The 288,358-nt window shown below is 44.2% G+C and overlaps 1 protein-coding gene and 1 long non-coding RNA gene across 23 annotated transcripts; one reads left to right on the top strand and one right to left on the bottom strand.

The window, feature by feature from the left end:
- Window positions 1–33,299: 33,299 nt before the first annotated feature.
- LOC119563837 lies at window positions 33,300–89,214 on the top strand. 6 transcript variants are annotated; one of them, XR_006286103.1, is made up of 8 exons: window positions 33,300–34,150; window positions 41,226–41,290; window positions 44,982–45,204; window positions 45,889–45,950; window positions 47,719–47,907; window positions 49,389–49,462; window positions 78,725–79,179; window positions 83,733–85,831. It is a non-coding gene; the product is annotated as an uncharacterized LOC119563837 (long non-coding RNA). The 6 variants fall into 6 exon arrangements; XR_006286105.1 differs by lacking the exon at window positions 49,389–49,462 and having other exon boundaries at window positions 33,792–34,150; XR_006286107.1 differs by lacking the exon at window positions 49,389–49,462 and having other exon boundaries at window positions 33,824–34,150; window positions 41,049–41,290.
- On the bottom strand, window positions 41,312–195,786 carry TNC (tenascin C). 17 transcript variants are annotated; one of them, XM_043530074.1, is made up of 30 exons: window positions 135,121–135,581; window positions 133,901–134,008; window positions 98,309–98,902; window positions 95,506–97,005; window positions 93,597–93,860; window positions 92,151–92,266; window positions 91,611–91,767; window positions 90,766–91,035; window positions 89,541–89,726; window positions 88,020–88,109; window positions 86,898–87,161; window positions 83,831–84,190; window positions 79,113–79,532; window positions 76,078–76,350; window positions 73,018–73,290; window positions 71,231–71,503; window positions 68,756–69,031; window positions 63,990–64,262; window positions 61,513–61,785; window positions 56,693–56,815; window positions 53,244–53,387; window positions 51,914–52,033; window positions 51,195–51,338; window positions 50,967–51,097; window positions 50,043–50,175; window positions 46,719–46,870; window positions 45,911–46,007; window positions 45,541–45,702; window positions 43,614–43,777; window positions 41,312–42,543 (listed from the first exon to the last, which is right to left on the bottom strand). In XM_043530074.1, the coding sequence occupies exons 3-30, from the start codon at window positions 98,769–98,771 to the stop codon at window positions 42,433–42,435; spliced, it is 7,212 nt and encodes a 2,403-aa protein (XP_043386009.1). In that variant the 5' UTR covers window positions 98,772–98,902; window positions 133,901–134,008; window positions 135,121–135,581; the 3' UTR covers window positions 41,312–42,432. The 17 variants fall into 17 exon arrangements, with proteins under 17 accessions (XP_043386009.1, XP_027675474.2, XP_043386011.1 ...); XM_027819673.3 differs by lacking the exon at window positions 135,121–135,581 and having other exon boundaries at window positions 133,901–134,547; XM_043530076.1 differs by lacking the exons at window positions 83,831–84,190; window positions 135,121–135,581 and having other exon boundaries at window positions 133,901–134,547.
- Window positions 195,787–288,358: the final 92,572 nt, after the last annotated feature.

Consider the following 288,358-nt stretch of genomic DNA (forward strand, 5'->3'; position numbering starts at 1 on the left):
GGTCCAGGCTGAGGTTGATGGTGGAGTGGAAATTGTTGAAATCCTGGCTTAATTCCTCAAGGGCCTCCTTCCCATGGGTCCAGATGATGAAGATGTCACCAGTGTAACGCAAGAAGAAGTAGGGGCATTAGGGGACGAGAGCTGAGGAAGCATTGTTCTAAGGCAGCCATAAAAATCTGGCATACTGTGGGGCCATGCAGATACCCATAGCAGTCCCGCTGACTTGAAGGTATACATTGTCCCCAAATCTGAAATAGTTGTGGGTGAGGACAAAGTCACAAAGTTCAGCCACCAGGTTTGCCATGACATTATCAGTGATACTGTTCCACAAAGTCCATCTTTGTGTGGAATGTTGGTGTAGAGAGCTTCTACACTACAATACCGACCTGGTGAAGTGAAGAAACAGATGGACAGAGCCAGAAGGGTACCCAGAAGTCACCTATTACAGGACAGGCCCAACGAAGAAAGTAACAGAACACCACTAACTGTCACATTCAGCCCCCACTAAAACCTCTCCAGCGCATCATCAAGGATCTACAACCTATCCTGAAGGATGATTCCTCACTCTCACAGACCTTGGGAGACAGGTCAGTCCTTGCTTACAGACAGCCCCCCAACCTGAAGCAAATACTCACCAACAACTACACACCACACAACAAAAAGACTAACCCAGGAACCAATCCCTGCAAAAAACCCCGGTGCCAACTTTGTCTGCATATCTATTCAAGGGACACCATCATAGGACCTAACCATATCAGCCACACCATCAGGGGCTCGTTCACTTGCACATCTACCAATGTGATATATGCCATCATGTGCCAGCAATGTGCCCTCTGCCATGTACATTGGCCAAACTGGACAGTCTCTACGCAAAAGAATAAATGGGCACAAATCTGACATCAAGAATTATAACATTTAAAAACCAGTAGGAGAACACTTCAATCTCCCTGGTCACTCAATAACAGACTTAAAAGTGGCCATTCTTCAACAACAAAACTTCAAAAACAGACTTCAACAAGAAACTGCAGAACTGGAATTAATTTGCAAACTGGACACCATCAAATTAGGCCTGAACAAAGACTGGGAGTGGCTGGGTCACTACAAAAAAGTAATTTTCCCTCTGTTGATACTCACCCCTTCTTGTCAATTGTTGGGAATGGACAACGTCCACCTTGACTGAATTGGCCTCATTAGCACTACAGAAAGTAATTTTCCCTCTGTTGATATTCACCCCTTCTTGTCAACTGTTGAGAATAGGCCACTTCCACCTTGATTGAATTGGCCTCATTAGCACTGACCCCCCACTTGGTAAGGCAACTCCCATCTTTTCATGTGCTGTAACATATATACCGCTTACTGTATTTTTCACTCCATGCATCCGATGAAATGGGTTTTTGCCCACGAAAGCTTATGCTCAGATAAATTTGTTAGTCTCTAAGGTGCCACAAGGACTCCTCGTTGTTTTTGCTGATACAGACTAACACGGCTGCTACCCTGAAACCTGTCATTAAGCTAAGTGGTTATCTTAGAGCAATTAGCAGCTTTCTAATGGTATCCATTGTAGGATGAACAGATGCTTCAAAAACTGCCTCCATAACTGAGTAGTAGACCCTGCACCTCATCAGTCAATCAAATCAAGGTGAGCTTGTGGTGTGAGTGGCAAGCGCTGTGTGTAGGGAGCTGGGAGAGGATTCACTACCATTGAAAACAGGCTTGTGTGTCCCATAAACACTGGCCTGAGTACAACTACAACATTTCCAAACACATCCCCAGAGTGATGCTCCATCACTGCCTGGATTCTGTCATCAGCTCTGGACGCTCTCCCCTATCATCTCCCTGGTTATCTAGTGACCTTCTGGAATGCAGAGCTGCAGGCCAGTGTGCTGCGTGCAGCTTCAAGGAGCTTCATATGAACGTTTGAACGTAGCTGCGGCTGCAGCGGCTTAAAGGCAGCGTGTAGCCAGGTCTTCGCACTGACTCTTGAATACACGAAATGTAGCACACTGCAGCATCTGCGCTACAGATCAGCAGCCCAGATCTTTTCTCTGCCGTTGTGTGAAAGGACAAGAAGGGAGAAAACAAGTGAACCACAAAACCAGCAATGCTAATTGTTTCTTTGCAGAGTACACAAGTGACTTCTCTTACAGGGAAGCAAAAAAAAAAAAAAAAGAAAAAAGCCCTAGCTCCAACTTAACACTGAACTAGTTTTAAGTGGAAAGGAAAAATATCAAACTTGTTGAATAGGCTCAAGCTATCCAACATGGCTTACGTAAAATTCCCCCCTGCACGAAGTCACTGCGAACCGAGGCTCTTCAGTACCTCTCATGAGGCACTTGCCCTCTCCCTGAAAGAGGTCCAGGTGCTGTCAAAATCTTCCTATTCTTTTGCATTTATGCCCTTGTAGCCCACCTGCCAGAATCTGGCCCATAGTTTGTGAACAACTAACTTATCTCTAGGCAGATTTTTGTCATGAACCATAATATACATTTGATGAGTCAGAAGGGTGCCTGGAATGTAGATGAAAAATGAATAAAAGGTCTTACACAGCAAATATTTGGTATTAGGAGGGGGGCCTCTGACTCATCTCCACATTGAACCACTCAGACAGGCCCCTTCAGCAAGCAGTGCCCATCACTTTAGACTCAGCTGCACCTCTGTCCCACACGTCCTTACGATTACACTGGTAAAGCATTGGAAACCGGAAATGCAGAATCAGAAAACTGAGGTTATTGAAAATATGTATGCTCAAGATGAGTCACACCTTTTAAAATTCCCAGAGTGAATCATTTTCTCGCATCTCTCTTTGGCCTACATTATATTCTAGATTGGGGCCTGGGTGGGTTGAGTAACACATTCAGAACTTTCTGGGACATGGATGCCGTTGTGAGGGACCTTTCCACTATGAGCGCTCTGATGCATCACTCATAACGGATACTACCGTTTTCTGTGCTGCTGGTATTAAACTTGGGGTTTCAGCCCTGGGAGCTGAATAGGTTGCATCCACCTTACCCTTCCCATATTGACAAATGGAAGCAGGTTAATCCAGCTTGATGTCCCAGAGCTGCGGGTTTCCAGTACTGAAATGGGTGTGTCAACATGGAAAAGGCTAAGAAACACTGAATACAATTTTCAAAAATACCTAAGGCCCAGATCCTCCAAGGTATTGTGGCACCCAACACTCATGGAAATCAATGGAAGTTAGGCACCTAAATACCTTTGAGGATCTGAGTAAGTGACTTAGCTGCCTAAGTCCCTCTGAAAGTCAATTATTCCAACCGAGACAAAGTTGAAAATCAATGGGACGTAGGAACCTAAGTGTTACTGTAACAATAACCATTGAAATAATTGGAAACTGACCCATGTATCATGTGGTTCTGATCCCGGTCAGGTGACTGGAGCTAATAAATAAAGTTAATGACACTGTTTGTGTTAGACACGTATTATTATTATGACAATATTTGGGGCTGTTACAATAGACTATTCTTTTTAAGAAAGTGCTATGGAGCTTCCATCCAAGACTTCTTCCTTCAGGATATATGGGAGGATTTCAAGAAGAGAAATGTTTTTTTGTTTTGGTTTTTTCCCATTTGGACTGGGTGGAAAAAAACAATCAACCAAAATTACTGAACCAAACTAGACACAAGGCGGGGAGAAAAATAGGGGTTAAATCAGCAATTTGTGCGATATTATCTCCCCGGGAAACTGCACAGTGTTTATTCTTGCTGTGCAGACAGCTTTCTTGTTCAAAGGCAACACATCAGTCAGCCTTTGAAGGCAATAGCAGAGCAGGTATGTTGAATTAGCTGTAAATTGTCTGTAGGGGACAAAAATCTTTTTATAACAGTAGGCGATGTGCATCATCCATCGTTCTAAAAGTACGGTACATAGAGAAACTAGTGGCGTTAAGGCAGATAATAAAATGCAATACTAAGCCAATGCAAACGGAATGGTTATAATAGTGCAATAACTCATAGATTTTTCAGGTAATGCTTTCCCTCAGTTGGAGTTATTGTCTGCCATGGAATATAATAGTTCTGTCTGCACAGCATCCTCTCCAAAGAGGGAACGAGTCTGGGCTGTTTGACAGTCTTTGGTATCTCACAGAGGGACATATTAGGTAAGATTTAATAAAGATGGAAATTTTCTTTTCTGGGTCCGATACCATTTGGTAGTCTCATTAGCGACCTGGAGGATGGACTGGAGAGGGTGGTAGGGAGACTATGAAGCTGAGAGAAAAGGGAAGGGTAAGATTAACATAGAGTATGTGCCCAAAACCAGATTTTCAGATGTCTAGAGTGATTTGGGGCATTTCAATTTCTGGGTGCCTAATTTGAGACACCTGAAAGAAGGCTAATTTTCAGAGGGCAGGTGCTCAGCACTTTCTGCAAATGGCCTCTTCAGAATCTCTGTAGCTGGGTACCCAAGATTGGAGTCACCCAAAAGCTCAGGACACTTTGGCAAAGCTTGGCCTGGGAAGGTCAGTGGAATGGTTTCAAGTCACTGACTGAGGGTCAAATACAGGCAACAATAAATCGACTCAGATGATCGGGAGGAATAATCAAATGCACACACAAAAAAGGCCCTGATCCCAAATGCATTGAAATGAATGGAAAGGGTTCCTATTGATGACACTGTGCTCTGGAAGTGGCCCACAGAGAGCATGACCCTGACACCATACCGCATGAGGTGAGTTTGCACTGAAATCAGGGGTGTTAATCAGAACTTGCAGACTAAAGGAATGTTTCCTTGGTCAAGGACTACAGAGAAAGATCTTGGTCTCACAGTGCATGACATAGCCACCGGTTGTAAAGACCATTAGATCATCCAGTGTGACCTCCTGTGTAACATAGACCCTCGCAGTTCACCATGTTATTCCTAGAGTATGCCAATAACTTGGGTTTGACTAAAGCAAATCACACGAACGACAAAATATGACTGGAGGCAAATAAATAAATGATCAAATAAAGAAAGAATGGGATAACCTTTGTTTACCCCTTTGCGTTCAGAAATTGCTCAATACAATTTGAAGAATAAGAATAAGCAGGAGGAGAGGAAGAAAGAAACCATGTGTTTTGCACGATACATTATTAACCTGTGTAACTCATTGCCATAACAGTTACTGATAGAGTTTAGCTGGATATGAAAAAGGATTATATAGACATTTATATGAATAATCAGAGTTAAATGAGATAGCTTAATATTGATGAGGGATTGAAACCCTCAGGAGTCAGTTAATGGCTAATTGCCTGCGGTCAAGAAGAAACATCCCTCTGGGTAGTTTATTCCACCATATTATGTTTCCTTGAACCTTCCTATGCAATATCCGGTAGTGGTCACTGCAGCGGACAGCACACTGGGCTAGAGGGCCCATTAGTCTCCTCTAGTATGGCGATTTCTATTTTTCTGTGTTCCAAATATGAGAGAATTGGGTTAAAAATGATGTTAAAATACTTCAGTTAGGGCAATGCAATTGGATTGGAGGTCATAAACATAAAAGGAAAAAAATGAAACATACAGAGGGCCAAAATTAGCCCGGCTTTAACCTAACCAAACCAACAGAATTGGGCTCCAGACACAGTAAAGCATCCAGATTATAATAAAGAGTCACAAGAAAAAATTACATTCCAGCGCGGACTGTTAATAAAGCTCTGAATATCTTATAAAAAGGGAAACCAAATACTCAATCTGCTGACTGTGGGATTAACATATTAAACTTAATTGGGAAATAACACAAGACAGAGAAAAGACAAAGTCACATCTAATGTGAAAGGCAAACTATACATCAAGGGAGGAAAAAGGACACAGGACAAATTCCTACTTATAAATCTGGCAAGCAGGAATGTTTTACCGCCAGATAATGATTAAAATCAATCGAAGTTTTCTGAGGGAGGAGACACATTTTAGATTGTGAAGTTTTTGTTGTTGTTTGTTTGTTTTTGTTTTCTTTTATTTCTTGCATCACTGTCATCCGGGGAAGAAAGGAACCTGCAAAAATTGGATCATGATCTAAGTTACTTATCGGGCCCCTATTACTATGGGCTCTGAGCAACTCCCAATTTTGAATCCTCACAACAACCCTGAGAGGCTGGGCACTGCTATTATCCCCATTGTACAGACGGGGAACTGAGGCACAAAGAGCCTAAAGGTTAGATTCGCAAAGGGACTTCGGTGCTACAATGCTACAGTGCCCAGCTTTTAAGCATTTTCCATCCAGTGGAATTCATGGGGAGAGTTAGGTGCTATAAATGATGTTCACAGAAGCCACCAAATAGAGGTGGGAGCCACCTGAACTAGCCAATGGGAGATACCGACAAGATAGTGGTTGGCAGCACTGACCTCCATTGCCTGAATGCCTGTGTGGAGCTATTCAGATTCCAGTATGTCCAGTCTATAATGCCAGACAAGCAATTCCGCGCTGGGTTTTCAAAGATATTCAGCACTGGCCTAACTCTGCCCCCGGTGCAGTCAGTAATAAAACTCGTGTTCACTGTAATGGGTAGAATTTTCAAAAGCCGCTATGTCACTTAGGTGCACAAGTTCCGTTGCAGGTCAATGGGACTTGGGTCCTTAAGTCACTTAGGCACCTTTTAAAAATCACAGCCAAAGGGAGCAGAGGTAAACCAGAGCTGAGCATTTTTGAAAATCTCACCTTCGATGCTCATGAGGGTGCTTTTCTAAGTACCTGTGACAGAGAAAAGTTTGGTCGACAACTTCGCAGTGTAGACAAGCCCTATGTGTCCGCACGGGGAAAAGACAGATAATACACTATCTTGAATTGACTCACCAAGATTTTTCACTTGAACTGCTGCTTAGAAACACCCAGAGCTTTTTATCAATGCAATATACTTTATCCACCAGAAGCAGATATCCAACATGGATCATACTAAATCTGACCTCCCATGAGTTACTTTTAATTCTGTGTTTCTTTGATGCCAAGCACAGGGTACAAAGACTTTCACTTTTCCATTGATCTTCAGATCCTTTCTACTTTAGCCTTTTCTTGAGTTATAAAGCCTTAGGCACCTTAATAATGTCGATTTCAATGTTTTTAGGATTCCCACACCCCCAAATTATGCTCTAAATTAGACACCTTTAGGCCAATATCTCAGGATTTGTATCAGCTCTTCCTTCCTTGGGCAGAGAAGAGGGGTGACGACACTTCTGATGGAAAATCGAGGACTTCGCTATTCCCAGCAAAGTTGGAGGCAAGGGCACAAGGAGAATGCAGAGCCAAGTCAAGGGGAACACCATCAACAGTCTCCTCCCCCCAGTCACATCTGCTCCAGACAGCCAGGGTGTTTCTAGCAGTGTTACTTAGTACCCCATTTTCTCCAGAGTCTTTCACCATCTTGGAGGCATGCCAGCTAATATGGAAATGTCCAGCTGCTTGGAAAAAAGCAGAAGGCATGTGACAAGATCCTAGACTCAGCAGCACAACAGAAGGGGCTACTTTTACAACAGGAACACAGCATCAAACACCACGTTCACAACGGAAGGAGACATGAGTCCACAAATAGCCCAGATCAAAAGGGCTCAGGAAGGCAGAAATCAGTAAAGCGTTTAGAGGAGAGGGGCGCAGCCACCAGTAGCATGGCTCAAAAGGGTGTGAAATTCAGTTTGAAAACCTGGCCTGCGGTTTCAGACTAAACCCTTTTTGTTCTTTAGATGGTATGGGTTCATGCCCCCTGAATTTTGCTCTCGGTTTCAGGTATGAATGAATTCATGCACCTCTAAGCAAAACTCAACCAAAACTACCTACTTGTGCCTAGTTTCAGTACAAACCCAAAGCAAAAACCACAGAATTGCTCATGGTTTCCAGACCAAACCATATATTTTACCTAGTTCGGGGTTTCAGTATGATAATTGCATCGCTCCTAAAATAGAATACATGAAGCACAGGTGCCAAAGCAGATTGAATTGCTATATATACACTTTTGTCTTCTTGTAACACAATGGGTGAAAATTCATCCTTCTGCTGGGGGAGGGACAGAAACGGGATAGCACTAGGCACCGTTTATGACTCACAAACACATGCTAAATGGGGATGGCATTCCTAATAGGCCTTCAACGGGCCCTTAGGCCAGGGATGAACATCACACAATGGGCTCAGTCCTGGGGCTCAGCTCTGGCTGCTTTGCACAGCCTCGTCTGAGCAAAGTGGAGTTACCCCCAGGGAAGGAAATGAAGGGTTCCGCCTGTCACAGGGAAATCCACGGGGGTGTGAAGGTGACGTAGCCAGCTCTACATCCTCTGCCCCCTTGGTGCAGGGCACAGCTCGGGGACATGGGAGGGTGGGGGAAACCAAGAAGCTTTGTAGCTGCTCTCGGTTATGCCAAAGGCATAGGTGATAGAACTGGGGGTGCTGCTGTACCCCCGGCGTGAAGTATAACAACCCAAATACGTGGTTTCCGCCTTCAGCACCCCCCCTATAAAAACTGTTCCAGCACCCCTGGCCAAGGGCCATTTTGGCCCCAGATGACCCGGAGTAGAAGGGCGGTGTAGAGCCAAACCAGTGTGGAAGCATGGCGCAGTGGGGATTGAGCCCAAAGTGGTAAGGAGGGATCCATCATGGGGATAAGCATGTTCAAACAACAGAAACATTCAAATAAAATTTGGCTGTAGCTATATGGCGGGTGGATAAAAAAGGATTTCTTTTTTAAGTATAGACAATTTGGCCAAAATGACTATGTAACTGAGCGTGTAATATAAATGGGCATGGAAGTGAATACGTGCCCTTTGGCAGTGATGGTATTTCTGAAGACAAGGTCTCAGATATTGAAATGGAGCCAAAGTTGTCTTCCAATGAACAGCAGTGGTTCTCATGGAATTCTATAGGAACCATCCCGTTAAATACTAATGAACCCATTAACCTGTGACTGAACTGGAGGATATCTTTTAGAAATTGATCTAATCTTCATTTAAAAGACTTCAAGTGATGATGAATTTACCACATACCCTTGAAAAGCTGTCCCCATGATTAACTACCCTCACTGTTAGGAAACTTCATCTAATTTTCAATTACTAATTTCAGCTTCCAGCAATTGGATCTTGTTATGTCTTTCCTTGATAGCTCAAAGTGTCCCTTAATGTCAGATCCCTTCTCCCTATATAGGTTAATATAGACTGTGGTGAAATTGCCTCTTCAATTTCTCTTTGATCAGCAAAACAGATAAAGTTCCTTAACTCTCCCACTGTAAAGTGTGCTTTCCAGACCTCAAATTATTTTATCACATCTTGCCACTGTAATTTCTTAGAGGGCAAGAACAGAACATTTCCTCAGAGAACACACGAATGTTAGAAACCCTGTAAATTGCAAGTTAAAGATATGCTAAAGGAAAGACCAACAGAATTGAAACTATGGGTCACACACACAAACCTAACTGTGTCCCTGTGGCCAATGGTAATTTAATTAGCGAGTTGGAGGACACATCCTACTCATTTCCTTTTTTGGTTTGTTTGACTGTTTATCTCTAGAGAGAAGACAGGTGGTTACCCACAGGATTGAGAGTCAGGAGATTTGGGTATTCTGCCATAGACTGCTTGTGTGACTTTAGCCATGTCACTTAACCTGTCTGTGTCTTGGCTTCTCCATCTGCATAGGAGAGAGAATAATATATTCTTTACCTCATCGTTTGTCTATCAGTGTACACTGAAAACTCTCTGAGCGCATGTATTTGTACATCACCTAACACAATGGGGTCTCAATGTCCACTAGAGCCATTAGGTACTACTGTAATATAAATAACATTAGCACTTCGCAAAGGAAGTATCATTATCTCCATTTTACAGATGGGGAAACTGAGTCACTGAGAGGCAAAGTAACTTGCCCAAGGAATAGAAACCAGCTCTCTTGAGTCCCCAAACCAGTGCTGTATCCACTAGGCCACAGTGGCTCCCCGGGAAGTCATGATAGATTATCATTCCCAACTGCCTACTGGGTTTGTAAGCAGAAATGTAATCACTGGCAGAAATTTCCACAGGAAGTCGCTCCTGGGTTTGTCCAGGCAGATGGTGCTTCTCTAACTTCATTTGGGCTCTATGGATCTGAAAATTCGTATCTTTACAATCAGCCAGACAGGCTAAGGAATAAGGAAGAGGAGTGGGATGAAGACAGTGAGAAAGAGGAGGTGGTGGTGTAGGTTGTGAAAGCAAACGAAAAAAGCTCTGACATAAGCAAAGGAAACTTCAAGTTTGTAATTTAAAAAATAGACTCAACATTTCTGTGGCAGTAGATAAACATCTATCTGATGTACTGCTGGGACTCCTCCTTTTCTGGCTATAAATAGAAGCAACTTTTTACCTCATGTTATTTCCTCTGGGGTTTTTGGGGGTACAAATGCGTGGTAGTGGGGATTAAAGAGTTTGCAAATGAGTTGTTATTAGTCAATATGAAAAATGGCCCCCAGGGTTCTGATGTGCAAGGCACTGTACAATCAGGTACTAAAACAGTCCCTGTCCCTAAAGACCTAAAAGCTAAAGGAAGCACAGCACAGCTGAACTGCCACCAAGTCTGTAGGTGTGATTAGTGTTTGTTTACCGTAATGTCTGTGCTTCTCAAGACAATTGTCAAACAGAAAAGAAAGGACAGGCCCAGCCCCAAAGAGCTCATAATCTAATGGCAGACAAACAGGCAGAGGACAGGGCAAAGGGATACAACACAGAAGAAGAGTTGTCAAAGTGGTGATCTTGGTTAGGAGAATACAATGTCTTTTTTAAAAAATCTAGGCAATATAAACGACTCCCAATTACTCCTCAGTCTTGTCAGTATCAGTCAGCTAGTCAGGTATCTATCTATCTATCTCCACACACACACACACACACACACACACGCACACACAGAGGCTGTCTCTTACTATGTATTTCTACTGCACCTAGAAGTATGGGACTTGAGTCTCAGTTGAGGCCACCAGGTGCTCCTGCAAGACAAATAATAATCATTTGTAAATGCAGTATTATAGAATAGATAATAGATAATCAGCATGCTGTCTATGCACCTCATTCAGAACACTCTAACAATGCATTTACAAGTTATTATTTGTCTTGCAGAAGCACCTGGTGGCTTCAACTGAGACTCAAGTCCCATTGTGCTACATGCTGTACAAACACGTGTAACAGACAGTTACCTTAGTCCATCCCACGCTTTGATGCACATTGGGCTACCCACATTTGCCACCCTTGCCTATCAACTGCCGTTCTCTCCAAATCTTCCATTTCATACTGAGGTGCTTGATGCAGTTCAGAACTGTTCGTTTCCATGTTATTTGCAGTCTTCCTCTCTTTCTTCTTGCGTTTTCTGGTTTCCATTCAAGGGCAGTATTTGGTAAGCATTCTTTTTCCATTCTCAGCACATGTCCCAGCCACTGATGTCTTCTTCTGTAGATTATTTGTCAGAGGGTACCTTGTCCAGTAATTTTTCTGACTTCTTCATTCATCTTCCTATCTCTATATTTTCTCAGACATTTGTGATGAAATGCATCCAGCTTTTGCGTATCTTTCTTGGTAAGTGGCCATGTCTCACTGCTATATGTTGTGATGGTGGTAACAGTTGCTTTGTACACATTCAGTTTTCTCTTGAGGGAGATGTTTTTGAGTTGCCAGATGTTTTTGAGTCTTCCAAATGCAGTGTTTGCCTTCCCGATTCTTCCTTCCTGCCTCAAATAGTCAAGAAAGACAAAGGGTGGGAGGGGAAACATAGGCACCAAGAGAAGTGACGTGCCCCAGGTCATACAGAAGAGCCATAGTAGATCCAAGGATGGAACCAAGGATTCCTGAGTCCCAGTCCAATACTGTAAATTTTGCTGATGGAACATTTTTTCACTAGAAAATGCTAATTTGTCAAAAGCAAAACATGTTATGGAAATTTTATCTTGCGGGGGGGGGGGTGATGATGGGGGAGGAAGCATTTTGGTAAAGTCAAAATGTTCCATTGCAACATTTTTGGAATGGAATGATTTCATTTTTAAACAACTTGTCATTTAGAAATTCCTTCCATTTTATAATATATATATATATATATATATTTAAAAAAAAACTGAAATAGAAAAACATTGAAATGAAAGGACATATTAGGCAGCTTTAATTTTGTCAAAATTAAATGTTTCAACAGACCCATTTTTAAAAATTTTGTTTTATGGTAAATTTTTATTTCTTTTATTTTGTTCCACTTCTGAATAGAAAAAAAATCAATTTTCTTGTGATACTGAAAATCTGGCTCCCGTCCAGCTCTGTGTAAAATCACTGGCCATCAGTGGCTTGAAATCTCAACAGTATTTTCATTCTGAATGATGGAAAAATGTCTCTTACTGTCACACCCCTGGGGTCTCTGCTATGTTTTGAAACATGTAAATGAAAGGCGTGGAGGTGTCTTACGAAAGTGTCAATTCTGTGTAAAAAGAACTGAATTAAAGTACTTGAGGAAGGCTGAGAGGGGGTGGGGAGTAGGAGGCTGGGACAGGAAGTGCGAGGCAGGGGTTGGTATAAAGTTGGCAAGGGCTAGAAGGGAAGTGAGTAATAAGAGGTGAAGGATGGGAGGGGGGACACCATCAGGTTGGGGAGGGAAATTCTGCATGAAATCATCTCTCTAATGAAGTGGTCTATGGAAATAAATCTTTCAAGAACCACTGTCCTAAACAGAAGCAACATTTGGGATAGCTGGTTCTTCTCTATGAAGGGGAGAAGTCCCATTAGGCTGCCCTGGGAGATTGCTATGATTTACGTTCTCTTCCATTCTAAATCTTTGCCCTGATTCGGAGCACTGCTCTGTGACCTGCAGCAGATAAAACAATCCAAGAGGAAAATGAATAAATAAATCTGTCAGTAAATAGCCTTCTAAATCAGCGCATTAAGGCTGTCAATTAATCACAGTTAATTCACACAATTAACTCCAAAAATGTATTGCTATTAAAAAAATTAATCGCGATTAATCGCACATTTAATCGCACTGTTAAACAATAGAATACCAGTTGAAATTTATTAAATATTTATGGCTATTGCTCTATATTTTCAAATATATTGATTTCAATTACAACACAGAATACAAAGTGTACAGTGCTCACTTTATATTATTATTTTTATTACAAATATTTGCACTGTAAAATGATAAACAAAAGAAATAGTATTTTTCAATTCACCTTATACAAGTATTGTAGTACAATCTGTTTATCATGAAAGTGTAATTTACAAATGTAGATTTTGTTTGTTTGTTACATAACTGCACTCAAAATAAAATGACGTAAAACGTTAGAGCCTACAATCCACTCAGTCCTACTTCTTGTTCAGCCAATCGCTCAGATGAACACATTTGTTTACATTTATGGGAGATAATGCTGCTTGCTTATTATTTACAATGTCACCTGAAAGTGAGAACAGGCATTTTCATGGTACTTTTGTAGCTGGCATTGCAAGGTATTTACGTGCCAGATATGCTGAACATTTGTATGCCCCTTCATGCTTTGAACACCATTCCAGAGGACATGCTTCCATGCTGATGCTCGTTAAAAAAAAATGCATTAATTAAATTTGTGACTGGACTCCTTGGGGGAGAATTGCAAGTCTCCTGCTCTGTTTTACCCACATTCTGCCATACATTTCATGTTATAGCAGTTTTGGATGCTGACCCAGCACAATAGTGTTCATTTTAAGAACACTTTCACGGCAGATTTGACAAAACACAAAGAAGGTACCAATGTGAGATTTCTAAAGATAACTACAGCACTCGACCCAAGGTTTGAGAATCTGAAGTGTCTTACAAAACCTGACAAGGGCGAGGTGTGGAACATGCTTTCAGAAGAGTTAAAAGAGCAACACTCCAGTATGGAAACTACAGAACCCAAACCACCAAAAAAGAAAATCAACCTTCTGCTGGTGGCATCTGACTCAGATAATGAAAATGAACATGCGTTGGTCTGCACCGCTTTGGATCGTTATCATGCAGAGCCCGTCATCAGCATGGACACATGTCCTCCGGAATGGTGGTCAAAGCATGAAGGGACATCTGAATCTTTAGTGCATCTGGCACATAAATATCTTGTGATGCCGGCTACTACAGTGCCATGAGAACACCTGTTCTCACTTTCAAGTGACATTGTAAACAAGAAGCGGGCAGCATTAACTCCTGCAAATGTAAATGAACTTGTCTGAGTGATTGGCTGAACAGGAAATAGGACTGAGTGGACTTGTAGGCTCTAAAGTGTTACATTGTTTTATTTTTGAGTGCAGTTATTTTTTTGTACATAATTCTACATTTGTAAGTTGCACTTTCATGATAAAGAGATTGCACTACAGTAATTGTATTAGGTGAATTGAAAAATACTATTTCTTTTGTTTTTTATTACAAATAGTTGTAATAAAAATAATAATATAAAGTGAGCACGGTACACATTGTATTCTGTGTTGTAATTGAAATCAATGTACTTGAAAATGTAGAAAATATTCAAAACTATTTAAATAAATGGTATTCCATTATTGTTTAACAGTGTGATTACTCACCATTCATTTTTTTATTCACGCACTTAATCATGATTAATTTTTTTAATTGCTTGACAGCCCTAGTTCAGATGCATCAGAGTAATAAATGCTAGGGCAATACACCTGTAATTTAAATCAAAAGGAGGAGAAGTGGATGCCAAAAATGAGTAAGATGACCATGAAAGAGATGTTCTAGACTGCAGCAACCCACATTGCAGGCTTTCAACACGCCTACGGTGGAACAAGTTTTGATAGTCGTCTACCTCTGTGCACAAAGAATGAGATTCCAAGTGCTGAGAATCCTCAGCTCGCACCGTGGTCTCATTCTCAGTCCACTATCTTCAAAAGTGAAGGGTGGAACCATTGAATGGGATGGGGGCTTGCAGCACCTGGCTGGATCAAATCTTTGGTGAGACGCCAGAAGCACACGCTGATGTACCAGCACAAAAGCCTATTGAGTAGGAGATGCCCCAGCCCAGTTCCTAGTGGATGAATTGTTTTCAAAATCCAAAGGAGTGGTAACTTAACTGTTTGCCTTCAGGCGGTGTCAGGAATAAATCAATGGGGACACAGCTCCTCCATCCGATAAAATGATTGATACAAACAAGAGTGCTTTTACCTTTAAAACGACTCTTTATTTAGGTCTCAAGTGCTTGCGTGTGCTCACACACACACACACACACAGATACTATAACAGTAGGTTCAGAGCAACCTAAACCTTTATATTTACCAAAGTCTAAGATGGTTTTGAGGAATCAGCAGCCAGCCTTCCAGGGGCCCTCCTTCCGTTCAGATGCGGGGAAGTTTTGGTGTCAGATCCTTGGCCAAAGAAACACTTCCTCTGACTGCTCCAAAGCATACTTTCTAACTAAACCCTTTAGATTTTCTCCCAACAAAACAGATAATTCATAATAGCCACTAATAGACTAACAATTTCCATAGTAACAGCCAATAACAATTCATTATTCTCCTTATCAGCAAAGAGCTTCAGCAAAAAAAAAAAAAAGAAAAAGAAAACCACAACCTTACTGTGACAGTTCCCCCTGGGATGCCACCTGGAACTGGGGTACCACTGAGCCCTCTGACCCACCGGCTTGGGCTCCCTCTCACACTGTGCTGCTGTGACAAGTTGCAAAGGTCTCCAAGCTTGAACTTTCACCAGCATTCACACAGGTAGGGACACACCCAACTGCAGTCACATACAGGCTCCCTAACTACCAGCCTCCCAGCTTAGGACCCCAGAACAGTACTGTCCTGCCTTGGTCAAATCTGGCCAGTATATGGTTTAACACCTGGTCTGCCTTTCCTTCAATGTGAAGAGGACCAAGCACACTTGTGGTAACCAAGCTGAGATTTTCCCCAGATGCCTTAGTCAAATGCACACTGGTTTTGTTTAAAACATAAAATAAGTTTATTAACTACAAAAGGATAGATTTTAAGTGATTATAAGTGATAGCAAACAGATCAAAGCAAATTACCTAGTAAATAAACAAAACCACAAACTGAGTTTAACACACTAGATAGGTAGGATATGAATTAGCCTATTCTCACCCTGAGTGATAAACAGGCTGGCAGATTCTTAAGGCACAAGCCTTGGTTTTGCAGCTTGGGTTTCCCAGATTTTCATACACAGGCTAGAAGTCCCTTTAGCTCAGGACCATCAATTCCCCCCCGTTCAGTCTTTGTTCCTCAGGTGTTTCCAGGTGTGTTGTTGTAGGGAGAGTGTGGTCCCCCCAGAATGTCATTTTCTCCCTTTTATATCTTCTTCCCTCTTGCTGGAAAGCTCTTTTGCTGTGACGTGGGTCAAACAGTTCCCATTGTGTAGTGCTGTCTCGGAGAGGTTTCTATTGTACACAGTTCCTGGGGTAATCCTTGGGCTTGTGTGCATTTCCTCAATATGCCATTCACATTGTTTGGCCTTTTTAAGGTTGTACCTGAAAGGCTGCTTGTGCGTGTTTTCAATCTTACACCATGTTTCAGTAACACATATCTAGCCAAACGTCATAATTTCACATATGATAATAGCACATACAATCCAATGAGATATTAATGACAAGCAGATCAAGACTTTTAGAATGATACCTCACAAGGCATACTTTGTACAAAACATATCCAAATTACATGACAGTGGTGAATATTGGGATGCCAGGGTATCACACTTGCAATCACAAACAACCAAAATCAAGGTCAGGTTCCCACATTCCCCTCTTCTCACGAATCTGTCCTTTATCTATCCCAGTCAGTAAAACTGCAGCTTGCGGCTGTTTTTGTTCTGTCTGCCTAAGCAAGGCCAAATTATTCCTATGTGGTGTCCTCACTTCCAGTTTATGAGGGCCAAGTGCAAAAGATGGCTGAGAGTTATGCCAAATCCAGTTCTCTCATAACAAAGTGGCTACATCACAAAAAGCATCATAGACAGTAAGAGTCTGTCTACAGTGCAATTAGACATCAATACCTGGCCCATGCCAGCTGATGCGGGCTTGGGCTAAGGGGCTATTTAACTGCATTGGAGATGGTCGAGCTAGAGTTGCCAATTTTAGTTGGATGTATTCCTGGAGGTTTCATCATATGACATAATCTTTAATTAAAGATTAATCTTTAATTTCTGGAAACTGCAGGACAATCCTGGAGGATTGGCAATCTAGTCCAGAATCAGGCTGCAACCCAAGTTCTGGGACCTTTCCACCTCACAGGGTCCTATAACCCAGGTGCCAGCCCAAGCCTGTACATCTACACTGCAGTTAAACAGCCCCTTAGCCCAAACCCAGTGAGCCGGAGTCAACTGTCATGGGCCAGTTGCAGGTTTTTAATTGCAGCATAGAAATACCCTAATTGGCCACATTGTTGGCAGCGTTAACAGAGGTTGAGGAATGAATGGGCTATTGACACAAAAACACTCTCTCACCATTAAAGGCAGCTCCGCTAGGTAAAATATAATGGCTGAGAGAAAGTATGACTGGCTCTTGTCTGTCTGACATATGGTGATTATGAATATCCACAGATGTTGTTTCAGAGTAGCAGCTGTGTTAGTCTGTATCCGCAAAAAGAAAAGGAGGACTTGTGGCACCTTAGACACTAATAAATTTATTTGAGCACAAGCTTTGAGCTGTAGCTCACGAAAGCTTATGCACAATATCCCAGGTCGACTACCCAAGATCCATAAACCTGGAAATCCTGGGCGCCCCATCATCTCAGGCATTGGCACCCTGACAGCAGGATTGTCTGGCTATGTAGACTCCCTCCTTAGGCCCTACACTCCCAGCACTCCCAGCTACCTTCGAGACACCACTGACTTCCTGAGGAAACTACAATCCATCGGTGATCTTCCTGAAAACACCATCCTGGCCACTATGGATGTAGAAGCCCTCTACACCAACATTCCACACAAAGATGGACTACGAGCCGTCAAGAACACTATCCCCGATAATGTCACGGCTAACCTGGTGGCTGAACTTTGTGACTTTGTCCTTACCCATAATTATTTTACATTTGGGGACAATGTATACCTTCAGATCAGCGGCACTGCTATGGGTACCCGCATGGCCCCACAGTATGCCAACATTTTTATGGCTGATTTAGAACAACGCTTCCTCAGCTCTCGTCCCCTAACGCCCCTACTCTACTTGCGCTATATTGATGACATCTTCATCATCTGGACCCATGGAAAAGAAGCCCTTGAGGAATTCCACCATGATTTCAACAATTTCCATCCCACCATCAACCTCAGCCTGGTCCAGTCCACACAAGAGATCCACTTCCTGGACACTACAGTGCTAATAAACAATGGTCACATAGACACCACCCTATACCGGAAACCTACTGACCGCTATTCCTACCTACATGCCTCCAGCTTTCACCCTGACCACACCACACGATCCATCGTCTACAGCCAAGCTCTGCGATACAACTGCATTTGCTCCAACCCCTCAGACAGAGACAAACACCTACAAGATCTCTATCAAGCATCCTTACAACTACAATACCCACCTGCGGAAGTGAAGAAACAGATTGATAGAGCCAGAAGAGTTCCCAGAAGTCACCTACTACAGGACAGGCCTAACAAAGAAAATGACAGAACGCCACTAGCCGTCACCTTCAGCCCCCAACTAAAACCCCTCCAACGCATTATTAAGGATCTACAACCTATCCTGAAGGATGACCCAACTCTCTCACAAATCTTGGGAGACAGGCCAGTCCTTGCCTACAGACAGCCCCCCAACCTGAAGCGAATACTCACCAACAACCACATACCACACAACAGAACCACTAACCCAGGAACCTATCCTTGCAACAAAGCCTGTTGCCAACTGTGCCCACATATCTATTCAGGGGACACCATCACAGGGCCTAATAACATCAGCCACACTATCAGAGGCTCGTTCACCTGCACATCCACCAATGTGATATATGCCATCACGTGCCAGCAATGCCCCTCTGCCATGTACATTGGTCAAACTGGACAGTCTCTACGTAAAAGAATAAATGGACACAAATCAGATGTCAAGAATTATAACATTCATAAGCCAGTCGGAGAACACTTCAATCTCTCTGGTCACGCAACCAGAGACATGAAGGTCGCTATCTTACAACAAAAAAACTTCAAATCCAGAGTCCAGCGAGAAACTGCTGAATTGGAATTCATTTGCAAATCGGATACTATTAATTTAGGCTTAAATAGAGACTGGGAGTGGCTAAGTCATTATGCAAGGTAGCCTATTTCCCCTTGTTTTTTCTTAAGCCCCCCCCCCCCCCCCCCCCCCCCCCGGCCTTCTGGTTAAACTTGGATTTATGCTGGAAGTGGCCCACCTTGATTGTCATGCACATTGTGGGGAGAGTGGTCAGTTTGGATGAGCTATTGCCAGCAGGAGAGTGAGTTTGTGTGTGTGTGTGTGGGGGGGGGGGGGTAAAAAACCTGGATTTGTGCTGGAAATGGCCCACCTTGATTTTCATGCACGTTGTAAGGAGAGTGGTCACTTTGGATAGGCTATTACCAGCAGGAGAGTGAGTTTGTGTGTGTATGGGGGTGGGAGGGGTGAGAAAACCTGTATTTGTGCTGGAAATGGCCCACCTTGATTTTCATGCACGTTGTAAGGAGAGTGGTCACTTTGGATAGGCTATTACCAGCAGGAGAGTGAGTTTGTGTGTGTGGTTTTTGGAGGGGGGTGAGGGGGTGAGAGAACCTGGATTCCTGCAGGAAATGGCCCACCTTGATTATCATACACATTGTGAAGAGAGTGGTCACTTTGGATGGGCTATTACCAGCAAGAGAGTGAGTTTGTCTGTGGGGGGGCGGAGGGTGAGAACACCTGGATTTGTGCTGGAAATGGCCCATCTTGATGATCACTTTAGATAAGCTCTTACCAGCAGGAGAGTGGGGTGGGAGGAGGTATTGTTTCATGGTGTCTGTGTATATAATAATGTCTTCTGCAATTTCCACAGTATGCATCCGATGAAGTGAGCTGTAGCTCACGAAAGCTCATGCTCAAATAAATTGGTTAGTCTCTAAGGTGCCACAAGTACTCCTTTTCTTTTTTCAGTTTTACAAACATGGAGTCCTCTCATGTTATTACCCAGCACTTGGTACATGAAACATGGTTGCAACTGTCAGTCTACTGAGACCCACAACAAGGAAGAGAGTTTGAGTAACAGGCAAATAAAGCAGCACCTAGGTACAGAGCAAACAGGCAACATGGAGGCACTCAAGCCATTGGGAATATTGGATTTCCAGAGAAAAAACCTTGCACGGACATGGAAGCAGTGCAAACAAGAATGGAGTCAGCATCCAGTGCTGACTGTGGGGGATAAAGATGAGACAACATAAGTAAAGGTTTTTTACTGTCTTGTTGGGAGGAAAAGGATGATAAGTGAGTGAAACACTGTTGCCAGGAGTAATGCCTGAAAGACTGGAACAGCTGCTGATTAAAGTGTTTGATGAGGTCCGTGACCCTAGACAGAAAGAATCGGTAGACAGATATTCTGTTTTTTACCTCAAAACTAAGTAGTAGTAGAAGATACATTACGTTACAGAGCTGAGAAATCTGACATCCACAAGTAATTTTGGAGACAGAAAAGATTCCCTAGTGAGAGACGGGATTGTTTGTGGGATTCCCGTTTTTAAAGAGACAGTCCCATACTTAAGCCATCCTGCAGGTGTCCCAACTTTTTCTTAAAAATGGGCAAATTGTCCTGTATTTTCTGTCTCCCCCACATCCATACTGGCAGGCAGTCTGGCCAAATCTCTGCTCTCCAGCCACCTTCCCACCAACGGTGAGTGAGGGGGTTCCAGTGGCCGACGATGGGGGTGAGTGTGCAAGGCTGGTGGCAGGGCGAAGAGGCAGTGTGCAGGGCCAGCCGCTCTCCCTGCTGGTCTGTCAGCGCAGTCCCCGCTGCGTGCTGGCTCTTGGTCAGCAGGGCCCTGCCCCCTGTCCCGTTTCCAGCCAGCGCTGGCTGCGCTCTGCAGTGGCTTGTGAGTGCGAGCAGGCGCCAGGCAGCGGCCGGTTACGTGTCGCTTTTACTGCCCACCCATCGGCCCATTATGTGCTCACTCTCTTGATGTCCTCTCCCTGCTTTGCCCCTTCACTTCCCCCCACCCCAGCCCCGCTGCTCCTCCAAATCCCCCGCGGCAGGATGTGTCCCGCTCCCAGCGCTGTGTGGAGAACCAGCCCCTGGTCAGAGCACTGAACTCACCAACAGCCTGGCCAGCAGGCTCCTTCCTTCCCCCACTGCCTCTGGCTGGGCCAGCGCCCCGGGAAAGCCCAAGACCCTCTGGCCCTGGTCACTGGCCAGGAGGAGCCAAGCCCATGGAGAGCTGGCACGGGGAAGCCTCTCTGCCCCTCAACGAAGCTCTGGTGTGGCTGGGAGGGGGGAAGCATTTCCATGCTGTTCTACAGGCTCCACCTGCAGGCTCGACAGCAGCCCCGGGGGCAGAGGCTTAGCACTCTCTCCAAGCCCTGGGTCGTGCCCACAGGGAGTGCCAGGCTGCTCCATCCCCGAGGCACCTTCCCCTGCTGAGCCACCTCTCTGGCCAGGTTTGCTGAAGCCCCTGCAGTCAGGTTCCCTGGGCCCTGGTGCACAGTGCATCCTTAGGGCTTAACCCCTTCCTGCCCATGCGGTAGCTGGGGGACAGGCGGCAGCTAGGTTATGTCAGTGGCCTGCAGCAGCCTGGAGGTGTTAGCTGCCTTTTGACATTGTGCGGGTAGGAAGGGACAAGCTGCTTCCAACCACACAGGAGTGGTGGAGCCTGGGGAGGAAGAGACGAGCTCTGCAAAGACACAGGCCAGGTCATCCCTTCCCCTGCTCCTTCTCCCTTCCATCCCTTCACTCCCACACAGTGCTGAAAGGGTCGGCTGGCCACATTCTGGTGTGAACCGTGGCAGAAATCTGGGGAGGGGGGCATGTGACCCTGCATCCCTCCCACCCCGCATGTGTTGCCTCAGGAACACACAGTGCTAGATACCAGGAGAGGCGGGTCCGCATAGGGGGCCCAGCCAGACAGGGAGCCCCAGGAAGGGAAGGTTGGGTCTGTCAGTCACCCCCTGTGTGTGAGAGAGGTGTATGGGATTGTGTGTCTCTCCCCCCTCCCCGTGTGTGTGGGGGGGAGTAGGTGTGTGTGTGTCACCCCTCCCCATGTGAACCCTAAAGCCTTACAGATAAGAAGGTAAATAAAAAGTATCCAACTATGAAGTATTTCTTTTTAACAGGGGCTTGCTGTTAATTTGAACGTTTCTACGATTGATTGCCGTTGAACTCGCTTGAATACGAGTAATTTTACCAGGTGTCCCGTATTCAGCATAGGGAAATATGGTCACCGTATGCAATACTATCCCTGCAACCCTGATAAGCAGCAATATAAGACCGGACAAATGCGTCCAAATGCTGGTGACAAACAATAAAACCATTCTGAGGCCATTAAGCAAATGCAGGCTATCGAGAAGAAACCCACCAAACACCTACAGTGGACATCTGGTGACTTTTGATGGAGTCTGGCCAGTCGCGGACCAAAAGATGTGAAGGGAGTCTAGCAATTCATAAGGATGGCCGATTAACTTTTCCAGATACTGTACCCACCGATCAGAAGCCTGGGAATCCTTGAACAGTGAACACACAGTGACAAGCGTGGGAATGGTCATAGACCCAAGAACAGGCATTGGAAAGATTAAAGAAAGAGACTCGGAAGCGAGGCACCAGCCCTAAAGCACCACAACCCTGCAGAGCGGCTAGAGCTGTAGTGTGAGGCCTCAGGAGGAGTTAGGAGCAACACAGCCCATTTGCTCATAGATCCCCGGCACACAGAAAGATGTGCTCCAAGTGGAAAGGCGTTCCTGGCTGCGCTTTTTGGAATGGAATGATCGATGGAATGGATTGGTGGAATGGAATGGAATGACCTCTGGGCACACGGAGTCCTCTCACGTTATACCCAGCATGTAGGATGTGAAACATGGAGCTCTTCTTGCCTTGTTTTGAGAGTTCCACCTCCAGGTTTATCCAAGAGCAGGAAGTCTCAAAGTTGGCAAGGTGAAGCAAAAACAACCTGTTGAGCTTTTCCGAGCTAAACCAAGGTTTACGTTCAGTTCTGTTGGGAGGGTTGGGCAAAGTTTCAGGTCAGTTCTTATTCTAGCCTGCTCTAGTTCCACCACTTCTCACTTAGGCCAGCAGAGTAAGAACACATTGTACAAGAGCTAACATATTTCAACTGCGGTTTGGTAAGATTTCCTGAGAATCAGTGGGCAGTGGTTGTTTTTCAATGTTACATAAACCCACATATGTACTCAAGTACCATGAAGACCTCATAAACAGGTAGGTGTTGTGAAAGGTTAGCGAGGGGGAAAGAGGGTAGAATAGCCTCCTGGCCCCTCTCCAGTGCCACTGAAGCTGCTTGGAGGTAATTTGTGGATGTGCCGAGCACGCAGTACTGAGGGATTTCAATGTACTGAGGAGGTTATGAAGCTGCAGGAAAAATGTGGTTAGTTTTTACTAGCACTTGTGGCAAATTCCTCTCAGAGGTCCTCCCACAGCCAACACATTCTGTACAAGATGGTGATAAAAGAAAAGGGGGAGGACGGTGGTGTCATATGTTCCCCTGGGGCTGGCTGTTTTATTTTTAAAGAACATTAGACAGATTTTTTTTTAAAGGGGACAGAAAATAGTATGGAAATTATTACAGCAACATTATATGAGATCAATGGGAGGCTGGAGTGCAGAGTTCATTTTGGTCTCAAGCAGGACAAAGCAGAAATGGAAAAGAGCCTGAACAGAGGGATGAAAGCTTAAAGGCAGTCTCACGGTTAGCAGGGATGGCAGTAAAGAGAGGTGGGCTATATTCATGGCTCTGACACTGATTTGTGGTGTGGACTTGGGCACACCATTTAACCTCTCCGCACTTCAGTTCTTACATTGATGAAATGTGGATGCATATCTTACCTATCTCATGAGGCTTAATTTACTGCTGTTTGTAAATACCTTTGAGATGTTCCAATGGAAAGTGTTATAAATGGGGTTTCTATAGGAGAAGAGGTTGTAAAGTCTGGGATCATTTTGATCAGGAAAGGAGAAGATTTAAGGGGACTTGATTATGATGAGCAATGCTATGAAGGCTGTAGTGAAAGCTCAACAATCCCTCCCTCATATTCTTTCTGATACCACGTAAACCAAGAGCTGCTCAAAGATTTGCTGCCTCAGGGTATCAGTAAGTGAAATACTGTGCCTGTGGATTTTTTTAGCCCTGAATAACTCGATGAGCAGTATATATGGAGCTATGCAAGTAAAATGTAAGGTTAAGTCTCTTTTATAAGATGATCACCAGGGGATGGGGTGGGATGGGGGCTGGAGAGAATCAGAGAAGTTAGCTCATCCTGCCCTTCTGCCTGCCAAGGCAGAGAGGCTTCTCTGTTCATATCCCCTCTCCCTCGATCCACAGTGCTACACAATTAGCTAGGAGGTTTTTATCTTCTTCTGAAGCCTCACTATTGGACATCCTCCAACCGTATCTTCAATCTCATTGTTTTGAGGAGTGGACTTTCTTCCTGAGACAAGGATCACACCTGGGCCTGCAAAAAAGGGGCTGGGAATCTCACCAGGGTAGGCTCTGTTGTGCATTTTCTGGTCTGCCTCATTTCTGGGCCAAGGGGAAATACCAACAGGACAGTGTCCTCTATGACCCTGCGGCGTATCCACAGTGTTTCTGGAGAGGAGAAAAAGATGCAAAAGAAATCTCATGGCTTACACAGAGAGCTCATTTCTCCTCTCTCTTGGTACACTAGGAATCAGGAGTAGCCCCACTGATATTAATTGAGTTATACCAAGGTGGGACCAATGTAAGTTAGAGGAGAAGTCGGATCTGTAAGATGTGAACACTGGCCAGATTTTTCAAAACTGGATAATAGTTTTGGGTTCCTCAGGTTTTGGGAGCCTATCCTGAGACATATTTGGACTGATTTTCAGAAGAGCTGAGCACCTACGACTCCATTTGAAGCCAACCTCTGAAAACTGACACCTCTAGTACATCTTACATTGACCACCCAAAAACTGAGCACCCCAAACCAGTGGCCACTTTTCAAAATTTAGGTTGTAGTGGCTTCCAACTGCAAAAGGCCCAGAAATGCTCTTTTTAGCTTGGACAGGATGAAAATCCCATGAGGGTCCTAGTTTGGGTCTCTCTCGACTCCATTCAGAGCTTTCTTTAAATTGAGAAGACCCAGAGACTCCATGAAGGAGACTAAGGACTTCATTATTGCTATTGATTTTACATGGAGGGATTTTCTCAGATCATACGGTGATGGATGGCTGTACAAACACCTATGATAGATAGCTGTAATAACTGTACTAACATGCACAATGCAGACCAATAACCATGGATGAGAGACTCACTTACCAGTGAACAGGGCTGGCCTTAGTGAAAATGATGCCCTGGGTGAACTTGTATTTTAGGGCCCTCCCTCTCCTTCCCCCATTAGCCCTGGCTCCTACGGGGTCCCTGGGCTCCCCCCTACCCATCACCTCTGGGCCATTACCTATACTTCATATGCAATGTCCACAGGAAAGTCCATTCAATGTAGATGGGCGTCTCCCATGATCCATTGTAGTTAAGTGTCACTTGATGAGCCACTTACTTTAACTAGTCCCTTCAAGATGTACTACTTGTGGGAGTTACCCCAGGAGCAAACATTTGAAATACAGGTCTCTACTCGTGACTTCAAATACCAAAATGATACATGCATACAAATAGCATAAACATATTCAGCAAATCGTAACCTTTTCATAGACATCTTACATGCGACATGTTGTACAAGATTTGTTGCAAATATGCAACGGTGATCTACATGGTCATGCTTTAATCAGATAACGTCACAATGAGTAACTGCTACAACTAGCAAATTCCTAGGCCACTGTCAGCAGAAGTGCAGAAGTAAGAGTGGCCTGGTATATGGTGTATTGCCACACTTACTTCTGTCTGCTGCGGTGGCTTTTGGTGCCTGGCACTTGGCCTGCAGCTCAAGGCAGCCTTCACACTGTCAAAAGGGGGCTGCATCTTGCCAGAGTCCACGGCCCTCCTGCAGCCCCTCGCCGCTCTTAGAGAGAGAGCCAGTCTGTGAGAGAGAGACAGAGAGAGAAAGCCTCTGTGTGTGTGTGTGTGAGACTGTGTGTCAGAGAATTGTGTGAGAGACAGAGTGTGTGTTGGGGAGTGTGAGACTATGTGTGTGAGACAATCTGTGTTGGGGGACTGTGAGAGGCAGAGGGTATGTAGGTGTGAGAGCCAGCCTGTGTGAGAGAGAGACAATGTGTGTGTGTGTCACTGTGTGTTGGGGGATTGTGTGAGAGACAGAGTGTGTGTTGGGGCATGTGAAACTGTGTGTGTGTGTGTATGTTAGGGACGTTTGAGAGACAGTGAGTGCACTGAGGAGCGAGTGAGGGAGGGGTCAGTGGGGCGGGGAGAAGCCCACTGTCCCAGCATGGGCCATGGGCTGGAGAAGAGAGGAATCCGACTACAGAGAGCCAGGGGAAGCCCGAGCCCCTTCTAGTGCTCCCCTGGCTACAGCGCCCTGGTCGTGGGCCCCGTTTGCCCAGCCCTAAGGCCCACCCTGCCAGTAAAGTCCATTTTAAGGTTCAACCACAAACTAATGAACAAAATAAACCATGTGAGGTTGTTGCATTAACCATGGTTGCTATGGAGGGAGACAATGTTGCTTTTGTTAGAGATGTAAGGTGATTTTTTCTTTGAAGAGGGTTCGCTTGCATAGCTTTATTTTCCAGGAAGAGCAAGCTTCATCTCAGAATCTATATGCTCCAAAATCTCAAATGCTGGCACTGCTTATTAGCAGCTTGCTGAGTGAAGAATATTCTTCCTTATATAGGCCTTTCAGAAACTAGGTCAGAGGATTAGTGAGTACTGGTTGTTAAAATCCTCTTTGACTGCCTGCCTTCCTTTATTATTTCCTTGCCTGACCCATTATGTAAGCTCATGCCTGCCTGCTTTTCTAAGCTTATTTCTCTTGTGGGCAAGCTGTGATGACCGCAAAAGATAGCCTCTCTTGCTTCAAAAGTGGTAATACTTCAGCACGCTTCTATGTCCATGTTTATGCCTGAGTGTTGGCTTGTTTAGTAGTTGCATCTCACAACATAAATCTTGCCTCCTCCTCATAAACCCTTGGCTGATTTTTAAGAGCTACACAGCTGATTAAATGGCCAATAAAGTTGCCAATGAAAAGATATGTAAACAACATAGGCACAAGTATTCCTAAGGATGGTGTCATAGGGATACAGGGTATTCATCACAATTAGACCTAAAGGGGAATAAGGGATTGGCTTGGGAATCAGAAGATCAGAGTTAAACTCCAGGCTCTCATGATGTGTTTGTACAACCCTGTCATTATAGACCCTGATCTTAGCTGAAGAAATGCTGCAATACAAATAAAAAATAATCTTTGTAGATTTGTGGGGAATGTTTTCTGAGAATCTCAAACTACAAGCTCAGAAATAGACACCAGGATTGTCAAAAGTACATCTGTGATGAAGGGCTGACGTTTTCTTGCCATATTGTTTGAAGGAGATTACGTCTTTCTGGAATTTTTACACACACACACACATAAACAAACACACAGCATTCAGTATTAAAAAGACAAGATTTAGCAATAATAGCTCCCTGCGCACTTATCTGAAATGCAGCTGTTTCTCCCTACCACTGTAGTAACTGTGCAAGCTATTGTCAATTGTTCTTTTTCTTTCTCTCTCTGCATTTACACATATATAATCTGTGTTTATACAAACAGGCCAAGATTTTCAGAGCCTAAAGTTAGTGTGACATACCCAGGGTATAATCCAGACTAATGAGCAGCTGTGTCTCTCCTGCCCAGCAACCTTGGGTGTCTTACAAAAGAAGCTCTCACCTGGTCTGTGCTCACAAACAGCCTGCCAGCATGCAAACCACTCCGTGAGTATCTGTGCATTAGTGCAGCCTAGGTGACACTAGGGTTACACTTTGGCTCTCACCAGCTTGGGTTGTACTGCAGGGTGACCCCAACACACACCCCAGTCCCAGATTCCTCCCAGAAATGTATGTCTTGTGCTGCCCAGCCCACTCCTGGACAGTACAACATATTTTAAGTCTGTTATTGCTTAAAGGGAATAATATGCCATCTTATTATCTCAAATAGTTATTCAGACACTTCCATTTAAACACACTGGATTAGATAAAACAAACAAAAAAACCACAAGCTGATTAATTACAAAGAGAGAGATTCAAAGTGAGTAAAAGGAATGAGGCTTAAATGTCAGAAATGTTTACAAGAAAAATAAAGATAAGATGTTTACTAATTCCTAACTGAACAAACTATATCAGAGTCAAACAAAGTTTCTCACCACATGCTTTCAGCAGTCTTATTGACCAACCTCTGCAGGTCAGGACCCCTCCTCCAGGGTCCAACAAATGCTTCTTTATCTCTTCAGTATAGTGAATGCAATGGTCAGGGAAAGAAAGCGGGGTGCCTTGCGGTGTTTGTCCCTCCTTTTTATAGGTTCAGTCACTTGCTTGAAACACATTTTCAGCAGAGCACTAGGAGCCAGAGTCTATGTGAAAGGATGTTCCTTGCTGGCTTTTTCTCACCTCTTTGGGTTTTCTGTGTTTCCCTTCCTGCTTGATGACTCTATTTACTGCTTAAATGCACGTTAAGTGGAGCACATATTCTTTTGTCTACAACCGACCAGTTTGCCAACCTCTGTTTGGGCAAGGCTGTGGAGTTTGGAACGTGTGTTAATAACATCATACATGGAACTCTTACAGTTTTACATACATATTTTATTAGATGATACTGACCAGAAAATTATGAGTTTTCAAATGATACCTTACAAGACATTCCTTTTACAAAAATTATTACAATCATGTGTAGGGTGTGAACACACGGTTACAGTCTGTCACAGTTAGGTTTCTAAATCCATTGTTCGGCAGCTAAATAGTGGTCTCCTTTTCAAAAGTGCTGAGCACACAACAGCCCAAAGGAACCTACTGGGTGGTTAGCACTTTTGAAAATCAGCTCACTGATTTAGGTGCTTAAGTATGAGTCTAGAGCTCAGATCCTTACAGGTATTTAGGCATCTGACTCCCATTTGAAACCAGTGGGAGTAAGGTGTCTAAATACCTTTGAGTTTTTGGGCCTAGAAGAGTAACTTTAGCTTCCTACTTTTGTAAATCTTGGCCAAAGTTGATCATGTGCTGTAATCTGTAAAGTTCAGAACAAAGTTCAATGCTACAGCAAGGGGGTGCGTGCAACTCCATTGAAATAATGTAGTTGAGTCTACTTTTGCCAGAATGAATTTGATCTCAGTGGTCATATGAGCAGTAACTCTGGCTGTTATGATTTGTTCAGTCTCTGCTTTTCTATTAAAAATCAGGAAAGAAATCTGCTTTCCAACCATACTTCTCCTTCCTATTATTTCTTCTCCAGCTAGAATATTGTCTGTACCCACCTGTGACTTTGCTTGCTTTGAGATGAAAAGGTCAGGCTGGACATTTTCAATGTCATTTCCTTGCTTTTAAAAGAAAAACATATGTTAACCCTTTTCCAAAGGCATCATCTGTCCCTCAGCATTTACTCTGCAGAAGTTTCAGAGTAGCAGCCGTGTTAGTCTACTTAGGCTTGAACAGAGACTGGGAGTGGATGGGTCATTACACAAAGTAAAACTATTTCCCAATGTTTATTCCCCCCCCCCCCCCCCCCCACTGTTCCTCAGACGTTCTTGTCAACTGCTGGAAATGGCCCACCTTGATTATCACTACAAAAGGTTCCCCCCCGCCCCCCGCTCTCCTGCTGGTGTTAGCTCATCTTAAGTGATCACTCCCCTTACAGTGTGTATGATAACACCCATTGTTTCATGTTCTCTGTGTATATAAATCTCCCCACTGTATTTTCCACTGAATGCATCTGATGAAGTGAGCTGCAGCTCATGAAAGCTTGTGCTCAAATAAATTGGTTAGTCTCTAAGGTGCCACAAGTCCTCCTGTTCTTTCTGAAGAAATGGTCCCTCTAGCGCCCATATACACGATGTATTAACTGGTGATAGTTGCTTGGTATGCAACAAAGATGAATGAAACAGACTGCTCCAAAAGAGAGAGAAAGCGAGGAAGGGAATACCTTTTATTGGACCAACTTCCGACAAGCTTTCGAGCCACACAGAGCTCTTCCTCAGTTCCCAGACCTGAACGCGTCTCTCTCTAACCATCAGAGGTTGGTCCAATAAAAGATATTACCTCACCCACCTAGATTCTCTCACAGCCTGGGACCAAAACGGCTACAGGTACACAGCATTCTCCAGAAGAGACATTTTGGCAATGTGTTCCAATTCAGCGAGGCTTACTGGCATGACAAGTTATATAAGCATTGTCAAAATACCAAAGAGCCAGACCACTCAGGTACTGGCAATGTCAGAAAATGCTGATTCATCGAAACTGAAACTTTTAGCCAGAAAGGGTTGGTTTTGACAACTTTTTCAACTTGAAAATTATTTGAGGGAAAAAGTTTTGAAATTGTTGAAAAGTTTCATTTTGAAACAAACGACAAATCTGGTTTTCCGGTTTGAACCAATGTTTCATTTTGAAATTTGAGCTAAGTATAGTAACCAACCCACCAACAAAACATTAAAAGGGTCAGAATGGTAAGAACATGTTTTTAAAATGTTTGAAATGACCCAAAATGATTTTTTTTTTTAAATTTCAATGGATGAATATTTTGGGGATTTTGAATTTTTATCCCAATTCTTGACAGGAAAATTATTGGCTCTCAAAAAAAAAAAATCTAGGAGGGGAAAACTGTTTCCCACTGAGCTCCAATAATGAGTAAACCCTACCTGCTCCTTTATTTTGGTTCATGGTCATGTACTGGCTAGGACAGCTGACAAACTGGGAAAGCTGAAATTTAGGGCAATTTTAACCCAGGACTGAGAGAAATCATTGGTTCTCCCCTTATTTTCTGTCTCTGTAATGCTTTTTAAGAAATACGAATTGGAGTGAGTGAGTTGTACTGATAATAATTTGGAGCAGTCATCATAATAATAGCAACAAACCTGAGGAGTTTATATTCGGAGAACACCTCTTATCTGCAAAGCGCTTTACCCATTATGGCACAGGGCCAACCACTGGGTAAAAAGAGGGGATGTGTCACCTTCCCCAATATTTGGCTATTCTGTTTGAACTCACGCATTCTTAATCCTGTGCTTGCCCCCCCTCACCCCCACACACACATTTAACATTTTTAATGTCACTGAATTATTGCATCTGGGAAACATTCTGGCCTGTCTTACACAGATGTTTAAAGAAGGTGTAGACATCGGTTGCCTCAGCACAGTAGCCACGGTAGTACAGAACTCATGCTTCCTTGATTGCTAGGTGCAGGGGGTGTCATCAGCTGGCTGGGGGCATGGGGGCATTCCTCAAGTGTGCATGGAACAGAAGGTAGCAGGTAACAGAGAGGACCGCATTCTGGTCCCACTAGGAGCATCAGTAAGAAGCCCTGAAGATGATAGTAACCATAGTACCATGAGTATTGCCTTGCACAAACACCGAGGCCTTCATTTTTGCTGTTATTGCCATGCTCTTCATACTCCACTGAGCACATCCCAAACTTATAAGACTGACATCGCTATATCTATATCACTTTACCAACCACTGAAGTGCAGCTGCCTCTGGGGTGGAACTGCTTAACAGCTCACAGCAACACAACACATGAGTTTGGAGCATTGTGCATAATTTAAACTGCAAGGGGACTTGGGTTAGGCAGAAAGCCGGAGGTACTTACCTGAGTTGGAAATTGACCAGGTTAACATCATAATTCTTGCAGAAGTTGCCAGGGAGTCTTTAAAAACTACAGACCCTCAGTGCTGTAGTTTCCCTTCTCAATTGACAGCACCTCTGGAAGCACAGAGCCCTCGAACACCATGCTGGGGAATTGTTTCAGAAATGACTTAGAAAGAATTTTACCTGGTGAATCTCCAACACCGCTGCTGTCAACACCTGAATTTTTCCAAGAGGTTTCACATCCAAGTACTGATCCTGCCCTATGCCTTCTGCCAAAGCAATCACAAACCCAAGGTGATGCAGCTATAGGAGACATACTGAGACTCTACCAGCTAGTTCATGCATGTGAACATTAAGATCTTTGTATGCAAAAAGTTCTATTCTCAGTCCACTAAAGAAGCAGCTTTCTTACTGGGTTATGGCTAGGACAAGAAAATGGTGTTCACGCTTAGATTAGGGTTTGCGTTGAGGGCAGAACCAGGTTTGGATTCAAAGGCACTGAACTGTGAGCTGTCATGGTGAGCATTCAGCCCAATTACTGTGTGATCCGCGGACATTACGCATTTCTGGAAGGCCCCCTCTGGAAGAGCTAGGCTCCGACTGTTTGGATTCAGACACAGACTGTGGATACAGGACATTCCCCAGGGTTTGAGGGTATTTCTGGTCTGGGCTTTGGTTCAGACTGTTCTCTCCTGGTTTAGTTTGACAACTGCCACCATCAGTAGTGCAAGTAGGGTGGTACTCTCCAGTATGCAGCACTGACAAGAGAGTTTTAGGGGATACAGGGTACCAAAAAGACTTGGGGCTAGCTAGGGGGTGGGGGCTGCGGTCTGCTCTTTAAAGGAGCGGAACACAGCTAGGGAGGGCATTCATTCTTTAGATGGCTTTAACAGCACAATGCATACACTAACAAACTTAAACAAAGGCTTTCAAATTTTTCATCAAAATTGTTTTTCAGTGGAAAACTAGGTTTTGACTCAAACATTTTCCGCTGAACACATTTTGGTTTTAATTTTTGTGATAAAATAAAGCACTTTCCAGCCAGCTCCACTTTTTTGTGAAATTGTCGGTATCTCTTCCTTCTACTTGGGAAAAAAATCTACTAAACCCAGCCTTTCTCACCGTATTTCAGCTCTTCGCTACTCAGCTCCAGGAAGCGAAGAGAGACAAGAAAATGAAAAGTAAAGGCGTGGGGAGAAAGTTAGTCAAATACTTTTGTTTTTGAAACGAGTTTCAGTTCAAGCGTTGATCAAAGTTCCCAAAGAGTTGTTGTTGGTTTTAACTCCTGCCTGAATAACAACAAGCTGATAAGAAGGGAGGCCTCTTTGGTAATGGGAGCTACAAATGAGATGGTGAAAGGCACAACCTGTACTGAAACTATCTACATGTTTCCATTCTCGGTCTGCCGGTCTGTGACACTCTCTCTTTCCTCTTTGGTGAATATGATTTACAGTAAAAGCACAGGAAGCTGAATGATTTCCTCTGAGGAAAGCACCTGACAAAGAGGTAATATTGCAAGTAGTGAAGTAGTCTCTGTGAGTAAAGTCGTCAAATGATTTGGCTTCATCATCACCTGCTACGTCCTCCGAGGTTTCAGTAAAAGACCTGATCCCATAGTGAGAGGGCTTTGATGTGGTCATGAAGGTGCATGACATTCAGAAGGTATGAGAGTCCTGAGCTGCTCCTAGTGACAACCCAAGTACAAGCAGCTTTGAGTTTTCCATTGTTTTTGTGACAAAGCATTTAATCAATACGTCACATGCTATACCACACCAGAATCTGCGACGATCACCCACCTTGAGTAGTAGCTTACTCTGCAAATAGTGCATTGATGTCAGTGGGACTACTCATGGACCAAGACACTACTCACCGTGAGCAAGGGTGGCAGCGTCTCTCTCTTGGGAACTGTGGTGGGCCTGTCAGACAGATGGCTGGGTAATCTGCAGTGTCCTGTGGGTGTAACACTGCACAGCTGCCATTTTACATCCTCCCTCCCACCCCCACACCCCACCCCTGCCTCCTGTGAAGCGTGAATCCTCACACCAGCTTTGGCTGCGGGACCATCACTGCACGGGCGCCATTTTGGATCTCCCATCCTGTGAGGAGACAGTTCCTTTCAGAAGTTTAAAAATCTTTTTTTTCAGATACCTAAAAACCGACAGCTGAAGTTTTCAGAGAGATTTGGCCACCTGGCTCACATAAAAATGTATGAGAGGTAGGCATCCAAATCCCTTAGTCAGCTTTGAAAAATCTCAACCAAAAACTTTCTGAAATTTCAAAAGCTGTCCTGACTCAAGAGCCAAGTTCCCCATCCAAGCAACTCCGCAACAGCAGCTGCAGAAGGTATGAGGTGTGGATCTCAGTGGGAGCAGGAGTCCTCTACACGTCAAAAGTGACGGCATGGTAAGTGGGTTTATGTGTATGTTTGTGTGCAGGTATAGGTGTGTGTATCGTGGCATGAGGGATGGCAGATTAGGAAAAATGGGGATTTTATATTTTGTTAGGGATGAGCAGTTTGTCCATAAATGGAATAGAAAGTTATAACTTTTCTTTCTTTCATACCCAACCCCCTCTTCTTCGAAGAACACTCTATAAAATACACAGGCGTCATGATGGCAAAAGAGGATTAACTTTGGCTGTTCCTTTCTCCCCTGTGAATGCCATAAAGTTTCTAAAGTCAAATGAAATCATTGTGGAGTAAATGAGGCAGTCAAATGTGATGTGAGTGAAGTGTTACTTTGCAGGAGGAAAGTGACGGGGTGTAAACTGGATGGTGAACCATTCCAAACCCAATGAGAAATTCCTTAGCTGTGGAAGTGCCGGATGCCTTTCAGTTGAAATCAATGGGGTTGAGGTTCCCAAGCTGCTTTTGAGCTCCCAAAAAGCCAGGAGTGGTTTGTGAGAGAGGAGGATGGCCTAGAAAAGCAAAGCTATTCTCTCTTTTTCCATTTTTTTTCAGAGAGGCTCCCCCCACCTCTCATCTAACCCTTCCTTTTCTTCACCACAAGAGAGATTGCCCTGTTATCTTGATGAGATTCTACTTTAGCAGTCATTCGTTCATGGTGTGGCTGCCCGCTTTTCCAGGAATTAAGATCATTTGTATTGTTGTGTGGACGATGTCTACTTGCACTTCCTCTGCAACAATCAGACCTTGTTTATTAGGACTCATATGTGTCTTACCCACACACAGCTTCTCTGGCACTGGAGGCTGAGATTTCTTTACCTGTGGAGGCAGGCGGGGAAGTACCCTAGGGGAGGCTATACGCACACAGACAGGCGTTATGAGAGTTCCTGATCAGACATTTTCAAAGAAATGTATTCCGTGAGACATGGGTTGCACGGAGCGCTGATGGGGCTATCCCCACCAGCCACTGGAGCTGCTGAAGAGACTGGGATCAGCACAAATGAATAATTTTTTTTGTCTTTCCCCCAGTTTCTCTTTTACACACACAAAATTCTCCAAACCATAAAATGCTTGTGTACACCTCTCTATGTTAGTTTAGCAGTAAAAGTTATAGTCTGGGGGAGATCTGTGAGTTGGTGTGAGAGGAAAGAGCTGAGCTTTATTTGTTTTGCTTTATTTTTAATCATCACCTGCATTCTCCATTTATCTTCCCACCAACCTTCTTTACAGAATCATTAGCAACCCTGCTAAATTTAATCTCAGGGGGTTACACAATCAACTACTATGGCAGGGAGCATGAACAGAGGAAGTATGGATGCATGGCTAAGGCAGTTGACTGGGACTCATTATCTGGGTTCATTTCCTGGCTCTGCAACAGATTCTTTGTGTGTCCTCGGGCATATCACTTCCTCTCTCTGGGTCTGACTCTCAGTTACGCAGACAAGCACAAAGCTTCTTTTCATTCAGGCACTCCCATGTCTCCCACTACACCCATCTCCCTGCTCAAATCTTCTTAAGGAAAGACACCCTGAGTTGAAAGTTGACGTTGTTTATCAGACAATAATAATCCACTTCCCACCTCCGAGTGACTGAAGGACATATGGAAAAAAGCCGTCCTGCTCAGGATATAGAAAGGTCCTGCAGCTGTAGACATCAATAACCGGCTGGACTACCCTTTCTATCCAGGAGAGAGTCCAAGAAGTTGGGCTACCTTGTCTCAAGGCATGCTGGGAAGTAAACACTGCATGCAATCCCATGAATTTTCTCTGAAAAGCTCTTGCGTGGGGCGACTCTGAGGGGAGAAGCCTCTTGTGAGAAGACATATACTATACCGAGTTCAGACTCTTATGTTTAAACATTTGGTCTGGCTCTTTGCTTTGCTTGTTTTACTATTTAACTAGGCAACAACACAGGCAAAAATAAATTCTGCGAAGATTGATGAAGCGATAACAAAATAATCTTCCATTCTAACATAGAAGTGCAATCTTGTAATTATATAAGCCCTGTCCACACCCATCACCAATCTCTGAGCTATAGCTTGCAAGGGCTTTTCAATAATGTTCACATCATGAAATCTACCACCACCACCAGTAAAGCCAGTTCCCAAACCCCTTCTGACTGTGCAGTTTCCACTGGAGGAGTTTCTCTATGTTTCTCAAAAGAGAAAGCAACTCCCATAAGTAAAATTACTCACGTGTTTATTTTCTGGATTGGACCAATCATACTGGTCCCCAGGGTCTGAGCAGTTCCTGCCATAGATATACTGCAAGCATTTCTTGGGCACTGTGGTAATGCAAATGTTCAAGCCAGATTCTGTTTCAAATTTCCTTTGAAACATCCTAAGGTCTTAATCAATTCAATCCAATTAATCAATTAAACATCTTAATCAAGACTTTCTTTTAAAAAGGGTTAAAAATTTAAAAACGAATAAAAAGAGGATAAAAATTTTAAAAGTGCTTAAATGTCCTAGTACAGGGATCGGCAACCTTTGGCCTGCGGCCCTTCAGGGAAAGCCCCTGGCGGGCCGGGCCGGTTTGTTTACCTGCAGCGTCCGCAGGTTCGGCCGATCGCGGCTCCCACTGGCCGCGGTTCGCTGCTCCAGGCCAATGGGGGCTGCCGGAAGCGGCGACCAGCACATCCCTCAGCCCGCGCCGCTTCCCGCAGCCCCCCATTGGCCCAGAACGGCGAACCGCGGCCAGTGGGAGCCGCGATCGGCCGAACCTGCGGATGCTGCAGGTAAATAAACCGTCCCGGCCCGCCATGGGCTTTCCCTGACTGGCCGTGTGCCAAAGGTTGCCAATCCCTGCCCTAGTACCGTCAGGGAGTGTCCACACTTACTGTGTGTGGAGTACAACACTGCATGTCCAGCTAGAACAGATATAAGTAGCAGTGTGGCTGGGGAGGCATGGTTGAGGCAGGTAGGATGCCTTACATGCCTGAACCCCCAGGGTATATACATGGGCTCTCTACACTTCCCCCGCCAGAGCCTTTCCCCGTTGCTGGAGCCTTTCACACAGCCTGTAGCTACACGTGTTGTGCTTATCCTCTACACGCTGCCATAAGGGCAGAGCCCAAGTTCCATTTTCAAAAGGGACTTAGGCCCAGATGTTCCAGTGTATTTAGGGCCCAAATCTTCCCACTGATTTCAATAGGAATTAGGCACCTACATGGTTTTGGTGATCTGGGCCTCGGTGATTAAGCTGAGAAAGGCAGCTAGTGGGAGTCTCAGAAGCACTTAAGCAGGTTAGGCGCTTATCTCCCAATGGGAGATGAACGTCAATAGGCATTAGGGTCGGATTTTTAGGCACCTCAAGTTACAGATAGATGCTTAGTAGAATTTTCAAGGGCCTAAGCACCAAATTTCCGTCGCTACCAATGGAAGTTAATCACCTAGGTGTTTTTAAAAATCCCATTAGGCATCTAGCTGCATAGCTCAGCATTTAAATTCATTTAAATATATGGCCCGTCTGCTCCTAAGTCACTTAGGAACTTTTAAGAATTTTATCCACAATGACTTAATTTGAAAGTGGTTTCTAATTTCTTATTTGGGGAAAAAAAAATAACCTAGATGAGTCTCTAGATCAATCTTGGCAGGTTTTACATTAACTTAAAGCTGAGAGTGTTCTCATAATTTTTGCAAAATGACTCTGTCAGATTAGAAGTAGGGATGGAGGAGGGACAGTGAGAAAGAGCGTTCTATATCCTGCAAAAGATGCTGCAGTATGTATTTTTATCCTGAATCAAAATTGCATTAGGTCAGTGGTTTTCTTTTGACATTCATTACTTTGAGGTTTTGTCAATTTCTTGCTAGTCAGTGGCCCTGAAAAAATATCAGGTAAGGTATCTGTCAGTGAATAATTACTGGAAATATCATCTCTTTCCCATTCAGCTTATTAGCATGACTTCTGTGACTAGGTGGAAACCTAAGCTGGTCTATAACAGCTGTGTTTGGATCTCTCAGATGAAATCTAAGCCATTAGCATAACACCACAATGATGAGATAGAGGTTGTTTTGGGATGCTTCTAGTAATGAGGAAATCACTTCTATGCATTTCACCTAATTCTTTGCTGGCTGAATGTCTGCAAGCAAATTGTGAGTTTCTTAAATTTGCTTGTTATTCAAAATTATTCAGTGACATTTCACATTAATGCGAAGTACGGTCTGTGTAGTATTCAGCCATCTTTGCGTGACTTGAGAGGAGGTGTGATCCAACAATGAATGCTTTGCTGTTCTTTTCTGGTACCTATCATTTGAAGGGCTCACTCTGTGCTTTGACAAATATCAATGAGGAGTGTAATCCAGCACCTTTTACCAATATCCCTGGAGGGATAGCTCAGTGGTTTGAGCATTGGCCTGCTAAACCCAAGATTGTGAGTTCAATCCTTGAGGAGGCCATTTAGGGATCTGGGGCAAAAATTGGGGATTGGTCCTGCTTTGAGCTGGGGGTTGGACTAGATGACCTTCTGAGGTCTCTTCCAACTCTGATATACTATGATTAAGTTTCATTTCAGTACTCTAGAACTGGCAAGATACCTAGATTGATTAGCCAAGTGGAACTCTGATTCAGAGATGTAAAGAGAGGCTAAACAGCTTTGAATTTTGGGCCAGGAGTACCTCCTTGTAACATGGGCATGGTGGGGATGATGCTAACAGATGAAGAATTTACAAGTGCAGTCAAACACAAGGCCTGGAACATTAATTGTGACTAGAGAGCGCCCAGCTATAATGCAAGATAGAACTAGCGTGCCATCTGCTGGTAAAAAGAAAGAAATAATTCTAGCTGAAGCCTGAGCAAATTAGCGTGGGAGAGAGAGTGTGACTCCCCACCAGATGCTGGGATGGGGGAAGATGTGAACAAAAAGATCCCTCAAAAAATCATTCGCTAGTGTCAGCCAATACACTTAGCCACTTCCCCACAAAGGGGTTTGCTGTTATCAATCTTTAACTCATTTAACAGGCTCCCTGCATTTCACTCTCTGACCTTCCATGTGTAACATTTGTTTTGTGGTGAGTAACCTGTGCATTGTGTGAAACAGTCATGTGGAAGACTCATAAAAGTGTGTTGTATTGTCTTGGTTCTTGCAACACATCCTGTTGTAGGCTGCTTCTGAAACGTGGGCACTGAAACCTGATAGCGAGGCAGATTATGGTGAGAGTTATTGCTCATGTCTGCTTTGCTTAGGTAGCCACATAGCAGTGGCTGGCTACTCTCCACATTTATTCATTCGCAGCATAAAACCTTGGATGGATTCACTAGTAGGCAGTCTCTTCTTTGGTTGCTCCAAAGTCCTGACCAGAAATCTGCAGGGGAATGCCCCCAGGACTTTACAGCTGTCAAGCAGCCAAAGCGCAAATGTAAGAAAAGCAATTGAAGGATGCAATTTAATAAAACAGCAAAGATGCAAGTGACGATGAAGGGGGACAAGAAGGGAGATGAGAGTTTTTCGAGTATCTTTGTTCACTTTTTTATACCGTTTCAATTCAGCAATTTCTGACCCAATCAAATGAGTGCAGTAAGCCTGGATTAACTGTACCTCTGTACGGGACAGAAGAAAACATGGGTCTAAAACAAGACATTGCTCATAGGTCTTTTCCTTCTTTATCAGACGTGGTATGAAGATGTGGGCTGGGTTCTGTTGTGTCCCAAGTGAATGGCAACCTTTCATTCACATGCTAAGAGTTAGGGTTAAAGGCAAAGGACTAACATCTTTCTGTCTAAGGCACTTATATGACTCCCCACCCCGCCCATTACCATAGCATCAGACCACCTCCCAATCTTTCATGTATTTATCTTCTCAACACCCCCCTGTGAGGTAGGGCAGTGCCATTAGCCCCATTGTACAGATGGCAAACTGAGGCACAGAGACACTAAATCCCAGAACCTCTAAGGTAGTTAGGCACCAAACTCCTATTTCATATACTTTATCAAATACCTTTGAGGATCTAGGCCTCAGTGACTTGCCCAGGGTCACAGGGAAGTTTGTAGGGGAGCGGGAATTGAGCCCAGGTCTCCTAGTTACATGGTAGCACCATAACCACCGGGCTATCCTTCCACTTCATCTTTAGTGAATGCATCCAGCTGTTGGATGGATGTCAGCACAGCTCCGCCAAAGTGGGATATTTCTTAAATTGTCCAGGGCGTTTAGGAGCATAAGTCCCATCAAAAGCCAATCCTTTAGGTGCTTTTGAAATTCCCCTAGAAAGTGAGCTGTCCAACCATGCATGAGGCTTTTATAAAGTCTGGTATGTTTTCTTCAGTGGGCTGTCTTTACCTTGATTCTTCCAAAATCCCAGTCCAGAACATATGGGCTTTGAATCACACCCACAGAAGTGATTGTTTCATAGACATTATGAGTTATCTCATGAGAAGTTTTCTGTTGAAGAGGACACTCTCCTGTTCCTTTTCAGTCTCTAGTCTCTCCTGTAAAAGATTAGGACTGAGGAGGCAGGGGAAAGTGCCTTCAATGCTAGCACTCCTGTGAGTGGCGAGAGCTTGCTGGCAAGGAGTCTGCCATACGTCTTCCACTGGTCTAGCAGAATCTCCACATCAGCTTAACATGCAGCTCCCCAACTGGATGAGCCAGCTGTACTCATCTGTGCTCGTACACTCAGCCACTGGCTCTGGGCCAGAGAAGGATCAACAACATTAGGGGAACGCTGTAATGGAAACAGGGTTTGATCCGTTTCAAAGGATTACACTATGGAAACACTCTTGTAGGCTGGGAGAGGGGAGAATCTTGTAATTGGGGGCCTTGAAAAGAACAGGGCTTGGTAAAAATGTTTGCAAGAGGTGTTGTGGCATCGTTGAGGCCTTTAGGAAGAAATGTGGTGGAAGACAGATATATTTTATGTCATTAGCTAATCACACATGTATTTTTAACCTAACCATATTTTAGCTCCAATGTGATATCGAAACTTCAGGTATTCGGGGAGAAGAAAAAAGGCCCTCTTGGACAGAGTTTTACAGGACGTTGTTGCAACAAGGCACACCCACCTTGGCCAGCAGCGTGAAGTCCTTGTTAGAACAGATCTGCTCACATCTGTGCTCACAGAGCAAGCATTTTCTTTCCTAGCCACAATCCAGAGATGGCAGAGGAAGAGTCAGAAGCCCACAACCGAGGAGCATGGAGAGAGCAAGGTAAGGAAGAGAGACCAGGGCTTAAAACAAAAGGTTTTTTATTGTCTTTAATCAAAGAGTATGGTACAGAGGAACTACACAGAGGCTTCGTTCATTTTTTTTTTAAAGGAGCCCTTTATTTACACAGGTGTTCCGCATCACCATTTGGTAGCTAATCCCACCTTTGCATTTTGCTGGTTTGGTTTTGTTAGTGATTCCCACCTAGTTGAACGTAAGAGTCAGTCAGTTCGATGGCACAGTGAATGTGCTTCTGGGTAGGAAAAAAGGAACACCCTCTAAAAACCTCCCCGAGTATTCCACTGCAAGGAGTCCACCAGAATACTTACACCCAAACACTGACAAAAGGGAGCGTGCTTTCTGAATAAATTTAACATCCTGATCATTCTCAGCCTTCTTTACTCCCCTACTTAAGGAAATATACCCTGGACGTGCACAAAGTTGATGCATGAAGAAAATGTAGAGGTTTATTTAAAATTGTGCTTTATTTAAAAAAAAAAATACAATCAGACACTGTCCTGCTGTGTTTCGGAAAGCATGACAAAAATGTAGCTTATTATTATCATTATTATTATTATTATTATTTTGTCATTATATTAATAAAATTAAGATTTTGCTTATGGTTTAAATTGCTTCCCCTCCCCCATCTTTCTCTGCGATACATGATATATATATATATTTAAAAAAAGCTCTCCAATGACCAACAGAAGTTTGACCAATAATAATAATAATGATAATCATACAAATTTGTGTGTGTAAAATATGGCTGGTTCTCAAACTATCAATGTACAGCCTTTCCCCCCGCCCTTCCCTTGAGCTGCCCAAGAGACCATGGAAGAATCTTGTCACGGAACCTCTCTGAGAAAACCCCCCCTCCCAAAATCTAAAATCAATATAGGACCCTTGAGATTGTTGTCTTTGGTGTGAAGGGCATTAACCATGGGCAGCGAAAGCTGGTCTGCAGAAGATGCTGTGGTTGCATAAGGCTGGTCACTCAGACTGTAGAAGGAGCCCCAGTTAGGCCAAGCGTCATCGATGCTTTGGTAAGATTACCAGCTGCCTTATCTCCCCCTCCCCCCTGTTATTCCAGAAAACCCTCCCACTACCCCCACCCGGCTTCCCAAACTTTCCTCCATCTCTGGGTTTTACGCTCTCTTTCGTCTCCCTTCGAGATTCCGGAAGCTGATGGGTCTCAACTTCATTTCTGCAAACTGGATGGAGTATTCATGGCCCTTCCAATGGAACCAGTTAACACCCTGCAAAAACACACAGGCAACATGACCTCATATTAGTACAATCTGCATCCCTGGCTCTTATACAGCGCTTTTCTGCCATAGATCACAAGAGCAGTGAAATGACTTGTTCAAGGTCACCTCAAGTAGGCTAGCAACAGAGCCAAGAACGGAAGCCAGGTCTCCTGACTGCCAGTCTGGATCTCTATCAACTAGGCAATGCTGCCTGTACATGTATTATTCTATTCTAGAACCTCATAACAGAGAGGTTGCCGTATATATTATTCTCCAGGATTTCTGCATTATAAACTCAGACTGTAAAGCAGGAACGGACCATTATAATCATCTCATCTGACCCATGCAACCCAGACTAGAATTTCACGCAGTGATTCCTGCATCAATCCCAATAAACTGTGGTTGAATTAGAACATCTCCAAGAGATCTCCAACCTCAATTTAAAGGCTGGTGAAGAATTTACCATGTCCCCTGTTCCAACTCCAGCTACAACAATCTGTGACTAGAACAGCAGTGGGTTCCCCACAACTTTTGTCCCTGAGACCAGCTCCTGGTGTGGGATTAAGGAGGCGGTAGTCACTTTGAGATCCATCAAAGCCAGTGTTCCTATGCCATTCCTTTTACTGACCCCTGCTGGAGGAAGCAGCGGCTTGGGCTAGAGTAACAGTGAGCTCTCCCAAAACTGTCACTCCTTCACTGTTCTCTCCTAGGTTTACTTCATTTTCAACAAAATGCTCTTTTCTTAAAACATGAGAACCTGTATTTGAAGTGATAAAAGCTCCAGCCCCAAACATTCCCGTAAACTGTCATGGGAGAACGAACAAAGAAGGTTGAGAACATATTTCGACCGAACTGCAATTCTCATTTGGTGAATGTGATTTAATATAACTCCCCACCCCACGATTCATTCAGTTTTAATGGTGGGGTTTCTCCTATCTCTCTGAAGCACTATATATTGGCCACAACAAGGGACTGGCTAACAGAATGAACGAACCAGTGACTTGATTTGGTATGGCCACTCCTACATTCCCATGCTTTGAGGATCGTTACGTAACGTTGCTTTCAAATGGCAAACTCACCTGACTGTGGCTGTTGTCCCCATATCTGCCCATCAAATTGACTCGGTGACAATTCTTGTACCAGAAAGCACCTTTGTAGGACAATGCACAGTTTGTGATGGCAGCGTCATTGTCCTTATCAAAGGTGGAGAAGGACCGTCCATTGTGATAGATCATGGAGTCACCTATACAGGAGAAACCAAGAGAATGGTGTCAGAGTTTTCACCTGACTTCTATTCTGCATGTGCAAATGATTCAATGGTTAGGGGCAACTCTGAGTTTTTGGGCATAAAATACCTTGGTTGCTCCTGTAGAAAAACCTGGCGGTGCATATCACAAGTTTTGCAGAGACCACTTTGAAACCGTGGTCCTGACTTTCACTTGAAATGCTATTTGCCAATAAATAAAGGAGAGATGCGCCCACACTGTGAATTTTGCCTCTGTATCCAGATTCTGAACCCACCACAAGCTTCTTGGGCTTCAGATCTGGGGGTTTGGTTCAGGCCCATCTCGGCTAAAAATAAATACCAAAAGTAAACGAAGGCCAGTCAACGGAGCTATGCTGATCTACATCAGCTGAACATCTGACCTAAACATAATTGGTGTGTAGGCTTAAAAAAAATGACAAATGTATACATTTTAAAACTCAGTAGTTTAAATGGATTCCCCGTTCACTCACTGCACTTGCTGAATCCAAGATTCAAACCCTCAAGGTGCAGCGTTTCTCTGGTTGGAATCAATGTTATATTGTTTAACAGCTGCAGCAGAGTAGGGCACTACATTCCTTATGCTATTTTAGATGTTAATAACGTTATCAGGAGAAACAAAGAACCCCTGAGACTTAACTTCAGCCTTGGCAGATGCTCAATTGCCTTTCCGCTTACCTCTCAAAAATGCACTCATCAAATTTAATTCTATGCAATGTGTCCTTTGGATCTGACAACTCCACAACTGGCTGAAGTGAATTTGATCTCCACGGTCACTTCTACGGCTCTGTGTAAAATTGCTTTGGGGCCAATTGTCTGCAGTTCGTGCACTCGGGGCTCAATCCTGGTCCCCTGTCCAAAGCCAGAGTGAACAGACAGTGCAGGGGGCTCTTTGTGTAGGTCACTAATGGAACTGAGTCTCCCCTTCAGCTGGTGGCACAGCAGTGATGCTGCTACTGTAACCCATGAGCTGAAGCAGCAGCCTCTACCTCAGTCTGTTTGCCCTACATTGGGGGAGTTTAACTATTGGAGCTGCATAATTGCTAAGCCATTGGCCACACTCCTGTCCCTGCTACTCAGCTATCCAGAGAGCCACCATGGACAGCTTCAAGGTGCATAGTCCCCAGAGAGTTCTTTCTGTGGCCATGCACAGCAGAATCACAGTATTTCTCTTTTGTTTAAGCCCTTACGCTCCCATGCCACAGGATTTAGCCCTTGGTCCTTACTCTGTCAACACTGAAGCCAAAGAGAGGGCTGGACATGGTCTGCAGGCCTGTGCTTAATGGGATTGAAGGAGGCAAAGGCATTCTTCAGGAACATCATCACGCACGTTCTAACAAGGCATCAGCAGCACATTCTTCACAAATGGCACTGCAGCCAGCTATCCTAAGCCCTATTAATGACAGGTAGGCAGTGCTCGCATGAGACATGTGTCTGTTTAATATGTTTGTTTACATTCGGTCGTAAGCATGTTATAAAAAGTGGCACCTGAAGGAGCAGAGCATTGAGAATGGAATCAGAGAGGAAAGTGATCCTTTCATATTTTCAAATCTCCCCCTGCCCAAGAAAAGACTTACTTGCTGTGACAGCAATCCCCATCGCTTGCACACAGAAGTTGTTGCTCTGAACCAAGTGGAAGGAAATTGTAGCTCCAGCCAGATATGGAGAAATGCATAGCCCCTCCCTCCCCCACCCCTTTCTTGGCCTATTTCCGGCCTGAAAAGATATGAGTTTTAACCGACCTGCCGTTCCACTGTATCCATCCACTTTTAGCCGATAACGGGTCTTGGAGTCTCCCACGCTAAACCGGTCATAGAGAGCATAAGCTGTCTCGCCCTTGTCTCGCAGATCCACACGCAGCTCATACTGGCCCTGGGAAGTGATTTTGTGGAGGGTCTCCAGACCTGTAGTAATGGATGGATAAATAAGTAAAGAACCACTGTGTTGTCTCCCTCTCTCTCGATCTTCTGTCCTAATGTCTTATTACCACATATTACATCTTCCTGCCATGAGCCTCTTTAGAGAAGCCAATATTGTGGTCAGTGACATGGCTGTCATGCCTACAAGTGACTCGTTCTCTTTTGTTTCAGAAAGCTCTTGGCAATCGCTTACCTATCCAGAATTCATCCTTGGGATCCCCAAACCCAGCAGTGTAAGTCCTCCAGTTCCTGTAGAAATCCTCCTTTCCATTGTGACGCCTCAGAAACACCTAAAACCCCAACATGCCAGTAGCTTTATATTTGCAACAGTTAGGACTTTTACACACTAAGGACTTCCATACACCAACCATCCCAAAGCAACATGGGCACTGACATATTTCAGCCCAAGCTACAGATTTTAGCAGGCCCACTGAACATTTTTTTAAAGCAAGGCCCATGTTTCTTCTTGGGCGCCAAGCCACCTCTATAGTTTGCAGCCTGGTAGTCCCTGCCCTCTGCTTTCTTAGCACTCCCTCAAAGCTCAATATCACTCAGCCTTATTGCCGGGTCCTTCTGTATCCTTCAACCTGTTGTCCACGAAGCCTCAGTATTTCTCAAGCTCCTTGCCTTCACTCTGACACTTCGCAGACTCTCAGCCCCACCTGACTTCTTTGAATTCCACAGATTCTCAGCACCATACTTTTCTGTTCCTCTTGCCTCTGCTTTTACTGCCCTGCTTACCCACCCTTCAGTGTGACGGTAGACCTAATGCATCCTTCTCAGGCCTCGTATCTCCTGCAAAGCTTTGGAACTGGCTGCACCTCTGCTTCAGTCTCCCACCCCGACTGCAGTCGGATTTAGAACGAAAAGTTAAATATCCCACGTGTTTTGGCACGTTAATGCAACATCATTAATAATGCAGTAATTGATTGAGGCTGGGCCCTGTCTCATGTTCTTGACTCAGGCATAAGGCAAGAGTGACAGAGGTTCTGGATACTCACAATCCATCCACCTCCATCAGAGGTCATGTCACAATACACCTCCACAGACTGTGACTTGTTTCCATTCATATATATGGTGTAAAGTCCAGAGGTACTTTCTCCATTCAGCAGAACTTGGGAGCAGTCTTTAGGGTAAGGATAGAGAAGTCCAGCTGCACACAAAAGAAAAAAAGCAGAGAACAGTGCTTGTGAAATCGTTTATGAAAAGGGGATGCATCTTCCCGTCATTTAGGTAATTAATTTGTGAGCTCTTTCTGGTGACAAGGCAAATGAATCTATTTCATTTAGAAGAGATACTGCTAAGAATGGAGTAATGCACTAGTGGTGCACAGACTTGAAAATTTGCAATAGAAAAATCAACTTGACTGTCCACAAATCTGGATGAAAAAATACTGATATTTTGCAGTTCTATAGCATGTTCCTTCTTCAACTTGCTCATTAACTAATGAATCCTTACAGCACACTAGGTGCATTAAACAGCAGTGTCCTTAGTACACAGTTGTAGAAATTAAATCAGAGAACTTAGGTGATATGGCCAAGAAGGTTTCTCAGCTGGTCAATGGCCCAGCCAGGAATAGAGCCTAGGAGACCTGACTGTAAATTCTAGAAAATCCTTGATCCAGTATTCACACCCTAGACATTATTGTAATAATCTTTGTGCAAAATATGCCTTGTGAGAAGTCATTTAAAAACTAACACCACACTGATCATTAATAATCTTATGTAACATATGTACATAATGCATATTAAGCATTATGAACACAAGCTGAAATTATGACTGCCATTTGTTTACCAGACAAGTTTGGGGAGTAGGTTAACTGGTTTGTCAAAGACAAAGGACAAACTTATACCTCTAGCCAGTTGTCATCAAAGTTGATTGGTAGCCACCTGTCAAGTGGCCAATCTTTGGCAATGAAAGGGGGTGGGGCAGGAACAGATCAATCTGCATTTTAGAAAACAACCTTTTTCACCCCAAGCCTCCATGTCTCCTTCCTCACAGCTGGAATAAACTTTATCTAGGGGTAACTCTCAAGAAAATGCATTTCAAAGGGTGACTGGACTATAAAAGTGAGGGGCAAAATACCCCAATTCATCTCTCATTCACCTAAGACGAGAAAGGAACCAGCCATTTGACTCTGAGGGGAGATCCTGACCTGAGAATTTGGTCAACCATGTTGCTGGAAACGTGGTAAGGATTTTACCTTGAACCAAGTCTAGCTTGTTAAGTTTTAGCTACTAGAAAGTGTGTTCATCTTTATGTGTCTTGTAATCATTTCTGACTTTCATACCTGATACTTGAATTCACTTAAAATCGTATCTTCTTTTGTTAATAAACTTGTTTTGTTTTTTAAGCTAAACGATCCAGTGTTTAATTTAAACAGTTGCAATCCAGACCAGTGTGGGGTTGTGTATATATATATTAATTTTTAAAAATCAGATAATATGTGATAAAAGGAAATATTTAGGGACAGATTTCTAAAGCGAAGCCTCCTGTGTATGTCTGCAATTTTGAAGGCTCAATTAACTGCATTTGTATGCCTACCTACCTACAATGTCAGCACAATCATGTAGTTAAATGTTTAAGTGACATCAGTTCTGTCTGCAACTACCTGCAGGACAAAACTGCACCTTTAATGATTTGCATGTATGGCACGTGAGACTATAACAGTGGAAGCATGGGTAAAGCCAAGACGAAAATTGGGACTTCTTCAACAACCAGTGTGATGCAAAGTATGTTATAAAACAAGGCATGTGAAAAAGAAAAAAAACAATGGTGCATTTTTTTCTCATTACAACTTAATAGAGGTATAGGTGCAGTCAATACAATTTCGAACACAAAAAATCCCCAAAACTATTAAAATGTGAATGTTTTTGGCATTTTCTTGACATCTTTGAAATGACTGAAAATACTATTGATTTTAGCATATTCAGTGGAAATAACTGCAACAGGTGTAATTAAGGGATGTTCTGGAAAGGCATATTAGGTGAATTTCTATTATTAACACTTTTACAGTCTCAAAGCCAGCTGTGTAAATGTAACTCAGGGTCCATTGTGTATTATGTGACGCACTCTGTGCCAGAGGATTTGAGTCTGTTACAGCTCTCTGCTATAGGACTTAGGCCTCCAATTCAGGAAAACATCCCTACTCAGGGCAATTACTCAGTGGGGAAGTAAGCACACTTACTCATGTGCTTGCCTCCCCACTAAGGTCAACAGGACTGAAGCATGTACTTAAAATTAAACATGGACTTAATTGTTTGCCTGAATAAGGTACCAGCTCTTTAGCTGAAGCTGTAGAGATTCATGCTTTTGCTTTGGAGGTCTCCAGTTACTGGTCATGAAGGTAGATGTCACTTAAACACATCAGGATCTGATTCTGCTCCCACTCGCTGGTGTAGCTCCATTAACTTCAATGAGGTTACTCCTGATTTACACCAGAGTTGACTGGAAACAGATTCAGGGCCCTGTGACTTTACCTAGCATTTTATAAGCACTTGACCTGATGTCAGCATAGACGGCAGAAGTCAGAGGCAAACATTTGAAGACGCTGTTGAGTTTGGAAGGTTGAGAATTGTGAGAAGTGAGGAGAACGGCAGGCGGAATTTTGTAGCCATTTAATCCTTAAAAACGACATTGTATTTTCCCTGCCATCAAAAATGTGTCAACAGGAGAACTGACTGTCAGCTGTGATGAGGCTTTCAGAATACTTGATTGCATTCAGCTCACTGGAGAGCCTTCCCAGGTAGGATCAGAACAAACACTCTGGGGTAGCAGCATGAAAACTGAGTGAGCTCAGTGGGAAAGAGAGAAGGGAGAGGAGAAGCTAGTCCAGGGATTAAAGCTGTAAGGGCCAACCTGAGTGCAAGCCACTCCACCCACAGGCTGGATCAGGCTCTGTGTGGGTGGAGTGTGGAATGGTTGAACAGCTGAAGTCCATCCTTCCAGTCTGAGGGCAGTGAATGGGGCTGCTGCCTCATACAGAGTTTAAGTGGTGCAGGGAGCCTCACGCTGGCTTTCTACACAGAGGCTAGCCACTCGTATAGATGCTCAGGTTCCTGGGTGGGGTTGTACGGTCCATGCTGCAGGGGCTTCACTGTTAGTGTTTTTCAAGCTAGCTAGATCAAAGCTAGCTCAAGCTGCATAAGCTATAGTCACACCTCTGACTGCAGTGTAGACATACTCACTGCCCTAAGCACACTGCAAGTATCCACTGCCCTTTGACTTCAATGGGAGCTGCATCTGCCTATTCCAGAGCTCAACTTGGTCCTAAGAATGGAAACGCGTAGATAATTCCAACCCCTTATACAAAGCAAAGGCCTTACTTGTGGTGAAAATAGTCTGGATTATCTTGCTCTTCAGGGCTCTGTTCAGTGCCTGCAGCTTCACTGTGTACTGGGTGGACGGGCTTAGGTCAGACAGGCTGTAGGAAGTTGCCTCCGGTCCCAGCATGACTTCCTGTTGGAAGAATAAATCCTACAGAAACTCTGAAATGAACAAACCCATGGACTGGAACTGTTGCATATTTTAGATTTTCAGCTGCCTTTTTATGTAAATTATTGATGGTATTTTTAACCGTTTCAAAGATTTATTATGAAACTTTATTCCTACAAGATTTTTACCAGACTAACGTCCATAAGTTGTATAAGAAAGGTTGCCTGGAAACGAATGTTTAATATTATAATGTTTAAGTAGTGTAGTTTAAAAGCAAGCATGGTAGAAGTTAACATGGCATATATATACATATCATATTCTCCAGCAGGGGCGAAATTCATCAAAAATTAAGCAGGATTGTCCTTTGTGGTATGTCCGTAGATGCCACGGAACCGAATTTCCAAACGTGACAATTTTGGACAACCATCTTGACATACCTAGACAAGGCCTGATGTTCAGAAAGTGCTAAACACCCGCCCTCTGAAAATCGAGTCTTTAAAAGTGGCTCAAGTTGAGCACCCAAAATCACTAGTCACTTTTAGACACACATGCCTATTGCCTTTATGCCATAGACTTTGGATGGCAGAAGGCAGCTGCTTGCTGTCTTATTTTTTTCCCTATTGCGGAGAGAAGATAGACTATATGTTGTCTAGGCTGCAGCTAAGTTTTCATTATTGGCTCCGATTCAGGAAAGCACTTAGACATGGTGCTTAATGTTAGACATGTGCTTCAGTCCCATTGACTGGCATTTTCTGAGCAGCTCTACCAGCATGTCTCCCAACTCAGAATTCCTGGGTTAGATCCAAGTGCGGTACCTTGACTTTGCCATCGATAGACTCGTAGATAAGGAGATAGCCGGTGACAGAAGCCCGTGGAGGCCTCCATGTCAGTACTGCTGCTTCTGACTGGACCTCAATGGCATTCAAATATTTTGGTGCATCCATGCCTAAAGGAGACAAGATACAGTGAGTGCAGTGCTGGCTTGATGGCAGCAGACAATGGAACCTTTGGCTGCAATGCTGGGGAAAGGCTTGACACTGCACCTGTAGTGAATTTGGTGAAGACCGTCTCACTCTTCTGAGGTCCCTTTACTGCATAGATCCTCAGCATATATTCAGTTGCAGGACGAAGGCCATTAAGGTCATATTCCACAGTGTTCCCAGACACCGTCTGAGTAACTTCTGGATCTACACAGCGAACACACAAAAGATGGGAACAGAGAACTTTAGTTTGGGGGCCACTAGAAGTCAGGGGGTCGGTTGTAAGTGGCGAGCACTCCTCAGAGGGAGGCTTAACACCAGCGCTCCGTTCAAATGTTCACATCCTGAGCTAAGGGCTGACCGTTCATTGGAAGGAAACCCATTTTTCGGAGGTGTTTCGGGACGAGGATGAAGTAAGGAGAAGCAGTGGCTCAGTGGAGTCATTGCCTCAACCCACACCAAAGCTGAATGCAAACTGTTAACTCTACAGTCAATTCCATACAAAAGTACTAGCGCCCCCTGCTGTATGTGTTGAAAATAACAGTGTGTTTTCTCTTCGCCTCAAGGATAACACAGATACAGCTCTGCTGCTGCTCACCACCTGGATTAGGGACTGACAACTTACTTAAATGAGGATGCTGTAACATGCTCCTAACCAGCCTTCACCCCTCAAATTCAACCTTCCTCTCCCCCTTCCCAGTTGCTGAATCCAGTCCTGAGCACCACTCTCACCGACTGCCCTGTGGTCGAGCTCAAAGACGCCCCCCACTGACCCTTCTTACCATCCTCAGCAACGTAGGAGATGACATAATTGTCCACTGTGGCAATCGCTGGCTGCCAGACTGCCAAGGCCTCAGAGTCTGTGATATTCACTGCTACCAGTCCTGATGGGCTGTCCAGAGCTGAAAGGACAGATAATACCATAATGAGGGAATTATACATATTAAGGGCTTTCCTGCTGCATATAATATGTTGTGCCAGGCACATAGTGAAAACTGCGCAGACACTGCTGCCCTTGCGTGGTCCTCTTTGGAATGTGGGGGGGGGGAGGGGGGGTTACTGGAGAGATGTCGTGCTTCACAGAACAGCACTGCTGCAGAGGGAGGTCATCATGGGAGAGGATTAAACTCATACCAAGAGGCTGGCAGGGAGAACGAATTATTTTCAAAGTCTCAGTTCCACAGGCTCTCAGATAATACTCTTGACATCATCCATCTTGGGGCCTCTTTCAGACCTGATACCTTTTTCTCCTCAATGCTCTCAGTTCCAGACAGGTTCTTGGGGAAAACTCACACTACCGAGGCTGGGGAAAGGACTGAATTGATGGCAACGCATGGCCATTACAACCTTCTACAGACCTCTAGCCACAATTGTTTTGAATCACATAATCTGCTTTTCTACATTCTTTCTTGTGGGGATTGCATCTTCCCTCCTTTTCATGCCTTCCATCAGAGACCTTGCACTGGGACCATTAGCTGCTCCCAAGGGTGAGGGATATGAAGTATGACCTGGCCTCCAGTGCTGAGTGCATTGCCCCTTCCTCCCAGTGCTCTGTATCCCTATGAGCCCAGGAGAATTATAAATCAATTAGACTGCAGGTGGTTTCCAAAGGGATGTGGGGGAAACCCTATCCCTGGTTTATTTAAAACTATGCTAGACAAAAGAGAGAAGAGAGAGAGGATGGTTTTCTGGGACTCAGGAGACCCGAGTACAATTCCTTGTGCCACCCCAGACTCCCCGTCTGATTGCGGCCAAGTGATTTAATCAATCTGTACCTCAGCTCCCCATCTATAAAAGTGGGCTAATAATGCTTTCTTTCTGTTTTTCCTGTTTAGACTAGAAGATATCTGAGGCAGGGTCTGTCTCTCACTACAAGTTGGTACGTGCTTAGCAGAATGGGGTAGTTAAAACATCTAGACTCATCTGCAATACAAATACAAAGAATAAATAACCAGTAGGCAAAATACAGAAGAAAGAAATCCTCTCGTTAGTATCAGGGGATAGCTAAAATGTGACTTGGTTAGTGTTTTTCAATTCTGATTTTTATGAGTCTTCTGTATGACACATGAACTTGAACAAACTTACTGGGACCTTATTTCTTTTGGGCATTACCTGTAGTCAGAATTCCAGAGATAGGCTCGCTTTCTTCAAATCCTTTGATGGAGATTATACTGACAGTGTAGTCTACACCTGGGATCAGTTTCACCAGCTTGGTCCTAGTCTTGGTTCCATCCACTGTCACAACATTTGGAGTACCTAGGAGCAAACCATATGTCAAGGCAATGATGAAATGATGTTCCAGCTCGTGTTTAGGCTGTGGTGCTGTGCTCCAAACAAAGGACTTCATTTCCAGTACGGAAATAAGTTTCATGGAATCATAGAAATGTAACGCTGGAAGGGATCTCAAGTCCAGACCCCTGCATTGAGGCAGGACCAAGTAAACCTAGACCATCCCTGACAGGTGTTTGTCCAACCTGTTCTTAAAGACCTCTAGAGATGAGGATTCCTCAACTTCCCTAGGAAACCTGTTACAGGGCATAACTATCCATATAGTTGGAAAGATTTTCCTAATAACTAACCAAAATCTCCTTTGCTGCAGAGTAAGCTCCTCATTTCTTGTCCTACTTTCTGTGGCACAGAGAACAATTGATCCCCATTCTCTTTATAACAGCCCTTAACATAACTGGAGACTATTATCAGGTGCCCCTTCAGTCTTCATTTTTTATGACTAAACATGCCCAGTTTTTTTTATTACTCTTTCCTCATAGGTCAGGTTTGTCATTTTTGTTGCTCTCCCCTAGAGACTCTCCAATTTGTTCAGAACTTTCTTAAAGTGTGGTGCCCAGAACTGAACACAATACTCCAACTGAGGCCTCACCAGTGGTGAGAACAAAATAGTTACCTCTCCTGTCTTACATACAACACTCCTTGTTAATATGCCCCACAATGATATTAGCCTTTTTTTACAACTGTATATTGTTGTTGACTTATATTCAATTTGTGATCCACTATAACCCACAGTTCCTTTTCAGCAATACTGCTCCCTAGCCAGTTATTCCCCATTTTGTAATTGTGCATTTGATTTTTTTCCTTCCTAAATGAAATACTTTGCACTTGTCTTTATTGGGTTTCATTCTGTTGATTTCAGACCAATTCTCCAATTTGTCAAGGATGTTTTGAATTCTAATTCTGTCCTTCAAAGTGCTTGCAACCCCTCCCCACATGGTGTCATCAGCAAGTTGTATGAGCATATTCTCCATTTTCCAAGTCATTAATGAAAATATTGAATAGTACCGGCCCCAGGACCCATCTCTGTGGGACTCCAGTGTATCGTTGATAACTACTCTTTGACTACTATCTTTCAACCAGTTTTACACCCACTTTATAATAATTTAATCTAGGTCACACTCCCTTAGTTTGCTTATGCAAATGTCATGTGAGGCTGTGTCAAAAGCCTTACAAAAATAAAGATAAATCATGTTTACTGCTTCCCTCCCATCCACTAGGCTGGTAACCCTGTCAAAAAAAGGAAATTAGGTTGTTTTTGCATTCTTGACAAATCTTTGTGGGCTGTTCCTTATCACCCTATAATCCTCTAGGTGCTTACAAATTGACTGGTTAATAATTTGTTCCAGCATTTCCCAGGTTAGGGTTGAAGTTAGGCTGACCTATCATTCCCCAGGTCCTCTTTGTTTCCTTTTTAAGGATAGGTACTATGTTCATCCTTCTGGGACCTCTGCTATCCTCCATGAGTTCTCAAAGATAATTGATAACGGTTCCGAGATTACTTCAGCTAGTTCTTTGAGTAACGTAGGATGAATTTTGTTAGGCTCTGCTGACTTGAATACATCTAACTAAATTATATATTTATTAACCTCTTCTTTCCCTATTTTGACTTGTGTTCTTTCCCCCTTGTTGTTAATATTAATTGTGTAGAGTATCTAATCACCACTAATCTTTTTAGTGAAGACTGGAGGAAAATAGGAATTAATCACTGCAAACTTCTTGATGTCATAAATTATTAGCTTTCCTTCTCCACTAAGTAAAGAACCTATACTTCCCTTCATCTTTCTCTTGCTCCACTGTATTTAAATAACCGTGTGTTATTACCTTCAATATCCCTTGCTAGGTGTAATTCATTTTGTGCCCTATCCTGAGTTTGTCCCTCCATGCTTGTGCTATGTACACACAGGGCCAAGTTTCCCTCTTGGTTAAACCCACTGACGTCAGTAAGATTGAATGGGTGAAAACAAGGGAAAATTTTGACAGTTGAGGATCAGTAAAAATAGTCTCCCTGAAACATAAATCAAAGGGGCTGGTTTATTCGTGTTTTTTTCCCCCCTAGTGGTCCGAGTGCCAACATTGGAATATGTGTAAGGAAAAACGAAAATCTTGTGCATGTGCGCTGCCATATTTTCATGGGCAAAATGGATAACTGTCCCGTGCAAATGTACGTATTTGTACATGCAATTAAATACAAAGAAATCAAAGAGTCTTGTTGTATATTTGGACCGCTTTGGTTTGTTTTCTGATGGGAGGTGAAGAAAGGCCAGATATCTATTCAGAGTCTCTCTTCGGCCCACTTAATCTCAGACCAAGACACAGTGCATATTAGCCTGAGAGGTCCTACCTGCATAGACAGGGACTCGGGATATTTATTTATTCCAAATTCTGGTCCTACTCCAACAAAGCATTTAAGCACATGGTTAATTGTATGCTTTTGAGAAAGCCCAATGAGTTCAATGTGACAACTCATGTGCTTAAAAGTTACATATGTGCTTTGCTGGATCAAGGCCTAAATCTTAGTTGAAAAACCAACCCCAGTTATCTGATGGTGGTGGTTTCCCATTTTGTAGTTTCCTATCTCCTTCCTGTTCTGTTCTGTAGGACTTCCAGGGTGTTTCTTTTAGTCCCTGGTAGGTGCTCTTCACATGCTGTTAGGTAATCTTTCCACCCAGGGGTCCCATGAGTTGTGCTAAAGTCTATTACTCATCACGGAAGTCTCATGAAAAAGACAAGTTTTCCATTTGTCAGTGAAGCACTAAAACAGAGAGATATGGTGGATGGAATGAAACATCCTTAAGGGATGTTCAAAAAAGCGTTGACTTAGAAAGCACAGTTAAAGCCACAGATGACATTTTAAAAAACAAACTATTTTCAATCTTCAAGGGCCAGCTTTTCAAAGGTGCTCAGCATGATGCATGCAGGCTGAAGTGCCTAGGAGCCAAAATGGGACCTGAACTCTTTGGAAAATCTGGCTCCAATTATGGGTGCTCCTGAGCCCTCGGAAATCTGGCTTTTTTGCAAATCTGGTCCATGGCATACTAGATATGCCATTCATACAGTACGTCCACCCACTGGAACTGGTTAAGTGCACAGTAATTGTGCCTACCAGCTGCTGGCTAGCCAGAGAATTGAACCTCTGTGTCCTTCTAATATGGAGGCTAGACTGCTATGTACCAAGTGACTGACACCAGCATCACCATAGTCCCTTCCACTTGCTCTCTACTCTCTTTTACCAGTGCACCCTTGTTCCTTTCACTACCCCACCACTTCCTCACCTCCTGTTATGGGGATGTATGAAATCCGGAAGCTCTCTACTCGGGTCCTTGGAGGTGACCAGCTGACTGTGGCAGAGTTTTCAGTAATGTCAGAGAACGTGAGTGCCTTGGGTGATCCCACAGCTGCCGGTGGAGTCAGAGGGAGAGGGAAAAACACACCACACAGACACAGAGAAAGAGTTAAAGCATGTGCTTATCAATCATTTTTTGTTGGAATAACAATTGACCTCAGCCTTCTGTCCCAGGATCTGAAGCTATAACTATCTAGTTCAACGTAACGTGAGAGAAAGTTCCACACAGCTAAGGGTTTTATTACCCGCTCAGAACAATCAGTCCTGATTTTGTTTTCCAATAAAGTTACAGCCGTGTCCAGCCTCATAAAAAAGCTATTAAATGTATTCATATTATATATTACTTTATTAATAGTATATTGCAGGGAATAATGGCAATTGCAGGGGTTATGGAACAGATCCATTTTTTGGTTTGCACTCTATATTGCACAGAATTTGTTCTAGCCATTATTTTCTCAACCCAATTGCGCTTGGTCTATTTTTAGTTTTTCATTGAACATCAGAGGCAGCCCATCCTTACACCCTGAAAGCATTTGTGCACAGCAGCCTTCAGACATGGAGAAAGCCCTCTCTCATGGTGCCAAGTCCCAAGCAGGCAGGAAGCCCACAAAAGGTCTTGAATCTGCAGTCTAGGTGCAACAAGGCCTCCATCCTGCGAGAGGTTGAGTGCCCTCAACTCCTGCTGATACCAAAGGGAGTGGAGGACGCTGAGAAACTTGCAGGATCAAGCCCCAGATAAGATCACAAACTCCAAGTAACTCCTAGCCCAAGTCAAAATCACTGAAGGTTCAGAATGCAGAGAGAACACAGTACCCTCCCCCCCCCCCCGGCACCAGGGGGAGTCCCAGCTGTGCAGTGTGTAGAAGAAACCATTCACTCCCTGTGGTGCAGCACTGTTTTGGACTTTATTTCTCTCTCTGTAATGGCATGCAGAAGGGAATCAGGGGCAGCCAGTGGGACCACAACTCCCTGGATCCACTAGGACAGGAGGCAATATCACCTGTGGTGTGGCTGTGCAGCTACCCTGCACCCTGCTTATGAAAACGGGGAGGATTCCATCACCTCGACCCCAGAGTAGAGCCCCCGGCTGAAAGCCGCTTTAACGTGAGCTTTGCATGTGAAAGCAGCATTTTACCCAGGGAGCAGGAGGGGAAAAACACATTCCCTGGCTGGGAAGTGACTGGATATTTAGAGCCAGAGAACAAATCGTTTTGAGGGAGGAGGACAGGGAAGGAATTCTTTTGGCTTTCATTCCTATGGATAAAACCACTGCTTCTTCTTCTCTCTCTCTCTCTTTCCAAAGCAGGGGCCATCACTAAGCAGAATTTAAAGGGGCCTAGGCGAGGTATGTACTGGTTGAGAGCAATGCAGCCGATGTTTCGACTGCAAACTCAGTTGGGTCGGAAGCCGTCTTGTTCTGTACAGCGGTGAACGCATTGTAGGCACTTAACAATAAGTAAGAATAAGAATATTCACTGGTTGGTGTGTACACAGCTGTAAATGCAACCAGTTGACCTGGGTTTATGGCTGATTTGCATTGCCGGAGCAACACAAAGCAGCCAGAGCATAACAGTGAATATGGCCCCATATATATTTTTGCATAAGTGAAACCACTGGGGGTAGATAGGTCTTATGAGAGATGGGGAAACAGTGACCCTTTGAGGCTTTGGTTTCTCTCTCTCTCTCTCACACACACACTCACACACACACAGAGGCCCTTTAGTTAAAAGCCTGCTGCCCTTCCAACCCTGTCTCCTAATAACTTTGTATACGCATTGGCTGGAATCAGACATGTAAATCGGACTGCATGCACCACTTGGATAAGTAGAAAAACATGTGTCAAAGAGATTCAGTCTGAAGATGTGTTCTAAATTTTTGCCAGTCTGCGCAGTGTTTTAACCAATTAGATCTTAAGTGTGATCTGATTGCGATGAGGGCTCCCAGCACTGTGGGGTGACAACACCTGGCTCTTGAAAGTTCACGTTCAGCGTTTCAGTCCTAATCTGCCCTTTTGTCTAACAAAAACAACCCTGATCATTGTTAACAAAAATAAATAGCCCACACAAGAGAAGTCCATTAGCAGAAGAGTGACAAATACCAAACACGAGCTATATGAAGACGATTAGTGGAGACAAGCCAGGGTATATGGTGAGAGGGAAAAAGAAAGAGCCTGTGGGTGAAATGGCTTGCAAAGAAAGAGTTTGCAGGAAAAGGAGTCATAGGGGGTTGTGACTTCCAGGTGCTCCTGAGAGCTCCAGCAGCAGGGCACTAAATCAACAGAAGGGAAAGGAAAAGAAAACAACCTGCACTCCACTGAGAACTGTAAATTATCTCCACAGCTTGCTGTCCACCTTGGGCTGCTGGGTTTGTTCAAAAACAAGAGCGGGGCGGGGGGGCTTAAAGACAAAGCAAATTGGGTTTGGTAAAACAGCACTGCACCAAAAGCTGCTGCTGATTTAGCCATCAATCCACAATCTGAGGGAAACAGTGAAGAAGAAAAAACATGGATGAGACAGAGCTGGAAATAATATCGATTTAGTTTTGCAATTCCAGTGAATTTAGTAGCTGCTGAAAGCTGATGGATTGGTAGCCCTGGAGACTGAGAGCCTCTAGTGGGACCAGATCCTGACATTCTTATGCATGGGTGAAATTCATCCCTGCCAGGAGTGCCTGAGTACCACTTCAGCCCCACCTATGCCCTATTCTGAGCATTTATGTGATGTATGGCCTGGATGGTGCCTCTCTGCATGGGGCGAATTGCACCCTCTTTGAATAATCCCACTGTCGTCAATACTGGACTAGACCCTTGAACCGCAGCATAGGTACAGCATGGGCAGTGACAGTGCAAAGCATTTCAGGTTCACTTCGACTGCCAGGGAGACTCTGTGCCACGCTAGAGGGGCCACCTCGTGGTGTGAAGGAGGAGTTCAGTTTCCAAACGGACACTTTATTTTTGGTCTTTCCAGCTTTTGTTTCAAAACAAAATGTAAAGATCTTTTTTATACCTCAAATTATTTCTTTTTGATCATTTTCCATCAAATCTTTTTGAAATTTTTCATTTCATGACATTTTTTGATATTTTGACTTTTGCTTCCTATTTGGAAGGGAAAATAATGGTGAAATGTCAAAATTCCTCCAAATATTTCTTTACCATCGTCGCAGAAATGCTATGAAAGTCTAACAGACAGAAGCTACTAACTCAAAAAGCTAATTAGGTTTCTTGATGGCATTGGCTACTGTTGCTGGAAGTGGCATAAGTGGCAGCCTAAATCATTTAACTGGGATTCTGTGGGCCAGGCTCTATTATCAGTTATCCATGGGCTATTTATGGGGGTCTGTCTTCTGGACTATTAGCTTCAATAGCTGACATGCTCCTAAATCTTTCTGCCAGGACCGAATCAGAATGTAGGCATGAGGAAATTTATAACTGCCTGTGGTTTACCATAAATATTCTGTGAGTCAGTGAAAATGGGGACATGCTGCTAAAACCTACAGTTGACTTTAAACAGCACCCTCTCTCGAGAGTCAAACCCGTGGGTTGACAAAAGGCTGTCTGTGATGGATTGATGTTCTGCGTATTGCAAATGTCTCGGACCGTAAGTACATTTGCTGGCTGTTCGTTTAAGGAACATGGTTGTGATCAGTTAGAAGCTGGTCACAAGTGTGCATTGCCCCTCAACCATGGGGGACCAGTTAGATGAATCATGGTGCATGCGGTCTCAGTGGATGCTTTCCAACACTGATCTACCATTGGCTCTTTTCTTCTCCAAACACCGGCTAAAGGTTATCAAGCCAGATTTAGGGCCTGATTCACATTTTCATCAAGACCCCTATATACCACTCTGGCAGTTTAAAATGGCCTGGATGTGAGAGTTTATTCCAGGGGAGATTTGAAAGGCACACACGGGAGTTAGGCACCCAGGAATCAAGCTTCAGGATCATGGCATTGGCATTACTCCATTTCTGCGCCAGGTTAATGGAATTCTGCCTGGGTAAAGTTGGCATGATACAGTGTAGAATCCAGCCCTGGTTTTTTTTAAGCAAAATGGCACTAATAAACTCTTGTGGCTGCCTCTTTCCTTGGGGATCCCATTAACTGTAAGACTCAGCTAAATAAGCACTGACACCTGGGTACTGTACTCACAGTCAAGCTAATCTACAGCGTCCTCTATTTGAGGACTTCAGCGCACTCCCCAGACACTAAAGGGCTTGATCCTGCAAAATGCTGAAGACTCCTGTGAACTGCTGAGCATCTTTAGCGCCCATAAAAACCAGTGTGAGTTGAGGGTGCTCAGCACCTGGCAACCTTGCAAATCAAGCCCTAATTGAGTAGCCTCTCAATAGCCCTGTGAGTTAGGTAAGTTTTATCATCCATCCTTCAAAGGTGGGAAACTGAGGGAAAGTGAAGACAACTGACTGTCCAAAGTTACGGACAGTGCCTGCAATAGAAGGCAAATCTCCTGTCTCCCAAACCCTGTGCTCTAACCACTAGACCATGCTGCTTGTCTTCAGATAACAAGTATGAAATAACCCTCCTTTTGTTTTATTAAATATGGTCAACAAGACCAAGCAGAAGAGTGTGCTCCATCAGATGGAGCAGATTGCAAAGAAAAGAAATCTTGGTGAGAGTTGTTGGGGCAAAGGGCTTTTAAAAACTTTGTGAGAAGTCAAACTGGATGTGAGAGGGACAGAAATGAAAGAGACAGACATGCACGTCATGCTTTTCTCCCTCCGTTGCAGAGGCAATACCTGTGGTAGCTACTACGTTTATGGGCTGGGAACGTCGTCCACTGATAAGTCCATAGAGTTCAATGTCATACTTAGTACCCTCTTTCAGCCCTGTTATATCTTGGGTGCGTTCATGGCCTGGCACTATTAGTTCCCGTGGGTCAGACTGCCTGTCGGTATCCCTGATTTTAAGAACAAAGCTGTCGAAGACCCCATCATCTGCGGTCCAAGACAGACGGAAGCCATCTGGGGTAGCATCTGAAACCAGAAGGTTGTCGACCTCGGGTTCTGCTTCTAAAAAAAGGAGAAAATAGCAGTAGGAAGAAGAAATTAGATTCCCCGCCCCCCCCACCCCCCAACACACACACCAGTTCATAGTGACCAGCTCTAGGTCGGGTCAGAGCACGCTGCAAAAATCCAGCCACAGTTTAAAGAAATTGGAACAATCTGCTAGCTATAAAAAAGAAAAAAAAACCTTTGGATATTCAAGAGTTATACAGGTACGGTACATGATATATGTGTGTGTGCGTATAGGAGTGCCCAACTTTTACAATACCCCAAAGCAGAACAAATATCTGGATACAGGCCATTTGCCCCGGTCATAGAATCATAGAATCATAGAATATCAGGGTTGGAAGGGACCTCAGGAGGTCATCTAGTCCAACCCCCTGCTCAAAGCAGGACCAATCCCCAATCAAATCATCCCAGCCAAGGCTTTGTCAAGCCTGACCTTAAAAACTTCCAAGGAAGGAGATTCTACCACCTCCCTAGGTAACGCATTCCAATGTTTCACCACCCTCCTAGTGAAAAAGTTCTTCCTAATATCCAACCTAAACCTCCCCCACTGCAACTTGAGACCATTACTCCTTGTCCTGTCCTCTTCTACCACTGAGAATAGTCTAGAACCATCCTCTCTGGAACCACCTCTCAGGTAGTTGAAAGCAGCTATCAAATCCCCCCTCATTCTTCTCTTCTGCAGACTAAACAATCCCAGTTCCCTCAGCCTCTCCTCATAAGTCATGTGTTCCAGACCCCTAATCATCTTTGTTGCCCTTCGCTGGACTCTCTCCAATTTATCCACGTCCTTCTTGTAGTGTGGGGCCCAAAACTGGACACAGTACTCCAGATGAGGCCTCACCAATGTCGAATAGAGGGGAACGATCACGTCCCTCGATCTGCTCGCTATGCCCCTACTTATACATCCCAAAATGCCATTGGCCTTCTTGGCAACAAGGGCACACTGCTGACTCATATCCAGCTTCTCGTCCACTGTAACCCCTAGGTCCTTTTCCGCAGGACATGCACTATTGAAGATGCTAATAGTAAAAGTGATGTTTATTTGTTCTCTGGCTTCCACTCGAGTTACCCATCCTTTGCGAGTCCTTTATGACAAATAAAAACAAGCCATTGTTAACAATCTGCAGCTGTGCCTATACCGTTGCTTGCTTCTCCCGCTTTGATAGGAGCACTGTAGAGGAGTCACTAAAAAGTTCCTTCATTCCTAACACTTATTGCATGTGGTTCTGGACTTCTTGATGCTTCTGATCTAGACTACAGTGTCCACTCTTCCTTTGGAATCAGTGCTGAAGCAGCAAGGGGAAATCAAGAAAATCTATATCCACAATGCTGCACACTTAAGTCCAAAGAGGTTTATCTAACACCCTTAACAGAGGAATCCACCTAAGAGGATTCCAGCAGTTACCTAAGATGGTTTCTCACTATTATTGTGGTTACCTGCCTCATAGGGTACTCTAGGCATCACTAGCTATAGCAATGCTACCAGAATAGTAACTGTTTAACAGTATCTCCAATGCGGTTGTATTTTTCACAATAAAAGGTCCATATTTATTTTCTCACCAACGTTCAGCCATATAACTCTGGCTTTGCTGGTGCATGGAATGAGCAAATCCTGTGGCTGAGACTTGGTGAAAAGAAGCAACAATTGTTCAATAAGGCCAAAATGCAGCTGGAAAAACTCAGCTACGATGAGAATGAGAACACGGGCAATGCTTTGTTAAGAGATGCCCAACGCTATTGGTTGTCATGATCCTCTTGTTTATTTTCTGTGTGAGATTGGCATGGAGAATGAAGGGGAGGAGTCCATGGGCGGGAAGCCCAGCATGACTCTCCTGAATGGTCCTGTTGCATAGACAATTGAAGAATATCGAGGTACCTGGTGGCTTATAACATGGTGAATTCGTCTGGTCTCCTTTCTCCAGCTAAGGGTTCTTTCAGGGAGCAATTTACCCCTCCACCCTGTTCCACTCTTCTCCACTGGACCCCACAGAGACAGAACATAAAGAGAATACCAAGAAACGTAGAAATGGGATCACATTAGTGAACCTCTCAATCATGATGAGGTATGTGTAGCCATGATGAAAAAGGATATGCAAAAGCCATGGTTTGTTTTGCAAATGGATTGCACACAACATCTTCCAGGTGAGAAGAGAAGCATGAAAGAGAGGACGGAAAAGAACAATTTGCCCACGATAATATACCTGTAACAGCCACAGTGCTTAGGGGCTTTGTTTGGTGCCCCTTGGCAAAACCATAAAGCATAACCTCATAGCCAATGCCAGTAATAAGGCCTTTAAGTTCCAGTTGCCGCTGGGCTCCTGTAAGGAGGAACTCCTGTGGGTCCAGCAGCTTGCCAGAATCCACCACGATTACTAGAAAGTTGTCAAAGGCATTCTCCGATGCCATCCAGGACACCGTGAACCCATAAGGATTAATGTCAGAGACAGTTAGGTTTTCCAGTGGGGGCATGGACTCTAAAAGAAGGGAAGGTGCAAAAAAAAAACAAAAAAGAAAAGAAGCAAAAAAACATTGCAAGTTAGACAGTGTCACAGCTTCCAGCAAACATCAATCACAAGTTTCCCCCGAAAACCATAAGATTTAATGGAAATGCATGGCCACTACAGCAAGGCTTTAGGCTCAAAGGAGCCTAAAAAAATTAGGTGTTCAATTCTCACTGCATGCCAATGGGATTTGGGTGCCTACTTCCTGGAGGTCCCTTTGAAAATCCCCAACCCTGATACTTAAACAAGTTTCTTCAATTTCACATGCACACAGAATCAGTTGTGAATAATAGAGGTTTACGCTGATTTGAATAACACATCTATTTCCATCCTCCCCTCTCCATCACCATTGCTTTAGGGACAAGCCTCAATTTTCACATATCTCACGACTTCACAGCAGTATCGCCTGCTTTTCTTTCCAATGGTTGACCCAGTGGAACCAGGGCTTAAACCAACATGGGTCACTGCAAACGTAAGATCTAAACAACTGAAGGATTTTTTACTTGGAGAGATTGTGCTAACAACAGCTAGTGACAGCAGGTAGTGGCTGAAGATCAGACTGGCCAAAAATCTTAATAGCCAACAGTTCCTCCCCTCTCTCCCCTTTAACTGGTATGTTGACAACTTAAAGAGATTCCAATACAGAATGCTTATTCCGGTAGTTTTCAGACCAAAAGGGCACTAGTTTAAGTTCAGAGGCATAGGGCCATTGGTTCAAAAAAGGTCAGTTTCCATTTCGGCACTAAAATTAAGTGGCCAGGCTATCAAAAGAGCCCAATCTGTTGAGCTCATCTGAATATCTGGTCCTAGGTGTCACAGGTCTAGCCCGGATTGTGGGTGCTCAGCCCTTGGCAATCCGATCCTAAGCTTTTTAAAAATCTGGCTTTGCTCTCCCATATGGCCCACTCATGGAATCTTGCAATCCTTCCTCAACATGATCACTTACTACAGTGGAAGTTTATCCCTAGTAAGAGTTGAGTGGATTTGGTCCTTGACTTCCTTCTTTCCTTCCTTCCTTCCCACCGCCCACAAAATAATCCCGCCTGCATTTCAGTATGTGTGACTACAGAAAGAGCATTGAACAGTAGAGATGGACCCAAACCAGAAGCATGGATCTGAAACACGCAACTCAGGCATCTGAGAAAGTTTTTGAGCTGAATTCTACAGCGTAGGCCATGTCTACGCTTGGAGGTCGGAGTGCAATTCCCAGCTCGCACAGACATACTTGTGCGATTTCGCATCAAGCAAGCACACTAAAAATAGTAGCGTGGCTGTGGTAACACGGGCGTGGTAATGCGAGTAGCAGCAAGTGGTGGTGCAGGCTTTGCTCCGAGTACAAACCTACCTGTAGCCCACAGGCAAGAACTAGAGGTGGCCAGCCCATACTGCTGCTCGCTGCTACCCATGCTATCATGGCTACACTACTATTTCTAGCTTGCTGACTTGATGAGAGAGAGAGCAAGTATGTCTGTATTAACTGGGAACCACATCCCTAGCTCCAACTGTAGACATAGCCTTAGTCTGATCCAGGAGCTCAGATACGGACCCCCAACTTCCAAACTTTGGGAAAGTTTGGGGTTTTGATCAGAATCAGAACTTCTAGGCTTGAGCCCATCTCTACGAAAAAGCCACATGGCTCTTCAAAAACTAGGCATGAACAGTGAAGTATTTCTTACTATTATCAAGGGAAGGACCCGAGAACCAACTTTGGGGTGCCCCGTGGCCTTCTTGTAGGAACTGAGACATTGTTTCCCTCGTTCTCCCATCCATAGTATTAAGCCATTTAAAATAATATATAAGTCCTCGAGCTTTGATGGCTGCATAGCAATGTACCAAAGGCTTTGTTAGAATTTGATGCATGTGGAGTGCATGACGTGGGCAGATCAGGTGCCAGCTCTTAGCAAGGCTTTAGGCCTCAGCCGAGCACTGACAAATTCAATGCTGGAAACCAGTCTGTTTTACCTGTGCGTTAATATGGTTTAGATGGGTATAGGAATGATAACAATGTGTTTAGACTTTATGAAATGCTTGTAAGTTGCTGCATGCACTAATCTCACTTAGAATTTCTTTATCACATGATATAAGTTAATATTTAAGTTTTTGCTGTGTAACTGTAAAAAATGTTTGCTCTGAAACTGTGAACCCAACCAGGAGGGTTCATTTCCTGTCCATCAAGAAGGCCTAAATGGGATGATTTAGTTGGGGATTGGTCCTGCTTTGAGCAGGGGGTTGGACTAGATGACATTCCTGAGGTCCCTTCCAACCCTGATATTCTATGATTCTATCAAAACTAAATGGGCCATCGTAGGACAGCACAATACAAAGACTTTGCTAATTACTCCCTACACCCATAAAGAGGCTACCTGCAAAAGGGCTAGTTCCATTCTGGAAGAAGGAACTAAAAATAGCTGACAAGAAAAAATTTCATCTCTTTTGTTGTTTGGACTCTCACAGGACACAAAAGAGAAGCAGAGGTCCCCAGGGTCAAACTGGGTTAGTCCTAAAAGACATTCAGAGCTGACAGATTACTACAACGGTGTCACCTTCTGAAACCATAGACTGTAACTCATTTGTGTGCACATTTGCCCACTTTAACCTTGCATAATGACAGGTTTCAGAGTAGCAGCCGTGTTAGTCTGTATCTGCAAAAAGAAAAGGAGGACTTGTGGCACCTTAGAGACTAAAATTTATTTGAGCATAAGCTTTCGTGAGCTACAGCTCACTGCATGCATCCGATGAAGTGAGCTGTAGCTCACGAAAGCTTATGCTCAAATAAATTTTAGTCTCTAAGGTGCCACAAGTACTCCTTTTCTTTTTGCTTTAACCTTGTAATAACTCTTTCGTTTCTTTTCTTAGTTAATAAATCCTTAGATAGTTGACTATAGGATTGGCTACAAGTGATGTCTTTGGTGTTAGATCTAAGGTACAAATTGACCTAGGATAAGTGACTGGTCCTTTGGGAATGGGAGTAACGTGAATATTTTGTGATCTAAGGTGTATAGCAACCAACTGTCACCCAGTCCAGCTTGCCTGGGTTGCAAAATAGACTGGAATGCCCAAGGGGACTGTCTGTGACTCCATGGTAAAACTATTACTGTAGTTAGGAGTTCATACTTTTACTGAGTCGGTGAAATCTAAGCATAGAACATACAAGCAGTTCGGGGTCTCTGCCCTGCTTCTTGACACTCTGGCACTCATGGTCATGGTGCAGACAGCATGGCAGAGTGGTTTAAGGGAATTACACTAATCTCCTACTGAGCATCCCCAAGATATACTGGATCCAACCCCTCATGGGTTTGCTTTGCTGGAGCCTTGATAAATAAATAAAGGATCTGAAACATTGAAATTATTTTCTAGAAACAGGTTTACATGAACTACAGGCAGACAAGAATTTGTTGGCTTGCAGGAAGCATAGCATGCTTACCCAGATCTGAGAAACTTGCCTTCAAATACAGCAATGCCACATTTGCTATAGGGAAGCATCTGTACTTTGGAGAAGCAAAGAACAGGACTGGAGAAGGCAAACGTTGGTTCATTTGTAACGCGCTATCATCAGGGCGGGAGGTCACAGTCAGCATCCTTGGGACTTCAGTGAAGTGCATGTGCAGACTGCTTTATTTAAGGGAGGCTACCCTAGCATAGTGCCTTTGCAGATGGTGTTACCTCTGTGTATTACTGGAGTGAGGAGGAAAAGGAAAGCTAATGAGACATGAGCTTCTGGATGCAAGCACATGCAGGACGGCTGTTTGGTCGAGGCAAAGCATACAAAGAATGGAGAGAAGCTGTAGTGACAGCCTCTGTTATTGTAATATGATGTGCAAGGAATGCTTAGTCTTCAAGGAGTATAAATGGACTGCAGGCAGCACGATCATTCATGCATGACTGCCAGGTTATTATATTAGATCTGATCTGAGTAAAGAGTGAAACAGCAACAGAAATGGGCTGAATCTTGACGTCTTCTCTTACTGCCACATGTAGAGGTTCAAATAGGCAAAAGGGTGCCTGAAGTCCTGGCCCTTTCAATTGCCACGTGTCGTGCAGAAAGGAGATGCCCATCTCACAGATGATTAGAGTTAATCAGTGGAACTGACCCAGCAGGACAGGTGGAATTTTAAAGGCCAGGGCTGCTCTAAATATCCAAGAGTTGAAATGAGGCCTAGAAGGCATTCAGGTTAGATAAATGAGCCCATGAAGTTAACCTTATTTTTTCAAAGCTCGGTGAGGGAGGTTAATTGCAGCTGAAGTTAGGAGTAAAGATTTGGATGGGTTCTTAATTCACCTGAAACAGTTCTCCCCTCCCTCGCCCTAAAAATGGATGATCTCTTTAAGTGTCAACATTACTCAGTTTCACAGAGAAACAACCGTCACAGTTCTCTCCTTTCCTGCACATTAATCAATGTTTTTTTCTTTTTTTTTTTTTTTTTACAAAAAACAAACACACAAAGCAGCAGCCTTTAAACGGGTACCTGTCATGACAAAAGCAGTGAGGGGCTCTGTGTGGACCCCTGCATTGGTGGTGCCCTGAATGTTAATATCATAGCCAGTGTAATCTGCCAGGCCTGAGATGCGAGCGCTGCGGGCCCCTCCTGACACCGTAAGCTCCTGCGGCGCGTGGGCTGCATAGGAATCTCTAACATTTATAACAAACTTTGCAAAAGGCCCATCTCTCGCGGTCCATGAGAGGTTGAAGCTGTCGGGGGTAACGTTTGTGAGTGTGAGCGTGCCCAGCTGTGGCTTGGCCTCTGAAGGAAAAGGAACACAGGTGAAGAGAAAGCATTACTTAGAGGAGGGCAGTGCTTAGAAGCAGGAGAGAGTTATGGCTATTTAAGGGTATAGAGCAACATCGCCAGCCTTTACCATCTGCTGAGCAATGGCTGAAGAAATAAGGAGCTGGGCATTACAAATAGCCATTGACAAGGGCTTCCAATTTAACCTCTTGCAGGTGTTTATTAGTTTTAATTTTTTCTTGCTCTTTTTTGTTTACTGGTAAATAGATTCAATTGTCTCGCCTAACCGTGGGCCTGATTTGCAGGGGTGCTAAACACACACAACTCCTCATGAAGTTCAAGGGAACTGCAGATGCTAAGCACCTCTGAAAATTAGGCTCTCAACGACTGCACAGATCTGAACCAAGACTTTACTTTTGCAGAAGGCCAGCTCTAAGGTATGGCACACTTCAGGTTAAAGTGCTTTACCAACAAGGTCAGCATCATTATCTTCACTGTCCAGATGGGGAAACTGAGGCACAAATGAGTGAAGTGATTTGCCCAAGCTCATACAGCAGGCCAGTGGCAGCACCCTATCCACTAGGTCACACTGTGGACCACTGAATGGAGGACACAAGATCACTGCAACCCCCTTTTTCAGGCCTTTATAATTCTTCTTAGGGAAAAATATTCCCTTTTGGGATAAATTTCATTCTCATCCTCAAAGGAATAACTTTGGAAATTGGAGCCAAATCCATCCAGCTTTCACATAATTCAACAATGAAGAGTCTATTTAAACCCCATTTGTTAAAATGTTTTGGGGACATGAAAGTGTTGGTTAAATGGAGTCAGTGATATTCAGGGGGAGTTATTGGTTAAGTGACTCACTCTGGGGGACATAATCATAACAACAGAACAATTAAAGAACAGAGAGAGACCTATAATTAATTGACATATGAACTGACGCAAGTTACCGCAATTTACCCACCCAAGACTTAGATTAAATGGGCCAGAAGAGTTTGTTCCCTATCCACACTGCTGCCTTGGTCTAGTCCAGGAGCAGGGACGTCTCAGTGACCCCAATTAAGGATGCATGCTGGGACTGTCATCATGCTGCCATCTAGTGACCAGCAGAGCCAGCATGGTCAGTAATGAGGTTGTCATGGCGTGAGCTCGGTGCCTGGGGAGATGGCGGAGGAGATCAAAAAGTATTCAAGATGCAAACATACATAAGGGAGAACGTGGTGAAACCAGGCACGGCGCTGTCAGTCCTGCATGCAGGTTGTAGAGAACAGTCCTTTCCACCCTGAACCCGAAACGGGCACATTCCTTCACATGCCATTCCCACCGAGCTCAGGCAGGCCCACGACATGGCATCCAGATTTCAAAGGTTACTACATGCAACACAAGTTGAAAATCTCTCTCCAGGCAAGGCTTAGTGAGTTCCCAACATCCTGTAGTCTCCACCAGTGTTGGAAAGGCTCTGGCATCCACCGCAAGGCACTGTGGTGCCCATTCCCCTACAAGACTCACTGGCAACCGTGCAAGTGAGAGTGTACGGGGCCGAACATCAAGAAGGGATGGACTTCCTTTTCAATCCCAGCTCACTGCTGGGGGGATGTGGAAAGATGCCAGGCAGAAAAAACTCTTGGTACCAGCACTGAATAACTGGACCACACCATGCAGTTCCTGTTGGTCATTTAACATGCTACCCAAAGCACCAGTAAAAGATACAAATGCCATGAGAGACATTTGACTTTTACAAACAAAGAACCAAAATGGCATGCAGTTGCCTTTCTGGTATGACACAGACACAGTGCCCATTCCCGTGATAAGAAAGATCACAGGCAAATGAAGAGAGAGCGTGTGGAATGAACACAAAGAGTGTTCAAAGTCAAATGCAAAGATGTTCCAGAGAATCATCTGGAGCAATTTAGTTATATATACAGAGAGTTTGCAGATAAGTGTATATATAAATAAACCAAAGGTTTAGCATTGTGCTTCCTTAATTCTGGGGACACTTTTCAGCCATTTCCAAGGTCCCAGATCCGCTTCTTTCAAAGCAGTCTCGGATTCAGCTTATTCCAACCTGTCCCCATAGTGACCCTTCCTGTAATTTACTAACAAGGGTCATCTAGATGAGGAAAAGTGAGGTCTCTTTGGAGCCACGTTCTAGAGCAGTTTGGTGGATAAGAAAAGAAAGAATAGAAAAAGTAAATCTGGAAGGTGAAATACCTGTGGTAACCAGTGCTGTCAAAGTCTGAGCACCTTGGCCATCAACTAGACCATGCAGTTGGACAGTGTAATTAGTGGTGGCTCTTAGGTTGGTGATTACAAAACTCCGTGAGGCCCCTGGCACTGTGTGCACCAGGGAATCCAAAGGCAAGTCAGAGTTTATAACTTCTAAAACAAAGCGATCAAAGGCAGCATCCTGAGCTTCCCATGTGAGGGACACACTGTCTGAGGTAGCGTTTGAGACAGTTAGTTTGCTAAGGAGAGGTTCGTCTACTAGAGGAAGAAAAACAAATGGAAATGTGTCGGAATTATTAGAACCAAAAATAAAATCAAATAAAATCAATGTCAGAGGAGTCAGAAATGGAAAAGACCTATTTAATCACATTTTCTGCACCATGACCCCTGTCATCTTAGCCAAAAGCTCACCAGGATCCCCCTCTCATTTAGCAGAATGAGATGGGCAGCATGATTTTGACCCACTGACACCTGTTTGCAATCCTGCTGGGGGTCATGATCCCCAGGCTGAGAAACCCTAATTCATCCCTCTGCCAGGATACCACTCCCCACCTACAAATGTATCTGCTATTGACTTGATCACAGATACTTCATATTATGCTGAACTGCGACTGGCATCCTAAAGTTCCATAGAACTGTCTGTCAGTCATGTCAGCAGCAGCATCACCTTGTTACAATTCCTCCAACTTATACGGATTTTAAGATAAAGCACGGACTAGTCCTTGCAATCTGTGAGGAGATATAACCTGCATTACTTGTATAATCTCTCACCAAATTAATGTAGGCACCTTGTTTTGAGATAACTTTGTGACCAGCTGTCCCGATTTTATAGGGACAGTCACGATTTTGGGGGCTTTTTCTTATATAGGCGTCTATTGCCCCCCACCCCCGTCCTGATTTTTCACACTTGCCCTCTGGTCACCCTAGCAGAGAACCATTTGCATATGAGGTCATATGAATGGAGTCAATATGGGTAATAAAAGATTACTGCATGTGATACAGAACCCTCCCTTGAGTAATCCATCTACTTTGTAATTTGCTGGTTTTCTACTTCTAATTTAATTTTGCGCACATACAATAGGATTCCTTCTTTCCTTGGAATGGCTGTGCTACAGAGATCCAGATGTGAAACTTCAAGCTGTTCTAGGTGCTAAGAATAAAATCCATACCGATGCAGCCAGCCAGCCCAGGGCCGTGAACCACTTCAGTCCCATGTAAAACCTAATCTGAGGTCTTAAATGGGATTAAATCTTAAATGGGATTAAAATAGGGCGTCGGCCTTACATAATTCCTCTGCCGTGGAGTCAGTTTCACCCAAACCCCATTCAAAAAGAAGAAAAAGCTTTGCCTATACATCTGAATAACCCCCCTAAATGCAACGTAACAGGTACGAACACATGTTGCCGCACTGAGGGGTGCCTAGAGAAGTATTGGCTCCATGCTCAGCCCCTGAGCAAACTTGTTGGGGTTCTCTACCAGAAGCTGCCCCTGCTCGGATGGAGCCGAGAGGAAAGAAAGCTGATTATTTCTGTTGTGAATAAGAACATCCCTCATCGCCGTGATGACCTTTCCCTGCACTGGACAGGCGGGTTAAACATAATTGTACAGGTTAAAATAACGCCTGCAGCTCTTCATCAGAAGGCGTTGTAGGGGGAGGTAGAGGATTTGGTGCCGGGGGGTTGGCTGGGGAAGGTAAGGGTGGGGGAAAGGTAAGGTCCTGTAAAGAAGAGTTCGGAGAAAGCGGAGTGAGTATGTGAGGTAGGTTTATATACCTGTAGTAGCTGCAACACTTATTGCCTTTGTGCGGAAACCATGCGTGCTCCCAGAGAGGTAGACAATAAAATCAGTTTTGGGGGAAAGCCCTGAGATATGAGCAGTCCTTAAGTTGCCTGAAATGTTGTACTCCATGGGCTCCTGTAACCTGCTAGAATCAATAATTTCAATGGTAAAGGTCTTGAAGGCCTCATCTGTGGCTGTCCAGGAAAGGTTGAAGCTTTCAGGGGTAATGCTGGAAACCGTTAGTTCACCAACTTCGGGTTCTGCTGCTAAAGAGGAAAACAAAAGGAGTGAGAATTAGATGCCCCCTCTGAAGCCGTATGTTCAGAAATGCTGTGCTTGCATCTGCAGCTACCAGTGTTCTACGTTGAAAAGAGGAATGGAGGGTTCGAATAACAGGTTGCTGCAAGCGGACATGAGCTAAGGGAAAGAATGTCAAAAAGAGAAAGCGTCTAACAGTGCTGCATAAATGAAAGCTGTAAGACTGCAATGGATGTCCATGCTTCTGAGCGCAGCCAAGCATCCTTGAGTATGTCTTCACTGCAGCTGGGACCATGCTCCCCAGCGCAGGTAGACAGACACACACTACCTCTACTTAATCTAGTGTGCTAAAAAGAGCAGTGTAGCCGGGGTAGCATCGGCAGCTGCCCAGGCTAGCCACCTGAATACCAACCCACCTGGACCCTCTGGGTACCTACTTGGATGGCTAGCCCAAGCCTTCACCTATGCTACCCCCTGCCACTCTGCTATTTTTAGTGTGCTAGCTCACGCCGAGCTAGGACATGTCTGTTTACCAATACTGGGAATCACATTCCCAACTGCAGTGTAGACGTACCCGTTGAGGTCTGAGCATGAAAGCAGTTGTGTAAGAACACACCAAGGGCCTTAAAGACCTGGAGAATACACTTCACTGTTTTAAGATACGCTGAAACTAGATCCATGGCTTGGTCAAGGAAAAAGGGTCGAGTTTCATTTGAGCTTTTCCTCTCTCCCTTCCCGATTAAAACACACAAAAGTTGGCATCTAGTCCTGGAGCTTGACCCAAAGTACAAAGCTGTGGTAGCTCCCTGGGGCTTCCTTCCCTTCTGCAGACATCCCTGACAGGCCCCCAAAAGGCACGAAACATTCTGACAATGGAAAATCCCCTGGAAAGAAAAGTCTTGAAAAGCCAAGTGGTGAGTGTGACTGAAATAGAAGGGAAAACCCCAGGAGCGTGTCATCTGCTGTTTCCAATAAACTAACAGAGACTGAGCAATGGCTAAGCCACACTTCGGCAGGACACTGTTGGTATGGCTACATGGCAAGCAGAAATCCGTGGCAGCGAGTCTCAGAGCCCGAGTCTACAGATTTGGGTTTGCTCTACAGTGCTAAAAATAGCAGTGTAGCTGTCCAGGCTTGAGTTGGGGTCTGTTTTCTTTTTAACCCCCTAAAGATTACTTTCTCCACCTCAAGGAGATTTATGTCCACTGTGACTAGACTATAATCCGATATCAACCCATACTCAGAACTCCTGATGGAAGCTTTTAGTGAAAAGTCAATGGCAGTATACAGCGCAAAGCAAGCAATTCATGTCATAAAAACCACTCTAGCCAAGCCAAGCCACGTAATGCACCACCGCAAAAAGCAAACAGTACATCCTCATTTCTGTAATTCAGTTATAAATTTTCCTAGTTCCTTCTAGCTGCTGGATAAAATGTGCTCAGAGAGAGCAAACAAGAGTAAATCTGAGCCATCCTCCAAGCTAGAGAGAAGTTGCAGCAGGTTACAAAGGACTTTAAGGAAGGGTCCTGTGAATACTGTCTGAAACAGATCACTAGTGCATCTGAAGGAAAAGCCACTGTGTCACAGCCATTGTCACTGAGTAAATGAGATATAGAAAGCCCCATTAATTATAGTCTTTCTGAGTATCTAAAAGTGGCAGTGGCATGGAACAATCCAAGGAAGGATATATTTGACTTGTTACAGTAGAAGTGCACTGGGTTGCAGGAGATATACTCCTAAGGCATAGCCAAATGAGAGTGGCTGCAATCCATTGCAAGTACAGAGCAGGTAGTGCAAATAAAAAAAAATCTGCAAGGTGAAGATGAGGGACAAAATCCAAATTGGAAGGGAAAGAAAATCAAATATCTGACTGGGCAGATGGAACACATGGTCTAGGTTCTCTATATCTGAGGGTTAATTATTTAGAGTTTTGTAGATCATTAAAACAATGTTATTTTTTATTTATGAGAGATAGGTCTGAACCAAAACCATGGAACATCTTTGAGGGATGCAAGATCTGGTTATGAATGTGGAGACTAGTGCCCATCTCTACTTTTCATCAACCCAGATACCATATTTACATCAGTGAAAGGTGAATGCATATCAATGAAAGGTGTAGAGATGAGTCATACAAATTACTTTCATTATTATTGATAATTTTACGCAATTTTTGGTTGTGTAAGACCTGAGTCTCCTCTCACCTACACCAGCTTTACACCGGTGTAATTCTGTTGACTATAGTGGAGTTACTCCTGATTTACACATTGTGAGAGCAGTAACAGATTCATACTGGTTAACAGCCCAATAGATGAGATCACCTATTAGCAGTAATTCCATATTGTTTTTTGTGCTTTGTTTTGAACATAACTTTTGGAATCCAAGAAACACAAGTGCTCATGGCCTTGAATATCTGGGCTATAAAGTCAGGTTTTCACAGGACAACGTCTGCTCTTTCTGATCATGTGCAATGGACATTTGGGTCTTGCAATTAGTTCCAACCAGAGAAGTGAGTAAAATAAGCAAAAATAAGTTGTTCTAAGGACAAATGGGAGCTCCTGAAAGCAAATGACAGCATGGTGGCCCTGAGACTCTCACTAGAAAATCTGATCATCACGAGACATTTCCAGGCATGGTATGTTCAGCCAAGCTTTGATAAGCCTTGAGGATTAAGGGTGCTCATGCAAAAGAGTGCAGACATCCAAGCTCTCACTGGACACTGCAATAGCACTGGCCTATATGCCTCTCTGCAAAGAAAGAAGTAGCATGGAAACTGATGATTGAATTAGAAAGGGTACCTGTTGTGGTGTTAACAGAAAGGGGTTTGGTCCTGTAGCCCTGAATCACACCATAAAGGGTGACAGTGTAGGGCATGTTAGCCTTGAGGCCAGTAACATTCACAAAGCGTAGGCTGCCTGGGACTGTGAGATTCCGAGCTTCTTCTGGATTGTTAGGCTCCTGCACCTGAATGACAAAAGTCTCATAGGCCCCTTCTGCGGCTGTCCAGTTGAGTTGGAAACCATCCCAGCTAACCTTCGATACTGTAAACTTTCCGAGCTCAGGTTCCTCCTCTGAATAAGGACAGAGAGTCAATTAGTTACTCAAATTACAGATTAAAGTAACAAATAATTGGGGTGCTACCTGATGACTTTCCATGCTAATGAATTTCAGTTATAATTAGTGTTCCTATAGATGCACTATAACACACACTTCTAGATTTATGACAGGTTTCAGAGTAGCAGCCGTATTAGTCTGTATCCGATGAAGTGAGCTGTAGCTCACGAAAGCTTATGCTCAGATAAATTTGTTAGTCTCTAAGGTGCCACAAGTCCCCCTTTTCTTTTTTCTAGATTTATGTCTGTCCTTGGTAACTCAGTGGAAAGCTTCCTTGAGACTTGGCAATGCAGAGCTGTACAATAAGCAGAGAGCAACAATAATAAATAATCATTTGAATACTATAATATTTCATGTAGGAAGCAGCTTTGGAGCTTAGAGCGTTTTACAAACATTAATTAAACCTCCTTGTGAGGCAAGTCAGTATTTCTAGAACCATCTTACAGCTGCCATTAACAATTCAGTGTTTGCTACTCTAAAGTGATTGTGATACTGCTGTATTTCCTGTTCCAAGGTTAGACAGATACAGAAGTTCCCGTAAGTACCAGGGCTGTGAAGTTTATGTTTTTAATGGGGTCCACTTGAGGCAAGGTTGGTTTTGTTTGTTTTCAAATAATCAATTCCTAATTCAAAATGACAAAGAATGAATAGTGGTTTCTTTGCCCGTACATGCCCATCTTTAGAGATTTGCCCTAATTGTGGTTAACACAAGTTTAATGAGGGCAGATAACAATAACTTCTTTAAAAAGACAAGCTTATTATTTCAAAAGAAGAATCTCAGGGACATGCTATAGAAAGCCCTCCTGTGGTGAGGGAAGACAAGTGACAGACATTACGTTCTTCAAAGTCACGCTGGAAAATAGCATCTTCTTATCTGTTGGTTACGCATGGGGAATCTCCTCTTTTAATCTGTGGCTAACTTCCGGACTGGGCTCATTCCATAGCTCTCTTCTCTCTTATTTGCAATGGCTGAAATCAAGGTAAAACAGCCCTAATAATGATGACAGGGCCTGATTGTGCAACCCTTACACACGTTGCTGAGCACTTACTCGTGAGAGATGTTCCACTAGGACCTGATTTTCAGTTATACTCAAGGTTCCTTTAAGCCACATTGGTGTAAGGTGCTTTAAAGGTGTGCACCCATTTTAAGGCAGGTTGGTGTAAAGGGGCCTTAGTGTAAATGAGAACCAGGCCCAATGAGATTACTTGTGTAGTTGCTTATCATGTAAAGTAAGGGTTGCACATAGTGTATGTGTGCTTGCATGTATTACATGCCCTAATGCATACAGTATGGGCCTAATTTTCAGAAATGCTGAGCCATCAATGGGAGCTCCCATTGACTTAACTGGATTTATGAATACTCAGGCCCTATATCTCTGTATAGGAAAGTGGTATCACTCAGGTCCACTGAAGCACCAACCAGCTGCCTCCCATCTCCCTTTGACCCTCAAGAGATGACACTGTACAGAGTAACTTTTCAAATCAATGCTGCTCAAGAACTTTGCAAGAGCTGTTTTAACAAAAATAGGGATCAGGTACTCGTTATGATATAATGCAAAAGGGAGAATGCAGGCTGGAAAAGAAATCAGTGATCATTTGATGGCAGTAGAGATAAATAAGACATTAATTTAAAATCAAAATACACCCCCCTCCCCCCCAAAAAAGAAGTCAAGTCACAGCAAAGTCTTTCAAGGAAAAACATTATCTATTTTGCAAATGCCATAACAACTTAAAAGCCATTCAGATTTCCCTGGACATAAAATTCAATTTCCATTCTCTGCCAAGACGCAGGCTCACAAAAACACTTTTCCTTTCAGTTTCCTGTTCAGGGACATGCATGTCTGATCTGGAAATGCATCCAACTCCGATCATGCTTTCCTGTTCTCATACACAAATCATGCAATGCACCAATTCCAATTGCTGGGGAGCTCAGCCAGCCTCACCAGTAAAGCCTTGACCATACATGACAACAGAGATGACAACGACATGGGGAGTGAGATGAAGAGATGATGTTTCTTAGGTTAAAAAAAAAAAGATATAACACGTCGTAGAAAAAGATGAGACTGTTCTAGCCATTTCCATACCAGTGATTTTGTTACTGGTACATGGACAGGGAGTATTACTGGTCTATTGTCTGTTTCTCCAACTGTACATTTGCATCTCGGTACCTGATCATTAGTGAATTGCACTCAGAGTTTATACGGTTGTTTCCTTTTACTGTTGTATTGTTCAAGGAGAAATGAATGTGCTAAAGGAAAATAAGAGGCTGTTTAAAAACTCTGAAAATCCCCACTCACAATGTGTTACAATCTTTTTTTTTCCCCCTTTCAGACATCACCACTTCCATGGAAACACTGCCAGATACTACCTCCTTGCAATCTTCCTTTTGTTTGGATCACAATCTAAACAAAACCCAGTCACATATCCTGCTATTTCCATGTGTCTTGTAAATAGCTGATGCATCGAATCCCCTCTTTGCATGCAATCTGTAAAGGGAGAATCAATGCTACGTCCCTTCAAAAGCTGGATGGGGAACTGTCCATGCTACATAACTCATTCCAAAGCAACAGGAGTTTTGTCCCATGCAGAAAATAGTTTCAGAAGGAAGCCATCTCTCATGAAGCCTGGCATTTCTGCAATGGAACTGCAGTACAAGATGAAACCCAGAATGTCAAAGCAGAAATGAGAACATATGGATAATAAAATCCATAGAAAATACCTGTGGCAGCTAGAGCATCCAGTGACTGAGAGAGCTGACCTTGAGTGCTTCCACGGAGATTAACCAGGTATTGTGTGCCAGCTGTGAGATTGATAAATTCTGTTTCTCGTAGGTTTCCGGGCACAAAGATTTCCTGGGTCCTGTTTAAACTGGGCAGGCTTTTCAGGGTAATAAAGAACTGATCAAATAACGCATCTTGTGCTGCCCAGGATACTGTGAAACTATTGAAAGTCCTGCCCGTTATTTTAAGGTCATGAAGTTGGGCAGTGAATTCCAGGGTGGAAAAATCAGTGGGTACTGAAAGCAGAGTGTGAGAATCAGTGCTTGGGTTTGTTAAGTAACTTAGCTCAGTAGGTGCTGGGCTGGTAGGATTAAGTGTTGTTTCGCTGTCTGATTCTCCAGATGCTGTGACTAGATGTGCTAAACAGAGGTAAATCACAAGTTAAGTTTTCCTTATTAAAAAAAAAAAAAAAATAAAAGGCAAAGAAACCAAATGATGCCTAACATCTGAGAATGGTTAGTTTCTGCAGTTTGCATTAAAGATCACTAGACACAGAGAAAGCAGATGGGGTAGCTGATTGTTTGGAGACTGAATCCAGGTCATAAGCAGAGGAAGCATTACAAAGCATAATGTCAGTCTCATACCAGCCACACTCAATGGTAGCTCTCGAGCATCAATCACAATAGCTAGCAATCTAAGGACACTAGTTTTCAGTAGAGATACAGGGCCATCAATGTAAATCAGCATAGCTTCATTGACTTCCATGGAACTATGCTGATTTACACTGGCTAAGAGATTGGCCCTCAATCTCTTAAACATGCTTTCTATCCACACAATATGACGGGTAAAACTGCTGATGGAAACGGGAAATGGAATGCATGCTAGGACTGCAAAGATATCTAAGACAGACTGAGAATTCAGCTATAGCAGTAGCATTGCTAACTTTCTTCCTACCCGAAGAAAAACAAACGTGGAGCTGTTGTCTGTCTGTACACATGCCTCATTCTTAAAAAAATAAAATGTGAGCCTTCTTTCTTTAAAGAGCTCCACAAGACAAAGAGATGAGCCAGCACTTGCTCTGTGCATGGGTTTCCATGCTACCCAAGAGTAACATGCCTTAGACCACAATCAGCCTTTGGGATTCTGAGCATTGCACAGATAAGAGAGAACGCCCATCGCAGTTGGAGAGCAACAGGCAGAGAACTTTTCTGAGACTTCAATTAGCCATGCAGCATTATCTCTTCATTCGTGGACTAGCCACATCATTCCACACTGAAAGGGCTCCCCTGCTTTCTTGTCTCAGTGGCATTCATTTAAAAGACAGTGAGCAGCCTTCCACCACCAGGCAGATCAGCATGGGTACGTAGCCTCGATTCAATATCTGTCTCCAAACTGACAAAATACTAGCATAGCACAAAAATGTTTGCAGAAGAGAAAGAACAATTAAAACATCTTGAAATAAAAGCAAAAAAAAAAAGAAAAGAAAAGAAAAAGCGATATCTAGAAAATACATTTCCAGCACTCATGTAAAGTACTTTTCTGCTGACCTTCAAGAAATCTGAAAGCCTATGGAAGCCATTCACTCATACTGGTCATGGATCTGTGTAACTCTATTACTGACTTAGATAGAGTTCCACCTGATTTACTCCAGTCTGAGACCAGAACCTATATACTGTATAAATGAAAGACAGTATCTTTATTACCATGATAGTGCATTACCCACCATGAGCACTACTATACTAATTCCCATTTTGCCAGTGAGGATACTGAGTTAGCCTATAGTTGTTAACTGACTTTATCAGAGTCATTATGTTCATGTGACACCCATAGGGGAGAAAAATTGAGAAAAGCATGCAACATCAAGTATTAACCTCCTACGAGTCTGTGAACTGCTGTTACACTGGCTGCATTTTGCCAAGACTTGCCACCCGTTCTTTTCTAAGTATTTGTGGCAACAGCAGAATCTGAGGCGTGTGTTAATTGAAGGCAAATGCTGCCTAAATGTTGACCACTCTACATGCATGCTACTAGCTAACATATATTGTAGAGTACATCCAACTATATAGACATGCACTGGATACATACACAGAGCATCAGAATTAGGGGGAACAGCAAAATTATCATAGAGATATGGGGTCCATTATGCAAATTGAAATGGAGATCGTGGAGACGTGCAGAAAAGAACACACAGCATGGAAAGATGTGAGCGGAAAAGGCAGACTGATTTTATACATCCTTTTGCACTTGCTGCAGAGATAAACACATAACTGAGGGGACAGGGTGAACATTAGAGCTAGTTGACCATTTCTGAATTTCAGAAATGTGACAAAATTTCACAATTTCAGAAAAGAAGGGGAAAGATTTCAGTGATATTTCGACAAAATTCTAGCCTTTCCCTATTGGTTTGGAGAAGCTTCAAAGTTGATCAAAGGTTTTCAATTGCCCAAATATAAAATTTTTGTAATTCCAAAATAAAAAGGGGAATTTTTGGAAAAAAAGTCACAATTTTCTTCCTTTTTTTCTGTCCAGCCCTACAGAAAATGACTCCATTTTAATTATTTATTCTATTATTTGCAGGCAGGGACTTAATTTGTCATGCAGTCTGCTACTAATAGAAAGAAGGATGGTGGAGTATGTGATAACTCCAGTGAGTAACTCACATGAAGGGGACACCCTTGCAACTAGTACTGAATTCTGGATCTAACTATTACCAGTAGGTTACATGTACTGGGCCAAATGCTGCCCTTAGTTTTGCCCATGGGATTCCACTGACTTCAGTTGGAGTTGCAGGGCATAAATTGGCCCATGACATGCAGGTAAAGCTACACTGTCATATTATTTACAATCATTTTGTTGCAAAACTAGCTAGGGATACTGTTTGAGGGTTTAATAACAAGACCCACAAAGGGGAAATGAATGGATGATAAGTAGAGAGAAAACCTGATTAGCTACAAAGTAACCCATAATAGAAAAATGAATGGCTTAGTGTACAGACATAGAACGGAGACAGAAATGCAAAATAGCTGGATACACGGAAAACATCCAGGTAATGTAGCTAGAGATAGCTATCAATGTATAAGAGATTGTTAACAACTAGATGAATGGACAACAGAAAATGTAAGTAACAGTTTGACTGTTGAATAACAAAGTGGGTGTGTGGCAGAGACATGTGAAGATAACAACAGTTAGATAACTGGACAAAAGAGAGACAAACTAGAAGCTCTGAATGGATGGGTGAGAGCCAGACAGAATGTCACCTAGTAGAATGATGAGTGAATAGCAAATGCACAGGAATTAAACACATGGAAGGGCATTTGGATGGACAACAGATAAATTGCTATGAGAATTCCTTGTCAAAGTGAAATACCTATATTTATTATCCTGAGGGTAAAAAATTCAAACGGAGGGGTCCGTTTTATAAATATAGCCTATTCTTTCCTATATGGATGTTCTTGGGCCTTCTAAAGGAATTCCATTTTAATTCCTCACTAGTACTTTCACTATGAAGAACGTTAATGTCCTGCCTGGAAGTCAGATTTCTCTGGGTGCTTGGTACAGAGCTGGGAGTGTTACTTTCTACTATTTCTTGTTTCTGTCTTTTGCTTTATTTATTGGAAAGAGGTGGCCACAGTCAATTCAGTGCCAGGTCTCCCATCAATCCAAGTTCTATGCCTCAGGGCTCTCACCCTCCCCAGATAGGATTTCGGCATCAGGGTCAACCATGAAACCTCCATCTTATTTTGGGCCCTCCATTTATATATCCCTCTCTTCTGTCTCAGCTAGATGGTTACGCTAGCTTTGTACCATTGCAGAACAGCAAAGGGGAAGTAATTGGTGGCCAGGATCTGATTTAAGGTGGATTAATATACCACAGTGGCTACCATTAAAAATTCTGTATTGCCAGTAGTCACTAGATACTGATATCTGAAATACCCATTTATGCCTCTGTTTTAAACAGGAATCCGATGTGGTAACTGTGTAGCATCTGTTGGCAAATTACTTTTCAGTGATAACCACTGCAGGTTCCTGTCAGGCTGACTCACCTATTCATTGTTGATAATGTTACTTTGAGCTTGGGAAAACGGGGACGCAACTTCAGACAAGCAGAAGCCATAAGAGAAAGAAGGACTGACACAGAATATTGTCAAGGGTCCTCAGCAGATAGAAAGAATCTTCTTTAGTCATTCAACAGAGTAGGAAGCTGCCTTCTCCAAGCCATGCTCCCATTCAGCTCTTGACCTGTAACTCACTTCCATAGACAAGAAAGCATCTCATCCAAGACATGCCGGTAGTCACTGAACAATCTGTGCACTGTTGCAGAGGAATGTTAAGCGGGCACTCAGTTATTATAAAGTCCATTCATTTATTTCCACATGCCACTCATGCATAACATACTACTGTCCCTCCTTCTCCAGCATCCACATTATGCTGCTCAGGCACCGCTCCAGAACTGGAGCAGGGAGAAACAAAGATGCAATCTGACTGCTCAGTTTCCTCAAAGCTGGGCTATGTGGTTACACTACAAATTGACTCTCTGCCTCCATAAATGTATTTGGAAAGATATGCTGGAGAAAAGGCCTTTCCAGCTAATACATGGCTTATTCCTCTTTGCTTCTCAGGTCATTCTAAACTGCAAATATACCATGATCCTGGGTGGAACAACTAACAAAGTGGACCATGATTAGGGACCCCTTAGTTAACAACTGAAAGGATGTACCTGTTGTAGCCACAGCTTCAAGAGGATGGGAGCGCTGTCCTCCAATCATTCCGTACACCTTGATTTTATAGGATGTGTTAGCCTGGAGGCCATCAATCACAGTGCCTAAGGAGTCTCCAGGCATGAAGACTTCTGCAAGGGGCCCAGCTGCCAATGCCACCTCCTTGTACTCCACCACAAAACTAGTGTAGGCTCCTGAGTCCGCCTTCCACGAGAGACTAAAGCCATGCGCTGTCACATTGGAGACCACAACATCCCTCAGCGTATCCTCCCCCATCCCAGAAGCCTCTGAGCTCCCAGATCCAGAGTACTCATCTGGGCCAGGAGTCGCCTCCCACTTTAGATCTAGACTATGTGTGGCTATAAAGAAACAAACAAGCAAACGGTAGAATATGAAATACTTAATTCCTTCCTTTTTTTCAAAAGAACAAAAGTCAATGAACTGTGCACTTCATACTTATTACCATCTAAGCAGATTTTGAAACCAGGACCTTCAGCACCAAAGCACAAACCTCTACCACATGAGCTAAAGGATCCATTCCGTTACTTGGTAGCAGTAGTTCACTGTTATCCACTAATGGGCTGGCCACTGAAGGAGATTGTGACACACACTCTTTGCCAGCGTGCTACACAATTTGCAAAGATTTTTAATTTGTGTGTGCGCGCTTGCGTGCAAAGGGGGTGGATGTTGTTTATATTGTCAGGGGGAGATTGAAGAAAGTATGAGGGAGAACCAGCCAGACATGCAACACATAAGAAAATAATGTCTTCAGCTCAACAGGAGCAATGCCTATCTTACAGGATTTCAGTAGGAGATAATTGACAGATACAAACAAAAAAACCCTGCAAACCAAACCAAAGGCTCCCTGACCTCTGCAGGCCTGACTGAACAAACAGAAGTCAGGGAGGATTAAGGAGAAAGACTAAAATACACAACATGGGTAAAAGAAGGGAACTTTGAAAGCAAATACTCCCTGCCCTAAAGCAGGTTGCACTCTATAAGCTGCATGTGAATTGGTTTCCTTTTTTTTTGTTTGTTTTTTTCCAGTGAGGAGGACAAATCTCTCTTTTAATGAACGAGTGTTTCCAAGCTGCGCCCCTGGGTTCCTCCGCTGCATCCTTCCTAGAATACAAAGAGCTAGTTCGGTCCTAGTCATGCTCCTGGTGCCTTCCACTTGAATCAGATACTCTCTGCTCCCTGCTGCTCAGAGCAAGCACTCCCCCGCTGCCCCGTGGTGAAACGGCGCAAAAGCCATCTCTCGCCTGAGGCAGAGTGTGAGAGCTAACAAGATTTGTTTTGCTTGGCCTGAGGACTGGAGGATCTCACACACGCTGGAACATGGACGGAATCATGAAAGCAGCAAGCCCCCAGTTCACATATCCACAAGATCTTATTTTACAGCCCCTGATTCTTATGCATTTGGGATGCATCCATCCCCAGTCAAGGGACAGATCCCAGAGATAGGTTACATCAACGAGTGCTGCTGCATCTCAGGTGCTTCAGGAGCCTCTTGGTTTATTCACGGCCCAGAGCAAATGCTTAAAAAATTACACTGCTTTCATGCATTTTTTAAGATATCACAAGAAGATACAGAATAAGGTTTGGGGGGATTTGATTCTGATGCTAGACATGACTAGCTTGTGAAACTCCACATCAAGGTCCTTCTGATGTATGTTGTTTAAGCCTTTTCACCCTCTATGTGCATTTCTTGTGAGGGTCTGAAGATTCTTCAAAGAGAAGGGGGAGAAACAACCCTGGAAAGATCAAAGGTTTGCTCATCCCTGCAGTGGAGACCTTTGGCTTTGTTCTGTGTGTCAGGGCCTGCTGTGTTTTCTCCCACTTGGCTACTGGCCTTATTTATTCATCATACAATTTACTTAATGTGGATGTTTACAGCATATGAACTCTCAGCTGTCTTGAATTATCCAAACTCTGTATAGCATTTATAGGTACAGCTGGCATGAAAAATACTATGGGAAATAAAGTTGGGTTGGATTGGATTGACTGTGTGGCAGCAAAATAAGGTGCCTACTTCAGTTTTCAGACTTTGCAATACCAGGCAATGTTCTCTTGTCTACAACTGCTAATTTGTAAGATCTGGGATTTCTTGCATGGGTTTGTACTTTAGATGGAATTGAAGGAAAGAAGATGAAACTCCGAGGCCCAGATCTTCAGCTGGTGCCAACTGTTGTAACCTCACTGTTTTCAGTGTAGCTCTGCTGATTTATACCAGGTGAGTGCTAGCCCACAATATTTAAACATAAAACACCCTGAAAACATATAGGAGCTGATTATCTTTTACCCTAAGGCCATAGCCTGACATAGCCCCATCTCTGGGCCCCATTTACACACTGAACAGTTCCTTACTCAACAAGAAGTCCCTCTGACTTCAGTAGAAACTCCTTGAGGAATAGGGTACTGCTCAAGGTGAATACTGGTGGATGAATGGGCTCTCTTTTATCGAGAAGTGTAGCAGTTGTGGTATCCAATGGACTCAAGGGACTGAGACTAACATTAGGACATCAGCTTTCCTCTCCTATTGAAAGAGAAAAATGGTGACAGGCAAAAGTGGAATTGTGAGGGCTCCAACCACGTTTTGATGCTTCCAGTGTCAAGAAAGGCTGCAATGAAAATTAATTAAGGTGGTGGGGGGGAATGTTAAAGGGGTGTGCTGTTAACATCTTTCTCCCCCTTCTTTGATTGCTAGAGTGCAGGGAAACAAAATAAACCATTAGACCGACACACACAAAATCGTCCAATTTAAAGCAAAGAACGAGGTTGTACATTCCCTGCTGGAGAATAAGTGTATTGTGTGGGTCACCTTAAGGGATAAGCAAGCACACAACAGAGGAGATGGAGAGAAACAAAAGGATAAGGAAAAGGCATGGCTACCTCAGTTAGGCTTTCACACTAGACAGAGAGAAACCAGGTTTTTACAACCAGCTGACATGTTCAAAGCTGCTCCCCAGCAGCGTCTTGGAAAGCCGGTGACATTTTGTTTGGACCATCTCACACGCTCTTTAAGAGGATCTGACACAGTGCACCCATTCAGATGCTGTTACTTACCAGTAGACTCCTTCACCATTGTGGGTTTGCTCTTGTGCCTGCCTTTCACTGCCACTAGGGTGATGGTATGTTCTGTACCAGCCTCCAGCCCTCGCAAGAGGTAAGAGGTGCTATCTGCTGGTATCTCAATTTCATTCTTCCTCCCAGAGGGGATAATGTAAGTGAGGCGGTAGTGGTCGAACTTGGCCAGTGGTCTTCTCCAGCGGAGGGAGAGGGTCGTTTCAGTGTTATCAGTGACCTCCAAGTCCTTGGGGTTATCCAGATCTGCACATTAAACCACAGAGGTTATTTATACATCAGAATTTTTTCTGTTCCTCAGGGCAGGAGCTGTGTACTGCCATGTGGATATTCTCTCAGCTAACTGCAGAAAGAGCCATAATTACTCTTGCTGCCTTAATAGATTCACTGTATAATGATAGCCTGATTTCCCTTTGTATGTCTTTCAGACCCTATTCCTTGGTCTAAATAGTAGCAGGTGAAGTTCCGTTTATGTGCAAACCAAACTGAATCCAGATCTCCCTCACTAACATTCATTTCAACAGGGCTGCATGGAGGAGAGGCAGAATCTGACCCCCTCATTTATTCATTTTTTAAAAGGCATTCAGTTTCAGCCGTAAGTCCAGCATTGAGCCCGTGTGATGAAACTAGAGCACAGGTTCTCAGCCTGGCAGTCATGGGGAGAGTGGGTGCCACAGACAGGTAGCAGGGGGTTGCAATCGCACGGCCCTTCCCACAGCGGTAACGGAAAGGGGGATGCCAGTACGGAAACAGGTCTGGGTACAAAAAAGGTTGAGACCATTGAACTAGAGCAAGTTTTTAAGAAGACCTCCAATCCCGGGTAAAAGACTCCCAGGGATGGAGAATTTGCCACATCCCTCACTAAGCTGTCCCAATGGTTAATTGGACCCACTATTAACATTTTATACGTTTAGAACTGGACTATACTGTATTTTGTGGGCTTCTCTCTTTTCCCCAGCAACCACATTCACTTTTAGTGGAAGAGACCACAAGGACTGCACAATTTACCAGACGTCTACACTTGGCCCCTAACTGGGGCTCTTCAACAGCTCCAGCTTTCTTTGCTCTTTCCCCCTGGGTGGCCAAGAGAAAGGATCATCTCACCGGTTGCAGCATTCATAGTAGCGGGAGCGCTTTCTCTGTCCTGCTTCACTGCTGTCACTCCAACGCCATATTCAGTTCCAGGCCTCAGACCTACGGTGAATGTGTAGAGATGTGTCACTGTTTAGGGATGGTGCTAGATAAACGGTTTCTTGGTTTTGTTTTTAATAAGAAAACTATAGTGGGCCAGATCTTTCCTTTTCTATGAACATTAAGAGCCAAATTTTCAGACACTCTCTGGTGGGCCTCCAATGTGGAAAAAAAAAACGGTTGCATGCACAGTCAACTTGGTGATTTATTAACATCATTGCATTACCTCGAGACTTCAACCAAGATCAGGGTCCCTGTGTGCTAGGCACTGTACAAACACATAAAAAGTGACAATTCCCACCTCAAAGAGATTATGACTGAAATAAATGTAACCTGCACGAGCGTGCAGACTTCTGTGTTGAATGTGAAAATCCCAACTGCCTAACTTGCAGGCAAGAGGTCAACCTGCAAGCATAAAAAAGTGCATACTCACTTCTGCAAGCACGTGCAAAAGTGGCATGGGGAGCCGGAGCCTTGGTGTCAGATTTTTAAAGGTATTTAGGTGCCTGGAGATTCAGAGAGCACCTAGAGAGATTTCAAAGTTACCCAAAATCAACTGCCAGTGATTTCAAAATTGATTTGAAAATTCCACTAGGCGCCTATCCGCATCTTTAAATACCTTTAAAAATCTGGCCCTCAAGCTGACAATGTGGCTCCTGACAGGAACAAAGACACAATGTACCCAAGTTGGTAAAAAATGAGAGTCTCCTGGTATGTAAATCACCTTCAAAGTCTTTTACATCCTGAATATCTTCTCTACCATAAAAGATTCAAATACACTTATTATCCCAATCTGCATGGATTTTGGTGTGGTTTTAAAGTCTCTTTCATATATTCACATTTCTCTTCTCATCTCTCCAATGTGACTCTTTATAGTGCTACATTTTTGTAAATTCTTTGTAATCCATTCAGAAGATACAGTCCTTTACACTAAGTGGGTCTCCTGTTCCTCTGTTGTGCAGATATAATTCTTAGTGTCGGGGAAAGTTCCATTCATAGCAAAGGAAGATCAGATCTCTCTAGATAGCTTATGAGACCCTAATGAAAACAATGCTCTTATTGAATATTGATGCAATTATGTTGTGATTATATAAATATTATGGTGGGCTGAGGCACCAGCTAGGGACATAAAATAAAGCCCAAACTCTGGTTCAATTCAAGATCCCTTTATTCATGGCTAGTTTTATTAACCTAAGATTTCAAAACAGTCAACAGCTGTGAGGGGAGAGGACAAGGCATTATCCATGCAGTAGATTCCTCTTTGTTTTTAGAGACCTGCCCCAGATCAACCATGTGGCAAGCAGGTACCCGGCTTCTATTTGTAACCCCTTACATGCCTTTACACCTTAACAGTGCATCGTGATGATAGGAGGTCAGATCTCCAGATGGTTACTGGTGCCAGTTACATTAACAACAATCTCACTTTGATCCTACCTGTGAGTGTAGCCTTGGTCGTGGCCTGGTTACTCCTTGGCACAGTTATTTCAGCATGGTCTCCACCTGAGATGGGAGCGAACTTGATTCTGTAGTTATCGATGCTGGCTTGGCTGTTCTTCCACTCCAAGGTGATACTGTTGTCTGTCTGCGACAGGTGCTTCAGGTTCTTCGGTGCATCCAAGTCTGAGGAGGGAAAAAAGGTTTTCTCTCTCAGGACAGAAGGAAAGAATGATTCATAAGCCTGGCATATGGTACCATCTACAAGATAAGATCAATTTTCCCACAGAAGTTACCACTTCAAGGAAAGCAGACACTTCCTGTGAAATTTTTTCATTTTGTTTAATCGAAAACCCAATTTTCCATCACATTAAAGGTGTGATGGGAAATGGTTGACCAGCCCTGGAATTCAGTATTCAGAAGATACACTCCAACCCTGGCCTAAAGGAGTCTCATCTCTTGGAGTGAAATAAGGATTTTATCTAAAAATTCCATGAGCTGTCATAATTCACTCCCATAACGGACTCAAATCCTGCTTTGGTGAAACAACTCCACCCTGGGGCAAAAGAAGATTTCATTCTCCTTGTTCCTTTTATTCCCCAGCATTGTCATATGGCTCCATTAACAGATCCAAACCATGACTGCATGCTAAAATGCACACCTTTTACCAAAGCATTCCCAGCATAACCAAAGGTGAAACTGAATTAAAAACCAAAGCAGGCAGAGATTCCCGGGACCCAGGAAGGAAAAAAAAAGAGTTCTCTTCTAATCCACAATGGATGTAGGCAGAATAATGCATCTGTTCAGAACTAGGCACTGTGGTAATGGCGGTTATAGGAAAACTTTAGATCAATAAACACACAGGCAGGCAGATAAGGTAGGAGGAACACTGTTTGGTGGTGGTGATGGTGGGGGAAACGGGAGATTCAGGGTAAAGGTATCTAAAGGTCCTAAAGGATCTGGGAACCTAATTTCAATTTTCAAAAGAGATGCAGGCACTTAGGAGCCTAAGTATCTTGGAAAAGCAATGGGAGCTAGGTTCCTAAGTCACTTTCGAAAATTTTACTCGACTTCCATAAACCTCTATGACTGGTACAGTGCTGTGCTGGCATAACAACTGTGAAGTGAAGCAACATGCTACAGCTAATTCACATGGATGTGTTGATGGTGATTGGAGTAGAGCAGAAGACAAGAAGCTATGACCGTCTCTGAACAAGCTCTTTACCTGTGACAAAGATTTCCTTCACAGGGTCGCTGGCCATGTCCCCACGCCGAGAGATCAGCGTCACCTCATACTCTGTGTGAGGCTTCAGATTCCCAATGGAGTACTGGCTTTCATCCTCAAAGAGGTCGATGGTCGTCCTGTCCCTTGGAACATCCTTTGGTCCGTAGGTGAGTTCCATGTCATCAATTTCAGCCAAAGGTTTGAACCATGTGATTAAAGCTGTGGTGTCTGTCACATCTCTTGCCTCAATCTGGCTTGGGCCATCAAGCTCTGTTAAGGAAAGAGGAAAAACATGAATTTTCTGATCTCATCATAGAGAGATCAAACACAGTCTGGACATTGACCCTTAATAGTTGAATCAAAGCAAAGTTCAAATACGTGGCTCCTATTAGCTGAAACTCATCTTCATGTCAACTTCCTTATGGCCCTTAACGTTCTACCGATGCAGATGGAAAGTGCTGTGTTACACAGGAAGGAAAAGGGATGTATACTGAGCCGGTCCTGCACCGGCACAGCAAGGATAAGCAGCAGTCCAAGCAAGTTCTTCAGCTGCACGAGGACTCTTGCTGGTGCCAAATAGTTTCCATGTGGTGGGTTAAGGATGCAGAGCCTGTTTCACTTTGTTGCACTCTCTGAATGGGAATAAAGTGTATGCTGGCCCACGGCCAGCTGGAAGAAACATCTCCTTTCCTCCCCAGACAGGTAACCCATTCATTCCTTGTGTCAGCTACTTCAGTTCTTCCCGGCTATGTGTTTTCAAAAGCAGAAACTTTTGAAAGTGTGGCTTGGTTTGCCTCTAGTTTAGCATCTCCACAGAGTACACCAAATAACAGAATAGTACTTACTTGTGGTAAACACTTTAAACAACCCAGGTCCTCTGGTTTTGTTTTTCACTACATGCAGGGACACGTTATACTGTTGTCCTGGTGCCAGACCTGGCTGCATATATGATGTGTCTGGTCTCTTCAAACTGTTGGTTATGTCCCCATTATCTTCCTTTTTCTGTAACACACAAGGCACTTGGTTAAAATTAAAGTTGGACTAACTGCTTTTTTATTCATCCAAAGTTTCCTGAAGACAAACTGATTTTAATGAAGTTTTTGATGGGAAGGTTTCCGAGGTCCATGGAGGGACTCTCCGATCATTTCCAGGGAGACAGCACTGAATCCAAAAACAGACCTTTTGGAACAATTCCATTTTGTGGAAACATTGGAAAAGTTTGGTTTTCATTCCAATGAGGAACAAAAATGAATTTTAAACCCTCAAAAGTTATTGTGAAATAAAATGGGCATTCTCTGGCCAGCTCTAGTTTGAATGCAGCATAAAAGAAGCCCAACACTCTGCACTTGTACACGGAGGCATCACGGGATGAGCTTTTTCCTTACCATATTTCGGAAGACGAGCTCCCAGCCATCAAATGAAATGTTCAGAGGATCCCACTCCACCTGCACAGATGTCTCCCTGATGGATTTGAATGTCAGACCTTCAGGAGCAGGCAGATCTATGAGGAGAAACAGCAAGAGGGTAGCTACATGGATCCTAGTGTTCCCACAGATCAGAAAACTAGGTATTCACAAACGAGTACCGTGGTGAAAATCACTGGGGATGTTTTGAGATACTCCAAGATGCTTACATAGTACTGTGACGGGTGCTATAGATAGAGAGATAGGCAACTAGTACAATGAACAAACACACGGTGGACAGATAGCAAAGGTGGGTTCTGTAGACGGATGGATGACTTTTTTTCTGTCCCCAAAGATGCCAGAGTTAATTTGGGACCCAAACGATAGGAAAATCTATCCACCATCCTGACTCCTCCCTCCCACCTCTCCAGCCACAAGGGCTTTTTAATCATCCTTGATTTCCAGAACCCCCCCAAAAATATCCGCCACACCCACAGATATGTTGGTGCCTTTTAAGAGACATGCATAGCTATGTACTTGCCAATTTAGCAGTTCTGTGGTACACTGCAGCACTACATGTTAAAGGAGAGATCAGACTTTAGCCCTTCTACTTACAGGTGATAGTTCCCTTCCGTAGAACCTTTCCAAGCACAGTAATTAGCACATGCATGCAATAAATCAAATATATTATATATACCCACAATGCCTTTGCTTTCTCAAGTGGGCCAATTGGAAATATATGAGCATATTTGGGTGGCAAGACTGAAACATGAGGATAATGAAGAGTGAATGCACTTATTTAATCTGGCTTTGATGGTGCACATTACTCTTAAAAATAAAGCATAATATTCTACAGCAACAGCTTATAATAGTGTTATTATAGGGCTAAAGGGCCATGGGTATAGAATAGTATGGTATGGCATGGCATGCCTTACAAGAGGCTGAACCTTGCAGTAGTGAAAGGCATTGAGATATCGTAGAGAAAGGTGAGACAGATGTGCAATGAAAGTGATTTGTACTTGGAAGCATTGAAAATCCAATTACAATAGTACTGAGCCAAATGCTTTTACGTGGATGCATGAAAACGATTTTACAGGTGGAGTCCCAAAGCCTTAAACTGTAGCCTGTCATGACAGTAGACAGAGTTTTGGCTTACAGGAACCCAATGATATTCAATGGAAGGCTTCATGCAGAGCAGGAAAGTTCCAGTACTGTAATTCTATCGTTTTGAAGGCATACCATTGCAAGAAGAGATTGGAAAAGAAAACTGAGGAGACTCTGGCTTGGTCCAGACTTTAAGTGGAATACAAACGAGAAAGAACAATAAAAAAAAGAAAAGTCCCAAAGAAAAGAAAAGAGACAAGTAAATGTATATTAGGGAGCAGAGAGATGGTCAAATATAGAGATTTGTAATTATTTTAAACTCACAGGTTGCCACCCTGGCACTGATTGGAATACTCTTCTTGTTCTTTAGGATGGCAAACACACGGATAAAGTATTCCACACCAGGCTCCAGTTCACGGATGGTAGCAGATGTCTTGTTTCCAGGCACCCTGAACTGCAGTTCTAGGCCACCAACACTGGTAGGAACATAGGTGATGAGATACTCATTGACTAGATTCTCATTCTTCCATTCCAGATTGACGGTCTGATCTGTCACGTCTGTCACTGTCAAGTCGCTTGGAGAGGACACTGCCAGGGGGAGAAAAAAAAAATCAATGGAGACATTAAGACAGTGGGCCAATTTCTGCTGTCACACCCGTATGCAACCCCTGTTCATAGTACTACACGCCCCCCTCTAATGGCTGATGCACAGAGGTTTATAAGGCCACCAGAGCTGCCTGTTAGGGGACTTAGTGACTTATCTCAAGTGCTAATGGCCCATGAGTTTAGCTGAAGATCCTGGGTTCAAATCCTATTGTCAGCTTGGGTGAGGCCAGCTATCTGGAATTACTTCAACAATTTCAGAGGAATTATTCCAGATTTTCATGGGTGGGAGATCAAACTAAGACTCAGGATTCTTCTGCTGGGAGGAAACTGGAGGAGATAAAGAATTGGAAATGTCACCACAGGGACAAAAAATGATAATGGTGGCAGTAGTGGGATGGTGCCAATGTGGAGCAAAAGGAACACAGCAGGGTTTCATAGCCCAAGAGTTACAACTCCTATTGGAAAAACAACGAGGAGGCCTTGTGGCACCTGAGAGACTAACAAATTTATTTGGACATAAGCTTTCGTGGGCTAAAACCCACTTCATCAGATGCATGGAGTGGAAAATAGGTGGGTTTTAGCCCAGGAAAGCTTATGCCCAAATAAATTTGTTAGTCTCTAAGGTGCCACAAGGACTCCTCTTTGTTTTGCTGATACAGACTAACATGGCTGCCCCTCTGAAACTCCTACAGGAGTGACTGCAAGTTGTCTTAAGGGCCATAGGTTGTGCTAACAGCAAATGACAAAACTCCCAGTGCTGACTCAGCTTTGCTGACCAGCAAGTCAGAGGGGATGGCAGCCAAGACTGCCCATTCCACAGGTTGCTTTACTCCCAAGGAGCAGTCAACCAACTGAGCTCCTTGGTCTCTCCTTGCATGGTGCCACAGCGTGGCATGCACCCTGTTCTGTACACCTGAAACAGTTGCTATGCTGCAGATGCAAACCCCCACTTTCCCAGTTCAGCATGAACAAGAGGTATCAGACATAGGAAACTTATCTTTAATCTGCAACCTGGCTATCAGAAATATGCAGAACTCAGGCTGTCAACCTTTGAAGTCTTTAGCCTATACTCCAGTATTCCTGGAGGGCCACAAGTCTTATTTTCGAGTCAAAGCTCCCTCTACACTTTAACAAGCTACTTCCCTTAGCAAATCCAGCTGACTCCCTAGTTCTAGGACTCTTTGCTTTCCCCATGGCTGAGCAGATGTATTTTAGCTACAACCAGTACAGAAGAATACAACAGAAGAAGTGTCATGGGAAAGTAAAAATGCAGGAGGCCATATTGCCAGCTACTTGTAAATCGCTGCATAGCCACTGAAGTCCATGGGAACTGTACAGACTTATACCAGGTGAGAAACATAGCTACAGTGTTAGCCTCGCTAGCCTTTTGGTCATCAAACTATTAGACCCAAGAACAGTAGAGATAACAAGAATTCTGGTCACTTGGCCAAATGCTGCCTTAACCCCAGTGACTTCACTGGGGTCATTCCTGGTTTATACCATCGTAAACAAGATCCGAATCAGACCCCGGCTTTCTAAAAAATACCCTTAAATCTCCATTCGCTGACGGACAAATAGAGGGTAATTTAAGGGTGGTTGGCTGGCTGAGACCAACACTAAAACCTACCATTGGAGCAGTCATCCCCTTCGTATCCATCATCACAGATGCATTGCCCATCAACGCAGCGGCCCATGTCATTGCAGTTGTTGGGGCAGGATCGCTCACCGCAGTCCACTCCTTGAAAGCCCTCATTGCACTGGCACAGCCCGTTGACGCAGAGCCCCTGGTTGTTGCAGTCACTGGGACACCGCTGTTGGCTACAGTCGATCTCAGTGAACCCACTGTCACACTGGCACAGCCCGTTGACACAGAGCCCCCGGTTGTTGCAGTCATTGGGGCACCTCAGCTCAGCACAGTCCTCCCCCATGTACCCCTCGTCGCACACGCACTGCCCATTGATGCAGGGCCCGTGATCATTACAGTCGTTGGGACACCTCAGCTCTCCGCAGTCCTCGCCCACGAAGCCCTCTTCACACACACACTGCCCGTTGACGCAGCGCCCCCGGTTGTTACAGTCGTTGGGGCACCTCAGCTCTCCGCAGTCCTCGCCCACGAAGCCCTCTTCACACACGCACTGCCCGTTGACGCAGCGCCCCCGGTTGTTACAGTCGTTGGGGCACTTCAGCTGGTTGCAGTGCTCGCCTGTGAAGCCCTCGTCACACTCACACTGCCCATTGACGCAGCGGCCCCGGTTGCTACAGTCGCTAGGACACCGCAACTCACTGCAGTCTTCGCCCATGAAGCCCTCCTGGCACACACACTGCCCGTTGACGCAGCGGCCCTGGTTGTTACAATCTTTGGGGCACTTCACTTGGCCACAGGCGGCGCCAGCAAAGCCCTCGTTGCACACGCACTTCCCGTTGACGCAGCGCCCCCGCTTGTTGCAGTCCTTGGGGCACCGCCGCTCGCTACAGTCGTCGCCCACAAAGTCCTCATTGCAGATGCACAGCCCATTACTGCAGCGGCCATTGTTGTTGCAGTTGTTGGGGCAGGTAAGCTCCCCGCAGTCCTCCCCGGTGAAGCCCTCCTCACAGTAGCAGGTCCCATTGACACAGCGGCCACGGTCGTAGCAGTCATTGGGGCAGATAAGCTCGCCGCAGTCTTCACCTGTGTAGCCTTCGTCGCACACACACTCTTTCTCCACGCAGCGCCCACGGTTATTGCAGTTGTTCGGGCAGAGTGGCTCACTGCAGTCCTCACCGGTGAAGCCTTCATCACACACACACCGACCGTTCACACACTTTCCATGCTCCCTGCATGCCACCGGGCAAAGCTCTTCACTGCAGTCCTCACCGGTGTACTCCTCAAAGCACAGACAGACACCATTGATGCATTTGCCTTGGTCACTGCAGTCATTGGGGCAGGTGAGCTGGCTGCAGTCCTCCCCAGTGAAGCCCTCATCACAGATACATTTTCCATTGACACAGCGGCCTTTGTTGTTGCAATTGTTCGGGCATTCTGGTTCTGAGCAGTTGGGTCCTTTCCAGCCAGGTTCACAAATGCAGCCACAGTGCTCAGTGCTGTAGTTCCCTCGTCCACTGCAATACGGCGTGGTGTCCACTTGCCCTGTATCAATGAATCAGAAAACTCATTATACCTAACGGGTTGTGGTGTGCGTCACAGAAGTTAGACACACAAGATTGTTACTAAGAACACTCTGGTACCGCTCGTAGGGCACGGGTCAGGGTTACAAAATTTTATAATCTTGTATAAAATGGCAGGGGTAAGCATCCACTGAACCCAAGGACAACTGTTACCTCTTCTCTTAAAAAATGATAATGGTGGCAGTAGTGGGATGGTGCCAATGTGGATAGTAAGCTTGGATTCGTGGCCTGCTCACACAAATATCACATAGTGATTAAGGGTTGGGTGAATCTCAAAAAATTTGGCGTGGATAAATATCCAAAAGTTTTGTGTTAGATTAAACCCTTCAGGTTTGGGTTGTGCCAAATATACTCTGAAAATGGCTTCTCACACTTCATTCTGCTGCTCTGACAGCCCCGACCAAACCCAACAAGAGCAGAGGTATGTTGAAATTTAAAAAAAGAGATAATGGTAAGAATTTTAAAATGTATTATTTATTATTAATCATGTTTATTACAGTAATACCTATCGGCCAGCCAAGAATGGGGACCCATTGTGCTAGGTGCTGTACAAACACACTGGCTGTGCTGCCTTGGGCATATATAGTCTCAGGGACTCATTTACCCCATCTGTAACATGGGGATAAGATGGAGTGGGGAGGCAGTGAAGAGGAATTAGAGTCTGTGCAGCACTTTGAAGTCGACAGGCACAACCCGCTGATGGATTTCCGGCCAGGCCAGTGGATAATACTTTCTGTCCTTGCAAAATGATAATCATAAGAATATAGGGCCTGATTCTCAGCTGCTGTTATAAAGCATGGCTTTGTTGAAAGCCCAGATGCACAAAGGTACTTGGGCACCTAAGCCCCAGTTTTGGCTGCGCTGCGATCCACAAAACTCCCACCAAACCCTAATCCAGACACCTACGTGTTCAGGATAAGAGCTCCCAAAGTGCCCATATTTCAGCCTCTGGCCTCACCTGCTGCTGTCTCCCTCTAGGCCTGTGGCTGCTTATCTGCAGCCTAAGCCCCACAGGGATCCATGAACCGGGTGATTCATGAACCAAAGGGATTCATGAACAACAGTTGTCTGGCTATGGCCTGTGAATAATCCAAGTCTTGCAAATGTATCTTACCATTTCACAAGCTGGTCAAAAATATTTCCAATTTTGATGGCACTTCAGAATGAATGGGGTTCATTTTCCCCGGTTTTTCAACAAGCTCTAATATTTATTTGCAGCCAGGAGCCAGACTCTGCTATGCAGCAGCTTCGCCCACCCGTCTTACCCTCTGCTGTTAGGCCGCTGTGGCAGCAGCCAGAGCTGCTGGAGCACTGGTCTCGTAGAGAGGATACCAGCCCCTCCAGCTCTTCCAGTCTGCTCAGCAGATCCTTGATGTCAGGGGCAGCTGCACAGCCACAAGCCCGGCGGGGGATGTTGATGCGGTGTGTGAAGACAATCTGGTTCCCCTCATTCACCGTGTGCTCCTGGTAGGTCTTGCTTGGCTCAACCTGGGGCTTCAGGTCTGTATCCTCATTAGCTGAGTCCAAGTCCACAGAGCAGAGGGAGCCCATGGGTACATTAATGTTGTAGACGTGGTTAAAGACCACAGACTGGTTATCCTCTGGCAAGGTCACGTTTAACCCGGTCTCCCGCTTCTGCCGGATAATTCTCTTGATGAGCCCACCGTTGACATGGTGGTGTAGCAAAGCTATGATGGCACAGGTCAAAACCTGCACGGGAAGCCCCATGGTGATATTCGGCTCCTTTGGGACACTGTTGGTTCCTCAATGCCGTTTTGCTTTCACAGTGCGGAGAAGAATTTGGAGAGCCAGCTCCAAACAAAATTCTATTTCTCTTCTCTTCCTGCTGTACTTTCCCCCTATAACAACAATGAAAGTTGCACAGAATGAGTCACCACTGCACCTCCCAATTAAAGATCCACAATACTGAAAGCAGGGAGGCCTGATAAAGAGTTCAGGGGCACCACGGCTGACATCAAGAGCCGGTCAGCTTCAAGTCACTGAGCTTGCATTTAAACACCACCACAATCCATCCCCTTCCATCCAAGACCCTGGTGCACTTGCAAATGAGTCCCCATTTTACAAGTGAACATACCGAGCCACAGAGAGTTTAAGTGATTTACAGGGCCAAGAACGGAAACCAAGACTGCTGACAAAAATTCTACCCACCGGTGCACACATGTAAATTCCATTGCTGACAATGGGCACTGTCCATGTGCACTCGAGGTAAGAATCCGGCCCCCTGAAAGAAGTATTGTGAGCAGTAAGTTTGGGGGCTATTACTGAAGGATACTCTGTTTTTATAAGGGTAAGAAGCAGAACTAATCAAAACACAAAAATCAAGATGATTTCCTTTAAAAACAAATGGAAATTCTACATTTTGATGTCATTCTAGTAAGAAACTAAGAATCCCTCCCTCCTCTCACCCAACAACCAAGTGGTCTCAGCCTAACAAGCATCAGGCCATTTGAGACCTAAATCATGTGTCATCCAGCACGTCACAGCCACTAAGCCCATTTCAACTGTTTCCCTTTATTTACAATTGACTTGGAGGGTAGCAAGGGGATCAATGTCAAGACTTAATGTGTTTCTTATATAGACCCCCGCAAAGGAATTGGTTTATGGCAGTGAAGTAAATGTGTTCTCAGACGAAGAGTCAAGCTTATGGACTTTGATATCTTCTTCACAGCCACACTGATTTACATCTGCTAAGGATCCAGGCCATCGTATATACTGGGAGAAACAGATATTAGTTCAAGTGTAGCAGGTATCTTGAACTGTGCTGAGCTACATCAATCTCTTGGAAGGGTAGGAGACCAGACAGGTGTGCGGGGGAATAACTGGGAGAAGAAAAGAAAAGAAAGAAAGAAAGAAAGAAAGAAAGAAAGAAAGAAAGAAAGAAACCCCTTTGATATACCTGAGCCCTTCAAGAGAAAGAGAAAGCTTCACATTGACACAGGTGCGAACAGGTCTTTTCAGCAACAGGTGACTCCTTTCACCAGGCACCATTTTCCAATGTCTGATCTTTCATCAGCTATCCTTAAAGTACCTACTTTTAGCCACAGCCACTTGGCTGGGCCAGAACAGCCCTTCCTGCATGTCATTCTTTTTTAATTAGGGAGGGGAAAAAAAAAGATGTTGAGGTGAATTTCAAGCGGGCTGAACTGGAGAGCAGATAAAAAAAAAAATAACCGCTCCCTTCCCCCCAGTCTTCGTCCATTCAGAATTAGCCCTTCTTCTCTCAGACCGACATACTCAAAGAGACTGCTAGGCAGGCTATGCAATCACTCCCTAATAAATACCTTAATTTTTGTGTTGCTTTCCACTCCCAGAAAAGTCTTGTTAAATGGATAGATCAGTTGTTGGCCCATGACTGGACGTGGCCTCTCTTTCTTTGTGTTGGTAATTCCCCAAACAGCAATAAAGACTCTGATACCCAAGGCTCTGATGGCAATAGATATCAGCTGGGTAACCAGCTTCCATGGCCCTTTGCCTCCCATGAAGTGTAGAGATCAATTTTGTTTCCCCATGCAATTCCGGTGGCTTTTACAACAGGAGGACAAGAATACCCCAGCCTCCTTTATCCAGGTCCATTTTCTGCATAGACAAAGCAGGGCTCCCAAAGAGTGAACTTTATATCTTTTTTATTAGGAAATAAATCAGAACCATAAAAGGTGCAACCACATCTTATTCTCTGTCTAGTAAACCATTCAGCTTTGAATCATTCTCCAGCACTTTCCCTGTTTGTTCAAAAGTGTTTGAACCCAGCTTCTGTGCTGGAAAAAGTCACCAGGTAAATAATAATAGAGGTGGTCCTGAGCCAGACACTCCCAATGGTTGGTGAAGTTCAGATCTAGATCTACATCTCAATTTGTGACCTAGGCCCATCTGTAAATGGGGCTCCGGGTCATGCAAGTATCCCTACTCAGGATAGTACTTAAAAACAGGCTTATTTCATACTTGTCCTTGAATTCCAGTGAAGTCAGGATTTACGTAGGTGCTTAAGGCCTTTTCTGACTTACACGGCAGTTTCCACTTGAGGATCTCAAAGTGTCTTACAAATGATGAAGCGGAGATCCCAGGTACGCTATGTATTTTACCCCGAGACCTCGATTGTCTCACAAGTTATCTGTTGGTGTTTAGAGTTTCTTGGGAGATGTCTATGTCAGATGTTAGCCATGTCTTGCTCAGTGTATAAGCAAAATTATTGTCCAAATTGACAACAAGATACTGACGGACAAACACCTAGCTACATTTAGGAACTGGCTGGTGAAAGGATCAACAACAGAGTGAAGGCTGGGATATAGAAAGGGGTCTTAGGCATGTTGATCTACCGTCTTTCCTGATATCTTCTGACTAACCTTCAGCTCGCTAGAATGAAGATGACATTATAGGGATATAATATGGACCTGTGTGTATTAGTTTGGAACACGCAGGGAGGCAAGTAGGTGGACATAAGTAACTGAGTTATTAAGCTTGCTGTGATTAGAGCTAAAATCCAGCCTTTAGTATAATTCCTCCCACAAGGCCTCAAACTAATATAACAGGCACCTAATCATAGCAAATAGCCCAGTTCCTTATGTTCCTCTACTTGCTCCCATGCATGTTCCAAACTAGTAAACAATACTCACCGGTCAATATTATACCCCTATAATGTCATCCTAATTCTCGTGAGTTTAAGGCTAGTCAGAAGACATCGGGAAAGTTAGGCATCCAGCTCCTAACAGATTTCAAAAGGTTTGAGCACCTAACTCTCTTAGGCCTCTTGCAAAATCCCAGCCTAAAGGGATATGGATGCAGCCCAATGCCCATTGACCTCAATGGGAGTTGAATATGGCTCTGTGACTGTATTAATTGTGTCTTTGGAATGTGGCTGGAAACTGAAAAACCTGTTTTCTTAGTGGGCCACTGTCACTCCACTGTAGAAGAGTCACAAGATCATATGCAGTTTTATTGTAGGTGCCTCAGACCGAATCAATTAAGCCTCCCAGCTGGAGGATGACTCTGGAAGACTTCATCCCTACTGACATCTTTTTGACATTCTTCAGGGGTGGTCTGGAAGAAGCACTCCACGCTGCCTGAGTCATGGTCGTTGTGCTTTGAAGCAGAGCGCAGGATTCCAGTGTATCTCGGCTGATTCAGATCAGGTGTTTCTTGTCTGATCTGACAAGGATCCGGCTTGGGGAGCCGAGTTCCCCACTTGGATCTGCGATCTTTCCTAATCTACCAGGCAATTTCCACACAGTACTTTATAAATTATCTATTTTTTGGCTGGAACAACAAAGGCAACACTCCTTCCTGCAACTCCCACCCTTCAAGCATGTTTACTCAACAGTTCTGGCCACTAGTGACCACCCAGGAACAGACATTTAAAAAGCGAAAGATGTAAGCCAAGCAACCTGCAGCATTTGCTCTTTGTTTTCCTCCCTCAATCCCCCTCTATGATGTTTCTTGTTGCTATGCAAGTCAGCATCCAAAAGTTACAGACATATAATCCAGTGTAGATATCTCCTAAATATTTCTCACTATAGACCTCAAGGGTTGAGATATTTTAATGTACGGCAGGTTATAAAGCTTGAAAGAGTTTGCAAAAGAGGGCCCAGATGCAACAGCCCTTATTCACCAAGTGCTCAATCCTGCCCTAATGCCAACAAAAAAACTCGACAATGATTAGGTACCTGATGGGTTGACCCCCACAGCCCATCATGCTGACTAATACTGTTTCATTGTTTCTTTATGCTCCCTCATCTGTCTTTCTGTCTCCACTTGCTGTCTCTGCTTGGGTATGTCTACTCGAGCTGCAGTCACACCTTGTGACTGCAGCGTAGCCATACCCTGAATCTTATGAGTACAGGTTAGCAATCAAGCCCTTGATCGGTGACCTTTAGCAGAACCATCTGTCATAAATATTCTAAATGTATTATTTTTGTCACTCGTTTCCTTAGCTCTAGACACAGTACATCTGAAAAAAACAACCACCAGGAATGCAGTTTGCATTTTTACATGTTTTTTATTAACAATAATAATTAGGCTTCTTAGTTAAAATGTAATGAAATAGGACAAACATTTTGTTTCTGATTGGGAAAATAATCCCATCTGGACTGCAGGGTTATTTTTTCTTTTCCCTTTCTTCCCATTCTTCACTAGTCCGTATACTTTGCTGCAGACTTCATCCAGCTAACATATAGCAGAATCATGAAAAATAGCCACCACAATACAAAATGCATTATAGGCATAATTCTCTTTTGTGGTCTACACTGTGGGCTAGACTAATGCCTAGTCTACACTTATTTTGCATACAGAAATCCCATTGATGTAATTTAGGATTTCTGCATGGAACAAATGTGATGTGTAAGGACCAGGATTTTGGCCTAAAGCAATTGGTGGGGGAGGGGAAAAGGGAAGAAAAATATACGGCATAGGAAATACAAGGCAGAATATTTTCTAACGAGACCATCTTCTTAGAGACGAGCTCTTTAGGGTTAGGTATGAATAAACCTGAGCCAGTATCTTAGCCTCTGGTTAGGTTGGATATACCAGTCTAGAGATCTTGGAATAGCTTGACAAACAGGCATTGGCTTATAGCACCCAGCCTGAGTCAAAGACTAATGTCAGATAAACACACACTGGGCCTGATTCTCCTCTGACACTATTTTCACAGTAGTATTACTCCACTGACTTCAGTGCTCAGTCCAGCCCATTGCTCGTAAAGCTGACAACATTGCTGAACTGATCAAAGCCATTCTCTTTACTTCATACTGAGTCAGATTTTCCTGGCCTGGGGTCAAATTTCCAAAAGCATTTAAGTGACTTCGAGACTAATTCTCATTTACTTAAATGCCTAAGCCGAAGGAGCTTTTGAAAATGTTACTCCTAACATCCATGACCGGCAACTAAGCCACCAGGATTGAGGGGGCAGGAGGAGTTAAAACAGAATCCTCTATTTCAGACCCTCTCTACTGGTAGGCTGAAGAGATCGCATAAAGATTTAACAAGAGAGTTGCCGTGGCAGTAGCGTTGTGCAGAAGATGGCAGAGAGTCACTGCGGACCATTTTGTTTTTCAAGGAAGCCATAAGATTAAGTGCGACAGTACCTGACCCAGAAGTTACACCAGCCTAAGCTATTGCCTCAACATCGCACTGTTAGAGCCTTGGACCTATGCTTTAGGAATTAAGTGAATTGCAGCCAGGCATTCAGAATACAGAGCAGAGGCCATGACCAGAGTCCTGGTTTTTAACTTAGGCGGAGGGAACGCTAAAGCAACTATTGACATGCAACTGGACCAGCTGACGCAATGAAGCACGGTAGAGGCAGCAGAGTTAGCCTCTGGTGGCGGATGAAGAAGCTTCCATCAGTTTCAAACTAACCCCTTTGGCTGACTCGGAATTACTATTGATAGGGTTCAGAAGAAAATACGCACACTTCCCATGAAAGAATGACTTGTTGACATTTGATGATTATGAGAAAAGAAATGGGGGAAATGCCTGAAGAAACACTCCATAAAATACTGATCGCCATCAATGAATAATAAATAATAATAATAATATATGATGGAAGGGAGATGGACTCTCCATAATACCAAGAAAAACAGCACTTTTCTTTTACATAGCAGCACCTTACCTCTGAGGATCTCAAAGCATTGTATTTTTTTGGTTGTTGAAAGCTGAATTTTTTTCACTTTTTTAAACATAGGAAACCTATGTTTTTAAGTGAAAATGGAAACAATATTTATGATGATTGCAGAACCCAGGAGTCCTGACTCCCAGTGGCTGCTAAGGAAACACAATCTATTAATATTTTCCAAAAAAGAAATTAGTTGGAAGCTACCAGGTTTGAAGAGAAATTTATGGTCTCACAGCTTATAATTCTAGAGAATCTTTTGGTTCATTCTGTAAATTCAGAAGGAGTGGCAGGACCGTCAGAGGATTTCTGGACACATGGCGATATAAGTATACCAAAAAGAACATTGTGTGGTTTTAATCAAGGCAGATTGCAGCGGGTGAGGAACTGTAGGAGGTAACAAATCCCTCTGCGGCGCCTGCACTGAAGAAGGCAAAACCTGAGACGATTTCTTCAGACACCTGCCACATGTCACAATAGGGAAATTAAATTCACAGATGTGCACACATATATTTAGACCCATGCTGACACTGTCACCATCCCGAGAGGATGGGAACAAATAGTGTCAACATATTTTATATTTCTGCATGTTTTGTTAAAATCTAGAGTGAAAACATTGGGCTAGATCGTCAGCTGGCATAGAGCTGGTTACACATATTCTGTGGCACCCCTTGGCATAGAAAGCATAAAATGGTGCACTTTGTACTCTGCTAACCGCTGACTCCATAGCAGCCCTCTGAGGGTTATCAGGACTCAGGGCTTCTCAAACGTGCACCAGGGGCTAATTTGGCCCCCAGTTACCCCAAGGATTGGGGTGCATAGAAATGGCCAGCTGTGAGCATTGGTGTCCCTGGTTTGTGGTGTCCTTGTCTCTCTGTCTCTTTCCACCAGACAGGCACAGAAGACTCATACTAGGAATTGCCCTGCTCTGGGATATTTTCCCTTTCGGGACTTGGGGAAATGGTAAAGCTCAGGCACTTTCTAATGTGGTGCGAGTGACCTCATTCCCAAGGATTAGCAACTGAAAAGTGGCTGCCAGGGTGGATTTTCACAAGGAAGAGCTTCAAAAGCCTCAACCCAACTAAAGGAAATCTGCTAATATCACGGCTGTGCCAGGGCCCTTGACCTTGCATCATCTTCTCGAGCACAGGTAGGCCAGGGAGTAGAGGGTATTGAAATGTTTTAAAGAATGTAAGATGCAGCCAGGCAACAAGTGAACAGTTCTGAACTAATCACGTCTCCTCATTGCTGCTGTACATTTAAGCCTAGAAAAATACTCTCTCTTTCCACCCGAGATGCCAAAAGGCCTAAGAACCTAGTGGGAAATCCTCAGTGAAAAGCAGACTAAATGAAATCACTCCAGGGAGCTGAAATGATCATTTGTAACAACAGTCCTTGACTACCTCTGTACTGCAGCCTCCCAAGAGTGTAAGAGGAGTACTACCAATGCAAAACCATTGCATCTTTTCCTTTGGCTGCCATCTGATTTGTTCTGAAGAGGAAGGTTTTTAAGAAGGATGATTCAAGCCACTTCAGAAAGTCTTAGTGAGTTATGGACCATAAGGATGTAGTGAAATTGTGTGCAGTCACATAGCTCAGCATCCAGCAGCTCCCAGTGTTCTCACTGGGAATCTCTGGCTGCTGAGTTATTTAGAATAGCCAGTAATTAGTCCTTCTACCCTATGGAAAACTCTTACACTATGTTGAATCTCCAGAGTCCAGAGAGGAAAAAGGGAAAGCAACAGTGTGTGTGTGAGAGAGAAATAGTGATTCCCACACTCAGAGAAGTTCTATCTATATATTGATCAGTCTGTGATGTTACACCCCATATTCTTCACAGAAATATGGTTATGATATGAATATGGCCTAACTAAGATATATTTTTACAACTGTGTGTGTATTTGGGGGAGGCACACCAGACAACGGGCCATCACAGCCTTGATGAGCCATTAGGAGGGAACGATAAGACTGCAAAGATACTAATCTCCCGCCTTCGTCAGAGGCATCCTGGGACATAGCTGTGACACTCCCAGGTGAGGTGGTCCTGTCACCTGATACAAAATACCACTTTGGACATTGCTGGTATTTTTCCTCTGTAGGGGAATGGGAATCAAACAAAGGATTCCCGCTTTAGGTAAATTCTTTTTTAAGGGCTGGGGAGGAAGTTGATAGGAACTCTCCTCCATTGCGTACCCAAGAAGCACTGCTGAAAGAACCTGAATGGACAAAGGAACTAACCTGAAGGGAAAGGCAGGTGAGTCTAGACTGAGACACGGATCAAGTCTGCAAGAAAAAATAACTGGAACTCTAAGCTACTGAAACTCTGCAACTTACCTAAAACAACATTTAGGGTAAGAAATTACTTCTTGAAACCAGTCTCTTTAAGATCTTAAGCTTAGTGTGTGTGTTTTGTTTTATTTACTCAGTAATCTGCTTTGTTCTGTTTGCTATCCCTTTTAAGAACTTAAAATCTGCCTTTTATAGTTAATAAATTTGATTTGTTCATTATTAAACTAGGTTTGTGCAATTTCTAACGGGGGGGGCAATAAGTTGTGCATATCTCTCTTCACATTGAGGGAAAGGGTAAATTTTTATTAGCTTGTGCTGTGAAAATCTTTCTATACAGCACAAGACAGTATTATTTTGGGTTTATTCCCCAAAAGGGGTGTGGCCGTGAGTGCTGGGTGAATCCTCTCACACAGAGCTGACTTCAGTCTGTGTCTGCAGCTGGGTATGGCCCTACCTGTGTGTGTGTGTGTGTGCTGCAAGAGGCCGGAGAGCCTAATTCAGCAAAACCAGGAGAGGGAATCCAGACTGGTGGAGCAGGAGGGGCTTAGTGAAACCCCAGTACATCAGGTGGCACCTTAAAGGGGGGCAACTTATCACAAGGTCCATCAATTCCTATTAGCCAGGATAGGCAGGGATGGTGTCGCTAGCCTCTGTTTGCCAGAAGCTGGGAATGGGCGACGGGATGGATCACTTGAGGATTACCTGTTCTGTTCATGCCCTCTGGGGCACCTGACATTGGTCACTGTTGGAAGACAGGATACTGGCTAGACGGACCTTTGGTCTGACCCACTATGGCCGTTCTTACGTTCTTAACCTATATTTAACCAAGGGTAGTTCTTTGTTCGCCATACAGCAACTGGACCACACAAAAAAGGTTTGGTTTTCCACTTCCTACAACCTGATGGGCCTAGTTCTTTAGATCAAGCAATACAGACGGATGCTTTGGAGCTAGACAGTTTGAGTTCTATCTCTGTGGTCATCATCATCAAGTAACTCTCTTAGGGTTGTCCATCACGCCCACCAAATACTCTAGACAGGTATTTGGTCCACTATTTGTAAATAAAAGAGAGAAACCTGATTGGAAATCCCAGATCCAAAGAATCCAAGATTGTGGATCCAGATTCAATGGCCCCCTTCCTTCTAATGGACAGGAAGCAAAAGGCCAGATCTGAAGGCCCTCAAAACGAAGCTCCAAATGTGTAGATTGAATCCATCTCTAGAAATTCAGTTTGCAGAAGGGTTCTTACTTTGAAGAGAAATCCATAAGGAATGAAAAGCGGGAGAGAACGCCCTCCAGTTTTCTGCTTATCAGAACACCACATCAGGCACTGTCACATTGAAATTCAGGCGGCAGCCAGTTGGAAGGAAATTATATTTTCTCAGTTTAGGCAAGGATGTCACATGCCATTATGTTATCAAGTATCATCTTGGATTAAGCCCCAAATCAGCCAACACTCTCTCAGATGTGGTGACCCATTTGTGGGATAATGAGTCAAAAAGCATTGCCGTATGAGGTGATTTTCATGAAGTGGCACACAGTGGATCCAGCTGCATCAGACAGGACGCAAGAAAAGCTTGGCCTCACATCTTCATGGTTACACAAGCTAAAAAGCAGGACATGCTAAGACCAAGAAACATAGCTCTGAGCTTGCCCTGGGCACTAACATGGGGCAGAAACACAGGGACATGAGGAAAGCAGTTGGGAAAAAAAGAAGAATGGATGAAAAATTCATTCACTTAACTAAAGCGATGGGGGGCTGAAACTGCAAGGCCCCCTGTGGGCCCTTAATTCCTGTTATTCCTAGAATATTTCAATGATGTCCAGAGACCCCATAGAAAAGACACTTCCCTGTTCCAAAGAGCTTGCAGTCACAACGGACAAGGAAAGTATTATTACTCCCATTTGAAAGATGGAGAACTGAGGCACACAGTTTGGACTCTGGGGGTGTGAACTGCCGCATGCACCAAAGAGCTGTGCTGTAACTCCTCAGCGTGGATGCTGCAGGTAAAAACTTAAAGGTCCTGAGTTTGCACTGACATAGTCCTCTACAAACAGAAGTATGAGTGTGAACTAGGGACCTCTAAAAGTTTGTGCCCACAGCATCCACATGGGGGAGTTAGAGCGCAGCACTTTGATGCACGCTGCAGTTCACACCCCTGTAGTAAGTACAAACTGCGGGGCAGTGTAGAAATGCCCTAAGTGAATTACCCAAGGCAATGCAAGTCTCTGACAAAGCTGGAAATAGACCCAGGTGTCTTCAGTCTTACTCCAGTACATTAAAACACAAGACCACCTTTTCTGTCTTGCAGCTGAGATCTCAGCCTCCTACAGGAGGCACTCAGAACCTCTCAGTATCAAGCCCAAGTTCTATGACCTCATTTTCATGTTCCTGCCTTTACAGCTTAAATAGCTCTTATTTGAAGGACAAATTGAGGCTTTTGTTTGATGTGGATAAATGTCTGCAATGAAGGGCTTTGGCTACGTCCTGCAGTCATCTGTTTCACATCTCGCTTTGGCACAGCTCTTACTGACCCAAATGGTCACATTTATAAAGGTCCTCCTTAACAACTCCCAGATCTTGTCCATTTTCCATGGACAGCATGGAAAATGATTTGCACCCTCAATTTGTGATTAATTTTTGTGCAGCAAAGGAGGTGTTTTATGTGCAAAATGCACGCACCGTAAACGTTGGTGGTGCAATTATGGAAACCCCATTCCTTCCAAAATGACTTTGAGGACCTCCTATGTGGGCAGTCTTTCTCAACGACCAGTCCCTGGGCTGGCACCGGTCCCTGAGATCTCTCTGACACAGTTTAGAAAGGCAGCAACCGTGTCCCTGGTATCAAAAATGTTGAGAAACTCTGTGCTAGTGCACTTCAGATAAACAAAGGAAGCTGTGGGAGGCTATAAATAGGCCCTGGTGTTTATGTTTATTGCTCCCAGGGTCTAGGGTGACCAGATGTCCCGATTTTATAGGGACAGTCCCAAATTTTGGGGTCTTTTTCTTATATAAGTTCCTATTACCCCCCACCCCCGTCCTGATTTTTCACACTTGCTGTCTGGTCACCCTACCAGGGTCCAAACCCAGCCTCCATATCAGAGAGTAGCAATATGATAGTAGTAAACAAACTCGTTTTGACCGATCAACTGCCTGGGATCTTGTTTTAAGTGCAGCTCAGCTGGACCTGAGGATTAAGCTCCTAAACTCTGGGCACCGGATAATATTTGTCCTTCCTTGCACTGGGCTGTACTTATGCTCCCAGCCCTCCACCACTGGATTCTATTCATCCCCCTCTCCTAAAGCAAAAGGCACAGAAGGCTTTAGGCACACAACTCTGGCTTTCTATGGGAGTTGGGCAGTTAGCTGCTCTTTCTGCAGCTGAAAATCTCCCCGCTATTTATCAGCTTGGGTTTTTACCCTTTATCTCATTTGGTAGCCACGGGCTTTGGAAACTCATTCCTATCACTTATGGCTGTTCTTGTTCTACCACTCACTTTTTTTCAAATAGTTCTTGGCCGTTTTCTTTCCCCTTGAGTAATTTCTTGTGATTTCAATAAGGGAATAGCTGTACAGTTTCTGCTTTACAGCTCCTACTGTGTATCATCCTGGAATTAAACCATCAAGATTAATATTCGCCTCCATCCCTCCCATCTTGGATGAAAAGCAGCATGCAGAGGAAATTTTGCCGAGGGTGTTTTGGAAGGAGTTTAAATTAATTGCTTTGTGTACAATTTTGAATTTAGAAGAGTCTTGTATTACAAAGGCATCAGCGTGACATTACCACGAAGGGAAAGAAAAAACTAAAGCCAACGACTGTATACCATGTGAAAGGAGCTATAGTAAATTCTGAGTGATAAAGCACACACGGATCCCCTTGAGAGACCAAATCTACTGTGGTACAATAGCAATTTCTAATGAAACTAGAATCTATTATTGCATTCTAAACCACTGGTTTCAGGAGGTTTGTATTCTCAACTATAGAAACTCATCCTTGGCTTACCCTTGTCATTCAAGATCCCAGATAGAGAACATATATTTCCAAATTAAACAGTTGGTTTGGCATTTTGTCAAATAGAGGCAGTTTGTGGATCAGACATGGGTTTTTTTCCAATATCAACAGCACAGAAATCATATTCAAATCTATAAAATATTAGATTTGATGAGCAATTACTTGCAACTTAAATAGAAAATAAAGCTAACTGGCCAAGATACAAGTTGGGAAAAAATGACAGTAGAAAATGTGCATTAAATAGATTTCATAAAGGCTTTTAGTGCATGCTTCTTTGGGATTCCATGATGCTGATGAGCATCTCAGGTAAATTCAGCCTGACACCTTAGCAGTCCATCAATTTCACTGAATTCAGAGGAAGGTTGGTTTTGGGGATAAAGCACTAACCTGGGACTCAGGAATTTTGGGTTACTTCCCAATTTCTGGCATAACCTTGGGCAAGTCAGTTAAGCTCCTTTGAAAATCCAAGCCTAAGGGAGTTAGGCACCCAAATCCCATTGAAAATGAATGAAAGTCGGTTGCCAAACTCCCTAGCACCCTTTGAAATGTTCAATCTTTGATATCTCCATGGCTCAGTTCCCGATCTGCACAAGACGAATGAAGCTGTTTGGTTCAGGGACTCTCTCTTACTGTATGTATGTACAGTGCCTAGCACAATCGGACCTTGATCTTAATTGAGGGGCCACTAGGTGCTACTGTAATACGAAGAAAACTAACAATGTGCCTTGGGGTGACTACAGATAGTGACAAAAGGGTTAATAATATTCAGGGTACACCACCTAAAGAGGTAGCTAATACAGAAGATAAGAACAGTGGTGCAGAGGGCAGATGAGATGTCTTTGGAAAATATACACTCTGATAGTTCTTTCAACACTGAAATTGACTACCACGGTGGTTACGACTGCTGGGTATAAGATACTCTTGTTAAAGCCTTGCCTATGTAATTATTTATAGAATAGGTTGAAATGCTTCCTTTGGAGCCATTCCAGAATCTGGACACTCTTGGAGGAAATTAAACAGATCTGTGTTTAACATTATTAAATTGAGATTAGTGTAGCGGTAGGGCTTCATGCTGCCATGTGGGAGATCTTGGTTTGAATACTGTTCTGAATCCACAGCAATGCCCCCAGTGCCAGAGTATTGGAGGAGCACAGATCCACTCCCCAAAGAGAGGGGGATGCTGAGTGGGGTTTCCTTCCCCTTTCCAACAACTCTGGCTGACTGAGGAGTAGCATTCTGCCAGCATGAGCACCAAAAAGAGCCCATATGGAGTCTGTAGCGGGCAGGATATTAATCCTTGCCTGTCCTTTGCAGCCTTAAGGATAGCAGGTGTGATGTGGTGTCCAGAGCACGAGAGAATCCAGATTGGATGTTGATAATCCATTGTCTGTGTGCGCGCCTATATATGAAAACTCCAAGAGCAGCAGCACTGTCTCCCCTTCGTAGTTCAAACCATCTGAACTATGACGGCTTTTGCTCTTTGACGTGGACTGCAGGATTCCGGCCCATCTGAATTCATCCATCAGGAATTTTCTCTGATCCCGAGAGGACCAAATTTGGGGAGATAAATTTCCTACTTAAATTTCAGGTCTTTCTTGCCCGCTCTTGCCCAGGTGAGCACAGAGCAGAAAGGATATGTGCAAGGAGACACTTGCTGGGCACACTCCCAATCCTTGTGATCAGGGAGCACAAGAAACGTTCCTGTCTTGTGCCTACAGCAGCCCTAGCTTTCTCGGAGCTGGGGAGAGGAGAGAGAGGGTGGAAACTATGGCCCCCAGCCCTTCTTTGCACCAGCCAGCAAATGCAGTGGAATGGATGTTTCACCCTTCCAAAGGATGTAGCTGGAGTCAATCAGACACAGATCCTCCTGGACCGGCAGCTGGGCAGTGTGACTCTGCAGTGCCCCCTGTGGAGGACTGTCATTTAAAGCTACACTTTGGCCCCTAAGGTTTTTGGAACTCCCCTTCCCCCTAAAAGAAATTCACAGGCATGCCTTGATTTGTTGTAACTTATCGTCAACTCTCACTCTTAGGGCTGATTCTGTGGGCCCTCACTTAGGCAACACTATCACTGAAATCAATAGGAAAGTTGACAGAGCAGGGACTTGCAGAGCAACAGCATGCATTAGGGGCCCAATGCAACATCCATCAAAGACCTCCTGGGCCTGATCAACTCAATGGGAAAGAGCTTTAGATGTATCCTTGAATCTCCAGCCTGCTCTTGGTTTGCATCAGACCCCTAAGGTTATTTAAACACAGTTGTTTTCCATATAAGGTTTATGTTAAGAAGCATCGGATGTGGCATTATGTAATAGTTATGTTTAGCCATCCGCATTGTGGTCCATTTCTAAACACAGAAATGAACAAGCTTCCAATAACTCCTCTCTGATGCCACTAGAATTAAAGACAATTAATTAAGCTCTGGATAAATAGAGATAATCCTTAACGGACGTGGCTCCATAATTCAGAATTAGCTCATGACTTTGTCTTTGATCTTGCATGTAATGCATTGCTAATGGTGTATAATTAGAGTGAAATAAATGATGTGTCTCAGTCTGTGTTACTTCATTAACAAGAGACGGCAGATCCATTGCTTTCCAGTGGTTCCCTGGGTTCCTTGCTATGCAGAGACCGGCTTACACCAAATATGCTTCCAGCTCGCAACACAGTGGGATACTGCCATGCCACTTCATTGTGCAGTCTCTGTCCAAGCCCTGAGGTATGTTCAATAACAGTAAAAGACCTTTGTCCCTATTCTTAATGACACACTTGTACAGTCAAGGCTCTATGAAGCCTTGCCGAGCCTAGGAGCCTGGTGCTCCGTACCTCTCTCACTCATGCCCAAGTGTCAAGCAACATCTGGATCCTCATACCCAAAGGCTGGGATTTGCAAAGCCCCTGGGCGATTCAAATACCCGGTTGGCATCCAAATCCCCTAAGCCGCTCCTTCAAAAAAATCTCAGCCACATTGTATGAGAGCCAGGGGACACTAATGCTGACAGCAGCCCACACAGGCAGTCAGGCAGGACCCTGGCTTCGCATCTCTCCCCGGGAGTGCGGGAGGAACACATGCTGCACCCTGGTAAAAGAGTAACTGCTGCTGCGTGCACTCCCCCAAGAATCCACAGAGGCACTGCACCTGAGGTTTCAATATTCCCAGCACCGACGACAACCAACAAAGTCAACAGGGCCTGATGTGCTCTAGGAACTGTCGCTGGTCCTCAGCCCCTTCAGTGAGGGCAGTGGCTGTAAGCGAAGGTCCCTGGAGAAGCCTGTGAATGCATGGCAGGGAACCTAACTAGGGAGATCTGCCTTGCTTTGCATTTCCATACATGTTTGATCTCAGCACCCAGGGAAGATTCGTAAAGCCTTTTCCCTGCTGGGGAGGACTGGGGAGAGGGGAGTGGGAGGGGATGAATGAGCATCCTTGCAAAGCCAGCCTACCATTAATTTTAGGTGAGCAACCAAGTCTGAATTCATGTAAGCAAGTAATCCTGTCGATGAGGTCATGTGTTCCTCTGAAGGGGCTTCTTTGTGCCTCCGTGCTAGTTAGCAACACTTTGTCTGTTATCAAGCATTCGATTCAACTCACAAAAGCAGGGTCTTTTTAAAAAGTCGCAGGAAGAAGCGAATAAATACACTGGATTTTCTTTTGCTTTGTTTTATTCAGTGTAGGCAAAGAGCAATCAGATGGGAAAGGGGACACAAGAAAGGGGTGCGTTGTTCACAGACGATCAGCAATGCTCAAAATCCTAATCTATTTTAGGGGTTTCTATAGCGCCCATCACTGTAGCAGATCATGATACACATTCATATAGCACATTCCAGCCTGAAGGATCGTTCCTTTCCACATTGTACATACTTTACAGGAGTCATTTCACACCACCACTGAAAAGAGGTCACCTCGCAGTTGGAGCACAGCATTCTGTCTGCACTCGTGGAATCCGAATTCAAACTCAGGATTGGGGGGGGGGGGGAGCGGTTTGAGGTAAATCAATTGCAATTTGCCCAACTTGTACTTTGACCTGCACGCTAAGGTTAACACCTCTCCTCTCAGACTGGAACGCGAACTGGGTGAATAAAGGATTTTTTCAGGTCTGAAGTAAAAAAATATTGTCTTTGAAAATGAAAATTTCCAAACATTTCAGCAAACTGGGGGGAAAAAGAAGATTTGGATCAAATGAAACATTCAATTTCAATCATTTAAAATATTTTTGGAATTTTTAAAACAACAGATCAAAGGAACTTTTTATTTCAAAAGTCATTGAAAACCAAAAAAAAATCAGAATGTTTTGAAACTTTCAGAATTGTTTGGTTTTCCCTAAACAATTTGGCAAAAAAGCAGCACAAATTTGCAAAATGTTTTGGTGTTGCCAAATCTGAATTTTTCATCAAAAAAAAAAGTTTCACAAGAAAATCTGCACCCAGCTGTAATTGAAACACTGTGATGTACATCTCAGATGGCTTTTTCAGCGGCACAGTGCCCTTTAACACCAGGCTGGGAACGTGGCTCATTCTTAAGAAGGAAGAGAGAACCATACTGAATTGCTGTCAGCACTTCCGACCACATCTCGCTTTTCCTCCAAGGAGTTGTAACGTCTAAGTCTTTACTCAGGTCCAGCCGTGCTTAGCTAATGAGGTCTAACAGGATCAGAGTCCCAAGCAGTGCGGAAAGTAGTTGTTTTACTATATTTTACCTAAAAGGATTCAGGACAAAGATGCAGGGAGGTTGTAAAACACCTGCTGTTAAACATCTGTACCTAATCGAATTGTACCACTTCACATCAGTAATTTGCTGTTACTCTTGGTCTTTATTGGAAAAACAGAATTCATTTGCCTCGCTGCTGAATTAATTTATGGGTTTTTCCTGTCCTCATCACAGTGGTATCAGAGCACCTCATTAGGAAGTGAGTGGCTTACCAGGAGCTCCATGTACAACTAGTGCCTGGCGGTGATCAGTCTACTACAGAGTTATGGACTCCACATGATCTCACCGGGTCACTTCGCTGTCACCACACTGTGCTACTGTACTTTGCCATTACCACTTGTCTTATTCGAGGGAAAGGTCCAGCTCAATCATGATGGAGCACTGACAGATTCAAAACAGTGTTGTCAATCCACAATTTTATTGTGTGTCTCATAACATCCGGAGTTCTCTAAAAGCCCCAGCTCCTGGAGCCATGTGGTTATTTGGACATCTCAGCTTTCATTTAAGCAGAAAAGGAAGTTCCAACCCTCATGGCTATAGAGGAAAAGCCTAAAAACGTGAATACCAGTGGCTCAAAAGTCAGAAGACAAAAAAGAACCACATTTTAAAAAAATTCTCTTGATTTAAGCCAATCTCACAACTGGGGGACTGGAGGGGCCAGGGGAAGGAGGGGCCAGGGGAAGGAGGGAGAGATAACTTGTGATTTTTTGAATGCTAGGGGTTTGACAGTACTGAAATCAGTCCAGAAGAGCTAATCCAGTAAGGGGAGAGGATGAAGGAACCACCAAGAGTTCCTAGGCAGGAGATGGCCTATCCACCATAGAGAAGTTCAAGGTATTAGTCCTTATCTTCAAGATGCTCAGTAGCCAGGGTCCAGCGTACCTAATGCATCAAGATAAAGACCATGGTTGAAAGCTCTGCTCCTCTGGTACAGTGGAACTCTCTACTATATGGGTAAAGTTCATGGTGTGGAGAAAGCGAAGAGGGAATAATTATTTAGCCCTTCACATAACAGAAGAACAAGGGATCTCTCCCCCAAAATTAATAGGCAACATGTTTAAAATAAACATAAGGAAGTACTTCTTCACACAACACAGTCAACCTGTGGAACTTATCGCCAGGGGACGTTGTGAAGGCCAAAATTATAGATGGGCTCAAAAAAGAATTAGATACATTCATGGAGGATAGGTCTGTCAATAGCGCTTAGCCAAGGTGGTCAGGGATGCAACCCCATATTCTGGGTGTCCCTAAACCTCCAACTGACAGAAGCTGGGACTGGACAACAGGGGGTGGATCACTCATTCTTGCCCTGTTCTGTTCATACCCTCTGAAGCCTCTGACACCAGCCACCGGCAGAAGGCAGGATACTGGGTTAAATAGACCATCCGTCTGACTAAGTATGGCTGGTCTTATGTTCATCTCTGCAGAATCATACATAGAATATCAGGGTTGGAAGGGACCTCAGGAGGTCATCTAGTCCAACCCCCTGCTCAAAGCAGGACCGATCCCCAATTAAATCATCCCAGCCAGGGCTTTGTCAAGCCTGACCTTAAAAACTTTGAAGGAAGGAGATTCCACCACCTCCCTAGGTAACGCATTCCAGTGTTTCACCACCCTCCTAGTGAAAAAGGTTTTCCTAATATCCAACCTAAATCTCCGCCACTGCAACTTGAGACCATTACTCCTTGTTCTATCATCTGCTACCACTGAGAACAGTCTAGAGCCATCCTCTTTGGAACCCTCTTTCAGGTAGTTGAAAGCAGCTATCAAATCCCCCCTCATTCTTCTCTTCCGTAGACTAAACATCCCCAGTTCCCTCAGCCTCTCCTCATAACTTATGTGTTCCAGTCCCCTAATAATTTTTGTTGCCCTCCACTGGACTCTTTCCAATTTTTCCACATCCTTCTTGTAGTGTGGGGCCCAAAACTGGACACAGTACTCCAGATGAGGCCTCACCAGTGTCGAATAGAGGGGAACGATCACGTCCCTCGATCTGCTGGCAATGCCCCTACTTATACATCCCAAGATGCCATTGGCCTTCTTGGCAACAAGGGCACACTGTTGACTCATATCCAGCTTCTCATCCACTGTAACCCCCAGGTCCTTTTCTGCAGAACTGCTGCCTAGCCATTCGGTCCCTAGTCTGTAGCGGTGCATTGGATTCTTCCGTCCTAAGTGCAGGACTCTGCACTTGTCCTTGCTGAACCTCATCAGATTTCTTTTGGCCCAATCCTCCAATTTGTCTAGGTCCCTCTGTATCCTATCCCTACCCTCCTGCGTATCTACCTCTACTCCCAGTTTAGTGTCATCTGCAAGACTGAGCTTTCTCGGTGGCTGGTTCTAGACTATGGAACGAACTTGCCCAGGAAGTGTCATCGCAAAGCTCACCACCTTCCTCTCCAAATGCCAGGTACACATCTTCAACCTGCATTCTCTGACAAACACAAACACACACACACACCCCTTCCAAAACACAATACTACATTGCACAGAATTTTCCCCAAGGGAAAGGAGGAGAGAGATTAACCACATTTGATACCTTACTTGTGCTGTTTAATGCACGTTGAGCAGTGTAGGGTAACATACAAGTGTTTCAGTGACTTAAGAGCCTAAGGTCATTTTTCAGAAGCAACCTACAGCCAGATTTTCAAAGGTATTTAGGCACCAAGAGATGCAGATAGGTGCTTAATAGGCTTTTCAAAGGGGCAGGGCAACTAACGTCTATATTTAGAGGCTTCAGAAAATTCCACTAGGAAACTATCTGCATCTCTAGGTGCCTAAAGACCTTTAAGAATCTGGCCCTAGATCAGAGGACATTCTCTCTCTCTCTCCAGTTGGCTCATTGTCTAGTCCCAGTTCTGTTTCTCATCACACTTTGGAGCACCAGTTCCTATGGTACCAAGGCAAGTTTGGCCATTTGGCAATAAACCATCATGACGACTGGTAAATAAACTCTGTGTGTGTGTGTGTGTGTGTGTGTGTGTGTGTGTGTGTGTGTGTGTGTGTGTGTGTGTGTGTGTGTGTGTGTGTGTGAGAGAGAGAGAGAGAGAGAGAGAGAGTGTTTTTGATACTAGATATGAAGCAAGCCGTTTGAAATGCTTGAAGGAGGGGTCCTGTGTACCAATGCATTGTTTTGGAGTGTTAAAAATGTCCTTCTCTTTTCTTACCAAATGCTTTGGGCCAGCTGGTGAAAATCAGCACAGCTGAGTGCCAGTGACTTATCCAAGCTTAGAATCTGTCCCTTTATTAACAACAACAAAAAAAAAAATAAAAAAAATAAAAAAAACTCCCCACAATTTCTATATGAGGCAAAATATGGAGTAGATCCTCAATTGGTGTAAATGGGCATAGCTCCACTGAAGTCAATGGGATGATGCTGATTTATTCCCAGTGAAGAGATGGCCCTGATTGTTTAAAAACTGCTTGCTGCTCCTTGCTGGCTTAAGTTTTATAAATCAGGACATTAAAATGCAGTTGCAATAAAAAATACAAATTTTGCAAATCGGGGATTACTTCCAAACTGGCAACACAGAGACATGGATCTTTGTTTGAACTCTGAGTGGAGCATTAAGAATTAATGTTCTTTTTGGAGTGGTTTTTTTTCTCCTTATATCTTAAATGAAATTTATAACATCAGCCCAGAGTCGTTTGTGTTCTGTTAAACAGGCTACGTGTGCAGTGGAGAAAACATGCTCCACACTTGAGCCTATGGTGTCCATATATCTGCTGTGACACATGGAACAGAGTGCAGGGCAGGGAGAGGCATTCAGCTCACGTCTGCTGTACAGTGGATTTTGGGTTTTGCAATGTACTAGAGACAGTTCTTTCTCCCAGCTCCTCTTCTGAGGTTAGAGGACGAAACACTTCAACTCATCAGGCTAGGCAATCTGTTTAGAAAATTAAAATGCAAGGGAAATTGGAGTTGAACTGACATGTACTGCAGCTGAAGCCAAATGGAAAGACTAGAGTTAAAGTTAGATTGCAGGGTGATGCAGAGACCCCTTATGTCATTGCAAAGCTAAAACATGAACTGAACTCACAGGTGGATTGAGTTCTCCAGTTTCAGACAAGCTACCACCGGTCAATAGTCTAGATGAGAGCTTCCCAACTAGAGGCCTGCTCAACTGTAACCAGAGAAATAAAGCTGGCTCAATATGCTGGATGGCTGGAGTCCCCAGACAACCATTTAGTGTCAGCAGGAAACATTTATAAGCTCTGGTTTAGTAGCAGTATGGTCTAGTGGTTAGAACAGGGGATTAGGATTCAGGATTCCTTGCTTCTATATTATTGTCTCTCATAGCGCTGTGTAACTTAACCAGTGCGCCTCAGTTTGCGCATTTACAAATTCTCAAAGGGGAAGCATGGCTGAATGAATGAATGTTCGTAAAGTGCACTAACAACCTCAGATGAAAGGCATTGAAGAATCCCCTAGCTCACAGTTAGATACAATATTCAGGAGCGCCACAGCCATGCCAGTAATTAAATACATTAGAATAATTGGAGTCTGATTTCCCTGATAAGGAAACTTCTTTTATTCCCACATGCTATCTATAGGATGGGTTATCTTTTGCATCAGGGAGGAAGTCCTCATGAGAAAATAAATGGGCAGAACACCATGAAGCTGCCTGGATTTAGAACAATACTAGATCGAAGACTTTGTTTGGAGCCAACATGTGGTCAGCAGACTAGGCAAACAAGATGAATGTATGGAAATAAGCGATAATACTAACAAAACCCTACAGCCTTTGGGGATGATGTGTAGCTGGAATAAAATCCAAACTTTGCATTTGGAGCTAATATTTTACATTTACCCAATGCCTTTGATCTCAAAGAATCCCCAAGGTCTTTACGAGCTGAGCATAAGAATAACTTCATATGCATGTGCACACGCAAAATGCACCCTCACTCTATGGTGAAACATATCAGCTGTTTAACAGCATCACTGTTGTGTAGTGATGACATACACTGTTAAACAGCTGACATGTTTCTTGCTTTAGGACAGAAGTGAAGAACGCAATACTCGGCTGAAACTGCGGAGTGATTTTCATCCAAGCCAGGACAGACAATCTGGATGTTTTAGGGGACAGAATATGATCAGAGTGAGTAATATTTCTGATAGATGGAAAATTGGGAGGGAGCAATGGAAGAGCAAACCCCATCCTTCTCTTGCAACCCAATTCTCACTGCCTCAAAAGAGGCACAGGCTAGCAGGAAATCCAGTCCGTGCACAAAGCTTGTTTTTGCAGAGAGCTTGGTTATTTGAGCATAATTTTCTGGAAACAGGAATTCGCAAAAGAGAAACAAAACAAGCAGGTCAGTGGGGTGCTTTCAAGCTACATTCAGAATCCCGGCAGGGTGCAAAGCACTCAGCCAAGTAGAGCAATTTGCTACAAACCTGAGAGAAAATAAAATAAAAAGAGGGCACTATGCATCTACTAAATACTACCTCCCCACACTCCCCTCCCGAAACTGCAAAGCAATCTCCATTCTTACTGTAGTTTCCAGGGCTGGAATTAAAATGCCTCTGGCAGATACAACATAGACAAAGAATATAGATTAGAAACACCAGTATACATCAGCAATGTGAACAGCAACAAGGGGATGAAATCCGGGGGAAAAAGAAGGCTCTGTTCTAAAAACGGAAGCGGAACTATAGAAATATGCCTTCTCAAAATGACTCCATGGAAACAGAAGGTCTGGGTTTGCACTTTCCTTTTGTTTTGTCTCCTGTTGTAAACTCCCCTGCCCTGCTCCCCACCCCCAGCATTTGCGGCACAGAAATCAGTCTTACCCATTAGTTTCTGCAGACCCATATGGAGCTGCTGGACTCTTAAATATGGAAACAGGTCCATAAGCAGCACTCAAGGAAGCTAAAAACCAGATTAGTGCCTTTTCCAGTAAAAAGCCTTCCACAGCCAAAGCAATATTTGTGCTTAATCATACAGCAAAATCAATCCTACAATCTGTACCTTTTAATAAAACTGTTCCTAATGGTAAAAGTATTTGCTTACTCTTGCTCTTCCTGCCTTTAGCAAAGATGTACGCATGGCTGGAAAAGATCAACAGATTTCTAAACTTGTCTTTGGAAAGTTTCTGTGCCAATTTACACTTTCTCGGGAGCTCATTACTTTTTGGATAGACATAAGTGACTTCACTCTGAATTATTCCAAGTGTTTCACAGACACAGTTTCAAACTATGAAGTTTGTATTCTTCTCCGTATTAATCATAGCAACGTATGTTAATTTCATAGACAAAGCTCTGTTTCATTTCCAGAACCCCCACTGTTTCTTCCGCAACCATCCATAGACTTTCAACAGTCCATTTCACATAGCCCCGAAGGGTTAGTTTCCATTAGGTCACAATGGTCGGAAGCTGGGAACCAGAACTTCTGGGTTTTGTTCCTGGTTCTTTTGCTGACTTGCTGCCGGATGCTGGGCAAGCCACTTGGCATCAGTTCTGAATTGGGCCCAGAGAAGTTAAGACTAACTGCACAAGTTCGTTCTCATTTACAGTTTCATGGAGTTACTCTGAATTTATACTGAGGTACATGAGAGCAATTTTTGGCCCACTAATTCCAAGTAGGAGGAGTCTAAATTGCTGTTCATCTGACCCTGCACCCTCCAATATGTAATTTACACCATCTTACAGTGACTGACTTACTCTGTTAGACATGAGTGCGGCTCTCTTCTATTAACTTGTAACTTACACGTTCCTAAGCATCAGTTCGCCTCTAGATTGGTTTCTTTCACATAGAGATGGGACAGAATATGCAAGTGTGACAAGAAATACGACCAACAGGAGTCTGTAAGTTAAAATGCCCTTTGCTTTACTCTAATTTACACCTTCTTAAATATGAAAGGGTTGGAAAAAAGTGTAAGTTACATAAATTTAGAGTTCTTTTCATTCAGATTTACACACTAGCAAGTGGAATAAAGTATTTCTGAGGCGGTTTTCTTTAACATAACCTTACAGATCTACTCTCAATTTGTCCACTGGACTCTGCCTCAGCTGTGCCATCTGTAAAATACACATAATGCCTCATAGGGGTGTCTCAAAACTCAGCTTACTCACATTTCTGCCACACTTTGAGATCATTGGATGAAGGTGCTATACAGTGTGTTATTGTTACTAAGCCAAAACCAAAATACATATAAAAGAAGTCAAGAAGGGTGAAAGTACATTAGTGCCCACTCACATGCCTCTAATCACAGTATGGCGTCCACTCAATCCAAAGAAAGTTTCTCCTTTAGTGATGCTGTTCAACAGGTTCATAGAATCTGAGTCGCTTACTTCCACATAGTCCATAGAGATGCGGTGGTCACAAAATGCAATTGTGGTCCTGCCTGCCATCATTTGAATCAGTTCTGAAGCATCCGATGAAGTGAGCTGCAGCTCACGAAAGCTTATGCTCAAATTAATTTGTTAGTCTCTAAGGTGCCACAAATACTCCTTTTCTTTTTGCGGATACAGACTAACATGGCTGCTACTCTGAGTTCTGAAGCAGCATCTCCGTTATATACCTGTTTGGGTTGCGAGGCCGACATCAAAGACTGCAATTAAGTCTCCTTCATGGGTGTTTCTTTGGTGTAAATTCAATCATGGTCAAGTTTGCAGATGAAAAACACAGTTTGAGAGAGTTCGCCAACAGAACTAACTGGCAAAGAGGGTGACAGTGGGGGCTGCAGATCAGAAGAGATGTTGGACAACACAGAGAGAAGGAAAGAAGCACAGCTACAGAATAAGGGACATAAACAGCCCAACTCATTGTATTAAAATGATTTGATTTTCCTCATGTCTCCAGTTCTGCCATAATATTGCTTTTCCTTTGCACTATAGCGACCACAGAGAACGTGTGTGATTGGGAGGGGAGTCTCCTTGACCTGTTGTAAGTAGTCCACAATAAAGAACAAATTGACTATCACTGCTCCTGAGGAAAGCAATAAAACCTCCAGCACCCCCCCCCCCCGCCCATGTGATGGGGGTGGATTTCTTCCCCACCCAACTTTGATGATTAATTTATCCCACCAGTGTGAGCGAGAATTACTATAACCAAACATCTAAACGTGTTTAGGCTGAGAAACCACTGCACCTAGAAACAAAGAGCAGCAGTATTCATGGAAAGACCTTCAGATTTAGTGCTTCGCCCTCTTTCCCATCACCACCTCTCTGAAGAGGATCCTTCCCTAGATGGCCAGTTTGTCTGCTTCTTTCAAAACAATCTTTGCAGTTTCTTCCATTCTACTCTCTATGCATGAGCAGTCCTTTCAGAGCTGTCTACAAGACCACCACCCTGACTGCATTCAAATCTCTCCTCAAATCCACCACTGACACCCCTACAATAAATTTGCCAACTAACATCAACAAAGTAGAGGGGCAACTAAGAGTAGTTCACTGTTGCCAGCTCTCATATTAGGAGTCTTGTGATATTTGGTATTTCTCTTAAAAACCCAGCACCTGGAATCATGTTATCCAAAAAAGAAAAACCACCCTCAGGCTCTCTTTGTTTTAAGTAAGTTTCTAGCCTTCTGGTTGCAGGAAAAAGCTTAAAAGCAGGAAGACAGTGTGACCTATAGGCTTAGAAAACATAAGAGAAATAAAATGAGCCCCCTCTCCCCCCCCCACCCCCAATGTCATAATTTTCAGGCCAGGTTCATGATTTTTGAAGGCTCGGGGTCAGCAGTACTGAGAAGGATGTGTAAAAACAAAATGGAGCTTTCAAGATCTGACCAATAACCATGAACCCATTCCACACACGTTGAACCCCTTATGCGTACTTTGGGGGTCTGATTCCTTTTTCTATATTCTAAGATTTTCATTGCCCCTTTTTTCCTCAGAGACACTGGTTTAAATCCAGAGTGACTCCACGCTAGTCAAATGTGATACACTAGAATGACAATGGTGAAAAGGAGAGCGTAATTTGACTAATAGCATCTCTTCACTTTCGAGTTCGCTTTCTGTCACAGTGAAAACATAAATTATGTTTTTAAAAATAGTTTTGTAATTATGCTAAAGCTTGCAGTTAGGGAATAAAGCACTTATGTTATCAGCACATAATATTCATTCATATTTAAATGACTGTTCATTTTGCACAAAGGTGAGGTTATGATCACACATAGCCTATAGAAATAGCAAGCCAAATTCATCCCTCCCTGGAGTTACCCAATCATAGAATCATAGAATATCAGAGTTGGAAGGGACCTCAGGAGGTCATCTAGTCCAACCCCCTGCTCAAAGCAGGACCAATCCCCAACTAAATCATGCCAGCCAGGGCTTTGTCAAGCCTGACCTTAAAAATATCTAAGGAAGGAGATTCCACCACCTCCCTAGGTAACCCATTCCAGTGTTTCACCATCCTCCTCGTGAAAAAGGTTTTCCTAATATCCAACCTAAACCTCCCCCACTGCAACTTGAGACCATTACTCCTTGTTCTGTCATCAGCTACCACTGAGAACAGTCTAGAGCCATCCTCTTTGGAACCCCCTTTCAGGTAGTTGAAAGCAGCTATCAAATCCCCCCTCATTCTTCTCTTCCACAGACTAAACAATCCCAGTTCCCTCAGCATCTCCTCAGAAGTCATGTGTTCCAGTCCCCTAATCATTTTTGTTGCCCTCCGCTGGACGTTTTCCAATTTTTCCACATCCTTCTTGTAGCGTGGGGCCCAAAACTGGACACAGTACTCCAGATGAGGCCTCACCAATGTTGAAGAGAGGGGAACGATCACGTCCCTCGATCTGCTGGCAATGCCCCTATTTATACATCCCAAAATGCCATTGGCCTTCTTGGCCAATCAAAGGATTTGTGTTGTAATTTTGTTTGTTATTTCATAGAACGTGGGCTCTTATGAAAATAAAGCACCACGTTATCAAGTGAAAAGATTTATACTGGGGTCACAAAGCCAGCATGCAATTATCCCGTGTCCCATTCCATAAGCCAAATATAGCACAGTCCCTTCTTTTAAGTTAACTTTGTAGAGGGATCTTTGCATATAGAGGCAAATGGAGTGGTCATCTTCTTTCTTTATGACTTAGCTGTAACTAGAGAACACAATTGGCACACTTGTGCATTGGCCTGAAAAAAGACAAAGTGTTTAAAAGATATGAATGGCTAAGATGGCAATTGGTTGGGAGGTGGAAAGATATTTTAAGTAAAGGTTGTGGTTCTTTGCACTGCAGTTTGTAATTTTGCTTTGCTTTAACCACATAATTATTCCAGCTCTGCGGATTACACATTGGGATGATGCGTCCCTCAGATCTCACCATAAACAGACACTGCTCTCAGCTATGTGAAATATTACTGCTTCCCTCCCAACCCCAGGGGGCTTATGACTTCCTCTTACTAGGTGCTGAGGGAGTGAGCTGGCAACACTCCTTTGAGATAACCCTAATTTTTTAAAGAATTCATGGTTTACTTGGCCTGCATTCCATCCCAGCTGAGAACTCCTCTGTCCTTGGTACTAACATTTTAAATTTGCAGGAACATGCACATTTTACCAACACATGAGATCACAGAAATAATTCCTAGAAGTCGGTCTCCCTCAAGGCTAGATAGTTGCTTGGCCTAATTCTGTCAGATATAATGAAATCAAGAACTTGCTTCTTTGGAGACCAGCAGTGGAGTTGTAGATCCTTCCTTAGACCCTCTATTTTATGAGCAAAATATATTGTTGAGAGGCAGAGATGGGATGGAGTCCACTCCAGAGGGCGCAAAAAACCCCGCCAACAGATCAAATCCACAAACCATGAGGGAAATGGGGGCAGAACACTTGAAACAAGAAGTAGATCTTTCCTGCTTAACTCAGCCTGAAATGCTCCTTGGTACTTTGATGTAAAGCATAAGCTTTTATCGTGTAGGGGAACAGAAAATCTAGACACACGGGCAGCTCTGAGCAAATGGTGCATTGAATCAATGACTGCACTTGTGCAAGAAGTCTGCACAGAGACACCTTGCACATTGTTCGGAATGTCAACAAACTGAGGCTCTGCTGAGCTGACGGGAGATTTGAGAATCCTCCAAGAACATCCTGACCCATTCTCTCGAACATATTCGCTTGGGATCTATCCACTCAAGAGCCATGTCTGACTGCAACTTGAGCTGTGGAACCTGAGGAGGCAGGCAGGGCCCAATTTTATGCTAGCAGATCTCCACTGAAGTCAACACACTGACATCAACAGAGAATTTGGCCTGCAGTCTCTAAGCTCATCTGGTTGCACAGAGGAAAACCGATCCCTTTAATTGCATGCAGAAATTAAATGAATTTCAAACAATGGCATTGGTGAAGCACAGGTGTAATACGTTCTATCCACTGAAAAGCATTCAACAGACCCAGCTCTCCTCTCACCCGTACTGGTTTTACACTGCTGTAATTCCACGAGAGGTTACTCCTGACTTACATGGATGCAAGTCAGATCAGAATCAGGTCAACACACATTGCTGCATCCTGGGCAAGCTGAAGTTTCTTTACAATACAACTAGCTCAGTGTTCTGCATGGAGCGTTATGCATTCTGGTCTCACTCAACTTTCCAGCTCTGAGTGCAATGCTAACAGCCCCCTGATTAATAGGATAAGCTCTGTCCATATATAAAGCAATTGAAGATAAATTAGACACTTCAGGACTAATTCTCATTTACACTAAGCCCTTTGCACCCATCTAGCAGTGTGCACCCATCTGGTTGTGTACAAGGACTTTAGAGTTTACACCAATTGCAAGTTATATTTACACTCAATGTAAGGCTCCTTCACACTTTCAGAGTACTGTAAGGTGGCCTTAGAGTAATTGAGAATCAGGCCCTACCCCTTTAAAACAACACTATTAATTTGGAGCCAGATTGTAAATGCCTTACTCATGATGATGAGCCATTACTCAGGGTAGTGCCAATGAGGGTATTTGTGTAAGTAATTGACCACCAATTGAGTAAAGGGTTCATAATCCGCCCTTAAGAGATCCCAAACAAATAAATCACAAGAATAAACTGACTTTCCCAAAATGTCCGTGGCAGTACCATATCAAAGATGATATAATCAGTAAAATATGACTAGTAGAACAGCGATATAGCTTCAGAAGTGTGACCAGATCAGAGTCAGATTGAGAGAGACCAGGCAAGTGGAAATCCATTTCTGTCCCCTTTTGGCATGTCACACTCTTTGGATCTTGTACTCTTTATAACAGACTTGGCAATGCAGTAATTAGGTGATCATTGGGTCACTGTAATTGTGAGCCCATGGGGGGAATGGAAAATTTGATCGCTTTCCTGAAAAGCAATCTGGTGTAGTGATGCTTAAGTACCACAGTTTTGGGCACCTTAGAGATGCCAATAACCATAATGACACATGAGTGTGTGTGTGTTTAAGTAAAAGCAACCCCACAGGCCTAAGGATTGAGAGGCCTGAGCATCAGAGTGAAAAACATTACACCCACTCTCAGACTATTTTACACAGTGGTGTCAAGAGGCATAAGGGTAAATAAGAATCAGGCCCACAGAGTTAAACTTTAAGATTAACTCCCCGGTTCAGCAAGGATCTTAATCACATGCTTCACTTTAAGCGTGTGCTTAAATTGTTCTGATGATGCAGGACAGATTATAACGTGTTTTGCTGAATCAGGGCCATCTACCAGTGATTTTCAAAGGAAAATAAGTGAGTTCAGCACCCCTCCATGGGCCATCTTGAAAACCTCAGTCTAAAACTATACCCAGTTCATCTCTTGCTAGATCTACAGCTCAGCACGAGGATGGACAAGATATCTAAGAGATATCCTAACTGATCTTTTTAATTTCTAAGATTTGATTTTTTGTTTGCGTCTGTATTAAAACTAATTCGTTTCCATCACCGTGTTCTTCTTAGTCAAGTACTAAAAAGAATAGGTTTTTCTAGCCATGAAACAATATCATTTTTGTTAGGGGTTTGGAAACCAAACAGCTATATGAATTGAAGAAAGCTTCCTTTCTGCTCCTCATGCAGTTCTGGTTAAAAGGAAAGCATTTTCTGTGTGAGTAATCTTTATAAGTAGGCACCAGAACTCCCCTCTTGCTGAGGAAGAATGGCTAATATGTGATGGGTGACTGAATGAAACCTTGGCAAGGCTACCCTCCATTTTCTGAAGAATACAAAATGCCACAGGCTATTTGCAGACAGGGATTTTCTGGTTAGAAATTCTTAAAACTTGGCAACAGCCAAGGTTAGTTTAATTGAAACTACAGTGGCAACACCATTAAGGATGTGAATTTGAGGATATTTCTAATGTCCGAGTCAGCTCGGAATGAATTTGTCTTTTGAATCCAACTTACAAATAAGCCTTTCATATATATATGGGGGAGGGAGGTAAATGGGACATCATTTCCATTGGCTCCATAGCCCAAGGAGCAATATCTTACTTGTGTTTTATTATGGACCGTTTGTGAGCTATGTCCTCAGCTGGTGTACGTTAGCCTAGTTCTTCTGAAGTCAGTGCAGCTACATTGATTTTAACCAGCTGAGGATATGGCCCTATATTGCTGTGTGTATTAGCAATGGGATTTGGGGTGTGTGAATGACACAGAGAGAAATCCTAATAAGATATTTTTTTCTCATCTAAGTATGATGAAAGATATATAATCCAAATCACATTTACGTTGTAACAGCTTTTCTCCTGTTTACGAAGGCTAGAAAAAGACCATAGGTAACGTTTTTTTCTGCACCGCACTATGGACCTCATAATATTCCTTCGTCGTGCATCCAAACGTCTGGCTAGGCCCACAGGTACCCCTTGTCCCAAAGAATCCTCTCCCATTCCTGTCCCAACCATTTTGTGCAGCTTAGTTCCATCACACTTTGGGGGATTTTATTTACTGGAAGAATGCCCAGTTTTTAACTTTCCCCACATGCAGAAGGCATTTAACTTCAACTTGGATTGGCTGGAGTGGGGAATGCACAAGTAGATAGCGGGGCCATCTACAGGCATGGTACACACCCCACAGCCCAGTGGAAACTGAAATAGCTCAACGAGGTATCTGAGAATTGTTCATTTTGCTTCTTTCTGGCATTTTTCTTCTTTAAAGAACATTCATTTCATTTCTTCCCTTTGAATCACACAAAGAGCTTTTACAGCCATCAGTAATAATGTTTCTATCTTGTCTATTTGTAAGGTTCTGGGGACAGGGACTGTCTCTAAGTGTATATACAGCACCTAGCACAAAGAGACCCCCAACTAATGTAGTCATAACAACAACAGCTTAAGAGGTCTGATCCAAAATCCACTGAAGGCAATGGTCATAGGTGCTGGAACTAGGGGTGCTGCAGCAACCCCAGGCTTGAAGTAGTAATAACAACCCAAATACATGGTTTCTGCCTTCAGCACCCCCACTATAAAAATTGTTCAAGCATCACTGGTCATGATAGTTGATTTCAATGGACTTTGGATCAGGCCCTTGGAAGTCCTTTCCATCCATAGATCTCAAAGCACTTTACCAATGAGAGTAAGTCTCATAGCTCAGTATTGACCTGCAACTGTCCCCTGTTCTTCCATTCCTTGGCCCAGGGACTCAAGTGTAATTTCAGGCACAAATCTAGGACCAAACTTTACCGATCCTAAAATGATTTGTATTGTCTGCCATAATATTTCTATCCCTGGAAGATCATGTGAGACTGGTCCGTAAAATCATGTCATTCTGATTCCCATCTTTGTTAGCTTCCCGCCCTTCAGTTGTAACATGCTTTCTGTGATCATATTGCAGCTATTATCTTGAAAACTGCTAGGATGAGGTATTAATGCTTTACCATATTTTCAGACTTATATATTTTATAAATTGTTTTTTTTTTTTAAATGAAAGTCTCAGTTCCTGAGACAGTGCTACTTGGAAAAAAAAAAGCCATTTAAGAATTTAAGTTAGGTAGGTGGGGGGAAAACAAGATGGTAAATTAGAACATATTTTTACAGACCAATGTCTTACAGCCTGCTAGAGTTCAAAACAAATGCCTTCTACCATTGGAAAGATGAAAGTCTTAACTTTCCAGCAGTATAAATCATGCATTTCTAACTCTGGAGGTTTAGGAGATATTGGACCTTAAAACTGTCATTGGCCCTTTACCTAGCAATGACTTTATGGCATGTGTCCAGGGCTGAATATATCAAGTCCCAGACTTCAGACTGGAGTAATTTTCAACCTCCCCATGTGTCTCTTATGTTTAATTATGTGTGGAGTTTGTAAGGTAGACAAATGGGTAGTTGGTAACTACGCAGAGACCACCCAACTCTTTTTCACTTGTGTCCAAGTTCAAATCTGAACCCAGATCTTATGCAGTAAGAGGTTTATTATACTCTAATTAAAGTAAACTCACTATGTCAACTTAGCAGCTCTGCAAGGGTGAGGTTATATAATGTGAGGTTCACCAGAGGACTGGTATAAATTCTCATTCTCCATTGTCAATTCATGCAATCCAAAAAACCAAATTATTAATACTTAGCATTTTCCATGATGGCTTTGCATCCAAAATGCCTTACATGTCAAAGTCATACAAGCCTAGGCAAACATTAGATGAGACGTGTATTATCAGAAGAGTAGCAAACAGCTGTAAGTGGGTCGCCATTATTTCACATGATGATATCCCTTGAGGTTATGAAGCTGCTAAGCTTTAGACTCGCAACAAAACCCATTTTCAGTTCTGTATTTTGACAGCAGAGAAGGAAGGAGAGTATGGAACCTACCCGGAGAAATATAGACTCTGCAGCTATCTAATCTGGTCTTGCTTATCCTTAAGTGAAAGAATATCTTTAATCAAGAGAGCTTTGACAGTCTTGGTAAAGCATCCCAGGACATCTGCACCTATGAGAGAGTCCTTTTATGTACTATAGGGATTTTATAAACGGCAGGTTTATGATGAATAAGCCACCACTATCCAACTCCAAACACCTTTTGAAATTCCAGGCTGGTAACATGATAGTTAAGAGTAATTGCAATTATTTTGGGGGAGAGGGAGGGCAGACAGTCTATCCCGAGTGTGGCGAGGCTAGCAAAAGAAGGGATTTCCCTATAAAAGTTATGCAGTCTGGCCAGAGTTACAGTAACTTTGGGAAGTGCTGCGGAGTCAAATTTTATGGGGCACCCAGCAGCACGAATTCAATGGAAGGGCGGGGTTTTTTTAGGTCCCCCTTTATTGGGGCTGGCTCAGCAATATGTACTGTCTGACACCTCTTGCTATGTGACACCAGCTTTGCTGTCAGACAAGCCTCAGCACTCTAATCTGCAAGATGCATGCTTTTCTGTGGATCATAGGGCTCCTCCAAGGGCATGGATAGCATCAATACTGTAACTAGAAAAGCCTCTTCTCTGGGATGAAAGGAGACATAGGATGACATTAGTGAAGAGAAAATCTGGCACATGAATAGTAATTTGCTGCAGACAATGAGTGCAATGGGGCCAGTGAGGGTGTGTGCAGGATGGAGTCTTTTAACTAGTCCCTTTTTACTCAGCTGTTTTACAGCTGCTAATCCCCACGTTCATTAAGATGCAAACTCTCTGCTGGGCTGATAGGGGAGAGGGGGAACACCTGCAGCATGAGGCTGAGCATGAACTCCCTGATAACTGGTGTGAAAACCCAGTAACATTACTAGTTCAGCTTGATTTTAATTGCGCATGTTGATTTGATAAAAAACAATCCGATTTTTCAGATTTATTGCTTAGAAATGTGAAATGAAAAAAGACACAAAAGAGAAAACTCCCATACCATATCTAGGTCTCTCTCTAGCTCTCTGTTATAAAAGAGTTAATACTTGCTAAGTCATCAAACAGTACATACCATTTACAGGCTCTTGTTTTAAAGCATTTCGGGGCACATACAGACACTCTGATACATGTTAGATAGACCATGTTTTCTAACTAATTGAATGTGTGTAGTTGTAAGTTTTCCTCTCTGCTACTTTATTCCAGCATATGGAGGGGAAGTTTGAAAATGAACATTCACTAAAGGAAGACATTTGCTAAATGAACTGGTGGGAAAACAAGATACTAATCAGACTTTCTGCCCTAGTCACTGAATCACTGCAGTGTACTGCCTTTTGTTCCAGCTTCTGTATAAATGAAGTATTGGTAAAGAATACCTGTCTTGTGCCTCTGGACTATGGGTGTCTCTACTGTACACTAGAGACGTGTCATGGTTTTCCATTTATGCCAGACAGCATAAAAGTAACATTTTATCTGCCCAGTGCAACGAAAGTTTTGTTAAGGTGAAAATACTAGCCCAAACCTAGTTCTTCTCATTAACCAGATATTAAGTTGTAAAACACAAAGGGAGAACACTTAAAAATGATATAACTACAGAAAGTTCTGAAGTAGGACTTAACCATTAAACAAAGCCGAGGATTACAGTCTTCTCTATCAGCTGAAGCAATTTAAGCCAATAGGATCACTAGTAATGCCAAAAATTGTAATGCACAGGGAAATAATTGGCTAATCATGAGAAAGTAACTCTCGTTAGTACAGAAAGTGGCTCGTTTTTACCTATCATGATGGCAGAATTTCAGCCCTCTACCCTGGAGTCCCCTTGTCCTGCCATTTAAATACTTAGTAATAAAATACCAGCTGCGTGTGCCTTTGTCTTTTGTCCCCCAATACAGAGTCAGATGTCACTGTACTTGTGGAAGAAAATGGAGCCCAGTGCGGGGAAAAAAGGTGAGGGGAAAAAAAAAAAACTTTAGCGCAAGGGAAGTGGCCAATTAAAAATTAAAACCTTCCAACTCTTTTCAATTCATACCTAACAGTCTAGTGATGAGAATTATTTGAAGTGCCTAAGAATTAGAAGTGGGCTTGATCTGATAGGGGGGCCACCTTCTTTAGTTACTTGAGTAGCAAAGTGAACCTCAAGAATTCCACTCCACCCAGACATTCATTTTGTACCCACCTTCTCACCCACATTTCATCTGGATTTCCCCACATCTAGAGCTCAGCAATCCCCACACTCATTCATTCATTGATTGGTTCATGCATTTGTTCAGGCCAATGCCACTGAGACACTCATCTGATTATATCAGACCTCAGAAAATAAAAACAGACTGAACGCATGCACACTTCATGAAAAACTGTTCCCAGATGAGATCCTCTGGCAGCTCAGACTGAATAAAAGCAGTGACTGTAAAGTTCACTAGGGCACAGTCTATTATTGCAAGCTTAAAAAAAGAAAAAGCTCCGGAGAGTTTTTGTCGCTGTTCTTGTTTAGGGGGTTTTTAGATTTAGCAATTTGTGATGAAGCAGACTTACCTTACAAGCTTTGATATGAATTAGATCCCACCACAAGCAGCCTCCATGAAATAAATAGGATGTAAAAATCAGCAACCGGCTTTCCACTTTGTTGCTGTCCTGTCAAAACTGAGAAAAAGTTGTCTTGTCTTATAGTCTGTGTGTGTTTGAGAGAGAGAGAGAGAAAGAGAGAGAGAGAGAGAGAAAGAGAGAGAGAGAGATGTTTGACAGTAAGGCAAACTATGGTCAGAGCAGCCAGCTTCTGCCTGGTTTTTATAGCTGAGCTAGAAGCCCTGATCCTTGTCTCATTCCACTGTAATGGGATGCCTCAAGGCAAGCTTTCCACTTTTTTTTTTCCAGTTGGCTTATTAAAGGAACAGCCTCCCGAGTCCCTTTGGAGCGTGGGTTAGCTTGTCAAACTGAAACACACCACACACAAAGGTATTTGCATGCAGTTTATGGCTAAAGAAGGAAACCCCCTGCTCCATGAGGGAAAAAAAAAAAAAAAAAGTGAGCTCAAGGCAAGTGACTCAGAGGAGAATATTTTCCTTACAGCATCAGCAAAGTATATTATCAGAGTTTTTAGACTTTCCCCCTCTTTTTAATGCTGTGAAATAAAATCCAGTAAGAGCAGGAGGGTGGCAAGCAGGATTCCAGTTCCAAAGATGCTTCTTACACATCACGGTCCCCTCAGCTGGTGTAAATCAGCCAAACTTCACTTGGTTTATGCCAGTTTACACCAGCTGAGGTGGAGGCCCATGTAACTGCAACCTTGCATTCTCATTAACTAATGTCTCTGAGCTGCTGCAAACGCAAAAGCTGTGTGGAAGGGGGAAAGGAGAAAAGTCTGAGCTGAGCTCCAGCCTGATGCCTTGAAAAGGAGAGAGAAAAAAGAAGCCTTGTCTTTCTTCTTGGGATTTGATAAAAGGGGATTGTGTGTCTGGGGTGCATGTGTGTTTGGAGAGATAATCTGTTCTCTTGTGTGATGCTTGTGTTTCATCCAGTTGGGGACAAAGCCCCCTCACCTTCATCCCTTTTTCTCACCCAAAGCTATCAATAATCTACAGACCACCCCCTTTAGTATATTTCGAGGGCATCTTTTTTGTTCTCTCTATTCTTCCCTGAACCTCAGGTTTGTGACTGAGGGTTAAAGGTGTCCTGGCTTCAGTATGTACGTAACCTGTATGTTCTTCCTATCGGGCAGTATAAACTAGCCCATTCAGCCCACCCCAATTACTTACCTTTTAAAAACCTTCAGAGTTTCAGCTCTGCCCTCACCTAGCTACTGTCCTGACCACACATCTCTGATGTTCTTCCAGTAAGCAAGCACTGCCGTCTGATGCACTCCCTTTGGCCTGATCCAAAGCCCATTGGAGTCAGTGTAAACACACTGGTTGGCTTGAACAAGCGATGAATATGGCTCCTAAAAAGGAGTGGGATCCTTTTGAGCTGCAATCCGAGGACGCTGGTTGGAATTAAAATTGGTTGACTGGCTCCTTCCAGCTACTTCACCCCTCTGACTGCATCTCCTGTCAGCTGGCTGTTCCTAGGAACTCAGGATTTGCCACACAGGATCAGATCACTTGTCCATCAAATCCAGTATGTTGCCTCCAGCAGCAACCAATCCTTGCCGTGTTAAGGGAATTACACTACAGGGAATATCCTGCCCACCCTTACATATCTAAGGCAGACATAATAGATATGGTCAACTGTGCTCTACTGCACATGGAGGAGGGAAAGAATTTCTGACCTGGGGCAGTCATCTTAAACCTTGAATCCTGTGACTCTCATCATAATTACTTCAGATAAAAAGACTGGATAATCCTCTGACCATTTGTAAGAAAATAATATTTGATTCTATTGTTTGACCCTCTAATGGACAAACTGGAGGGACTGACTCAAAAGCTGGTCAGAAAGAGATGGAAACTTTAATATTTTATTGGATAGGTCCTCGCATTTTAAAAATAAAGGAAAGTGTCAAAATTCAGATAATTCCACCCACTTCCACAATCAGTCCAAAAAAAAAAAGAAAAATGGGAAGAAATCACAAGACTGTTGAAAATTTTCCTCGATTAGCCTCCCACCCAATTTCAAAATTTTCAACAAAATTTCAAATTTTGAATTTTTTTGACCAGATCTAGTGTTTGCAACTCTGCATCCGCTAATTCAGGAAAGAATCCTGATCCAGGAAACACTGATGCACAGGCTTAAAGTTAAACATGATTTATGGGCTTCACAGATAAAGGATAGGTTTCAGAGCAGCAGCCGTGCTAGTCTGTATCCGCAAAAAGAAAAGGTGGACTTGTGGCACCTTAGAGACTAACCAATTTATTTGAGCATAAGCTTTCGTGAGCTACAGCTCACTTCATCCGATGAAGTGAGCTGTAGCTCACGAAAGCTTATGCTCAAATAAAGTTGTTAGTCTCTAAGGCCTGGTCTACACCGGGGGGGGGGGGGGGAATCGATCTAAGATACAAGAATAGCGTAGCTGAAGTCAACATATCTTAGATTGATTTAGAATCACTTACTTGACGTCCTCGCGGCGCGGGATCAACGGCCGCTGCTCCCCCGTCGACTCCGCTTCTGCCTCTCACCATGGTGGAGTTCCGGAGTCGACAGCAGAGCGATCTGGGATCGATTTATCGCGTCTACACTAGACGCGATAAATCGGTCCCCGATAGATCAATCGCGACCCACCGATCCGGCGGGTAGTGTAGACATGGCCAAAGGTGCCACAAGTACTCCTTTTCTTTTTACAGATAAAGGATGTATTTAAACAAAGTGTTTCCTGAATGGGAGCCTATCATTGCTCTTTAAGAATCTCCATGTTAGGAGTTGTCTCTCATCTGTTCTTTATATTCTGGTCATTTCAAATATCCTCCAAAATTTTTTACAGTGGTGGTTGCTAGTTCTGTGTTAGCAGAGGCATCTATTTTCCCCAGGCAGCTCAGGAGCAGCAGCCACATTAAATAAAGCTGGTGAAGCTTCCGAATTTTGATTTTCTGTGAAAACACGGAATGAATTTTTTCAGAAATTTTTTTTATGGGGGGTGGGAGGGGCACAAAAAATTTGTCCTGTTTTTCAATTAGCTATAGAGTTTGTCAAGAAGAGGAAGAGAAGGATTTCTTCCTCCCCTCCCCCCATTCCAATTAGTGAGAAATCCTCTGTTCCAATTGTTTGCAGCCAGTTCTGTTTCCAAGAAGTTGTCCCCCACTACTGGCAGTTGAAGCTAGACAAATTCAGATTGGAAATAAGACACACATTTTTAACAGTCAGCGTAATTAACCACTGGATAAAAAATTCCCAGGATCACGGTGGATTTTCCATCATTGACAGTTTTTAAAAATCAAGATTGGATGCTCTTCTAAAAGGTCTGCTAGGATGATCTAAAAGATTTTGGAGAAGTTCTGGGGTTTGTGTGATACAGGAGGTCTGGCTAGATGATCACAATGGTCCCTTCTGGCCTCAGAATCTATGAATGAATCACCAATAGAACCTGGGAGAGAAGCTGAGTGTGGTCCACTGTCTTCTAAAAATACCACATCCCCATTGTTCTGGGCAGGTTGCACCGGAACTGATGTTCTCTCAAGCTGCATTGACAATGTTATGCAAATAGATAGGGCACCCGCATGTTTCCTACTTTGCTGTCTAACCCTTTTCAGGGCACAGCTATTCTAGTACAGATCTCCCACGACTGCTGGCTCTTGTGAAGAGCAAACGTTGAATACTGGGTGCAGTGTGATCTATTTGGCAGTTAAGTGTGATGGGGGCTCAGGCAAGGTTTCCTCCCCAGATATAACCATTGCCCAGTTGGCTAAGAGTATTATGGGAATTCACAGTGTCATGGGGTCATAAATTAAGACCAGAAGGGACCATTATGATACTAGTCTGACCTCCTGTGTAACCCAGGCCACAGAACCTCCCATTCCTCAGGTAAATTTCAGCTATTAACTACTGCTGGAAGCATGATCCTGGATTTAATGTACCAATGCTCTGATCTGACAGAAGAAATCCTCTGTTCCTATGGTTCTTATATTAACAATGCATTCAGGGTTATCCCTTCCAGTCCCTAACTCTAGCATATGCTAGGAAAACATTTTATTTCATTGTCCAAATCCATGAGACTGTCACAGAAAGCTAAAAATGTTGGATTGTTCAAAGTCCTTTGCTGTATTTGTCTCAGTAACTGTTAATACCAGCCTTTTGCCTTCACTTGTTAAAACCTGTTCACCATAATTTTCCTTTGTTTTCTCCACCCACTACTCTATGCAAATTTCAAGCCAGGTTCCCTATGAGATTAATGTTTTAGGCAAAAGTTCAGACCTGTTCTTGTTTCTTCTTATCTGGCTCACCCCAGGCCTGTTCTTGTTTCATCCTATATACTCACCCCTCCCTAATCACATACTGGTGTTTTAATTTATGTATCAGCATGAAATGATTCCCTGAATCAGAAGCAAAACAAAAACTGAATCAATGGGGGTGAGGAGGATTCTCTTTAAAAGAATTCTGGATCAGAGATACACATTTAGGCACTGGGGTCCATACCAAGCAGGACAGGAGCCCAGGTCTCACTGCTGCAGCGTCCTCTCTGGAGAAATAAACTTTGATGGCAAGATTTGTTTGAGAGAGAGGAGGGAGGGAGCGAATTTCATCCTATGTGACAGTGAAAGAACATTAGACTAGAGAAGGCTGATTTTTAGCATTCATAAGACTTATAGAACCTCAAGACATATGTAGAGAAGGACATAATGGATAGATGGGCCCAGGGATGACTGGACTCTAATGGCAGGACACCACAGTTCAAACTTCTCATGTTCACAGACTGGGATTCTGGAAAACACTGGTCAGATGTACACTGAATCACATCATATTCTGTGAAAATTGATTACTGGATCTCAGGTAGTCAGTGATGGTTAGGATTTCTGACTTAAACTCGACTATCCTATTCTAGAATAATTTAGCCTAGAACAGACAGATATTGACAATAGGATTTGAATGCAGCTTGCCCGTAGTACTGAGAATTCATGTGTTTTTGGTGGATCCTGATGTGTCACTAATAGTGTACACAATCCTAGGTAGCATCATACCGATGGGAAAGCAGCAACTCAAATGAATCTGCCTCATTAAACATAAATGATCAGGTGATCATGCTTTTATTCAGTGGAATAGATACCTGGATTGAATGGCTTTAGGCCGCAGGAAATATTCAAGCACAGGCATTTGGGAAGAGATGTGTTTCCAGTTAGAGACAAATGATCAAATGAGACAGTGATAACATTTGCAAGTAATTCAAAGTTGGGAGGTAGAACAAAAACAGAGAGATACAGATCATATGTACAGATGGATTAGTGGTACGGAACAACTTACATATGAGAAGAGGTTAAGAAGACTGGGAGTTTTCAGTTTGGAAAAGAAATGACTAAGGGAGGGATATGATAGAGGTCTATAAAATCATGACCGGTGTGGAGAAAGTGAATAAAAAAGTGTTATTTACTCCTTTACATAACAAAAGAACCTGGGGTCACCCAATGGAATTAATAGGCAGGTGGTTTAAAATGAACAAAAGGTAATACTTCTTCACATAACACACAGTCGATCTGTGGAACTCATTGCCAAGGGATGTTGTGAAGGTCAAAACTATAACTGCGTTTAAAAAAAGAATTAGACAAGTTCATGGAAGATAGACCATTTGTCTTAAGCTTAAGACTAGAACTTATTTGTGCTTTACCTGCTTTAACCTGGCAAATAACTCTGATTCCTTTTTCCTAGTTAATAAAATCTTTAGGTAGTTTATTACAGGATTGGCTACAAGTGTTGTCAAGTATGAGATCTAAGGTGCAACTGACCTAAGGCAAATGACTGGCCCTTTGGGACTGGGTGTAAACTGACTATTGTCAAGATCTTTGGTGTAAGGAATCATCTGTAAGTTTACGCAGATGGCAAGAGAGAAAGTACCCAAGGCGACTGTCTGAGAGCCCATGTTTAGGCTGTTTTAGTGCTTGAGGAGCTCACACTTTGTAACTGGTTGATGAAATCTAAGTATAGAACTCATAACCAATTTGTGCCCTGCTTCTTAACAGTCTGCCTTGAGCTTCAGATTCATGCCCTTGAGACACTGCAGGACAGCTTGGCAGGCTGTAACAGTGTTTTCTACTGGTTAGAGCAGGACATTAGGAATCCTGACTACCCTGCTTTCTGTATTACTACTTCAAATCATTTTCCACACCCATAAAACAGGGATGAAAATACATTGAAATTCTCAGATGGAAGGCACAGTATATTTTTTTAGAACTGCAAACAAATTAGAGAGGTATCTCAGCTCTAACGTTCCGATGTGAATCCAGATGAAAGACTGAGATTTTACAAAAGTGATACAGTAAAGAGGAAAATGAACTAGTCACATTGGACACCAAGGAGGAATAATGGGCTAAAAATAATATTTAGATAATGGACTTGGTGGAAGAAAGCTTTCTAAAGGTGGATCAATCAGGGGAATAGGTCTTTGTGTTATATGAAAGATTTATGGAAAAATTAGTATATAATAGCGTTGGTTCTTTCTACTTGACTAAATGGACACCAGATCTGAAAGGTCCCTGCCAGATCCCAGTCCCCTCACTGATGATTTTAGGAAAAGTAATTGCCCAGGGACATTTGTGATCCTAGCCCATTTAATCTCCTTTTGTTATATTGTCTCATCTTTAAGCCAATGCTCAGAAAAGCTTAGCAGAATAAAAAAAATATGTCAGGCTAGCGTTTAGACCTTTGTGTCTTCCCTTGCCCCATATCTTGAAAGTATTGAGCTTCTAAAACATTAAAGTCTTGACTTCTACATGCCTCTAACCTGTAGGTGGCTCATGTTAAATCTGACTGTGTTATTCTTCTAACCTTGCTATCATCTTCTCTTTCAATATTCTCATTTGATTTCTTACTAGAGAAAGTTCCGCTTTTTGTAAGAAGCCATTTGTTCAACGCATTCAGTATTTTCTTCTGTCGGCAGAGGATTGACACATACTTGATTGTTACGAATTTGTTCATTTGAAGTTATTCAGCAAGTGGTTTACGTGAACATAGTTCCACTTACAGTTTACCAGGGACCCATAAATTATCCTGGCTCTGTTGCTTGGAGTGTTTGGCATTTGTAACTTGCTGTTCAGGTAGCCTGTTTAGCAGTTAATTTTCCTCCCTGCCTTGATTACTTCCAAACCAATTAAGAGCTCTCAGGATGGCTGCATGGATGGTTCCTGTATGAATGCTTGAACCGATACTTATTCTAATGGTTAATGGAGTGCAAATAGGGATTTGTTAGAAACTTTTGCAAAGGATTCTTAACTTTTATGGATGACTACAGTTGTGTTCTGGCTCCCACCTTATTGATGAAGTTCCTGCTTTAGATTTGACTACATCCTAACAGCAGCAGCACAAAGGGGCTGTTATGATCCATTAATCAGAAGCCAGAGAACTGAAAGGCCCATTCTTAATATCATTGGGAGTCCAACGTGAGCAAGAACTTCAGGACAGAATGCTATAAACATAACACTTATGGCGTATCTATACAATCCGCAGCAGCAAGCCTTCCAACCCAGGAGAGCAGGACATCAGCAGCGATTGCAGGATCAGATGAGCAGTCCTGGGGATTTCAAAGGAATTGATCACACTCGTAAGGAGAAGAACTGTACCCCAATAATCTAATTAAACATAATTGGCCAGTAATTCCAGTACAAAATACACTGGAATTACCCACACTTTTTTCTCCGTGAAGTGCTTCTCAAGAAGAACAGAAAGTCCTTTCTTGTTTAGAATGTGTCTATCGGCAGGATGTTGTCTTAAGTGTTGTGTTTATGCCCCGAGAAGAAGTGGGGTGCACCTGTTTGAAAGTAAAACCACTGGGCTTATGCAATGTGTCTGCACAGGAAGCAGGTTACAAGGGTCTCTTCCTGTATCCCCTTCTTTAACTCTTCCTTTGGAGGCTGAGGCGGTCTGAACAGCCTCCACTTAACCTGGGAAGGCTTCAACCCCAAAGCAGGAGAAGATAACTGAGGAAGCTGCAGTCTCTATCAAAGAGATTTCAAGTCCCCCTATCAGGAGAGAAAAAAAAATCAGGAAAGCTGGTGTTGCCTAGTGGCTAGAGCAGTGGACTGGGACTCAGGATAAATGGGTTCTATCCCTGGCTCTGCTGCTGACCTGCTGGATGGCCTTGGGCAAGTCACTGCGCCTCAGTTTCCCCATCTGAGAAATAGGAACACATACACTGACCTTTGTAGAGTGCTTTGAGATCTACTGATCGTAATATCAACCTCTTATAACACTTTCTATTTTTAGAATGAGGAGTCCTTGTGCACCTTAGAGACTAACAAATTAATTTGGGCATAAGCTTTCATGGGCTAAAACCCACTTCATCAGATGCATGGAGTGGACAGTACAGTAGGAAAATAGATATATAGAGAGAGGACATGAAAAAATAGGTGTTGCCATACCAGCTATTATGAGACTAATCGATTAAGATGAGCTACTATCAGCAGGAGAAAAAAAAAACCTTTTGTAGTGATAATCAGGACAGCCCATTTCCAACAGTTGACAAGAAGGTGTGAGTAATGGGAAAAATTAGGGAAAAATAGTTTTTACTTTGTGTAATGACCCATCCACTCCCACTCTTTTTCTCCTGCTGAGAATAGCCCACCTTAATTGATTAGTCTCATTATAGTTGGTATGGCAACATCCATTTTTTCATGTTCTCTCTCTCTCTCTATATCTTCCTACTCTATTTTCCACTCCGTGCATCCGATGAAATGGGTTTTAGCCCACGAAAGCTTATGCCCAAATAAATTTGTTAGTCTCTAAGGTGCCACAAGGACTCCTTTTCTTTTTGCTGATACAGACTAGCATGGCTACCACTCTGAAACCTATTATTAGAGATACTTCCAAGGATAGAACATACAACACCCTTTAAGTTCACCACATCGAACCAGTGCTCTGGCACAAGGAGTAATGCGAGAGTCAAGAACTGGTGACAATTAAAGTGTATCAACTTCCTTCAGTCCCAGTGACAGTGTCAGAGTTAAGAGCAAGATTCAGACCCACTCCCCTGCAAGCTGATGAGACTAAATACAGCTTGAGGCCTCTAGTTAGCCAGAGAGAAGACAGAGCATATTCCAAGTGGTTGTATGAGAGGGAGTATAAATAAGGATGTGGAGCAGCAGAAAGCTTTTGTCAGCATGATTGCATTGCTTTTGGCTAGTGAAGCCATGCATAGCTCATGCAGAGTATTCAAATGAATGCCAGCAATGCCTTTATACCACAGCCCACCACCTTGCACTCACTATGGCCCAAACTCAGGAAGCACATAAGCACATAAGCAAGTGCTTAACTTGAACTATGGGTTTAAGTCCCTGTAACATAGCGTACTCCCCATCCATACTACCCCCCTGCCCCCTTGTTTAAGTAGTTCCTTCTGATTCCCTGAAGCTGGGGTCACTAAGTATCATTAAGCTGCCATATCACCATCGTCAGCTGGGAGCTAGCTGCTAGGTCACAGGCAAGGCTGAGCCTGGCTTGTCTTAAAAGCCCAGCCAGCCTGTCACAGTCCCATTGACCTTACTGTTAAAGTTATGCATGTTAACCATGTGCTTACAATGTTGGCTGAAGATGTGTAGTTTCCTAAATTGGGATATTAATAACAAATACATACAATAATAATAATAATTATTAATAAATAAAATAATATCTGCTAGGGACTTCACCACTGATACCTATTTTATGTGGAAGTTCGCTCAGATAATATGGGGATGGGTCTTAGTATAAAACCCCAAGGTTATTAATTATTATTATTAATAATAATAAGAAGAAGCTCTTATATAAGTTAGGATGAGCATTACTTTGTGTAAACACACACACACACCCTTTTGAGACAGATTGCCTTCTGTAACTGAATGAGACGTAATTCAGTCCCATATGTCACCCATTACAGGAAGGTCGTGTAAGTTCCACATGTGGCCGGCGCTGTCGATCCTGAGCATCCCATGCTAGCAGAGGAGAAGATGTAAAATGGAGTCAATGGCGCCGAGCAAAGGATCCACTTTCGACATGGGAAGGGACAAGTCACATGCTTTTCTGATTACTGCATAACTCTCCATGTAGTGTGGGGAAAATGTGCTACTTTTATGAGTCCTCTACATGTCTAGCCCAGATTGCTCGCTAGGAAGCCCTCTTCTCCTAGTTCTGAGTTTGATGAGGCATGTTTGAAGTGCTTCTATGGACACTGCTTTAGGCAGTGTCAGGGCTAGTCATTCAGCATAGGATTAGCCCATCTTCATCTTTTTTTTCCAAATAAAAATGGCATAGACACTGCATAGCTTCCCCTGGTACCCTGGAATAAGCAACAGCCCTGCAGGGCTGGATGTTAAAATATGCCTGAAGTAAGTACCTGCTGAGCTAACAGAAGCTGTGCTTAGAAAATACATTCATTCATAAAGAAAGCTGCCGAGTGGTTACAACAAATGGACCACCCATGAAGTGTCAGTTTGAGAATATGAGTCTGCAAAGGCATAATACCTGTTGCCCATGGATTTACCACCTCATTTGCCATTACTGACACTAAACACTACTCTCCCAGGACAGAGGAAAATGACGTCTTCTGAGCCTTACAGCTAAATATTACAATGCATTATTATTATTCCTGCTAATGCTTCTTATTTGGGTTAGCAACATTCTTTACAAAGCAATACTGTGACTGCAATGTATTAGGTGTAGTGAGTTTGTCAGGCCTGATAGGAGTTGCGGACACAGAGAAGTGAACCACCAATGGGCCTCCGTGTCACACAAGGCTTCTTCCTGAAGAAAACAGTGAGTGCGGAATTCCAGGCTAACGAGCAGAAATTACAACTCAGTCGGATGACTCGTACCCCGGGGAACTATGTCTACCCATCTTCAAGCTGCAAGTGACTTGAGTAGAAAGGTCACTAGTTTAACAGGTAGCATTCACCAACCCGACAGGTATAGAAAGATCCAAATAAAACAAGAGAGGAGGATGTATGGGAGCATTCTGGTCCCGTGGGCCCATTGTAATTAGGGTGGTGGGAAGTGGATAGGACACCACTACTCTCCAGTAATTACTTTTTGCTGATGTAAGGCTCAACACTGACTGGCTGTAGAGAGAACCACATCCAACCTGGAAGGATGGTCAGGATGGCTGTCCGAATGCCAAAGCGGAGAATGGACAGGAGAAATGGGATAGGGGAATCTTGTAGTGTCCATTGTGATGGAAGAGACCAGGTGCCGAGGTTATTAATTATACAGTTATTAATTATACATATTACCGTAGCTCCAAGATGCACTGACTCGGATCAAGCTCCGATTGTGCTTGGCAGTGTGAAGACACCACAGTCTCTGCTCCAAAGAATATACAATCTAAATAGACAAGACAGGCAAAGGTTAGAAGAAAGGAATTACTTTTATCTCCATTTTACAGGTGGGAAAACTGAGGCATTGAACAATTAAGTCACTTACCCAAGGCAACATAGAGCGTCAGTGGCAGGGCTGGGTGTTGAATGCAGATCTCCTGAATCCTAATCCAGCATCTTAACCCACAAGAGCATTCTTCCTATCAGAGGAATCTTGCTCCAGGATGCAAGAAAGACTACAGCAGTCATTTGTGAAAGGCTGTTGACTTAGGCTATGTGTACACTAGAAATGCCACAGCAGTACAGTTGCAGCACTGTAGCGCTTCAGTGTAGACATTTACCTCAGCGACAGAAGAATTCCTCCATTGACCTACAGCTGTCTACACAGGGACTTAAGTCTCCTTAACGAGGTCACTCAGGAGTGTGCATTTTTCACACCTTTGAGCAACGTAGCTGAGTTGACCTAACTTTCTAGTGTAGACCAGCCCTTACGCTCCATAGTCTTGATTCTTCTCACATACCGGCATAACTGCGTTGACTTGCGTGGAGTTAGTCTTGATTTACACTGGTACGAGAGAAAAGTTAGACCCTACGCCATTCCCCTTCATAGGAAACACCCCAACAAGAGGATCTGTCCTTAAAGTCATGAACAATTTTCAAGGGGTAGGACAATGTCTGTCAGAAATCTCAGGCGGTGATGGAGAAAGTCTCACTGCTGAGTTTATGAGAGCTCAGGAGGGCTGGAATCTCCCTGGGTTCATACCTATGGAATACGGGAATATTTCACTGCCTGGATCTTACAGAGTTCAGACTTCTGTACATACCTCAGTGGAAACGAAACTGTAAAATGTAACTAAAATGTAAATGTCTGCAGGAAGCAGACACATACCAGACTACCTGTCCCCTTTGTGCCTCTGTTAACAATTAACAAGCTCTTGGTTTCCATTTTATTCTGTGATCTCATTCATGGATTCATTAGCAGGGGACTTAATAAGCCCAGTAGTGAAACACAAAGCAAGCTTTAAAAAAAAAAATCAGCTCCCTTCACAAGTTGCAGGTGCAAGTGCTTTGTGGCAGTTAAGACACTTGTCACAGACAGCTACTTACTCTGACACGCAATATTACCTGGGGACTAATATTACCATGACAATATAGGAAGGGTAGCACATGGGGCTAGAACAAACCATTGGCACTGATGCAGATTGGTGATGCAGTAAGGAGCTATGGCCTTAGCAAAGTTTGTTGACATCTCTGATGTAAATTTAAAGCCAAACCCTCAGCTGGTATAAAGTCATATAGTTGCAGTGGAGTGAATGGATTTGCACCGTCTGATAATTTGACTCTCACATTTTAAAATAACCCTCTACTTTACAAACCACAGAATGACACACACTCTCAGGTGAAGCTGAGAATAAATACTTCCCTTTGCAAAAAAGTTTTGCAGTAATAATTCAAAACTCTATTGCTTACAGTAGTAAAACAGAGGTGTTTGGGGCCAATATTGCTGTGTATAGTAGGAGAGTACAGGGGCATAAACTGGTGTAACTCCCTTGATGTTGACAGAGTTATTCTGATTTACACCAGAACGTAACTATTCCTGATTTATCTGGGGGCGAGAGAAGAATCGAGTCTGTCCTATCTATCTATCTACCTACCTCGCTCACAGTGTCCATCATTTGAGTACTGGAGAAAGTACAGAGTACATGAAAATGAACAAATAATGAGAAACCAAGTCAATGGAGCATTTTAAACTATTCCAAAATTTTGGTTTGGGCTGAGTTCTAGGAAGGGACCAAGGTTTGGAAGGGCTATGAGGACCTCCGTTTTTTGGCAGAATCTTGACTTCTCTAGTTCAGAGCTTCCAGTTGCTATACTGCCAGGATACACAATTCACTGCCTTAACTGGTTCATGACACCCACGTGGCTGCTGCGTTTCAAAGCTCAGCTGTTGCCACGCTTTGATCGTAAATCACAGTTGAATCATAAATCACTGAGCTGCAGATTTTTAGCAACTCTGCAGGGTGTTTTCGGGGATATGTGGCAGGAAAGGCCATTATGGAAGGGCAGTATTATTGGCTGATGGAGGACAGATCATTTTAGTTCATAATTCTGCCTCCTAGCTATCAACCCAACCTGTGAAATGTACACTGTTGCTATAAACATACAGGTATGTTGGGTAACAGAAGTGGCTCACCTGCACGGCCTTTGCAGCTTGTTCTGGCCTCGTCCAGGGCACACTGGTGGCGTGGCATGAGTAGAACTGGGAAAAAAGTCTCTGTTTTCAAAGAGGGACGTAATTAGGTGAGGGACCTGAAATTCACGAACATAAACCTGTGGGCAGGGAGACAAACAGATCACTGGCCTCTCAGCATTATTGATAAAGCTGTTTCTCATGGCTCCTCCTACTTGCCTCCAGCTGCATTCCTTATTGCTAATGAAACAGGGAGCAGGGTCAAGCAGACCCTGCTGTGGTGGAGAATCCACCAGACACCCAGGCTCCAATGGTGTGGATCTCCAGCCAGAAGCACTAAGGCCTTTGCGGGTGTTCTCCTTGCAAAGCTGCCTCTCCTGCCAGCTGTGTCAGTAGAATCATGTTTCCGAGGGCTGGCAAGAAACCCCTGGTGCTGTGTGACTGCTCTCATGCGGTTCATGACAGCTCTAGGGAATATTTATTGCTGCGATCAGTTAATCCCCAATTTGTATCCTGCCATGTAGCAGAGGGAAAGTATTGTGTACACTGCTTCTTCCTAGACACCTCCCCCTGCTCCTTGGCCCCACTGCTTTTCCCTTCTAGGCCTATGGACTGTGTTATGGGGAGGATGGAAGTGGGGATGCAGAGGGCGGGGATTCTCTTCCTGCTGTCTTCTCCAGTCTGGCCCTTCCAGAAGTTTTAATCCAATTTGCTGGGGGAGGAGGAGAGGGTAAAATCACTAGTCCTCTCTCTCTTCGTTCATTGCTTTGCTATGTAATGTGTTGTATTGTACCCTGCATCAGTAGATGAGGTTGTTAGTGATGAGGTCACATCATAAAAGCAGACGAAAGGTGCACAGGGAGGCATTTTTCCTTGCCTTTCTCTCAGTGTTTCCGGAAAAAGCCTATACACCTCTCCTCATATCCTGCCTTTGGCGTCTTCTGGGACCAAAGGGAAACCTCAAAGCAGATGAGATTTAACTTATTTATGTTCTCTGTGGCTAACTTGGATTTCATTAAAGACAGCTGTAATCCCAGACTCCTTTGACTGGGTTAGCTCTATTCTTGTTTTGCCTTTGTGTTCTTAGAGACCTAATATCAGCAATAATCTTAAACCACAGAGAGAAGGAGTTTGGCATCTGTCACTAGCGTCTAACATAGTCATAAATTCAATATATAGCAATGCAACTGCCTGTAATTAAGTCCTGACCACCAGCTCCCACCTACCTCTTCTCTCCCCTTTGCTCAGAAAAGTATGGTCCACTCTAGGCTTAAGCTAGAGACCATCATATCGCACAGTAATAAGCAGGTATAAATACCAAGGCAGGTGGGTAGGTAGATAGAAGAGACAGAAGCCCAGAACTGAGTGCACATGGTGCAAACAGGTGCTTTTCCCATGTTCTATAAACTCCAAACTCACCCCTGGACTCATTACTGCGTTTTGGTTCTGTTAACATAGAGATTAATAACAATAGAACACATTCAGTTTAAGCCATCTTCCTTGGCTTATCTGCTCATCTGGTTCCTCCCTCAGGATGGCTCAGCCCACATCCTAGGTCTTCTCCCTCTCAAGAGCCACTCGCACCTTCCTTTTGTCCTGCATAACCCTCTTAACCCTTTCCCAGAAGGATCACCACTTACTCATAGGGATGGCAATCACATGATAGCTTGTTACAGACAGGAATCGAATCCCCCTTACCCCAGGGGCTATGTCTACACTACAGATGCTTTAGTGGCAGAACTGCAGTGCTGCAACCGTGCTGCAGTAGCACCATAATGTAGACAGTTGCTACAGCAGCAGAAGGGATTTTTCCATCGCTGTAGTTAATCCACTCCTTTAAGAAGCGGTGACTAGGTTGATGAAAGAATTCTTTCAGCCTAGCAGTGTCTATACCAGGCTTAGGTCAGCTTTACTACATCTCTCAGGGGTGTGAATGCAAACCTTTAAGTCACCTAGCTAGGTCGACCTAAATTTTAGGTGTAGAACAGGCCATGATAATGTGTGTCCCTCCAGCTTCAGGTTAGGTTGCTTGACATCTGTTTGTGTGGTGGAGCAGGGGAAGCCTGGGTTTCAGGGAATGTTGAAATTGAGTTTTCCCCATTGCCGAGTGGACGGTGGTCCTCTCAAGGCAAGAAGGTGTGTGGGGTGGGGTGGGATGTCAACAAATGAGACATCACTGCAGAAGCAGACACTCATCAAATGAACATAGAAACTCACTTTTTGTGCAAAAAGAAAAGGAGGACTTGTGGCACCTTAGAGACTAACCAATTTATTTGAGCATAAGCTTTCGTGAGCTACAGCTCACTTCATCGGTGAAGTGCTGTAGCTCACGAAAGCTTATGCTCAAATAAATTGGTTAGTCTCTAAGGTGCCACAAGTCCACCTTTTCTTTTTATTGTATTTGTTATTTGCATTACAGAAGCACTGAAGGGCCCCATGCAGGATCATGGCCCCATTATTTTAGGCACTGTTAAAAAACAGTCCCTGCCTGCACAAGCTATCAACAGAACTAGACTAGCAGAAGAAAGAGACACATAAATGAGGTTGTGGTGGAGGATGGAGTAAGGGTAAAATAAGTATATTGTAGCACAATGGGAATCAGTCACGCTCACCTATTTCTACTTTTTTATACATAAAATCATCTCTCCTCCCCCCAGTTTGTGTACAAACATTTGCCCCAAACTTCCTTTACAGAACTTCAGCCGGGGACCTCTTTCATTGCACAGGAAAACATTTGATATCAAAAAATAGTAACTGAAATGAGCCTGTTTTCCTTGGCCTTCAGCATCAATATGAAATACAAGATTCAACGTTCCCAAAATGGATAGAATACATTAGTGTAGGCTTATCACCAATGCCAAAGCCAGTTCCTACTCTTGGTTTCACCTGGTTGGATTTCATTGTCTCAAGTGAGACATGCATGGGAGTATCTAAGGCTCTGCAAGACACTTAAGCAGGGGCCTAACTTAAAGCACGAGTGGTCCCATAACAGGATAGTGGAGATCCAAGTTCACATCTCTGCTCCACATCAGGCGGGGTGGGATTTGAACAAGGATCTCCTACATTCCCTAACTACTGGGCTGTTGGATACAAAGGAGAGAGGGTCACCAGCTCTTTCACAAGAACTAAGGGTCACCAAATTAAATTAAGAGATAGCAGGTTTAAAACAAACAAAAGGAAGTATTTCTTCACACTACACACGCAGTCAACCTATGGAACTCTTTGCCAGAGGATGTTGTAAAGACCAAGACTATAACGGGATTCAAAAAAGAACTAGATAAATTCATGGAGGATAGGTCCATCAATGGCTATTAGGCAGGATGGGCAGGGATGGTGTCCCTAGCCTCTGTTTGCCAGAAGCTGGGAATGGGCAACAGGGGCTGGATCACTTGATGATTACCTGTTCTGTTCATTCCCTCTGGGGCACCTGGCATTGGCCACTGTCCGAAGGCAGGATACGGGGCTAGATGGACCTTTGGTCTGACCCAGTATGACTGTTCTTATGTTCTCTGTCTAAGTATCATAACACCCAAGTCCCCCTTGTGCGTCGAGCCCTGGGAGCATTCTCGCTGGCTCTCAGTGATGTAACAGGTGTACCCCCAATGCTCCATAACGGATCAGGTCTGAGATTGCTCAGTACAGTGCTATAGCAATTCCATTTCGTAATGCCATCAAGATACCCCCCGCTTTGCCTTGAGAATGGTGACTGTATTGCTTGAAGAGTTGAACGCACGCAGCTGCTGGCCTCACGCCACAGTTATTACCCCACGTGCATGCAGCAATAACCACTCAGGAATGCTCCGCCTCTCATTGTCCTATTGTTAAAGTACAATGGAAATTGCTGCTTAGGGGAAAACATATGGTCTGATGCGTCAAACAATCTTTGGTGATTGGCCATATGGCACGGGACATTTATGGCCTTTACACACATTCCTTTGATGTTATCACTGAAATCACGTCTTTTTTTCCCCCCCCCTTTTAGGGTCCGTTTTACAAGGTGTTGTTCCCGGTTTGCTGCGCAACAAAGTGAGCGGGACTTCGGAGCGCCCACTGGAACACAGCTGCCAGCTCCTCCGCCCCCTTCGACGTGGCTCCGACTTGACACCCGGGAGGTGCAAGCACACCATAGCTACTGCTGCAGCCCTGGCAGGACTAAAAAGTCAGACAGACTCCCTACGTCTGCTCCAGGGCTGCAGTGGGAAGTGAGTGAGGAGAGATTTTCCACTCTATAGCCAGAGGCCCGTCTTACGGGAAATTTCAGTCAGTAAAAGCAAAATGTTACTGGAATGCCGCCTTCCCTGGGCTTGAATGGAATTATTTTATTATTATTAGATTTGGAGAAACAGGTGTGACAAATTCATCACTTCCCCCGGGGGCTTGTTCAGACACTGAAAACTCTGCAGATTGTGTCAGATGCGAATGGGCTTCTGTCTGGCAACGTTACCTGCAGACGGTACCTGTTTCTAATTAGCTGTGTGTGATTTCCCCGCCCCAGGCTGGGAATTAGCAGCCCAGAGGAAAACCGTTTGGCGATAGCAGAGATACTCTCTGCTAGATAATCCCTCCTTTGCTCAAAGGTCTTGGCTCAGTAGTTGGAGAAGTGAGACTCCTCTCAGTCATAAACGGGATAGTGATGAAGGGTGGGGGGGACCCCAATGCTTTGTGAGTGGCACTGTGCAGCCTACTCTCCCCCTCCAGTGTGGGAGGCTAACAGTAGGTCCTCTCCTGCCCTGCGGGGTGAATTCCATTGAATGGCATTGAGCACCTGGAAAAACAAAACGACCTGTGTTCCTTTAGGTGATGTGGTCACACACGTTTCATTCAGCACTACACCTCAGCTAGCGGGCTTCCTCCCTCTCTGCTCCAGTTCCCGCCACGTTCCCCCAGATCCCAGCCACTCAGGCTGAGTACCATGGGATGGATTTTAACCCTGACTGTATTGACATTGTGTTCTCATTGGGACAAGGAGCTTATACTGATATGTGACTGCAGCACAATTAATTTCACTACTAGCTTGTATGTGACTCAATGGGCATTTCTGGGAGTAGGAGCTGGTTTAAATGAACCCCTGTCTTGCTTAGTCCTATAGCAGCAAGTTGTTTTCTGAACAATAAGCTCCTGACTATTAGGGAAGCATGTTAAGGCTGATGGTCCTTGACTTAAGAAGCAAGGCGGACTAAGGCAAGATGTCTCTCCTGTTAAGAATTGCTTGTTTAAAGGGACAGGGTGAGGTTACACAGCTATGGGGTAATGAGTAGGGTATGGTGGTTTGGGTTTGACTCCTTACACTTGGTGGGTCAAATTCAGAGGTAAGCCAGAGGACAAAGGGATAAGTTACACAGTGGTAAGCAGGTGTGAGTCTAAGGGTGACTAGAGGGAGTCTAGCTGGTATAACATCCTAACATGCTAAGAGCAGCGGAAGAAGGTGTAGACTTACCCACGTCTGAATGGTTTCAGAGTAACAGCCGTGTTAGTCTGTATTCGTAAAAAGAAAAGGAGTACTTGTGGCACCTTAGAGACTAACCAGTTTATTTGAGCATGAGCTTTCGTGAGCTACAGCTCACTTCATCGGATGCATAGCATATCGTGGAAACTGCAGAAGACATTATATACACACAGAGACCATGAAACAAAACTTCCTCCCACCCCACTCTCCTGCTGGTAACAGCTTATCTAAAGTGATCATCAAGTAGGGCCATTTTCAGCACAAATCCAGGTTTTCTCACCCTTCCCCCCCCCCCCCCCCCCCCAACACACACATACAAACTCACTCTCCTGCTGGTAATAGCCCATCCCTCTTTGAAACCTCTCTTTATAATGCGCATGATAATCAAGGTGGGTCATTTCCAGCACTAATCCAGGTTTTCTCACCCCCCCCCCCCACACACCCCCCCTCCAAAAACCACACACACAAACTCACTCTCCTGCTGGCAACAGCTCATCTTACAATGTGCACAGCAATAATCCAAGTTTAACCAGAACGTCTTGGGGCGGGGTTTGTAGGAAAAAAAAAAAACAAGGGGAGATAGGCTACCTTGCATAATGACTTAGCCACTCCCAGTCTCTATTCAAGCCCAAATTAATAGTATCCAATTTGCAAATGAATTCCAATTCAGCAGTTTCTCGCTGGAGTCTGGATTTGAAGTTTTTTTGCTTTAAGATAGCGACCCTCATGTCTGTGATTGCGTGACCAGAGAGATTGAAGTGTTCTCCGACTGGTTTATGAATGTTATAATTCTTAACATCTGATTTGTGTCCATTTATTCTTTTACGTAGAGACTGTCCAGTTTGACCAATGTACATGGCAGAGGGGCATTGCTGGCACATGATGGCATATATCACATTGGTGGATGTGCACGTCTGAATGTAGCCCGATGTATTAAACCCTCTCTTCCTGTGTTGTTGTTGCTCACAAAGGTCATGAAAACTGACAGCATGGATTTTCTGAACTTTGAACATCACGGCGCTCCCTCTCACTACAACCCTCAGGCCTGACTGTGGACATATACTGCCTGCGAACCAGCAAGAGACCCCTCATGTTGGGGTGGAGGGAAGGATTCAGGGAGCCAAGCAAAGGGTTTACAAACCCTGCAAGCCACAGCCCCCCTCATCCCTGCACACAGGCAGGTTTGGGGAGGGTTTCAGACCGGCTGGACCTACTGACCCATCGCGCTGCCACCGACAATGGGGACAACGCAGCGCGTTGCAGAGGCAGCTGCAGAATGGCTATGCTGCCATTTCACTGTCTGCAGGAATGCTCTTGGCTTCTCTCTGCAAGAGCCCTGCAGAACTCCCTTGTGCACGGCTTATTGGCTTGTGCTGTATGCAGGGTCCTGGATAGGGCCCTTCCTGTCTTACACAGACATATATTTTGTTTCTGCTTGCTTTTTCCAAGTTGCTCGATGAAAAGAGAAACTCTACTTTCATTTTTATTTATAATCTGTTTCAAGCCGCTTTCTGCTTCCCATGCACAAAGCACCAGCAGAAGGCCAGGCTGTCTGAGTTGCAGTTGGTACAGGGGAAATTTTCTGTCCCAGCAAGAGACTGTTTTGTTGAAAATAAGGTTTAAACAAAAATCATACAATGTCGCCGTTAACATTACATCTTGTCAAATGTAAACTTGGCACCTAAACTACCCTGATGGCATTATACCCATAACTTTCCCAATGTGTTCGTTAGGCTAGAATGACCATTTTAGGGTTCTTTGTACCTCCCTTTGGAGCAGCTGATACCAGACACTTTTACAGACAGGATATTGAACTAGATGGATCGTTGGATTGATCCAGACTGGCAATTTGCATTTTCCTAGTGAAACGGGTGGGAGTTATCACAGTGGGGGACTTTATCGGGTCTCTTTATTTTAACCTTTTCATGCTTTACCCTGCAGCTGTGCTCCTTTTCTCACTCAAGAGGAATCTGATTAATTCAGTATATTGACCACAATGTCATGGGAGCCTCAAACCTACAGTACAGACTGTGGATTTAAGCAGAACCTGGAAGTTGACATAAAAGGTCAGGGGTATTTTTTAGATTTGGAGGGGCTGATATGAACATTGAGGGCCAGAGGCTGATCTTGGTTATGATGATGTAAATCCAGAACAGCTTTATTGACATCAGTGGAGTTATGCAGATTTAGATTGCTGCAAATGAGATCAGGACCTGGCACGCTGTCAGGTCAAAAGGTTGGTACTCCAGACCCTACGAAAGGAAGTGGTTAACGTTAAAGCCAACTGTGTCAACAGACTATATTCCACCTGGAGGAAGAAGGGTTCTACATGTGGCTGAGTTTGACATCAGAAATGTGAAGGTGCAGTCTCCTGACGTATTACCAGGAAACATGAGGTGAGATGTAACACGTCAGTGGAATATTATTTTTTCCTTAAGACCACAAAAAAGCTGATCATTGAAACATTGGCTCGGAGACTGGGGTTTAGGGAGTATCTCTAATTACAAATGGGCAAAAGACAGCAAGAAACTAGGTCTACTAGGAGAAAACCTGTACAATCTGGATGCTTTTCCTAAACTTTACCAAATTTACCCTAGTCCTCATCATCGTGGAAATCAAGCTGAAAATTGCATGAGATCTGAGCTTTCCAGGGCTTCCTGCATCAAGTTTGAGTTGCTTCCTTTCCTGGTTAAATCCAAGAGGCACAGTAGTGTTGATGACTGAAAACTGAAAATCTGTACCAAGAATATATTAAATACTCGGATAAAGGGGCCTAATTAAGATTTCTGCAGGTACGCGCAGACGGATATCAGCGTCATACAGGCAGGATGCTATTCTTCAAACACAGGACTCAGCGGACATGCAATGGTATAATCTGAATAATGAGATCAGCTGAGATCTTTTTTACCTCATGCACCATTAAATTAGAAAGATATGGTGCTTAGCACATGTTTCTAATTCTGGCCATTCACAAGATGCCATATCTTGAAATGATTAATTGTCCCTTTAAGCAGGTCAAAAATAAACACAGCCCATGACAAGCCATTTACTCGAGAGGCCAAAATGCTTCTCCATCACAAACATCCGCACTAGTTTGCCCAGGCTGGGTGTGGCTGCACACACCCTCGAATGGTGGCGTAAAGAGGTGTTGCCCTTTTTGACCTGAGTGGCTAGTGAAAGTCTGGGCCCCTTAGGATGTTCCAACTGGAAGAAGAAATTGGTGATAGTCAGGTATTTCTTTGATGCAGTTTTGTTTATTTATAAAGAAAGTACAAAGTCCTGCTTCTCCAAATGCAGCAGGACCCAAGAACAAAAAGGAACAGTTTCTTAGCTTACAACCCCAAGCCTCTTTAGCTGATCGACCCAAATGCTCTCTCTAGTTTTTTCCAGGATCACACTGTATTCAACAGCTACTGCTTTGGGTTTCTTGCTTTTTGCCTCCGCTTCTCTCTCTGTTGTGTGTGTTCTGCCTCCCACCCTACTCCCAGTCTCTCTCTCTCACTATTTAGCAAAAGCCCTCCTCCCATTCAGTCCAAATCCCATGGCAGCTTCACAATCCCCTTTTGTCTCAGGTGGGGGGCTTCTGATTAACATTTCATGACAGTCGTGCTAATTGAAGGATGCTTCCCCACCCAATCTTGAAGAGGTTTCTGATTGATGCGATCACCGGTACCTCTCAACATTACAAGGTAGTATGCCTCTGGAGGCCAACAGGAATGATGCTTCGACTTGTCCTGGGGGAGCACATTCATCAACAGTCCCATTTGAAAGTCACACGCCCATTCCAATCTGGGCACCAGATGCTCCCCGTTGTGTGGGAAAGTTGCAGTGCAGTAGAATCCTGGCCAAGTCCCGTGCGTGCCAGACACATATGGGTCATGAAGTATTGCTGGCAACACTAGCATCCTTCCACCCTCATGTGCTTGGACTGCAGCTACCCATGTGATGGTGGCCTTCTGCATAGAAATCCAAGGCAGGAAAGACGCTCCCTGTACCTTCTGGGCTTCCACCTATGCATGGACAGCTGTCCTTTTGGCCTCACATTCAGAATGGATTCAAGCTCTGATTGAAGGCTCAGAAACATAGCTTGAGAACAGGCTTCCTCTTGCTCCATAAACTATCCATTGACCACAGCTGACTCCTGCACCCAGCTGCAGCCACTTCAGATTGTCTCCTCTGAAACAAGATGCAATATCTCACCTGATGTAACCCTTCATCCTGAAGAGAGAGATAAACTGTGGTTTACTGTGTGTTCTGGCTTTTCAGCTGAGCCTTTCAAAAGTGAGGTCCTGGCAGTTCTGCATGGAATTTAAAGACTGTAGGGCACTGTGGCAGGCCTGGCACTGCCCCGCCCCTTTGTGGCAGGGGTGGGATGGGGTGTCGGAACCTCACCACTTCGAAGTTCATGCACCTGTCTCTCTGTCGGCAGCCGGTTGTGGCCTAATGGCCTCCTTCCACACAATCCACTTCACAAGCAGGGTAGTATGGACTAGACACCTGAGTCCAGGTAACTCGCCCCAAGTGTCAGGGCAGTGTGGCCCAATGGCCAGGGTCCACATAAATCGCTCCCCGCATTGGAGCAATGTGGCCCAATGGCCAGAGTTCACACAATCCCCCTCGCAAGTGGGGTAGTACAGACTAGCGGCCAGAGTCCATAGGATTCCCACGGTGGGGGGTGGGGGGGGGTGGTAGGGGGACCCGGGCCCGCCCTCTCCACCGGGTCCTGACCCAGGGCCCTGGTAGTGGCAAGCTCCCCTTGCCACCAGCTCGGTGGGGATCCGCCTGCGACACACGAAGTGTCTATGCGGCTCTAACACCGTTTGCCTCTAAAGTTCCCCTGGGTCACTTCCTACCATAAACGCCAGGTTCTCCGCTTCGTGGGATCCTCCGGTCTGTTCCCCTCCTGTGACGTCCTCCGTCTGGGCATGAGGGTGCATCCCGGCTCGGCTGGCCCCCGGATCCTGGCACGCAGGCTGTCCCTCCTTGGAAGCTGGCGGCGTGCCTCCTTCTCCTCCAGCGGTCAGTCCAGACTGAGCAGCTCTGCAGGCTTTTATACCTGTTCTTCAGTTAGAGCATGCCCAGCAGAGCTTCCGGGGTGGAGCTTCCTCTGCTAGGAAGGAAGGGTTAGCCCCTGCGGTACCAGTGTGAGGCCGATGTTCCCCGTCACAGGCACTTTTAAATGAAATGTTGATCATGCTAGTGCGTGCAAGCAGTTTGCATGTTCCCGGACAGGAGTTCCTTCCACACAGCTGTCTGCATCTCCTGTCCGGGAGCATGCAAGTCGCTTGCACACTATAGCACAACCAGGGACAGCTGCCATTGAGCCTGGTGCCTGCCCCAAGGGGCTGGGCTCAGGGCAGTACACCCATATCGGAGGAGCTATCTGGGCTGGCCGCTGGCTCCTGCGAGCAGTGGCCCAACATATTGCTGATTTTGCCACTGTGGTTCCTGGTAGAGCCCTGCAGCTCCGCGAATATCTGCTTTATATCCATGGATATAAATTTTGCATCTGCTCAGGGCTCTACACCCATGACTCGATTATCAGTACAAAGGAAGGCAGGGGCTGATCTAGGAATTGAGCTCCAAAGTCCCAATCCACTGCTGTAGCTACTAAGCTCTTCTTCCTACTGTCTCAGCTAATTTTCGTGTTAATTAAAAAAAAAAGTTTTGACTAATGAAATGAAAAAGCAGGATATTTGAGAACAATGATAATGCTGATGCGTGGGCAGGAAACAATACTTTGAAATTTTCTAAAAAGTCTTAAAAAATATTTTGTTGCTTTCCATAGCTGTTGGTTGGGATAGGGTGCCTGGGATTTCTTTGGACAGGATGTCCAGGAAGGCTCTCTCAAAGTGGAGAGCTGGCCTGCCTGGGAAAGACAAAACAAAAGGGAAAGAATATTGGAAAGTACCAGAAACTAATTAAAAAAAAAGTCTTATGGAGGGGCTTTTGGCCAGCGATTTCCCAGGTTGCTGGGTTTTTGGCCTGCACCTGAACCAGATATTACAGTGTTGCATTTCTCCCTGCATAAAAAGAACAGTATGGCATTTCCCGTATTACACAGCCTTGTCTGTTTTCTCTATAGGGCAGCGTGGGATTTTTCCATTCCACATTATCATTCCTAACTGGCTCCAGTGATTTCCCTTGAGCTGCTGAATATACATTCAAGGACATTCCAAAAGCAAAGGAAAGGCGCATAACATGGATTTGGGGGCTGCCTGCCAATATTTTAAAAGCTGGGTATATGGGCACAGTTCTTGGCCCCTTGCAAGTGGGCGAGGAGGAGTCCCAGCGCAGCTCCGCTGCATGCTTTCATAAAGTTGGAATTTGGGAATTTTGTGCTTGGATAGCTACAAAGTTCTTTCAAGGTCTCTAGCACTTCAGACACTGATCTACATTTCACACTTATCTACAGCTTAATGAAGTTCTTTGACCTGTGCTTAGAAATGCCACTGTTTATTGAGCGGAGTGCTAGGGGATAGAAAAGAGCACTCTGGTCTGTGACACCATCTGAGGAGGAAAACAGGGCTAAGGATAGGTCTCCACGGCAGCTAGGAACAAGTTTCCCAGCCCAGGTAGCAGAGGCTCCGACTTGCCCAGTTCCCGGGGGGTGCTCGACCCCCGCTCTGGCCCATGCCCCACCCCCTCCCCACTCCTTCCCCCAAGCCCTCACTCCTGCCCTGCCTCTTCCCTCCCCCACCCCTCCCACCCCTGCCCACCCCGTTCCGCCTCATCCCCCCACTTCTTCCTGCCCCTGCTCCTTCCCCCCCCGCCAGCACCGCCTGCACGCCGCTGAATCGCTAATTGCGGTGGGCAGGAGGCGCTGGGAGGGAACGGGAGGAGCTGATCCGTGGGGCTACCAGTGGATGCTGAGAACCCACCCTTTTTTCCCCATGGGTGCTCCAGCCCCGGAGCACCCAAGGAGTCGGTGCCTATGCCAGGTAGATAGAAATGTACTAGTTCTGTTTGACTTGCTAAAAATAGCAGTGTGGAAGCAACGGCATGGGCCCAGTGGGATAGCCACCTGAATATGTGCCCAGTGGGGCTGGGCAGGCTTATACTTGGGTGGTTTGCCCAAGTCACCCCCTAGGGTGCCGAAGCCACCCTGCTATTTTCAGTGCACTAGCTCTTCAAACTTAGAACAGGAGACAACGGGGATACTGCAATCACGCTGGAGCGGCCAAGGCTGTCTTTTTAATGAGCCTCTCACAATCCCGCTGATCTCAAATGTATTTAATAATAATTGTTTTGGCCCCCATCCACACAGTCTGAACAGCATGTGCTGGATGGGGGCTGCAGACACATTTGAATCATCTTTAAACATGGTTCCTTGGGGATGGGAGAAAGGGGGACCTTAGAGCCTTCTGAATCAGTCTCATAAATCTCTGAGAGGCTCTCATATGGGAACAGACCCACAGGCATATGGCCGCAGTGAGCAAGGTGATATCATCTTGTAACCCAATGCACACTCTTACTTCCTCTTGGATCTAACTGCCATGTGGGGGGACTGATCTCACCCTGCAAGAATCCCAGTTACAAATAGATTTGCACAATGTTGTGACAGACAGTAAGTCATCTCTGAGAATGTTTACCACTGAATTCCACAGGCCAGGATTAGTTCAGCTCCCTTCAGGCATAACTGACCACTTCCCAAAACCCCACATTGCTAAGGAAGATGCTGGCAGCCCATATTGTGGGGCAAGAAGAGGGACTCGCTCTTTCTTGAGCATCACTCCAGGGATCAGCCTGGAGGGCCAGAGGACAGCTGAAGAGCTTAATACAGCTGGCTGAAAGGACCTGTGAGCAAGATCCAACAGCCAGAGCTGCAGCTTCGAAGCAGCGTTCCATCCCCAAAACTGATCCTCTAAGGGGTCTGGCAAACACGGTGGGTAGAGGATGGATGCATTTGAGAAGAGGTGATATTCGGCTTTGCCTATGTTACAGAGTTGTGCCACTTTAACTATAGTGGGATAGTTAAAGTGGCACAATCCCCTAATATGGGAACAGTTCAATTTAGATTGTAAGCTCTTTGGCACAGGGATTGTCTTTTTGGTCTGTGTACAGCACCTAACGCAGTGGGGTGCTTTTTTCATGACTGCAGCTCCTAAGCACTACGGTAATGCTCGTAATAATATTGGTATATTGCTACGGATATTCTCACATCGGAAGGGGAATAATTACAGTGGTATAAGGCACTTTTTAACTGATATAACTGTGTCCACAATAAGGCTTTTTCCAGTATAAATGTCAGTAAAAGAAAAAAAAACGGAACAAGCCCCTTCACAGCCAAGAACAGAATTGAGTTCTATCAGCACCCAAGATTGTGTCTCTGCTACAAGACCATCCTTCCTTGCCTGGAGACCCTTAGATTTAAATGTGCTGGGTTAAGCGCGAAGTAGAGATGCTGGTAGGAAAATGTCTGTCAAAACAAAACTGTCATTGGAAAAAGGAAACAGTTTCTGACAAAAATATTTGTAGATTTCACCCCCTTCCTGTTTTCCAGTCTGCTCTAATGCAAACGATTATTCTTACTAGTGACCAACAATCAAATGTAGGTCCCAAACACTCAGACATGGGGTTAACTTTAAGCATGTGAGCAGTTCCAACAGGAAATCCAACTGGCTCCGGGCTGCCACAGGAACCAAGGGGAGCTCAGAAACAAGGGAGAATTGAGCTTATAGTTTTCAAAGGGACCATTATGATCGTCAAGTCTGACCTCCTTCATAACACAGGCCATGGAATTTCACTCAGTAACTGTTGCATAGGAGACAACAACCTGTGGCTGAAAATACGACTCTGTACCTTTGTAGTCTTTGCATCTTTGTAATCTGGTTTACCGCATTCATCATCATGGTATCTGAGAGCCATGGAAGAATAAAACATTATGGATCTGACAGACTCTTAGTCTGGTGTCCCTGGTGCTTTTTAAACTAACCCTCCCCCTCTCTCCCCTGCAACTCATTCTAAGGAGACAGTATCAGGCAACCATGGCATATGGGCTTTTCTCGAGTCTCAGATACATTTATCACTTCTTTTTTTGCTGTCGTTAATGCTGAACTAATTTCTTTGGAAAAAGATGTTGTCATTCCAAGGATAACCATCTCCGTAAATATTTACAGTGAGTGAAAAATATGCCAAAGGTACCAGGAATCTGGCCAGTTGGCAAACGGGGCTTTCCTTGGTCCATCTGGAAGACAAGTATAAACAGATGGAATGCAGATAACAAAACCTATAGTTAAGGTTGCCATTAAAAGACATCATTTTCAGTTGCATGTAACTTTGCCAAATTGAACTGTATGGGCTGAAATTTTCCATGTCGGGTGTCTGTCTCAGGCGGAATTTTTGGGGAAAATCTGAAGTAAAACAGTTCAGCTGTTTCTGAGAATGAGATTTGAGGGGGAAAAATAACACTGTTTTGCCCATGCTAAAAATATTCTTTCAATTGTTCCAGGGTTTAGATGCAGTGCAGTAAAAAAATGCATGGGGCCACACATTGACTGATGAATCATAGAATCATAGAATCTCAGGGTTGGAAGGGACCTCAGGAGGTCATCTAGTCCAACCCCCTGCTCAAAGCAGGACCGATCCCCAGTTAAATCATCCCAGCCAGGGCTTTGTCAAGCCTGACCTTAAAAACTTCTAAGGAAGGAGATTCCACCAGCTCCCTAGGTAACACATTCCAGTGTTTCACCACCCTCCTAGTGAAAAAGTTTTTCCTAATATCCAACCTAAACCTCCCCCTCTGCAACTTGAGACCATTACTCCTTGTTCTGTCATCAGCTACCACTGAGAACAGTCTAGAGCCATCTTCTTTGGATAAAGAGAAATACTCAATAGATGCCTGAATGAGGCAGGGGTCTTGTGATGGGGGAGAACAACTGGATGTGATCACATAATTAAAGTATTGTAATTTATACGCACAAAGAGGATGCATTGAGGCTGCGTGGGCAACATTACTTGATTCTGTAGTGCTAAATTCACTTTTTAAAAATAGTGTTCCCGATTCACGAGGATGGTGTGGTGATACAAAGTACTCATATGCCTTATTTTACTGGCCACCTAAGCTAAGTTTAAATTTTTGTTATATCAGAGTGGTACAAAGCAGCAAAAGTATACCAGTGAAATTGACTAAGTGAGCTGTAGCTCACAAAAGCTTATGCTCAAATAAATTTGTTAGTCTCTAAGGTGCCACAAGTACTCCTTTTCTTTGTACGTATTGCCAGTTCTGAGCCAGATGCTCAACTGATGTAAATGGGCCTAGCTCCATCGACTTCAGTGGAGTTAGGCCAATTTACATCAGCTGAGGATCTGGTCCTATTTATTGTTTCCTTCTAGGGCCTGATACAGCACTGCGTTATTCGGATGACATGGCGAATCAGATCCCTAACACCTCTAACCTGGTTGTCACAGCTTCTGCCGTCCCTCAGTCCTTGCCTGTCTGAGTTGAAGAAAACCCATGCTGAACTCAAGATTGAAAATACATTTAATTTTACACCACTTCAAACCACTCCCAGGTGGCTTCAGGCTCCCCGTACTTTGTGAAAGATTGAGGCTGATCTTTATTGCTCTGTCATATGCTGTGGAATGGATCTCTTCTGTCTGAAATGGTTCTGCCTTTCTTGGCTGCTGTGAATGCTACCAATGAGATGTAGCAAGACTGAGCTGTCTGAAGCAAACAGAATAGATTCATGTTTACCCCAAATAGACAGTTTAACTGCACAAGCCACCAACACTGGCTTTGGTTTTGGTCCAGATTTTTCCATCTTGTTTACTGAGTGAAGGCAGCTTGGCGGTCAACTAATTCCACTCTGGTTTCATCTTCACAGCAGAGCTTTGCTCCTAGCCAAAAGCTGACTAATCTCCTGTAATCAGGAGCACAATCAGCCTGAGGGAAGCACGCATGTACATCAGGATTTCCCTGGCTCCCCATCTCCTCTTACTGCATTTGTTTAGCAATAACACCGTGGGGTCCCCTTCTTGGCTTTGTCCAGCGTTTCTAATAACTGGAAGAGGTTGGATAGTCTCTCGTAGAGGAGATATTTGATATAAATGGATTTATGTCATTTAGACAGCTGTGTAGTGAATTCATTATCCCTAGATGTCACTTCCTTGCAGTTCGGCCTACTGGACACTTGAGCTAAATTGCCTTTTAATGAAGATTTTGGCTTGTTACATTTAACCCCATTGACACCGAAAACAAACACAGTTCCAGCGGGTTGGGCTCTCTTTTTGGATGTGACATCATTTTTAATTCTCTATTTCAGTCCATGCAGAGAAAAATTAGGAGAGAAATGGGGAAGGGGCCTCAGTTCTGAAAAACAAGACCCCAGTTGGGAGGGTTTAAGTGGGACATAAGAGATACATGGGCCTTGTTCTGGTCCTCTGCACAAAGGTGAATTTCACCCAGTGTTGATAATGTTTGAACAATTTGGGACGTACAGTTCAGGTTCCTTTCTTAAATATGTGTATTCTTCTCCTCTTTTTCCGTTCCTTCTCTCTCTGTATGGTTAGTTGGTGGTTTCTCCCTCTGGAAGTTCTCCCGTTTTAAGCCCTTTAAGTCACCATGAAGATCATCATCCTGTTGATTTCACAATCGGTCCATTTTATTCAGCAATGCTTCCTATACAGATAAACACAGCCGGCTGGGAGCCAGGTGAAATATCCTTCAGACACACACATGCCATCTTCTGTCTTCTGGAGATTTTACATTTGTTCTTTCTTTCTTGTTGCTTTTTTGCCTGTTAACCTAAAATAAAAATCATGGAAACACACAAGGCTCAGGAGGGTGAGAGAAAGGTGTTCCCGCAGTTAAAGCATTAGACTTTGAGTTCCTCCTGATTCTTGGCTTCAGTTCCTCCTGCACACTTTTTGTATAACCTTAGCTAACTCACTTCATTTTTCTATGCCTTCGTTCCTTACCTGTAAAGCAGGGATATTAATGCTTTCTTTAAACCTTCTCTATTAAATTCTAAGCCGTTGTGGCAGGGACTGTTCCTATATGTATGCAAAGCATCTAACAGTGATTTCAGGCAGGGCCCCTAGTAATACAAATAATGCCAACATAAACAAGGGCAGAATTTGGCTGAGGATGTTCCGTGCAGTATGCCTGATTCTGTTCTCACTCACCCTGGTGTGAATCAGGAATAATTCCAGCAAGGTCCATGGAGTTTCAGGCAATGTGAATGGACAACGAGGCGCAGCTGAGTCACTGAGATTGAATAAATGTAATCAGGAGGCAGGATCTGGCTCACTAAGCTTGCATGGACAATGTAATTTCTCAGAGATTTTTATTCTTGAATACTCCTCAGACCTCCTACTGTAAAAAAAAAATATTTGAAACATGCTGGGTGTTTTTTGTTCTTTTTTAAAGGAGGCGAGTACTAGTTTGCTGACCTCTTACATCCACCTTAGTACTTTCCTATCCCTATTTGGATGGGATAGGAGCTTTCCAAATATCTTCATGCAGTGGTGGCTGTAGGTCTGAAATCTACGCAAGCAATCAGTGATCTCATCCATTGCTCCGTCAGACACAAGTGCTGGCTGGCTGGGTCTGACTGGCTGTTGGACATGCTGTGTGATGTTTAAAACTGTCCGCAAGGAAACCCACGGGATGTTAAGCAGAGCCATTCCTTCACTGTCAGAACATATAAACATGAACAAATATGGGGTCTGTATGGAGAACATCAAAGTCAGGTAACACTCAGCTCAGTGCAACACCCCGTTGGAGGGAGAGGGCTGAAGTGTAAAAGAGTCCTTGTTTTACATAGCTGCTGTGATACGTCACACAGCCTGGGGTTAGTTCAAGTGCTGGCTGCATTTCCACACCCTGCACCCAAATCCTTCTTCCAAGTGCTTGCTGGAATCAGAGCATTTCAACTTTTTGTTTGCTTTAAAATGCCCTTCTGTCCTGGGTTTCTGGAAACAACATACATGCTTCATGCCAGATGCTACTAGTCCAGAGACACTGAATTACTGTTTGTGTTGGAGGAAATACGGTCATTTCTTTAATGCAATGGGCCTGGGCTTGTATTCGCAGCACCCAGAATTGTGTACATGGAGTGGATATATTTAATCATTTCACCACTGTGTGTGTATCTTCATAGTAATAGCTGCTGATGTCGGAGCCAGGAATACTTCAGCCTCCAAACGTTACCTCCTTTTGACCCTGAGAAGTGCTTTGAGATCTACGGATGAAAAGCACTATATAAGAGCTAGCTTTTATTAATATTATTATACAGAAAGCTGTCTGATTATGGTCCAGGTCCTAAAGCTCTTAGTCACATGAGTAATCCCATTGGCAGCTCGCATCAATAAGCACTATTTGCACAAGTGAGGGCTGAAAATTGGGCTTTCTGCTTGTGTATGTGTGTACACGCACACACCCCCACACACTACATAATGATGTAAAGTGATCAGAATACACAAGGTACCTACTTCTATTCTGGGCCATATCTGCAGCCAGGTGTAAATGGATGCAGCTCCAGTGACTTCAGTGGAGTTGTGCTGATTAGCACCCACTGAGAGTCTGGCCCTCTCTCTTGATTAATTGCTGTGGAGTTTTCTACAGGATATGGACTGACTTGCAGCCAGGATCTCTCACAGTCTTCATCGCTTGTGTGTCATGATATATTCTTGAATATATTGACTGCACTGCTTACCACTAAAGTACAAGTATTTGATGGTCTCTCCGGACTTCATTGCGTAGAGGCATAGAGTGGGATTGTCTAACATGCTCAGCATTGGCCTAACTCTGCTGCCGTTGAAGTCAATGCTAAAACTCCCAGGAATTCAATGGGAGTAGCATTAAAACAACCCTGATAGCTGCTGAAAATCTCTCCCCAAGATTCTTTCCTTTCTCATGGATAAGTTTTCATCCCCGCACAATGAACATGATCTCTAAACTCTTCCTTTCCCGTGATACCAGGATAATCTTACTCACGCCTATTTAATTATAAGCCCTCAAGAAGCATCTAGGAGACCAAAATGGGGTATCAGACAGACTTGCTCTTCTGACCATTTGAAGTTCTCAGTGTTTCAGTTACAAGATCGGTCATTGGAATACATAGTTTTTATAGCCCTGGAAATCTTAGATTTAAACTCTACGTCAGTGGTTCTCAACCTCTTTGCCATTGTGGGCTGCATATGCAGCTCTCTGTGTTATGTGGGCTGTCTCCACACAACATATATACTGCCTGCATGGCCCTGTGGATGTCCCACGGGCCACAGATGTGTGCTGATTGGGCCACAAGTGAGCCACTGCTCTATATCCTCCCTCTAAGTGGGGAGTCCTTTTTGTTTAAAACACTGATTAATGGCTGGACTATGGTTTAGATAATAAGTAAATAAAGGGATTTTGGAGTCCGTTCAAAAGCATCTGGTGGTCCGGATTTGGCCCCCGGTCTGCCTACTAACTACCCCTGGTTTAGATGTTTTCTAAGGCAAACAGAAAAACTTCTCTTCATACCTTTCTAGACATCCAGTTCTGTACTCTCTTCACAGTGAATCCTTCAGGTTTTGCATCTGGCTTGTACGACTCTGAAATCCTATAATAATCCAAACTCTTTGCATTGGTCCAGGTTCAAAGCAAATCCCAGAGGTATTGCATGGATGTGATATACAGAGTTATCACTTATTTTGGAAACTTTAACAGAACTGTTACAAAATCCAGATTTGTTCCTGCCTTATCCCAGCCCCAGCAATAAAACTGAGCTGTACTGCCTTTAGTTCTTACTCTTCCAGTGGCGACAAATGCTCACATCAGGGCAAGAGGGGCTGAAGGCTTCTCTTACTCCTTGTGCATACCATTTACTGGAGAATTTAAAATGACAGAAAAATCAATAATATGTAACTGATGATGTAGACAGTTTCCTGCATGTAGAAATCCCAAGATCCACCTTCTCCTGGGGTGGAGTTCTCTTTAGCAGAGCTTGTTCACTACAATCTGGTCTGACCACTGACAGAATTCATACAAGCTGTGTTTCCACCAGGGTGTGTATTCTCATGGCCCCAGTCACTGTCTGCAAAGAATTGGGATTCACATCCTCCTACTCCTTTCTTGACATAGCAAGACACACAAATATTCAGCAGGCCCTCTGTAGGTGGGACCATATCTACAGAAAGATGCAGTAGATTTCAGGGAAGCTCTGCCACGCCTCACATTTCACTACCCTTAGCCAAGACTATTGCGTTTATCAGTGCAGCTGGCAAAAGGAGCCAAAAGCATATCTTCCCAGGAAGTGTTTTCTCAAGGCTAAATCCCTAGATGTCACCACCAGCACATTAATAGCATGAAACCCGTGATATTTGGTTTTGGCTTGTACGCATTCCTTATTGTCATCTCACCTACCTTCATCGTCTTTCTTTCCTTCCCTCCCTCACCCTGACCTCGGCTCTTCAGCAGCAAAGGGAAACAAAAGCACTGGACCTCCGACAGGCTGATGCATTGACCCACCTCTTCAAGGTCATTCTCCTCTCCCCACCACACAGTGACTCATTGTGCAGCTCATCTGTGATGACATAACGAGTTCCCCAGCTTCAGGAGAGTGATCATTAAAATAGCACCCGCCTGTGCAAAATCGTGTCCCATTGGAAACGATGGAGGGATTGGAATCAGTCTGGAAAATTAATTCCAGTGGGCTTGAATCTCCAGGGAAATATATTTCTGAATGTAACCACAAGGAAAGCCACATTTTATGGAGTGGAAATGGGCAAAGACTTCAAAGGTATTGTTCAGATCAAAGAGGCCGGGGAAAAATGTTTTATAGCAGATAAATATTTCAAACACTTGTTATGCCATGTACAATGTCTGCATGGAAACATTCCTCTCTAAGGAATCCTTGGAGGAGAGGACGTTGATCCAAGATGCAAACTTGCCTGTAGCAAGTGTCTCAAGAGAACGTATCCATCAGGGTTTAATGCTGCAGGAAGTTTATGCACATTAACTGAAAAGACAAACCAGCACTGCTCATGTGACACATTTGACGCAAATATGCAGGCATTACCCCGGATTGTAACCGAGGAGAGAGACAGCACCCAGTACTGGGGAAAATGACAGAGGTGGTACTTATTACTGTATATCAAGGAGGTGGTACTTATTACTTTATATCAAAGACTATTTGAGACAAAATATGCTGAACACAATACTAATTAACATGAAACTTAAAGGCCTAGGAATGAAACAGGGCACTAACAATCAAGACAGATTAGTTCTATTCCCACTAGAACTGGGCATAATTTTTCAGCTGAAACTTTTTAGTTTTTTGGATGAAAAATGCAAATTTGGCAACGTCAAAGTGTTTTGCAAACTTGCGTCCGTTTCACCAAATTGTTCGTTTCAGAAAAAATAAATTAAATCACAAAAAAATGTCTATTTCAACATTTTCTAAAATGAAATGTGGTGGGTCTTTGTTTTTTGTTTTTGTTTGTTTTTTCTTTTGGGAGGGGCTTGAAAAAAATATTTAATTTAATCATTATAATGAGTTTAATTTTCTATTCAATTTTAAAATGGGTAAAAATGGTCAAAAATGAAAAAAATAAGTTTTAACTTTAATTTATTTTTTTAACTTTCCAGTTCACAGAAGAGTTCAAACATTTTCATTTTTGTTCTGACTGGAAATGATTTTTTGCTTTGTTCTGATTTTTCAAAAATTGCTGATGAGCCAAAAAAAATTCCATTCTTCACCCAGCTAATTCCCACCACTGCCAACACTTCACTCTGTGCCCTTGAACAACCCATTTTATATCCCTGCACATCAGTTTCCCTATCTTTAAGGGCCAGATTCAGCAAAACACTCAAATGCATGCTTAACTCTAGGTATGTGCTTAAATCCATCCCCATTCAGTGTAAGCACATGCTTAAATTCCATTGAACTCACCGGGAGTTTAAAAACATGCTTAAAACTAAGAATATGCTTAAGTGCTTTGCTGAACCAGGGCCTAAGATGGGTATAAAACTTTCTGATACACAAACAGGGGTATTGTGAAGCATAGTCATTGTATCTTCGTAAAGCACTTTGAGATTATTAGGCAACAGGTGCTATAGAAGTGCTAAGAATTGTTATAACGGGTATAATATAATGAGTACAATATCTCATGGCTTCTAATATCAGTCTGTGAATGTGTCTCTCTTGATGTCAGTCTGTGAATTCCCTAACACAGTAAAGAAATTAACTTTCAGGTCTTTCTGCTATATTTTAGAGTATGTGGGGAGAACTAAGATGGCTTTACGACCAACAAATCCCCTCTCCTGCGCAGTAGAGAGAATAAACCATCATCACTATAAACTATGGGCCTGATTCTAATTTATACCTCCAGCTTTAAAATGAGTGGGAATGTAATTTATGTCCATTGCAAGGCCTCTTTATGCTGCCAGAGTGGTGTAAAGGGGCTTTAGTGTAAATGAGACTCAGGCCCTATGTCTTTGCCAGATGCTGTGTGTTACACTTGCAATTGTAAAAACATCATTCACAGTTGCATCATTCACCAAAATAAAATAAACCACAATAAATAAATCTGAAAGCAAATGATTGGACTGCTCTGTCTTTGCTCATTATCTGTGGAGCTGATCTGTTTCAGATGCAAACTGGATGTACATTTCTAGTCTTTCCCTAATAAAGTGATTTTGTGTTTTCACAGGAACAAAGGGATCCTTGGAACTGCCGTGGATGGAGTAGCTAATTAGTTGGCTTGTCTGTTTTGCAGAATCGTTGTAATTGATCACCATACGTGGGGGCAGAAAGGAATTTACTCCAGGCCAGATTGGCTGTGGCACTGGGGTTTTCATTGCTTTCCTCTGCAGCGTGGGGATGCGGGTCACTTGCCAGGATTAACTGGGTCTGTCTCATTTGGTCATTTCCCTTTCATTGTGGGGGCCTTGAGCACTAATACACGTCAGATCCTCCTGTTCTCTGCCTGTGGCACAAAAGAGTCTAGTCTCCTGTGGACTGTGATACTTAGGTCTCATTTCCATTGCTGGGTTAGTGAGTGGGTGCCGTGTGGTGCTGGTGGCTTGTGACATACAGGAGGTCAGATTAGATTGCCTGTTGGTCCCTCCTGGCCTTCAACTCTAAGACTAAATTAATAAGAGAAAGATCCTGCCACCCTGAATCATCTAAGTAGTACTTAATTCTTCACATAGTCCCATTGACTGCAAGGGGATTACTTACCCAGGGCTAGACCACCACAGCTCTTCTTTGGCAAGACAGGGGAGTAAGCGAGGGATAGGACCCATGCTCGTCCTTGCTCAGGTTGTGACTCTAGCTACAGGGGGCAGAGCAGGGGCTACTCACCAGTTACTGCCCAGAGTGAGCGAATGGGCCCGTGGTTCTGCTGCCCCACTAACACAATGGGGGAGTGAGCTGCTCCATGAAAAGCTGTGAAGTAAGTTATTCGCCTACTCAGAGCAAAAGGGGGAGGGGGATGGACCAGGAGGAAATGTGACTCTGAGGGTATGTTTACACTGCAGTCACACCCAGGCTAGCTTTGATCTAGCCAGCTGGGGTCCCAGCAGCAGCATGGGCTGGACAAGCATGCCAAGACCCCTGGGTAGCTACTCAGACAGCTAACCCATGATGAAGCCTGTGCTACCAGGGTTCACCAGCTACCAGTACCCAAACTAGTAAGACCAGAGGTTCTCAAACTTCTTTGCACCATGATCCCCTTCTGACAACAAAAATCACTACACGGCCCCAGAAGGGGGGACTGAAACCTGAGCTTGCCTGAGCCCCGCTGCCCCAGGCGGAGGGGCCAAAACGAAAGCCCCACTGCCCCATTTGGCGGGGGGTGGGAGGGGGAGGAGGGCCAAAGCCGAAGGCCAAGGGCTTCAGCTGAAGCCCTTGGCCTTCGGCTTTGGCCCTGGGCCCCAGCAAGTCTAACGCCCGCCCTGGTGACCCTATTAAAACAGGGTCGCGACCCACTTTGGGGTCCTGACCCACAGTCTGAGAACCGCTGAGCTAGACGGCAGCTCGCTTGGGGGCGTCTGCACAAGCTGCAATCACACCTCGTGTTTGCAGGCTGTGCGCACCTTGAGTCAGTTCACTCTGTGGTCTGGCTTCGGATTGTGAAGCTGGCACTGCCCCTCACTCAGGGCAGATGGAAAGGTTGAAGCCTAACTCGCCCTGGGAAGCTCTCTTTGCTGTAGGTTGGACAGAATCAGGCGTAAGTACATTCAGCTCTCGTGGTTTTTGCTCTGTGCAGTGCTTTCCCCCTCCCCACCCCCCAACACACAGATCCGTGACCTAATTCAGTCTTCAACAGTGCAGCGGCAGAACACAAAGAGAGGTGACGGGTGAACAATCTGGAATTATGGCACCGTGTCTTACCCATAAGACTTAAGTCATTTAATCCTTTAGACATTACTGCTGCTCCCAACAGCTCCTCGCCCATGATCTGCGGCATGCCGCAATGACACAGGGCACAGTTGTTGCAAAAGTTGTAGGAACAACTTAACAAATTCCTGTAAAAGGGGATCAAGGCAGCACTAAATATTCAGAGCAGGATTAAGCAGCTTTTGTGTGGTCTTCCAGAGGGCTTAGAGGCTCTTGACATCCCTTTGGAAATGAGGGGTAAATTTTCCAGTAAGAGATATTTAAGGAAGCTTATAGGGAAACTAGTCTTGCTACAAAAGTACAGGTCCTAATGCAACCTCGGCCAGTGTAGATTTTAGCAGAAGGCTTTGACTATAGAAAATTCTCCAGGGTTCAGAGAATGATGGCAGGAAGTGGCTGCAAATTCCTTAGGTATGATATGGTTGTAAGAAGCCAGCACAGTATGTTGCCGACACCCTGAGAGCTAGGGGCTACGAAATCCAAACTCACGTGCTGATTGTCAGAGCCCTGGATGCATGGGACCCCAGTAACGAGAGAGTGCTGAGAGAATGTGGAGTCGGTCAACGTTACGCTTGGCTGATGTGGCAACTCATGGTGTCGGATGCCATCAGGTGGTCAAGGTACATCTACATAGAACACCTCACCTGACATCAAGAGGATGAGCTGGAGTGCTGATGAGAAGGGCAGTCGGGAAGGTAACAAATACTTTCCTGATGGACTGTTTTTTCTGTAAATGGACAACCTATCCGAAATTCTCAATTACTGAGGGACAATCTTCACTCATTGATATATTTTGCTTTCCGCCACCAACTCTCTGTATAACTTTTTTCATGAGTAATGTACCCAGATGCATGGATGCTAAATACCTAAACTGCATTCTTCAATTCGTTCACCTAAATTTAGGTTATTGCTGATTATGCAGTATATGTAACTTATGGCTTTATCAACAAGCTTGTATTTGCGGGTAATCTAAACACGATACTCAGATGTACAAACACTCTTTTCTCAACCTGTGTATTATGTAATTTTAATATGAGCACACTTTAAGATTGCCTCAACCCCTATCTCAAGGCAAGGTCAAGCAACCAGTCGGGAGGGGCAAAGGAGGGATTGGGGGGGAAGACATAAAATACTAAAAAAACAAAGAAATGCCTGTCTCTGACCGTAGTACAACCTCACTCCTTGCCGTTCCCATGGGGTGCATGGGTACACTCCCTGTGGGCATGCATTGCAGGTGTATTTGGGCCTGCTCAGAAAGGAGGAGGTGGGAATGGGGAATAGGCTAATGGGGACACAGGCAAGGTTCTGCACCGTCAGAGCTGGGAAGGGGAACACTGGGAAACAGACTCTGCCAGCATGTAGAGCTATGGATATGCTTGCTTGGCACTAACCCCAATAAACATCGCATTCCCTGCACTTCGGACTTCTGGTCTTCTGCTTTCTGTCTGCGTGACAAGAACCAGGGGAGGAGGTGAAGGGAAAGCCCTCTAACAGTTAATCCGAACCGAAACCAACAATTGGGTTTGATTACAAGTTCATAACTGTCTGGGATTCAGAACTACAATAGCCACGAATGGCTCAGTCTTTCTTTATACAGCCTGGGCCTTTGATCTTGGTCTCAGGGAAGAAGTGATCAGTAGACAAAAGGCTGGGTTTCTGCATAACCAGAGATGGGAAATTTTCATTCATCCCCCCCTCGATATTTTCCAGGAAAAGCATATAACACTTTTTGTTCTAGAAGTCAATTGTCGTCTGGTACTAAGTACTATAGTGAAAAACAAACTCCCAGGTCTCACATCAGTCACATCTTCCCCTGAAGAGCTTCCATACAATCCCGGCCTACAATAATACATAAACCATTCATGTCACACAATGAACCCCAGAGATACTGAACTTAATTCAATAAGATCTCCCCAGGTAATTTTCTGCAATATCCAGATCTGTCGTAGCCTCCATCACTGTACTATCCACAGGTCTTACAGTCTTCAGTGTAGTTATCCTTACACAGCTCTGTGAGGTAGGGAAGTGATATTATCCCCATTTTACAGATGGAACACTGTCTTCAATGTAGTTATCCTTACACAGCTCTGTGAGGTAGGGAAGTGCTATTATCCCCATTTTACAGATGGAACACTGAGGCACAGGAAGACTAAGTGATTTGCCTACAGTCATACAGGAAGTCCGTGGTGGAGCAGGGAATTGACCACCCAGGGCTCATAAGTCACAAACTAGTACCCTAACCGGTAGACCATTTTGCCTCTTTAGAGGAAAGAGATGGCCAGAGGGTTTCCACGCATTTGTGGGGGAAAGTAACACCAGCACAGTGAAAGAGAAACAGGAATTAAAAAATCCCTTCTGGTACTACTCAGAGTTTGTAATAACGAAAGTGAAGAGAGTCCAGAAGTAAAGTAATAATGACCAAGAAAGAAGGAAGGTTTTCTTAGAAATGGGCTGAGAGTCAGGTCAACTCATCGTGTCCTTTCTACTTTCCCTATCAATACCCAGGAAGTCTTTAAAAGTGCTTGTGAAAATCAGGAGTGAAGTCAATGGAATTACACCAGTGTAAAACCACTAAGCCAGAGCATAATCAGCTCCCTACCAGATCTGGCACTACAAATGAGATGTGAGAGTGTAGCATGTAGAGCCAACCCTTATGAAAATAGATTAATAGATTTTAAGGTCAGCAGAAACCATTATCATCATCTAGTCTGATCTCCTGAAGGAGAGGAAAATTTCACCCAATAATTTCCATATCAAACCCATAACATCTGTTTGAGCTATTGCATATGTGTTAAAAAGGTGTTCTATAAAATTTAATAGGGATGAAATCAATAGGCTTCTAAGAAATTAAATAAGGGACTACAGAAACGACTCTGTAGCCTTACAGAATTTGTCTTCTTTTTCAAGTTTTCTTTTTTTTAAACCACCCTACAGGATTCAATAACAGGGATATCACTCTCTAGCCCATTAAATTCTATAAAATAATTTGTAAAACCTATCAAAAGGATCTCATTTGGTGTTAAACTATATGGGACATTTTTTGTAAGGCAAGAAATCTTGTGAGAAAACACATCCAACCAAGGTTTGTGCCAGGGTAAGCAGACCACCAACTGACCTGTTTAACACATGCCAGGAACGGCATGATGCCAAGTTGGCCAGTGGGTTTCTCTCCCAGATGAACTGTTTGTCCCAGTAAGGGAAACAAGTCCAAGCACAAGACAAAGGGGTATTTCTTTTCTCCTGCTTCTTTGTTACACTTGTTTGTCTGCCGATGAGTCTTTATTGCTAGCAGCAAATTATTAATTGCATCTGGGGGCTCAGTTAGTGTTTTTACCAATGGACTCTTGTCAGCTGGGATGCAAAGTGGCTAAATGTATTTCCACTTTTGCTTGAGATTTCTTTCATTTAGGTGCATTTTTTTTAAAAAGACTTTTTATGGAGTAGTTTGCATTTATTGTGGTGGATGGGTGGACAGTGAGCCCTGCAATGAGTTAAGAGAAGGTCTAGGACCACATTTTGCTCTCTTACATTCACTCCTGTGGGGCTGCTCTAGAGTCACATTGGTATAACAGAGAACAAAATATAGCCCCCTGACAAGGACCAAACACCTCTGTCAGTTGCCATAGTAGGCAACCCTGCCAACCACGTCTGTGGTGATCTACCTTTTCCTGTGAGTCAGCCCTCTGGCAAGGTGACGTTCATTCCTTCCCCTTCCAGGGTAAACCAAGCCCAACCAACCAATGGTCTGACAGCATCACACTGGATCTTTGGCCCAATTTCAGACTTTATGGGGGAACCCAGGCTCTCCCTCTACTCTGGGTTCCAGCCCAGGGGCTCTGTATGAAGTAGATAAGGTCTCTTCAGACCATCTGTTGTATCTCTGGACTGCTTCCTACCATGGCCCATGGCTAGACCTTTCTCATAGTCTTTTCCCAAGCTGACTCTTCTGCAGAGCCCTAAAAAGGGGAACCAAACAAGTTATGGGGAACAAAACCCTCCAAAATGTCTGGCGCAAGGTCTGTTCTGTACCAAGGAGGCTCTGAAACTTAGGAGTCTCTGGTTAGACTCTGTCCCCAACTAGGTATTCCTTTACAGGGCTCCTCTCTCAGTCAGCCACTGCTGAGCTGGGCTTTTCCTCTTTTAACTCTTCCTTCCAGGCTTGACACCTCACACAGCGGTAACAGGGTGGGGTTGCACTCGCAAGCCCTTATTAACCCCTTCTTGGTCAGTGTGGGGTCTGTGTACCCCGTCACAGTGTTGTGGATATAGGCAATGTTGGGGTGGTCCATCTAGTACATTATCTCTTCTCTGACAGTGGCCAGCACCAGATGCTTCATAGGAAGGTGCAAGAAACCTCATACAAGGTAGATGTAAGATAATCTTCCCCCTATGGTAGGTTTGCTGCTAATCCCCTTTGCTAGAGGTTGGTTTAAACTCTGAAGCATGATGTTTATTCTCTCTTCCAAAATGTACATTATCATTACTACAATAGCTCTTGAGAATCTTGCTTTTCTGTACAAGGCCCATGCCCATCTATATCCATAATCCAAGGCTCACTGGGCCTGTGTCCATAGTGTTTCACTTGCAGGAATGCTGAAAACCCATCATGTCAATTATGTTGGAAGATGGCATCTAAGAAGGATGTATATAAAGATTTATATCACCAGCCTGATTCTCTGGTCTGGCTGTGATGAGCTCAAGACTTGCAGGGTGGGGACAAAGGTGACTTAAACCACAGCCAACCAACTCGCTAGATAGGATCCTGGTTCTGGACAGAGTGGCAATGTTCAGTACTCCGCAGTGTAAATGAAAGAATCCTTAGAGCTGCTTTAATGTTGCCTGGCTACCTGTGGCAGGAAGGTCTGACGGCCAGCTGGTCTAGTGGTCAGCTCATGGCCTTCCGGTTTCTGCCAGTCCAGTCATCCCAGAGGGGGCCCCAGCTGCAGCCTCAATCACCCCCTCATTCTCCAATTGCTCCCCCAGAGAGCAACATGCAAAGGAGCAGTGGGGGTCAAGGTTAGGGGACCCAGGCCCACCAAGTCTACCAGGTCCTGTCACAGGGTCCTAGGGGTCTTTCAAAGTGTTCATCCCAGTTTCTGAGCTACCTCCTACCAGTCTGGAGCTCCTCAGTTTGGGGCACGCTCACTGGCCTAGCAGACTCTCCTTAATCTTGTAGCATCCTGTTCAGTCAGTCAGTCTCTCTGAGGGCTTTCAGCTCCCAAAGATGGGGAGTGGAAGCCAAGTCCCTGCTGCTAGAGCAATCTTCACAAAGCTCTTGCCATTCCCTGCCCATCTCTCAGCATCAGCTTGGCTTCCTGGTGCCATATAAAGCTCACTCCCCCTCTCCTGGGTTTCCTTTAAACCATTCCTCCACTGGGAGCATGCCCTCCTCCTGGTGAGGGGTGGGACCTCCCTAGCCTAGTATTGTTCTAGTCCCCTCTAGCCCTGGTTCAGTGTGGGCCCTGTAGACCCCATCACGCTACCCGTGGTCCCAAGGTCTAGCATTCGAAGATCCACAAAATCTGATAACATTCTGCCCGCACCTTCTTTCCCTGGCCACATCCCTACACTGTGGGATGGAGCAGGGTTGGGCTAGCATCCTCCACAGCAGACCAATGCTCTCAAAGGATTTTCCCACAGTGGGAGAATCCTCCAACTACCTGGATCAGCTGAATTTACAGCTGCATTGTGTATATGGACGGGCACAAAGTGGCTTCACCAGTGCCCAGGATCTGGGCCAATGTATAATAAAATGTGTAAGTATCTTTATTTTACTCTTCTCCTCCTGTCCAGTGAATGCTGCTTGACTTTCTAAACTGGAGGCTCACCAGGAGAGGGGCAGCAACTTCTTGTGTGGGGTTGTAATACCTACCACATACAAGTGCTACCAGAATGCTAAATAATAACATGCACCACTATGGGGCTATAGTTCCCCTTCTGGTGCCATTGATCAACAAACCATAACTAAAATAAAGAGGGGGGAAATCTGGGCCCCAATGAAGTCAATGGGAATTTTGTCATCAACCTCAGGGTACCCAGTATGTTGGTACTTAAGGTTTCCCTTAGTGAATAAATAGCAAGGAAAAGCCAAAGTCCTGGCACCAAATATTATGATTCAAATAATACAGTATGTACGGTATGTATTTCTTCAAAAGACTAATGCTTTTGGGATGTCAGTGTCTAGCTATAAAGTCATGGGGAATTGTCGATCTAGACACTTGCTATCTTAGAAAAAACCTCCAGTGTTATTTTTTCATAAGCTGTTAAAGCAGGAAGCCAGTTGGGTTATCAGTTACTGTAGCATTTTGGTGGCCTAGCCACTGAGTGGCGGCTGCAGGCTGCGTGCACAGGGCAAAGTGGGCATGAGAAGAACATCGTCAAAATCCCGACAGCCTTTGCCAAAACTGCTGACGTGAACATGTGGCCAGGGGAAAGGGCTGGTGCCATTTTATAACTTGCCGCTGAAGCAATGTCTGGAACCTAGTGAGCATTTTTTGCCCTATCCCAGCTAATAAATTACATCCTTTACAGGAACGCTTTGCCCCGTACAGCACAGAGACTGAGAAGGGTATTTCCAGATCAACCTCCACATCTGTTAATACCATTCATTCTTTGGCAGTGTGTGTTTATCTCATCAGAACTATTGGTCACGTCTGTGAGCAGTTTGATGCTCTGTTGTTATTTCCCACAAAAGAATGAAATACTGAAGACGATAAGGAATAGTATTAAATATGTTATTTGAAAGCCTTTTGATGCTGCTGGTCTGCCATCACGCATTAAGATGCAGGAGGTATTATAGAGTGTTAGCAAGTTCCTATTATAACCAGTATTTCTAGCTAGGCACACCTGGGAATTCAGCATGCTAGTAGCATTCTGCCTGGAAGTACCTTACACATATGATGACATCACAGCAGGTGCTTTCTACCTTGGCATAGAGGTAGAGCACCTGCGCTCTGAATATCAGGACCCTTTTAGATGTCTCTGGTTGGACCCCCAAAATTATTAGTCACTTTGGAAAATCTTGAACAAAGTGACACCCTAATAATCAATGTGCAGAGCTGACAAATTTCTTAGCAGCCCGAGTCATGACATACATCTGTTGATTGTCTCTTATGGCCTAAATCTTCTCTTCCCAAAAATATTTTTTATTTGCTTTGCAAGGGAAAAACCAGACATTGTTCCAAAACATTTTGCTTTTAAACTCAATACCTCCTCTGAAGTAGGGCCTATTACAAACTGAGATACCTGTCTTTTTGCATAATTTTTCCCTTGGGGCTATAAACCTCTATTCATGTAGCTTTCGGGTTCACCTTTCATAGGGTAGTCATTTCTTACCTACATTTACTAGGTATGTTACAGCTATGGGGTATGTGTGTGTGTGTGTATCTCACATTGAGTGTAACTGGGACAGAGAGTAGGACAATAGCTGGAGAGGTCTGAATTGTGGGCAGGTTTGGAAATCTCCCGAGCTCACTAAGCAGGTGCCGCCAGGAAATCCCATGTTTATGGTGGGAAGAGAGATGATGGAATTCCGGCTTTAAGGACCCTCCCAGGGGAATGAGTCAGAAAACCCACAGCCTTTGTGCCTCGGGTTGTCTCTTTTTTTCTATGCAGGGAAGTCGCGTCTGTTGCATACAGACCTTCCACATCTGCAGTCGCTCATGTGCCCTTGTTGCGGTTTCTCTGGAGCATTCCTAAAGCGTGAACTCGCTGAGCCTCCCAGATTAGTGCAGGAAAGCCGAGCTGACTGCCTAGTGTCCCCCCTTGCTGTGGGCAGGCAGCGTTCAGCTGGCTTGTGTGTGCAGCCAGCCTGAAGTCTAGAGACCGGCTGAGGCTGGGATCCCGCGCAGTAGCTGCTGATGTCATCACAGGATGCTAAATGCACATTCTCGTGCAAAGACATCATTGTTCAAAAGCCCCCACAAAAGCTGTCCAGTAATGATCCAAACAGCTGCTCTGCTGGCTTTGAAGCCAATAGCCCCTTAGTGAGAGACAAGGGTGTCAATGTCCCTCTCACTCCTTCATGTAAGTTTTAATATCTATTTAATCAAGTTTACTGCTTTTCTGTTCCATCCAAATGGATGATTTCATGCAGCTCAGTGGGCTGTCAGCATGGATTTTTCAATGCAGAATTTTATATTTATTTTGGGTGCTTAAGGGCTTTAGGCACCCAAAATCAAGGGATGGAACTTTCAAAAGTACCTGAGTGACTTAGGAGTAGAAATCCCACTGGAAAGCAATGCTCCTAATCAATCAGTGCTCCTAAGTCCCTTAGACACATATAAAAACCCATCCCAGGCACACAACTCCCTTAGGCTCATTTGAAAATCTTACCCTTATTGTTGATACACACAGGCACGCACACACATTTATGGTCAGGCACCTAAGGTAATCTGATCAATAAAAACTGAAGAACCAACCAGTCCATACAATCAGCTGAAAGCAAAGGATCTGGCAGCTGGGCAAACTCAGCTTCATACCACTCATTGCATTGTCACCCCAGGTCATTTAATGGGACAGTGATTTGGGCCCTAGGTCCTGATTCACTGGTTCATCCCTAGTCGGTGATGCACATCAGCACATGCTTAACTTCAATCCCTGACGTCAACGGGACTTAGGTACACAGTAAGAATTAGGCACATGCTTATGTGCTTTGCTGAACAGCGATGGATTTAAGCTTGTGTTTAAATGCTTTGCTGATTTGAGGCCCTAATAATGTCTGACTCGCAGAACCGCATCCTGACTCCCTAACTTTGATTCTTTGCACTTTTATAAAAGCTCAAATCTGGATTCCCCCCACCCCAAACTTGAAAACAAAATCTGCACTCTTGGGATAAGACCTTTTCTACATCACGTTCTCAGCAGGAACCACATTTTTACAGATCAGTTATAGCCCCTCTAAAAAATTGGTATTTAATAATGAAAATGCCGATGGAGCCTCATAGTGCCACTGAAACACTGACATTGCTGCTGGGCAGTAGGTACGTGAATCAGATGCTTAGAGTCTAACCTTTCAGAGCTGAAAACAAAACTGGAATGAAGCCAATAGCCAGAGGCCCCAATTCTGCCAGGAGCAGAATACCGACTGCGAGTCAGTGGGACATCAGGACATTGGGGTTCTCACATGAGCAGTGCAGCATCTTGCAGGCTCCAGCCCAACTCCTGACTGTGAGGAATGACAATGTATTTGATTTCCGCTGTCAGAAAGCAGGGGCATTACCAGTTCTCATCCCAGCAGCTGGAGCATCAGCCAGCAGAGATGTCCCTCGCTGTAAAACAAGCAGCATGTGCTAGAGTGGGCCAGATCACTAGTCAGGGTCATTCCTAGATTTTCTGTGGCCGCATGCCAAGCCATATTTGCACGGCTGTAGCCAGCTCCTTCCCATCTATGACATCATCCACTCATTTCCAATAGCCATGATCCCAGCTACTTCCTACAGGTCTCTGACCTCCTAAGGCTGGAGTTGTCTCCTGCTACCACCCCCACCGACATGCCCGTTTGTTCAGCATATTGCAACCACATTACCCAGGAGATGCTGCTGTCGCATAATTTCCCAAGCAGTGAAGTCAGTCAGGGAATTCATTCAGTCTCACAGCTGGGGCTAGAGTCAGACAGGACCACAAACAGGGAATTGGGGAAGTAGCTTTGATATGAATCATCATTCATCTTTTAAACAATTGCTTCCATGTGACCATGAGTGTGTATGTATGTGTGTGTTTGTGTGGGGGGGTATGGTTGCCAAAGAAGCACAACCTTTTGTGGCTGTATAGTCTCAGAAGCATACGGCCGACTCTGCACACATGGATACACTAGCTCTGATTGAAGTAGCCAGAAAACAAGCAGGGACATAGCCAGTTCTCATTCAGTCCACATCTTCCATCAAGGCATATGGGGATTTGTCACCTAATGTAATGGGGCACATTTGCCATTAAAAGAGACATTTCTTTCCCTCCCACAGGAGTGGAAAGGGGGGGTAGCTTCAGTGTAACCCTGGGCATTGTTGTTGTGTAGAGGGTTGTGTGCACTTGTCAACAGTTTGATGGTGTCATCCCAGTGCATAGCAAAATAAAACAACACTGAACTGACACAACGGCAGACTGAACAGAGGTTCAGAGTTGAGCAAGATCATAGAATAAATAACATTTGCCTAACAGTGCTCCTGTGGCTATCACTGGGAACTTTAGTAGTGAAGTGAGGAAGATAGTCTAGTGGTTGGATACTACCCAAAGACTTGGGTTCAAGTCTCTGTTCCACCAGAGACTTTCTGTGTGACCAGGGGCAGATAATTTAGCCTCTCTGTGCTTCAGGCCCCATCTGTACAATGGGGCTATTAGTCATACCACACAGGGAAACAGTGAGGGGAAGTACACTAGATTGTGAAGAGTTCAGATATGATGGCTGGGGCATAAAAGTCAAAGGGAGCTTTACCACTGACTGCAGAGGGAGCAAAATCAGGCAGTTGCTGGGTGACTTTAAGACTCATAGATCCACAGGTTTAGAACGGACTGCAAGGGTCACCTAGTCTAACCCCCTGCCAAGACACAGGATTTGTTGTGACTAAACCATCCAAGACAGCTGGCTATCCAGCCTCCCTTTGAAATTCTTCAGGCAAAAAGCTTCCACAACCTCCCTAGGCAGTCTGTGCCATTGTCCTACTGTTCTTACAGTTAGGAAGTTTCCCCTGAGATTTAATCTAAATCTGCTCTGTTGTGGTTTGAACCCATTGCCTCTTGTCTGTGGCAAGAGAGAACAACTTTTCTCCATCTTTTTTTTATGGCAGCCTTTCAAGTGTTTGAAGACCGTTATCATGTCCCCCCTTCATCTCCTCTTTTCCAAACTAAACGTGCCCAGTTCCTTCAGCCTTTGCTCATATGGCTTGTGTTCCATTCCTCTGATCATCTTTGTTGCTCGCCTCTGGATCCTTTCCAGTTTCTCCACAACCTTTCTATATATTGGTGACCAAAACTGGACACAATACTCCAGCTGAGGCTTAACCAACACCGAGTAGAGTGGCACTCTCACCTCCCGTGACTTGCATGCTATTCCTCTATTAATGCAACCTAAATCCCATGCTAAATCCAAATTCTGCCTCATTTGCACCCATCCAAATCTATTGATGTCAATGGGTTGCAGGTGGATGCAAAAGAGATCAGAATTTGGCCCTTTGCCCCCTTCACAGCTTGGTTGGAGTCCTTAATGGTACCAAGTAGGGAGGAATAAGCTCTTAATCACAACACCAATTCAGTCTGAATTATATAGGAACACACCAAGCTGTGTTAATCATTGCTCTGGTACCCAAGCAGGTAACAATAATAATGCATGGGGAATGGAACTAAGTATGTGTCAGTTGGGACTGAAGGAGACAGGCAGCCCATTATGTCTCAGTATCTAGAAAAACAAAGTCAAATACACCTGGATGTACCATTACAGCTCTTTCGGCAGCACACTCCTTTGTGTTCTAGCATCAGTGCATCACAGTTGATCACTATTAGAGGGCAGGTAGGAACTGATGGATATAGCATTAACCAATGGAAATTTAGGGGAACTCTATAATCCGCACAGAATTACCATTCTGGCTCTGGACTTTTGTAATATAAAGCCATCGAGAAGTGAAGATTAATCCACTTTACCTTTGAAAGAGTCCAGAAATGCTGTGAGCCTTTATAGGGAGTATACAGTTACTCTTATTTCATAGCAGAGTGTAAACTTCAGAAATCTTTTTTGTCTCCCCACCCTGACACTGTTCAGTTCATAGCAGATTACAGAGAGGGACAAAGTTGCCATGCTAGGATATCAGATTTTATGCTTCCCATCATCATTGGTATACTATGGTAGGGAAATAAATTGATAGCGATCATATTGCAGATGGGAGGCCTTCTCAGGGTCAAGGAAAATACCAATAAAATGTTGTCATGGATAGATGCCGACTGGAGCAAAGATTTTTTTGTGTAACATGTAACTATTAATTATGTCAGTTGTTCATTTTGACTGGAAAAGTCAAATTTCTTAGTGGTGTAACTTCCCATTAAATGCCTGTCAAAGATATATTAAAAAAATTGAAAGTTAACCATTGTTATAGGTGGTGGTGGGTTCCCCCCCCCGCCCCCAGGAAAGGGGAAAGTTCTTTTTTTTACTTTAAGAAAGAATCTTTATATATGTTCTAACATATTTCTGGGTAAACAACTAGAATAAACAAGTACAATTAACTTTTTTAAAAGTTGATGTTGGGTTTGAATTTAAGGTAAAAAGATATACCAAAGGGGTGCTTATTAATTTTGTTCAGATGAGTAATTTTATCCAAACCAGTTCACCAATCCCTAACTACAGGTTTCAGAGTAGCAGCCGTGTTAGTCTGTATTCGCAAAAAGAAAAGGAGGACTTGTGCACCTTAGAGACTAACCAATTTATTTGAGCATAAGCTTTCCTCAGACAAAGACAAATGCCTACAAGATCTCTCTCAAGCATTCTTACAACTACAATACCCACCTGCTGAAGTGAAGAAACAGATTGACAGATCCAGAAGAGTACCCAGAAGTCACCTACTACAGGAGAGGCCCAACAAAGAAAATAACAGAACGCCACTAGCCATCACCTTCAGCCCCCAACTAAAACCTCTCCAACGCATCATCAAGGATCTACAACCTATCCTGAAGGACAACCCATCGCTCTCACAAATCTTAGGAGACAGGCCAGTCCTTGCCTACAGACAGCCCCCCAACCTGAAGCAAATACTCACCAGCAACCACACACCACACAACAGAACCACTAACCCAGGAACTTATCCTTGCAACAAAGCCCGTTGCCAACTGTGTCCACATATCTACTCAGGGGACATCATCATAGGGCCTAATCTCATCAGCCACACTATCAGAGGCTCGTTCACCTGCACATCTACCAATGTGATATGTGCCACCATGTGACCATCTCTGGTCACTTGATTACAGACCTAAAAGTCACAATATTACAACAAAAAAGATTTCAAAAACAGACTCCAACGAGAGACTGCTGAATTGGAATTAATTTGCAAACTGGATACAATTAACTTAGGCTTGAATAGAGACTGGGAGTGGTTGAGTCATTCCACAAAGTAAAACTATTTCCCCTTGTTTATTCCCCCCTCCCGCCCCCCCCCCCCCCCCCCCCCCCCCCCCCCCACTGTTCCTCAGACATTCTTGTTAACTGCTGGAAATGGCCCACCTTGATTATCATTACAAAAGGTTTTCTTCCCCACCCCACTCTCCTGCTGGTAATAGCTCACCTTACCTGATCACTCTCCTTACAGTGTGCATGATAAACACCCATTTTTTCATGTTCTGTGTGTATATAAATCTCCTCACTGTATTTTCCACTGAATGCATCCCATGAAGTGAGCTGTAGCTCTCGAAAGCTTATGCTCAAATAAATTGGTTAGTCTCTAAGGTGCCACAAGTCCTCCTTTTCTTTTTGCGAATCCCTAACTAGAATCCCTATTAAAAATACAAACAAACAGCTTTTTTTTTTGGAACAAGGACAGGAGAAAGATACAGAGAACTTTGTGTGTTCACTTTAATAGTACCAGCAAGGGGGATGGAATAATAAGTTGATTAGATAGATTCTTCCCCTAGCATCAGCAATGTGTCATTGGCTTACGTGATGATATTGACGCATTAAGAGCCTGCTACTGCAGTGTGCTCTGTGTCTTCTGAGAGACTGTACTCTGAGTCAGCTGGATGTACGTGAAAGACTCCAAGCCACAATGAAACTAGAAGCCTGTTGAATGACAGAACCAGGGAAATGTTTACTGTGGAAACTGTACCCTGGCTAAGTGTAAACAGATGTCTTTGGTTGCCAGAAGCACTGTCCCATTAAGCCATTGTTTAAATGTGAATGAATCTTCATGTTGCGTAATACGGCTTCAGGCGCTTCTGAAGGGGCGGTGGAAATATGCCTGAGCCTTCTGTAAACCTTGATGACAGTCAATCCGAAACACTAGCTGCAATAAAAATTGGGGAGGTCTGGGGGGAAAAAAATAGTGCTGGAAAATTGAAAACCATGTTGCAAAACAAGCCTTCTGGAAAACTCCCTGGCACTTACAGGAGGCAGCTTCTGGGAGGGAAAAATTGATTGCATGGTGCTTCTCTGCATTTCCCCCCTGCTAGTGCTGTGATTCTCAGATGTAATTAGAGTAAGCTACTGAAGAGAATGAAGCTAACACACATAACAAAACCACATTTGAGGGAAAGGGGTAAATGATAAAATGATCCATACTGTCCATAAATTACACACACATCTCCCGTGGGTTAAGAGTGAACTCTTTAAGCCAGATTTCTGTTCCTACTGGAAGGACAAAGTCACTTCCTACAAAGTTTTATTTACAAGGGCTAGCAATTAAAATCATTTTTGCAACGATTAAGCAAGGGCTGTAATTTGCAATGCAGCCTCATCGCATGTCCAATATCTGCCTGGTTTCAGTTTCTTCCAACACTACGGCTACATCTCCAGTGAGCAGATATACCACACTAGCTTTAGTCTAGCTAGCTTGCCAAGAACAGCAGTCAGGACATAGCGGTGTGGGCTGCAGCCCGGGCGAGCAATGAAAGTACAAACCCTAGGGATCTGGTAGACCTATACTGCACACACTGAAGCGGAAAAGGACCTAGGGGTGACAGTGGACGAGAAGCTGGATATGAGTCAGCAGTGTGCCCTTGTTGCCAAGAAGGCCAATGGCATTTTGGGCTGTATAAGTAGGGGCATTGCCAGCAGATCGAGGGACGTGATCGTTCCCCTCTATTCGACATTGGTGAGGCCTCATCTGGAGTACTGTGTCCAGTTTTGGGCCCCACACTACAAGAAGGATGTGGATAAATTGGAGAGAGTCCAGCAAAGGGCAACAAAAATGATTAGGGGACTGGAACACATGACTTATGAGGAGAGGCTGAGGGAACTGGGATTGTTTAGTCTGCAGAAGAGAAGAATGAGGGGGGATTTGATAGCTACTTTCAACTACCTGAGAGGTGGTTCCAGAGAGGATGGTTCTAGACTATTCTCAGTGGTAGAAGAGGACAGGACAAGGAGTAATGGTCTCAAGTTGCAGTGGGGGAGGTTTAGGTTGGATATTAGGAAAAACTTTTTCACCAAGAGGGTGGTGAAACACTGGAATGTGTTACCTAGGGAGGTGGTAGAATCTCCTGCCTTAGAAGTTTTTAAGGTCAGGCTTGACAAAGCCCTGGCTGGGATGATTTAATTGGGGATTGGTCCTGCTCTGAGCAGGGGGTTGGACTAGATGACCTCCTGAGGTCCCTTCCAACCCTGATATTCTATGATTCTATGATTCTAAGCCCACAGCACCACATCCTCACTGGTATTTTTAGTGAGCTGATATGAACTGAAGATGCTTGACACATTGCAGCATCAGGACCTGAGGGAGTCATGGGTTAGGTCTGCATTAGAAAGCAGGTCTCTTCTCACTCTTAGGGCCTGATTCTCATTAACACTAAGCCAACTCTGGTAGTGCAATGGAGCATTAAAGTTAGAATCAATTATATCTACACCCCTTTTAAGAGCCCTTTATGAGGTGTATAGTGACTTTAACACAGAAGAGTTTCAGGTCAAAGATCTTTTGTTCCCATCCCTAAACCACAGGTCAACAGGGCCAGCAGTAGAACTCATGGGATCTTTAATGCCCTGTGTGGTCAACATTTTGATTTTATATGTTAGGCAACAGAGGACAGGCCCCTCAACATACTCAGCGCTCAGAGGTGCTTGGGGTACTCAGTATGTGTACTCTGGAGCATGTTCTGGGGCTGGAGGATGTTCTATACCAGGCAATGCCAGGCGATCTCAACCTTTACTTCAGTGAGTACAATCACTTCTCTCCATCCCAGGTTAACTTGAATGGTGAGTTGAGTATGATCAGGGAAGAAGTTAACTATTGGCTGAGAGAGTTTGAAGCCTGACTCTGTGACAGGAACTCTACACACTGACTGAGCACTGATGCTCCAGTTTCTATGTGCATTTCAGAATGGAGAAAAATCCTGTGATACCCCACGGCTTGGAAGAATGTAATCCTGTTTCTGGGTTGCAGAGCTCCTCTCAGCAATCTGGGACATCTGGTGGGCTTGCTGCCGTTCCATTTGTAGAGGCAGCGCAGTATGTTGAAAACTTACACAATCCTTGCTCATTGTAGGCCAGATTTTCTAAAAGACTCAGGGACAATTGTCTAAGGGCTCTTCTCCCTGAGGGCTAGATTTTCCAAAGACTCAGACTTGGTGGAAATTGAATAGTCAACGAATATTTTTGTCAATGATTCAAAATTCAAAACATTTTAAGCTGCCATCCAAGAAAGATTTTGGGGATCGAGGGAGTGGCAGAAGAGGGTGCTTCAATTAAATCAAGGTTTTGACTAAAAACATGATCAAAATTTAAAATATTTGACCATCTCTATTCAGCTCCGAGCAGCTCCCATTGCTATGTAACCCACTGACAAGCGTGTTCCCCACCTCTGTGTCAGTCCACAAAGGATATGAATCTGCTCTAACTCCAGCTCACAAGCCGTACCTTGCTAGGTGAAGCTGTAACAACTCATTCTTTTAGCACCAGAGGTCTTGGTCCAATGCCCAGTGTCTCTGTCAAGATGGCAGCCGTCACAGTAACACTCCTGGCCAGATTTTCAAAAGAACCCAATTCACTTAGCTTTTTGGAAAACACAGGCCCAAGAGCCCACAGTGCAAATCCCACTTATTCCATATCTAAAGGCAGAACTTACTATTATTCTTATTTACTGTTTGTGGTCTGGTTAGGATGGGCTGGAAAACAAACATTTCAGTTTGCAAAAACAAAATTAGAGGGTTTGAAATTTATTTTTGTTCTGCATCAGAATGAAATGGAGACGGATTCTTTTTCTAAAAAACACCAGGGGGACACCAGCACTTCAGAACAGCCATTAGCCTAGAGTCAGCAGTATTGCCAATCCCAAATGCAGCCATGAGGGCTATAAAATGACTTTTTCTTTAAGAATGAAGGCTGAAATGATCACATATCCGTTTGACTTCAGGAGCTGGGGCTTTAAAGAAAACAATAATTATCATGAGACTCATGACAAAATTGTGAGTGTTGGCAGTACTGTAAGGCACTCACCTGAGATGGAGGATACCTGGGTTTAAAGCCCCTGCTCTGCCAGAATCAGAGAGTGAGTGCACAACCCGAAGCTATTGGCTATTCTGGGGTAGGTCTCTGTCTCTGAAATTCCATCCTGGATCTAAGAACCTTCCCGATGAAATTGTCATCAAAACGGATACATTTCCACTGTCAGTTTCGCCAAACTGGCCTTTTCCAGTGGGAAAAAAATGGTGTTGAAAAATTCCTGATGAGCTCTGATTCTGGCAGCATTTTGAAGACCCCCAACGAGGGCTGGGCCCCATTGTGCCCACCACTCTGCACACAGAATAGAAGACAGTTGCTGCCACAAAGAACTCACAATGTAACCTACGAGACAGACACAGAGATGTAGATGAAAAGCAGTTTGCCCAGGGAACAGTACAATGCCTTTCCTGGCCCTTTCAGTGCTCTCAGTCAGCTTTTCATACAGATCCTCATTTTTTCATCTTGGGGCAAAACAAAAAACAAAAAACAAAAACCCAATGAGAGTTTCACAGATATTGTATTGATTAGCAAAACTGATCTGAACACCTGGAGCAACCACAGACGGTGGATAAAATGCTAGTGGATCTGTTTTGTTTACTTATTTTCTGTGAAGGCCTTGGAATAAAAATACATCAAAGTACAGAACAAGGAGTAATGGTCTCAACTTGCAGCGGGGGAGATTTAGGTTGGATATTAGGAAAAACTTTTTCATTATGATGGTGGTGAAACACTGGAATGCGTTACCTAGCGAGGTGGTGGAATCTCCTTCCCTAGAAGTTTTTAAGGTCAGGCTTGACAAAGCCCTGGCTGGGATGAGTTAGTCGGGGATCGGTCCTGCTTTGAGCAGGAAGTTGGACTAGATGACCTCCTGAGGTCCCTTCCAACCCTGATATTCTATGATTCTCTCTCCCTGTACTGTCACAGGATAGATCTGAGATTTAGGCATAGGCTAATTTGTACCAGAAAACAAGTTTGATCAGCATTTGCTTGCATGGTAGTAAGGAGAATGAATGTCCTGCGTATACAGTCACATGTTACTACACTGCTGAAATACAACAGATCCATATTCAACCTCTGGGCTTCACCAAGTAAATAGCAACGAGAATAAGAGACCTCAGTGAAGCTGAGCTCCCAGGCCATAGAATACTTCACTCGGAAAGTGCCTTTAGACAAAGCGATTATCTGAGGAGGTTTGTACAGCCTCAAGAGATAGCGTGCTCTTAGTTCTGATACCGGGATACTTATCACTGCAAAACCTGCTCTGCCTTACCTGGATGACTGTAACTCACACACTGACACCCTATCTAGAAAACACTTCGCAGATCAATTTGCACAACACACTGTGGCAGCTCTGCATGCAATGTTACATCTGCTCTAATCTCACTCACCTCCATCTTTTTAAATATCTCTTAAAAAAAATAAACACATCTGTGGTTCTTCTTGTTGTGTCCTCCTGGTTGCTTCCCACCACATCCATGCCCATGTGATTGCCCGATCGTTGCACTCCGCCAGATCACTGGAAGAGCATTCATGCTCAAGCAGCTGGCCCTGCAGAAGATATTTCATACTTTGAGGCGGTCTGCTGTAGTATTGGGGCCAGTGATGTAGCCTCACTTGATCGTTCCATCTCTAGACTGGCCAGGACCAGTGTGGAGTTGATTAACGCAACACCATGTAGTCCAGGGCTGATCTGCACCGGGTGGTAGGTTCTTCACTGGTGGGAGCTGGAGTGCGTGGGCCACAGGGTCATTCTTTACTCCTTTGCCATTACTGAACCATTGTCTGTCTGGGTGACAATGTGAGGGGTTTAACGGTGGCAAGAAAACGTTGTCACGACTTCAGTCGACTTAGCATCAGTGTTATGGCATATAGGAGATGTCTTGGATTTGTGCATTGCCTTGTGTGCTCAACTGCACTGGCAACTACCTGGCATATATTAGAAGGAGCAATGCCTGTGATTACCGCAAAGAGCAAAAAATCTCCTGCTTTGCCAGCTGTACTCCAGGCTCCCAGAAGCTCCTTTGTGAGTCACAAGGCAGGAAATATGCTCCCTTGCAAAATATTGTATTGGCCTTGTTTCGGAAGATGCTGCTGCTCGCAGGACTATGGCTAAAATTCCTTGAGTTCTTCTAGCCTTGGGGTACTGCTGCCTGCAAAACATTATTTACCATTTCTGGGGCAGCTCCATGAGCATTGCCCTGCTGTTCTGGAATTCTGTGGGATTTGGGGGGCTGGGGGGGTCAGCTGGGAATCAAAGACAATGCAGCAGAGGGCTGGCTGCTTTCAACAAAACCAATGGAAATTCCCTACAAAAATCCTCAGTGTCAGGATATTTCTGTGGAATTTCCATTGGGAGTTTAATGTGTCTGGAAGCAGCGTGATCTCCTGAAGTGTTTTTTCAATGGCATTGAGTGCCCAGCCACAGTGGTACTCAGAAGATGGCTGCTAGCACAGCCATGCAGAGGGACAGCCTTCTAGACAGGATGGCACATGGTCATGAAGTTCTGCAGGGTTCCTTCTCTTTGGATCCCCTGGAGAAACCCCCCAGCTCCTGCTTAATCCATACTAGTCTTTAAGCCTTGCTAGAGAAGAGGTTTTCTAGAGAACTCTATGGGGTTAACCTTTCTATGGCAAGTTTTTAACATGGGATGGTGCAATCTGATTATAGGAACATAGGAATTGCTCGTCTGAATCAGACCATTTGTCCACCTTCTCCAGCATCCTGTTTCTAATGGTGGCAACCACCAGATATCTCAGAGAAAGGTATAAGAAACCCAACAATAAAATAACTTTCCCCCTAGGAATGTTTCTTCCTAGCCCCATTAATTCGAGACTGAATGATCTTGTATCTTGGCAGGAGGTTAGACTAGATGACTTTTCTGGTTCCTTCTAACCCTGTGGTTCTATTGTCCTATCATACCCAAAATCACAGATCCCAAAGTTTCACACAAACAAGGGGTTAAATAAACAGGAAAAAGTGAGCTTAAATGTATGATGCCTGACTGTTTATAATTAAACTCAGTAAACAGTGGGGAGATATACTAAATTCCAAGGTCCGAAGGATTTAGGAAGGGAAGTTTTGAGACAAGAAGAGCCATCAGACAGAAAAATGACACAAGAGGATGTAGTCTGTCCATGAAAGAGAAGAGGGTGGTTTGATATGGTGAGATTTTCCAAAGCATGTTATGCTTAATTTAACTTCATTTAAGACAGCATTAAGACAGTGGGCTTGTCTATATGAACAAAGCTCATGGCAAGCTGGAGTGTAAATCTGACCTGCACTAGTCTGCTGGGCACTAAGTGTTCATGTGGATCCTGCTGCTATGCCCTAAAAGTTCCCTAGTGCACTTTAGTCTACGCCCATTCCAAAGCGGGGTCCATCAAAGCACACTGTAAAAGGTTTGGTGCATGGCAGCCAGATGCACATGGACACAGTGAGTGGCAGGTCAGTGTGGAGTAGATTTACACCCCGCCTTGCCATGAACTAAGAGTTCATACTGACAAGCCCTCACATTGACTTTTAGGGGTGCAGAGTTAGGGCTATAGCTGGTCAAAATTTGAACTGTCCATCCCGTCTGAAATTCCAAGATTTCAAAATTTGGTTTTGCCCCAAGTTGAAATCTCTGATTTTTTCACAAAACAAAATATTTTTCTTTTATATTATACTATAATTATACTATCGGGACACAAAGCACCCCTGTAGTCACACCCTACACAATGCTGTAATAATCTTTATACAAAATACGCCTTCTGAGATATCATTTGAAAACTAACAACTCAGGGATCATCAATATTCTTCTGTGATGTATGTACATGAGAGGTATTAGGAGTAATGGATATGTGCTAGAACTGGGTTTCTCAACCCATGGGTCGAGACGCAAAATTAAGCAACCAGAATGTTTCAAAGGGTCGCATGGCAGCTCCTGTGGCTCCTGTCCCATGGGGCTGGCTGGGGTCACCTCCCTGCTGCAGGGCCTGGAACCTCTAGAATGTCAGCCCAGCTCAGGTTTGGCCCAGCCATCATAATGACAGGAGTCCAGGTAGGCCAAATTTGAGTGAGTGGCAACCCTATGAGCCAGTTCACAACTCCACTTACAAATCTGGTCCAGTCAGGGGGGTGGGGCCAAACCTGAGCAGCGCTGCAGCTACGGCGGTTGCAATGCCAGGAGCGGAGAGCCACGCCCAGCCAGCCTCACAGCACAGGAGCTGCGGGAACCGTCACTGTGGGGTGAGTGCTGGGCAGGACCCCCCCACACGAGGAGCAGGATACAACCAAGATCCACCCCAGGACCTCTACCCCCAGACTATGTTGTGACAAGCCACAAACATTTACAAATGGGTCCTGAGCCCAAAAAGTTTGAGAACCACTGCGCTAGAACAATGAGCATGGTGTGTTTAACCCAGGCATGCCGGGAGGGTGGTAAACAAGTCTGCCCTAGACAAAGGAATCACAGATGATGCCAGCTAATGTTTTAACTGGTAACGTTACTATAGAAAGGAGAGTGATCACTTTAGATAAGCTATTACCAGCAGTAGAGTGGGGTGGGGGAGAGAAAACCTTTTGAAGTGATAAACACCCATTTTTTCATGGTCTGTGTGTATAAAACATCCTCACTGCATTTTCTACTTTATGCATCCGATGAAGTGAGCTGTAGCTCACGAAAGCTTATGCTCAAATAAATTGGTTAGTCTCTAAGGTGCCACAAGTCCTCCTTTTCTTTTTATAGAAACCAAGTTCTTTGATGATGGCCTCCTTGTAAGCACTTCCAGAGTGAGACTTTTCTAAGTTTGAGATAAGGGGGCTTTTGGGGGCTGTTTTTAGTTTTCCTCCGTACAATTCTTTGTGCAGAACCCCTTGCCTATCCAGTGGAAGACACTTCCTGCAGGTTGTGACGTTTCCCCATCAGTTATTTGGTTTTCCCCTATGACCAAACCCAACACTGAGAGATGCAACAAAGAAACATGTTTTCCCTACCTGGGAGTTACTTCCAAAGCACTTTGAAAGACAATGAGAATGTATTTACATATCAAGTAAACAGTCCCATCAAGCTAAGAAGGGGTGGGGCAAACCTCACACTAACAAGTGGGGGAGAAGACAGTATGGCGTCTACACCAGGCAGGAGAGAAAAGTTTGAAAAGTAAAACCTAGACCAAAGAATAAACTGCAATGGTTTACTGGTCTATAAAGACACAGGCGCAGAGGCTGAAGCTCCAGTGATAAGCAATTGAATCAACTGATTGTACAGAGGAAGGTCTTTTCTGAAAGCTAATGACACATTGGTGATTAATATAATTGTGAAATGTATATATTAACACTAAGGAATTATGGCTACTACTAATTGATATTAGGTTGTACAGTCTCTGCTCAGACAGGAGGGAATGTCACAGCCGCTGTTCCCTCTAAGCTCTGCCCGTGTGGGTGCACACACAGATCCTAAACCCCGCACACACGGCAAAACACCACGCGCACAAAAATTTGCACAGAAGCACAATTTACCCAGAAGAATTTTTTTGCGCACACAGCATGCCAAAAATTAGAGGGAACATTGGTTACAGCTATCTACCTGTCTCCCATATAAATTAAGCATGGTGGCATCAGAAACAATGGAAGCCCTATTTACATATCAATCATACAAGACAGGCCTGCACAACAAGTAAAGCGGTGAGGGCCATATTACTCCAAAGAAAACAGCTGAGGGCCGAAACCCCCTGGCCCCACGGAAACAACCCCCCCCACCAGCGCTGCCCGCCCCGTGGAAACAAACCCTCCTTCCCCAGCACCACCCCGCTGGGTGTGAGGGGGTGGAGGGGGCAGGGCAGGGGGACGGGTATGTGTGGGGGGGTGCAGAGGGCTGGGGAGGTGTGAGGGGGTGCAGGGGTCAGGGCAGGGATCTGGGAGTGTGTGAGGGGGGTTCAGGAGTCAGGGAAGGGGAGGTGTGGGGGCTGCAGGGGGCTGGGGAGGTGTTAGGGGGTGCAGGGGTCAGGGTGGTCAGAGGGCTGGGGGGGTGGGCTGGGGTCGTGGGGGTGCTCATGGCAGGGGCTGGAGGGGATATGCCCTGATTCCAGCCCCTTCCCCAAGGCCACGCTCCCTCCTCTTTTCCTCCTCCTCCCCGGAGCAGCGAGCGTGCTGAGGCTCCGCTCTTCCCCCTCCCTCCTGTTGCCACTGCCCGCTCGGCTCATCATCCCCCCACCCCTCCCGGCTCCCCTCCTCACCGCCCACTCACCTCCTCAGCCCCCCTGCCCCGCCGCCAGCTCACCTGCCCCCCAGCCACTGGCCTCTTCACCACCCCGACCACCCGCCGGCCGGCCGGCCAGCCAGCCAGCCGTTGGCTTGCCCCACCCTGCCGCTTGCCTACTCACCCCCCATGGGCCGCACCGTGAGACCAAGGGGCTGCATGTTGCGCAGGTCTGATACAGGGGGATGGGTAGCTCACAGGATGGGAAGAACAGCTGGAAGTCATCCTGCCTCTTGAAACAAGTTCATTGAACTTTGGAAGATATAAGCAAGGAGAGAAGCCATCTTTGGCACCGATCACTAAGAAGCCAGAGCTCTTGCAAGCTGAAAAAGATGGATCCTTCAACCCACGGGGAGAAGGAACTCTCTGGGAACTGAATACAAGTGAGAAACCTGCTTACGTAAATATTGTATCTTGCTAGATAAAGTTCTAGCCTTTTAAAGTGTATTTTGTTTTGTTTTACTTGTAACATTTTCTATCTTCATTCCGTATACGAGTCTACTTCCAGACCACTGTACCCCTTTCAGAAGTCTGATTTGTCTTGAGTACCTCCAAGTTACATTTCACTTAAAAACGACTTGCTTACAAAATCGGACATAAAAATACAACAGTGTCACAGCACACTATTCTGAAAAATTGCTTACTTTCATTTTTACCATGAAATTATAAAATAAATACATTGGAATATAAATATTGTATTTACAGTCCAGTGTATAGGTTTCAGAGTAGCAGCTGTGTTAGTCTGTATAGAGCAGTATAAACAAGTCCTCGTCTTATGACATTTTAGTTTGTACTGACTTCGCTAGTGCTTTCTATGTAGCCTGCTGTAAAACTAGGCAAATATCTAGATGAGTTGATGTACCCCCTGGAAAACCCCCAGGGGTACGAGTACCCAGGTTGAGAACCACTGCCTTATACTATAACTCACTTAATCCTCTGTATATTTTGTTAATAAATTTATTTCATCTTTACCATAAACCAACTCAGTGCTGTCTTTAAAGCCAAGGGCATATTTACTCCCAGTTAAGTTAATAAGCGGTGACGTAGGTTTTGTCTCTTTACAGGAGCAATGTACCTTATTATTTCTTTGAACTGTCTAGGAGAGGGCTGGACATTGCAGAACACATGGTGTTGGGGAAAATTAGGGGCTGGGAATGTGCTGGGGTCACTTTGCTTGTCGAAACTGAGGCTGGTGGAAGTGAGAGTGGGGCTGCTGACCGGCTGCTGAGGTCAGAGCTACTGAACCAGGTTTCCCTAATGTACAGACACGCAAGGCTTGTCTACACTACAAAATTAGGTTGACTTACAGCCACCACAGTAATTCAATTGGCTGCTGGTGTCCACATTAACCTCTTTCTGCCGATGGAACGTGTCCTCACCAGGACCAGCTGAAGTGGGGCATTGTGGGGCACTGGCAGCCGCTCAGGGCTCACAGCTAGAGCCTCCTCCCCATCCACCCTTGGGGTGACAGGCCCAGCTGTGAGCCCTCCCCAGGCTCCATTTCACAGCACAGAGTCCACCAGCGGTGACGCTGACATTCGTGTCAATGTCAGGCTGCTATTGTCTCCACTCAGAGCAGCCGAACTCTGACCGCTCCGGGTACTCCGTGGGGAGCTGAGAGCCCAGGCTCTCAGCACCTGGCAGCTGGGCTCGGGGCAGGGAGCCCAGGCAGTAGCCTGGCTGGGAGTGGGGAGCCGGGAGGAAGCAGGACTCCTACCAGGGAGCGGGGACAGCAGCCCGACTGGGAGCCAGGAGCCTATGGGGCAGCAGGGGTCCCAGTGAGGAGAAGGGAGCTCCAGCAGCAGGTGCCTGGGAGCGGGTAGCTAGGAGCTCAAGGGGCAGCCGGGCTCTAGCTGGAGCCCTCCACCTACCCCAGGGTGACAGTCCGAACAGTGTGCCAGAGGAGGAGTTCCCATCAGGGGACCTATCAGGCTTTCTTGTCAATTTCACAGTTCCAGCAGGGAGCATTGAAATTAACCTACTGTGAGAGCCTGCACACAATCCTGTGGCATCCCAATGCATTGGCTGGACAGCTGCTGTTCCTAGACAGTTATCATCTAATGGACAAGCTATTGCCACAGGGGGAAATGAAACTGAGGTGAAGACTGGCAGAAGAGTCTCTCTCCCATCCATGGGGGTGGGGGGACACAGGGATTTGCTAAATAATCTCTTCTGGAAGAGAGAGCCTTCTGGGGAATGTGGGGCAAATGCAGAAACCGTATGTAAGGCAATGTGTGTTACACATCAGTAAGGGGACGTTAGAGAGTCTAAGGGCCACATTCACTCTTGTCCACCACCAATAGTACCACAGTAGTGTGACTCTCCACCTGGCACAGAGATGGTATGAAGTCAATGGCAAAACCTGGAGTAAATCCTGAGTAAGTCTATATTGATGTAATTTATATGCAGAAGGGATCAAAGAAGGTGAAAAAAGGTGTATCAAAGTGGAGGAGGTGCTTTACTTTATACCTTTGTATAACCTCCCATTAGCTAATTTTCCTGCTGCATCCCTTTCCAGATTCTTCCCTCCTTTTCATGGGCATAACTCCCATTAACCTCTCATTGTAATTTCACCATGTAACTGAGAATGAAATATGACCTTTGATGGGTAAGAGACAGCAACTCAGACTCACAATGTGCAATTTACTCCACCTCACCCCATCAATTTTACACCCTCTCATAAACTTGTCATAATCTGATGGGGGCCAAGGAGACAGGACAATACTAATTCTAAAAATCTCTTTAGAAAGGAGAAACAAAAACAGAAAACAGCTGTCCCAAGTTCACTGAATACTACAAAAAGCAATATTAGTTTTCTCACCTTGCTGTCTCTGCTACACTAATAAAAACTCCCTTCCCAGAGCAATGTTGGCCTCAACAAAGCTTTTTCTATCTCTCTTTTTTTCTCTGCCACTGTGCTATATACAGAAAGCAGAAGCTAGTGTAATACAAAAACAGTCATATTTTTTCAGTTCCCTCAATAACAAACCACAAACTCCCAATAATATCTGATAGAAACTGAGGAAATCAGTTTGGTGAATTGATTTTCCCCCACTACCAAACTTTCAGGAGGCAAATAGTGTAAAGCGAAGAACAAAGAGAAAAGCTATTTTTAAAAAAGTGTAAAGTGGAAAAATCCTTTATGATATTATTATTACTACAATCACTGTGGTTCATAGATTACAATAGAAATGTGTGTGTTTTCATATGGAGCATCTGCCTAACGATTGTACATTCCGTCGTTAGGTTTTTGTTTCTTTGTTCTAAATTGCCTTTCACTGTGGTACCCTAAGCAACACCTAACATATGAAAGAGCGTGCCCTTAATGGAAACATCCTCACAGCCTCCCTTGTTTCTGGTGTACGGCTTATTCCTCTGGCTTTATTTGTTTCTTCTTCTTCCTACTAGTGTGACACTGGGTAAATAACTTAACCGATCCTCTGCTTCAGTTGCACACCTTTAAAATGGGAATTATACCTCCCTTCTATTCAGGGACATTGTGGGGCTAACATCCATTAACAGTTGTGAAGCACTCAGATGCTATGATAATGAGACCCATCTACGAAGATTTACAGACAACCCTCCCCTTTGGGAACAAGGTCAGTGCAATTTATTGGGGGAACCGAGGGGGGAGAGGTTAAGTAGTTTGCCCAAGGCCACATAGTGGCTCAGTAGCAGGGTCAGAGATTGGTCCCAGGAGCCCAGGCTCCCAGTCTCCCTGCTCTAACCAACTGACCACAGTCTCTATTTAATTATATGCTGCTTTTTCATTACTGGTGGCTCTACTCCAACTATTTGCAGAGGGTTTTATTTATAATTTCATAAAGGGAGTTATTGTCCCTCTGCGGCTGTCATGGTGGCATTGCATAATCCAGGGTTACTTGGAAACTATTGTGTGATTTATTGTTTATTTATCTTAACTATGATGAATGTTCTAATAAAGTATTGTTCAAGAGTTTGCTTTAATATTTCCTCTGTTTTCTGCTCTGGAGATTAATACCTCTAAACTCTTCTCGAGGTGACTGGGTTCCCATTCCCCCTCTATAGGAGTGGATGCCGAGATGGCAGCTGTTTATTTTTCAAGTGGATCTTTGGGTGTTCTATTTTCTTTGTAAAATATCCTGCTTATGTGGATTTGCTATTTGCAGAGTCTTCTGAGAAGTCTTTCCCTGTGCCAAGCAGTTTTGAGGTTAGAAACAAGTTGTTTGTGAAGAAAAAAAACCAACCAACCAACCTCCCTCCCTCCCCACAACACACACACGGATTAAACACACAAACCCTTTGTTTAGGAGTCTCACCATCTGGGACCAAGGTTAATTGTTCTTATCCCCAGCTGTACACTAGTCTCAAACATGACGAAATTTAGTTCTCATCAAACTGTCCATCCTGGTGTCACTTTCTCTCAATTACAGAATCTCAATGAGAGGAATGGGCTGCCAAGCAACAGGGACCATACCGTGATTCTGTACAGATGCAGGTCCTGACGGTTGTTATTCAGACACATTTGGATCCCTGCCTCTTTGGGATAATCAGGGGTCGGTTCTATGTTCAGCCAACCCTGATGCGTCACCGGAGGCAGATTAAGGTTTTGTGGAGCACTGGGCCAGAGCAAGTGGGGGCCCCTCCCCACACCTTCCCCCTGCGGCCCTGCCCACGGCCCTACACCATTCAGCCCCTTCCCCTCGCGTCCCCACCCCGTTCCACCCAGGATCCCCCCATTCCACCTCCCCACTGCGGCCCCCCACCATTTACTCCTTTCTGCTCCCCCACTGCAGCCCCAAGACAGGAGCTCTGTTGCCCCCCACCTCCCACCAGGGCTTCCCCCGCCACCCCATGCTTCTGCGGGGGCTAGGGTCGGGGTGCTAGGGCTTCTCCTGCCCCGCCAACCTGGCACTTCTGCCAGGGAGTGGGGTCAGGGGCTTCCCCAACCTGACACGGTTGCTGGGGAGCGGGGCCAGGGTGCAGAGACTTCCCCCACCCTGCCCCACCCTGACGCTTGTCTGCTGGGGGGGGGGGTGGTGCCCATTTTTCCAGGGCCTCCCAATTGGTCGGGGCCCCTGGGCATGAACCCCATGGGATCATTGGCTGATCTGCCACTGTGTGGGACAGCCATCATCTTGCCCAAAACACCAGGGATTGAAGCAGAGACCTGCAGAATTTAAAGCATAAGCTGCTATAGCTCAAGTTAAGATCCAAAGCCGGGGCTGGAACTGACTCAGACCCTCTGCAGATTGGGCACAGAGGAGAACTGATGAAACCCACTCCCCAGCAGGTCACAATTGCTGGTTGCTGTGGATCCTTCTCCCTCCTCTCTCTTCCCCCATTCTCTTTTTAACCCCAAAGGGCCTGGCTCAAAGCCCAGTGAAGTCTCTGAAAGGATTTCCACCCATCTTAATGGGCTTTCAGTTGGGCCCACAATGTATATGGCGCAAGCAGTGGCAGTAAAAGTCCCTCTCATTTTGCTTTGCCAAGTGCCCCAGCACATGGCCAGGGAGATAAAGAAAAGTCATGAAGAGACAGTAAACCCAGGAGCTTTGATGCTATTTCCACAGGGTCCATTTTCAGTGCATTACGTGATTGATGAAGAAAGTTCAAGTGTGAGATTCCTGGTCCTTCACCACACAGCATCCACCTCTGCATATAAAACATGGACACAGACAGGCCTTTGAAAATGAAACAAACACAGGCACCCTCCATACTTACATTGTAAGCCCTCTGGGGGCAGGGACAGTCTTTCTGATTTGGGTTTATACAGCACTTAGCACCCTGGGGTCCTGGTCCATAACTAGGCATCCTCGGTGCTATAGTGATAATAAATAATAGTAGTCAGATTACACTCAGCTGTAGTCCCAGGTCACTCATAGACATGAGACTCCCCAGAGCTGAGAACACAAATCTCACTGCAATCTGGCCCTAAGCTTGAATCCTCTGAGTATATCAGCTCTGACATCTCTCTGCCATGCTGGAGTGTGTGTGTGGGGGGGGGGGAGGGGTGTGGGGGGGGAGAAGGTCATTGAATCCATTAGCAAACCAAAGCTCTGCCCACTGCTGCCAAGCACCAACAAAAGGCAACACAAGAAGCCAGAGAGCTCCTTTCTGAATGAGGCTAGAGGAGAGGGGTTGCAATGGAGAAATCAGGAGAAAAGGAGGAAACCAAACTTCCAGCCAGAAACCGTTTGCAAAGGCTGAGACGTACTCAGCCTCACTGCGGGCTCCTTGCGAACCTTGCTTTCCCCACCCTGGGCATGGCTCACATGGCTGGTGATTGGTTTCAGCTTGTGCCTCCAAAGCCACAGGGTTCTGGGAAAGCTTTGGGGTCAGATGTGGAGATTTTGACATTTATGTGACTCAAAAGAAAAGGCTGAATGTTGGTATCCGCACAGAAAACGAGCGGAACCCTCTCCCATTACATTTAATGAGCACTTAACTGCCCTGTTGCTTTTCTTTTGTTTAGAAAACAATAGAGTCTCAAGATTTGTTTTCCATAGTGTTTGAGGTTAAACAGCAGCATTTTTCATGCCACTATAAAGAAACCATAGTAATTAGAAAGGAAACACTGAGATCCCCCTGCTTCCCTTATCTACTCTGAGAAACTAGTGGGTGGAAGGAAGAATGATCTTGTGGCGAAGGTGCTAGACTGAGGTTCAGTGGATCTGGATTAGTTCCCAGAGGTGGTATGGACTCCCTGCGTGACCTTGGACAACTCAGTCTCCCAGTGCTCAATTTCCTATCTGTGAAATGGGTATAATAATGCTGCCCAAGCTTATAGGGTGTAGTGTACATTCATTCATTAATGTGTGTGTGGTACTCAGATACTATGATGATGGAGACCAGATAAGTACCTAGATAGTTAAGATGAGTGAGGATCAAGGAGAGGGATGGCATTAAAGGTAAGGGCTCAGTGGGCTAATGAACCAGGTATGACAGGGAAGTTCATCCACAGCTCCCCATCCCTCCAGTCCGGACCACGACTAAGACAAAGCTCTCTCTTCTCCACCCATCTAGAGAAAGAACTAACTTCACACCATCACCGGTTCATTCACCTGCACGTCCACCAATGTAATATATGCCATCATGTGCCAGCAATGCCCCTCTACGTACATCAGCCAAACTGGACGGTCCCTACATAAAAGGATAAATGGACACAAGTCAGATATTAGGAACGGCAATATACAAAAACCTGTAGGAGAACACTTCAGTCTCCCTGGACACACAATAGCAGATTTAAAGGTAGCCATCCCGCAGCAAAAAAACTTCAGGACCAGACTTCAAAGAGAAACTGATGAGCTTCAGTTCACTTGCAAATCTGACACCATCAGCTCAGGATTAAACAAAGACGGTGAATGGCTCGCCAACGACAAAAGCAGTTTCTCCGCCCTTGGTGTTCACACCTCAACTGCTAGAAGAGGGCCTCAGCCTCCCTGATTGAACGAACCTCGTTATCCATAGCCTGATTCTTGCTGCACATTTATACCTGCCTCTGGAAATTTCTACCAAATGCATCTGACGAAGGGGGTATTCACCCACAAAAGCTTATGCTCCAATACGTCTGTTAGTCTGTGAAGTACCACAGGACTCTTTGCCGCTTTAACAGATCCAGACTAACACGGCTCCCCCTCTAATACTTGAATGAGGTTAATGCACGGCCATTCTTGGACTGGAATCTGCTGCCCCCTTGATTTGCCTCTGCCTCTCCACACTTCCAATTGTATGGCTTAGTCTAGTGCCACCGAAGTCAACAGACCCCGAGCTCTCTGGCTCCATGTACGCCACTGCATGGGCTCTTCTTCCTCTATTTTTAATTCTTCCGATATATTTTAATCATTAAAAGAAAGGAAAAGGGCTGAGTTGGCAGCTGGGCTGCAGCTCACTGTGTTGCTACCTTGGGAATATCATTTCAGGAGCAACCTCAGTGCCTTCCCTTCCCAGCCTGCTGGAGCATAGCAGGTAGAACTGAGTCCTCCAGGAGGGATTCTGGCTACCACACGCTGCACCCCTCCAGCACAGACCGTGGCAGAAAAGCCACTGTCACGGTTGCAGTTCTAACTGCACCACTCTCCCGTCTGGTCTCTGAATGCTCCTCCTCAGGAGTCAGGCTTTCATGTCTCCTGGGGTGAAATGCTGCGATTCTCCCACTCTTAGACCTGGCTCTGGGCTTCAGCCCCCTGTGTATCAACTGCGACTATTCAGCAGGCCTGCCTGGATTGGGCAGCCACCGCACGTCGTCCCTTCAGGAGTTTGTGACTAGTGGTTAATACATGTGAGCTTCTCCAACCAAAGCATTGTTTAATCTTAACAGCAGGAACTGAGCATAAGAGAAGGAATTTAACACTACAAAAGGCCTACGTGCATGTCTGTCCTACTCTATGCCCTATCACCCTGTGGATGTGGGCCGGGCCTGTTTTGCTTTTCCAGATTCTCCAGCCCAGTTTGCCTTGGTGTCAGGATGTGCTCCATGAACCACCAACTGACAGCTGCCTCCCCCTCTCTCTGGAGAGCGGCTTATTAACTGTTTAGTGTCCTTTTGATCTTTGGGCTTCCAGTCTTGGCAAAACAAGTTTGGCTGGAGCCTGGAAGTAACATTTCCCCAGCTAATAGCTCAGGCATTGTCTTTTAGTCATACTCTCTGTGGTTATTAGGAGGCTGGTTGTCTAGAAATCTAGAACCATTTTGTTGCCTTCCTGTTAGTTTCCTAACAGCCCTGCTATTAAACTAAACCAACGCATGCATTCACTAAACATTTAAAATAATCCAATACAGCCATAGCATGAATCGAAACAACCCAGTCACATACAGTATTATTACAAATCAGCCCTGCATGCTTACTAGCAACATGGGAATTTAACTAAACCAGTTAAACAAAACTGGTTTAACTAAACTGGTGCAAGTTTGTGTGTAGACAAGACCTAAACCATTATCTACCAAAGCCAGTGCAGTAGAATTCACAGCCATCACTACAAGTAGGTACAGTGACAATTTGGGTCTTCTGATCACTTCCACTAGAATAGGAACTACCCATTCTCACAACGGTTTCACTAACCTAATTCAGGAACATTTTAACTTCTACGCGGTTGGCACACTATTTCCATGAGTCATGTTGTAAGTAGATAGTGTTGCGTCAGCCCCACATGCCAGAAAGAAAGACTCCTGCTTAAGGGTGTGGATCAAGGACTTCTGGCTTTCTGAGATGGCGGAGTGAGGCACGGCTGGCATAACCATACACATGCCTGATTTGGATAAAACATGGAAACTGACATTTCAGTGTCTCAGAGCTGGCTCCAAACAAAATGTTGTTTCAATCATGTCCTTCATAACTTGTTAATTTCCAGCCTGTTCAGATTGCATTTCCGTCCTGGTTGGAGGCTGGTCATAGAAAGAAGTTGGATCATATTGGAAACATGCTCTTATGGTTGATTTCACAATGAGCATGGTGGAAATGTGCTTTATACAAACATTTTGATCACTATGGGGACAGGGAAGGAGGGGCTTTCCCTCTGCACTGGGACAGCCAGAACAGAAAGTCAGTTGTGTTCTTGAATGTTGAATCAGCAAGTTTGGGAAATACAGTCTGACAAACACCAAGAAGAAAGTTCTTCCAGCTAAAATTGTAGCATCTCAAAGTGTAACCGCTCGTAGGGTTGCCAGCTGTCCAGTTTTCAACCGAACACCCAGTCGAAAAGGGACCCTTCCCAACCCTGTGAAAATGAGCGAGTGAGTGAGGGTGGGGGAGAGCAAGTGATGGAGGAAGGGGGAATGGAGTGAGCGGGGGGGCCTCGGAGAAGGGGCAGGGCAAGGGTGTTCAGTTTTGTTTGGTCAGAAAGTTGGCAACCCCAAGGGTGGTCCTGCTCAGGACAGATTCTAAGAATCAGATCTTCAAAGTATTTCAGCGAAAGTTAGGAGCCAAAATACTTTTGAGGATCTGGGCCTAAATCCCCAGGAGGCTCTGAATATCCAGGTTATTTAATGATATCTTAATTGCAGCATATTATTCAACTACTAGACATCTCTATGCTGTATAGAGGGTGTAACCCCTGGTAAACTGGAGAGAGAAAGCTGCTACTCAAGCTGTGTGGAAACTTGTTTGTGTCTGTCTCAACATCTCTGCGATTCCATATTATGCCACATTTTCAGCTATGTGTGCACAGCCACAGTTATGTAATACTGTGCTAGGGAGAGCCGAACTACGTTAGCAGGCCAGATGCCCAGAGCCTTGTTCCAGATAGTAAAAAACAAACTTCCCAAGGATGGGAGTTTGGGTTGGGTTCAGGCAGGATACATACTTGAGTGCCGGGATCAGAGACAGGCACACACTACTACATTTGGATCTGGAGTTCAAACACTCTGACCTGGGAATGAAAGACAGGAGTCCTGACTCATCCTCCTTTCCTCTAACCACTCTGTCATGCTGAATGTGACAACTTCTTCCTCAAAAGAAGCAGATCTTTCAATAGGACATTATGGGAGTTGTTGATCAGGAAAGAGTGCTGGCTAGCAAATATAGTGAATTTTACTTGCAGTAATGCATACACAGAGACAAACACTTTGCTTTGTTTCTATTTTGCACCCAGGCAGGCCAGTTTAAGACTCTCCTTCCCCCTCCTGCTCCTTTGAGATTTCTTCTCTCACCAACAGGATAATTCCTCTCCATCACATTGAGAGCACTGATCTTAGTACAGGGCCGATTCGACTCCCACTGAATTTGCTCAGGCCCTATGTGAGAGGTGTGTTAAAACAGGAACAAAAACTGTAGAAAGGGATTTTACACAGGGAAAAGGTGCTGGGGGTTGTTTCCTTTTCATGAAATAGGAGCTGGGCATAGAAAAGAGAAAGATCGCAAAATAAAGCCATTGTTATTCTGGGATAAGAAAAGGAAATGACAACCTGTCTTCTAGTGCCTGATGTCCCCTTACCTCTCACCCCAATATACTCTACCCTTACACACAGTCCCAAATCTGTTCAAATGACCTTGCAAGGAATCCATAACCCCTGCAATGCTCGGCAAATTTCCTGCTCTGAGCCTTAGGCTATGTCTACACTACACAGCTTTTAGCGACACGGCTATGCCGCTACAGCCGTGTCGCTAAAAGGCATGCAGGGTAGCTGCTGTTTGTTGGCAGGAGGGAGCTCTGCCACCAACAAAAAAATTCCACCCCCAGTGAGAGGCGGTAAGTTTGTGGGCAGGAGAGGGCTCCCCGACAAAGTGCTGTTCACCCCGGCGCTTATTGTTGACAAAACTTCTGTCTTTCAGTGTGTGTGTGTGTGTGTGTGTGTGTGTGTGTGTGTGTGTGTGTGTTTTCACACCTCTGAACAACAAAGGTTTTGTCTTTCACAGTGTAGATTAGTGGTGGCCAACCTGGGGCTCCGGAGCCACATGCGGCTCTTCAGACGTTAATACGCGACTCCTTAGCTAGGCACCGACTCTGGGGCTGGAGCTAAAGGAGCCAACTTTCCAATGTGCCCAGGGGGTGCTCACTGCTCGACCCCTGGCTCTGCCACAGGCCCTGCCCCCACCCCACCCCTTCCCGCCCCCTCCCCTCAGCCTGTCGTGCCCTCGCTCCTCCCCCCTCAAGCCTCCTGCATGCCACGAAACAGCTGATCGGGAGGTGCGGGAGGAAAAGGGGAGGCGCTGATCGGCAGAGCTGCTGGTGGGTGGGAGGCGCTGGGAGCAGGGTGAGGGAGCTGATGGGGGGGCTGCTGACGTATTACTGTGGCTCTTTGGCAATGTATATTGGTAAATTCTGGTTCCTTCTCCGGCTCAGGTTGGCCACCCCTGGTGTAGACAAAGTCTATATCATACTGGAGGGAGGGTTTGCTCTCTTTGTCTGGCTCTCTTCAGCTCCCTTTCTTTCTTTCTTTCTTTCTTTAATGCAAAATCAGTTTTCGACAAGAACACAAATGATCCACTGAGTGATTTAATAGCTTCTGGGTTGAATGAAAACGGTCTCATACACCTAATACAAACAGCTGGAATATATATCTTCTCAATGAGCTCTCAGTTGGAGGAGGAGAAAAATGGAACACACACACTCTCTCTTTCTTTTCCCAAAGTGTTCAGCGGGCAAGGAACGGGTATAGAATGTCTGGCAGGAGCTGGGGGTAGTGGGGAGATGGAGGAAATATATTCCCCGGAGAAAGATGAATGAACGGGGATTGGACACACACAGACCTGCATTCTTGGGGGTGGTCGACAGAAGAAAATGTTAAAATATACAAAGAAAAGAAAAGGCCCACTCAAGAGGAGACAGCATCAATTAGGGTCTGCCCTTCTCTGGCAGTCTGCAATCAGACATTGTCAGAGGGGGCTTTACACAGTATGTTCTTTGTAGCGGCCGCTAGATTTCTATTCTTCCTGGGACTGGCAGTACCAGGCATGGGGGAAGGGGAGAATTGCAGAGGTCTGTGGGTTGGAAGGGAATAAGAAACAGCTCAAGCATAGATTTTTCCTTAGACCTTGGCAATAGACATGCATGCTGTCAGGTTGACTTAAGGTCTTTTGTCAGGGCCTGGAGAGGTGAATTTAAATCCCACATTTCAAGGCAAGATAACATATTCTCTAAGGAGTGTGGACTGTTTGCATTCCATTTATCACTGCAGACTGGTTGGGAATCGGGTGGATAACCTTATGCCCTGGGCATCCCCTGCATCTTCTGCTGTTGACACACACTGGAGATGCACCAGGGATGAATTTGCTCTATTTTGTTTTCCCCGAGCAGCTGGCTCTGTCGTGGTGAGGGTTTTTGCAGGGAAATCATTACCCAGGAGGTTTTCTTAGGCATAAAACCCCACCTGAACCTTCTCCAAGCTCTGAAGGCCTGATTCTCCAGTCCACAACACCAGTTTCAAAATGGTGTAATTCCATTGTTTTCAGTCAATGAATATGGAACAAATCCTACAGGATTTATTAGAACATAAGAACCTTCCTATCCTTTTATTTTGTTTAAACATCCTGTACCATATAACAAAGAACCATATTCCTGCTCTAGAATTCTGTAGTGTTTTTTTTAAAAGCTAAAGAAAACCTCACTCTCTTAAATTCCATAGTTTTTAAAAAATAATTTCTGTAAGAGCTTATTATTGCCATCCTTATTAAATTCTACAGGAGTGTATGCGCTCGCAGCCAGTGATAACCCTTTTATATTCTTCAGCACCTTCTTCCAAAAGACCATCCCTATAGAACGTGAAATTAGTGAGTTTTGCACAGCTCTGGTTAGTAGCAGATTCGGCAATACAATCCAAGAGCCCTGACTCCCAGCCCTCTGCTCTCACAGCTGGACAACACCAGTTCTCTTACTGTTTACATTTTATCACCCCATGCAATCTTTTCGTTCACTTTGGACCTGTGAATGTGAAAGTAACCTCAATGGAAGAATGTCCCCAAACCGAGATCTCCAGCGGGTGTTGCTCCATTGACTTCAACATCCCCATCCTGAAAAGCTGGTCTTGAGCGGACAGCAGCAAAGGAACAGAAGTTGGTTGGTGCTCATTTTGCTACCCTGATTATTATTCATTCCTTCTCTCCTCTCCCTGTGTTTTGTCATCCCCTTATTTTGCAGAGGTGACAACCACGCCTCCCAGATGTCAGAGGATGACTCACCCCAGTAAGCAGGTACCCTAATGAAACATTGTCCCAGTATGAGACTGAAGGCCCCTGCACATTTATTTCTGTTTTCTTACCCAAGTGTCTTCTCCCATTTAGAAGCATCCTTCTGCCAAATATCATAGAATACCAGGGTTGGAAAAGACCTCAGGAGGTCATCTAGTCCAACCCCCTGCTCAAAGCGGGACCAATCCCCAATTTTTGCCCCAGATCCCTAAATGGCCCCCTCAAGGATTGAACTCACAAGCCTGGGTTTAGCAGGCCAATGCTCAAACCACTGAGTTATCCCTCCCCCCATAGCTATCCTATCCCCCTTTCTCAAGGCTCTGAGGTGGAACTTGAATGCAAGTAGCTCCGTCTCCATGCAAAATGTGTCCTCCCCAAACTGGAAGCAGCAAAGCACTATCATGAGCACGCCATTCCCTTCCTTGCTTGCAGCCAAACTCGTGTTTCCAGTCAGCCCCATCCACAGGATGGACTCCTGTTTTCCTTCCCCTCTTGAACCCTTCATTTTCCTCCCCACCAAGATGACCCAGGTTGTGTTGGCCAGCTGTAATTGGCTATGGCTTGCAATGAAGCCTGCTACCCTGTGTGCATTCTATCTGAGCCCGCTGTAACCATGGGATCCTCGTCCCAAGGATCTCCCCAGGCTTCTGTGCTCTGCTGCTGTCTCAGGCAAAGCTTCAGGGCTTTATCCAGATACTCACTTGCTCTCATGACTACTTGGAGCAAGGCAGGAAATAAGCAGCAGGCATCTACGGTTTTACTAGATACTGTGACACTTTTACAGGAATTAATGTCAGCGTAAACTCGTGATGACTGGAAAGAAGATATTTATATCCTGAGAATAGCCAAAGCTGTTTTCTCTGCTTAGTTATTAGGTCTTCAAATTGAAATAATCCATGTGTTTCATGAAAGGACTTTATTTCACACGCCCCCCGCCCCCAGATTTGGCCCTTCCCTTTGGGCAATGACAGCCGATTGCACCAAAAGGCATTCTAGAACCCATGGTGGAGCGGCGACCAACACTCAGTGACAAATGGATCATGTGCAATTGAAGCAAGTCCAACAGGGTTAAACACTGACAGTTTGCATAACGGAAACAGGCAGGGCAATCCCAGACTCAATCTCCTGCAATTCTGGAGGGTGATAGTTCTTGGGGATGGGAGAACCACTTTGGATACAAGAAAAATCAATCTCAACTTCACCCAAAGCTAGAAGCCGATCTTTTTTGGAAAAGTTAAGTTCGCATTTGCCTCTAATTTTTCCCCATTTTTATGTTCTTCCGTGGTTCTGGCTGGAAGTGGAAAGATCCACTTAATTTATATTCCCAGCTCATCACTAGCCTGCTGATTGTCCTTGAGCAAGTCACTTCATCTCTATATGCCTCCATTTCCCTATCTGTAAAATGAGGCTAACAATACTGACATCCTTGGTAAAGTGCTTTGAGCTCTACAGATGAAAAATGCTATATAAGAGCTAGGTGTTATTATATTAATTAATGGATTCTGAGCTCTTTTGTAAGTCTGGCCCCAAGACTGTTTCAGGCCCCCAGTTTTCAGTGTGATCCAGGATAAAAATCATTCCACAAACTAACTCCTCTCCTATTTAGTGAGCATAAACACAAAGACATGTAATAAGCCACACTGACTATGACTCTTTTTATTTCTTTTTCCCTAGGGACCTATGGTAGGTTTCTAACATTCCCATCAGAAAGCATTCCCTACTCTCACTGTTGCATCACATTCCCATACAGCCTTCACACCTAAGTTTATTAGAGCAACACATTTATCACAAGCCATCCTCCCCTCCTGGTGGAAGGGGAAAAATTCCCTGGTTCATTTCAAATGCATGGGGCATCTTTAGTATGTTTTTGTTTAGAGGAAACACCTCCTGGATTGAGGACATGCAAAACAAGATACAGCTAAGTCTTTCATGAAGACATGGAAGGAAGAATTCCCGCCATATATTCTGGCTACTTAACAGGGGCATTGTTGTAGAATCATAACAATAATGGAAATTTATTTGCATATAGTAGCACCTTTCATCTGAAGGTCTCATGCTGTTTGAGGTTATGTCTATACTAGCACTTATTGCGGTATAAAGTATGTTGCTCAGGGATGTGAAAAAGCCACCCCCCGAGTGACATAAGTCACACCAACCTAAGCGCCTGCCTGGACTTAGCTAGGTCAGCAGGAGAGCTTCTCCCGACAACATAGCAACAGCCACTTGCAGGGCTGGAGTAGTTAAGCTGGCAGGCGAGTGTTCACCCATCGGCTTAGAGTGGTTACATTAGACTAGAGAGTTTATAGAAGTGCAACTGCATGACTGTCGCTCCAATGCTATACATTCTTGTGTGGCCGTAGCCTTACAAACAACCAGTTAAACCTCAAGGCACGGTAAGGGTAAGTGGCTAGTAGTTAAAGATTTTCCATCAAACATTTCCCATCACAACTTTTGAAAGAAAACGTGGTGTCTGCTTTCCTCAACCATTTTCATGTTTCCATTGGAACACCCCCCTCCCCCCAATCTTTAGTGGAAAACCAAAAATTGGCCTGGGTTTCAGTAGAACATGGTTTAGTTTTCATCAGTTTTCAGTGTTTTGATGAAAAGTTGAAATTTTCAGTGGCAAAAATAAATAAATACATTCTAACCAGCTGTAGTGTTTAAATAAGAAGTGATTAGCCAAGAAGCCATCACTTGACAGAACCTTGTCAACTATGAGCCTGTCTTCAACTTTCCCTTGATAGGAAAAGTTGTTCTGACATTTGTGGTGGCAAAACTCTTACTTCCTCCGACTTTGGGCTTCCCTGCAATTCTGGTTTCCCGCCCAAGTCTGAGACAGAGAACGTATGAGCACAGCATAAAGAGACAGATACATAACATACTGTCTTTGGCCAATGCCTTAGAGATGGACAAAGTTAATGTGTCCATATTAATTTCCCCAGACTTATCAGCAGCTGTTGATACTGTTTTGCTGACACATCTGCAGACATTGGCAGGGGTGGACAGTAGTTCTTTGAGATCTCATAACTGTTTTTAAGAAGCAATTTCATAGACTGGTGCTGGAAATCACCTTTCTGTGTACCACCACCTTTACCTATACGCACACACTAGAAACATAACTCATTCCTTGCCTAACAACCATCATAGCTGGATGGATCCCATTTCTGATTTTATGCAAAACCAAGTGAACTTAGACAATGCAGAATTTTACCTGAACCATTTTGCCGTAACCATTTTAAGCTCAAGGAATAGGATACTAAGCATACCATAACTTAAAAAAAAAATTGCAATCCCAATAGAATGTGAAACTGATGAGTCTGAACAGCTCTAGTTACGTAGCAGATTCTGGAATGGAACCCAGGAGCCCTGACTCCCAACCCCCTGCTCTAATGACTAGACAGCACTGACAGACACTCTTATTACTCACTTTGTATAACAACTTCCTGCAATCTTTTAGACCACTCCAGAGCTGTGAGCACTAGGGTAAGTTCAGTGGGAAAACATCAGAAATAAACTATAGGGCCAGATCCTCAGCTGGCATATATCAGTGCCGCTACACTGACTTAAATCAATTGACATCCTCCATTTACACCAGCGGAGGAGCTGGCCTACAGGGATATTTCCCCCCCATGTTGTTCTGCAGCACAAATTCCATTAGCTCTATATCATGAGAACTTATAGTGAAACAGCAGTGCTGTACGAACCAGAGCAAATTAGTGCAAAAGAGAGAAGGACAGCTGCCAAAACAATCTTTGCAATGTGCCTGTTCTGTGATTTCTGGTGGTGAGATGAGGAGGACTGTTGTACCCCTGCTCACAGCTTCACATGGTGTCAAGAGAAAAGATTAGCTCATCTTTCAGTGACAGACAGGAGCTTGGCCCGTGTTTTTTTCACAAACATCACTTTTCCCCAGGGAGAGAGAAATTAAACCCTTGTCTGTCTGAAGCAATAAGTGTCAATCATCAAATGCAAACCCTCTGCCTTCTAGTCAGCACTTCTCTAGAATGACAAGCAGCTGGAGTGAGACAGCAGCACAATAACCCATTGAGTGTAAGAGGGGAGAAAGTTCATTGCCACAGGGCAGTGTTACAGGTCATGCTAAGTTTAGGAAAGGTAATTAGAGGCCTCATATAATCTGTTCCTGTCACGTCTAGGCTGTAATGGAAAACGGGCCTGCATAGCCAAAGAAAAACACTTGCTTTAGGAGTTTAATATACTCTCGGAGACCCTTGTTACTTCAGAACATGAGGCATTTCCAAATGTAATCCCCTGATCATGAAGGCTGTGAGAAATGTTCACAGTTCAAAACCTGTTCAGCATGCAGGCTTGTGCAATTTCCATTGCACAACAAACCGGTGAAATGTAATGTTTTTTTTTCTGGGGGTAGGGGGGGAAGAGCATAAAAAATAACCCATTTTGGAGAAAAATGAACTCGTGTTCGCTTTGAAACAATCCTGTTTCCAAGCAAAGTAAAAACTCAACTGCTTTAACTCTATTCAGTTCGAGATTGATTTTTGCTCTAAAGAAATGAGAAGAATGGCACATTTGGCTGTTTCAGTGTGCTGGTGGCAAATTCGGGGGATCTAATATTGCCAGGAGCAAAATTGTGAATAATTTGGCAAAAAAGCCAAAAAACCCAGTTCCAGAATTTCACACACCCCTTATGCCCCAATCCTGCAAGTTGTTCCTGGGAGTCAGAACCCTGCACCCCTGGTTCAATAGACATGGTTGAAATCTTTAAAATTTGTCATTTTGAAGACTTTTTTTTCTCCAATCTTTTTGGGAGTGTTTTGCATTTTGATGTTTTGAAACAGTCAAAAGTCTCATAAAAGAAAGAAAGTGTCTTTCTTTTTTTTCTTTTTTTTTTTTTTTGACCAGGTTGAAAAAATTAGAAGTTTTGATACCATTTTTGGTTAAGATTTCAAAGTTCGACCAAAAAACTGAATGAAAACATTGATCCATTTTCCAACCAGTTCTGCCCATTGATTTCAATGGTATTCCGCACAGTTATAAGGACCCTCAGACATGGAGTTCATTGCAGGATCAGGGCCATAGTTCATAAATTCATAGTTTAAGCCCCAAAGGTACCTTCAGATCATCTACTCTGACTTCCTGTATATCATAGGCCAGCAACACTTTGTGCACACTAAAGCCAGCAATAAAATTAAACCAAAATATTACAACCCTCAGAAGACTAAACTATTATCACTGTCCAGTTAGGGGTCTAGTCTATTTGTTGTCATACCAATGGCAGCTTTTTTTGTTTGTTTTTTTTATATAAGTGAAGACAACAGCTGGAGGTGTTCTATAATGGAGAGGTGATGATGGCTGAGGTAACCCGGCAATGCTGAGAGAGATTGTTATTCTGGTACTATGGCCTGCTGTGAATGTTTGACACACGCCAGATGCAGCAGGGCAACAACAGACAAGCTTGTTTCTTGAACATGAAGATAAGTGGAGAGAATTTGAAGAAAAACAGGGAGTGAAAAGAAAATGGATCTGGATTTTAGCTCATCTGCCAATAAAAATGGAAATCAAGGACTTGCTAAATGCCGGCTTCATCTCAAATGCTTGGTGTGAAAAGAATCATAGTTTTAAACCTCATTTTCTCTGCAAGTAGTGTGTTTTCTCCACATAACATATATTATCTGTTGTGTATTTGGTTGTTGAGGTAATAGAATCTTGTTGTTGCTATGGCAACTGAGTTAGATTATTAGGGGATAGCCCTGCCGGTTTTGGCTGGTTGTTGGTTAGTTCTATGTGTGGCAATAAAAATGGTCGCTTTTCAAGGTTTACAGCTCTCTGCGTCTCAAGTGATTTCTTCCTAAAACTGCTTCCCCCAAGGATACAACGTTATAGTAGCACATAAAGGCCCCAATCAAGACCTGGGTCCCATTGTGCTAGGTGCTGTACAAACACATAATAAGTGACAGCCCCTGTTCCAAAGAGCTTTCCTTCTAAATACGGGAGAAAGGATTATCCCCCTTATACAGATGGGAAACTGAGGCACAGAGTGATTAAATGACTTGCCCAAGGTCACACAAGACGTCTGTGGTACAGCCAGGAACTGAACCTGGATTTCCTGACTCCCAGTCCAGTAGACTAACCATCCTTCCTCTCTGTGATGAATATTTTGTTCCAGGAATGGACAGGAAGGAGTGCTTTATCTTTATTGCTCTCAATTCAGTGTAATGGGAAGGAGACAGGGAGAGATGAGAAAGAAAATGAGTGACAGGAGAACAACAGAAACAGCTGAGAAACATCAGGACTAAAACCATCAGATTCCTTGTTAAAGATGAAACTTCCTTCCATCAGTCTAAAAAGGCTCTGGGGGAGTGTAATGTCTGAGGCAGATCCATATTTCTTGAGGAAATAGAAAACAGAAGTTGATGTGAAGAATATTAAGGCGTGCACTGTGTAGCAACAACATAGTCTGCTTTTTAGAGCAGGGGACTGTAGTCATGAGGCCTGGACTGTATTCCTGCCACCATCAAATGACTTTGGCTAGTCATTTTGGTCAACATTTTCAGAAGTAACCACTAATTTTGCCAATTCAACTGAAGACACCTAGGTGTCCAAAACAGGGCACCCAAAAATGAAGACATCTAAAATCAGTGGCCACTTTTGAATATTTTGGCCTTCATCTCTCTGTGCCTCTCTTTCCAAGTCTTTAAAATGAAGACACAGTAGAACCCCAATTTTATAAACATCGATCCTATGAACAACTTCTTGTATGAACGGTCCTTCTGCTTCTGAATGGGACTTCAATCTTTCAGCCAACATTCAAACGGCTGTACAGGTTTGAAAAGACAGATTTGGAAGCAGAGAGAGAGATGCAGTTCTCTCAAACAAAGAATAATAAGGCACACTGGATACATTTTATGATCATTCGCTGTCATTTTGAGATGTTCAGTTTTATCAATTTCTCAATTTTATGACTTCCTCCATCTTCAGTTAGTTCATAAACTAGGAGTTCAATGATAATGGCAGTTACCCATCTTTGGAAAATGATTAGAGGTCTTTGGACAGAAAGCAGTCTGTAGGCACTAAGTCATGGTATGCTATTTCCTGAGGCCATGGGGGTTCTTTCAGCTTCCCTCACGTCACATGGCTTTGCTTCCCCAGTTGCATCCAGTGCAAATTGGGCATCCTGACAACCTACCCCCAAAACTGGAGGGACACAAATATTGGGGCTGTGATCATATGTGCAGACGGGCAGCTGTCCTGGCAAGCCTCAGAAATTCTACCAGGCCCAGGGTTAGGAGAGTTTCTCTAGTTTGAATGGGAAATAAATATTTTAATGGAAACCTTCCACAGAAGACGTTGTGACTTTGTATTTCAAAGTGTCCAGAAGGCTCCTTAAATCTCTTACCACCATCAATGCCCTGGGTCCACACCCCAAAAGTTAAATAAACTAAACAATGTTCAGGGCAGGAACATAATTTTCTGCCTAAAGCTCTGGTCTATCATTCTTCTTGTTTGCAGTTCCTGGACCAGATTCTGCTCTCAGTTATACTGTTGTAAAGAATCATTCTGAGACCAATGTAGTTACTCAGGATTTATACTCATGTAACTGAGATCAGAACCTGTCCCCCTGTCCTTTATGCTCCCACTCCCCTCCCATGCCAGCCCAGTGTATCTGCTTCATAGACGTTATTACATTTCACTAGAGGTACTGAGACAACTGGTAAGCTAAGTTACTGATCACTCCAAGCCTCCTATGGATCTTGGGCTACTCTATCCCAGCTCCAGAGTTGCTTCAAATATGAAGGATATTTTTGAAGTATATCACTATTGGAAACCAAACTAGCCAGATGTTATATGGAGGTTCATGATATGCTTTCCAAATGAGTGAGAAAGTGTATATATGAAGCACTGCTATAGCTGTGTCAATCCCAGACCTGAGGAAGAGCTCTGTGTAGCTCGAAAGCTTGTCTCTTTCACCAACAGAAGTTGGTGCAATAAAAGATATCACCTCCCCCACCTCGTCTCTCCGAGAAAGTGAACATCAGGCGTGGAATTAGTTGGTAAATCTTGCACAGAGCTACACCATTCTTTAATGCAGTTAGCGAAACAAAAAACACACATTCTCTTGCTTTCACATTCTAAAGGCAGTGACTTGCAATATTAAATAAGGTTACGAAGGCTAGGAAGGAAAGCTGTTCCCATAAGCTGGAATTCCACTAGGCAAGACACAGAAGCTATTGTTCATGATAAACAAGTGTAGGACATTCATTGAGGAATTCTCCCCTCTCAGGAGTAAACAGGGTAAAGCATGACCTCCGAGTCAGTTCAGAGAAAACCCCTCACTATGTAAAGTAGGATCTTCTAGGCTAAAGGAGGTTATAGGGAAAGAAGCAAAAGGCCACTACATCCACATCCACATGGAAAAAGGGGTTAACATCTTTTTTACAAAGATTACAGATATTTTGACACAAGATATAGCCGTTATTTGCTTTCATAAGAAATTATTTCAGCCATCAGAGCTCCAGAAATCCAAGAGGCCAAACACGGGGATTGACATCCTGATAAATGGTCTCAGAAACCTTTGATTTGAATCTTTAATGGACTGGGTTACCAGCACACAAGTGACGAGAGTTGGCACAGAAGGAAAAAGCCGAAAGGAATGCCTTCTCCGTCTGAACAAGCGAGCTAAGTCCAGCCCTGGTGTTAGAGTTGGCTGGCAAATGTATATTATACCCCATGAAAAAAAACCTGAAGAGAATGAAAAGTTGTTGGAATTTTGTGTGGATTGTTCAGTTTTTCATTGAAAATAACTGAAAAAAATGTCAGTTTCAAAAACTAAAACCAACTGCATTACTGAGTTCTGGCTATTAAATATACATTAGCTATTTGGATTTTTTATTTTTCTTATGAAAAAGTTTAACTGAGTGAAAAAAGGCATTTAATTTTTTTTAAAAAAAGATAAAAAAAATTTTAGACCAGCTGTTCCTGGCACAATGTAGATTCACCCACCCCACCAAAGAGGGCTGAAATTCATAGATTTCTAAAATCATGAAGGTTAGGGTTGGAGACCTGTTTGCCCTTCTCCCTGACAACACAGGGGTGGTCCCTACAGTGTGTTTTGACCAGACTGGTCTACAATATTTGCTTTTGCATGAAAGCCTGAAATACTCCATTTCCAGCTGAAATATGAATTGAAATCGACTTGGAGTCAATAGCTTGGTGTCAAGTCAATAGTATGTGAGAGTAAGAGGCACTTAATAGGATCAAACCTTGTATATGTAGCAGTCTAAGGAGTAATAATAATAATAAAAAAAAACAACCCTATATATGTGCAAGGGATATATTAATCCTTTGTATGGCCACAGCCAAGGCTGAGGGCCACATTTTTTGCAGTCGATGGAATTTTGCCTATTTACACCAGCTGAAGATCTGATAGTAAAATTTTATTCTGATCCATCTAGTTTCGGAAGTAAAAAACACTTTCCTCCATCCCATCCCCCCCACCCCACCCCACTTGAGACTCCCTAGGCTGCTGTCGTTAAAGGTGGTAGAAAGGCAAAACACCATATATTGGAAAGAAATGGAACACCATGTCCAGTGATCAGAACGCAGTCAGAGCACAACAGCCAAAAACAATGTTGAATTAAAACAAACGGAGTATGAAATATTATATGATTTTGTTCCTTCATCCCTCACGCCACTGATCAGACCCCCAGATATGTTCTTCACTGTCCATCCAATCCTACAAGGTGTGAAGCACCTGCTGAAGGAACTGAACTTAGAGAGGAAGCCTCACCAGTGCATTGCAGGACTGGGTCAATTATGTGCTCTGGCTAACCGAAGGTTCTAAGGATTTAAGTACAGCCATGCAGAGAAGAGTTAGCTTGTTTATTCTGTTCTTGAATGGTGAACTCCATTGCTTAAAGATATGAGGCTCTGAATCTATTTCTAGTTGGAAATAGCATTTGAGACCCTGGTTTTTATTTTGTAAGGTTCTTTCTAATTAGTTATTTGTTTGCATTTAAAATTGATTTTAAGGTCTTTGCTGTATTTTGTCTCAGAGTAAGACAGCATGTGGTGTACTTTAGATTTCATTTGATTGAACATCCTCTTCTGAACAAAATCCACATATCCCCTTTCCACTCTTAATTCTCAGCACAAGTGGAACCTATTAATCAACACCAGAGGCAAGTGAGCCCAACACAAATTAATCAGCTGCATGATAAGAGCATGTGAGTGTTCCATAACGTGCTGCACATCGGAGATCGGCTTCTCTTGCTCCATGAGCTCCTGATTAATTCACTTTTATCATGACAGGCAGGGCTTCAGTTGATTAAAACCGAGAACAAATCACAACTTTCCCCCCTCCTCTCTAAAAGATTAACGTAACATGCCTTGGCATTTATCTGCAGGAAAAGCTTCATATAAAATAATTGTTGTAAATTACTTGCCGGTATTTGTCAAATGTTGTCCTTTGAGTAGATGACATCTCCATTAAAACCTCTGCCTTCATTGGTATTCCACTCAGTACTGGAGAAGGGGGAAGTGTCAAGCATTCTCAATGGGGGCCCAGCTGATGCAACTAAAAAGAAATCTAATGCAAATTTCAGATGTTTAACACTTGTTAACAGCCTAGCTTCTGACCTAACAGATACTGTCATGGGGACCACCTAATTTTTGGAGCTGGCAGATCTACAACTCCATAGGGTGTGGTATATTGGCCTAAGCAGGGGAAAAGGAGTCCCCAAGACTCAGACACTCAAAGGTATGGAGGCTTCTAATTCCCACTGATTTTAATGGGACTCAGGCACCTTTGAAGACCTGAGCCTGAGCTCTAAGTTCCTGATCTGACTGTGAGCCACATTGACAGCTGATGTAAACAGGTGCATCTCCTATCTTAAACGGTGTTTCACCCATTCACATGAGCTGATAATTTGGCCCATTAATCTGTGACCTTGGAAAAGACCAGATTAAAACCTCAGTTACTCTGGTGTAAGTCAGGAATAATGCCACTAAAATAGTAGAGTTAGCTCCAATTTACACCAGTGTAACTGAGCTCAGAGTCTGAAATTCAAAGGGCTAATTTCCCCATCTGCAAAATGGAGATAATAAATAATACTTACCGGCTGTAAATGAGGTTTGTCCAGTGCTTTGAAATGCTACAGCCTAAATCAAGATAATTTACGTATTCTTATTGGCTCAATTCATCCCTGGTATAACACCATTGACTTCAAAGGCTTTTGACCCAGGATAAATTTGGCTGTTTTTTTTTAAATGGGCTGGTGAACAGAAGTTGCTGAAGAGCAAAATGGCTTCCTCCACTTCCTGCTCCTGCCAAACACAACACAGATGGCTTCTCTGGCACACAGCCGGCCAGACATGGGCTTCTTACCTGGTAGCAAAAGCCTCTGCCAATGCAGTGCTCAGCTCGTTGAACATATCTTTGTACAAGCAAGCAAGCAACTTAAAACCACTGGGAACAAAAAGCAAACTGCCTTTCCATTCCCATTTGCCAACCGTCAGGAGCAAATCACTTTTGCTTCAAGGCCTGTAATTATGGTTTCCCATGTACAGCTGGACTGCGTTAGTGCTGGAGCTATTAAGTCTGCAAGGCACCTGTAGAGCCAAGGACGGCAGACATTCATCACAAGGGGAAATGTGCCATACTGGAGAGTGTTTGAGACCCATCTTGTCGGTGAGGTTCATGGGAGTGCCGATGCTTGTGTGAAAACAATATACAGGCACAGAAGCAGCGACCATACTTTAATCTTCAGCGTATGTAATTCTCTTTCTATAATGCAACAAGGTAAATGACGCAACAGAGTTACTTACATTTTGGGAGGGAAGAGCCCAAATAACCAAGGCTGCTATCTGAGGTACTTATACAGGCCCTATTAAAAAGGTATCTCAGCATCTCACAATCTTTAACGCATTTATCCTCGCGACATGCCTGTGAGGTAGGGTGGTGCTATTGTAACCCACACACCTTCTGGGTGTGGTGTTCTGTCCCATCTAGTGGCACCAAGACCACTTAGAGAGAGAGATTAAGGAGACTGTTCGCTAAGGTTGTAGAGCAGGCATGTGGCTTTTAGCTCATGCAGTAGAGGCTCATGCATTTAGTTTCAAAGGTCGCAGGTTTAATCCTGCCTGCCGATGCCTGGGGGTCTGTCAGTGTTACACTATCATCCTCATTTTACCGATAGGGGCTGAGGCAGAGAGAGGCTAAGTGGGTTACTCAAGGTCACACAGGGCTGTGATCCCAGGTTTTCGTAACCTTGGGTCAAAATACCCCTCAACTCAGGGGGAATTCAGATTGGAGTCTAGATTCAACCCTCACAGCTGGCCTCTCCCTTTCTTCCCTTATGAGAAGGAAAACTAATATGTTTGGGTGAAAATAATCAGAAACCCACATATTCACTGGGAAGCTGTAAAGCTGAACGAGACAAAGGCGAACAGCAAATTAGGCAGGAATATGCAATGCAAGAAGGTCAGTGCAGTTTTCATCAGCATAGGCAAAGACACCACATCACAGAGCTGATATTATTGGCGATTAGCCAAGATGGTCAGGGATGCCACCCCATGCTCTGCATGTCCCTAAGCCACTGACCACCAGATGCTGGGACTGGATGTGATGGGATGGATCACTTGATGATTGCCCTGTTTTGTTCATTCCCTTTGAAGCACCTGAGATTGGCCACTGTTGGAAGACAGGATACTGGGCTGGATAGACCATTTGTCTGACCCAGTATGGCCATTCTTATGTTTTGAAGATTATTGTCCCTGTTGGCACTGCCCTGCTATAGTTCTTCATCTAGAACACCTTTGCCTCCTTCAATGCACACCTTGGACAGTGTGTAAATGAGCCATGAAGAAGGGCAGAGAACCTTTTGCTGAAGGGTGAAGACAAGACATATTCGTTGTATGCTGTGCACCAGCCAGTGCACAGATGGTAAATAAATTCAAATGGGTAATCCTACTGGGATCTTCACAGGATTGAGCCCTCTATAAACCAGGGAGCGGGAAGAAAAAAATGGTATATGGCTAACATAATTAGCACTGCATCATTATAAGCTCTCTGTAGTACTATATGGATGTAGAATGTTTAGCACAATGGGGCCTTCATACCTGATGGCGGACTGTAAGTAATTACACGATAATTAATAAATAAAATGGACACACAAAAGAAAGAAGGATTAGGGTTGCATTAGAAATAGTCATTTTGGCATATCTTAACTTCTGAGTTCTTCACTTTGTAGCCCTAGCATGCTACCAACCTAACATCTTCCATGGATTTACTTACATGGTACCATGAACGAATCTAGTGCTGCACAAAGAACCCAAATGTGCCAAACAAGACAGGACACGAGGAAGTTGTATAAAATAATGAACAGGATGAAGAAGGTAAATTGGGCCCTTCTATCCTCCCTCCCTATAATACAAGAACATTCTACTGAATACTTTTCTCAACAGCTTGAAATTTTAAAACAAAATAGAATTTTATATTTCAAACTCAGAAGAGACTCTCTCCTCTGATTTACACACAGCTTGAGGTCAAATTCTCTCCCCAGCATACTCGGTTATGTCCCCTTTCAATGCAGGATTGTTGGTGGTGCTAATGTCTGAATAGGAGCAGAAATGAGAAACAGGTTTTGCTGGTCATGTGAAATCTTCAAGGTTCAGATCATTGCTCACAACAAACCCTGCCAAGGCTGCAAGGAATCACGTTTCATTTTTGGGAATGGTTAATCCAAGACTCCATGGTGTTAAGCCAAGACCCATGTGCTGTTGATGCAATGTCTCTGTCCACTAGAACTTTTCCACTGCACACGGCTGTGGCATGAAAGAATCTCAGCTTTTCATACAGCTGTATTGCTTCTGCTAATGAGAACTCTTTCCCTCTTATCCAGAGACCTTCTAGCAGGGCCGCTGTTCACCAATACGGTGCTGAAACCCTGGGAGAGAAGTTTCAGAGTAACAGCCGTGTTAGTCTGTATTCGTAAAAAGAAAAGGAGTACTTGTGGCACCTTAGAGACTAACCAGTTTATTTGAGCATGAGCTTTCGTGAGCTACAGCTCACTTCATCGGATGCATAGCATATCGTGGAAATTGCAGAAGACATTATATACACACAGAGACCATGAAACAAAACTTCCTCCCACCTCACTCCCCCGCTGGCAACAGCTTATCTAAAGTGATCCTCAAGTAGAGCCATTTCCAGCACAAATCCAGGTTTTCTCACCCTTCCCCCCCCGCCACACACACATACAAATTCACTCTCCTGCTGGCAACAGCCCATCCCCCTTTGATGGGGGATGGGCTGTTGCCAGCAGGAGAGTGAATTTGTATGTGTGTGTGTGTGTGGGGGGGAAGGGTGAGAAAACCTGGATTTGTGCTGGAAATGGCTCTACTTGAGGATCACTTTAGATAAGCTGTTGCCAGCGGGGGAGTGAGGTGGGAGGAAGTTTTGTTTCATGGTCTCTGTGTGCATATAATGTCTTCTGCAGTTTCCACGATATGCTATGCATCCGATGAAGTGAGCTGTAGCTCACGAAAGCTCATGCTCCTGGGAGAGAAGAGGTTTGCGTGGCACTGTGCAGGTCTCACTTTGCCCTTCAAACATGCTAAGTGACTGGTAAAGTGGTGCCAAATAAGGACTCAAGTAGCATCTTGCTCTGAGTGATGTTCACCTTGTGATAGACATACAGTGACCCCTTCTCTTGAGCTGTAAGGGGCAAGACTCCAGCTTACTCATCACATTTTAAAAATAGCACTGGTCAAATAAACCATGTGTGTTTCCACTAATGAACCCCTGAAGCCAGAGAATATCTGGATTTATCTGCCATCCTGTAAGAGATCTATTGCAACTCAGCAGCAGAAGTTAAAACCTGCATATGGATTAAATATCAAGCTAAGAGTTCCAAACCCACTTCAGGGATTTGAATGTTTTATTCCCAGCCAAATCCCATTCATTTTAATGGGATCTGGGTGTCAAAATCCCTGCACTGGCTTTGAAAAAATCTCCACTGAGAATGATCAATCTGGGAACTTTTTTCAGAGGGCTTTTTTCAGATGATGAAGCTTTCTAAAGACAGTCTGAGCATCTGTAAAAGAGATGCAAAGAGACTCCTGCAGAACATTTGGAAAAGATCATATGTATTTACTGTGAGAGATTGCAATAGCGGATCACAAATTGAACATGAGTCATCAGTGTGATACAGTTGCTAAAAAGGGTAATATTCTGGGGTGTATTAACAGGACTGTTACATATGTAAGACATGGAGGAGGTAACTGTCCCACTTTACTTGGCACTGGTAAGACCTCCGCTGGAGTACTGTTTCCAATTCTGGATGCCACACTTTAGGAAAGATGTAGACAAATTAGAGAGCATACAGAGAAGAGCAACAAAAATTATACAAGTTTTAGAAAACCTGACCTCTGAAGAAAGGTTAAAAAAAACAGGGGTGGCCTACGTATACTTGTTCCCGCCTCAGCACAGGGGGCTGAATTTGATGACCCCTCAAGGTCACTTCTAGCCCAACATTTCTATGATTCTATGATTATTTTTATTTTTAATAATGGGAAAGGGTGTGTGGAAAGGACAGAGATTGAAATGGTTTAGTGAATCCATCTGTCAGACCTAGGTACAAACTCCATATTAAAAAGCTGAAATCACAAAAAAAAATTGAATCAACATCCTGAAAAATGTTGTTTGACATTTCATTTGAAACAAACATTGTGACGTTTCCAAAACTGAAATGTTTCACTTTGGATACCTGACTGATTTTTTCTATAGTAGCACATTGTTTCCTGGGAGTTATATTCAAGAAGGATGTTGATAAATTGGTTCAGAGAAGAGCCACAAAAGGGATTGAAGGAAAAGAAAGCATGCCTCATAGTGAGAGACTCAAGGAGCTCAATCTGTTTAGCTTAACAAAGAGAAAGGTTAAGGGGTGACTTGATTACGGTCTGTTTGTACCTACACGGGGAACAAATATTTAGTAATGGGCGCTTTAGTTTTTCAGAGAAAGGTCTAACATGACCCAATGGTTGGAAGTTGAAGCTATTTGCCCTTCTGGGCTCAGCTCTTACATCTCTGATGATGCACCATGCAACTCTGCCAAAGGGAAATCCACCCTGCATTATGGAAGAGGTAGCCCTCCAGGAAGCCAAGCCTTTAGGAAGGAATAGGAGCCAGAACCGCAATTCCCATAAAGCAATGCACTGATAAGGAAATGCTGTATAATATTTTGTTGAAACGATTCAAAATAAAACATTCTGGGGTCAGTTCAACAAACCAAAAATATTCTGATTTGAGTTGAACCACCCTGAAATTAAATATTTCATTTTGATTTTCCTGATAGAAGATTCAACATTTTTCAGCAAATTATATTATATTATATATATATATATATATATATAAAAAATCAAAAGTTTTCCCTTGGGAAATTTAGATTTTTCAGAAACTGCATTTTCCATCAGAAAATTCCTGACAAGAAATACAAACAACATAGGTTGTCATGGTGAGTTAAAAATTTCAGAATGTCTGCTAGTCTGTGCTCAAGAGAAAGCAAGGACCACGAACAGATGCTGCTCTTGGTCAGGGAGCATCTAGAGCTGTGTAGAAAGCCCAAGACTGGAAAATTTGGAAATGTTGTAGATCAGAATCGAAGGGTATTAACACAATGTGGTAAGAAAAGCTTGTACAGTGCCTGACAACACTACAGAGTCTAGTCCCAAATATATCAATCAGCCTTTTGAGCTAAGAGATATCAGAGTGATGCAGTAAATAGGCCACAGGATTGGGAGTCAAAGGATGTGGATTCTGTACCCAGCTGCGATGCTCACCTGGCCCCATTGAAGTATACGGCAAAAATTACATTGAGTTCAATGGGGTTAGGATTTCACACAATGCGTTATTATTTTTGCTATGTTGTTCATGTTATAAAAGCCTCTCAGAAACTTGAAAAACTCTAAATCATATAATTACTACTAGCAGCCCGATCTGTGACAGTCAGGTTTCAGAGAAGGACAGATTCCCCCAACACTAGTGTCTTGGAAACAGCATGGGAAATCTTGTCAGTTAAAAAAAAAAAAAAAAAAAAAAAAAAGACAGAGCGTTAGATCTGGATCAAATTGATTATACAGTGATTGGTTACCATTTTTGAAATTTGAATAAAATAAATACAGATGATTCTAAGAGGCTGACTCAACACAAATGGATCTTTTCAGGGTAAAATATGAAGGTTATGAATAACATATGTTAAGATTTTTATGGAAAGTTCATGAACGTTCATAATAAAATAAAAACTTTACAAACAAGCACAGAATGATTTGCCCGCAGATTCCCTTCTATTTTCTTGCCATACTCACTCTCGGTATTTTATCAAAAATTCAGCTTTGAACTCAGCCTTTTGTGTTTGGTTGCATGCACCTCTAATTGCGACCACCAAGGCAGCCTTTCAATGCAGTATAAATTATCCAGTCGCTTATACGGACTGCTGATGGGTCCCTCTTGCTTCTGTGCTTCCTGATAAAAGGACTTTTGCCATGACATCATTAAATAGTCCCACCGAGTTAATAAAACAAACCCCATTTTTTCCATCCCCTAAAGATTTTTTTGGCACCACTTCAAGGGGCTTCAAAACAACAAGCAGCCCTCCAAAGAACACGGCTTTTTGAGAGGCTTATACCATTTAAATGAAAACATGCCTGGAGAAACAAAATAGGGATTCATTTTTTTCCCTCTCTCTTAAGGAAAGCAGCTTAATCTCCAACTATGGCAGCTGCCTCAGAAGTATCAGAGCTGTCTGGACCCAAGCTTAAAGAACTGCAATATTGACATCAGTGTTATCTGTAATTCTCCATTTTGGAGCTTCTCTTTATAGACTCCTTTTTACATCTTAGTTGCTTGCCTGACTGAATTCCAATCATCAGCCCCTGTGCACAGCTAATCCAAAAATCCAGGCTTCATTTAATAAATATTGGCCCTGATCCACCACTGTCTTACTCTACTGTTATGCTGGTTTCAGTAGCCCCATTGATTTCAATGGCGAATCAGGCACAATAAATGACTAAAAATGGCCCTACTGTTTTCCTGAAACACCCCGCGTTCTCTTTCTGCAAAAATGTGATTTTCCTTCTGCCACTCATCAGCGTACTGAAGCTCTGCTTAAAAAAAAAAAAATAATAGAAGGGCCAGTCCTGAAATCCATCACTCACATAGGGTAAACTTCCCCCTTGTGCAGACAGCCAGAACAATTGCTAAATGCCACTTAAGCCCCACCTACGACCTATATTTAAGTGGTGCCTAGAACTTTGGCTGGACCTGTGCACAGGGATGAATTTCACCCTTTCAGTCCTGTCCTGTGCCATAGCAGTCAAATGCAAGTTTTGACACTGACTTAAAAAGAGCAGAATTGTGGAGTGGTATAGTTTCAGTGAAGACTATGGCCTAGATCCTCATCTGGTGTAAGTCAGTGGAGCTCCCCTGAAATCAATGATTTCCACCAGCTGAGGATCTGGCCCAAAGGGACTACTGGCATGCATAAAGGTTTTCAGAATAGAATCCACGCTGGGAGAGTAAGGACCAAATTGTGGGCTCGATTTTGTGATGCTGAGCACCTACAACAGCCGTTGACTTCAGTGTGACCTGAGAATTGCAGAAATCAGAGAGGTAGACACTGGGGGAGGTGGTGGGACCCAGTGGATAGGGTACTAAACCAAGAGTCAAGAGACATGGAGTTTGTTCTGGCTCGCCCACTGACGTACTGCAAGACCTCGGGCCTCCAGTTGTAAAATGTAGATAATGAGAGGAACTCCTTGGCAAGATCTACAAGTGCTAAATATATATTAGTAGGTCTCCTAGTCCATCTCTCTGTCAATGCAGAATTGTTCCCTAAGGAACACTTTCTAGTGTTTAGTTCAATCTAGTTTGAAATGTTTCAATTGATGGGGCTTCCAACACTTCCTGTAGGAGTCTATTCAACAGCCTAACGCAACTCATTGTCAGGAAGCTTATCCTGATAGTCAGTCTGCATTTTCTTTCCTTCATTTCACCTCATTAATACTAGCTATAACCCTGTGCATCACCCAATATCATTTTTCACTACCTTTTTTGTTTACATCCTTCCAATATCTACAGGTTGCTAGCATGTCCCCCTTACCAAATATGGTCATGCATATTTATCTCATCTTCTCTCCTCCTGCTCACTCTTATTCTTCTCAGAACTCCTTCCAATATCTTTCTTGTAAAGACGTGCCCAGAGTAGGACAGGATATTCTGGGTGTGGTCACACCACAGCCATACAGAGAGAAGCCATAAAGCCAATGATAATAAATGTTAAGGAGAAAAATCTGAGAGCAACTGTACAACAAGGCCAGCTATTTCCTGATAAGAAATGTTAACTCCTCACCCACAAATAAATTGCCCCCTCATGTACATTCTGTCCATACTATTTCAATGGGCTTTAGTCCAGGCTCACAACAGAACTCTTACTAAGGAAACTTTACTTCCATAGAGATAACATGTGTGGTTATAACTAAATATTCACTAGGACCCCACACATACACCAGAGCTCTTGTGGATGCTTTTTAATACAGTGTCTCCTCAGTGGAATTTCTGAGCTGGGTCATATTTTCCAAAAGCTGCCTTTGCCACAGAGCATATAAAGTAGCCAAACCACCTCAGTCAGAAGGTTGATGATCAGCTCTACAATTTGTGTTTTTTTACAGGACACTAAGGTATTGGGAGAACTCAAGAGTTGTCTCTAACCAAGGTGATGGTGAGGGCAGCCATTCAGGGAGATCTGGGGGCTTTTAAATAAATAAAATGTCCTGTGGACCCCAGGGCTGGAACCCTTCAGGATGCAATTACATCCTAAGAAATTTCACCAATAGGACTCTTCTTAGAGAAAGGAGACCTAGTCACTGATTATACGGCAGCAGCTCCTGACTAAACTGGACTTGACTTAAAAAGCTAGGACATATGCTCTTTGCAAAAGGAAGGTGATCACTGTCTTTCTCCCCTCTCCCGCCCACCTTCACATTCATTCACCTGATCCCTCCAGCTCTGACAGCACATACCCTTAGGGTGACTAAATGACATGGTGCAGTAGAAAATCTAGCCCCCAGTTCCTGCTGAGCACAGTAGGGGCTGCCTGGGAGACAGGTGCAACCCCCCAAGCCAGGGACCACTTCTAGGATGGACTCAGCACCAAATTTTGGAAAAAGGGCTAGCCAGCCTTAGAGGCGATAACCCAAGATGGGAGGTCTATTGTTGTGACACTGCAAGAAAACTAACTTCCTGATCTCAACAAACTGACTGTACCCTGTACCAGTCACCCAGCAGCTATTGGTTCAACACAGTGATTTAGGCCCAAGTGCAGATAAGAGGGAAGGAGGAAAAGAAGGGGGGAAGGGAAACAATCATGGCTAGTGCTTCCTAGATGGTGAAGTGCAATTTAGGGCTGCCAGCAACCTGGAGAGATCATTCGGTAAATTCTTCAGGGCAGGGACTGTCTCTTATTACTGTAAGAGCTCGGCGCAACCATGGGATCATAGAAATGTAGGGCTGGAAGGCACTTCAAGGGGTCACCTAGTCCATCACCCTTCACTGAGTCAGGATTAAGTATACCTAGGTCATCCCGGTGTTAGTCTAGCCTGTTCTTAAAAACCTCCAGAGACAGGGATACTGCAGCCTCCCTTGGTGGCTCCTTCCAGTGCTTAACTGTCTTTACAGGGGTCTACAATGCACACTTACCCTGATCAGGGCTTCTGGGAGCCAGGGCTGGCTCAGTTATAAAAGGAGAAATGGTTGTCTATGGCAGCAAATATTAAGAATAGTAAACTATTTAGCAGTGAATGTTAATTGTGTGATTGACTCAAGGTTCTCATATTTTCCAGTTTGCTTAAAGCAGCAAAACCCCAGAGCCAATGCATAGGAATATTCCCATGAAGGTCAAATGCAGTGGGCCAGATTCCGATCTGATTCACAGAGATGTAAGTAGGGGCCACCTCCTCAGTTGATATATAGTGAGACACAGCTCCATTGAAGTCAATGGGGGCCAGTCCAATCCACACCAGCTGAAGATCTGGCCCATGCAGCAAATCAATTGCCTTCCCTGGAGTTGCTCTGGACCTACACCAGTATGACAAAACTAGAGTAGGAAGAAGTCAACACTTTGCAAAAATTGCAGCATTTTTGTTACTCTTAAAGTGGAAACCTTATGAAAATAATCTGTGCCCTTGACCCAAAACAATGAATCTGACCCTAGGTAGTGTGGGATCCCTTAGTGACCTTGGTTATTTCCGCCACCCTCTGTTATCCTGATGGGGGGGAGGGGAGGTTGTAGGAAATAATTTAGTGTTTGTAAACAACATCACAGAGCTTTCGACTCCAATCTGCTCTTTCTCTCTTGGTTAAGAGAGCAGATATCATTCACTTTTTATCAGAGGGTAGTGAATGGAACTAAGAAACTGCCTCTTATTATCCACTTTCTCTGTTATTTTTCTGCACCATTAATTACCGTATGATGGATTTTTGAAGGCTTTATTTTCACCAGCTTTTATTAACTATTATTATTTTCATCAACTATTTTCTGACCTTCCTTTTTTGTCAACTTTTAAATAGGCTCAGTAAATAATTCCTTTTCTTCACATTTTCCAGGCATGCTGGATCTAAACTTGCTGCTTCAGTGTGTTGGGGTTCTGACATAACTGGGGAATGGAACAAGGTAAGTGACTACATCAGACCCACTTCTCTTTTTACCCGCACCCCCATAATGGTGATAGTTGAAAAGCAGAACAAAACAAGTATCCAGCCAGGTTTTGAGCTTACTCCGATCTACACCAACGGTAAAAATCCCAGAGGCTGATTTTTAGCTCTCACAGCTCCCACTGACTCGACTTTGAATTGCAGGTGCTCAAGACCTCTGCAACTGAGACACATATTAACTTCAGTGGTGGAGAACTGGACCCTCACGCTCTTTCCAGTCTTCCTGGACTGACAAGTCCACCTGGAAACACTTTTGTCAGGAAAGAGCAGGCCTAGTATAACAGGAAGAAAAATATATCTAAATCCCTCAAAAACAAATGCTAGATATATTTATAAAATATAGCATCACTCGGAAACTGTCCTCCTGGCCAGTGCTGGAGTGGAAAACAAAATTTATTATTTAGGACCATACTGTAGTAGGAAATAAGCCTGAGACAGAAGCCCTTGTATCAGAGGCCTGGTATGAGACAGGACCTGCTCACAGAATCTGGCAAGAATAGGGCTGATATTGCAGAAATAAATACACATTCCTAAGAAATGCTAAGCACAAAGTACTCACGCAAACACATTCCAGGAGAGTGGTACCAGAAAATCCCAATATCAAGGATGGTACAAAAACATCCCCCAAGAATAACAGGAACACACTGACCCCTCCTAAAAGATAAGGTCAGGATGACAGTACGTAATAGAGATGTTTTGATCGAACCAACATATACAAGGTGATGGGTAATAACTAGCCACACCAGGAGGCAGTAACTAACTATATCAGAGGGGCAGTACTAACTTGTTTGTATCAGGGTATACAGATGTATCTCAGAGGGAGTATCTTTGTCCAGCTGAGGCGGGAATGCAAAGTCCTGCCATTCACTGAGCTGCATCCATTGTCATGGGCATACATGTCTTAGTATCCTCAGAGTCTGCCACATGCTACTATTGTGCTTTGTCAACAATAAGCCTGGCGCTTTTGTACCTTAACGGATCTGGTGGTCATTAGGTGGTTCGCTCGAGGTCTGCTATGCCAGCTGACTGCGCAGAGCTGGGGCAGCCCACAGAGAGAACACGCGCACACACACACACACACACACACACCTGCAGCCAAACATCTAACCACACCTATGAAGGTAAAGTAGGTAGGGATGGGAAAGATTTATTACATATCTAGTAGGAAATCCTGACACCAAAGGGTACATCCACACAGCCAGCTGTAGTGAGCCTCCCAGCCTGGGTTGACAGACTGTGGTTTGCGGGGCTCACGCTAGTGCTCTGAAAATAGCGGTGTAGACAGTGCTTTGAAGTTGCAGCTCGGGCTGGAACTCAGGCTCTGAAGCCTAGGGATGGGGGGGGGGGGGGGGACTTCAAATGGGTCTACAAATTCATGCAGTGGTTTGAGAGATATTCCTGTTGTACCAAGATTCCCCATTTTAAGTAAAGGGGATTTTGCCCAGACGAAGCAGGTTTTTTCAAAAGTGAAGCAACATTTTAAGAGAGAAGACTTGACCGAAAAGTGTATTTCTGTATTCATTTGCTGCTGTTGTTATTTTTCATGGTTTTAAAACTTCCAGCTTTTAGCCATGGAGCAGAGACAAGACCACCTGAACTAGAAGACTACTCACACAAAACGAGTAACTGTAGAATGAACAGTCAAAGCAACAGTACACAAAGAACCTGAAGGCTGAACAACTTGCCAGGGCTGGACAACCTCTAATTCACACCCATGAGAACTTACAGGAATAGTCAACGGATATCCGTGGGACTACTCAGATCTACCTATTCAATTCCCTGGCCATTGCAGGGGCCTCAGGCACTGGTGGCATCTTGGTGTCTCTTGTTCTCTGTCTGTGGCACACAATAGTTTAGACTCCAGATAACAAATACATGCACAGAAATCAGGGCTGGATCACAAAGAATTAGTTTAAGAGGAGTTCAATTCACAAAGAATGTTATTCAGAATGAATAATTCTACCAGCTCTAGATGGAACCATGATATTCATCTCACGTCTGACCTAAACGAGGTATTTATAATGTATACAGCAGCAACAGTACGCTGGGCTCTCTACAGATTTGAATCTAAGGTGAAAGTCCACTGTAGCAAACTAAACCACCAGGTCTGGGATATTTATTCATTTATTAAAGAAAGTTGAGACACACCACGCAATCCAGTTGGAGCCGTTCCAGTCTTCTTTCTCCGGCACTCTCAGTCGCTAATCAGAACCAGAGCGAGCGGAGCCTGACTGCACAATTCTGACTCAAATCCTTGGCATGTGCAAAATAAACAGAAAAAGGAGCACTTTTTTTAAAGAAATGTTTGATAGACACGATGCTTTCCTATCACGCAGAAAGGGGATTTCAAAAGGGTGCGTGTGACAGAGAGAGTTCCCGTGTTGCCTAGGAAAGAGGAAACATTATGTATTATACGGGAGAGCTGTAGGGTTCAGCATACCTATTTCTTTTTTACTAATTGTCTAACTATGTCTGAGGTAATCATTTGTCACAGTTTTCCATATGGGGAGCCAAGTTCAATTGTGATACGTGGGGTATGAGAGCAGGAGATAGACACCAAACACCTAAGAACAAAAAAACAAAAAAAAAACACCTAAGAACAGTATTGGCACTTAGGTGCTGAGAAGAAAACTCCTCCAGGCTTTGTACAACTGTAAAGTAGTCCTCCATCAAAAGAGAAACATTTCCCCGCTTGAAAGACCTTCTGTTCCCACCTCCTAATTAAACTCATTTAGTACGGCACTTTTGAGCTCTTAATTAAAGTGCATAATGAATAGCCTTTAAATTCGCTACAGAAGATCTATAAACCAGTGGCACACAGAGCACTCAAATACTGCTTGAATTTAGGAAGGACGTTCCCCAACAAACCAACTTCAAAACTGGCTGGCCCTTTGAGCTGTTTACATCAGTGCTGGACTAGCCACAGAATGCAAAGGGAAGGGTTCAGAAAGGAAGTAGGGGGCTGAGATAAGGGCCATTTGTGCCCAGAATTCTCTGTCTCCAAGGCATTGACTCCAGTGGTCATTAATTCTAGAAAGGAACAAACAGAGGGAGCCCTGGATCTGAATTCTGAACCCCCTAAAAGTTCAGGGGTGTTGGGTTTGGACCCCTGGACAACTAACGGTCCAATATAAAATTCACATTGGGATCAGACTGAAAATCCTCACAAAGTTTGGGGGTGTAGCGGTCTCAGGTGCTGTTGTGAGCCCATTTCTACTAATAAAGGTTTAGGAGGACTACATTTGGGTCAAACAATTCAAAGACATGGGCTGATGTTCTATGCTGTGCCTGCAGTAGGTGCTTCCCAAGATGAATGAGGGACAGGTGATTTTGAGCCACCTTTGTGCCCATCCTATTCTGAGTTGCTGCAGGGGCTGGTCTGGCTCTGGTGTAAAGCAGCACACCCTTGACTGAACACCCCTCCCAATCCCAGGCTGCCTATGGGCTGCTCTGCAGCTTGTAGCCACTGAAAATCTCCACAGCAGGATGTGCACACTTGCCTCGTGCCTCCCTACACTAGCCTGCATCTTCCACCAGGGCTTGTGAAGGGGCCTGCACAGGGCGGCCTATAGCCCCTCACTGCAGTATCTCTGCTAGGGGGATCTTCCTCAGCTGGAGAAGGGACTTCATAGGCCCTTCTGCACCACTTGAAGGTATAAGAGTAGTTGGCCCAAAGCTGTATGTAAGATTCCAGGGTTGTCACTCTGTGTGCGTCACCCTGAAGCCTAGAATGTCTGTTGAGTCAGTGTGAAGTAATGGAAATGGCTACAAGCATGGCTGAGAGATCTTTTTGTTCAGAATAGCACCAGTTTGAACCATCCCTGAGATTCATGGTCTGATACCGTTCAATTTAAGTACTCAGTCATTTTGCCAAATTTTACCCATTTGGTGTAGTTATGTATATACCAGTGCCATGCTAGGAGTCCTAGACCACTGTAATAACAGAAGTAACTCAACCAATCACCGCTCTACAGCTAATTTGCATGCAACAATTTCGTTGGTTGTATGAGGGAAACTGCACAGATGTTGGATTACATGGCCTAAATTCCACTTTCAGATACTAGGACAAGAGAATGGAAGAGAGAAATATATTTATATACTAATTTGGGACGGTCTTCACGCAATATAGCCAACCCTAAAAGTTCAAAAATTATGAGTTGCTTCCCCCCATCATGAGATTTTAAAACAACTTTTAGATTTGTTTTATTTGCCTGCTGCTGCCGTAGCCTTTAGAGTTCACATTTTCAAGCTTTCTTCTACATGCACGAGGGCTAAAAACTCTTAAAAAAAAAAAAAAAGAAAGCAGAGATTCTCATCTGATTACGGGAATCCAGTCGCTGGGACTTTAAGATAAGTAGCAAATATCACAAGACTAACAATGGAATCAGATCTAACTCACAGCTGCATAACACAGCTCTAACCCCCAAGAATTGCAGTCAACCCAGACTCATGCCAGTGAAACCTAAAGCATTATTCGTTGTCACTATGGCATATATATATATATATATATATATATATATATATATATATATATATGCAGTGTCGTTGTAAATGTGTTGGTCCCATGAGCTGAGAGAGACAAGGTAGGCAAAGTAATATCTTTTAGTAGACCAGCTTCTGTTGGCATATACATTCGTGTACATGTGGACATGCACACACACAACGAACGCCGTCCCCCACCTCTCTCCCCTGTGGAAAATAAGAGACCACAGAAATCTCCTTCTGGCTGAGTCTCTGCAGGAGTGACTAAGAAATTCAAGGGCCGTCAGGCCCTTTTTCTGGCTCCTGACCGGTTTCCATAAGCAGGGTAAAGTTCTGAGTAATCTTTACGGCTCCCTTTCACCCTGGCAGCCTTCGACCTTGGTGAAGTAAGGACTGAGGTAGGTAATACCAGTGGGGGAAGAGCAGTCAGTAACTCAGTCTGAATAGCTGGCTACCTCCTTCGTTTCTCCCACGCGCCTGGCTCCCATTCCCCCACCCCCACCATTCCCCAAAATGCAGAGTAGTTGTTTTGTGGTTGCCAAACCAAACCGCAAAGCCCCAGTTGACTGCACTTCTAGAATCAAAACACACACACACACACACACACACACGATACTAACACCAGCAAATCTGGAGTCTGCAGTGATTGGATCTATCCTAAATATAGTACAGACTGTGGTGGAAAACCCTGGGGATTTGATTATTTTCCAAGCGAGGAAATAAAGTTTTCATCGGTCTGAGATTCCACTTCTATTAAACCAAGGGAGTGTCTTTCATTCAACGTTGCCAGGAAAGTCTCAGGTGGGGCTAAGTGTTAAGAGTTCAGCAGAGATGTGTGGATGAAAACTAAAAGACAAGACACAGCTTTGGGAGCAGGAGAGGGTTGGGAAGGGTCTGGCATGAATAATTTGGCCCATTTTGATATTTATAATTTGCATTTCCATAGCATCTAAGAGCCCCTGTCATGGAGCAGGACCCGGTGGTGTTAGGTGCTACACAAACACAGAACAAAAAGATCTTCCTTGCCCCAAAGAGCTAACAATCTCATAGACTCAGACTTAAGATGGTCACGACAGTCCCTTTTGAACTTAGTGTGCACTCCTGCACATTGCAGGCCACAGAACCTCACCCACCCACTCCTGTAATAGACCCCCTAGCCTCTTACTGGAGTCCTCAAATCATACTTTAAAGATTTCAAGTTACAGAAAATCTAAGACCAGAGACAAATGGATGGATAAGAACAGAACGAAGGGGGAATAGAAATTCGTTCTTAAATTCTGTGGAGTTACACAAGTAGGCCTAAGGCTCAATAGCACAATGGAATGAGACTTAGCAAGATTGAGAATGCCTAATGGTTGATCTTTGGAGAAGCAGTGTGGTCTAGTGCAGAGTTTCTCAACCTGTGGGTCGAGACCCAAAATTGGGTCAAAAGGCCGCATGGCAGGTCCTGTGGCTCCTGTCCCATGGGGCTGGCTGGGCTCACTTCCCTGCGCCAGGCACTGTAACCTCTGGGGTCCCAATACTACTCAGGTTTGGCCCAGTCCAGGTAGGCCAAATTTGAGTGAGTGGCAACCCCATGAGTCAGCTCACAACTCCACTCACACAAATTTGGTCCAGTCAGGGGGGTGAGGCCAAACCTTAGCAGAGCTGCAACCCCGGAGATTGCAACTCCCAGAGCGCAGGGTCAAGCCCAGCCAGCCTCACAGCACAGGAGTTGCAGGAGCTGCCACTGTAGGAGGAGTGCAGAGCAGGACCCAACCTCCCACTCTGGGGGGCAAGATCTGACCAAAATCACTCTAGGGCCTCCACCTCCATTTACTGGGTTGCAACAGGCTGTGAAAATTAACAAATGGGTCCTGAGCCCCAAATGGTTGAGCACCCCTGTTCTAGTGGACAGGGCATTGGGTTGAGACTGGTGATTTGGCTTTTATTCCCTGCTTTGTGACCTCCAGTAGGTCACTTCACCCTGTATAAACCTCTACTTCCTCTTCTGTCCGTCTTGTCTATTTATACTGTAAACTCTCTGGGGCAGGGACTGTCTCTTACTATTTGTTTCTACAATGCCCAGCCGAATGGGGCCCTGATATTGGTTGGAACCTTTAGGTTCTATAATTATACAAATAAATAATCATAATAATTAATAAAGACATCAACAGAACAGCAAAAAGTTAGGAGAAAAGGTATCCCCAGTCATTCTCTCTCATCAGTGGGGTGTTTATGCTAAGCAGCAGAAAGGGCAGCTTTTTATGATTCTGCCCATCACTGGAAGGGGAGTATCACTGAGCAGAAAGCAGTGTTGGGTAAAGCAGAGATCAGCAGCTGTCAGTCACTGGAATTGTGAAATGAAAGAAAACTTACAGTAGAGCTGGGCAATATTTTTTGGACTAATAGATTATTCACTGAAGAATACACAGTTTCAGATTGACCAAAACTATTGGCAAGTTTGGGACAAATTCAGCAAACAGTTTTGGCCAGAGAGGAAAGAAAAGTAACATTTTCAAAATGAAACATTTAGACTTTTCATTTGTAAATGTATTATATTTGAAAAGGGTGAAAACAAACTAGAGAAAGAAAGAAAACAAATCAGTTTGGGTCAAATAAAATGTTTCGTTCGACTTGAAACAGATTTTTTATGGATTTTTCGGTTTGGCAACTGAACTGAAAAATCGGTTATTCGCCCGGCTCTAGGATACAGGCAGTCGAATTAGCGTGTGCTGCATCCAGGATGATTTTAGTCTTGGATGGAAGGGTGTTCACCAATGGTTACGTGTGCAGAAGATTTTTTTTTGTAAAGTCTCTTTCATCTCTTGGAATTTGCTCTCTCACACTTTTTTCTCCATTATCTCTCAATTTCTCTTCCTTTGGATTTTTGAACCCAAGAGTTTAGGTTCAGATTTTCAAAATGTTTTTGAAATTGCATCTGCTTATTTTGAACACGCAGACCCCATGTGCAAGCCCCACAAATGGGGTAATTCCCATGCACACTGTAAGGGTTCCCTCTCCACTCTGAACTCTAGGGTACAGACTTGGGGACCCACATGAAAGACCCCCTAAGGTTATTTCTACCAGCTTAGGTTAAAAACTCCCCAAGGCACAAATTCTCCCTTGTACCTTGGATTAGGTAACGCTGCCACCACCAAGTGATTTAGACAAACCTGGAGTTCCTACTCTGCCCTAATATCCCCCCAATTCCCCACAGCCCCTTTCCGGGGAGGCTTGAGAATAAACAAGATGAGCACAGACCAACCTTGGGTTTTTTTATGACACCAAAGAAACCCCAATCAGATTTTAAAAGAAACAGAACTTTATTAGAAAGAAAAAATGTAAAAGAAGCACCTTTGTAAAATTAGAATGGAAGATAATCTTACAGGGCAATCAGATTCAAAAACACAGAGGATTTCTCTCTGGGCTAAACTTTAAAGTTACAAAAGGAAAACCAGGAATACACCTTCCTCTCAGCACAGAGAAAAATCACAAGCGAAAACAAAAATAAGATAACACAATCACTTAGTGGTGGCAGCGTTACCTAATCCAAGGTACAAGGGAGAATTTGTGCCTTGGGGATTTTTTAACCTTAACTGGTAGAAATAAGCTTAGGGGGTCTTTCATGTGGGTCCCCACATCTGTACCCTAGAGTTCAGAGTGGGGAGGGAACCCTGACACGCACCATCACTGATGTCTGCAGTTACCTCATTTGTACATGCAAGAGATGGATAAATTGACAGAGAAGTGCACAACAGTTTAGAGAGATTCAGCATCAGAACTGGGATTAAGATCTCAGGAGTGCCTGGCTATCAGTTCTGTACTCAGACTGTGGAATCATGCCTCTCTCTAAGCGTAAAGGACAGCCTGCACGCCAAGCTCCCAGGTTCCCGGATGCCCCGCCGCCCAGCATGGTGTGGTGGGGAGTCTCGGGGGCCAGGGCAGCCAGCCCACCCCATGGGGCAAGGGGTTCTGGGGGCCGGGCTGGCAGCCGTCCAGCTCTGCGCAGCAGGGGTCCCAGGGTCGAGGGTCGGGTCCCGACTGCCGCTGCCCTGCCGCCCGACCCCTGCGGCCCAGGTTACACATTGTGGGCCCCATATGCGGCCCACAGTGTGTAATAAAGTTGAGAACCACTGACACCCTTGTGCTGAGGGCCAGCATGAGGCCTATGCTAAAACATAAGCCCTTACGTTCAGCTATAGTGTTGTGTTACAGTGACACCATGCAAAATGAGTCGCTTCTTATTTGATCAGAACAGTTTCACCAGGTCTAGGAACCTGTGAGCCAGCAAACAGCCTGGCATACCCCAAGCCCGTTATACTATTGTCACCCAGCGGAGTCAAACCCCAAGGCATGATCCACAGGTTCAGCTCTCATTCGTTTTTACTAGGAAGAGCCCAGGCTGAGGAGAGAATGGATCACTTTGTAGCACTGAAGAGAAGTGCTTAATCCAAGTCAGGGTTGACCTCAGCGGAGAGAAGAGATGGGGCTTGAACTGAAACCCCAGCACTCATCACCCCCAAACTTTGGGAAGGTTAAGGCCTGCTGTAGCGTGGGTCCATCCCTACTGGGCAGGTAAATCAGAAGGCTCTAGCTGTGCAGATGCGTCATAGGAAAACCCTAGGCCAAATGAAAGTCACTTGGGGCCATTACTGCTCTGGATCTCAGCCCAGGTTTCCCGGCTGCGGTGAGGAACTGATGTGGGGCTAATCCTAGTCTAAAACTACAATACACCACTAAGCCACAAGCCCACTTTGGGGCCACCCCATCCTAGGGGGAACTCAAGGAGGCAAGGTGCCTCCAAATCTCCCAGCTATGCAGGGAGAGCACCCCTGTTTCAGTGCTCCTCAGAATGGTACAGCATGCATTTCTCTCCCTTGTGCAGCTGATTCAAATCCCACTGAAATCAACAGAAAAATGCCCACTAACTTCAGTGGCCTTTGTATCAGGCCCCTCATGGCTTCCTCCACGCACCTCCCCACACTTCTGCTTAGCCAGCAAAGATAGTCCTTATGCTCAAGAAATTGGAGGGACTAACATGGACCCAGAGAGGCAGCACTAGGAGGTGGGGGAATCCACAAATATCTGCTCCCGCAAGTAACTTTCATAAAAACAACTCACGTGAGTAAACCTCAAGCCCTAAGTGGCTTCTGTAGTAGCTCTGAACAGCTCACCACTAAAGTTGTGTAAGCATCTCACTATTTCCCGGGTCGAAGCCACACTTGTGAAGCAAAGCAGACGAGCCATACGGCCCCTTTTCCCCGTAGCTGGCTTCCGCTGTCAGCAAATGTTCATTTCTAGCGCTGGCTGAGACCAGACCAAAATTAAAAGCAGGATGTATTCCCCTTGCTGCCGACCGCTTTGTCTGAGGGCTCCTTAACCTCACTGGTGTAAACGCTGTACCTTTCCCCCACTCCCCCCAATGTTTAATTTTAATTTCATCCTAATGAGGTCTGGCTGGCTTGTGTGTCTGCATTTACTTGGATTTATTCCCACACTACGTCTAAGATGTAAAGGGGTGATGGAAATGTTTAAACGCACATTAAAATTCATTGGTTTTGCATGTTGTTAAAGTTGTTTCTCCCGATAACTGAGATGAAAGTTGATGCACCTGGGAACATGGTTTCCCCCATTGCAGTTTTGAATGTAAGCATTGTCCTTTGCTGAGAAGCTGCCTGGGAGTGGAGCATCTGTGAGTTTGCCTCGAACAGGAAATAAGTGCCATACAATGAATCTTTTTGCAGAAGACTGCAGTAGCTGCAAGCTTTCCAGAGCCTAGTGCCCCATACCATTTCCTACAGGGAGCCCTGCTGACAGAGGCTGGACAAAGCCTCAGTGTGGGATCCACATAATTTATCCACAGTCGATTTAATGTACCGATCTCATTCCCTAGTGTGATTCCTGCTGGTAAAAACTTGGACAAGGAGCTCTGAAGCCCCACAGACAGCACTCCTGAGATATTCCCTGCAGCGATTCCTGTTGGGAAAGGCTGGGAGTGGAATAGCTACAAGCTCCCACACAGACAGCGCTTCCCCATTCCTTATCTCGGCTCTTGTTTGCAGGGTAAGTTATCCTAAAAGGGTTTGCACCAGTATCTGCTTTTTTAAACCTTTTCTCTGTCTCTTATTCTCTTAGGGTGAGTGTGACACTTCCTTGGTGGTATTCTTAATTATCTGCATTCCAGTAACAGAGGGGCCCCAATTATAATTGGGCTCCATTGTTCTAGAACAGTCTGAACAAATAGAGTCATAGAACCACAGGGCTCGAAAGGACCTCAAGGGTCATCTCGGCTAACTCCCGGACAAGATGCAGGGATCTGTTGAGTCTAAAATACCTCACTCTAAATAGACAAGACAAAGGGCAGGAGGGAAAAGCAAAGCACAAAGAGTGCAAGTGATGTGCCCAAGGTCATTCACGAAGTTACCAGCACAGCCGTGAATAAAACCCATGTCTCCAGAGTTGAAAGCCACACTCCTAGCCACTAGACCACACTGCCCCACAAACATGCTGTAAACTCAGACATACTGGCATTGTGTAAAAACACAGCCATGTGTCATACCGGAACTTCCATTTCAGAGGACACTGAAAGGGTTATCTCCCCCCCTCCTTTCTCTGGATAAAGCAAAGGATGAAAACCAGAGCCGATCTGGTAGCCACAAGGCAAAGCATATATTAAGTACCAATGACAATTGGTCCCCTTTCTGCTAGTTGGCTGGTTCTCCTAACCATAATATAATTTCTTCTCATATTTTCCATGGAACAGGATTGAGGTTCCAAAGCCCAAGCTTTCTTGGTCGCAAGTTAAAAGCCAGTGTCATGATCCCACTGAGTTTCTTGTGTAAGTAATGACAAGAGTAAACCCACTTGGAGCAAAGAAATCCCAGAGTTTTACAAAAACAACCAACTAAATAAAGATAGGGGCCTTTATTCTTCATATATAAGCAAAAAGAAAAGGAGTACTTGTGGCACCTTAGAGACTATGCCACAAGTACTCCTTTTCTTTTTGCGAATACAGACTAACACGGCTGCTACTCTGAAACCTGTCATATATAAGCAAGTAAATTCACGCTCTTCTGCTAGTGTAACTCCATTGACTTGAATAGGTACTCCTGATTTACACCCATCTAGATGAAAACAGAGTAAGACTGAGAGGAAAGTGAGGATATGGACAAGATGGCAGAGCTACTGTTTCAATAAACAGATGTGTGTATTTCTCAGACTTTAGCTCTTACACTTCATCATAAAAGAGTAAAGCTTGCTTATGCCAGAGATGGAGCCTTCTGAGGAGCTGGTCCCAGACCATCACAAACCTCACCATCTTGCACTCCAAGTACAAGGAGCATTTCTTTGCCCTTGTCTTCTCCTACATAAATACAGAACATGCAAATTAAAAAAGAAAACCCTACCAAAACACTCCACTGCACGCACGGTTATCTCTCTGAGGAGAGGGTGAGAAAGAATAAGCCACACATGAAGTGAGCTGTAGCTCACGAAAGCTTATGCTCAAATAAATTTGTTAGTCTCTAAGGTGCCACAAGTCCTCCTTTTCTTTTTGCGGATACAGACTAACACGGCTGCTACTCTGAAACATGAAAGATGTTAGTCATATCGCTTAATAGCACAACTGGAAGGTGTTCGGATATTAAAGAGATGAAGGCAGTATCAAGAACCTATAGAGAATAGCACAGAAGCTCCTGGACTGAAGCGTTTTGGGAGTCTTCTTTCCTTAAATGGATCCTACAGGCTAGCTCCCCACCACCACCACAGGTCACCACCCACACCCATCTCACCCCAGAACAGATTCCAGACTTTAACGTATGCGTAGTCTGTCTCTGAAGCTCATTGCATTGCAGGACAGCAGGAGTCGGATGGCACTGGGAACAAGAATTGTTAAATAATTACTAAGTAAATCACAAAACACACATGAAAGAGGTTTTGCATTTAGTTCAGAGATGCATAGTGTGTGTGTGTGTGTGTGTGTGTGTGTGAGTGAGAATGCATGCATGCACCACAGACAAGCAGAGTTGAACACCACACAAACATTTTGATCACCCGTAGAACCAAGCTCAACACAAGTTTCTGCAAAGTTCAGTAAATTTTCTACCCCTGCACATGATTCTAGTCAGGACCAGAAGTGCCAGGATACTCCAAGACAGATTGTCTGTGTTTGGCCCAAATCTGAATCCAGCTCCCTCATTAGCTAGCTGGGTCTCCCGATATTTTCCTGCTAAAGTTTGCAGACTCAGCAGGTCTGGATAAACGACACACAACAACAATGAAAAGTTTGTTCTTCAGCTGCACTGATCCCAAGTTCCAAACCCATCGCCATAGCAAAGCCACCATACCAAATGCAACTCTCACTAACTGTGAGGAGCCCATTCATCCAAGGGCAGAATTCAACCCCTCCGTATTGGTGCTGGAGCTGCACAGCAGCGTGATAAATGCAGGATGGTAGAGCCTAGTTCAAAACCAGTCCTTACAAAGCAAATAGACCGTGGGACCCAGTCCAGTCCCTTAACTATCAGACCATATTTCCTCCCCGATTCCTTTGTACTATCTAGTGTCTTTCAGTATTTTGTATTAGAGCTGCTCAGATATATATCTAATTGTGCATCTTGAGGTACTGTACGTTGGTGGTGACATAGATTTGTGGTATTCATACTCCATTGTTTATTTCTATCGCCTGGTCATTAATACATTCAGAAGCTCAATATTCACCATTTAAGTAGGACCCACAGAAAAACAATCTTTCTTTACTCTGGTGGTTCTGCAGCAACAGGGATAAGATGCCCTGGGGATGAGTCAAGTACAAAAATTATAGTTAGATATATATTCTTTCATTGATGAGGGTAATGCACCAATAAGTTAGCCATAGTCATTTAAGAATTGGAAACACATGAGGAGAGGGAAATGCAATGCTAGCCCCATGGACAAAAGAAAAAAACAAACCATTGTCTAAGAAAGTGCAATGAAAAATGGAAAGTAGCAAATATAAAACTGTACTTGGAAGTGTACCTTTAAACAACAACATGATGCAACTTGAATGCAAATGAATTTCACTTTTCTACTGTTAAGGAACGGATTGGGCAGCAGCTCTTCAACAGACACTGGTGTTTTTCCATAAAAAGTCAGTGTGATCTGAAATCTCTAAGCCCTTTGGAAAGAATTCCTCACCTGCTCCGCCCTGAGTTTCGCAAAGTTGTACAAGACAGACGCATTACTCTCCTATTCAATACCGCTCACGTCCAGGCATGTACCAAAGGCCGAGACGTGAGAATTGGAATATAAAAAGTGGAAACAATTCCGAGATCCCACCTTTGAAATAGTCTCTGCTTGCTAGAAGTAGCACGCAAACTGCAGCAGGGTCCCTCTCTCCTTCCTAGTCTCACTCCTTTCCACAAAAGATCATTCAGCTGGTACTAAAAAATAGCCTTAGGGAGCAGATCTTCAGTTGGGGGTAAATTGTCATAGTTCCATTGACCTCAATGGGCAATGACAATTTACACCTTGAAAGGAGCCGTGACAATTTACACCAGCTGAGGATCAGTCCCTTGATGGTCCAATTGCTACACTGGTTTTCCTGAGGGTACAGTCAGTCTTTGAAAGCCAGTCTCCTCCCCAGCCAGCCTCTGTTGTACACCACTTCCTCAGCCTTTGAAAGCCAGCTTGTGATTTCTTAATCATTACCGAGCGCCCAGTTTGTGGCTTCCAAAACCACCCAGTTATCTGACGCCATTTCTCTCACCGGTTATGATTTAATACTAGCTTTCTACTGGCACTGGCATTTTAATAGCAAGCAGTAATTTTTGTATTTTCTTTGCTGGCTGGGGTTCCAGCTTCACTGTTCTGTGTATGCTTCATTCATGTGTGTCTCCATTCAGAGGGCTTCTAAAACTAGTGACTGTGTTTCCATGGGATATGGGAAGAGAGAGGATGGAAGGTACGTAGTCATCAGACAGTTTCAAAGTTTTGGAAGGGTGGCAATGCAACTGAGAAGCAAGTTACCTTTCATTCAGCACTGCAGAGTTGCCTTGCTTAGCCCCTGAAGTTAGCCGTCGCTTGGGAAAAGATAAATGAAAAAAGGCACCTAGATGAGAATAACAGTGTCCACATGCGGGGAGGGGGAATATATACTGGAAAAACTATATTGGTTTAAATTCATAGCTAAGGTTAGACCAAGAAAGCCTTTCCTATGTAGATAAGGTCTTAGGTACTTGGGCACTTAAGTCTCATTTTCACTTTTGAAAATTTTACCCACAGTCTCTTCCAAAACCCCAAGTGGGCAGAGATTTCTCCATTTAGAACTGGTTGGAAATATGCATAGAATAATTCACTTGATATTTGATATTCACCAATGTGGTGATCTTTTCCCTCTTTGCCCAGCCGTACCTTCCTGACAGAGAAAAACCCACCACAACTCTCCTCTGTGTAGAATGAGAAAATGAGCCTGGTGTCAGAGAAAGTCAGCGTTTAAGGCCAGACGGGACCACCAGATCACCTAATGTGACCTCACAGGCCACCAACACCCCCCAGCACCCGCACATTAATCCTAACAACCAAAATGAGACCAAAGTAAATGAAACTAGACCAGCGGTTCTCAAACGTTTCAATGGGATTGCCAGGGCTGGCTTAGACTTTCGGAGGTCCCTGGGCCAAAACCTGAGCCCCACCACCAGGGCTGAAGCTGAAGGTTACAGGCCTCCTGCCTGAGACTGAAGCCCTTGGGCTTCAGCTTTGACCCACCCTGCACGGGGATCTGGAGCAGTCAGGTGAGCTCAGGCTTTAGTGCCCCCTCCTGGGGTCGTGTAGTAATTTTTGTTGTCAGAAGGGGGTTACAGCGCAATGAAGTTTGAGAACCCCTGAACTAGACTATTACGTGTCAAAGGCAGAGAATAGGAGGGACCGGTGGGCACCAGGACCTGAGGCCCCCCACAATGGCAGGGATATGACTAAGTGAAATATACCAGATAATTCTGGCAAGGGACCTGCACCCTACCCTGCAGAGGAAACCCCAACCGAGGTCACTGCCAATCTGACCAGGGGGGAAACCCCTTCCTGACCCCACATATGGTGATCAGTTAGACCCTACGCAAATAAATAATAACGAGCCAGCCAGTCACATGAGCGAGAGAGAGAGAATGCTCAGTGTCACCTCAGAGCCCTGGCCCTCTCCATGCAATGTCCCATCTCCAGTGGTGGCCATCCCTGATGCTTCAGAGGAAGGAGATTTCAAAAATACCTAGAAGGCATTGGAGGGCTAAAATAATCCCTTCCTGACCTCTGCCAGTGGTCAGATGAAACCTGTAGCATGGGCTTTTAGGAATATAAGGCATTAACTGGAAGTGAGCCCCAGGGCTGCCGAGCCCCCCCTCCCCCCATCATCACAAGCAACCTCATTATACAGTTGCACACACAAATTTGTCCAGCTTGCTCTTAAAACTAATTAAATTGTTCGCCCCCCCCAGCTCCTATTGGGAGGCTGTTCCAGAACCTCCCCTGCTGACGGTTAGAAACCTTTAAATTCCCAGGCTGAATTTGTTCATGGACAGTTTATGTGCATTTGTTCTTGTGCCAGCATTGTCTTTATGCTTACAAAAAAATAAATCCCTTTTCATCCTTCCTGGTGTTCACTCCCTAATGTATTTATAGAGAAGGATCATATATCCTCTTTCAGCTTTCTTTTTACCAGACTAAACAGGCCAAGCTCTTCCAGTCTCCTCTCATAAGACAGGCCCTCCATTCCACTGATCATCCTAGTTGTTCTTCTCTGCACCTGTTCCACTTTAAATTCACCATCTTTTTTGAACATGGGTGACCAGAATTGTAAACAGTATTGAAAATGAGGTCTTACCAGTGCCTTGTACAATGGCATTAATATTTCTCTAGCTCTACTGGAAATGCCCTACCGGATACATACTAGGATGTATTTGCCTTTTTCATTGCCACATCACTGGTGGCTTCTAGTTATCCTGTGATTGATGTATACAGCCAGGTCTCTCTTCTCCTCTGTTGCTTCCTACTGATGTCCCCCAGCTGGTAGCAGAAATTCTTATAATTAGACCCAAAGTGCATGACTTTTCACTTTGTACTATTAATTTCATCCTGTTTCAGTCTCGCCAGTCTTCAAGGCCATCCCGTTCTTTCTGTATAATATTCCCGTTTTCTTCTGTATCAACAATGCCTCCCCATTTTGTATCCTTAACAAGTGTAAGCTACTTTCTGCTCCGGCAGGGCTCTGTTGTTTGGTCTTGAGCCGGAAAGCGGGGACACTGCTAATGCCTGTGCTATACCTGCTCTGATGATAGAGAATTTTAATTCATTATTGATTAGGGAGAAGTGTTACCCTCTGTAGAACCAGATTCTAATGGCAGATGCATAGTCTGATAGTTCAGAAACACATCCACAGCAGTTACAGTGCATGCTCATAAGGCTAGAGGTCCACTGATTCAGTGGAGCTATGCTGATTTACAAGGATCTGCTCCGAGGCAAGCCTTCCCAGAGAATAGGTTGTAGACCAATATTTTTAAGAGCGGATTTTGAAGGTTAGGAGCATCTCTGCCCCTTAAAGAAAAAAGGGACATTAAAGAGAATAAAGATGAGGGGGCCAATTTTCCTCTTGCACTCATTTTACACCACAATTTGTCCATTGGCTTCAATGGAGTTAATTCTGGTTTATACCAAGATGAATGCAAGGAAAATCAGGGCCAAAATGTGGTTATTCCCTAGAAAGGGACTCTAAAAATGGTATTATTGGTTTCCTTACTGACTGTATTTATTGTCCTTTAGAGGCACCAAGTAAAATTTGCTCAGTTAAAAATTGGAGAGGTCTTTTTCTAACTACATCCCTGCAAATCCACCCTGGGACCTACAAGCCAAGCTGGATTCTTCTGGGCTCATGAAGTGACATCAATACATAATACAGATTCTGTAACTGGAATTTGGTGTGTAAACATGGACACATCTCATTTTGTCTATGGGAGCTGTGTCTTTTTGAGTCTTGTAGTCTTACTGGTGTATAGAAAAAATCTACTAAACTTCTCAACTCTTCCCGCTATATTTAAAAAAAGAATACATATGGCAATTTGTGTTACGATTTTTCCTCTCCAAGAGACACCTACCTAAAACCCCAGAATTGTTCACCCCCCTCGGGTACAGGGTTTGCATGGAATTAAGAGCACTCAATTGATTCTGAGCATCAGTGAGAGCACTGTTGTCCAAGACTGTAGAAATTTGGGGCAAATGTTTCAAACCCGTTAGAAGCTAATGGTGAAATCCTGGCCCCATTGAAATCAATGGGAGTTGTGCTATTGACTTCAACACAGCCAGGATTTCGCTTATGGGTGGGACTTTCAAAGCGCTCTCAAGGATGTGGATGCTGTATTCCCATTAGAAATTAATGGGGTTTGGGAATCCAGATTCCATCATCTGCTTTGAAAATTCCACCTCTATATTGATACCCATGTTTACACATCTGCATTAAAGTGTCCTGATCTACAGAGCTGCACAACCCTTGCAGTGAAGTCAATGGGACCTCAGGAACTCAGCACCTCTTAAAATGAAACCACTTTTGTTTAGATGCCTAACCTGCAGCATCAAGAGCCTGATCCAACTCCCATTAAAGTCAATGGAAACACTCCCTTAGACTTCAGTGGAAGTTGGATCAGGCACCAAGTTGGAAACCTTTGACCCAGGGGCCCAATCCTCCTCCTATAGAAGGCAAAACTCCTTGTGATTTCAGCGGGTGCAACCTCAGTCTTCAGGGTTACAAACGGGATTATTCTAGGGGTTGATCCTGCCTGGTGCTGAGCACCTCCAACGCCTGTGAAGTTCAGCAGGACTTGAGGATCAAGAGGTACTTGGTGACTCTTAGAATCAGGTCCTTTGTTTCTGGAGACACGAAACAACAATGTTAGTAACGCACAGGTTTGGGAGGGAAGAGAGGGGCTGAATAATCCTCTGTATGCGGAACACTCCTCTAATGCAAACACACGTATATTTCCTTCCTTCTTGGCCTGTAATAGGAGGTGGCCAGCAAAGACTTTCCCAGAGAAAATATCTTATATAGAGACAGAGTCATTTATCTCCTATTAGGGCTCCTGAGGCAACTCTGACGGGCCTGCATCGTGCATTGAAAGCCTGAGACTGTCACAGGGCTGGCACTGAAATACATACTGGCAAACCTCTTTGATCCAGCATGTCAAACGCACACCTGGATTCCGCCTGTAGCAGCCTGTTACTTCTGCAGCTTGGACAGATTCCCAGAAGTCTTATTTTATTTCATTTGAATTGTTTTTTCCCTCTGCTTCGTGGAGCTTGGACAATGGTCCAAGGGCTACACTGAAGAAATAGAGCCACTTGAATGAAAACAAATGAACGGAATAAATGGACTCGCCACCCCCACAGCTGCCCCGATTCCTCACCCTTATTTGGAGCCCCAGCTTCTATTCCCTGAGTTACTTTAGCTTCTCAGAGACTTTCACTTTGCTAACCAGACTAAACTGTTTGGTTGGGCAGCTCTCCAGCGCTCACGATTGCATTAACCCGCATAAGCCTCACTGCATCCTGCCCCTCAGGCTCACTGGCAGGCAGACATGCTGAACGATATGCTTTGCTTGGGGTGGAGTGAGTGGCAAAGAGGGGGTTCAGTCAGCCTCAGGACTTCTGTGCTCCATCCCCATATGCCCACAGCCCCAAGCATCTGTTCCAGCAGGCAAGTTGTGCGAGGGCAGGGGGATTCACTGCCCCCCTCTTTACCCCAAGGAACAGAGCATCATAAGAAGCGGGGATGGGGATGGCCTTGAAGTGCTACAGAAGCTCTATACTACCCCAGAAGTCCCCACATATCCCCCAGAGTTACGTAGCCGGGCTCTAGCACAGAGTCTGGACCATAATTTACAAGCCGACTTTTTGTGTCGTCCCGTCCTGTGAATGTCGCTGCTCTAGGTGAGTCAGGAAAGGGAGATTCTGCCCTCTGTAGCTGAACACTGCTATTGAGTCCTTCAGCAGCATCTTGTAGGATCATGCCCTTAGAACCTGCTATTTTCCTGCCTGGATCCATGATCTGGACAGCTCTAGGACAAAGGGTAAAGCTAGGTATTAGTGTGAGAGCTACGGCTGAGCAGATGGTAGCTGTTGAATTAATTTGTAGAATAAGGTTGCCAGAGATTGCCAAATACTTTTTTTGGCAAATCATTTTTGTTCCAGGTAGACACCCAGCTCTGATGGGAGGTAAGCTCTGTTGAAAACCCAGTGGCTGCAGATGGTGGCACTGGTGAACAAGGAGGAGATGCTCTGGTCACTGAACCAGTACAGGACCTGGGGACTATCCAAAAACGGAAGTGGGTGCATAGAGGACTTCCAGAGTGGGTGCTGTCGTGAAACACTGGTCGCCTCTGTGACAGAGCGGAGATTAGGGAACTGTTAAGAAACCATACACAACTTGCATTAGAGAAGGGAATTTAGCTAATCTAGAAGTGGAAAACACAAGGTTGCGTCTTTATGGTTATTTTCTGTGTAACTTGTCTTTTTGCGCTTTTTCTTACAATTTTGTCTTTGAAGCTGTGATTTTTCTATTAAGTAAACTTGTTTATTTTTACCCTAAACAGGCCTCCGGTGTGCAATCCAAGGAGAGGGGGAGCGTGCAGCCCCCACCAGACTAGCTGAGGGCAGGTTTCACTCCTTCAGGGCGACAAACCAGAAGGGAAAGTCTGGAGTGTCTGGTAGTTGAGAACTCAGGGGACGGCTCTGGGGTGATTCAGGAGCAGAAGGGCTATTGGGGTCACCCCATAAAAGCATAAGTAGGCAGGCAGAAGCCAAAGTGAGGCCTTTATGCTTGTGCAGGTGGTGACAACCCCTTACTGGTTGGGGTGATCCCCAAACCATCACAACCACACCTGATACCTCTTCACTGTCACACAGATGGCCGCAGAGGCTGATGTGGGCCCAGAGCTTGCCACAGCCCACCCTGTGAAGCAGCTAATGATATCAAGCCTCAGGTGGCAGGCTGGAGAAAGGAGGTCAGTCAGAAGTGGGTCTTTGGTAGTGCAGGTGAGGAGTGCTTCACCAGTCCACACTGAGCGGGGCTGCGTCAAGTGCCCAGTGAAGAGATCCACAGAAGCCTGAGCTTTAGCTTTTGATATCAATGTGATGCTAAGGGACAGGGAGAGCATGGAAGAATGACAGCGCTTATTGCTTTCCCTCATAACAGCTCACTCCCTCCCTCTCTGCAGCTGCAGGGTCTGACTGTGGCATTAATTAGAACATCCCATAACAGGAAGACATCCATTTTGGCTAGGTAGAGCAGGGGGAGTGGGTTAAAAGCTGGAAGGATGGCCGGTCAATGCAACAAGCACATGGCCTCAAGTGGAAAGATAGAAGGACACCACTTGACCTCCTGGATTATTACCGTTTTTGATTGCTTATGTATGCATCATGCAAAAGGTATGCCAAGTACTGCAACTCACTCCATCCCCTGACCAACTTCAGAGCTTCCAGGGGAATTGGCCAGCAGCATAGGAGTCTTCCCTGAAGTAAAGACGGCCTTGGGTTGTTGATGCCAGTTTGCAGATGAATTGTAGAGAGGACTGTTCTGGTTGGCTAATGAGACATTATAAAGGGACAGGTGTGATGAGCTGCATTCTGAACTGCCAGCCAACCTCAAACAAGCCGGAAGGACAAATATACCTCAGTCTCCCACTTTCCCTCTCATTCTCAAGCCAGTGTAAAGGCAGCATTAGGAAAGGGCTCAGTCCCAGGATAGGTCTATTGAATTTAAATATACAGCTGCTCCTGAGTGTCATGCTATATAAATATACAGCAGGCCGTATTTTATCTCAACTGTTCTAAATCATTTGTCTTTTGAAAGCCATATTTCCAGTTTCCCAACCATTCCTTGGGCAATCTTCTGGGTAGACCGCTCAGCCCATTGCTCATAGGTTTCCTCAGACATGCTCTTCAGTGACACTAAAGCAGACATTTGACACTGTCAGGGTTTCTTTCACACACACTCTGAACTCTGGGGTACAGATGTGGGGACTCGCATGAAAGACCCCCTAAGCTTATATTCTACCAGCTTAGGTTAAAACTTCTCCAAGGCACACATTCCTTTCCTTGTCCTTGGACGATATATTGCTTCCACCACCACCACCAAGTGATTTGCACAAAAATTCAGGGAAGGGTCTCTTGGAATCCCTACCCCCCAAATATATCCCCGCAAGCCCCTTCACCGCCTTTCCTGGGGAGGCTTGAGACTAAAATACCAACCAGTTGCCTTAGCAATGTGAGCACAGACCAGATCCTTTGTCTTCAGGACACTGAAATCAATCAGGTTCTTAAAAGAAGAACTTTATTTATAAAGAAAAAAGTAAAAGAATCACACCTTCAAAATCAGGATGGAAGGTAACTTTTACAGGGTAATAAAAATATTTAAACCACAGAGGATTCCCCTCTGGGCTCAGCTTCACAACTACAAAACAGGAATGAAACTCCCTTTTTAGCACAGGAAAATTCACAAGGCAAAACAAAAGATAACCTAATGCATTTCCTTGCCCTACTCACAGTTTCTGTGGTTTTAGATGGATTATTCCAGGTATATATTTCAGGAGATATTGTACCTGCTTGGCTTCTCCCTCCGTCTGGAGAGGGAACAACTCAAAGAACAAAACAAATCCTTCCCCCCTCCCCACCCAGATTTGAAAGTATCTTCTTTGCTCATTGGTCCTTCTGGTCAAGCGCCAGCTAGGTTATTTGAACTGCTTAACCCTATACAGGTATGGCAATCCAGTACAGCTGCCAAGCATACATAAAGGTTGCTGTCCTTCCCCCTATATTCATGACAGATGCTCTTTTTATTATTACTCAGTATGACCGAAAGAAGTCAGGTGGTTACAGGGAAAGGACTGCAAGCCAGCCTATGGGATGGCCTTTCTCAGGTGCTGAGCATCTCTAGCTCCTACTGCTTTGTTTGGAGTTGAGAGAGAGATGAACAGTATGGGTGGGGATCGGGAGGGAGAGAAATCAGATCTTGGACACTAGAGCCAAGATTTTAAAAATGAGGGGTTAAATTTAGGCTCCCAAATCCCACACTTCATAGAGGTGGGTAAAAGTAGAAAGACAAAAAACAAAACTTTTTTTTTGTGAAAAAAAAGTGTTCAAACTGTCAAAGCTGTTTTCATTTCAAATTTTTCAAAATAGAACTATTAGTAGTCTTAAAGTACAGCATATTTGTTTTACCAAAATATATCTGTTTACTGACAAAAAGATTTTCCATATATGAAAGTTTTTCATACCCATTGAAAGGGGTCCAATTAATTTTTTTTTTTTAAAAGCATGACATTAAAACCGACACATTGCTAAGATTGATTTCCACCCTCTCTTCCCAAATTGTTTAGGGAGGAAAAAAATATTTTTTCAACAAAAAAGTCTTTTTCACTAGCAAAATTCCAACCAGTTTTACTATTTATGCATCCACTGAAGTCAATAGGAACTGCTAGCACCACAGAACTTTTGAAAAACATTCTGAATTTTTGAGTGTCTGAGTACTTGTCTACACTAGAAAGTTAACTATATGGAAAGAAAGTGGTACAAACCCCTTACTGGGGCCATAGTTATAGCAGTACAGAGGTGCTCTATACCAACATAGGATAATTCCTGTATGGGAAGGGGAATAAACTGTGCTGGTATAATTCACCTTTGTTCTGTGTTATTGCATCCCTGCTAGGGGTTGCACTGGTAGAACTATGTTGGATTAAAAAGAAAAAAGTCATACCCCCAAATCAAATAAAAATATAGTTATACTGGTAAACCTTTAAGTGAGATAACTCAAGTTAACTCTGCAAAGACATCGTGGGAGAGTGGATAGGGAAGCTTGTCTTAGTCCAGGTGATTCACCCAATAAGTAAACAAAACCTTGGAGCTGGGAGATGGGCCTGCCAAAGAAGGAGGGCTGGCTCAACCCTACAGCCAGAACAAGAGGTTGCCTACAGCAGCCAAATGTTTCAGAGCTGTTAGCAAGTGATTGACTAGAGGGATGGGAGGGGCAGACATTTTCCAGTTTGCTGAGGGCAGAAACCCCAGAGCCAAGAGCCACAAAGAGAAACTGGATCTCTGCCTCCACCACCTCACACCCCATTCCACTACATGGGTCTGTATCCATGAAATTATAGTACTTGGGTCTCTTTGCAAGATATTCAGATCAACTGAGCAAAGCTGGGGACGGTTTTCCGGAGATGATGGGTCACAAGGTGTGCTTAAGGACTTCAGAGCCATGACTGTTTCTCCAGCTGTCAGATCAGAACTCCAAATTTCTGAAACACACACACAGTCTCCATTCATTTCTTGGGCTCAGATTTTCCAGTTCACGTGCAGTAGGAATGAGATGGAGTTTTACTGGAAGCATGCTGTTTGGAGGCAGCTCTTATACAAAAAAAAGAAAAAAAAAAAGCCAGGGCAAATTATTCAATGAAGCAGAGAAGTCCAGCCCAAGCTGCTGTTCCAGGGCATTTGAGACTCGAGGAGAGGAAGTAGGAGCCAGATCAATCGAATCACAAGTTTTCTTTTTAAGAGCAATGGGAGAGCGGCTGCCAAACCTGAATACAGTGAATGGCTTCTCACACTAAAGGCGTTTTTATTTTCCCATACAGAAGAACTTCATTATTGTGAACAAAAATGAGGAGTCCTTGTGGCACCTTAGAGACTAACACATTTATTTGGGCATAAGTTTTCATGGGCTAAAGCCAAGTAAAATTCCTATGGACTCCACTGGGAGCTTGATTGAAGACGTGCAGGATTTGACCCTCTAGACAACAGCTTGTCTAAGAGCAGCATTGTAACTAACCTACTACACGACTTTCAGCAAGTCACCTCTCCTGCTCCCTACTGGTCTCCCCTCCCACCCTGTGTCAGTCTTGTCTATTTACACTTGAAATCCTTCAGGGCAAGAACTGTCGCTGAGCATATTTCTGTGTAGAGCACAGCACCACCATCTCCTAACCTGAGCTGCAGCTTCTAGGCTCTAGTTCCATAATAATGCACTGCAACACACTGAAACAATTCAGGAGATTCATTATAAAGGGTGCTTGATTGCAGCACCTTCTTTGTCCTTTCATCCCAGACGGTCTCATCACTGACTGGAATGAGTCGTTTGTCCTTGTTAGCCATACACAGGCCTTGACCCTTGCCTGCACTGTGCCCCTTTGTGCTGCATCACCAGTGCAAAGTGGCCTTAAACCCAGTGTACGAGTCTACTGGAGGATCGCCCATCCATCTGGGGATCCATTAGTGCCCTAGAACTGACAAAGTAGCTCCTCCCACTTACTGATGATGTAGTGTTTGTGGGTGGAGCTTCCCGGTGTGCCATCAATCCTAGGTTGTTACCGCCACCAACTGTGCAGTTTAGAGAGGCCTTTCAGATTACACAGGGGATTGGGCCAAGACACAGCCTGCCCAGCGTGTGCACAAAGGTATCTTAAATGCACCATTATACACGCTGTGAGTTGCACTGTGCATTCTTCAGGTGCTGCTCAGGCTCAGAGTCCCCGTGTGACAACTCACATGCATAGCCATCTGCCTCACCCTTGGCAGCACGTTCTGTCAGTGTCCATTGCTGATAGGCCTCCACCACAAAATTCAGATCTGTATTCAAAGTGGCTGTTTAGCTCTGTGGCTTTGCTTCAGGGTCACACCAAAAAGCAAGGTGTGAAGGGTGGAACTTTTGGCTGCAGTCCTCTGTTATTGTCCAAATTCAGAATGGGGGCTTTTTTATTAACAGCATAGCAAGCGCCTATCGACTAACCGCAGTCGTCACGTTCACTCTTAATTTTGCACAGCTCTTTTTTCTTTTAAGAAACAACAACGCTTGGCACTTCTGTAACAAATTCAGTGCAGCATATCAAAGCGCTTTGTAATGGTAAAAGTACTGATCTCCTCATTGAAACTGTTGAGATATCGGAGGCCTCAAGCAGCAAATTGACTTGCTGAAAGTGAAAAAGTCAGTGGCACAGGCAGGAGTCAGCCTCCATATTTCAGGATTCCCAGTTCTGTGCTTTAATCGCTAGAAAATGGGTGAGGGATGAAGGAATAAACCCTGCAACTGAATTAAATGGAAAGTACTTTACATACAAATTCCCTATAAGCTGGAAGGAATACACATGGATATGCAATATGTGGAACCTATCCTACCCAGGAATCTTGTCAAGTTCCTCTAGCTTTAGAAGCTACGATGGCAAAAATAATCAATTCTGAAGAACACAGCTTAAACATGCAATCCCCCACCTGTATCTGCTGGGATCACAAGAGGAAGCAGCAGCTTGAGTCTAATGTCCAAAGCTGTTAAGAACAAGCAATTGCATTCAGCAGAACCAGTATCTGTTTTGCTGCTTTTTTAAAATCACATCAGTTGCATTTCTTGATGCTATGACATGATATTGGCAATGAGACTCCAACACACCATGATGCAGCCCTTAGTAACTCAAGCCCAGCCATTCAAATGAACCAATTAAATTTGTAGCCTGGGGCTTCAGACTGGCTACTTTCCAGGTTCCACAGCTCTTCTAGCCTGCCTGGCAGCAGGTAGTAATAAAAGAACAATGGAATTGGGGAGGGAAGTTTAATCTTGGGAACAGCATGACATATGTGAATAGGTGCATCCCTCTTCAGTAATACAGGAGGAGTCAGGGTGAGAAGCATAGCCTTCCAGGAGTTCAGGCATTTCACCCACGGGCTGAGTACTACCATATTCATGGCAGAAAAGGAAACCACTTTAGGACTTGATTTTTCTTTATGGCCTTCTTAAAGAGGGAATCACATCCAGCCTACTCTCTCCCCAACCAAGAGATGGGATTAAGGTTCCAGGGACTGTTAGAAGAATCAAAACCCTTTGTTCTAGTTATCATGGCTGCTGAAAGCCAGGAACCGGTTTACATGTTGAAAAGAGTTTATCCAACCCTGACAGCAAATCACTTACTGGCTTTCAAGATGGGGTGATATTTTTAACTCAAGGCTATTGTCTGCAAGAGATTAGAACAACACCTTTTTGACTTAGCTCGTGAATGATGGATAGCCATTGAGAGGTGTATGATTTTATTTAGCAGCTTGGAGATCGTGACATGGGATGGTTCTTTGAGAATTGAGCTAATTACATCTGTTGGAGTTTGCTACATGCTCAGGCCCCAATCCTGCCAAGGATTCTTGCACATGATTAACTTTATGCATTCTGCCAGGCTCACTATCTGCAGTGTGGAACATTCAGCACATCCTTAAAAGGCCTTTTAGGATCCAGGCCTAACACAGCTCAACATGGTGCATAGTACAAACCAATAGGAAAATGGTTCGGGCCAGGAAGTGCTCAGTGTGGGTGCAGAGTTCAGCAAATCATTGTCAGTGAAGAGGGTAAGAGGACAAGGAGGAATTTGAAGGAGATGGGAAAGTGCTAGATACAAAGGAACTGGGAGGTTGTTCCAAGTATAAGAGTGAGCATGAACAAGGGTGCAAAGAGGATGGTGGGAGCAAGAAGGAGAGGCTGCAGCTAGGTGACAGGGGCCAAAATCCTTTTCTGGTGTAATTCAGTGTCGCTGCATGCATCAGATTAAGGAGGCGCACAGAGAGCAAGAGAAACTGATGAATGAAGTGACAGATCTAATTGGGGTGCAGTTATGGAGAGACTTGAACACAAAACCCATGAGCAAGATCTTCACCTGATACAAACTCAACATGCAGCAGTGAGGAGTGAAATGAGATATTTCTAGTGCTGGACAAAACATTGAAAGCATTTTTTCCCGTGAACTTTTGCATTCCCTAGGTTTCAGAAAGGACCTTGGTGTGCGGCTTCGAGCTTAAGGACATTTTCATTTTAGGGAAAGTTTTGTTTTCAATTTTTTAAAAAAAATTCTCTCATGTTCTCTCCCTCCTCTGCCTCCCTCCTCCCCTGCCCCCACTTTCTTTTTGCCAATGAAAAAGAGGAGAGGGCAGGAGGCAGAACAGAGAGAATGGAAGAAAACATGCCATTTTTGCCAAAATTGGAAAATTTTTAAAGAGACAAAGGTTGTGAATGTTTATTTTTGGGGGTAAAAGTAAAAAAATTCTCAATATTTTTTCATCAGCTCTAAATATTTCCATTCCCAGGATTAAGGGCTGCCCTAACATTGCACATGCAGGGCACCTCCTTTACTCTGCTCTGAGAGCTTCCCACATGGTGGGTCTCAGAATGGGCGGGAGATATGCCATGGTGGGGCTGCTGCTTCTCCTCCCACACAGCTGGGAAGTAGGTGGGGCCCACACACTGGCAAGCAAAGCCAAGCCAGAGCAGAGTGGGAAGGAATCAGATATGGACAGAGCAGCAGATTACCTTCCTCCTGGAGCAAAGGAGGAGCCGGGGAAGGAAATACAGCTCTGAGTGTTACAACCACTTTCCTGGCCTGCTCCCGGGATGCTACGGCTACATGCTGCTCTTCACTCAGAACACACTGTAATGTCTGTTCTCCTCCTCCCATTTACAGTCTCTGCTGGGTCACACACATAGATGAGAATGCTGTGGTATCTTGGAGGAGAGGAAAGGGCAGGATGAATTATGAATAAAGCTATTCACTGAAGCCCATGTTAGGCACTCTTTTCAATGTAAAGGGCAGCCAGACTCTCCAGGGCTGACCACACAGCTGGGCCTCTGTCAAAAGAGCTGATGAGAAGGGGAAAAAGCAACTCTTGGATGACATGTATTTGGCCAGCCATAGAATATCCCATTGTCAGAGTCCACAGTCTCTAGGATAGGTGCATTAGATGGCTATATGCATCCTGGTGGTAGACTTAAGTGGTAATGACAAACTTTTCCCCAACTGAAGAATATATGGCCTTCATTGTTCAATTTTTCTGCCTCAGTGCTTATACCATCTCTACCACTGTAGTATCTGAGCACCTATCTTAATGGTCTCAGAGGTGGAAAATAAATCGTGAATCTTAGCACGAGAACAGGACAAGAGAAAGTGATGCTTGACCATTTTTGATTGGAGCTCTTCTCTTTTCCTCCTTTGTAAATTTGCTTTTCTCCAAAGCACTAGAGTTTCTTTAAGGATAAAAATGAAAATTATCCTATTTTTAATTGACTTCTTCCAAAGTATCAGCCCTATGCAATGGTTATATTCTATCCTAGTTACTATGGGCGAGATCTTACAATAGTACTTAAATGAGACAGTGGTAGGACTTGGGCTGACCCTCTGCTGTGGGTGAATTTCATCATATTGAGGGATCGGATTTGCACAGCTTTTCCTAAAGTATTGTTAGGTATAATCACACACGTACTCCAGATAACGGCATCAAAATAAGTGATTAGATTGCGCAGGAAGAGCTACCTGTGTCTTGTAAGCAAAGGATCCACAAGTGGTGCTCAGGTACTTTGGTAAAAGCAGTCCAATACTACAGTGACGTGGGCCAGATTAAAAACCTAGACAAATAATAGGACTTGTGGCACCTTAGAGACTAACCAATTTATTGGAGCATAAGCTTTCGTGAGCTACAGCTCACTTCATCAGATGCAAGCTGTAGCTCACGAAAGCTTATGCTCAAATAAATTGGTTAGTCTCTAAGGTGCCACAAGTCCTCCTTTACTTTTTGCGAATACAGACTAACACGGCTGTTTCTCTGAAACTAGACAAATAATGACAGATTTTTCACAAAGCTTAGGGCCACTGTGCGGAGATCCTTCAGAAGTCTGGTGATTTATTGGGTGCCTAGACAGAAGCTGAGCAATTTTGAGGCTCTGGGCCCATTTGGCAGTGCTAAACCCTTGTGAAAGTTCCAACCATAAGATGCAAATTTTCAAAAGCATTTTGACCCAGATTTTTAAAGCTGGTTAGGTGGGGCTGTGCTCAGCGTCACAATGCATGACTGATTTAGGAGCCTAAATCTTGTTTTCAGGAGTGGCTAGCCATCGCCACACACTGAACACAGCAACATTTCAACAGATGTAAAAACTGGGCTTTAGAGACTTACGAATACTAGTCCTACTGAAAGTTAGAGTGACAAAGTGATTTAGGTGCTTTTGATCATCTCACCTACACTGTCTATCCCCAGTTCACTTGTGGCCATGCTGCATAGGGCAAGGGAACCCAAAACTTGTTACACAGGCAAAATCCCACAGACTTCAGTGAGAGACTTACTGGAATAACAAGCTCAGGATGGAGGCCTGAGAGAGGCAAAAATGACTCCTTACTCCTTTAATGCTACGTCCTCCTTTTTAACAGCAAGAAGCTGGGGGCAGTGATTTAACATTTGTAAAGGCTGACAGCAGCCTGCAGGTCTGGAAGATTCAAGGACTTGAACTGTGTGAGAGGGATTTCATGTGACACAGGCTTCTGGAGAATGGTTCAAGAGGCCAGGACATTCTAACCTGCGGGGAAATAAACCCGAAGGAAAGAGCAGTCGGGGGTGAGGGAGCTGCGAGTCCCTGGGCTGAACTCTGCAGGCTGACTCCCTCCCAGCACCAAAGGGCTCCTCAATGACATTGAGCACCCAGAGCAGAAGCAAAAGGTCATTTTGTCAGCAGGCTCCCTCGGCGTCACTCCTGCCCACTGAGCTGGTGCCTGTTTCTGTCCTCCCGGGCAGTCAGCTTTAATTAGCACAGCCCAGATTCCCACAAGCCTCTGATTAGATGGTTTGTGACCCAGAACACCCAGCCAGCTCTACCCAGGAACTAATTCCACTTCAAAAGGCAGGCCCTTTTAATGAATTTATACAAGACGCTGGGCTAAAATTACCAACCAAACATCACTTCCTCTTTTCAGGGCCAGTAGAGTGGGTAGGTGAAGTGAAGTCTCTCTCAGCAGAAGTCCAGCTAAATTAGAGCACTGTTTGCCTGCTAGCTCGGAGCCTGCCTGACAAGTAGCTACAATGCATAGGGATACCCAGCTGGAGAAACATGAAAGAGCAACCTCCAGACTCCCCTCTCCCAGCTTCTAAAGTGGCAGCTGTATCTGGAATCAGGTGATATTTTAGGCTACTGGAAAGGAACAGGCAATCTTTAGCCAGATGGAGCATTCAGGATGGAGTCAGACAGATGCACTTTGAACCAACTGAAACAGGTGTGACTTTAGGGAATGAGCCTCCACTAGGTTAGAGGGGAGGTCGGAGTTCTAGGTTCTCTTCCCTACTTTGCATTGATTTGCTGTGTGAACTGAGGAAAGTCACATGCCCTGCCCTTGCCTCAGTTTACTGGTCTGTTAAATAGGGCTAATAATAGCTGATGAGGCAACTCATGGTGTCAGACACCAAGTGGTCAAGGGACATCTACATAGAACACATCACCGGACATCGGCAATACCAGGAGGAATGAGCTGGAGTGCGGATGAGAAGCGCAGTTGGGAAAGTAACTCAAATACTTTCCTGATGGACTGTTATTTTCGCTAAATGGACAACCTATCTGAAATTCTCAATTACTGAGGGACAGTCTTCACTCATCGATATATTTTGCTTTCCGCCACCAACTCTCTGTATAACTTTTTTCATGAGTAATGTACCTGAATGCATGGATGCTAGATATCTAAACTGTATTATTAAATTCATTCACCTAAATTTGGGTTCTCTGATTCTGCTCTATAAGTATCTTAGGACTTTAAAAACAAAACTTTGTATTTCTGGATAATCTAACACTACACCCAGATGTACAGCCACTCTTTTCTCAACCTACATATTATATGATTTTTTAACATTAGTTTTAATAAAAAAATTAGATCTGTTCTAAACATCCAAAGACAATGATTGGGAGCTTTAATCGGAGATTTGGAAAGTGATTTGAGATCCTTGGATGAGATCTGCAAGACCCAGAAAGAGTTATTAGCATTATTATTGCAATTAATGGATCAAATTCAACACTGGTACAAAGCCTGATGCCACTCTGCTGAAGTCAGTGGAGTGGTATCACTTTACAATCTAGCCTTATTTGCTTAATCTAGATGATGAATTTGTCAGATACGCATGCATCCATTTAATACTGGAGGAAAGATAACCACTGAAATTCAAGTGAGATTCCCAAGAAAATAGCCTCTGTTTACTTAACTGGTACTATTTAAAGCATCTTTCCTGTCATTAAAAGATAAAAAAAAGGAAGGCAGCAGATGAGTAGGAGGGATTTGTTAGCTATGGTATTTACCAGTTGCCCTGGTAATAAACCATGCCATTTCAGAGAGAGAGAATAAGATGGAAAAGACTTAAACTGGAGAGAGGCTGTTCCTGGATCTGCTGAGCATATAATTTCAATGTCAGCTTCCTTAAATATTTATGTTGAGCGTGCAGTTAGTTTGCTGGGCGGATAAAGCAGTTTCATTATCCATCTGCCCATAAGCAGTGTCCTTCCTGGTGCAGTTAGGGCTGTTTGTAGGGTTGCCAACTTTCTACTCGCACAAAACCGAACACCCTTTCCCTGCTGCTCCTCCAAAGGCCCACCCCTTCTCCGAGGCCCCAACCCTACTCCATCCGGTGCTGACCGGAGCCGCCAGGATCCCTTTTAGACCAGGCGTTCCGGTCAAAAACAGTACACCTGGCAACTCTAGCTGTTTGCCTTAGGATGTAAGGGGAGTGGAGGATTATAGAGGACCTGTTGTGTGAAGTGGATTAATTCCACATGCGTTCTTCTGAGCCACCTTTATGGAAGCTGGAGAGACAAGGACTGGCCCATCAGAGCTGCCTTCTCAGAAGGAATCATGTGGGTAACAAGTCCTTGAAAACAGCTGTGGGGGATGGGAATGGGGAGTGCTTGTTTTCCAGCCTTTGGCACCATAAATATTTCCATTCCCATTTATTCCTCACAAACGGTGGGATTTCATGCCCAGCACTACAGAAGAGGCAACTGAAATAGGCAGTTGGAGAATGTACTTCTTGATGTTCCCTCCTACCTCCCGATGCCTCCTTTCCTCAACAGGTGGCTTTTCACTTTATGGATTTAGTGCATCCCATCTCCTTCTCTGGGCCCTGAGAGAGTTCAGTCTCTATGACCCTACCCATCCTTGCATCTGAGCCGAGACTGCCAACAGATAGCCGGACGGTAAGAACTAACTTGCTGTGACCCAGCACATAAGACACAATCAGGGTGACCTGACAGTCACTACATATCTGGACCAGATTTGAACTGGAAGCCCTAAGGAGAAAATCACCATGATCCTGTTTACGCTAGGTACTTGCATGGCCCCCGTTACCACAGTACCTGAGCACTTCACAATATCTGTGAAATTTCTCCTCATGGTTTTGTGGGTGGTGAACCAAGGTACAGAGAGACTAATGGCTTGTCTACACTTACTGGGGGATCGCTGCATCGGCGGTCGATTTAGCGGGTCAACCACCACAGATCGCTCTCCCGTCGACTCCTGTACTCCACCGGATTGAGAGCATCTCCCGTTGACGTCACGTAGCGTGGACCGTGTGGTAAGTTATGTCTGTTTGAGTTATGCTATTCACGTAACTCCAATTGCATAGCTTAGATCGACTTTTCCCCAGTAGTGTAGACAAGGCCTTAGTGACTGACCTAAAGTCACACAGGAAGTCTATGAGTGCGAATGGAATTGAACCCAGGTCTTCCGAGTCTCAAGCTAGTGTTCTAACTGTGGGGCCACTCTTAAACGGAATAGTGGCCACAGTGAGTCAGACCAATGGTCCATCTAAGCCCAGTATCCTGTCCTCTGACAGCATCCAGATGCTTCAAACAAAATGAACAGAACAGGGCAATTATTGAATGATCCCTCTCCTGCTGTCTAGTACCAGCATCTGGCAGTCACAGGCTTATGGGCACTCAGAGCATGGGGTTGCATCCCTGACCACCTTGGCCAATATCCATTGATGAATCTGTGCTCCATGAACTTCATTCTTCTTTTAACCCGGTTAGGCTTTTGGCCTTTACCACGTGCCTTGCTCTCTTTAAGCACCAGAGCTGGGCCACCAAAATCAATGAGACTACTCACATGCTGAAAGTTCAGCATATGCTTAAGTATCTCTATCTGTTGTATTTTCTACAACTCTCGTACCGCACTCACTGTGGTGCCTGCAGCAAAGTTTGTGCTCTCATATCCCCAGTACCAAACTCGAGCAAGTCATTCCCTCACTCAGAGTATGGGCAGCCACATTGTGAAAATGCACGTAAGGGCAAGGCCGAGGCCAGTTTTCCTCCCCTTGTATCAGTTTAGCCATTGTGATCCAATTACAACACATCTGCAGGGGTGAGAAGCCAGAAAGGGAGATGATTTTCCTGCAAGGCATCATCATGCTGTGCCTCTGATAGACAAGCAAGCAACACACAATGAGCTGAAGTAATTCCCTGTGAGCTGTCGGCCCCAAATGCACATATTTTTAAAATCTAGATAAAGCTCATGTGTTTGCCGGGCTGTTTCTCACTGCTTGCAAGCCCACATCCCTGGGGCAATTATTCACCAAGACAAAAGCAAAGTCAATACTGGCTCCTGCAGATGTGTCCAAACAGTCAGCTCTGAGCTACATTTTTGATTTAGCTGGGAATCTAGACAGCCAAGTCTCCCTCTCTTCCTCTGCTTCTGCACCCCTAATTCACCGAGTGAGGCAGACCCTTAAAACAGCCCAGGTTTCTCCTCAGCCTGACCAAGGGATAGAAATGGGGGTGGGTGCAAAAGTCACAACCCATCTTAGAAGCTGGAACAGGACAGTCAGACAGACATTCTGGGATCTCTGCAGAACTTGGAGGCAAGAGGTTTCCATGACTCTCATGGTCCTTTTGGGGGGATGCAAGCTCTCACCATGGAACTAGGAATTTATTTTGAAACCCCAAAAGATAACATTTGATATTCTGTCTCAGGGATGACACCTGAGACCAGGGCCCTTTATTAAAGCACCTCACACACTGGTGGAAAACATGCAGTTGACAATTTTGCTCCTATGTCACAGACGGTTTATCTTGCCTCTTCTCTCTGGGTGAAATTTTTAGCCCCTGTGCAAAGGGCCAGCATAAAACCCATGCACTACTTAGATACCACCCTCATCTCTCCGGTGAGCAAGGAAGAAATGGAAAAAGGGAATTAGGGGGGGAAGCACCAAGCAATGCTCAGATCCCACCTTCAGTGAAACAAAAACAAAACAAACACACACCTAGAGAGGAGCCAAAAAGCCACAGACACTCTGGCCAGATTGTTGACGGAAGCCAGCTTTACTCAGATAGTAACCGGGTTGCTGTAATATCCTCAAAAACATCCTTCTTAAAAAGGATATAAAGCTAATCTTTTTGGAAAGAAACAATTCATAGGATAAACCTGTTCTCGCTGGTAAATGTGTCTTTATGTGGACATTCAAGTGTAGTAAATAACAGCACGTATAACGGATAATACCAGGTGTACATGCACACACAGTTTTATGGGCCCGATTCTGTACTGTCCTGCATGTTGGGTAGTCAATTAACAAAATGAGCGCGAAGTGGACATAAAATGTTTCATGTTTCACACCCACTTTGCACTAGCGTAACGTGAAGAATCAGGCCTTTATACTTCTAATTGTAGGATTTTCCCTTATAGGACAGAAATAAGCCAGCTATACTCACGCGGGGTAAAAAAATGCCTCGACTCCTTATATACAATAACCATTATGACATCACCTTGGACGGGTTTCTAAGCGCCACAGCTGCTGCTTGTTATAGAATCCATACTGAAGCAAATCCTTGATTGATATCACAGACAGGAATTAACTTCAAAGGCCTGCAATAGCCACAGCTCCAAAGCACAGAATAGCTTCTACAATCTGCACAGTTGCATAACCAGACACCCAGTGTCCAGAGGGCTGTCAGACTCTCCAGCCACCTAACTACAGAGGGGTGTGATAGCCAGGTGTGCTTTGCTGAACCTGAGAGACAGGTCCATTACAAAAAAAAGTGACTATGTCTGTATTTACAATCACAGCACTAGGCCTATCCAGTCTCATGCTCCTACAGAGAGAGTGGTGTTTAGTGCCAGGAAACCCCTAATTCTCTCCTGCTGCAATATAATCTGTGTCCACTACAGTCTCCCCTCTTCTTCCTTCTAAGCACCATAGTCCCCTGTGGCCAGACCCTCATGGGGGGCAAGCGTCTTAACAAGTACAAACCCCTACGAGAATACTGCATATTGGACTTTAATTGATCCATTCATCATGGTGGTATATGCTGTGTTCCACTGGGCACTCTGTTCCCCTTAAACGCGTTTCTTAATGAATAATTAAGCTCTGCAGAATCAGGAAAGAACTTTTTAAATTTAGGGTCCGATTGTGATGCCTTAATTCAGGGTGAGTAGCACTTTACACCAAGCAGTCTCCATTGAAGTCAATAGGACTAAACTATGTTAAGACCTTACCCGTAAATTTTGAGTACTCTGGTTTATCTCCAAGAAGCAGCTTCAGCCAAAAGCATATGAGTTCCAGAGTGGTTTTGGGGGTGCACCAATAGCTCACATTAACACGGAGCCATCACTGTAGATGGATATTAAGATTCTCAGGGTCCTGAGACACCTTGATCTTTTAAGGGCACCTTAACTAATTGGGCAGGGGAAGCACAGACAAATATAGGGACCATTTTTCCAACTATTTTTACCCTGTTTCTTTTTTTCCCCTCCCCCCACAGGGAGGAGAAGACTAGCTAGAATACAGCAAGAGTTGTATGTCTGTTGTGTATAGATAACCACCAATGTATGACCATGGATCTGAACAGCACAAACCTGTGGGACAGTTTGGGTCTGGATGTGATTTGTGCAGCTCAGGTCCATGGCTGGTAATAGCCAATAAAGTTATAGGGAACAATGGGGATGGACTCAGAAGAAGAGGACCCGACTGGGGAGCTCTGTTACTAACTTTGTAACTAAACTTGGGGTGGATTTGCAGTGGTCTGCAGAAACTAGAGCAAGTTTAGAGCCCACAACCTGAAAATTATCTGACATTTGATGTCACCTGTTTTAGCCTGAAACCAGGTGAAGCTTAGCCTTTCACTCCGAAGTGTAATGGGCTCATTTCAACCCCAGATTCAGAGAGTGTAAACGAACCCACATGAACTCAGATTAAAAAAAAAAAAAAAAGGAGTGAAAGCGCTGAGAAAGGCATTGCCCTGTGAACAAACCTTGTTGCGTCATAATTTTGCTCTATTAATATACCTTTGCAGATGCAGACTAATGACATGTGTGTGAGTGTCATTTGCCCGCTCTCTCCATCCACTTTGCTGCTTTCACAAAGACTGTACAGTTCAACTTTGCTTAGAAACCTGCAAGAAATGTGCTTTCTTCCTGTTCTCTAACCACAAACTGGTTTACACTGCTCTCTGCAGCGCCACCTTGTGGTTTACCATTTCACCAGTGGAAAAAAGTTATATTGAGAATGCAAACTCTCGCTTTTGCTACATATTCTATATGAAGACCATTACACCACACACATACACCCCTGCAATATTAAGGCACAGCACAAGTAACAGCCTTAACTCCCTGTTCTTTGGCAAATGGAAGTCAGATCTCAAAAGTCAAATTCTGCTGCTGACAACACTGGGCTGCTCAGGGTGTAAACTGGGGACAATTATTTGGCCTGACATTTTTAGTAATGGGTTAAAGCATCTTTAAACAGGATGTGGAGCTCAAAGATCTGCGAACATCATGGCTTCAGCAGGGTATTGTAGTCACAGTGTAGGATGGAAATGCTGAGTCCCTGGGCCAGACAGGCAGATTGATCTGCCTTATTAGCAGAGAGAGCAGACTAAATGCATCATTTTTACAACCCCCCTTACTTCAAGGGGGTTACACCTGGTATGAAATTCAGTTCCTTATTTCTAGGCTTAACCATCTCCCTCCCCCTCCCCATGGCAAGACTCCCATGGACTTCAACGGAGCCAGGAATTCACCCAGTCTGCAAGTACTAGAGGTTTGCCATTTACAGGAACCAACATGCAAACAAGCACTGCATGGAGAACCAGCTGCAGTCAGTGACAGAACAGCACCTCCTCCCTACAGAGGGAGAACTATTGTCTGTACCTGCTGAAATTTGTTTCACTGAACTTTCGCTGGAGTGGAAGCCCATTCCCAAGTGACACAACATAGAGGAGCGGGGAATAGAAATGTTAATTCCTACTTTTAAGTGGCCACCCCCACATACAAACTCACTTCTTAAAGACACAGTATAGACAGGTCACTCACCACCCAGTGCATCCCTTCACAGTCAAGCATGGTGTAGCAGCCTCTTCAACTCCGCCATCCTCTGTCAACAGCTCCTAGGGTGGCTTGTTCCTTCTCACAACTCAGCCCTCTGGCCAGGTCAATTATAGTCCCATCCTTTCCAGGACAATAAAAGAGTCCAATAAAGCAACAATGTAATGACCTTATCCCAGGCCTTCAGCCCCACCTTGGGCTCATTACTCCTTGTCCCCCCCCTTACATGAGGGTTTTTTTACATCCCCTTGGGGTGGGCAGGGAAACCCAGGCCCTCCTGGGTCATGACCCAGGGACCCTGTATTAAGCAGCTACAGTCTGCTTCCTCAACTCTGCTGTTTCCCTAGGCTACATCCTAGCTCCATCAACCTCCAGGCCCCTTTCACGGAGTGACCCCTTCCAATACTCTCTGTCCCAGCTCCATCTGCTGGTTTGTGCCTGAGGCAAAGTCCCCTAAGGCGCCCTGGCAACACGTAGCTCCCTCCAGGCTGGCCTCCTGCAGCAATTGCCCAAAAGCTCCTTTTCCTAGGAGCGCCTCTGCTTAAGAGCCTCTTTTCTGGAGGCACATCTTCCTCCAGCTGAGCTATGGTAGCCCTTTATCAGGTTCAGCTTGTTAGTCAAATTAGCTGCAAATCAGCCACCTAGGCAGTTCATTACTTCCCGGGTTGAAATGGGTAGGGTCAATGTTAGACTAAATGGGGTCCAGGGCAGAAACTAAGGAGTAGGCCCCCACCCTGCTGAAACCCAAGTCCCCCCCCACACACACCCCTCCCTGGAATATTCCTTCACACCTCCTGGATGCCACACACCCCAGTTTGAAAACCTCTGCTTTAGTATGATTTATTTCCGCTTTTAGAGATTCAATTACTGCAATACTCGCATTACATTTACCCACAGTGATTCTATAGCTATAACGTAACTTAAGTAGAGCGGGCCCTGACTCCCCTGAAAGGGGCCAGCCACCCTGTGAAATGTAGGATGAGATTTTCAAGGCAGACTATGGGATTTAGACATGCTGCTCCCATTCATTTCAATGGGTGTGGTGTCTAAGGGTGGGATTTTCCAAATTTCCCAGAGGGCACGCCTACCCACCCTACAGCAGTGAGCTGCCCAGGCCAGGTCGACAGGCTGGGGCTTGCGCTACCGCGCGAAACATTGCTGTGGAGACTTTGCAGCTAGGGTTGGAGCTCGGGCTCTGAAGTTTGGTGAGGGGGTGAGCTAAGAGCCCAAGCTCCAGCCTGAGCCGCAACTTCAAAGTGCTGTCTACACAGCTATTTTTATTTCTGTTGACCCATTTTGGGACACTCGCTGTCACTGGCTGGGTAGACATACCCTCAGGGACTCTAGGGAGTACGTGTCCCAAGGACTTTCAGTAGCACTTGGGCTTCTAAGGCACTTAGGCAATCTGAAAATCCCACCAGAAAATCCTCTACTCAACTTTGAAAGAATCACAGCCATGGGTTTCACTTTTCACCTAAAATCCCCTGAATTGTGTTGTTGCTTTTTGGTGGGGGGAAGGAGGAAGATTTTGGAAGCTATTTTTAAAACCTCTAAAATACTAAACATTCTGTTCCTACTTATTAGAACTCAGAACCGTGTTCCAAGCCAGTCCATGTTAACCCATGTGAATAGCATAACATTTGATTTTTGTGTTGTTTATATTGCTGTAGGACCTAGAGCCCCCAGCAGAAATCAGGGCTCCATTGTGCTCGGTGTTGTACTAACATAGAGACAGTGCATGCCCCAAACAACCTACCATTTAAATAGACAAGACAGACAAAGGGGGATAGGAGAAAGAGAGGCACAGACGCCCACATCTACAAAGGTATTTAGGCACCAAACTCCCATTGATTCCAATGGAAGTTATGAGCCAAAATCCCTCTGAGGCTCTGGGCCAAAGTGATTTGCCCAGGGTTATACACAGCAGGTCCGTGGTACAATCTAAAATATAAGCCAACTCTGAGTCCTTGTCTAGCTCCCTATCCATTGGACCTCAGTTGTATTTGGTTATGGTAAACGTCAAGTAGTCTCTTTAAGAAGTATAAGACAATTAATTCTTCCAGCTCCCCACCAACCCTGTTTTGTTCTACTTTCTCACTCCTCGCCTCTCAGGGTTTGTTCAAAAGCCTCTGCCTTTCCCAGTTGGGATTGGCCCTGGTATCTGAAGTTGCACATATTTTAAAATTAAATCTTCCATTTTGGGATTTTATATCCAAAACTGGCCTGTTTGGGTAAGAGATTAAGAGGCTGTTTTCTTTCACTGATGTTCACTTTCTACTGGGACTCACTTCAGCCTTTTATTAACTCAGCCCAGAGTGGTAAAAAATATTAATAATAACAAGTGACAGGAGAAATCATGCAAATCTTTTATTTATACTCATGCCCAGACCTCATTATTTAGTAATGACTCTTTTGAAGAAACATTCAGAGAAAAGGGTCCATTTCCTAAACAAACTGTCCAGTAGCATAAATACCTTCTATTAGGCTCCTTTTAAAGTGCTTAAAATGATCCTCAATTTTGATTCTGAGATCAAATAACACAGCTGTTCCCATTTTCAACTTCTCCAAGTGCAAGTTATAGAGCAATATTTAATCTGTGGTGCTTCAAAACTGGAGCTGTTTCCATTCGGATCCAAGCCCAGCATCACTGGCTTGCACACTGCCCCCAGCTGGAGGTTTGTTCAGACACCGCAGCACGAATAGAACAATGTTGCTGATTAGGAAGTGCAGAAAATTCCAACTCATCATAATAATGCTGAGAGATGCTAGAGTATTCGACCTCTGTGAAGGAGGTGGCGCTTTCTAAAGCACTCCTCCACGAACCAATGATGGCCTCCCACCCAGCAAAGGGGATGGGCCACAAAGACACACGTCATCTAAAGATATGGGTGAGCTGGAACGCACAGGGACAAGAATGGGGTGAGAAGGGGACACTGCAGCGAACACTGGACAACACCCATTTCTCTGACACGGTGTCAAGCGAGGGAGTTAGTGGAAAAAGCTGGTCAGAAAAATGAGCTTTTCTCACCTGTGAAAAATTGAGATTTTGGAAGAAAAAAATTGTCCCAAATCAGTAAAAAAGTTTCTCACAAAATGAAATTCTGAACAAGATATACAGACAGATATAGATATAGATGGGAAAAGAATGTTTTGACTGTTTTAAAACTTTTTTCCAATTATTTTTTTGGGAAAAATCATTGAAATTGATAAAAATTTACAAAATAATATATTTTAATCAAAATGGCATTTTCCAATGGAAAACCATTTCCATGAACATTTTCCTACTAGCTCTATTAGTGGATTACAAAGCTGAAAGGGACCACTGTGATTATCTAGTCTGACCTCCTCTATAACACAGGCCACAGAACTCCACAAACTAATTCCTAGAGCTTATCTAGGATACAGCTCAGAGGACTTGGAGATGCTAGAATGATAGCACCTAAAGCTGAAAGTCCTTATCACAGATGAGGGCAGTGCAAGTTTTCCCCATGAAACTCTGCCTTACTCTTCTCCTGGAGAAACTTCGAGCAACTGAGTTGTCATTCACCTATTTGAGCATTCGGCCACCAACAGAATCACCATTTATACTGATGATGGGTTGTTGGTTTTTTTGCAAACTCAGTAAGGATTTGTTCATTTCATGTATTTTCCTCTTCATTGTTGTTCATGGACTGTCCATTAGTGGTTTACGATTTTCTCAAATCCAGTTGTTCTTTGAAAGTATTGAGGAAAAAATGGTCTGTAAATGATCCTCTTCCTGTAGATGGTTGGGCAGTTTGGTTCAGGTACATGATAGAACAGAAATTTGACCTGTGTTAGTTAGTTTTGACTGGACACAGTTTTAAGCTTTTAATTTAGGTCAAGGAAAAATATTTTTTTATGAAAACATTTTGACCAGTGCCAATCAATAGTTTCTGCTAAGGAAAGGCCAAACGGGAATGACTGGCCAGGGGTGTTTGGGTCAGCTCATCAGGGAGGTGCATTTGCAAATGTGTGGATACCCAACATTGGACTGCCTGGAGCAGTTCAGGAGCGACTTGAAGTAGTTTAGCATGACTGTATAGAGTAGTATCGTACAGCAATGGTCTAAACTATGGATGGTGATCACTGGTTCAAATCAGTATTATCATGCCTTAATTTTCCTTGGCATGGAAATCTTTCAGTAGAATACCCCAGTTGCTTATACCATGACCTTCGGCAGAGAGACTATACACTAGAGCGGCATGAAGCTTGGAGGTTTCGGTTCATGAGAGGTAGGTAAGGTTGTGAAAATCCCATTCCGGTTTTGACTCCCATGGGTTCACAACCCTTTGGCTTTGAACCTCAGACTGAAAACAAATAAACCTCCTTTGAAACTGCTAAGTTACTTGCTAAAACCATAAACTGGTCCAGGAATTCAGCCTTAGATCGTCTCAAAACTTGTCCCCAGGTTCTCTTGCAACTCAAGGGTATGCTCCATTGAGACTCACAGTGCACTTTGGAGTGAACCTGACACAAGTTTGGGATTTGAAATGGAATCTGACATGAACTGTGTTTCATTACAAAGATCCCCAAATGGCAGAAATCGGTAACAGAAATAGGCAGGCAGAGATAAGGTAACATGTTTGTAAAGTGTTTTATGCATCTTCCTGTAGTGGCTGAGACACACCGAGGATAAGAACCTACTATTACTACTGGCCACAAGAGGTGCTTCTTTAGCTCAAACAATAGAAGCTCATATGTCTAGTTGTGAACGTCCTGGGTTCATATCCAATTGACAATCCATGGGAGAGCAATGGTTATTATATAACTCCACTTTCTGTGATAAGGATCCATGTGTATGAGGCAAATCAAATCTGTGTGTTTCAAGTGTAAAACAACAGTGAGGGTCTGTAAAGGTGGGCTTGAGTAAAAAGACTTAAAAGAGATTGTGGTGCCCCTGAGACTAAGCTATTTGCTAGTCACTCCTGGACTCCTCCTTGGGTCCCTTTCATAACCTAAAAGCATGTGAAAAGGAACACACCTTGATTTTAAACAAAAGCAGTACAGAAGAGGGGAAGCTACTTATTTCAGAATAAGGTAACATCATTAATTTTAAATATTTCCATACTAGTGGTTTTTATTTTTATATTCATTTTTAAGTCGAAAATAACATTTTTTTTAAAAAAAAAATTGCAGTAAGGCACTCCGCGGGGGTTGAATTATGGTATAATAACGCATACCCTGGTCTTAGGTCTCAGGCCTAGAAGCACACTTGGCCTGACTTCTAAGCCTAGTAAATTAAAAGTGTATAATTCACACCCTTTTGTTGTTTATTGCTCAGCTGGTGTTTATTTCTTTGAATCTGAATTTATAGAGTCCATTTAACAGGGGAGGGTTAGCAAAAGGAAAAATGGCTGTGGGGATATAATGCTCCTGAATGGTGTCAGATGAATGCCCCAGAAGACTGAAACCCTTTGTTTATCCACAGAACAGGAACAGCATGGGCACTGAGCATTAGCAATGGAAACTTCCTCTTGCTGCTCCCTCCTACTGTTCTTCTGGCTTCTGAGGGACCACCTCTGGGATGAAGAGAGGCGTTCAGTCTCCATGGTCCATTCTCTCATTCACTCCGCTGCTGAGGCTGCCAACAAATGTCCAGGGTGGTGATTTTTTGATACTCTTCCACACAGGCCACTGAACCACCACCAGTGTGGGTTGAATCTGAATCAGCTCTGAAAAACTCTGCATATCCCATTACCAATCCCCTAAGCAACTGAGGCCCCAGAAATAGGTTTCATGTTATTGAAAAAAAATGATTGTAAAAATGTGTGAAAGCTACAAGCTAAAAATAGAAGTTGGGGTAACATAAGGAAAGAAATGTAATGCATGCAGGATAGCTACAGATTTACTGGCAGCTGATTTGAACCACTGTTCTTACTGGGCTTTCTGTGATGTCTCCTATATCAGGTGGATCTGTTGAATATGTACCACTCACAAAAGAGACCTGCTCAATAATCTGAATTAAAGCTGCTGTTATGTTTTGAGTAGACATGGACTCCAGCTGTCTAACTCTGATCTGGACTCTGATATTCAACACTCCCCAGTTTGGGAACTTTAACCGGCTGGTTCTAGTGAGAAGGATTAGCTGAGAAGTTTGGATCCTTAAAAAATGAGGGGTGTTAGGATCTGGGGCTTTGCTTTGGATCCATGTCTATTTTGTAATTCACCGTTTGTATAACCTGGGTATTTCTCTGGAACTCTCATGGTCTCAGGATGATTTTGGGTTTGATTGAGCCATTCACTCAGAGAAAGACTCTGAAGTCCAGATTCTTAGCTGATGTACATCAGCGTAGTGCCACTGAAGTCCCAGGGGAGCATCCAGGGTGTCTTTATGCCTTGGTGACACGCAACTGCTGGAATGGCCTCAGCCACCAGTGAGACGTAGGTGAGCCATAGCTCCAGGATCAGGATATGAGCTACTTTTGCGCCCTGCTTCCTGAGCTGTGCCAAGTATTCCTCAATCTCAGCCCAGGATCTTGGCCAAAATATCCAAGTGGGGGTATCTGGTCTCGTCCCTCAAAATTAATAGTGAGGAATCCAGGAGAAGCTCCAGGGCATATTGGCAGTCACAGCAGAGCAGTGAGGGGCACTTTAAGGAGCTCATGTGCAGCTTTAGGTTAGTGAGAGTGCCCCACTTAAACGGTGGGGCCAGGTCACCAGGGAACATGCTCTTCAGAAGCGAAAGAACATTGCCACTCCATTGCCATATCCTAGGAGTGTCACCGCCCCTCCAGCACAGCTCCCTATGTGTGCATGACTACCAGCCACCTAAGTGCAGTGCAAGAGGGGGAGGAGCGGGGGAGGGGGGGCCTGCGGATGTCCCTTCATGCTGTTATAACTATTCCTTCTTCCCCTTTCGCAGGAAGGGCAGAATGAATTATTCCCTATAGGAACTTCACTTCCTCATGCTATTTACTTTGGGGGCCAAACACTGGGACATTTTAACTATCCTGTTCAGAATTCCTAAAGCAGCAGCCGCTAATGGATCTGCCAGACACATTCGTAAAAACAGGGTTGGGGCTAGTTAATGGAAACTCCAGCCCTCCTGTCCCTGTTATTTGCTACATATATTAAGAGTATCATTTCATTTGTGTTAAGCATAAAAACACTCTGTCCCTCCACTCACATTTCATTTAATGCCAGATCTCCAGTACTATTTGTGGGCCAATAAATTAAGCATTGAGCAAGCCGTGTTTACATTATCTGCTAAGGAAACATGGGTGTGAAAAACCAATAAGAAAATAAGGAGTCAGGTGTCCTGAAATAGAATTCTGTTTTCCCTTTGATTAACTGTATGAATGAGGCTTCAACTTTGGACTTCATTCCACTAAACTCAGCTATATGATCCTATCTTTGTGGTTGTTAGGGCTGAATGAACTAGTTTGGATAGAACAACACCTGAGTTGAACTTTCACCTAAGATTCAAGCCAATTCTTTTTTTTTTTAAGTGTAGATACACTTTTCTCTCCACTATTTTACCTTTCCACACACTTCTGCCAGGCTGGTCCCAACCTGGCAGAAATGCTGAAATACCATGGGTCCCATTCACCACTCTATAATACTGGGTTTATGCTCACTTTTGTTACACCGATGTGCAGCGGACACAACAGAATGCAGAACGAGGCTACCTGAGAGGCTGCCCTTGCATTTCTGGCTTGGAACCTTCACAAGAAACCTTCTTCCAATAAGATCTCTCCCCCAGTTTTGCAGGTGCAAGATGAGTGTAGATTGGGCATCTGAAATTTGGGGGACTTGTCTTATGCATACTGGATCACTGAACCATTTAAAACCTGCTAATTAACAGATATCCATTGATTATTGGAATATACTGTATGTTCGCTCTCATGCACTAAGAAGTTAATCTGTGGTTACTTCTGATGTCTAAACAAGCATTCACACAAGATCCCCGAACTTTAACGGACATGGGTAAAAGAACTGGAAGTGCAAAGTGTACAAACCGCAAGTATGAAATGGGGTTCAGATCATTTAGATAAGTTTTCTATTAGAACAGGAGCAAAAGTGGAACCTGGAATCCTACCCCCTTTTTGGTTTTGAAGGTGAGTTCAGATTTATATCCCTTGATCCAAACTTGCTCTTACAAATTTTGGTTCTGAGTCTTATCCAGAACTCAACAAAGCTGAGCTCTACCCCTCCCCTTCCATCTCACAAGAACACCTTAGCTAATGAGATCTCTTCCACTCAGGCCAAAATCTAGCAAGTACAACTCCTGAAATGTCACTGTGACACAGAAGCCTGAACCTTAAACCTGGTTCAACCACAAACCCAAACCCCAGGTGCTAAGCAAAGATCTTAGCCTACGTCCAGTTCAGACTTTTGAACGCTCATCCAAACCAAACCTCTGAACTTTTGTGCTGTTCACCCATTGCTAATTACAAACCAGCAAGGAGTATGTAGCTCCTCCACTTGGAACATAACTTTTCTATCCATAAGGATAGCTCTCACAATTCAACAGGGGGAAAAATAGTGAAACTCATGCAATATCCAGGAACCCTGAAGAGTCCTTCATAAAAAGAAATAGCAGTGGCCATTGATGAGTCTACAAACGCTGTTGGGTTGGATCTGTATAAAGGAAACCTTTTGACAGTCGTACTAACAATCCCAAACCAGTAGAACACAGCCGGGTGAATTTTGTTAAGCTTCCTTGATTGCTTGTCCTGGCTGGAGTCCACTAAAGGCCACTATGGAACAGCTGAGTGGTTTGTGCCCACATCCTGGACGACATTACTGTATTTGGCAGACGAAGAGGCAAAGTGGCAGCTGTTAACGTATTTGCAGCTCACTGGAAAGCATCAGATCTGATGCAAACCATCCCCTCCAAGCCAGTAAAAACTCCAGGCTAAGCATGTGACGGTCTGCCTCATCTCTGCACCAGCTTCCTCACCCCGGCCAGCACACAGGGACGCTTCTGATTCCAAAATCATGCCGAGGGAGTGCCCAGCTTGCTGGGGTGTTACAGAAGTGTCCCATCTGCACGCAGGACTGCATCAAGGTTATATAACGAAGTGAGGGGGAGATGAACGCTGACAGACCCCAAGACAATGGCTCTCTTGAAACCACCGTGAGAGGGCAGGCAAATGGGATGGAAAAGTGGCATAAGCCTTTCCGTAGTGAGGGTGTGAATAGTGTTTTCTTAAGTCATTGCCTGGCCTTATTAAACATCCGATTGCCTGGAGCACAAAGGCGGACCTCTCTCCTCCAACGCACTGCATGTCCTGCCACTCACTCTCTTTTCTAAAGTCCTATTCACCCCATAGAGGATACGGGTAACTTCCTCTGAAGTCCATGGGAGTCACTCAAACTCCTTGGGGGGGGGGGGTGAATACAGATCCTGGATTCCAATGCTTTGTTAATGGCTGGTGAACCACAGAGTTTTCCAGGGTGGGGAGGGGAAGGGCTATCCACTTTACACTGCAAAATTCTTTCTTTGCTAGCCCATCTTCAGGCAGAGCTGGACCACAGCACATGTCTCTCCACCACCCCTCTTTTTCCAAGATAACTGATGGCCTAATAGGACCTGACTTTCATTTCTATAGAGCCTTCATGATTGTAAAGCACTTTACGCACACACACAAATCATGTCACTGACCACTGAAACGCAGCCACCTCTGGGCTGGAAGGCAACAGCTGTTGAACAGCTCAAGGCAGAGTTTAAGACACAACATTTACAAATTGTTACTAGTCTTTTTCTCTATAAAGTGCCTAGCACATAGCTGGAACTATACCAATAAGAAATATGAATAAATAAAATAAATATAATAAATAATAATAATAACAAATTAATGTAATACATTATTTTTATTGATAGAGAACATAGGACTCTGTACCTAATTGCAATGACAGTGAACATAAAAGGATTCAGAATTTGGTTACCCACATCTGGAATTTACCATTATTTCTGGGCCAACACCTGAAAAATGTCATGAGACTCTTTAGAGGCCCTATGGTCAGAAAGTTGGTTTTACACCTGCCACACAAAAGGCAGCCAAGATGGCTTGATTTAGTAGGTCTCATTCTCAAGTGCCCAAGTCCTGATCCTGACCAGTGTCTGCCTTTTACAAGGGAGAAAATAAAAAGAATGCAAGGAGATCTGGTTCATTTCCCTGCTCTGCCACTTACTTCCAATGCAACCTTGGGCAAGTCACTTAGGCCCAGATTTTTAATATTACACAGGCATTGCTGTGCTCAACGTCTCAGTGCCCAACTGATTTAGAAACCTAAACCTCATTTTCAAAAGGGGTTTAAGCACTTTGGAGTCTTATTCCATTGGTTCCCAATGGATAAAAAGTACTCTCTTTTCCCCATCCTTTGTCTGTCTTGCCTATTTGAACTGTAAGCTCTTTGGGGCCTGGGCTCTCTCTCATGGTGTGTTTGTACAACGCCTCGCACAATGGGGCCGTGTTCTTGAATGGTGCTTTTAGGCGCTACCACAACATAAATAATGAGAGGGTTGTGTTCAGTGATCACAATGCTCTGAGCTAGTCACTTTGCTCCCATTGGCTGGAGACTGGTGCACGTGTTACCAGCTCCTACTGTGAATGGTAATTGTTGCAGGGGACCATCCTTCCAAGATGGAGGAAAGCATGACAGGACTTGCCAAACTCAGAATCTAAGGGAGAAAACAACAAGAAGCATTTTCCTTGCTCTACACAGAGAGTTCTGTGAGAGCGCATAAGGGCCATGCATAAAACTATCCTAGAATGAGAGCAACCGGGCTTGTCACGGAAGGGACTGGCTTTGGCTGGCCCATTGGAAAGTATTTACACTGTACGGAAACATAAACACAGCCCATCTGCTGTGATTTTAGGCTTCGCTGGAAACAGGAGGTGTTGTTTTATTATTGTTTGTATTACTGTAGTGCCCAGGAGCCCTAATTATGGGACCTTGTGCGACGCTGTGAAGGGGTAACTTACCACATGGGCAGGCATGGCATAGCAGCTCTTGCTCTGTATAGTGCCCCCCGCCGACGGTCACGCCGTCTCTTGTGGGGGGTCTCCCTTCTCGTAACTCGGCCCTCTGGCCAAGTCACAATTCAGTCCTTCCCTTCCGAGGTAACAGAAAGTCTGACATAAAACAGTCTAATGTCCTCACACAAGAGCTTTGGCCCCAATTCCAGGCTCATGTCAGTTTGCCAGTGGCTGGTAGGGGAACCCAGGCCCTCCCACTACACCAGGTTCCAGCCCAGGGACCCTATACCAGCAACTAAGGTCTGCACAGCTCCACTCTTTGCTCATGCTTCCCTGGGTCTTTTTTTCCCCAGCTTTCTCCCCTGCAACTTCTCTGAGTTGACCTTTCTTTCAGGGCTAGGATCCCAAAGCTTATTCTCCTTTGGGTTTTCTCCTCACCACTTCTCTGTTCCCAGGGAGTTATGACAGCCTCTCTCTCTCTGCAGCCCCCTTCTGCTACAAACTTCCTCTCCTTATACTAGCCAGCCTTCTCCTGCCCTGCTGGGCTTTATGATCAGTTAAACCTGGCTCTTCCTCCAGGTGCATCCAGGTAACATACCTGGCCTCCCAGGCCTTCATTAACCCCATCACATAGATGCTATACTGAAACAGAACAAAACCATGGTCCCTAGCCAAAAGAGCTTGCAATCCAAGTATACAACAGGAAACAACAGGTGGAGACAGACCAACCGAGGAGGAGTACAAGGAGATGATATCGGTCAGCATGACAGGCAGCGGTCTCAGCACATCAGCCGTCGAACCATTGCCAGATTTTAAATTGACATCTTAGCAAACTAGAGTTTTGGAGGAGGATAGTGAGTGAGCGTTGCAGATTTTTACAGTGAACCTCTCCCAAGCACTCTGATACTTTCAAGGTATTTCTGCAGTTTCCTGTGCTTTAGAAAGCATGACTAAGCACCTGGACTATCATACTGAACCTTAGATCTTTCTGAAGTTCAGCCGTCTCTGGGTGATACTGAGCACATGTTCTTTGGACACTGGGGTACACCCCTGGTGAGCAAGCATCTCTAGGTCATCTCAATCCACATGGACCTGGCCTCAACTGACAAACACAAAGGAAACAAATTCCTCCTAAGGAAGCTGATGTGGGAGGTTCAGTGAATCAGCAACCATAAGGAGTGACAGCTGCAAGCCAAGCCAGCAGTTAGCAGGTGGGCAGGGGGAGACTGGGACAGAGTGGGAGGGTGTAGCATATGCTACGAGGCAAGGTGGTGAGACAGCAGCAGATGCATCAGAGGAAGAGACTGGGGGTGAAGAAAGAAGCCCAGGTGTTTTCAGGCTAGTGGGTGGGTTGAGCAGTGAGCACAGACGTTACTCTCTACTGCTGGGTGAATCCCAAGACGACCAGAGAAGCTCTCGGGAGTTCAGATGTTTATCTGAATCTCTGGGGTCTACACAACCGGCCTGGAGACCCCACATGAACAAGCTTCTTTGTAATGTGTCTCGTAACTCCTCCATCTGACTTGGACTGACCATAACACTAGCACAGCCTCTCCCAGCACTTCAGCTTCTGGTCCTGGTTGGAAGCAGGAAGGACCGATGCAGTGGTGGGAGAACTGAAAATAATCCAAAACAATCCCTGTATCAGCCAAAAGCAGTGGAATTGCTGCCCAGTACTGGTCCCTCTGGATAGGGTGGGAATCTTCCTAAACTAACTCTGCAATCAAGGTCTCCAAGTTAGTCACTTGCTGTGGGGCTAGTCAGTTGAACCCTTTCCAAGCCTCTTCTTCGTCTGTTCAAGCATCCCCACTGCTGGAAGGTATGAAATCCCTTCCTATGCTGTATATCCTCCCTTACACGACCCGTAACTGCAGAATCCTCCTGATGGAAAGAAAGCATTGGGGTGAAAATGTCCTCCTAAGCAAACTTGGTATCTTTCATAGGCAGGAGGTCCAACCTCCAGCACTTCAACCCCCAGCCTTGTGGATCCTAGAAAGTTTCCCAGTGGACAGCATGGGCAAACCCAGATATCTGGATGACAGTGAAAAACCACAGCCTAAAAAAACAATTGATTTCATCTGTCTATGTTCACTTCCTCTGTGTCCCTTTAACATTTCAGATGCTAACAGCTTTAGACTTGTTTTCCTGGGCCAAAATGACCACCACACTCGTGATAATGAAGGAAATTAGAAATTGAGCCCATTGTTTTAAATATGGGTTAAAATACACAATTCAGATGGGGATTTTCAAAGCAGCTACCACACCCACCATATAACCGGCTTCTTTCCATCCTTTTGCTTTATATTTAGTTCTAAATACGATCAGTTTCTGGCCACTGTCACAAATAGGGTGACCAGACAACAAGTGTGAAAAATCAGGACAGGGGGTGAGGGGTAATAGGAGCCTATATAAGAAAAAGACCCAAAAATCTGGACTGTCTCTATAAAATCGGGACATCTGGTCACCCTAGTCACAAAGAGGACACTAGACTAAGATCGACCACTGCTCTGATCAAATCTGGGAATGCCTGTGTTGTATTAACAAAATGTACAATGTCTGGACAGTGAGATCAGGTATTTGCACAAGCTGATTTAAAAACTAGACCCAAGGTTTATAAAAGACTGGACTTAAAAGAATAATAATTATAACAAAAATCAGAGAGCATAAAGTTATATATCTACATGAGAGACAGGGTGCTATCTTGGACACAACCCTTTATGCAACAGCGTGGACCTGAAAATACCCTGCCCTCAGCTTCCTCATAATTCTCCCACTAACTTATGCACAGCCTGGGGTACTTAAAATAACATCCCCCTACTTGGGGTCTACTTTATTAAGTCTTTATACAATACCATCTCCTTTGGCAACTTCAGGCCTAAACACATGCCTCTTGGGGCTTACAGTTCCTGTTTGTAGGACACTCAGTTCCTTCCCCTTGGTTAAGAAAGACCACAATTCTCCTGACTGGGCAGCAGGCTTTTCCCCTGCCATGTTCCTTCCCAGACTGTCTGCCCCTTCTCTTGGTCCTTGCTTTGCCAGAGGCTCCTGTTTTTATCTCCACCTCAGAAGCCCTGCTTGTCAGGTGACTTTGTTTTCCTCCATCTGGGGAGGCAAGCTACTTGTGTCAAAGGTGGGATTGAACCTATCACCCCTTATAAGGCCAGTCCCTCTGTCTGTCTGCCTTTCTCTACGTATATCTATTACAGCCATAAAACTGTTAAAAGAATGTTAAGGTTGCAAGTCAAACACTCTAAAGTTAGGAAATGCCAGAAGTAGCATTGATTGTGAAACCTTCTTTCACTCTCTCCCCCCTTTCCCGGTGCGTGTGCATTATGGTACAATCTTTACTTACACGATCACGTGAGCATGAACGAGGATTTTCGCAGGGACATGTCTAACACCAGCAGGATGGATCTGCCAAATTTCAAGCCCCTGCTCTAACACACGGAGGCACCAGAGCTTCTCAACTAAATGACAGTAAAAGTTATTTAAACACAGACAAAGCAAAATGTATTTTTCCCTAAGCTCGACCTCAGAAATAGGTGAACTATTTTTGCTGACACTTAAAAAAAATTTAAATAAAACATGTCAGCCTGTGGCAGATACCTGGCATGGAAGATTTCAGCCCAAATGGTTAACGATGTCAAAGTAATAAGCAACTGAAAACAGGGTCAGGAAAACCAAACAGTGCTACCAGCTTTGCTTATAATAATGAATAAATACAATTAATAAGTCATATTTATTTTTTCAGTATTAATTATTATTATACTTTGTATTAATTTATCTTTTTATATTACAGTGGCATTCAAAATATCCTAGCTACTGTAGAAACACAGGAAGACACAGTCACTGCCTTGAGACGCTTACAGCCTAAACAAACAAGGAAAATAAAAGATGCAGGAATGTGGCATACAAGTACACGGTGTGAAGCGAGGGTAGGCACTGTTGTGATAATTGGGCCCATAGATTTACCCCAATCGTGAGTTCAACTTCAAAAAGTGAGTAGAAGTTCATAAGATATCACAGTAAGCTATCATCACAAATGTTGATGGGAAGAGGTACAAGAGGGAGACAGAAAGACTAATGTAGTCCTAATAAAAAGGCCTCCTGATATCACTCAGGAACTGTGTTAAGATCATGCTTGGAAATAAGAAAACCAGAAACCAATGATCCAAAATTGATGTGTTGGAAATTAGGCCTCATTGGTGGGGAAAATAATGAAGGGATGGCACTCCCTTTGCGGGTCTGTGGTGGGGCAGTGCCCCACCCCCAGGCCAGATTGGGCTACAGCAGGCCAGAGCGGCTGCGCAGACAGGCAGCCAACCAGAGAGGGCTTGCGGGGAGCCAATCAGGGCTGAGCAAGAGGCAGCCAATCAGGGCCAGGCTAGGCCCTATATAAAGGCTGCCCAGGTGAGAGGCAGGGGTCAGTCCCAGACTTTCATGGGGGAAGGTTCGTCTCCTGAGCAGGAGACAAGCACCTCGGACAGCGCAGTGCTGGGCAGGCTCAGGGGAGCATAGAAGGGCTCAGGCCCAATACCTGCCAGACTGCAGGCCCTGATAGAAAGGGCCTAGAGGGTGCGAAGAGCCAGAGGGGAAGTGGCCCAGGAACAGTTAAACAAGGGGAGAGAAGGAGGGCAGGGAGGCTGCCACTGGAGGGTCCCTGGGTTGGGATCCAGAGTAGTGGGCAGGCCTGGGTCCCCCACCTCCTCCTTGCACAGCACCTGGCTGTGGAAGTGTGGCCGTGACCGGCCCTTGAACAGAGGGGGTAGACTTGAGGGGTTGCGGTTGGCTACTGTGACTGGAGCAAACTGGAAAGACTGCTGTTAACCTCCCCCCCAGGAAGAGGGCAAGTGTGGACGTGAGAGGATGCTGCGAGCTGGGAGCAACGTGAGTCGAGATGCCAACGGAAGGTGAGAAAGTGGGCGGGACACCACCAGCAGAGGGTGCTCTGCACTGGACAGAGCTAATTCCCTGAGGTGCCAGTGGGAGGCACTGCAATGGTGAGTCCCAGCCCTGTCCCAGGGTCCTTAAAGAAAGAGACTTTGGGGAGAAAAATTTGCTGCTAGAGTGAGCTTCGCTATCATGGCTGCCACCACTACCACCACCTCCTGGGGTCCTGTTATCCTGATCCTGACAGATGTCCTAAGAAGACCAGGCAAGGGAAAGACCCAGATGACCTCACCACTTCTACTGGCTCCAGGTGAATCCCAAACGCCATCCGGCATGAAACGGCATCAGACTTTAACAGCAGCAGCTTATCTCAACTAACTTCTCTTTCCCGCAGAAGGACAGTTATCTTTGTTGTCAAACAAGGGGGGTTTTCTTCTAACAACTCCCTCTAGGAAAGGGAACCACAGGAAGTTGTTAAAATGGAAGCTTTATTTAATGCTTTACATTGCAAATGCTTTAACTGTTTTCTAGACCCTATTCTGCATTTCTACTTTTCATGGTGCATTTGCCATGGTACTAAGCAGGCTGAGGTCTCTGTACACCAAACCCTGAACCTAGTTTAACACCGTTTAGTGTTGGACAGTTTCAGGGTCAGAGTAACACCGTTGACTCTTTGGACACCTATATTCCATCTAAATTTAGTACAACACTTTCAGCATTCCAACATGGGGCTCAAAGAGCTAATACATAGCCAGCTGGCACCTTGGCAAACAAGCAATTGTTTTCAAAGTTAGTTTAAAACAAAAGCTAGTTTCATAAATACTTAAATGGGTTGAGCTTTTACAGGTAAGCAGGCAAAGCAAACTGTTAATGGTTTTGCTTTTTTTAAAAAGGGAGATGGGTAACAATTGTTTTAAAGTTTTTCTTTTTAAATCTTTTAACAAATGCTTCGTTTCATTATTTCTCTTTTATTTTGAGTTTCGTTAGTTTCAGTGACTAATAATTTTGCAAGCTTAATGAAAAGGTATTTTTAAGAAAAAGCAAAAGGGATTAATATGAACTGTTTGACATTGTTGAAGATTAAGATGCTAAAAGAGACTTTTACTGAAACAAAATCTCAGGTACCCTCTTGTTAACAAAATGCTAGCTTCATTCAGGAGTGTTGCTGCATTAACTGTGAATTAAAACCACAATATGTTTTGTCTTTTTGTTTTTGAAATGTTTTTTCCTTGTTGCTTTTGCAATGTGTTTTTGCCCCCCAGTTTTATTTTTGGTGTGATTACTTATTGTTGTTCTGTGTCTGTGACACAGAACAGCTCTAGTGTTGCTGGTTAGGCCCTCATGATGGGCTAAGGTACCATGATGGCCATGCTGTCCTCGCAAATGGTGGTGGAATAGGTCTGTCATAAAAATGTGACGGCATTTTTAGTGTATCACCTTTGGGTGCTGCAAAAGGCTCATGAATGCAGAATAGGGTCTAGAAGTATGTCATCTTGCGGCTTCTTTTGTAGAAGGAGGCAACACACTTGGGCAGATTTGGGGGATTGTTTTGTTTTTTTTCCTCCAAGTAAGCTTAACCACTACTGTGTAATATTTTAATAGTTTATATAAATGCACAGCTTTAACTGGGTAAACAACAAAAGAGAGAGCATGTTTTTTCCCAGCTTTACCCATCCTGGATGTTCAGCCAAAGAAGTGACAACAGCTAGTTTGTTCTTAAACGTCTTATAAACATATAACAGCAGCAGAAGTTTTACGTTTTGTTTTAGCTACAAATTTGAGTGAGTTGTAAGTTCTTAAGCTTTGTTAAAATCTGAAAGGTTTAAATGCAATTCTTGTAATATTTGATCAAGTAAGATTTGTAAATCCCACTTTTGGGATAAGAAATTTGCAAACCTTAAACTATAACAAAGTACCTTTCCCTACCCTGTACCTATCCTCCAAATGTTTAAACTAAAATAAAGCTTTTCTTTGTAATTGTGCTTTTATGAACAAATGCCCAATCCTAGGTAGAATTAGTTCACAAAAGAGAAGGATTATATTATAACAATTCAACCTACAAATTTACACTAATTGTGAGTTGAACTGTAAAAAGTGAGTATAAGTTCATAAGATGTCACAATAACCTATAACAACAAATGCCGATGGGAAAAGATGCACAAGGGAGACAGAAAAACTGAATTAGTTCAAATGAAAAGGCCTGAAGATATAACACAAGGACTGTGTTAAGACCATGGCTGGTAAACAAGAACAGAGTGAAAACAGAAACCTGTGAACCAAGACTGGTGTGTCAGAAACTAGGCCTAATTGGTGGGGAAAATGATGAGGGGGTGGGCTATTCCACCCACCACTCCTTTTGTGGGTCCTTAAAGAAAGAGACTTTGGGGAGAAAAGTTGGCTACTGGAGCAAGCTTTACCATCATGGCTGCCACCATCTCCTGGTGTCCTAGGCCTTCATCATCCTGATCTTGACAGAGGTCCTGACCAGGCCAGACAGAGGGACCCAGATGACATCACCACCTCCACTGACTCCAGGTGAATAACAACCATCACCTGCCTGAAACAGGATTGGACTTGAACAACAACAGGTCCCACCTATCTCAACAAACTTCTTCTCTCTTCCCCAAGAGGACAATTACCATCTTTGATGCCATCTCAGACTGTCAAACTAGGGGAATTTTTTCCTTCTAAAGACTCTCCCCAGCAAAAGGAAAGGGAAGAAGGAATGTTGTTAAAATGGAAGGCTTAGTTAATGCTTTACATTTAAAATGCTTGAACTGTTTCTCCTTCTTTTCTGTATCTTTCATAAAAGGTTAAAAATTTTAATGGCATGTTTGCCATGGTACTATGCAGGCTGAGATTTCTGGATACCAAACTCCAGAGCTCATTTAGCGATGGACAGTTTCAGGGTCATTGTCACATCACTGACTCTTTGGGCCCGTATATTCCATCTAAACTAGTACAACAGCAAGTGTCTTGCCCACCCTATGGTATTAATATTATAATCAACATATATTTATTTTTATTTTATTAGAAGCACACCGGACTGAGTCTGAATATTGTCTCTAAGGTATGGGAATTTAAATACATGCGAGGTGAAACAATGCACCCCAGTGAGACAATTGCCAAACGTCAACCAAAGGGAAAAACCATCCCGTCATGTGAAATGAGCCTCCACGGAGGGATGGTAATAGATTTACAGACTGGTATTACAGCTTGGCTTGCTGGCCCCGGTGCCTCAACTTGCTTGGGAAAATGTTCTTTCCTGTTCTCACTGACATACCTGCAATTGAAATCAATGACACTGAAGGGTGGGAGGGGGAAGAGGGAGGGAGAGAGAAAGAGAGAGAGAAAGCCAGTAAAGAGAGAGAGAGGGGCCGAGGATGGGAACTAACAGAAATAAAAACCAAGCCATATGAAACTTTAACGTGTACCTATGCTACTTTAAGAGCCTGTGAAATAGCTGGCATGTGAATGAAGCCATCTAGTGGTATTTGCTGGGTGTGAAAAGGACACTGTAATGCAACAAATTATAGGGACAGATATCCTCAGCTGCTGTAAATCAGCATACCTCCATTGACTTCAGCACAGCTGTACCAATGCCCCAGATGAGGACCCTAGCCCATATATTTTGAAGACCTAATTTTGTCACTTGTGCTGTCAATAGCAGGTTAGATGATTAACAGAAGATTTTTAAAACTCTAAAGCCCTAATTATCAGGGCCAACCAAGTGTGTGTGTGAGGGAGAGCAATGGGGTGCATAAGCGGCTTTCGATTAGACCAGCTCCTTATCTCACCTTGTGAAGGGGGACTTCCCAGCTGTCTACCAGCTGAGAAACAGAAGAGGGATATTGCCCCCAGAAGAGCCAAGAATTTGCATTTCAGTGGTGTCTGTTTGTTGCATTTTACTCATCCTGGACTAGAAAACAGTCTCAGAAGTCTCATCTTTGTTTCTGGCCAGTTTCACTTTCTGGTTCC

This window comes from Chelonia mydas, chromosome 16 (genome assembly GCF_015237465.2).
Source record: "Chelonia mydas isolate rCheMyd1 chromosome 16, rCheMyd1.pri.v2, whole genome shotgun sequence".
NCBI lineage: Eukaryota > Metazoa > Chordata > Testudines > Cheloniidae > Chelonia > Chelonia mydas.

Bases quoted from the DNA above. Each gene is read 5' to 3' on its own strand.
- TNC (XM_043530074.1), bottom strand. From the start codon at position 98,771: ATGGGGCTTCCCGTGCAGGTTTTGACCTGTGCCATCATAGCTTTGCTA. The intron at 97,006-98,308 runs GTAAGACGGGTG...TCATTGATACAG, and splicing joins CAGCGGCCTAACAGCAGAGG to GGCAAGTGGACACCACGCCG. The intron at 42,544-43,613 runs GTGAGTTTGCCA...GTGTTTTTGCAG, and splicing joins GGGACAACAGCCACAGTCAG to GGTGTTAACTGGTTCCATTG.